Below are 288,358 nucleotides of genomic sequence, written 5' to 3'. Positions count from 1 at the left end.
CTGTCCCTGGGAAGCGTGCGCCAGCAGTCGGCTGGCGCACGCAAGTTGCTTCTCTCCAGAGAAGCAGCAACCTAAATAACAAAAAAAAAGGTAAGGCAGATTAGGTTTAGGAGGTGGGGAGGAGAGGGGAAGGGGAAGGGAGGCTAGGATAGGGAAGTTCCCTCCCAGTCCGCTGCAATGCATCGCTGCATAAAACTAATTAAATTCTACTCCCTTGCGCGTGCGGCCCGCCAATTTTATAACGTGCGCATGCATGTAATAAAAGCATGTATGCATGTGCACATGCCAGGTAGCGCACGCACGTGGAAGCGCATGCGTATTTTTTTTTAAATCTACCCTTTAGTTTGTGTGTTCGTTATAAAAAGCAAGCCAAAAGGTAGGTAAAGGCTTAAAATTTGTGTTTGTTATAAAAAGCTAGCCAAAAAGTAGGTAAAGGCTTAGAGTTGGTGTGTTTGTTTGTTGAGTTATAACTATGAATGTCACTTTGTAAACCATTGTGATTTATACATGGAATGACGGTATATAAAATGTATAAATAAAATAAATAATGAAAAATATTTACTCCCCCACCAAAACAGTCTGGCATTCATCATTTTAACTATGCACTTGCAGAAGAGGCTTTTCTACTTAATGGCCCATTGCCTGATGGTAGACTTCATGGAAAGTCTCATTTATAAGTAAGAACACCTGAGTGCCCAGCTGTGTCCTGTATGATTGGGTGAGGAATGGAAGGTTAATTGGTAGGATCCAAACTATTAGGCATCTTTTCTGCAACTTCGCTTAACACCACTGGGTTCTTCTTGAGAAAACTATGTGGACCAATTAGATAGCTTACTGTCTCTTTCAGCAAATACAACTTCATGTTGGAAGAATGTGTCTCTTAACCCTTTAATACATAATGGTGTACTTCAATATATGCGGCCCACCTTGTGTTCTCTCCAAGTGGGTGCTCCTGCCCCTTCCCATTACTGTTGTTTCTGTAAAATGTTAGAATGTGAAAGAGAGAATGCCAATTAGACCACATCATCCTCCAGCTGTGAGGCTTGATGTCAGGAGTGGTATCAATCAGGGAACTTGGCCCCTCCTTACTTTTATCCATATATGGAAGAGCTTCAGATGTGCAGATCACAAGATCAGCAAGGAATGGCTGCTGTATCAGGCCTAGAGAAGCTCAGAAGGCTGCATAGCTTGCTCCTCCGGTATGGTACAGGTGACCCAGGAATGATAGATTCTTCAAAGATCATTTATTATTAGCTTTCTGACAGAGGAGCCTATGCAGTTGGGCCGAGGGCCCTTGTCTACCGACGAACGCCAGAGGCATCGTCGGGCTGGCATCTGTCTTTACTGTGGGGCCTCCGGGTACCTCATTGCCCTGTCCATCCAATAAACTCCCAGGCCTAGGTCTCACTGGGGGAGTGACCCTAGACCTGACCACACCAGCTCCCCCATTAACACTCCCAGTGACACTCTCCGTGGAAGGACATGAATTACGACACTAGCCTTGGTAGATTCCAGAGCGGGTGGAAATTTCTTGATGCAGGACATCAGGGAGCAACTACTAATTCCCATGTATCCATGTCTGATTCCGCTGACCCTTTCCTCCATCCATGGGGATCCCCTTCCAGGAAGGATCACATGCTTCACCATTCTGTTGGAATGCCATATTGATCCGCACCATCTGGAATGTCTCTCCTTCTACATCATTCCGAAGGTCATCCATCCAGTGGTGCTCGGTATACCTTGGCTACAACAGCACAACTCCCAGTTTGATTAGACCTCGTTACAGTTGACCCAATGGGGCCTCGCTTGCTGGAAGACCTGATTGGAAAAGGTCGCCTCCACAATATGACCAAGGTCGCCTCCACAATATGACCAATTTGCAGATGTGTTCTCAAAAAAGGTGTTACCGTTCGGCATCAAGGGAGCTCTGGTTTCCCCTCTGCTTCACCGCGCAGCGGCGGCAGCCAGCAGCAGTGTTCCTCAACACGCATCGGGCTCAGGCATTGCTCCCTTTAAGCTCGTCAGTTCCCAGAAGTCCTGCAGTTTGCACGGGAACCTTCATTATTTAAAGCCCTGAGCTCAGCACAGCATTGCCTCGGCTACAGGCTTGCTTGTGCTGGTGCTCTGGTGACTTTGGCATGTTATTGCTTTGTTTTGACTTCGTTCTGACCCGATTGGACTCTGACTTCTCTTTGCCCAGTTCATGGATTTCTTTTTGCTGCCTGCCTACGACCCGGATTGGACTCCGACTTCTCTTTGCTTGCTGCCTGCCTACAACCCAGATTGGATACTGACGACGCTGTCCTGTACATGGAATCCTCACTACCTTCTGCTTCTGAGGATTCTTCATTGGTCTAGGTAAGACTATTATCCACCAAGGATTCACAATATCCATAACAGTTAGCCAAGGCCATGGATCCTGTGGACTTAACAGCTTTACAGGCCATTCCCAGATTAGCCTCATGCATTCAACAACAGCAAGGTGTACTTGACCAGGTTACGGGAGTACTGGATAGATTGGCGGCCAGGATGGATGCCTTCACAGTTGCGGTTCCAGCTCCTGCTAAATCCACCCCGGTACTATGTCTATCTCCTCCTCCTCGATTCAATGGAGACCCTCAGTAATGTCGAGGATTCATCAATCAATGCCGTATGCATTTCTCGCTTCAGCCTACATTATTTCTCACTGATAAAACCAAGGTCACCTTTATTTTATCTCTCCTGGAGGGACCAGCCTTGGCATGGGCATCTCCTTTTTGGGAGTGCGAATATTCCCTCTTAGACAATTTGGACCATTTCTTAAGGGATTTACATCAGATTTTTGATGAACCAGGATGTTCCACCTTAGCAGCAGCAGAGTTACTTCAGATCCGGCAGGGAACACAGTCTGTTGGAGAATATGCCGTTCAGTTCCGCACATTGGCTGCGGAGCTCCATTGGGGACAGGACAGTCTGAAGGCTATATTTCGACAAGGGATCTTGGAAACCATTAAGGACAAATTGGCAGGCCGAGAGACTCCACAGGATTTAGAGGAGTTAATTCGTCTCTCCATCTGACTTGACTTACGTTTTCAAGAAAGAGCTCGGGAATGGGCCACTCTGCGATGACCCATCCGATTGGCCCCGGCTTTTCAACACTCTCTCACGGCTCCCAGGGTTCTAGAACAACAAGTACCATTGGAAGAACCAATGCAGATAGATTGATGCTGATTAACTCCTGAAGAAAGACAACGACGAAGATTAAATAATCTCTGTTTATATTGTGCAGGAACGGGCCTCTTCATCAACAAATGTCCAAATAAATCGGGAAACACTCGGGCCTAAGGTTAGTTGGAGAGGCCTCCCTGGGTCATATCAGCTACAGTTATCTCCACAGATTTTGATTCTGATCTCTTTGAGTTTCAAGGGAGAGACTCTTCACTGTCAAACCTTTCTAGATTCCGACGCTGCAGGCAACTTTATTGAAGAGGACTTGGTCCGACGTTTTCACATTCCCACAGAAACAGTTAACATGCCTCTTACTGTGTCTTCAGTCAGCGTGTTGGAGACAGGATCGTTTTAATTATGCAACCTATCAAGATGTTTACGGGAGTGCTTCATCTAGAGACCATCCAGCTTTATGTACTTCCTTCTTCAGTCAACCAGGTAATTTTGGGATTACCCTGGTTAAGAATACATCAACCTCACTTGAACTGGGGAACTCTGCAGTTGACAAGTTGTAGCCCTCATTGTCGACAGAACTGTTTGATGAAAGTTCTTCCGGTCAGCTCTTTCCTGTTTAATGACTACCCTGTCCTTGTTACCACATCAGTACTCTGAATTCATTGACGTTTTTAGTAAGCAGCAAGCTGAGACATTGCCACATTATCGCTCCTATGATTATGAAATTGAGCTACTTCTAGGAAAGAGTCCTCCCCAAGCTAGGGTTTATGCCTTATCAGAACTAGAATCTAAAGCCATGGCTCAATACATCCAGGAGAACCCAGCTAGGGGTTTCATCAAACCCCTTTTCCAGCTGGAGCAGGATTTTTTTTGTCAAAAAGAAGGATGGTTCATTACATCCCCTGTATTGATTACAGAGGACTGAATACTATTACCAAGAAGAATCGTTATCCTATTCCCTTAATATTGGAACTCTTTGATCGTTTGAGAGGGGCTCAAATTTTCACTAAACTTGATCTCCGTGGAGCCTACAATTTAATTCCTATACAAGAAGACAAGTGGAAAACTGCGTTTAATACTCATGATGGACACTATGAATATCGTGTTATGCCCTTTGGATTGTGTAACGCTCCGGCAGTGTTCCAGAACATGATTAATGATGTTCTTCGAGACTTTTTGTACTCTCATGTCATTGTGTATTTGGATGATATCTTAATTTTAATGCTCCGACCATGTGACAGGGGCTGACCAATGGCACCGGTAGCCCCTGTGACATCGTAAGGGCAAGGCTATCGGTGCCATTTTGAGTCATAGCAGGCCCAACAGCCTGATGGCATGGAGGGAGAGATCGCTCGCGGGACCCCGCTGGACCACCAGGGACGTTTAGTAAGTCTTGGGGAGGGATCGGGATGGTGGGGGGGGGGTATAAGAAAGTAAAATTGAAGGATTGGGGTTTGTTTGTTTTTTTTTTTTTTAAATAAATGTGCCCCTCCCCCCGCACTAATCCGAAAAACAAATTTTCCCTGAAGCTCGGGGAAAATCCGTTTCATGGTTCAGGTCCCCCCGAACTACAACGAATTAGGCAATTTGGTTGAAATTGCCTAATTGGTTACAAACGAATGCACATGTCTACTGTGCATACTTCTCTAAAAAAAACTCTCTCCTGCTGAGAGGAATTATGCCATAGGAGAATGTGAACTATTGGCCATCAAGGCTGCCTTAGAAGAATGGCGACATCTTCTGGAGGGGGCTAAATATACTATTGAAATTTACACAGATCATAAGAATCTCGCCTCTCTGTCACAGGCCCAACGCTTAAACCCTAGACAGGCTCATTGGGCACTATTTTTTAGCCAATTTGATTTCAAAGTACACTTCCGACCTGCTGAGAAGAACCTGCGAGTTGACACTCTATCTCGGAGCTTTCTTTCTGACGAAACCCCGGAACCTCCCCATCATATAATCGATTCAGCCCAGATAATTGTGGAAGCCACATTCACAGTTCCTCTGGGAAAAACAGTAGTCCCAAAACACATCTTACACAAAAGGTTCTTAGGTGGACATCCTGGTATTTACAGAACTAAAAGTCTTATCGCCCACCATTATTGGTGGACACTATGGAGAGCAGATATTAAAAAGTAAGTGGAGTCCTGTCCTACTTGTGCAGCTCATAAAAGTTCTACATCCTCTTCCTATTCCAGATAAACCTTGGTCATAGATTGCCACTGACTTTATCACTAATCTCCCTCTCTCCAACGGGAATACGGTAATTTGGGTTGTCATAGACCAATTTTCTAGAATGGCTCATTTCCTCCCACTTCCTGGAAAAATTACGGGCCAGAGGAGAACTCTTGGGTGCCAGCTTGCAACATTCAGGCACCTCATTTACTTTGACAGTTTCATAAAAACTTTCCTTGTAAACCTCATCCTAGAAGCAGGAGAAGGGACCTTTGTGGGGGAGGTACTGTTACTGTTCGGCATCATGGGAGCTCTGGTTTCCCCTCTGCTTCACCGCAGGGCGCCAGCAACAGGCAGCAGCGTTACTTGACGTGCATCGGGCTCAGGCCCCACCCCCTTTAAGCACGTCAGTTCCAGGAAGTCTTGCAGTTTGCGCGGGAACCTTCATTATTTAAAGCCCTGAGCCCAGCACAGTATTGCCTCAGCTACAGGCTTGCTTGTGCTGGTGCTCTGGTGACTTTGGCGTGTTATTGCTTTGTTTTGACTTTGTTTTGACCTGGATTGGACTCTGACTTCTCCTTGCCCACTGCCTGCCTTGACTTTGCCTGGTTCCTGGATTCCTTCTTGCTGCCTGCCTTTGACCCGGATTAGACTCTGACCTCTCCTTGCCCGCTGCCTGCCTTGACTTTGCCTGGTTCCTGGATTCCTTCTTCCTGCCTGCTTATGACCGAGATTGGACTCTGACCTCTCCTTGCCCGCTGCCTGCCTTGACTTTGCCTGGTTCCTTATAGAGGCAGATAGCAAGCAGTTTTGTATATATTGACCCTACACACCCTGAATGTCAGAGAGTTAGATATACTCCTCCAGACATTCACATCCTAAACTTATATATACGTGTGCAAGACTGGGGTCTGTAAATATGTGCACAGTTACATATACATATCTTTACCTTGGCTTGGAAGCCACCGCTACTCGATGTGCTTGAAGGGGCCATGGGTGTCATTGTTTCCAAGGTCCTGACTTGACCCACAGTAGTTATTAGGCCTAGATGTGGTAGACGACACCTACAGTCAAGTGTACACCTGCACTGTACTGCAAACTCTGTGGTACATCTTCTGTGTAGATGGCCAAACATAGACATCAGCTACTTTGTTCCAGTCCCTGTATGTAGACCTGCCCAAGAGAGTCTACAAGCATTCATCCTATGGCTTTTCAGCAGAGAATACCCATGTACTGTAAATTGTACACTCTTGGGGAAGGGCAACCAATGAACACCTTAACATAAATTTTGCTGGTTCAGCTATGTCTGTACCAGATAGAAAAGTAAGAAGCACTGGGAGGGAGCCATTTTAGATCTAATTCTTAGTGGATTTGTTGCGGTCTCTACCGCTTCCCCCTTGCTAGCCATGTTCAGGGCTCACCTCCGAGGCCGGGAACGCCACCTCCGCGGCTTCGCTGAGCATTCAGGGCGTCCGCCATTGCTGGGTCGTCGCAGGGACGCGTGTTATGGACGTACGCTCACCGGAAGCCTGACCCCTGCCTGAGCTGACCACGCCACGCCCCAAGCCCGATATAACCGGCGTCCCTCAGTCCTCTCATTGCCTTGCAACGAGGGTCGCTACAGTGTGTAGTTCTTAGTTGCACTTCCGTTGTTCTGCTTCAGCTACCGACCTCTGCTCGTTCCCGACTCTGCTTCTGCCTGCCGCCAGCCACCGACCTCTGCTCGTTCCCGACTCTGCTTCTGCCTGCCGCCAGCCACCGACCTCTGCTCGTTCCCGACTCTGCTTCTGCCTGCCGCCAGCCACCGACCTCTGTTCGTTCCTGACTCTGCTTCTGCCTGCCGCCAGCCACCGACCTCTGCTCGTTCCTGACTCTGCTTCTGCCTGCCGCCAGCCACCGACCTCTGCTCGTTCCTGACTCTGCTTCTGCCTGCCGCCAGCCACCGACCTCTGCTCGTTCCTGACTCGACCGCTGCCTGCCGCCTGCCTCAGCCCACGGCTTCTCTGCCTCAGCTGCTTCACCCCTGTCCTCCGGACAGTGCCTCCTGCAGGTCTGGGCTGGAACTTCTGCCAGACTGTCTTGGGTTCCGAGACCTTCTACTTCCTGCCAGGCTCTGGCCTACTCGCTGCTGGCTCCCATCTTGCACCCTGCAAGTTCCAGTCAAGACATTACTGACTCTGATCCTGCTTCCGCTTGCTCTGTGCTCCCTGGCCTATTGGCTCTTGCTACTGGACTCTGTGCTTACTCCTTGCCCGGGCTTTCCTAGAGAGACTACACTGTGCAGAAGTCCCAAGGGACTAGGACCCTACGGGCTCCTCCTGGGGGGTCTTGGTTCCCGGGTGAAGAGCTTAGCTGCACTCCCAAATCCCAAGGTTCTGGGACCCTACGGGCTCCTCCTGGGGGGTTCCCAGTTCCCGGGTGAAGACCCCTACGTGTCTCTCCTAAGTCCCAAGGCTCCAGGACCCTACGGGCTCCCTGGTTCCCGGGTGAAGACCTGTGCCTGTGGCTCCGCCTCCCGAGCTACTCTAACCAGAGTGGTTCGGCTCAAGGGTCCACTCTCGAGCCGCAGCTTCCCAGAACTGCAACAGATTGCAAGGCCATGGACTCGGCGCAGTCCCCCAGCTTGCAGGCGATCCCTGGGATGGCGCAACGCCTGCAACAGCAGCAACTCTGCATAGACACCCTTGCTGCCACCGTGGATCAACTGGCCTCCCGCCTAGAGGCTTCTACTCACCAAAGGTCGTCTGTATCTGGCACCGCGCCCAATACCCAGTTGCCAGCTCCCAGCAGGTACGCGGGTGACAGTAAGACCTGCCGCTGGTTCCTGAACCAATGCCAAATACGGTTCACCTTGTTACCCCACCAGTTTCCCACAGAGGCAAGTAAGGTGGCATACATTTTTTCTCTACTGGATGGCAGGGCCCTAGAATGGGCATCACCTTTGTGGGAACGCTCAGACCCTCTGCTACAGGACCTCCAGGAGTTCCTCCTCCAGTTCCATCTGGCGTTTGATGACCCTGCGCGGCGGTCTATGGCCGCCTCCGAGCTTCTGCGTCTCCGACAGGGCACACGCCCTGTGGCTGAGTACATCATCCACTTCAGGACTTTGGCTATGGAGCTGGATTGGCAAGATGACTGTTTAAAGGGAATTTTTCTCGAGGGTCTGGCTGGCCGGATTAAAGATGAACTGGCGGGGCGAGAGATTCCTAAGGGGTTAAACGACCTTATGGATATTGCAGGCAAGGTCGACCGCCGGCTCCAACAGCGTGATAGAGAGACTCGGTCTAGTAGCAGGAGTCAGTCATGTGTCTCCTGCAGGCCCTCTCAGCAGAGGCATTCTCCTGCGGTTAACTCAACCCCCGAGCCTATGCAGCTGGGCAGGTCACCACTTACCCCAGATGAAAGAAGCCGTCGACGCTCGTTAGGCCTCTGCCTATACTGCGGTGGTAAAGGACACTACCTGTCGTCTTGCACGAGCGTCCGGGAAACGGTCGTGCCTAGGTTATACCGAGGAACTACACCTAGGCGCTACCAGATCCGCTCCTCTTTGCACTCTGCCAGTAACCCTCAAGTACCCCGGTGGGGAGATCCAGATTCGGGTCTTTATTGATTCAGGGGCCGAGGGGAACTTCATTGTGGCAGACCTGGTGAACCAATTGGGTTTGCCTACCGAACGTAAGAATCCCCCCTTACGCATTTCTTCGATACGAGGGACTTTGTTACCTGGACATATCTCCTGCTCTACGAAGCCCATAACTCTACAGACGGGGCTACTCCACACTGAGGAGATTTCTCTACTCGTCCTGGAGAGAGCCGTGCATCCCTTAGTGTTGGGACTGCCCTGGCTTCGCCAACACTCACCCGTCATCAAATGGGATGACTTCCAGTTGGTGAGTTGGGGTCCTGCCTGCTTTGACCGGTGCTTGAAGCTCCCTCATCTTCCCAGCACTCTGCATCTCTGCTCCACGCCCCTTTTGCCCAAAGCCTATCAAGGATATCAGGACGTCTTTTCCAAAGAGATGGCAGAGATTCTTCCGGAACATAGGCCCTTCGACTGTCCCATTGATCTGGTTCCTGGCTCTACGCCGCCTCGCGGCCGGGTGTATCCCCTCTCTCTCCCAGAGACCAAAGCGATGTCACAATACATCTCTGAGAACTTAGCCAAGGGATTCATCCGTCCATCCCGCTCCCCGGCAGGAGCGGGATTCTTTTTTGTGGGCAAGAAGGATGGGTCCTTACGACCATGCATTGACTACCGTGGTCTCAATGCTATTACTAAGCGGAACCGCTACCCGCTGCCACTCATCCCTGAACTACTGGACCGTCTTCAAGGTGCCCACATCTTTACTAAGCTGGACCTGAGAGGGGCTTATAACCTCGTACGCATCCGACCGGGAGACGAATGGAAGACAGCGTTCAACACACGTGATGGGCATTACGAATACCCCGTAATGCCCTTTGGACTTTGTAACGCCCCCGCCGTCTTCCAGCACCTCATGAATGAGGTCCTCCGAGAGATGCTTCACTCCCATGTGATTGTTTATTTGGACGACGTTCTTATTTTCTCTAAAGACTTGAAGTCCCACCGTCAACATGTCTGTCAGGTCCTTCAGGCGCTACGAGAGAATCACCTATACGCCAAGCTGGAGAAGTGTGTGTTTGAGGCGGACTCTCTACCCTTCTTGGGATATATTATATCTGCTACCGGTTTTCATATGGACCCGGAGAAGGTAGCCGCCATTACTAAATGGCCTCAACCCTCAGGTCTTAAAGCCCTCCAGCGCTTCCTGGGTTTTGCGAACTTTTACAGACATTTTATTCCCAGATATTCTCACCGTGTGGCTCCCCTTACCGCCTTGACCCGGAAAGGGGCTGATGTCAAGCATTGGCCTGAGGCGGCCATCAATGCCTTCTCTGATCTCAAGAAAGCCTTCCTCTCAGAAGTCTGTCTCCGCCACCCAGACCCAGCACGGCCATTCATCGTGGAGGTCGATGCCTCCAGCATCGCTGTAGGAGCTGTCCTCAGCCAGCACTCCGACTCTGGGCAACTCGTTCCATGCTCGTATTATTCCCGGAAGTTTTCACCCGCAGAGATCAATTATTCCATAGGGGATAAGGAGCTGCTGGCAATCAAGCTCGCCCTCAAAGAATGGCGGCAGTGGCTCGAGGGCTCCTTACATACAACCACCGTTTACACGGATCATAAAAACCTGGAGTTCCTGACTCAGGCTCAACGACTGAACCCCCGTCAGGCCCGATGGGCCCTGTTCTTCAGTCGATTTGATTTCATCGTGCAATATCGTCCGGCGGCTAAGAACATCCGGGCTGACGCCCTGTCTCGGGCCACCTGTGCCGAAGAGGAGGTCAACTCTCCGCAGTTCATACTGGATCCCTCCAAGATTCGGCTCTCTGCTCTGACTACCGTCTCGCAGGACCGCACGGCGCTCTCTCGCCGGGATCGGTTGACCGCACTACGATGGGCCCATGATTCCTTGGTTGGAGGACACGCCGGACGTGACAGGACGTTGGAACTGATTAACCGGTACTACTGGTGGCCTACCATTCGGCGTGATGTCGCCTCCTATGTGGCTTCTTGCCCCACCTGCGCCCGCCAAAAGCCCAGCCCTGGTTCTCCTTTTGGCTTGTTACACCCGCTTCTGGTCCCGACCGAGCCGTGGACCCATATAGCCACGGACTTTATCGTGGAACTGCCTCCCTCTCAAGGACACACGGTTGTATGGGTCACGGTTGACCGTTTTTCCAAGATGGTCCACATGGTTCCGCTACCCAAGCTTCCCACTGCACCAGAATTGGCCCTCCTGTTCACCCAACATGTGTTCAGGCTCCATGGCCTTCCACAGGACATAGTTTCTGACAGAGGTTCGCAATTTGTGGCTCGCTACTGGAGAGCTCTCTGCAAGTGTTTTCAAGTGAAGCTTAGCTTTTCTACGGCATTCCATCCACAAAGCAACGGACAGACTGAAAGAATGAACCAGACTCTTAAGGCTTATCTACGGGCCTTCATTAATGAAAGACAGGATAACTGGGCTGAGCTTCTCCCCTAGGCTGAATTTGCCTATAACAACCAAGTTCATGCTGCCACGGGCAAATCTCCATTCCATCTCGTGTATGGAAAACCCCTACGACCACCACTTCCGCTAGAGGCTCCCAGTGCCTCTCCTGCTGCTCAAGTTACAGCCCAGCAAATCCAGACCTTGTGGCATGCAACCCGAAAACAGATCCTACAGGCCAATGCCAGGGCCAAACGGACGGCCGATCGCCATCGTCGACCCGCACCGGTGTTCCAGCCAGGAGACAAAGTCTGGCTCAGCACCCGAAACTTGCACCTTCATCTACCTTCACGACGATTCGCACCGAAGTTCTGCGGTCCCTTCCGAGTGGCTGAGCGAATTGGGCTGGTATCTTACCGACTTCGGTTACCCTCTTCGTTTAAGGTACACAACGTCTTCCATGCCTCCTTACTCAAACCAGTGGTTCTTTCCCGGTATCACCCGGCACCTCCGGATCCTGTTATCACCACCGTTGAGGAGGACCCAACGTACCAGGTACGGGACATCCTGGACATTCAATTTCATAATCGCCGATAGGAGTACTTGCTAGCATGGGAAGGATGTGGTGACGAGGATAACACCTGGGAGCCCAGCCGGAATATCTTGGATAAGGATCTCCTGCGTCAGTTTCACCAAGAGCATCCTGAAAAACCCGGTTCTCTCAAGAGGGGCCGTAAAGGGGGGGGTACTGTTGCGGTCTCTACCGCTTCCCCCTTGCTAGCCGTGTTCAGGGCTCACCTCCGAGGCCGGGAACGCCGCCTCCGCGGCTCCGCTGAGCATTCAGGGCGTCCGCCATTGCTGGGTCGTCTCGCTGCCGCCCCGCGTGCACGCGGGGACGCGCGTTGGGGACGTACGCTCACCGGAAGCCTGACCCCGCCTGAGCTGACCACGCCACGCCCCAAGCCCGATATAACCGGCGTCCCTCAGTCCTCTCATTGCCTTGCAACGAGGGTCGCTACAGTGTGTAGTTCTTAGTTGCACTTCCGTTGTTCTGCTTCAGCTACCGACCTCTGCTTGTTCCCGACTCTGCTTCTGCCTGCCGCCAGCCACCGACCTCTGCTCGTTCCCGACTCTGCTTCTGCCTGCCGCCAGCCACCGACCTCTGCTCGTTCCCGACTCTGCTTCTGCCTGCCACCAGCCACCGACCTCTGCTCGTTCCCGACTCTGCTTCTGCCTGCCGCCAGCCACCGACCTCTGCTCGTTCCTGACTCTGCTTCTGCCTGCCGCCAGCCACCGACCTCTGCTCGTTCCTGACTCGACCGCTGCCTGCCGCCTGCCTCAGCCCACGGCTTCTCTGCCTCAGCTGCTTCACCCCTGTCCTCCGGACAGTGCCTCCTGCAGGTCTGGGCTGGAACTTCTGCCAGACTGTCTTGGGTTCCGAGACCTTCTACTTCCTGCCAGGCTCTGGCCTACTCGCTGCTGGCTCCCATCTTGCACCCTGCAAGTTCCAGTCAAGACATTACTGACTCTGATCCTGCTTCCGCTTGCTCTGTGCTCCCTGGCCTATTGGCTCTTGCTACTGGACTCTGTGCTTACTCCTTGCCCGGGCTTTCCTAGAGAGACTACACTGTGCAGAAGTCCCAAGGGACTAGGACCCTACGGGCTCCTCCTGGGGGTCCTGGTTCCCGGGTGAAGAGCTTAGCTGCACTCCCAAGTCCCAAGGTTCTAGGACCCTACGGGCTCCTCCTGGGGGGTTCCCAGTTCCCGGGTGAAGACCCCTACGTGTCTCTCCTAAGTCCCAAGGCTCCAGGACCCTACGGGCTCCTCCTGGGGGGTTCCTGGTTCCCGGGTGAAGACCTGTGCCTGTGGCTCCGCCTCCCGAGCTACTCTACCCAGGGTGGTTCGGCTCAAGGGTCCACTCTCGAGCCGCAGCTTCCCAGAACTGCAACAGGATTGCAGGATTTGATAAGAGAGGTAACATGGTGGATCTACTTGGCAATAGTGATCATAATATGATCAAATTTGATCTTATGATTGGAAAGGAGACAAAATGTGGTCGATTTTAAAAGGCGCGTATCCATGTGTGCGCGGTTCCTGATGCACACACGTGGACATATTGATTTCATAACGTGTGTGTTAGCGCATGCATGTTATAAAATAAGTTTCCTTTGCATACATACATGCTGGATTTTAATGTTCACATATACATATACAGGTGGGTAGTCTCCTTCGCATGCGGGGGGGGGGGGGGGATTTTTCAATTATGCGCAGTGACACGATAAGGCTTCTTCCCAGTTCCCTTCCACTCCACTCCAATTAATTGTGCAGACTGGGAGGGAACTTCCCTATCCCTCTACCAAGCCTTCTTCCCTTTTCCCCTCTCCACCCCGACCCCTATATCTACTCTAGTTATCCCTTTGTTTTTTGTTTTTTTAACTTACTTCGTGCCCCGAGTTGAAGTAAGTTGTGCATGCCAGTTGGCTTCCATCGCACAAGTCATTGAGACAGCACAAAATGGTGCTGTACTGGCTGCCCCCACCCCACCCCAGACCATGCCCCTGGCCTGCCTCTTTTGTGAACTCCAGTACTTCCATGTGTATCAGTAGATAAGTGCATGGCCGAGCCATTTTAAAATCACCTTGGCATGCACTCGGCCCAGCCAAGCGCATATCAACGGATTTTTACGCACGAGGGGATTTGAAAATCCACCTGTATGTAACACCAGATTTTCAAAAGGGAAACTTTGATAAAATGAGGAAAACAGAAAAAAACTGAAAGGTGCAGCTGCAAAGGTTAAAAGTGTACAACAGGCATGGACATTGTTTAAAAATACAGAGAGGTTCCATTAAAATACAGAACATAAGAACATGCCATACTGGGTCAGACCAAGGGTCCATCAAGCCCAGCATCCTGTTTCCAACAGTGACCAATCCAGGCCATAAGAACCTGGCAAGTACCCCAAAAACTAAGTCTATTCCATGTTACCGTTGCTAGTAATAGCGGTGGTTATTATCTAAGTCAACTTAATTAATAGCAGGTAATGGACTTCTCCTCCAAGAACTTATCCAATCCTTTTTTAAACACAGCTATACTAACTGCACTAACCACATCTTCTGGCAACAAATTCCAGAGTTTAATTGTGCGTTGAGTGAAAAAGAACTTTCTCCGATTAGTTTTAAATGTGCCACATGCTAATTTCATGGAGTGCCCCCTAGTCTTTCTATTATCCGAAAGAGTAAAAAACCGATTCACATTAAAAGCAAACATAGTCTATGTGCCTATATGTAAAAAGTCACCGAAGCTAATGATTTCCAAATTATCCCTAGCAACTGAAAAGCAGGTTGTTAATACAAACAAAAAACACACTTTGAAATTTCTGTATGCCAATGCCAGAAGTCTAAGAAATAAGATGGGTGAGTTAGAGTTTTAGCAGCAAATGATGAGATTGACATAATTGGCATCACAGAGACTTGGTGGAAGGAGTATAATCAATGGGACAGTGCTATATCAGGGTACAAATTATATCGCAATGATAGGGAGGATCAACTTGGTGGGGGTGTGGCACTTTATGTCCAGGAAGGTGTAGAGTTCAACAGTATAAAGATCATACAAGAGATTAAATGCTCAGTAGAATCTATATGGGTAGAAATCCCATGTGTGTTAGGTAAGAGTATAGTGATAGGAGTATACTACCGTCCACCTGGACAAAATGGTCAGACAGATGATGAAATGCTTAGAGAAATCAGGGAAGCCAACTAATTTGGCAGTGCAATAATAATGGGAGATTTCAATTACCCCAATATTGACTGGGTAAATGTAACATCAGGACTTGCTAGAGACATAAAGTTCCTGGATGTAATAAATGACTGCTTCATGGAGCAATTGGTTCAGGAAGCAACAAGAGAGGGAGCTATTTTAGATTTAATTCTTAGTGGAACGCAGGATTTATTTATTTATTTATTTATTTCAGGGCTTTTTTATACCGAAGTTTAGCGGGTTGCCTTCACTCCGGTTTACAAGATAACAACTTATACAAATTGGTAACTTATACAAATTAAAGAACTTATACAACTTATACAAATTGGTAACAAATTGGTAACAAAATTGGTAACACTGGGGCACCCTAGCAGAGAACTGAGTTAGGGTGAGGTTGAGGGGGAACCACGAATACAAACTGGGTAGAGCACTGTATAACAAATGGTGACTTCAGGTAACATGGGGGGTAGAGGGTGGGACTCATGGGGGAGAGGGGTAATTGTGGGTAGGCTGCTTTTGGGGGGATGAAAAGAGGTGGGGCAGGGAGAGGGAGAGAGGTAGGAAGGGGGAGGAATGAGAGAGATGAGCGTGAGTAGGGAGGAAGGGGGGGAAAAAGCGAGGGGTTGTGGGTGGCTTAGCCGATTCCGTCACGGAAGGTAAGGTTGAAATACCAGGTTTTGAGTTCCTTTTTGAAAGATTTAATGTCACTGAGTGATCTTAGGTATTGAGGTAGGGTGTTCTATAATTTGGGTCCTGCAATGGAGAATGCTCTGTTCCTCGTGGTTGTCAGTTTGGCTATACTGGGGGAAGGTATGTCAAGGGTCGTTTTGCCTGCTGTTCTGGTGGCACATTGCGCTTTGTGAAGGTGAATCCTGTCGTTGAAGGCGGGGTTGGCTTCGTTGTAGATTGAGTTGTGGACAGTTGTTAGAGTTTTAAATTCAATCCTTTGTGCTATGGGGAGCCAGTGGAGGCTTTTCAGAGCAGGGGTGATATGATCCGATTTCTTCTTGCCAGTTAGGATTCTGGTGGCGGCGTTTTGCAGCATATGGAGTGGCTTTATGGTGGAATTTGGGAGGCCGATCATCAGGGAGTTGCAATAGTCAAGGCTGTTGAAGATTAGTGACTGCAGTGCTGTTCGGAAGTCTTGATGGTGGATAAGTGGTTTTAAGTGTTTCAGGATGTGGAGTTTCAGGAAGCCTTCTTTCGTCTTCATTGCGATATTCTTTTTTAAGTTGAGGTCGCTGTCGATCCAGATTCCGAGGTCTTTTGTTGTGTTTTTGAGTTGGATGCTAAAGTTGTCAATTTGTAGGAAGTGTGAGGAGGTTGTAGACCCTGGGTTGTGTTTACCTATGAGGATGCATTCGGTTTTATTCATATTGAGACATAGTTTCAGCTGGTTTAGTTTGTCTCTGATGGCGATTAGGTGCTTGGCTGTGGAGTTCAGAGCCTCTTCAATAGAGTTAGATACGGGGATGAGTAGTTGAATGTCATCTGCATACATAAAATATGTTATGCCAAGACTTGAGATGAAGTGGCAGAGTGGAAGTAGGTATATATTAAAGAGGGTGGCAGATAGGGCGGAGCCTTGTGGTACCCCTGTTTCAAGGGGGAGTGGGTTGGATGAATTGTTGTTAATGGCAACTTTGAAAAATCTATCATTTAGGAAGGACGTGAACCATCTTAGTGTTTTGTCGGTCAGGCCGATGTGTGCTAGGCTTGAAATCAGGGTTACGTGGTCAACCGTGTCGAAAGCTGCGGAGAGATCGAGAAGGATTAGAAGATGATTTAGTTTGTTGTCGAGGCCTCTAATTAGTATGTTTGAAAGGTTGATTAGTAGAGTTTCGGTGCTTCTGTTTTTTCTGAATCAGTGTTGTGAGGTATGGAGGATATTATTGTCCTCTAGATGCTCGTTCAGCTGAATCAAGGCAGCTTTTTCGGTCAGCTTGGCTAGAAGCGGGAGGTTTGAGATGGGGCGGTAGTTATTCAGGTCCGAAGGGTCGAGGTTTTTCTTTTTCAAGATAGGAGTGATGGTTGCTGTTTTTAGTTGTGATGGGAGTGTCCCTTCTTCGAGCGATTTGTTAATTATAGCTGCTATGGTCGGTGCGATGATGTGTGCCATTTTTTTCAGGTATCGAGTGGGGATTGAGTCTAGGTCGAGTCGTGCTGTGTTGATTTTTTTAATTAGGTTTTCGGCGTCTTTGTTGGATATTGGAGCAAAGTTCGCCCAGGGTGTTTTGGTATATTTAATATTTTGGACCTCTGTGTTTGAGGGGGTGTTGAAGGAGTTGGTGATCTTGCTTATTTTGTTCCTGAAGAACAGTGCTAGGTCTTGACTTAGGTTGTTTGTATTAGTTGTGGCATTGCTGTAGTTGTTGTTTTCTTCGATCAGGTTTCTTACGATGTTGAGTAGAGCATTAGAGCTGTTTGTGGAGTTCTTTATCTTGAGACTGTAGTAGTCTCGTTTGGTGTTCATGATTTCCTTTTTATATGAGGCGAGTAGTGCACGGTAACGTTGAGTAGATACTGGGCATTTGGATTTTCTCCATTCCTTTTCTAGTTTTCTTAGGTTGCATTTCATTAATCTGAGATGAGAGTTGAACCAGGGGTTGTTTTTATGACCGGTTTTTTTGAAGTTTTTGGTTTTTAGGGGGTTTATGTTGTTGGCGGTTTGCTCCGTGAGGTAGATCCAGGATTGAATAGCGTTGTTGGAGTTAGAGAGGTCTAGGTTGTTGAGTTGCTTAGAGAGCTCTTCTTGTAGTTGGTCGAGTTGAAAGGGGGGTCGGTATTTGAAAGATGGTCTGTCAGAGGCGTTCTTTAAGATGTTGCTCTGTAGTTGTATCTTACATTGTATGATGCAATGGTCTGACCAGGGGACGGGATTGGATGATATTTGTGGATCGGTGAAGTGGTGGTTGGTGAAGATCAGGTCTAGAGTGTGACCGGCTTTGTGTGTAGGGAGGTTCACGAGTTGGTGCAGGTTGAAGCTGGCGAGCATATCGAGTAGCGTTTGGCAACTTTGAGATCGTGGGGTGGCCTCAGTGTGGAGGTTGAAATCTCCTAGTATGATGGTGGGTTTTTTTGTGTTGATGTTCGAGATCAGGTATTCTAAGAGAGGGGATAATTCGTTATCTAGTAGCTTGGGGGGGGCAGTATATTAGGCAGATTTGTAGTGTCTCCGAGTCGAAGAGGGCGACTTTGTACTTCTTTGGCAGGTTGTGTGGTATCAGTTTCATGTTGAACTTCTTTTTTATGGTGAGTAGAAGGCCTTCTCCCCTGCGAGCCTTGCGAGGTTTGGAGAATAAGTCGTAGTCGGGGTGGGTTATTTGATTAGATATCACGTGATCGGTATTTTGGAGCCAGGTTTCTGTTATGGCGATGAAGTCAGGTTTTTTGTCTTGGATGAGATCAGCTAGTAGCATGAATTTTTTGGTTAGTGATTGAGCGTTGATGAGGAGAAAGGTGAGGAAGATGAGGTTTTTGGCATGATTCTTGAAGGGGATGTTGATCAGATGCCTGTGTCCAAGCTGGAGGGAGGATTTGTGAGGTGGATTCATGTTAGGGTTGAGTTGAGGATGAGGGTCCGCTTTGTCTTCTCGTAGGAATGTCGTCGTAGGGGAAGTGTTGGTATCTGTGTGAGATGACTTGAAGGTTCGAGGCTGGGAGGGTGATGTGGTCATCTGAGCATGGGTCTTTTGGTGAGCTGACTCTAGTATATGGAGGGGATAGGTCGCAACTGAGTGGCGGGATAGGTTTTGGGTGGGGGGATGAGGATGATACAGGTAGAAGCGGTATGGGTGGAGATGACACAGTTTGGGCAGATTGTGATAAATTGGCTGACCAAGGCCGCAAGCACCAGGCCAGTGCCCAAACCCCAAAAACAGATCCTGCGCCGCATACATCTGAACTCCTCACCAAAAACAGCCAAAGCCTGACCCGCAACCGATCCATGACTTCCCTCCCCCAGCAGAGACCTGAGGCACCCAGCACTGAGCCCAGAACTATGCAAAACAACAGGCACATATGGGACACAGACCTAGGACCTTCTGTACCCAAGGCATGAACCACACCCCATCGTGGAAAAACAATGCAGGAAACCCAAGCTGCACCACCATGGGTAGGCCCGAAGCCACCGACTGCCCACCCACCCGAGCATAAACCACCGCCCTGATATGTGTGCCTGAGCTTGAGATCAACATGAAGATGGCAACTGACCCAGAATCCTCTGCTGTCTTAGCCTTTCTGGCTATGTGAACTTTAAATGCGCAACTGAGCCTGACCTGGAGGAATTCCAAGGACACCTGGACAGCAGCTGAAGCTGGCGAAAATTTATGATGCCTAATTATAGGGTCACAAAAGCAGAAGGCAACCGAGAGAACCTCAGGCTAGAATGTCATTACAGGGGCATCTGTAAACACAGCCTAAGATATAACGATTGCCCTGAGAGCAAGATTTTAACAAAACAAAGGATTATCTAAAGAGTGATGGTAAATGGGTCCCAACTTGGAGAATTGGTCAGGGTAATTTAGGGATAATCTATCATGCTGTTGACATGACAACCTATGTAAATGATACTCCAGGTGGTCAAGCAACTTAAGAATTTCTGACTTAGTACTGTATTGTATTTTACCTATAAAAGAAGGATAGGTTCATGTACACAAACGAGATTCTGGTGGTCAGTTTGTCAGAGAAATGGCATCCTGCATCTCCTAAGAATACTTACATTGCTCAATAAAAAATTATACTTTCTACAAAATCTATGTATTCTTGTCTTGTGTCCATGGAGAAGCGTCATAAGTATGTTTGGTGCATAACAGCCCCCCCCCCAAAAAACTCTGTGAGCTGCCAAAAGCACGTAATGGCGCAAGAAGGGATGGGGAAGGCTCAACCAGCAAACGTGATAAAGGCCTCCCAAATCCATCTCCATCTGCAATGCAGCACTCACAATGGAAAAAACTCACTATTTCCCATACCTACTGGCATGGCAACCACAAAGGCTGCAGAGCGAGCCAAAAACACCAGGCTCCCCCCATCAACCCGAACAACTGACCCAAGATGCCCTGAAGACCTGGACCCCACCCCACCCCCCATCCCTGTCGGCAGGCGCATCATAGCAGCAGAAGAACTAAATCTCCCTGACATGGCCTCTCCAGCCCCTCAACTCACCCGGCCCAATCCCGCTGATCAACACCAAACAAAAGAGGAAGGGGAGGCAGCATCAATGAGGACCGACCAGGAGAGAGGTACCACCTCCCCCGATGGCGCCAGATGGCACAAAATCGCAAGACCGGAACCCAGAATGAAAATGAGGTCGCCCAGCACCACTCGGCGCAAACACTAGTCCATATGTGTCTCCATTGCGGCCCTTTAAAGGAGTCTTGACGTCACTACCCCATGACCGCTCCTCACATGCTCCACCCTGCCCACCCAGTCACATCACCATCTCTCAGGGCAGCTTAACAAAGAGGGAACGCGCCGGGGATCTGACGCAACTGGGTCGCCACGCACGGCACAAGGTTATTTGTGGGCTCCGGGCACGGAGGCTCGGGCCCACTCCTATTATTTTCTTATAATTGTTTCTTGTGCCGCCCCTTATAATTCTTCCCCCCACTTGCTTTTTACTATCCTTTATAATGCTTTTATATTCCTCCCCCCGCTGTTCACCCTTTCTTTACAATCTTTCGCACCCTTTCTTCATCCCCTGAATTTATCTGCACTCTTACTTTTGTAGAACCTGCTTCTAGGCAGGTTCGACAAAAATGTGAAGCTTGCTGGGCAGAAAAAAAAAAAAAATGTGAAGCTTGCTGGGCAGACTGGATGGGCCGTTTGGTCTTCTTCTGCCGTCATTTCTATGTTTCTATAGGCCGCGAATCTCTTTCAAATGCTCCTCTGAGTACACTACCTGGTATGAAACGTTACTGTTTTATGCATTGTCACTTTTCTGACCCCGATCTGAAAGCCACTTCTTTCTTTTTCCTCCTTAAGCATCCCCAACGGACCAAACCTAAGGTTGTGCTTTTCCCTTCGGTAGCTCATAACAGCATGTACACTCTTTGTCATTGTTTCTTATTTTGCTCTTTTTCTGCCTCCCTCACTATTTCCCATACCCACTGGCATGGCTACTATGCCACCAAAATACATCAATACATGTACAATCCCAAAGCCCTGTTCTCATATGTTGCTGCCCTCACCAAATCTACCACCCCCCTCCCATCGCTGACAATGAAGCCAGCACAAAATGCGAGGAACTCGCCCTCTTTTTCCATAACAAAATAACAAACATCCTCCTCCGATTCACTGTCACAGCCCCCCCCCCATGTCTCCCAACCACCACACCATTCACAACACCACATTAGACTCTATCGACCTCACATCCTTCAAGAAAATCGAGTCTATTCTCAAAAAAATCAAGCCCACTTCCCACCCCTCTGATACCATCCCCATCAAAACCCTCCTAACCATTCCCAACACTATTGCCAAACCCCTAGCAGACATCATTAAGGGCTCCCTCTCCACTGGCACAGTCCCCGATTCCTTAAAACATGCAGTTGTCAAACCTCTGATCAAAAACCATCTCTAGACCCCAAAGACCCGGCCAACTACCGTCCCATCTCAAATCTCCCCCTCATCACCAAAATCATGGAAAAGGTGGTGAACACCCAACTTATGGACTACCTTGAAGACAACAACATCCTTCACCCCTCTCAATTTGGCTTTCGTAAAAACTTGAGCACCGAAACTCTACTACTCTCCCTCACTGACGCCCTTCCTCACTGGCCTTGACCAAGGTCATAGCTTCATCATTGCATTCCTTGACATCTCCGCAGCCTTTGACACGATAAGCCACAACCTCCTCATCTCCCATCTGACATTGGCATTTCTGGCGCAGCCCTCCTCTGGTTCAAATCCTACTTGGCTAACAGACAATTCTCTGTTAAACTAGGCAACTCAGAATCCACACATTTCTCCCTCTCCCAAGGAGTCCCCCAAGGCTCCTCCCTCTCCTCCACTCTATTTAATATTTACCTCCTGCCCCTTTGCCAGCTACTATCTGAACTCGGCCTCAAATTCTACGTCTGTGCAGATGATGTACAAATCATCATACCAATACAAGAATCCTTATCCATAACGCTAAAATTCTGGGAGAAATGCCTCACATCCATCAATTCCCTACTCACCAACCTACACCTTGCCCTTAATTCATCAAAAACTGAAGTCCTCCTCATTCACAACCACCAAACTCTTAAGCTCTCCCCTGCTAACGACCCAGCGGCCAGCACCTTCACTTCACAGCCTCCAATACGAAAGCTGGGTGTTCTAATTGAGCCATATCTAAACCTAAAAAAACATCAATTCTGTCCTAAAAGAAGGCTTCTATAAGCTCAACATAATAAAAAAGCTCAAACCCCTACTCCATACCCACGATCTCAGAACTGTCATCCAAGTCACCCTATCATCCAAGCTGGACTACTGCAATTCATTGTATCTAGGCCTTCCCTACTCCACTATTAAACCTCTCCAAATGCTACAGAATGCCACCGCTAGAATTATCATGAACACACGCAAATCAAGCCACATAACCCCCCTCCTCAAAGACCTCCACTGGCTCCCTATCCCATCACACATCCTATTTAAGACCCTCACCATTATGCACAAATCCATCCACAAAAGCAATTCCTCCTGGCTCAGCGAACCTTTCCGATTCACACACTCCTCCCGCCCTACCAGAGCAAATCTCAGAGGTACCCTACATATCCCACCCCTCAAGAATGCCCGTCTCACATCAACAAGGAACCGCGCCCTATCAATTGCTGGCCCCACTTGCTGGAATGCTCTACCTACAAACCTCCGCCTTGAGCCCTGCCCCTTTAAATTCAAGAAAATGCTAAAGACCTGGCTTTTCCACCAGGCATTTCCAGACTAGTTCCATGTACCCCACTATGCCACCTCTTCTCACCTTGCAGTTAACATCATCCCACTCTAAGTATTACGTTAATATGTACCTCTCTAGTTCTACTTTTCAGGCTCACCAACAGATCCTCCTCCAGCTGCAGCACCGTTGTTGCAACATGTTACTCTTGTTGTCCCTCACCCCTCTCCCTGTTCATTGTATTTTCCTCCTATTGTTTCGATGTAAACCGATATGATCTGCATTCTAATAGTGGTATATAAAAGCTGTTAAATAAATAAATACATTTCTACACCTGTTTACTTAAGTTCTTTTTTTTGTTTGTTTTTGGTGTACGATCCTTTTTCAGAAACCATTACACTCAACTTTTTTTTTTAGAACGTTTATACCCAAGTTCGTTCATAGAAACTGATATTCTTCGCTGACACAGTAATGTTTTCCTTCATTCTTGAATATATTTCTCTTAGTAAATTATTTTATTTAACCCTTTGGGGCAGATTTTAAAAGCCCTACATGCGTAAATCCAGCTGGGGTTACGCCCCGCCAAGCCTATTTTGCATAGGCCTGGTGATGCGCGCAAGCCCCTGGATGCGCGTATGTCCCGGGGCTTTGAGAAAGGGGTGGGACGAGGGCAGGACCGAGGCCTCCGGCACAGTGGTTGTGCCAGGGGATTGCGCGCCGGCCGGCACGCTCAACCTACCCCTGCCCAGAGGCAGGCCCAACTTATGGAACAAAGTTTAGGGGGGGGTTAGGTACGGCTGGGGGGTGGGTTAGGTAGGGGAAGGGAGGGGAAAGTGGGGGGAGACGGGAGGGAACAGGAAAAGCCATCGGGGCTCCCCTACGGTTCGGCGCGTAAGGTGTGCACTCCCTTGCACGCGCCAATGCCGGATTTTATAACATGCACGCGAATGTTATAAAATCGGGCGTAGATTTGTGCGTGCCGGGTTGTGCACACAAATCTACGCCCGTGCAAAGGTATTAAAATCCAGCCCTTTGTCTTTTATATTACAGTTTTTTTCCTGCAATCTCTTGTTATTGGCCCTTTTGCAGACAATTCTCTAAGTCATACATCCTTTGCTACTATGGTAATTTGTTTGATTTTGTTTTACTTCTCTTGTCATTTTAATCCCCCCTTTTTTCTTCACTTAAGCTAAGTTTTGTCAATGTGACTTTGAAAAGGATAATCAGAAAGTTTTATCATTATTTTTTCACGAAAGGAAAGCATACAAAAAAATCTATACAACTGACCGATGATTATAAACGTTGGCAAATATATCCCATGCTAATTTAGCATTATTAACTATGCCAGTTTATGAGGTCTGGTGAAAAAAATATTTTTTCTCTCACTTGAGGTGTTCGATGAATTTTCTTTAAAATGGTGATGTTACAGCAGTTTTTTGGGAAATTTATGTTTTGCTGTTTTCACTGCAGTTAATACTTTTGAGAGTTTTTTGAGTACATTAGTAAATGTGCTTCATAAAAACCTAAAGTATATTCTGAGTGTACTCTGTAATAAACAGTAGTACATTCTGCTGAAAAGCAAATATGTACTGATGCCTCTCTGATATTATTCAGACAATCTGTTCTCTTGCATGAGTCACAGAACAGCAGCAAGTGAAGATGGATGTTATTTACAAAAAATTATTATTTTTCAGAAGTATGAAGCCCAATTCAGCACAGATTATGAGGGCAATTTCAATAGAAATGGTGTCAGCTGAAAAAGACCATATGACCTATCTAGTCTGCCTATCAAAGTCATTTACTCAGATTGTGATTTACCCGAGTGCTCTTTAGAGAATATATTTAGCCACAGTACAAAGGGGTATTCCTTTGGGACAGTAAAACACCATAGGTATTTCCCATTTTGAAATTTTACTGTCCCCTCTATCCAGGGCCGGAGGAACCACTAAGCGAGCTAGGCCTGTGCCTAGGGCGCTGAGACTTAGGGGGCACCGTGGCCGGCAGCCAGCCTCCGACTCGCCCTGCCTCCCCCCCCCAGTACCACCCTCCCGACGCCCCCCCAGGTGGTCCAGCAGAGAGCCCGGGAGTGATCTGCCGCTCCCAGGGCCTCGGCTGCCACTAAGCAAAATGGCGCCAGTGACCTTTAGCGCCTACCATGTGACAGGGGCCAACCAATGGCACCTGTAGCCCCTGTCACATGGTAGGGGCTGAAGGCCACCGGCGCCATTTTGGTTAGTGGCAGCTGAGGCCGCGGGAGCGGCAGATCACTCCCGGGCCCTCCACTGGACCATCAGGGGGGCGTCAGGAGGGTGGCACTTAGGGGGGAGGCAGGGCGAGTCAGGGGCTGGCTGCCGGCCATGGCGCCCCCTAAGTCTCGGCACCTGGTCTCCGGCTGCGCCGATCTTCTTTCTGTGTGTGTGTATGTGTGGTGTGTATGTGAGAAAGGAATGGTGCCTCTGTGTGTGTGTGTGTATGTGATGTGTATGTGAGAAAGGAATGGTGCCTCTGGGTGTGTGTGTATGTGTGGTGTGTATGTGAGAAAGGAATGGTGCCTCTGGGTGTGTGTGTGTATGTGTGGTGTGTATGTGAGAAAGGAATGGTGCCTCTGGGTGTGTGTGTGTATGTGTGGTGTGTATGTGAGAAAGGAATGGTGCCTCTGGGTGTGTGTGTATGTGTGGTGTGTATGTGAGAAAGGAATGGTGCCTCTGTGTGTGTGTGTGTATGTGTGGTGTGTATGTGAGAAAGGAATGGTGCCTCTGTGTGTGTGTGTGTATGTGTGGTGTGTATGTGAGAAAGGAATGGTGCCTCTGTGTGTGTGTGTGTATGTGTGGTGTGTATGTGAGAAAGGAATGGTGCCTCTGTGTGTGTGTGTATGTGTGGTGTGTATGTGAGAAAGGAATGGTGCCTCTGTGTGTGTGTGTGTATGTGTGGTGTGTATGTGAGAAAGGAATGGTGCCTCTGGGTGTGTGTGTATGTGTGGTGTGTATGTGAGAAAGGAATGGTGCCTCTGTGTGTGTGTGTGTATGTGTGGTGTGTATGTGAGAAAGGAATGGTGCCTCTGGGTGTGTGTGTGTATGTGTGGTGTGTATGTGAGAAAGGAATGGTGCCTCTGGGTGTGTGTGTATGTGTGGTGTGTATGTGAGAAAGGAATGGTGCCTCTGTGTGTGTGTGTGTATGTGTGGTGTGTATGTGAGAAAGGAATGGTGCCTCTGTGTGTGTGTGTGTATGTAATGTGTATGTGAGAAAGGAATGGTGCCTCTGTGTGTGTGTGTGTATGTGTGGTGTGTATGTGAGAAAGGAATGGTGCCTCTGTGTGTGTGTGTGTGTGTATGTGTGGTGTGTATGTGAGAAAGGAATGGTGCCTCTGTGTGTGTGTGTGTATGTAATGAGTATGTGAGAAAGGAATGGTGCCTCTGGGTGTGTGTGTATGTGTGGTGTGTATGTGAGAAAGGAATGGTGCCTCTGGGTGTGTGTGTATGTGTGGTGTGTATGTGAGAAAGGAATGGTGCTTCTGTGTGTGTGTGTGTAGTGTATGTGAGAAAGGAATGGTGCCTCTGGGTGTGTGTGTATGTGTATGTGAGAAAGGAATGGTGCCTCTGTGTGTGTGTGTGTATGTAATGTGTATGTGAGAAAGGAATGGTGCCTCTGGGTGTGTGTGTGTATGTAATGTGTATGTGAGAAAGGAATGGTGCCTCTGGGTGTGTGTGTATGTGTGGTGTGTATGTGAGAAAGGAATGGTGCCTCTGGGTGTGTGTGTGTATGTGTGGTGTGTATGTGAGAAAGGAATGGTGCTTCTGTGTGTGTGTGTGTATGTGTGGTGTGTATGTGAGAAAGGAATGGTGCCTCTGGGTGTCTGTGTATGTGTGGTGTGTATGTGAGAAAGGAATGGTGCCTCTGTGTGTGTGTGTGTATGTAATGTGTATGTGAGAAAGGAATGGTGCCTCTGGGTGTGTGTGTATGTGTGGTGTGTATGTGAGAAAGGAATGGTGCCTCTGGGTGTGTGTGTATGTGTGGTGTGTATGTGAGAAAGGAATGGTGCTTCTGTGTGTGTGTGTGTGTATGTGTGGTGTGTATGTGAGAAAGGAATGGTGCCTCTGTGTGTGTGTGTGTATGTAATGTGTATGTGAGAAAGGAATGGTGCCTCTGGGTGTGTGTGTATGTGTGGTGTGTATGTGAGAAAGGAATGGTGCTTCTGTGTGTGTGTGTGTATGTGTGGTGTGTATGTGAGAAAGGAATGGTGCCTCTGGGTGTGTGTGTATGTGTGGTGTGTATGTGAGAAAGGAATGGTGCCTCTGTGTGTGTGTGTATGTGTGGTGTGTATGTGAGAAAGGAATGGTGCTTCTTGTGTGTGTGTGTATGTAATGTGTATGTGAGAAAGGAATGGTGCCTCTGTGTGTGTGTGTGTATGTGTGGTGTGTATGTGAGAAAGGAATGGTGCCTCTGTGTGTGTGTGTGTATGTGTGGTGTGTATGTGAGAAAGGAATGGTGCCTCTGTGTGTGTGTATGTGTGGTGTGTATGTGAGAAAGGAATGGTGCCTCTGTGTGTGTGTGTGTATGTAATGTGTATGTGAGAAAGGAATGGTGCCTCTGGGTGTGTGTGTATGTGTGGTGTGTAAGTGAGAAAGGAATTGTGCCTCTGTGTGTGTGTGTGTGTATGTAATGTGTATGTGAGAAAGGAATGGTGCCTCTGGGGGTGTGTGTATGTGTGGTGTGTATGTGAGAAAGGAATGGTGCTTCTGTGTGTGTGTGTGTATGTGTGGTGTGTATGTGAGAAAGGAATGGTGCCTCTGGGTGTGTGTGTATGTGTGGTGTGTATGTGAGAAAGGAATGGTGCCTCTGTGTGTGTGTGTATGTGTGGTGTGTATGTGAGAAAGGAATGGTGCTTCTGTGTGTGTGTGTGTATGTAATGTGTATGTGAGAAAGGAATGGTGCGCCTCTGTGTGTGTGTGTGTATGTGTGGTGTGTATGTGAGAAAGGAATGGTGCCTCTGTGTGTGTGTGTGTATGTGTGGTGTGTATGTGAGAAAGGAATGGTGCTTCTGTGTGTGTGTGTGTATGTAATGTGTATGTGAGAAAGGAATGGTGCCTCTGGGTGTGTGTGTATGTGTGGTGTGTATGTGAGAAAGGAATGGTGCTTCTGTGTGTGTGTGTATGTGTGGTGTGTATGTGAGAAAGGAATGGTGCCTCTGTGTGTGTGTGTGTATGTAATGTGTATGTGAGAAAGGAATGGTGCCTCTGTGTGTGTGTGTGTGTGTGTGTGTATGTAATGTGTATGTGAGAAAGGAATGGTGCCTCTGTGTGTGTGTGTGTATGTGTGGTGTGTATGTGAGAAAGGAATGGTGCCTCTGTGTGTGTGTGTGTGTGTATGTAATGTGTATGTGAGAAAGGAATGGTGCCTCTGTGTGTGTGTGTGTATGTGTGGTGTGTATGTGAGAAAGGAATGGTGCCTCTGTGTGTGTGTGTATGTGTGGTGTGTATGTGAGAAAGGAATGGTGCCTCTGTGTGTGTGTGTGTATGTGTGGTGTGTATGTGAGAAAGGAATGGTGCCTCTGTGTGTGTGTGTATGTGTGGTGTGTATGTGAGAAAGGAATGGTGCCTCTGGGTGTGTGTGTATGTGTGGTGTGTATGTGAGAAAGGAATGGTGCCTCTGTGTGTGTGTGTGTATGTGTGGTGTGTATGTGAGAAAGGAATGGTGCCTCTGTGTGTGTGTGTGTATGTGTGGTGTGTATGTGAGAAAGGAATGGTGCCTCTGTGTGTGTGTGTATGTGTGGTGTGGTATGTGAGAAAGGAATGGTGCCTCTGGGTGTGTGTGTATGTGTGGTGTGTATGTGAGAAAGGAATGGTGCCTCTGTGTGTGTGTGTATGTGTGGTGTGTATGTGAGAAAGGAATGGTGCTTCTGTGTGTGTGTGTGTGTATGTAATGTGTATGTGAGAAAGGAATGGTGCCTCTGGGTGTGTGTGTATGTGTGGTGTGTATGTGAGAAAGGAATGGTGCCTCTGTGTGTGTGTGTATGTGTGGTGTGTATGTGAGAAAGGAATGGTGCCTCTGGGTGTGTGTGTATGTGTGGTGTGTATGTGAGAAAGGAATGGTGCTTCTGTGTGTGTGTGTATGTGTGGTGTGTATGTGAGAAAGGAATGGTGCCTCTGGGGTGTGTGTGTATGTGTGGTGTGTATGTGAGAAAGGAATGGTGCCTCTGGGTGTGTGTGTATGTGTGGTGTGTATGTGAGAAAGGAATGGTGCCTCTGTGTGTGTGTGTGTGTATGTGTGGTGTGTATGTGAGAAAGGAATGGTGCCTCTGTGTGTGTGTGTATGTGTGGTGTGTATGTGAGAAAGGAATGGTGCCTCTGGGTGTGTGTGTATGTGTGGTGTGTATGTGAGAAAGGAATGGTGCCTCTGTGTGTGTGTGTGTGTATGTGTGGTGTGTATGTGAGAAAGGAATGGTGCCTCTGTGTGTGTGTGTGTGTATGTGTGGTGTGTATGTGAGAAAGGAATGGTGCCTCTGTGTGTGTGTGTATGTGTGGTGTGTATGTGAGAAAGGAATGGTGCCTCTGTGTGTGTGTGTGTATGTAATGTGTATGTGAGAAAGGAATGGTGCCTCTGGGTGTGTGTGTATGTGTGGTGTGTATGTGAGAAAGGAATGGTGCCTCTGTGTGTGTGTGTGTATGTAATGTGTATGTGAGAAAGGAATGGTGCCTCTGTGTGTGTGTGTGTATGTGTGGTGTGTATGTGAGAAAGGAATGGTGCCTCTGTGTGTGTGTGTATGTGTGGTGTGTATGTGAGAAAGGAATGGTGCCTCTGTGTGTGTGTGTGTGTATGTGTGGTGTGTATGTGAGAAAGGAATGGTGCCTCTGGGTGTGTGTGTATGTGTGGTGTGTATGTGAGAAAGGAATGGTGCCTCTGTGTGTGTGTGTGTGTATGTGTGGTGTGTATGTGAGAAAGGAATGGTGCCTCTGGGTGTGTGTGTATGTGTGGTGTGTATGTGAGAAAGGAATGGTGCCTCTGTGTGTGTGTGTATGTGTGGTGTGTATGTGAGAAAGGAATGGTGCTTCTGTGTATGTGTGTGTATGTATTATGTATGTGAGAAAGGAATCGCTAGTTTAAAAAAATGAAATGTGATAATACCTATACCTCAACTTTTCTGCTGGTAGCGCAACTTTTGAAAAGTTGGATGCAAGATGAAATTACTGAATTTTAAGCATCCCTCTTCTGGAAAATAAAATTTAACAAAGTGGGTAGAGACAAATACTAAAGCAAAAAAAAAAATTAAAGTATTTAAAATGTTCATCTCAGCAAAATCACAAATTTAAGATACTGATGCCAGGTGGAGTTTGGGTTTTTTTTTTTTTTTAAGCATAATTTAAGCATGAAGGCTAGAATAGTTCCAATCTGAAAATGTTTTGCTTTTTTTTTTTTTAAGCCTTTAGAAAATGTATATTTTTAAATGACTAAGACTGGAATCTTCCCATTTAAAAGGGAAGCTGACAAAGGATGTCTTTCTGTTCCATATCTCCCACATGAATAATCATATGACTGATAGTTTGAAGAAAGACACTTGCTTTATTGCCTGAAAGCGTAAAACAAGGGAAGCTGTACGGTGTGGGTGGCTGTCCCTTGGGAGGACAGAACCTGAAGGAAGGGTGTCATTTCTCCTTCTGATAGGAATGTGGTTTTCTTATTTAACGGTTGGGATCATCACTTTCACTTTTAGTAAAAGTGAAAAATGCTGCAAGTCTGAAAGCAAGGTGCTTTTTTTTTTCTGTGAGAGTGTAATGTGTATGTGAGACAGGGAGGGTGCTTCGTGTATGTGAGACAGGGAGGGTGCTTGTGAATGCTTATGGTGTATATGTGAGTCAGGGAGGGTGCTTATGTGTGTCAATGTGTGTGAGCGAGAGAGATGGAGCATGTTTTTGGCTGGCTTGTGGTTGTGAGAGAGGGCATGTGTGTGATTGAGCCTGTTTGTAAGTGAGATAGAACATGTGTGTGATTGAGAGCTTGTGTGTAAGTGAAATAGAGAGAGCATGTGTGTGATTGAAAGCCTGTGTGAAAGTAAGAGAGAGTGAGAGCATTGTGTGATTGAGCGAGACTGGCCAGAGAGGTGACGTGTGTATGTGTGAGAGAGACTGATCAGGGAGCTGACTGGTATGGGTGTGCTTATGTGTGTGAAAGAGAGAAAAAGACTGGTTGGGGAGATGATTGTTGTGTGAGAGACAGAAACTGGTCCTGCGGGTGTGACGTGTGTGTGTGTGTGTGTGACGTGTGTGTGTGTGAGAGAGAGAGAGAGAGAGAGAGAAGAGACTGGTTGTGGTCCCTAAGGAAGAGGACTGTGAGGACAGCTTCAGCAGCTACTGCTGCTTCTGGTGTGGCCTGCAAGGGAAAGGAGTAGGAGAACTGCTGAAGAGGGTAAGTAAAGGTGGCTTTTTAAGCTCATTTTTCTTGATTGACTACCATTTTAATTATTGGATAGTATGTGATATGTCTGCTGTTTGAAATATTTTATTGGTGTTTGTTAAAGCTTTCAAAATTTGCATGAGTCTTTAATTATTGGATATTGTATTCATCAGCTGTTTTGAAATTATTTTATTTGTATGATTTTATAATTATGATTAATGATTTATATATCTTGATTTTAATGATTTGTTTCACGAGGAATTGTGAAATTTTTGTTTTTCCATTGTTACACTGTATAGAGTCTGGCGTGATGCGTTTTACAGTTCAGTTTTTGTCCTCACATTTCTATTTATACTTTATGTGGCTTTATTCTGTATTTGGTGAGTTTGTGTTCTGCATGCAAAGACTGAGATGAAGCATTCTTTTAGCATGTGGTTTCTCTGTAGGAATCTGTAGTAGCTTGGCCTGTTCTGTTTTCCTGATAGGCGGTGTATTGATATTTTAGATTCTGGTGTAATATTTGTGGTATTATTTTTCATAGATATGGTTGTTATTCTTTGTGTGTTAGCAGATAGTACTGTGTTGATACGGGAGGACCATGCCGAAATATATCACAATAGGTATGATGCCATATGAATTCCAAGATGCAAAGTTTTCTTGTTGGCATCACAACAGTGCATGAAATTATCACAACAACTTGTATATTAATTTTACCTCAGAATGTCATTTTTCATGTAAAATATGTTATAAATGCATAATTTAAAATTGTGTATGGGGAGGGGGCGCCAGACTGTAAGGTTTGCCTAGGGTGCCTAATACCCTTGCACCGGCCCTGCCTCTACCTCTCACATAATTTGTGCTTAGCACAAGCTAATCTTCAAAGAAACATAATTTGGGAAGAAACATGATGGTAGAAAAAGCCCATATGGCCTATCTAGTCTATGCCTAACTAGTTTAGCTTTACAATTCCCATCACTCCCTCAGAGATCCCCTGAGTTTAACCCATGCTTTCTTGAATTCCAGGGCATGGCCAAGAGATGTGTACCCAATAGGGATGTGCATCATTTTTCTTACGGATGAAAATATAGTACGATATTTTCTAATCCGTCAAGTATTGGGGGGTCCCCAAAAGTGATAGGAAAACCCCACGAAAGTTTTGTGTGGTTTTCTTATTTTGGGTGGGGGAAGAAAGGGCACACAGGAAAAAAAAACCAAAACCCAAACCCACCCCAACCCTTTAAATCTAATTATTTAGAATCCCCCACCCTCCCGACCCCCCAAAAACTTTCCTAAAGTACCTGGTGGTCCAGCGGGGGCCCCGGGAGCAATCTCCCACTCTCAGGCTGTCAGCTGCCACTAATCAAAATGGCGCTGATGGCCTTTTGCCCTTACCATGTGACAGGGGCTATCGGTGCCATTGGCCGGCCCCTATCACATGGTAGATTTAAAGGGTTGGGGTGGGGGGGGGGGGGCTTCGGCTCGGGACAGCTGAAAAAAAAACATTTAGAACCGCGGGAAATGAAGATTTCCCGCAGTTCTACGAACACAATACCGGAAACAATTCTGGAACAGATTCACATCTCTAATACCCAAATTCCTTTGTGCTTGGGTGCGTGCCTAGGTCCAGTACAGTATAAGTTTATTTCTGCTATAGAGGCAGTATAAGTTAAAAAAAAATGCAGGCATCCCTGAAGAGTTTAAGGCATCTGGGGTAACTGAGGGGCGTGCAGGCTAAAGAACTAGGGGGACTTGGAGAACCTAGCTCTAGACTGGATAAACTGGTGAACAGGTGAAAATGTTCATAGCATGGACACACACCTGCACTAAAACTCCCCCACTGGCGCAAATCAAACCTGACTTTACGCGGCTGTGCATGCCCAGTTGCAAAATTAGGTGGACATATATGTGTGCTATGCTATTTTGTAACATAGACGTGCATGTGCACATGTTATAAAATTGCTTCATCTCTGAGTGCGCGCCAACGCACAAGTGCACCTGCACATCTGTTTGAAAGTCAGCAACCCTATGCATACCTCTACATTTTTTAGCATTAAATCTTGGCTGCCATACCCTAGACCATTCTTTGAGTTTCACTCATCCCTCCTCATATTTTCCACAACTTCCTGGCTGTCTACCGTGTTCCAGATGTTCATTTCATTAGCAATGCTGTTCATGAAAATGTTGAAAAGAACCAGTCAGAGGACTTATCCCTGAGGCACACCACTAGTAAAGCTCTCCTACTCAGAGTGAACTTCATTTACCACTAACATTTTTTGCATCTCACTTAAACAGTTTCTAACTCAGTCAGTCATTTTAGGGCCCATAGCAAGAATGCTCAATTTATTTATAAGTTGCTTATGGGTCATTCCATATCATGTGGACCAGGGGTCCATGCTCAATCTCCTCCAAATCGACCAAACGTTTGCATATATGTTCTCTAGGGTCTCAAACAAAACCATACTAATTTTTTCACCTGGATCTTCATTAGTTGGAGAGCTAGAGGCAGTTGAATAGAGGTCACCTCTGAGTACCTTGCGGGGGCCTACTTAAGACACTGACCAGGTCAATGGCTTACTGCCCAAGGGAGAGAATTTCATTTGCCTTAACTGTTACACCCTGAGGCTTGAATCATCGGGATTACCAACATTTCATCTTGCTTGCCTGTTTGCCTGCCGTATTGACACCTCCCTGAGACCTGGTCCCTCCCCCACGAGACGCCGACCCCCCTAGGGTGATGTCATTGGCAAGCATGGGGGCCTACTTAAGACGCTGACCAGGTCGGTGCCGCGCTCCAAAGGGGCGCGCTAAAGGGGATCTCCCCTTAGTGCTCCCCCTTTGTGCTTCACCTGGTGCGCCGGGTCCTAGAGATGTGCAGGCAAAATGTTTTCGTTGCGTACGCGATCCGTATTCATGGGGGGTCAATTCCGTTCCATGCAAACGTATGGAGAATTCAATAAGTTGTCGATCTGGCGCCATCTTGTGCTCCTACCACGTGACAGGTCATGTGGCAGGAGGTCGCTCCGGGACCCTCGTTGGACCCAACCGGAACTTTTGGCCAGCTTGGGGGGGTCCTCCTGACCCCCACAAGACTTGCCAAAAGTCCAGCGGGGGTCCGGGAGCGACCTCCTTTCATGCTCTCCGTCCGATCCCAATACTCAAAATGGCGCCGATCACCGCCATTTTGAGACTCAAAATCGCCGTCCCGCCAATACTCAAAATGGCGCCGATCGCCTTTGCCCTCACTATGACGGCGATCGGCGCCATTTTGAGTATTGGCGGGACGGCGATTTTGAGTCTCAAAATGGCGGCGATCGGCGCCATTTTGAGTATTGGGATCGGACGGACGGCGTGAAAGGAGGTCGCTCCCGGACCCCCGCTGGACTTTTGGCAAGTCTTGTGGGGGTCAGGAGGCCCCCCCAAGCTGGCCAAAAGTTCCGGTTGGGTCCAACGAGGGTCCCGGAGCGACCTCCTGCCACATGACCTGTCACGTGGTAGGAGCACAAGATGGCGCCAGTGACCATGTGACAGGGGCTGACCAATGGCACCGGCAGCCCCTGTGACACAGGCTATCGGCGCTGTGAGGAAACCACAAACGAGTGCAGGGATGGCTTCCTGACTCCCCGCTGGGAATAATTTTCTGTCACCTGTAAATTTGAACACCTCACTTATCGTATCCCTTTCCAGATCATTTATAAATATGTTGAAAAGCATTGGTCCAAGTAGAGATCCCTGAGGCACTCCACTGTTTACCTTTTTCCACTGAGAAAATTGGTCATTTAATCCCACTCTCTATTTTCAGTCTTTTAACCAGTTTGCAGTCCATGAAAGGACATTGCCTCCTATCCCGGTTGAAAGAGGGTAAACACAGGAGTAATCTAAGGAAATATTTCTTTACAGAAAGGGTGGTGGATATGTGGAACAGCCTCCCAGTGGATGATAGAAACAAAAAACAGTATCTGAATTCAAGAAAGCATGGGATAAATACAGGGGATCACTAAGGAAGTGATGAGAATTATAATGCTAAATTAATTGGACAGATGATCAGACTGGATAAGCCATATGGCCTTTGTCTGCCATCATATTTCTATGTTTCTATGGATTGATATTGAAAAACATCAGGTGTACTTCAGGATGCTTTGGAATGTGAATGTTGTAAATGTTCACTTTAAAAAAAAACAAAACTGTGTATATGTTTATATGTAATCCATTTAAGCACAGCCAGTCTGCAATAAGTGGAATATAAGTATTTAAAATAAATATTTCAGCCTATACCTAACTGGCAACCAGTGCAAAGCACTCAACATAGGAATAATATGATCTCTTGGAGCATGTCCAGTAATAAGCTGAATGGTGCATTTAGCAGAAGCTGTAAGACCTTCAAATGACAGGAAGGTCAATATATGGCAAATTACAATAATTATTTCACTAGTAACACTAAAACCTGTACTACTAACCGAAAATGATCTCTCCTCAGAATGTATTTCCACCTCCTAACCATCCTAAGCTTTTGAAATACTGAATGCAGTACCATATTTAATTGTGGCTTGAGCATTAAACGAGCAGCTGGGAGCATTCTCAGGTCTCATAAATCAGTAGAGAAAGAGATACCACCACCAAACAGATGGAGAGCTGCTAGGTCTTCCAAGAGCCCTACACTAATAAGCCGTACAACTTCAGTCCTTAAGGTGTTCAAAACCATCCCATTCTGTCTCAACCACTGATCAACACCCCAAGTACAATAAGTAAGCAGTCTTAAGACAGATGACAGATAACTACCCGCAGGAAAGACTAGCTGAATGTCGCCTGTGGATATTTTAAAATGAATATAAAAAAAGAACAGATTACCAAAAGGCTGCAGACAGACATTAGGAAGACTTGAAGAAATGTTCCACCAATAAGAGATCCTGTTAAGTCAGGGCTTCCCAAACCTGTCCTACGGACCCCACAGACAGTTGGGTTTTCAGGATATCCATAATGAATATACATGAGATATATTTGTATGAACTGACTTCAGAAAGTATATTGCCTCTAGATCAATTCATGGTGTGACCACATCTTGATTCTGGTCTCCCCATCTCAAAAACTACATAGCAAACAAGAGCAGGCACCAAAGAGGGCAACAAAAATGATAAAGGGTATGAGACAGCTTCGTGATGATGAGAGGCTACACAGGTTAGGGCTCTTCCTCTTGGAAGAGACAGAGCTACGGTAAGCGGGGATGGAATAGGTAAATAAAGGATGATTATTTACCCATTCAAATAATAGTAAAATGCAGGGACATGCCATGAAACTAACCAGCAGATTTAAAATATATTGTAGAAAGTACTTTTTCACTCAATGCACAATCAAGCTGCGGAATCTGTTGCCAGAAGAAGTGGCCAAGATGCCTAAAATAGCAGGATTTAAAAGAGGTTTACACAAGTTACTGCAAGAAAAGTCCTAAAACATTGTTAGCCAGGTAGACTAGCGAAAACTATTGCTATCCCTGCAGTAAAAGGAAATAGATCTACTTTTTGGGATCTGCTGGGTACTTGTGATCTGGAGACAGATGTTTGGCTTGATGGACCTTAATCTGACCCAGCATGGCATTTCTTATATTCTAAAGCTGCATTTTCATACTAGTTCTCAAGCCTCCTAGCCAATCTGGTTATCTGAATATCCCTGATTAAAGGCTTAAAATATATTTGCTTACATCAACCTGGGTCTTATATCTCATGTGTGCAAATGTATCTCATGCATATTCATTAAGATTTTGATCTTGTTGCATATGATTAAAGATTTCTTATGAGCAGTCAGCTGTTGAATTGGCAGCTGTAAGCCAATCCAGTGCATCTACAGTAAGCTGGTTGTGCGAAACCCATCCTCCTTCAAGACTGCCAATAGAGTTCTCCATTAGCAAATAATTGGTCATTTTCTTCCAGAATCACAAGCTGCAGAGGCACAAAGTTTCTAACCATAGATACAGGAGTTAAAGCGTGCCATGCCTGTTTGCAAATTTAAACAGCTCCACTTCATACATGATAGTCTCCATTGGGGTAATCTTGAAAATGAGTGTCCTTAGGTCACAGAATAAAAGTCTATGGTAAACTGTTTTATTTCTAATTACATTTGATACTATATTTTTTAAAAGCTCACTTAAAATCTTTAACTTAACTTAGTAATTACGTTTGAGTATCATTATTTGGACTGTGTTCCATAGCAATAAAGAACAATGGTTTTCAGTAGATGATATATCTCATCAGTAGTAAGAGATCTAGGGTTTCTGTTGGAATCTAATTTATCCCTAAAAGAAAAGAGAGATAGCTACTAGCACTTTTACCAAGCTTAAAACATTGCATGGGCTAAAGCCATTCTTAAATGATTTAAATTTTCAAACAGTAATCTCCAAGATAGACTATTACAATGCTTTGTAAGTTAAAGTTCCCACATACATAATACGATGTCTACAGGCAGGGCAGGTTATTGACTGACACTAGACTTTATGATCATATTATGCCAGCATTGTGTACATTACACTGGCTACTAATACAATGGAGAATTTAATTTAAAATTGTGACTATGATCCATTGGGATCTAAGTAGAAATACACCAGTGTGTGTTAATTTAGCATTAAAGTTATATATACTGACCAGGAGCCTAAGATCTGCAAGACAGAATTTGTTAGAGGAATTGACTATACACCAGGCTTGCCTTGAGGAGACTAGGGAGAGAATTTTTAATGTCACTGGTCCATTACTGTAGAATATTTTACCAGATGAGATTAGAAATATTATGGGGTAGATTTTAAAAGAAGCGAGCGCACAGTCAGCTGGCTTGCAAGGCTCAAGGACAGCAATCAGAGACACTGCCCCGGCTCGCCCCCTGCCCTGCTCCTCCCAGAACACACACCGCCAACACGCACCTTGCAAGAAAGCCAGCACTTATGCGCATACTGGCCTTTACGCCTTTTTGAAAATAGGCTCAGCACACGCAAGGCCCGGCCACACGCGTAGAGACAGGATTTTACATGCACAGCCTATTTAAAATCTACCCGTTTTACATCACTTTTAGGAAACAGGTAAAAGCTGGAAGCAAGATGGCCACATGATTGTAGATGCTGATACCTGCTTTCCATACTCTCACTTCTTCACTTTGACTACTTCAATATCATGGCACCTAAACAGAAAGGAAGGTCAGGGTCTATCCCCCTGAATCCGTGTACTTTGAGTGGCAGCAGCTGATTACTTCCTTCGCTTCTCCCTCACCTGCCATTCCAGGTGGCTTGGGCCCCCATTGGGAGTTCTGGGGGGAGAAATCTCTCTCAGGTCCTATGTTCAAGACTCTCTGCCAGCCATAGAGGTAACTTTCCCTCGTCAATCGCTGCAGCGCAGAATGATGATCTGCTTGCCATGTGGGAGGGGGTTGTCGAGCAGTTGGCGCCTGTGGTTTCACCTTCGGAGGGAAAAGCAGTATCTTCTCTGATGTCTGCTTCTCTTCTGGATGTACCCACTCAGGATTTGAAAGCAGATATGATTTCTTCAGCTTCTGTTTTGAGTTTTCCTTTCCCATCGGCATCAGGGGAGTTCCCTAAACTCCCCGAAAAAACAGCTGAGGTAACGCTGGCCTCTATTTGGGAACTAATTTCATATTTTGGCAAAGATTTATCCACAGTTTCTCAAAAGCTAGATTCCTATACTCCTTAATTGGATCCACTGGTCGCTTTTCATGATTTAAAAATAACTGAGCATGACACCAAGATTGTTTCGCTTCAACAGAATATGGATAAAATGGATACAACTCAGACTAATTTAAATCAGGAACAAGGAGTGCTTTCCAGAAGGATGGAATATCTTAAACTCATCTATATTTCCTAAAATTTCCCTAAAATTATGGGTGAACTTCCTTTAATGAGTTTAAAGAGATATTTTCTGGATGTTTTAAAATTTCCTTCTGAAGATATACCATCAATAAACAAGGCGAGTTTTCTACCAGTTTCTTCTTGTTCCAATCTTTTCTTTTTTAATGTATCCCAGTTTCTTGAAACTTCTGGATATGAAATAATCAAATTTGCCACTTTACTTGTTTCTTTTGTATTAGCGATTTAAGTAAAGTCATGTCTCTTTATTTTCGTAATCTAAACTCTGAATTTCATGGTCAGAAAATTTATGTTTATCCGTATTTGTCTAGAATTACTCAGGAACATAGAAGAGGGTTTCTTGCATTAAGACAAGAGGTGTTAGCATTGGGGGCTTCCTTCATGTTATGCTAGCCTTGTAAATGCCTTATTAAGCATCATTCTAATAATTATGGGGGTCATTTTCCAAAGGTATTGCATGCGATACCTAGATCAGGGCGGGTTCTGGGCAGTGTCCGCACCGGAAGGGGAGGAGTCAGGGTGGCACCAGGGAGGATGCCACAAAGACATCGCTGTCAGTAATGCAGTCAACAGCATCACCTTTCACGGTAGCGCTATTGGTTTGCGAAAGCTGGCAGCGATTGCACCACGGTGCAATCGCTGCCGGCTTTCGCAACGGCAACGATCAAACCACCACGGTGGTTTGATAGTTGCCAGCTTTTGCAGGCTCGCCCCCCCCCCCCGCTTCGCCCCCCCTACTGCCGGATTTTCTAAGTTCTGCGAACTTAGAAAATCCAGGCCTATATCTTCTTTCCTGAGCAGCTTAGATCATTCATTGATGCTAGGAAGAATTTAACTTCTTCTCTAGTTCCCCAAGTAGGCCAGCAGTCTTGATTTGTTGTGATAAGGAATGTATTCATGCTTTGGTCTTTTCTTTATGGTTTCTCTCCTTTGCTTCCCTTGCAGTGTTATTTCCTTTGCTAGAATGGGTATGTGTCAATTTGATATGACTGTTTATTTTCTCTGTAATATTGTCTCTTTAAATTGATCCTAACCATTATAAAATTGTGTTGCAAAGTAATGATATTGAGCTTTGCTATATATAAATGATTAATAAATAAAATGTAGGAAACAGGTAAAAGCTTTTACTTAAAACAAGCATTTAACATGGTTAGATAATCAATTGTCTCAGTTTTTGATCAGGCATTGCTTGTGTTTTTTTATTGTAGATTCTTTTTTATGATTTGTTTGAGGCTTGTTTTTTTTAAACAAGGCTATTATATTTCTATGCATTTTATTTTTGATTATACGTAATATGTCATGTTAAGCTATTTATGAATGTTCATTGTTACCCACAGACAACTGTGGATTGTGTGGGCTACAAATTGTGAAAATAAATTTTCTTCTCAGATGCATATCTTCCATGTTCAACTATAACCTGTATTGTGCCAAATATGCAAAAACATTGAACAAGAATATTGTAGTTTGCAGGTTGCACCTTCAAACACACCGTTCTTCAGAAAAGAAATTACATGAATTTCTGAATGCTCTGAACTTTATTTTCTACAATCTATAAGTTTCCTATCAGTAGCCTTTACCAACAAATGAATCCGAGATACAGTACATTTCTTGTTGCTCACTGTACATGTCTTAATAATCCATGTTTCAATGTATGGTCAGAGTTGTGCAGGAAAAGGATGTGCTATTAATAGTAACCACCTTGAACAGGTTTACTGACATTGCCAGACATATCTGTTGGGAAACAGCTCTGTTGCCATGGCACAGTGGTCAAGCTATGATTTCTTATCAAACATTAAGGCCAAATAGACTGGGCTCCTGGATGTATAAAACAAACCTATCACATAAGCCACAATTTAATCTACATTATTCTCACTATTACTTGTTATATTTTTTTTGTAAAGAAAGGTCAGTGAGGACAAAAAACCATAATCCCTGAAGTCTGATTTGATCAAAGCCTAAAGTTAGTGCTTCTCTTTTTGGGTTTTAACTGACAAACACTGATAGAATACTTCCCACGCGAAGCAAATGAGAACAATGTTTACTAGTAATTACCAGGAAAAAAACTCACAAGAGCCACTTGCTGTTTCTCTCCCTGGGACTTGCCTTGCTGTTTGTACCTTTTCCACTCTGTTGGCGCCACCCTCTTCCTCCTGCAGGCTCTGTAGGCCATTTGGGGGGTGCAGGGGTCTCTCTGGTACAAGACACTGCCAGCTGCCCTCCCACCTTCCTTGCAAGCCTAAGTCAGGTAAAAGACAATGTGTAGGCTCCTCTGAAATAGACTTTCATTGACCAGATTTGGCAGGACATAGCCTATAGAGAATAATAATTTCCATCTTTAACCTTCTGGCTACTGAGCACCAGTTTTCTTTAAAGAAAGTTCTGCATCATGGGTGGGCACAAGACAGACCATAAACCTTGGCCTGCATATTATATGAATACGTGGGGCTAACTTACTTACCCCTGATTGCAACGTTTCGGCGATTCCTCTGCTCCCCTCTGAAGTGCTGGAGAGCATGGGCATGGGAGAGGCTCGCTTCCTGGCTTGGCTGGCAGAGCGGGCAGGGCTGGTTCTCATCCTTCGGCTTAGCAGGGACATCTGCTCAGTCTAGGACCCTCCTTTCGCTTCCAGCGCCACCTCAGCACAGGTTCTCGCGCTCAGGGTTTTCTCCCTGGTTTTGCATTCAGGATTTGGGACTCCTCTTCCTCTGTACCTGCTCTCTTTTTGGCTTCTGGGTCACTCTGCCAGGAGGTTTTTTCTTTTCTGGAACTGAATCTCTTCAGCCTCCTTGTCCCCGTCTTTACTTCTCCGCTGATAAATATGCATAAGGTCATGCATACCCTCATGATGGGTGGAGGGTCTCTTGCTGCATTGCAGGTGTTTTCTCCCCCTTTTTTGACTTCGGGGGGGGGGGGGGGGGGTACTGCCATGTTGGCAGATCCTTTCCTCCCCCATTTCTTTGGGGACACATCATCATACTAAGCTGTGTCAGAGTGTCAGCATTATCTCAGGCTGCTCTTCTTTTGCAAAGGTGGGGGTCATTGTTTGCCTGTGTCCCTGACATTTGCTTGGGATCTTAAGTCATATTGTCTCTTCTGTATGGTTTCTTTATTTGCACAGGAAGTGACAAATAGGCACATCTTGATAAGGCCTCCAATATTGCTTTGGAATAAGGCCTCTAGTTTCCACTGATGCAATGCACTTTAACATTCACCTGGGTAAAAGTCCTTCTCCTGCCTAAACAAGGTTTGGGCGTGTCAGAATTTATCCTGTGCATGGTTATTATAATTTAAAACTGGTGCATCATTGGTATACAGAAGATATCGCCCTACATTTCCCCCTTAAGCGAGATGAGCCAACAATGGAGCTTATCTTGCTTAAGCCTAACTACTGGTTACTATGCAGGTCTTAGCTGTACGACATGTATGACCACCAATGATGCCATCATCAACATGAGATAGTAATAGTGCAATAATAATAATCATCACAGTACTTATAAGGAACTCTAATAGTAATAATAGCATGAGAATAAAGTAATAATGTAATAGAATAAGGAATAAAATAATTATTATGGTGAGGAAAGGTTAAAGTATAATGAAGGAAAGTAAATGGATAATAGTAAGAGGAAATATATAAGAGTGCTGAACAATAATGAAATAATGTTGTTCTCACATGATGCATGCTGTAGAAATATGAGGTAGGGATGTCTCAGATTTGAGGGTATGTGTGTGTGTGTGTGTGTTACCCTCCTTTCCCTAGTCTGGAAAGTAACGAAGTGTGATCACTGATTGTCCTGTGCCTCATATGGTTCCAGAGATGGGGGCTGTGGGAGGTTTTGCAAGCACATAGCCTTACAGAGACACCTTTCCCATGTGTGTCCCCATAAGGGTCCTTACCCTGTTGAAGAGGGTGATTGAAAATAGGATATGGACTACGATCACCATGACTAAGGCAGGTAAGGCATAAGACATTATATAGTCAGTTTGCAAAATATCTTCATCTCTGAAATCATAATTGTAATCATCAATTTCTGCAGTGTTTTGGTTTACAGACAGTTCCACAGTGTGAGTCTTTGTAGCCTAAAAGATATACCAGGTTTTCATCAAAGTTGATTTCATGGCCCCAAAACACATCTAAGATTTCTATCTCAGTGGGAACTGGGTCTGGTTCTAGGAAGTATAAGGACACATCCCCTACAGTAACTATTGAGTTCTTAGGTACTGTGACTAAAGAAACATTACTGGGTAAGGGAACCTTATTGGTATCATCATGCGGGTTAGAAATCACAAGACTTTCAGAGGGGGCTAACTAACCAAACGTTATTTACAACAGTTCAGGGTTTCTCCCCGGTTTTGCATTCAGGATTTGGGACTCATCCTTTGACCTTCTCCCTTTTTGGCTTCTGAGTCGCTCTGCCAGGAGGTTCTTTTCTTCTCTGGACCCAAACCTCTTCAGCCGCCTTGCCCCCCTGTCTTATACTTCTCTGCTGATAAATATGCATAAACTTATGCATACCCTCATAATAGGTGGAAGGTCTTTAAGATCATGAGAGGTCTTGATCAAGTAGGTGTGAATCGGTTATTTACACTTTCAGATAATAGAAGAACTAGGGGGCATTCCATGAAGTTAGCAAGTAGCACATTTAAGAATAATCAGAGAAAATTCTTTTTCATTTAACGCACAATTAAGCTATGGAATTTGTTGCCAGAGGATGTGGTTAGTGCAGTTAATGTAGCTGGGTTCAAAGAAGGTTTGGATAAGTTCTTGGAGGAGAAAGCAAATGTTGCTTACCGGTAACAGGTGTTCTCACAGAACAGCAGGATGTTAGTCCTCATATATGGGTGACATCACAGGATGGAGCCTAATCACGGAACACTTTTTTCAAAGTTTCTAGAACTTTGAATGGCACCTACTGGGCATGCCCAGCATGGCACTAACCCTACAACCAGTAGGGATCCCCCTTCAGTCTTGTTTAAAAGCTATAGTAAGTGCCAAAAAATAAAATAAGAAAACGTAACGAACCCAACACATTAAGAAAGGTGGAAAGAAGGCAAAACGATTACTGACATGGTTAAAATAGGAGGTGAAAGAAGCTATTTTAGCCAAAAGATCTTCATTCAAAAATTGGAAGAAGGATCCAACAGATGAAAATAGGATAATGCATAAACGTTGGCAAGTTAAATGTAAGACATTGATAAGACAGGCTAAGAGAGAATTTGAAAAGAAGTTGGCCGTAGAGTCACTCACAGTAAAAATGTTTTAAAATATATCCGAATCAGAAAGTCTGTGAGGGAGCCAGTTGGACCGTTAGATGATCGAGAAGTTAAAGGGGCACTTAGAGAATTTAAGGCCATTGCGGAAAGATTAAATGATTTCTTTGCTTCGGTGTTTACTGAAGAGGATGTTGGGGAGGTACCCGTACTGGAGGTTTTCATGGGTAATGATTCAGATGGACTGAACCAAATCACAGTAAACCTAGAAGATGTAGTAGACCTGATTAACAAACCGAAGAGTAGTAAATCTCCTGGACCAGATGGTATACACCCCAGAGTTCTGAAGGAAATAAAAAATGAAATTTCAGACCTATTAGTAAAAATTTGTAACCTATCATTAAAATCATCCATTGTACCTGAAGACTGCAGGATAGCTAATGTAACACCAATATTTAAAAAGGGCTCCAGGGGCGATCCGGGAAACTACAGATCGGTTAGCCTGATTTCAGTGCCAGAAAAAATAGTGGAAAGTGTTCTAAACATCAAAATCACAGAACATATAGAAAGACATGGTTTAATGGAACAAAGTCAGCATGGCTTTACCAAAGGCAAGTCTTGCCTCACAAATCTGCTTCACTTTTTTGAAGGAGTTAATAAACATGTAGATAATGGTGAACTGATAGATGTAGTGTACTTTGATTTTCAGAAGGCGTTTGATAAAGTTCCTCATGAGAGGCTTCTAGGAAAAGTAAAAAGTCATGGGATAGGTGGCGATGTCCTTTCGTGGATTACAAACTGGCTAAAAGACAGGAAACAGAGAGTAGGATTAAATGGGCAATTTTCTCAGTGGAAGGGAGTCGGCAGTGGAGTGCCTCAGGGAATCGTCGGTGCAGTGTGCTGCGGCAGTCAAAAAAGCAAACAGAATGTTGGGAATTATTAGAAAAGGAATGGTGAATAAAACGGAAACTGTCATAATGCCTCTGTATCGCTCCATGGTGAGACCGCACCTTGAATACTGTGTACAATTCTGGTCGCCGCATCTCAAAAAAGATATAATTGCGATGGAGAAGGTACAGAGAAGGGCTACCAAATGATAAGGGGAATGGAACAACTCCCCTATGAGGAAAGACTAAAGAGGTTAGGACTTTTCAGCTTGGAGAAGAGACGACTGAGGGGGGATATGATGGAGGTGTTTAAAATCATGAGAGGTCTAGAACGGGTAGATGTGAATCGGTTATTTACTCTTTTGGATAGTAGAAAGACTAGGGGGCACTCCATGAAGTTAGCATGGGGCACATTTAAAACTAATCGGAGAAAGTTCTTTTTTACTCAACGCACAATTAAACTCTGGAATTTGTTGCCAGAGAATGTGGTTAGTGCAGTTAGTATAGCTGTGTTTAAAAAAGGATTGGATAAGTTCTTGGAGGAGAAGTCCATTACCTGCTATTAAGTTCACTTAGAGAATAGCCACTGCCATTAGTAATGGTTACATGGAATAGACTTAGTTTTTGGGTACTTGCCAGGTTCTTATGGCCTGGATTGGCAACTGTTGGAAACAGGATGCTGGGCTTGATGGACCCTTGGTCTGACCCAGTATGGCATTTTCTTATGTTCTTATGATCTATATTGGGACCCTTACTTTTCAATATATTTATAAATGATCTGGAAAGAAATACGACGAGTGAGATAATCAAATTTGCAGATGACACAAAATTTTTAAGAGTAGTTAAATCACAAGCAGATTGTGATAAATTGCAGGAAGACCTTGTGAGACTGGAAAATTGGGCATCAAAATGGCAGATGAAATTTAATGTGGATAAGTGCAAGGTGATGCATATAGGGAAAAATAACCCATGCTATAGTTATACAATGTTAGGTTCCATATTAGGTGCTACAATCCAAGAAAGAGATCTAGGCGTCATAGTTGATAACACATTGAAATCGTCGGTTCAGTGTGCTGCGGCAGTTAAAAAAAGCAAACAGTATGTTGGGAATTATTAGAAAGGGAATGGTGAATAAAATGGAAAATGTCATAATGCCTCTGTATCGCGCCATGGTGAGAACGCACCTTGAATACTGTGTACAATTCTGGTCGCCACATCTCAAAAAAGATATAATTGTGATGGAGAAGGTACAGAGAAGGGCTACCAAAATGATAAAGGGAATGGAACAGTTCCCTTTGAGGAAAGACTAAAGAGGTTAGGACTTTTCAGCTTGGAGAAGAGACGGCTGAGGGGGGATATGATAGAGGTGTTTAAAATCATGAGAGGTCTAGAACGGGTAGATTTGAATCATTTATTTACTCTTTCGGATAATAGAAGACTAGGGGGCACTCCATGAAGTTAGCATGTGGCACATTTAAAACTAATCGGAGAAAGTTCTTTTTTACTCAACGCACAATTAAACTCTGGAATTTGTTGCCAGAGGATGTGGTTAGTGCAGTTAGTATAGCTGTGTTTAAAAAGGGATTGGATAAGTTCTTGGAGGAGAAGTTCATTACTTGCTATTAATTGGGTTGACTTGGAAAGTAGCCACTGCTGTTACTAGCAAAGGTAACATGGAATAGACTTAGTTTTTGGGTACTTGCCAGGTTCTTATGGTCTGGATTGGCCACTGTTGGAAACAGAATCCTGGGCTTGAGGGACCCTTAGTCTGACCCAGTATGGCATGTTCTTATGTTCTTCTCGCTGTGAAGGACGAATAGGTGGTCCGTTTTTCGTACAGGTTCCGACATTTCCAGGTATCTGGAAAGGAGTCTGCTGATGTTGAGGTGGCGTAGACTACGAGCCTCTTCTGAATTCAACTCATCCAGCGATGATAGCGAGATGGTTTGGTTAAGATGGAAGTGTGACAGCAATTTGGGAAGGAACAAAGGGACCTTGCGTAGTTGGATGGTACCCGGGGTGAGTCTGAGGAACGGCTCTCGGCAGGACAATGCTTGTAGTTCCGAAATGCGGCGTGCTGAATAAACCGCGAGCAGGAATGCTGTCTTTAAAGTTAACAGGCGGAGGGACAGACCTCGGAGAGGCCTGAAGGAGGCTCCTGCTAGGAAATCCAAGACCAGGTTGAGATTCCAAAGAGGTACTGGCCACTTTAGTGGTGGGCAGATGTGTTTGACTCCTTTCAGGAAGCACTTGATAGCTGCTTCTGTATTGGTTGAAGCATTGTGAACCTCTGCCCCTGGAGGTCTGGGGAAAGGGTCGCTGGTTTCTCTTATTCCTGTCTTCCGGTAGGCGCGGCAATGGGGACTCGCCCCATTTGTTGGCCAGTTTCTCTAGTTCGCTGCCAAACAGAAGGGATCCTTTGAAGGGCATCCTTGTGAGACTTGTTTCGGAAGATGTGTCGGCCGACCAGCTTCGGAGCCAGAGTTGTCTCCTGGCAGCCATAGCTAATGACACTCCTCTGGCTGCTGTGTGCACCAGATCGGAGGCGGTGTCCGCAAGGAACGATACTGCTGGTTCTATAGCCTCTCCAGGGGTGTTGCTCATGGTCTGAGATAGGCAGGCATGTGTCACTACGGTGCAGCAGGCCGCTATTTGTAGAGACATAGCGGCGACGTCAAAGGACTGTTTAAGGATGGATTCCAGACATCGGTCCTGAGCATCTTTGAGTGCTGCTCCTCCCTCCACTGGGATAGTACTGCGCTTCAAGACCGCGCAGACCATGGCATCCACTTTTGGGCATCTCACAAGGTCTTTGGCCACCAGGTCCAGGGGGTACATTGCTGCCATAGCTCGTCCCCCTTTGAATGTGGACTCTGGAGCACGCCATTCCAGGTCAATTAGCTACTGGACGGCTTGTAAGAGGGAAATGGCGAGAGGTCCGACGGGGTCCCTCTAGCAGGGGATTCGTCTTAGGCTCCCCCGAAGCACTTGCGCTCGGGATAGCGAGCTCCTTCAGGCTGTGGGTGACCAGGTCTGGGAACTCGTCCTTGGTGAAGAAGCGTCTCAAGGTTCGGTGAGGCTCTGTCCCGGGGGGAATTCCCCTTCTTCTAGGGGTTCTGCTTCCTCTTCAGAGTTGTCCGTGTCCCCATAGGTGGGGCTTCTGGGCGGTGGAAACATTTGTCTAGGCCTCACATAGCCTGAGGGATAAAGGTCTTCTGGTGGAGACTGTGGCTGTTTAGCCGGAGGCTCCGTCTGCATGTGGACGAAGGTGTGTAGCCCTTTGAAGAATTCCACCCATGAGATAGACGCTGGGTCCAAGCTAAGGAGCGTTGAATCCCTAGAGGTCCCCGTCTGAGGGGGTGTCCCGCTGGAATTTGCTAGGTCCGGGGTACTCACTGAGGAGCTAGTACTCGGTCCTGGGTGTGATTGGTCCTGGCCTAGATCTCTCAGGACCTACTCGCACTGGGCGTTGGTCTCTTCGCTTTGTGCGGCTCTGATATGGCATGCTGGGCAGAGGCCTTGAGCTCCGATCCCGGTGGTGCCATGGCTATAGGCACGTAACCTTATGCGCTCCGGCGCGTCTAAGATGTGCGTGCGGGTTATGCATGCAGAAGTGTGTCTAAGTCGCAGATATGCGCTCAGCCCGATAGGCACACGAGGCGCGTATAACTTATGCACGCGGCCCTTGCGCGTGTACTTTATGCGCACATGTATTTTGTGCGCCCGATTGAGACAGCGGACCGAGCGGTGAATATGGCCAATATGGCTACGGCGACCACATGGGCAATATAGCAACCACCTCGGAGGGTTTCCACGTGGGAGGACCCTTGAAACCAACCAGGGCCTGGCCCTGCTAGGGCGGATCAACCCGGTGGCACAGGTCCCGGCCGGCGACCTGTGTGACTCCTCGAACCTCGGAGTCTATGCTGAAGATTTCTACCTTACCTTTTCTTTGGCGCTTCCCGGTTTCGTCCCGGGCGGTCTCCGGCTGCAGGGGGAGAGGGCAAATACCTTCACCGCCGCGCTCGAGGGTGCACCCGCTGCCTCTCAGCCGCGCCCGAGATCGGGGGCTAGGTCCTTGCCGCTATTCGGCCGCCGGACCGAGGCTCACCTCCGAGGGACCACGGAAATTACCTTGGGAATTCTCAACTAGGGAGGGACCCGAGGGTATCACTGCAGGAAAGCGAGGCTCTTCTTCAGAGGAAAGTTTTTTCCCGAATTTGGGTTTTGTCTGTTGAATTTTGTTCTAACGCTGTGAGAGCGTGCAGATAGTCCTTAACTGCTATGGAGACGGAAGATACTGAAGAGCTGCATTTCCTGCAGGGGTATATGTACTAGGGGCTGATGTCAGATTGAAATCTGATCTGTTTCCAACTGCTATCAGGAGTACACTATACCCATTGGTCCTGAGTCCACCTGCTACACGCTAGGAAATAACGCCATCTCTATGAAGATAATTGATTATTACATTGAAATTGTTGGCTCAGTGCGCTGTGGCAGTCAAAAAAGCAAACAGAATGTTAGGAATTATTAGGAAGGGAATGGTGAATAAAAGGAAAATGTCATGATGCCTCTATCGCTCCATGGTGATACCACACATTGAATATTGTGTACAATTCTTGTTGCTGCATTTCAAAAAAAGATAGAGCTGCGATGGAGAAGGTACAGAGAAGGGCAACCAAAATGATAAAGGGGAGGGAACAGCTCCCCTATGAGGAAAGACTAAAGAGGTTAGGGCTGTTCAGCTTGGAGAAGAGATGGCTGAGGGGGTGATATGATAGAGATGTTTAAAATCATGAGCGGTCTATAACGGGTAAATGTGAATCGGTTATTTACTCTTTTGGATAATAGAAGGACTAGGGGGTACTCCATGAAGTTAGCATGTAGTACATTTAAAACTAATTTGAGAAAATATTTTCACTCAACGCACAATTAAACTCTGGAATTTGTTGCCAGGGGATGTGGTTAGTGCGGTAAGTTAGCTGGGTTTAAAAAAAGGTTTGGATAAGTTCTGGAGGTGAAGTCCATTACCTGCTATTAATCAAGTTGAATTAGAAAATAGCTACTTCTATTACTAGCATCAGTAGCATGGGATATACTTAATTTTTGGGTACTTGCTAGGTACTTGTAGCCTGGATTAGCTACTGTTGGAAACAGGATGCTGGGCTTGATGGACCCTTGGTCTGACCCAGTATGGCAATTTCTTATGTTCTTAAGTTGCTCAGCAGAATCACACAACAGTTAAGGTAAACAAATGTATTGCCAATGATCCAATCTCATAGAAGAGATGTGCATCGAAATTTGCCAATGTCAACACCTAGGTTAAAAAAACATTTTTCAATATTCTTTTTGATTTAACTCCATGTGTGTTGAAAGGAAGCATACTGAATTATATATTTCTAAACATACTAAAATTAGAAGTGTATATATTCTTAAGAAAAACAAAATTTTAAAATTTTAAAAACCTTATGATTTATTAGAATTGGTTAGTAACAATTATACATGATAAAGTCCAGGAGTCCATCAGCAATATTTATCAACATGTGTGCATACTTTTTTTTTTTTTTTTTTTTTAACATGTTAACGACAATTCTGTTTCATCCTCATCTTTGCAATATGCATACTAGTCTTCCATCAGTAACATTAATGGAAATATTTCTCTTCAGGCAAGGCACAAAGAATTTAGACAAACTGTAATAAATTTAGTCCATTTAGTCCCAATTTCTTCCACCGAAATATAAAACAACTATAAGGAAAATACAAATAGAATTATAGCTTTCACTCAATGTATTTTAATATCACAAAACTAATGACTGATCTGTATGATACTGTGAAATTCAAAATGATACAGATTCAGGGCATATCAACTAATGAACAGCGATGCAGACTAAAAAATAGCCTGCTCACAGTGAGAAATTTGTTTCTATAAAGTGTGTGTCAAACAATATTTCTCAGTGAGACAACAAAATAGTTTCTATTATTAAATGTCCTCTAATTTAACTCTTTCCTTAAAAATAACTTCAGAACTTTCAAGGCAAAATAATGGAGCTTCTTAATGAAATTAAGCATTATTTCTAGGCAATTAAACAGCACTCAGTAAGAAATGCACAGAAAACTGAATTAACTCCATTCAGGTTAGACATCAAAACCAAAAAGTTGAAAGTGTGCTGGATTATAATAAAATATGTAACTAAGCTATCCACAGATTCAGAGATAATGTTTCTTCCTTTTGTATTCTATTGTGTTCAGAATGCTAAGCAGGTGAGAACTCCAATATGATTGTCTTCAAAATCATTTTGCTGGCATTTTATAGCCTACAATAAATGTTCAAGACAACTATCTGGAAAACGTATTTACAAAAAAAAGCTAAGTCAATTTTAAAATGTATAAAAATTAATTTTTGGCACTACCTGTAAGGTAATGCACAAGACGTATTACATAGTAAAAATGCACAGTGAAGGTTTAAATTAGGATGGAACGTTTGTGTTATATCACTTAAGTTTGTGCAAAAGTAAGAAAGTCTTAAAGTATTAATGGGTCTAATTTACTTTACTAACAAACAAAAACAAAACAGAGGAAAAGGTAGCATGCATGTTTAAAGGGAAAGAAAACTGAAATTTACAATGTTTAAATAATAGGAAGGCAAACATTTGTCCTCTGTCAAAGCATCTCATAAAATGCAGAGGAACAGTAGAGGACATTTTGAAACTTAAAATATTCAGTTCAATGTCTGTACAAACACATTCCTACAATTACAAGTATACATACAATCAAGATATTTTTTCATGGTGGACTAATACTAATTACTTTAAAATTTACAAGACATGAACATAAATAAAGCTGTTAAAACTGGTGAGTACAGTACTGGTCCATCATTCAGCACGAATCTTCTTATGTCACTCTCAAAGTTGTCAAGCGAGAATATTGTGAAATTTAACCTAAAAAAAGGGAAAAATGTAAAGGTATAAGTATCTAAATGAGTTTTAGAGATGCCTACAGAAAACATCAGAAATGTTTGGAAAAAATAAAAAGGATGACAATTTTCAAACTCAATTATGTAGGTAAACAATAACATATGGCTTTTTCAACCACATTTTGAGTTGCATTCCTGTGGGCATAATTTTGAAAGAAAATAAAACATGTAGATTGTATTGTCAAGTCTATGCACATTTTTTTCTGTAAAAAAAATCTACCTGCATAAAAAGCAGGTACAAAGTTTTGCAAGTACTGTAATTGCCCCATTAACAGCACATTTTATTTTAAATCTGTTTAATTAGATAAAAGCAATTTACCATTTGATGCAAGGTCTTAGAAAAGGCCACAGTCTTTAAGATTATTTTTTATGATAACATCAGTTACAGCATCAAACACAAACTGTACGTTCTTGGTATCTGTAGCACAAGTGAAATGGGTATATATTTCTTTTGTATCCTTTCTCTTGTTCAGGTCTTCAAACTGGCACTGAATGTATGCAGCAGCCTCTTCATAAGTATTTGACCCTAAAACGAAAATAAATATAATAATGCTAACTAACCCAAAATTAAAATGGATGCTTTAAATAATACTGTCATAATCTTTTCTTTGTGAGCCATTTTAGCATTTTGCTATGATTTCCAAAAGCTATTAAAATATTAGCTTATTTACTGTATTTTTTGCTCCATAAGACTCACTTGTTTTTTCCCCAAAAGTGGGGGGAAAATGTCTGTGCGTCTTATGGAGCGAATATAAAAAAAAATAATTAACTACAACCCCCCACCCCTCCTGACCCCAAGACTTGCCAAAAGTCCCTGGTGGTCCAGCAGGGATCCGGGAGCGATCTCCTGCTCTTGGGTCGTCGGCTGCCTGTAATCAGAATGGCACCGGTGGCCCTTTGCCCTTACTGGGGCGGATTTTAAAAGCCCTGCTCGCGTAAATCCGCCTGGATTTACGCGAACAGGGCCTTGCGCGCCTATTTTCCATAGGCCTGCCGGCGCGCACAGAGCCCCGGGACTCGCGTAAGTCCCGGGGTTTTTTGTCGGGGGTGGGGCCGATCGACGCAGCGTTTTGGGGGCGGGACGCGGCATTTCGGGGGCGGGCCCGGGGGCGTGGTTTTGGCCCGGGGCGGTCCAGGGCGTGGCCACGCCCTCCGGAACCGCCCCTGGGTCGCGTCTCGGCGCACTAGCGGCCCGTTGGCGCGCGGGGATTTACTTCTCCCTCCGGGAGGCGTAAATCCCCGGACAAAGGTAGGGGGGGTTTAGATAGGGCCGGGGGGGTGGGTTAGATAGAGGAAGGGAGGGGAAGGTGAGGGGAGGGCGAAAGCGAGTTCCCTCCGAGGCCGCTCCGATTTCGGAGCGGCCTTGGAGGGAACGGAGGCAGGCTGCGCGGCTTGGCGCGCGCCGGCTGCACAAAATCGGCAGCCTTGCGCGCGCCGATCCTGGATTTTAGCGGCTACGCGCGTATCTACTAAAATCCAGTGTACTTTTGTTTGCGACTGGTGTGCCAACAAAAGTACGCGAATGCGCATTTTTTGTAAATCTACCCCACTATGTCACAGGGGCTACCGGTGCCATTGGTCGGACCCTGTCACATGGTAGGAGCAATGGACAACCAGTTTAGCACACCATTTTTATTTTTTTTTTAATTTTCCCCCTCTGAATCCTAGGTGCGTCTTATGGCCAGGTGCGTTTTATGGAGCGAAAAATACGGTAACTTTTAAACTATAAGTATTAAATAAGAGGAAAGGCTATTTTCAAAAAAGTTGGCTGAAAACACAAAATTAATAAATGAATGAATAAATAGCATTCCAAACATATCAGGCATCTCGGAAAGAGTAATATCTGGGTAACCTGAAAGAAGCAGGAGAAATAGGAAGGCAAAAGGGCAAGTGGCAGAAAAGATAGCTAAAGAGGTACAGTAAGATGACAAAGACTTTCTTCAGGTATGTCTGAAAGGAGGAACAGCAGAGTGGGACCATCAGGCCCAGCTGGTCTTGAACAGACAACCCTTGAAACAAGCAGCAGGGAATCTTGCAAGTGAGCCATGAGGCCACTTTCATTCAAGCTCTAGCTGTCTGCTTCCCTTTAAATCCACCTAGCCTTCCATGTAGCACTACTGAAACCATTGCATACAAATCCAATTCAGGGAGGTCAGGTTCTGGACTCATCACTGATGGTTGATCGACTAGCGTAATTTGTGATGAAAGATCTTAAAGGATCAATGCAAGGAGGAAGGACACAAAAGTTCAGCAATGTCCATAGAGTTCAAATACAAGATTTTTATTAAATTGTGTACGAGCAAGCCGAGAGTTCAATTATCAGCATCAAGCCAAAAAGGTTATGTCAATAGATTTATGGTGCCCGGATATGTTTTGAAGAGACTGCATCGGGAGGGAACCACAAGTAGTTGAAAAATAATCTAAACTAAAAGAGTAGCAGGTTGAGTGAGCTGAGTCCCCAAGGCAGAGATGTAAGGACATTTCATTACAATGCTTTAAGAGAAGTGTTTATAAAAGAAAATCCAGTTCTAAAGGGAGGTAGCTAGTTCGGGAAAAACGTTTGCCATTAAGCCTTACAGGCAGATCGCAAGTCAAAGAATAGTAAGTATTTTGTATTTTATACGGGAGGCAATGGGTAACCAGTGTAGGTCTTTTAGGATTGGGGTAATATGATCGGATTTACGGGCGTTTGTGAGAATTCTGGCCATAGCATTCTGCAGTAGTTGCAGAGTTTGATCGTGGAGAACGGGAGGCCCAGAAGTAAGGAGTTGCAATAATCCAGTTTAGATAAGATAGTAGCCTGTAGGACTATATGGAGGTCTTGGGTATGTAGTAGGGGTTTAAGTTTCTTGAGGGTGTGTAGTTTGTAGAAACCTGTTTTTATGGTATTGTAGATATGTTTGAAATTTAGTTGTTGATCAAGAGAGACACCGAGATCTCTCACATTGCGGGTGGATGCGTCAGGGAGAGGAGAGGAGTTACTTAAGGCTGGGAGCGTGCGTACTGAGGGATTGGAGATCCTAAGGAGCTCCGTTTTTGTTGCATTTAAGGCGAGATGTAGGCTGGAGAGAAGGGTGTTGATTGAGATAAGACATGATTCCCAGAAGTGAAACGGGATGAGGATTTGAACGTCGTCAGCATACAAGAAAAACTTTAGGCCAAGGTCAGAGAGGAGGTAGCAGAGGGGTAGGAGGTAAATGTTGAAAAGTGTTGAGGAGAGGGAGGAGCCCTGAGGGATGCCCTGGGTGAGGGGAATGTGGGAGGATTCGCAGTTAGCTATTTTTACGATGTAGCTTCTGTTGTTGAGGTAGGAAGAAAACCATTGTAGTGCAGTACCTGAGATGCCGATCTCAGATAGGCGGATGAGAAGTATGTTATGAATGACGGTGTCAAAGGCCGCAGATGACATCACCAGTAAGGACGGCCACAATCTGAGCACCACGATCCCCTGCCCGTCTCCCCTCCACTAGCTCCCGGATATAGCGGCGATTTCACTGACCATCAACTTGGGGGGAGCTTCTAATGCCATTGGATACCCTAACGTGACAGTTCCAGTGATTGGAGGTGGCGGCGGATTTGGCCAGAAGGAGAAGACAACGCGGGGGCTCCAAGATGGCATCCGGCCTGATGCACTGCCCCCCCTTACTGCGAGTTTAAACGAGTGGTCCCACAGTGCTCTGCCTCTGGAGCTCTCAGAGTAACTTTGTGCTGGTCTTGCAGTGCCTGGAAGCCGATGAGAGGCACGGGAAGCGGGCGAAATTCCAGAAAGGTACTGTAATTGAGCTGGCATGCAGGCCGGAGGGTAAAGTCCCTTGATTACAGTCTCCACGGCAAAACTTGGGAACCATTGCACCAGAGTCCCTCCCCCCGATGCTAGAGTGGGAGGGAGATGGATTGAGCTGAGCAGGCGCCCTGCAGCAGTTCCCTGCCTGACCCTGGTCTGGTGCCCTGCCCACAAGGTTTGCAAATCCCGCTGCAGCCGTGCCGCAAGTTTAGGGCCTGCGTCCTCTGCCCTGACTCGCCCGACTGGAGCTTCCATTCCGGGAACCATCTGAAGGATGGATACAATGCCCTACACTCAGACACCCCCCTGTTCTGAGGGCTCTACTCATCTCCAAGAGGAGCGGGCGATGTGACAGAGAAGCACGCGGAAAAGTGCTGTATGCCGCCCTCGCCACCCCGCTTCTAAGATGGCGGAGGCCCCTGCAGGGGCCAAGGTTTTAGACTCTCTCTCTGCAGATGCTCTGCTTCAGATTTCTCAAAGTGTCACGGCGGCTCTGGATCTTCACCTTACTAAGATACAAGCCTCTATGGAAGACATCAAATCGACTCTGGAAGGATAAACTAAAAGACTAGACGAGGCAGAACACGTCCTATCGGACCATGGCGACCGGTTCGGCGAGTTGGAGCACCACGTGGAGGTGCTACAGGCCACTCAAAGAACTGCTAGCAAAGATCGAGGGACCTAGAGGACAGAAGCCGGCGGAATAACATCCGTATCATAGGAGTGCCTGAGTCAGTTAAGGACAGTGAGCTGCCTGACTTGGTGGAAGCCTGGCTGCCGGCATAGCTGGGTCTGGATTTCTCCACGGCCCCGATGATTTGTGAACGAGTCCATCGCGTTGGAATGCTGCGAGAGTGGGCCGTGAGGCCCAGGCTGGTGCTGGCGAGAATATTAAATTGGGCTCACAAAACTAAGGTAATGAGAGCGTCCAAACAGCAAGCTGCCATAGAATATCAGCACAGCGGAAAATTATGTCATCTGCGTGCATGGAGTTACACAAGCGAGGCATTAAGTTTGGACTGCTTTATCTGGCCAAACTGCGTGTCTTCCACAATAATAAAGTTCTCCTTTTCACCGGTAAGGACGACGCAGAGAGGTTTATAGCCACCTTACCGAGCGTTGGTGGAAAGTGAAGGGCACTTTCCTGGGGGCTCTGCTTGCCTCCTCACTAACCTTGGCGGTTCTCTGGGGCTGGCTTGAGCTCTTGACGACAAGTTGCATTCCCTTGATCGCTGGTCGTGGGCTTTACTTCCTGCCTGCACATTTGTAGATTGCTGGGCCTGGCACTGCGAACTTTGCTCTGGGACTTGAAATTGAGGCTATGGGTTCTGAGCCCCTCAAGACCTAGGCCATGGTAACTTCGGTGGGATCCAAGGGTTTCTCCGGTCTTGAAAAGTTATTTTAAAATGTTTTGTTAACAGTTGCGGGGGTCGGGGGGCTGGCAGGGGACTAGAGGGGAGCTTCTCTCCACCATCGAAACAAGGTGGGAGGGGGAGTGGCTCTGGGCCTCTTGGGGTGTGTGAATGTGGTGTGGGCAGAGTGTTTATGTGTATGGGCCTGGCTGGGGGGTGTCAGTGGGGGGTTTTGCAATCAAAAGTGCTGGGACAATGGGGGGGGGGGGGGGGGGGGGGTTTACGATGGGGAATAGAGATGCTGAAACCAGGGTTTTTGGGGGACTTTGTATGTGGCATCAGGAGCTTGCAGCTTAGGCTGGGAAGCTGCAAGGTTGAATACTGTGTGGGTTACAAGCCCTACCTGTGGATTGGCAAATAACACTGTATGATGGACGATGGAATGGCAAAGGTTAAAGTAACCACCCTGAATGTAGATGGAATCCACTCCCCTCTTAAACGGAAAAAGTTATTAGCTCAATTTAACCGTATGCATTCCCAGGTGGTTTTTCTCCAGGAAACCCACTTGTGCGATACCGAACATCAGAAACTTAAGACCGGATGGGTGGGTCATTGTCTGTACTCCTCTTGCATGGTCCGCAAACGAGGAGTAGCCTTACTTATTCATAAACATTTGCCATTCCAAATTACTAGAACCTGTCATGACAAGGAGGGTCGCTATGTTGTTGCAGCCGGGGTTCTCTACCAGCAGAAGGTGGTGTTCTGAATGTGTACGCCCCCAACATTTACTCACAAGAATTTTTCTCTCACTTGGTGGGCTTGCTGGCAGACTTTTCCGACCATGTTTTGGTGCTGGGCAGTGACATTAATGTGGTGGCCAACAAGCAGGTAGATTGCAAACCGCCCAAGCCTATCGTCGTAGCTGACAGACATCAGGGGATTAACTTTTTATGCTCCGAACTGCAGCTCCTGGATGTGTGGCATGTCCTGCATCCTGGTGAGCAGGACTATACTTTTTTTTTTTCCAATCACCACCAGACCTATTCACGCTTGGACTATTTACTGGTCTCGAATAGGTGGTTCTCCAGGGTGGAGAAGTCAAATATTGGGGTTATATCTCTATCAGATCACCCCGTATCGGTCCTTTTGACCTGTGCGCAAGGCCTGAGGCCCCCATATTCATGGCGTATGCGACCAGATCTCTATTTAAACCGAGATTTTCATCTCTATTTGCAGTGCCACTGGAAGGAGTACGTGGAAATTCATACTACCTCAGATGTTTCGGCGGCTACGCTGTAGGAGGCTGGGAAAGCGGTTATGCGGGGGGAAGATTATTGCCTATGTAGCCAAGGCTAATAGACAGCGCAATGCTGAAATTCTGCGCCTTACAAAGGTGCTCAGGGAGGCATAGCTGAAGCACGTGGTTGATATGACCCTGGAAGCCAAGGGCCAGGTTGACCAAGCCCGAGCAGCCCTCAACAACCTATCCCTTTGTGTCATTGTTTACACCCTCCCCCCGCCCCCTCCCTTGTCACTCCTAATCTGAACCCCTCCCTCTTCAATTTATCTAGTTATTGTTCTGTTACTGCGTTCTTTTGCATACTGTTCTTTGTAAAGGCAATGCCTATATATACTTTGGTTGTAAGTTACTTGTAAACCGACATGATGTGCAAACGGTTGTCGGTATTTATTTATTTATTTATTTTTAGTTTTTATATACCGATGTTCCTGTATAATATACATATCACACCGGTTTACATGGAAATAAAACTGATGCCTCGGAGAGGCAGTTTACATCGAAACATTTTTAACATTTTTAACAGCATAACCAAAGGGGCAGGGGAAATGGAGGAGGTTACAGTGGTTAAAAACATATCTAGTTACATAGTGATATGGAATAAATAAATAAATAGACAGTAACTATTTACATGAGGTAATGGTCTGTCTGAGTCTACGCAGATATTGTGTTATACTGGTTCTTAGCTCTCCGGGAAAGCTTGAGCGAAAAACCAAGTCTTTAGCTTCTTTTTGAATGTTATGTAGCAGGGTTCGAGGCGAAGGTCTGGAGGGAGCGTGTTCCAGAGAGTGGGGCCGGCTGTGGATAGTGCGCGTTTTCTCAAGGAGGTTTTCGCCGGCTGGGTGCGTAGCATATTTCTGTACGCATTTCTAGTCGGTCTCTTAGAAGTGTGTGGCTGAAGTTGATGAGTTAAATTGAGAGGAGAGATGTTATGTAGTGCCTTATGTATCATCATAATGGTTTTAAATTGAATTCTGTATTTGATAGGTAGCCAATGTAGGTGCTGGAGAATTGGGGTGATATGATCCCTTTTTTTGGTGTTTGTAAGAATTCTGGCTGTAGCGTTCATGACCATCTGAAGTGGTTTAGTGGTGCTACCGGGAAGTCCGAGAAGGAGTGAGTTGCAGTAGTCCAATTTCGGTAGTATAATGGCTTGTAGAACCAGGCGGAAGTCTTTGTAGAGTAGTAGTGGTTTTAATTTTTTTAATACTTGCAGTTTAAAGAAGCACTCCTTTGTAGTGTTGTTTATGAATTTGTTGAGGCTGAGTTTGTTATCTAGGAGTACTCCAAGGTCTCTTACTTGTGGCGAAGAGATGTCTTTGGAGTTGATAGTGGATTGGCTAGAAGTAGAATTGTTAGGTGGGACGTAATTTTCAGGAGCAATAAGGAGGATTTCAGTTTTGTTTGTGTTTAGAACCAGGTTGAGGCTGTCCAGTACATTGTTTATTGACGATAAGCAGTTATTCCAGTATGACATGGTTTTGTGAATAGATTCTGTTATGGGTATGAGTATTTGTATGTCATCCGCGTAAAGGAAGTGTGTGAGCTTGAGATTGGAGAGAAGGTGACAGAGAGGCAGCAGGTAGATATTAAAAAGAGTGGGTGAGAGGGATGATCCTTGTGGTACGCCCATCTTGGATGCAATGGGGAGAGACTCTTTGTTACTTATTTTGACCTTATAAAACCTGTTATCAAGAAACGATTTGAACCATTTAAATGCTGTTCCTGTTATGCCAATGTCGACTAAACGCTGTAAAAGGCATGAGTGGTTCACGGTGTCGAACGCTGATGAGAGATCCAGAAGTGCGAGGAGGCAAGGTTGGCCTTTTTCCAGATTAAGGAGAATGGTGTCAGACAGTGAGGCTAATAGCGATTCGGTGTTCCGGGTCTTACGGAAACCAAATTGGTTTGTGGTAAGGATGTTGTTTTCGTCTAGGAATTCTGAAAGTTGTCTATTTACAATTTTCTCCATCACTTTGGCGATCATTGGAAGATTTGCTATAGGTCTGAAATTGGCTGGGTCTGTTGTGGAAAGGGTGGGTTTTTTGAGGAGAGGCTTGAGCATTGCCAGCTTGAGTTGGTTGGGGACATGGCCTTGAGCTAGTGAGCAGTTGATGATGTCTGCGACAGGTTTAGCAATGATATTGGGGATGGAGCTCAGCAGATTGGAAGGGATGTGATCTAATGGTAACACAATTCCTAGGACTCTCTCTGTTTACCTTAACACTATTCAACGCTCAGTCTCTCTCCAAAAAAATGGACATCCTCAGTGACTACCTCATAGAAGTCAATCCAGATATCTGTGCAATTACAGAGACATGGCTAAAACACACAGATACTGTACTCACAAATCAGCTGCCCATACAATCTTACGACTTATTCTCTGTCCCCAGACCCAAAAAAAGAGGTGGGGGACTCCTCCTTGCAGCAAAAAAAGGACTTAATATAACCCTACAACTTACCAACTCCTCCAATAAAATAGAATTCTCCCTCTTTAAATCCGAACAAATCCAAATAGCTTTAGTCTACGCACCACCAGGAACCTTAGAATTAGATCCCTCTCTACTGATTGAACTTATAGCCAAACACATAAACGCCGACAAACCTGCTATAATCCTCGGAGACTTTAATTTACACGTAGATGCTGCTCCACAATCCATCAACTGCCAAACACTCCTTTCCTCACTCAACCATTTGGGCTTTACTCAAATTATCAACAGTCCTACCCACAAGGCTGGCCACACTCTGGACCTCATCTTTATTAACGAACCCTTTAACATTCATACCAACCCCACTTGCTCACCAGTTCCATGGTCAGACCACAGAGTCATCCACACAACCCTCAGGATCAACATCCCACCTCCTCAAACCACTACCAAATCCACCATCCACTTCAGGAAACCATGCTCCCCAGACATACTCAGCGAAAAGATGTCCGAAGCATTAAATCAACTAGATCTCACAGACGCAACAACTGCAACTACCTCATGGATCAATATTAACAACAATATTGCAGATCAAATCTGCCCAACCACAACCAAAACTATACAACCTACATTAGACAATAGAAAACCTTGGTTTACACCCAAACTTAAATCCCTAAAACAATCTCTTAGAAAAAAAGAACAATGCTGGAGAAAAAACCCAACCGCTTCAACACATGCCATCTACAAATCCCTCCTCAACACCTACAGGACTACCATCCTTAGAACAAAGAAAGAATTCTATGCAAAAAAAATACACCACTTCATTTTCGACTCAAAGGCTTTCTTCTCGTACGTCTCCTCTTTAACTAAACCATCTCCTCCTACTATCCCAGACCACCAAGCTCTCAACAAAGCAAACGAACTAGCCAACTACTTCAAGACAAAAATCACCAACCTTACACAATCAATCACATCCAACAGCCTTACCCTAACACACCATCTCACAGCCTTGCCACAACTAAACACAAGCCTGGATTCATTCGAGATCACTTCTTCACTGGAGATTGAAAACACACTCAAAAAACTCAAACCTTCCTCCCACCCATCAGACCCATTACCAACAAATCTCCTCATCGCCATACCAAACACCATCTCAAAACCAATTGCAGAAATTATCAACACATCCCTTTCTCAAGGTTTAGTTCCTAACCAGTTGAAATTAGCAATCCTGAAACCACTACTAAAGAAACCAAACGCTTCCCCATCAGACCCAGCTAATTTCAGACCCATCGCAAACTTACCACTCATTGCCAAACTGATGGAAAAAATTGTCAACAAGCAACTGTCAGATTATTTGGAAGATCATAATATTCTATCCCCGGCTCAATATGGCTTCCGAAAACGCCTAAACACCGAATCGCTCCTACTATCTCTCACGGACACAATACTAGTTAATCTGGAGAAAAAACAATCCTACCTGCTGGTTCTTCTAGATCTTTCTGCTGCGTTTGATACGGTAAAACACTCTACTCTAATAGACCAACTAGCCAACATAGGGATCAAAGGCACAGCGCTCAGATGGTTTCATTCCTTCTTAAGCAACAGATTCTACAAAGTAAGGATAAACAACAAAGAATCGCATCCAATCCTTACTGAGCAAGGAGTCCCGCAAGGATCCTCACTTTCACCCACCCTCTTCAATATCTACCTCCTCCCTCTCTGCCATCTACTCTCAAACCTCAAGCTTACTCATTACCTTTATGCAGACGACATACAAATCCTTCTTCCGATTACAGAATCCCTTCAAAAAACGATCACTTACTGGAACGAATGCCTTCAGCCTATTAAAAATTTACTCTCAAGCCTCAACTTAGTATTGAATGCTAATAAAACCGAAATGCTCATTGTCTCCCAGGATCCACTCACAATCTCTTCCAGCCTCTCTCTACCAAACGCAAATAACACGTTCTCACCTGACGTCAGAGACCTTGGAGCATGGCTAGACAACCATCTAAACCTAAAAAAGTTCGTAAATAATACCACAAAGGACTGCTTTTACAAACTGCAAGTCCTCAAAAAACTTAAACCCCTCCTTTACTTCTCCGACTTCAGGCTAGTACTACAATCCATCATTCTTTCTAAGCTCGACTATTGCAACTCCCTGCTTCTAGGAATACCCACCAACACTATCAAATCATTACAGATGGTTCAGAATTCAGCGGCTAGAATACTAACAAGCACTAACAAAAAAGATCATATCACCCCAATCCTTCGTAATCTACATTGGCTTCCCATTAAACAAAGGATACTCTATAAGGTACTCACTATCATCCACAAAGCGACAAACAAACTAGCTCCCATCACATTAACCTCTCAACTCCAACCGCACACGTCTTCCAGACCAATCAGAAGCGCATACAGAGGAACACTGCATGCTCCGCAAATAAAATCTTCATTGAGCAAACGAGCGATTTCTTCAGCAGGCCCCCACCAGTGGAACACACTTCCCCCAGATCTAAGATTAGAAACTAGTCACCAAGAATTCAAAAAAAGACTTAAGACCTTTCTTTTCAAACAAGCCTTCCCAGACGCTTAATTCTACTCTGACGGACAGACATCCTATATATTAGGTATCTCCTAATCATGGACACCACACTAAGTCCTTTTTTAAGACTCTGCAACTGAACAACTATCTTTGAGTTCAAAAAATTCATTTCTATATATATATTTGGCACTGTTAATACGCCTTTATTCTACATTAAATAGTTATACTGCTTATATTAAATAATATAATTTTTATGTATTACCAGTTAAACTATAATTTATTTTATCACTATGTTAAATTGTCATCTAGTTAAATTGTCATCTAGTATTACCAGTTAAACTATAATATTTATTTATCACTATGTTAAATTGTCATCTAGTTATATTGTTCCATATGTTCTACTGTTCTATGTAAAGCTCCGCTCTCTGTTGGGCAGTTCATTGTTTTATGTAAACCGGAGTGATTTGTAGTCCCTACAAGAACTTCGGTATATAAGAATTAAAAATATAAATAAAATAAATAATGGATGAGACGATGGTTTTATCTTCTTTAGGATGTTCTCTATTTCTAGAGTGGATGTTGGCTCGAAGGTATCCAGAACTGTTGGGGTTGTGTTAAGTTGTTGGGTGGTTGTGTGCGCTGATTGAGAGCTGGAGGTGATTGAGTAATTCGGAAGCGTCGATGTTCCCTTGAGGGGGGCGACCAGTGTGGCGATTTTCTTGTCAAAGAAGACTGCTAGTTCGTTAGCTTTATTTGAGGCTTGTTCATCTGGTATGATGGGCATGGTTGGTTTCGTGAGGGCTGAAACATAAGAGAATAGAGCTCTTGAGTCGAAAATGAAGTGGTGTATCTTTCTGGCGAAGAATTCTTTCTTGGTTTTGTTGATGTCTATTCTATATGAATTTAGACATGATTTGTAGTTGAGGAGGGTTGTCGTCGATGGGCTTTTCCGCCATTTGTTTTCCTTACTTCTCAGCTCCTGTTTGCGCGATTTCAGCTCAGGTGTGAACCAGGGTTTCCTGTTGTCTTTGTCTGGATTTAGAGATTTTGTCGTCATGGGGCATGCTTGATCTGCTACCTTGTGAGTGAGGTTGATCCATGATGAGGTGGCAGAGTTGGCGTCTGATGCACTAATTCCGGTGCACTAATTCCGTTGTTAGGTATGCACTGAGCTCGTCTCCTGTGCAAGGTTTCCTGACGGATATGGAAGTTGAGTGTTTTATTTGTGGAGGGTGTTCCTTGATCTCAATCACAGCAGAGATGATTCGGTGGTCAGACCAAGGTACCGGTAGGCAAGTTGGGATGGATGAATTTGGTATATAAAATCATTTAAATAAATAAATAAACAAACAACCTTCTCCACCAAAGGGCATCTAAATCCCTTAGGTACTATCACTGTCAGCTGTACAAGTACAGGAACCGTGCCTCGGGACCATGGAAGGGCAATTGTTGGTCTTCAAGATTGACAAGGGAACCACCGCACTGCCCAAGGGGATATTTCTGCCCGATTTTTCGAATATCATCAACAATTATACGCACAGAAGTCTCAAGACCAGGCAATCACGGAGGCCCTATTCTGGCACACTCCATGGCCATGCATATCCCCGTAGCAATTACTGGCCCTTAATGCCTGTATTAGTGAACAAGAGGTACATACGGCCATACAGAAACTTAAATTGGAGAAGGCCGCAGGGCAGGACGGTCTGCGCTCCGAATTCTATAAAATTCTGAAATTTTCCCTGTTATCACCCCTTCGGACCTTCTAACACGAAATGCTAGATCTTGGTTCGCTGTCTGCAGCTTTAAACCACTCGGTCTTCCCGAAGCCAGGCAAGGACCCACTAGAAGTAGGATCGTACCAGCCAATTTCTCTCATTAATGCTGACATTAAGCTCTTGGCCACACGACTAAGTGGCCTACTCCCTTCTCTCATCCATGGGGACCAAACAGTGTTTGTTCAGGGGCATCAGGGGGTACGAAACGTACAGTGCTTAATCGCGGCTCTCAGCTACTCACCTGGGGAGGAGGTGGCGATCCTCAGTCTAGACACGGAAAAGGCGTTCGATTCATTGTCATGGGAATACCTATTCTGGGCGCCGAGACGGTATGGAATTTCGGGGGCGTTTCTGCAGCAGCTTGAGCTGCTGTACAGTAACCCTAGCGCTAGTGTACTAGTGAATGGAGCCCCGACGCCCTCGTATGATTTGCATTGTGCAGTCCATCAGGGCTGCCCTCTCTCCCCATTGCTCTTTATCATAGCTCTTGAACCCTTAGCTATCCGCCTGCAGGGATATAGCCAGCTGTGGGGTATTTGTGTTGACAATCATCCCCTTAAGTTAACAATGTTCGTCGATGACCTTCTGCTTTTTATGGGTCGTCCCCGCTCCAGCATACCTATAATCAATCTATTTGACCAATTTCAACGGGTGGCGGGCCTAAAAATCAACTTTGCTAAGTCGGAAGCACTGGCTTTGGAGCCTTGGTTGCAACATACGTGGGACGGCCATTTTCCTCTCAGGTGGGCCACCAAATTAAAATACCTGGGAATATGGGTGCTTCGGAATCTGGCAGGTCTATATGACTTCAATGTGCGCTCCATTTTAGACAAAGTACAGGCCAAATTGGAAGCTTGGAGTGCGCTGCCGCTGTCCCTGTTTGAGCGATGTGCATTGATTAAAATGGTAATTGCCCCAAATTCATCTACGTTTTGCATATGACCCATTGCTGGTTGAAGGCGGGGGGGCCCTCAGAAGGCTGTGCACCATGCTTCAGAAATTTTTATGGAAGGGGAGGAGGGCACGCCTCAGTTACGTAACGATGGCGTGTCCTAAGAAACGGGTGGGATATGGCCTGCCAGATTTCCGACTGTATAATGCTGCTTGCCAGTTGCGCTTCGTGGGGGAGTGGCTCACTGACACTTTTCGCTAATGTGAACCGGGTTTAATATCCTGTATGACTGCCCCTGGTCCCCTTTGAGCCTTTTCCAGACAAACGAGAGCGCGCGGAAGGTATTAGCCTTCCCCAGGGTGTTGTTAAATCCCTGCCTTCGAGCCTGGCGCTGGTTACACTTGCAGGGAGGTCTGGCAGGCCTCACCTCGATGCTGATGCCATTCTTGCGAAATGTGGGATTTGTGCCGGGAAGGAATTGCAGAGTCCTATTCCAGGTTTGGGCCTGCAGGGGAGTGAGGTATGCTTGTCATTGTTATGATCACTATACGTGTGTACTGCTAGTTTATGCTACCTTGGCTGCTACTTATCAGTTACCTAACAAACATTTTTTTGCTTACTTGCAAGCAAGACATTACTTAACCTCTTTTCAGTGGACACCAGGAGTCCGGCTGGCGGAGTCAGCATTCGCTACCAAGGTGTTCAACATGGCCCTTCTTACCAATACTATCTCCGGCTGGCTCAAGCTCGGTCGGACCTTGTGCAAAGAGAGCCAAGCTAGATCATCTGGCGACCAAATGGACTATGGAGCTTGCTATGCCCATCACTCCACAATACCTGGAACAGTGCTTTACAGCGGTACACAGACAAGTCCCAGGCATTGGTCTCCGGGAAGTTCAGTTTAAAATCCTGCACTGCATTTATTGTACTGACGTCCGTTGCTTCCAGATGGGGTGCTCGGGCTCCCCTCTCTGCATAAAGTGCAGGACTGCTGAGGGCAAGCTCATACACAGTCTTTTTCAGTGCCGGACCCTAAGCAGTTTTAGGGGTTCAGTAGCAGATGTTTTTCTGCAGTGTACCGCCGCCCCAGTGCCGGCCACTGGGCAATTTCTTCTGTCTAGCCTACAGGCCTGTTCTCCTGTCATCTGCCACTCCAAAGACAGATTTAGCAGAGTGGCCGCCCTTTTGGCGCGTCGTACGATCCTCTCCGACTGGGCGGCCCCGGATGGGTTCCCATCAGTGCTGGCCTGGTTTCAGCGAATAGCCTCGTTTTCCCAACTGGAACGTTTGGACTTTGTACTGGGCAAGCAGAAGCCGGACAAACTGTACCAGGCCTGCTGGCAGGCTTGTGTTCTTCTGATGCAGACAGCTGTTCAGGAAGGGCTGCGGGCAGATGGCTATAAGCCTGAATGGTGCAACCCAGTGTCTCAGTAGGGGGAGGGAAGGGAAGGGTAGTGTGTGGTAGTGTGAATGGTGTGTGGTATGCATGAGGCAGAGTGAGGTGTAAATGTTCGTGGTATGAGGGGAACTGGTATGGGGAGAAAATAGAAAAACCTGATGGGCTGGAGACATGAGGGTGGTCTCTGTTGCTGTTAGTTTGTTTAAACAACTTATGTTGTATTGGATGTTCAGTATATTGGATGTACCTGCTGAGTGCGGGACTCACTGCCTAAGAACATAAGAACATGTTTCCTCCCAATAAGAACATGTTTCCTCCCAATAAAAATTATTTTGAAAAAAAAAAAAAGGAAAAAGCATAAGAATTGTCACGTTAAGTGTAAAACAGTGATAAGGTAGGCTAAGAGAGAATTTGAAACAAAGTTAGCCATAAAGGCAAAAACTCATAATAAAATCTTTTTAAAATCTATCCGAAGCAAGAAACCTGTGAGACCATTAGATGACCAAGGAGTTAAACACTCCTGGGGGAATTCTGCGCACAAAAACAGAAAATTCTGCAAACTTTATATTGGTCAAAATAACACAGTTTACATGACAGCCTTTAACTAACTACATTTTAAATTAATACAGAAAAACGTTATTAGAGATGCAGAATTTTAAATATTTTGAGCAGAATTTCCCTAGAAATGTACTGTATGAGTGTCCCTTCCACTCGCTCTCCCTACTCCCCTGGCCAGTTTGCCTTCTCAGGCCCCAACTCCTCCACCTGCCAATATCTCTCCCCTTCACCTCTAGGCTCAACCCTTTCCATTCTATTGCCAGTCCCAGACTTTAACCCTGTTCTCAGTACTGTCCCTCACACAGGCTCCCTCTGTCCCTCCCTCTCTCTCACACACACACACACACGTTCCCTCTCTCTAGTACACATATACACACCCTCATACAGGCTCCCTCACATACACAATCCCTTCACACAGGCTAGCACCCTCACATACACACAATCCCTTTTTCATACACATGAGCTCCCAATCTCCCCCACACATACACACTCCTTCACAATCTCCTCATATAGGCTCCCTTTCTCTGAAACCCACTCAAGCATCCCCCAGCCCCCTCTTTTACCTCCCATGCTCTCTCACCCTCCTGCGCTGTCACCCTCCCCTCACACAGGCTCCCTCTTTGAAACCTACAAGCATCCCCCCCACTCCCCCTCTTACCACCCTCCCCCACACCCCCTTTCCTCTCTCACACACACATTCTCTCTCACCGGCATTCCTTTCCCCTCATATAGTCTCCTTCTCTCTGAAACCCACATTCAAGCATCCCCCCACCCACCCTCTCTTACCTCCCATGCTCTCTCACACCCTCCTGCTTTCTCTCAACTTCCCCACTCCCTCTCTCTCTCTCACACCCTCCCCCCCCCCCCCACCAACCATGCTCTCTGTCACCCTCCCCTCTCTCACACACATTCTCCTTCACCGGCATGCTACGGCGAAGATGAAGGCCCGGCGCGCCGTTCGTGGCATGCCAGGGTCTCCTCCACTATTTTCTGCCGTGCTGAGATGCCCCCACCCTCGCGATGGCCACAGTACGTGCGCTTCCGGTTTTGGAGGGAGGAAATCGGCGAGGCGACTGAAAATCTGTGGGAAGGACGACGAGGGAAGAAATCTGTGAGGTGAAAGAGGAAATCTACAGGAAGGGGGAATTCTGTGCAAATTCTGCATTCCGCAGTAGCGCAAAATTCCCCCAGGAGTATTAAAGGGGCTCTTAGGGAAGATAAGGGTATTGCAGAAAGACTAAATGAATCTGTTTATTTATACATTTTTATATACAGACATTAGATCAATGATATCACATCAGTTTACAGATAACAGAAAGGAAATAAGCGGGAGGGGTACTTATTTCTTACAGTGAAACATATCTTTAACAATGCAATGAAATGAACTTGACGTTTAGCAACAAGATACAATACGGGAATATAAAAAGAATGAACGTTGATACGCAAACTCTTAACGCAACTTAAAGGGATTAGTTAGTCTTAAAATGACACGTGGTGAAATTGAGCAGCATGCGACCAGGGACAGGGGGGTCGGACAAAATGAAAACAGGGGCAGGGCTAACAAGGAAGAGTGGTAGGGTGTTGGGGGTATGATAATTAGGGGAAGGCTAGCTGGAAAAGCCAGGTTTTTAGGTGTTTTTGAAGAGCTGTGTTGAGGGTTCAGATCTTAGTTGTGCTGGAAGGCTGTTCCAGAGGGAAGGTCCGGCTATGGAGAGTGCGCGTTCCCTTGTCATGGTTAGATGTGCTTCTTTTGGGGTGGGGATGTGGAGAAGAGCAGTGTTAGAGGATCGGAGGGTTCGTTGCAGTGTGTGGTATCGTAGGGGTGTGCTTAACCAGTCCAATTTGTCGGTGTGGAGTGACTTGTGAATGAGGGATAGAACTTTATGTTGTGTCCGAAAGGCGATGGGTAGCCAGTGGAGGTCCTTGAGGATGGGAGTGATGTGGTCCGATTTCTTTTGGCTTGCGAGGGATCTGGCTGCTGCATTTTGTAGTAGCTGCAGGGGTCTGATTGTAGCTGCGGGGAGGCCGAGCAGAAGGGAGTTACAGTAGTCAAGTTTTGAGAATGGTTTGGTCTGGAGGACGGTTCTGTAGTCGTGTGGGAAGAGCAGCGGTTTGAGTCTTTTGAGGATCTGAAGCTTGAAGAATCCGTCTTTAATGATGGTGTTGATGTGCTTTTTGAGGTTGATTTCTGTATCAAGAGTGACTCCGAGGTTTCTTGCTGTAAGGGCTAGTTGATGGTTCGGGAGGGTTGTTGGGCTTTGATGTTTGAGATGGTGGTTGGGGTGTTGGAGATGTGAAGGATTTCAGTTTTTTTTGTGGTTGAGGGAGAGTGAGAGCTGAGTGAGGAGTTATGTCCGACAGGTGGGTGTCCCAGGTTTTTAGCGTGCTTTCGAGGGAAGATTTGAGGGGGAGCAGAATCTGTACATCATCTGCGTATATGTAAAATGTAAGCCCTTTTTTGGAAAGAAGGTTGCAGAGGGGGAGCATGTAGATGTTGAGCAATGTGAAGGAGAAGGATGATCCTTGGGGTACGCCTTGTGGTAGGGGGAATTGTTTGGATTGAGATGATTCTATTTTTACTGAGTAGGACCTGTGGGAGAGATATGAGGCAAACCATTTGAGTGTGGTGTCACATAAGCCAATTTCTTTTAGTCTGCTTCTGTGTTTTTATTAATGAGGATGTTAGGGAGATACCGGTTTCGGAGATGGTTTTTTTTTTTTTTTTTAAGGGTGATGAGTCAGATTAACTTAACCAAATCACTGTGAATCTGGATGAAGTAGTAGGCCAGATTGACAAACTAAAGAGTAGCAAATCACCTAGACCGGATGATATGCATCCCAGGGTTCTGAAGGAAATCAAACATAATTTCTGATCTATTAGTAAAAATTTGTAACCTATCATTAAAATCATCCATTGTACCTGAAGACTGGAGGGTGGCTAATGTAACCCCAATATATAAAAAGGGCTCCAGGGGCGATCTGGAAAGCTACAGACCAGTTAGCCTGACTTCAGTTCTGGGAAAAATAGTGGAAAGTGTTCTAAATATCAAAATATCAGACCACTCCAGATACTTCAAAATACTGCAGCCAGAATACTAACAGGAAAAAAGAGGAGGGACCATATAACTGAAACTCTAGCAGACTTACATTGGTTACCCATCAAATACAGGATAAAATACAAAGCCTTATGCACCATACTCAAACTAATATATGATAAAGAAGCAGACTTGCTAAACACGGCCTTACGAGTACACGTTCCACAAAGAAACCTCCGCTCAGCAAACAGAGCACTACTAACAATCCCTTCAGTAAAGTCAGCAAAATTAACCCAAGTGAGAGAAAGGGCTTTATCATTGGCTGGACCCATACTATGGAACACGATGCCCCCCGAACTCAGATTACAGAATAATCTCAAAACTTTTAAGAAAAATCTAAAAACATGGCTCTTTAAAAAAGCCTTCACTAAAGAGTGTGGAGGGTAGAGAATGAAAGTAGAGAATGAAAGTAGAGAATGAAAGCAAACGGTTGCCGGTATATAAAATAAAATAAATAAATAAATAAAATAAAGGGTAATGCAGATGAGAATGAATTTACTCAATCCTACATTTAAGAAGTAATATTTCAAAGCGATAGTAACTCAATAATATACCTGGACTTGACCAACATTACTCAAATAATGATTTTATTTATGAAATTGTAACCGAGCTTTATTGGCACCTGTTAGAATGTACGATATCCTACATTTACTTACCTTAGTCTACGTGCCTATTTGTAAACCGTTGCGATGGTATATAACTTAGCGACGGTATAGAAAAGTTTTTAAATAAAATAAATAAATAAAATCACAGAACATATAGAAAGACATGGTTTAATGGAACAAAATCAGCATGGTTTTACCTAATACAAGTCTTGCCTCACAAATCTGCTTCACTTTTTTGTAGGGGTTAATAAACACGTAAAGGTGAACTGATAGATTTAGTATATTTGGATTATCAGAAGGCATTTGACAAAGTTCCTTATGAGAAGCTTCTAGGAAAAGTAAAAAGTCAGGAGATAGGTGGCTATGTCCTTTCGTGGATTACAAACTGGTTAAAACACAAAACTTTTTCCTAAAAGAAGCAAAGAAATGTATTATTCTTTGGGAAAAACATTTCTGTGTTCCCAGATGTTGCCAAAACAACGCAGGCGAAAAGAAAGCGTTTTCTTATGATGCGTCCAGCTGTAACAGGCTTGGGCGCTTCCTTTTGGCTGTACTTTCCGTGCAAATGTGTTGTGAAGCATGCTGGAGTAAAATACGTGCTTTTGATCCCATACAACTAAATTCCTTTGTAAATAACAAAGTAAATTCAGACCCTTCAACTGTTAGAACAAGTTCTGAATAGCCTGTACCGGCCACAGAAATGAATATCACTAGCTTGACGGTCTATTCTTGAGTTTGATAGTTAATAATTTCTTTCAGAATTTCATTGGAATCCTCTTAATTGTGGTCTGACACGATATTAGAGGGAATTTGATTTATTATTCTTGTTAAATATTTTCATGTGAATTACCTATGTATCATTTCTTGTCAAGTTAATGCTTGTTAACTGAATTTAAAAGCATATAAATAAAAGATTAAAAAAAAAAAACACAGGAAACAGAATAGGATTAAATGGACTATTTTCTCAATGGAGGGGAGTGGGCAGTGGATTGCGTCAGGGATCTGTACTGGGACCTGTGCTTTTCAATATATTTATAAATGATCTGGAAAGGAATACGACAAGTGAGGTAATCAAATTTGCAGATGATACAAAATTATTCAGAGTAGTTAAATCACAAGCGGAGTGTGATAAATTGCAAGATGACCTTGTGAGACTGGAAAACTGGGCATCCAAATGGCAGATGAAATTTAATGTGGATAAGTGCAAGGTGATGCATATAGGGAAAAATAACCCTTGCTATAGTTACACAATGTTGGGTTCCATATTAGGTGCTACAACCCAAGAAAGAGATCTAGGCGTCAGTGGATAATACATTGAAATCATCTGTTCAGTGTGCTGCGGCAGTCAAAAAAGTAAACAGAATGTTGGGAATTATTAGAAGGGAATGGTGAATAAAACGGAAAATGTCATAATGCTTCTGTATCGCTCCATGGTGAGACCGCACCTTGAATGCTGTGTACAATTCTGGTCACCGCATCTCAAAAAAGATGGAGAAGGTACAGAGAAGGGCAACCAAAATGATAAAGGGGATGGAACAGCTCCCCTATGAAGAAAGACTAAAGAGGTTAGGGCTGTTCAGCTTGGAGAAGAGACGGCTGAGGGGGGATATGATAGAGGTGTTTAAAATCATAAGAGGTCTAGAATGGGTAAAAGTGAATCGGTTATTTACTCTTTCAGATAATAGAAGGACTAGGAGCACTCCATGAAGTTAGCACATTTAAAACTATTTGGAGAAAGTTCTCAGTCAACACACAAACTCTGGGATTTGTTGCCAAGGGATGTGGTTAGCTCAGTTAGCGTAGCTGGGTTTAAAAAAATGTTTGGATAAGTTCTTGGAGGAGAAGTCCATTACCTGCTATTAATTAAGTTGACTTAGAAAATAGCCACTGCTATTATTAGCATCAGTAGCATGGGATAGACAGTTTTTGGGTACTTGCCAGGTTCTTATGGTCTGGATTGGCCACTGTTGGAAACAAGATGCTGGACATGATGGACCCTTGGTCTGACCCAGTATGGCATGTTCTTATACTCTCCCGACTCCTATCTGGAGCCTTTAACAAAGATTATTTAAAAAGCTAAAAAAAAAAATTGCTTACCATAATGGGTCACTTGGGAGGTTAGATCAGTATAAAAGATACTAAGCTCAAAAGAATGTGAACATAAAATCCTCAAAAGGTGGGTGAAGAAAGAACAATATATAGTGCCCTGCTCATATATTATGATGTGGGTCATAACTGATGCCCAACTTTGATTCCAATGACTTGGAAGGGGAAGAATATAAAATATTTTAGACAATTAAATCCACAAATCCCTCTTATTATGTTTTTTTTGTTTTGTTTTGATTTTTTTAATTTGTGACAGTTGAGTTATTCAACCATGTTTAACTCCCGCAGATTTTGCTTAAATATTGCATACCATTGTGTTGTTGCGCGTTTATTACTGTAAGGTTCTGTACCTGATTTGCCAACAAAAAGTACAGGACATTTACAGCAAATTCAAAAACACTACAAATAGATACTTGGCCAGCTACAATTCACAGAATGTTTCACCCATTCTAACCACACCTCATTAGTTACCGGTTGCTCAGCATAGTTAAAGCTTTAATCTTGGCATTGAAGGTTCAGCATGATATGGGTCCCATCTATCCTACCTCATTCTTTATAGTCACAAGAGGGTAAATATCTCATGATTCCATCACCAAAAGCCTTTAATTCAGCTATGGCATGAAATCTGTGTTTTCTTATGCGCTTCCCAACTGGTGGAATAAGTTACTGCAAACTATGCTCTTGTCAATTAACCTTATGTTTTTCAGATGTTTAAAAAGCTTTTTAATTATTGCTATTTTTGTTCATCAATATATTGCTTGATTTTATGTCTTCTGCTTCTACTTCTGTTACCTATGGACTATGTTTCTCTATAATCTACTCTGAGCAATCTTAGGAGAACAGGATAAATGAATGAATGAATTAAAATATATAAATGGATGGATGAATGAATGAATGAATAAATGTCAAAATTTGCCATCTCCATTCCTGGGAATAGATGGATAATCACATTTCTTTTGTATTCTTTGTATGCCAGTGGATATAACAGCCAGGGACATAGGTATGACTTTTAAATAAAAATAAAATTTGATCTCTTATCTTTATCAAAGTATAAAATAGCAGATAACTTTTTTCCAGTAAAATTGTTTACATAATGTCTTCTCTTTGGATTCAACTCAAATTAGACATGTGGCCCAATCACATTAAGCTTTAGATTAGAAAAAGGCAATCTTCCTCAAAACAAATACTAGCAAAACAAAACAAATACTAGCAAAATACCTGCATATTCTGGGTAGCAAATTGTAAGAGGACTCCTTTTGATTTTCTCTTCAAAAAGATCTTTTTTGTTTAGGAAAAGAATAATAGATGTGTCTGTAAACCATTTATTGTTGCAGATGCTGTCAAACAATTTCATACTTTCATGCATCCGATTCTGAAATTGAAAGAAAAAATTGTTAAAGTTGTATAAATAGCAGTTAAATATTAAAGCAATTTTGCTTACCTGTAAACAGGGTTCTCCACTGACAGCAGGATGAATGAGCCATTACATGTAGGCAACATCATCCAATGGCACTGACATGGACCCAGTTCTCAGAGCTCAGTAAAAACTTTACTGAGCATGTGCATGCAGCCGCATGAACAGCTCAGTCTCCTCCATAGTTTTATCTTAAAGGTTGACTCTCCAGGGAGGTGGGCAGATATTTAAAATGGTTAATTCATCCAACTTTCTACAGAGAACCCTGTTTACATGTAAGTACATTTGCTTTCCCCATCAACAATCAGGTATGAATTAGCCATTATGTATGGGGAGTCCCAAGCTGAGGACTGCACTATGGACACACTTAAAGGCAACCCAGCCCCGCCAGGTGGAATGTGCTCAAAGTTGTCGTCTCCTCAGGACATGCTATCCACGCAGTAATGGGACATAAATGAAAATATGCACAAATGACCAAGTAGCAGCCTTACGACCCCTCCTTAACCAGGACCTGGCTGGATACCTGGTCCACCTTAAATCCCATAGAGGGATGACAGCCCTGGGCAGGACCCTGCTGGGCAGGAAGAGCTCTATGGGCTGGACCCTGCTGGGGAGGTTAAGGGGCAGAGTGCAGTTGGGATCAGGAAACCTCACATCTCCAGGAATAGAAGCTCCTCACCCTCTAAGGATATGGTTAGTGCAGTTAGTAGAGCTGTGTTTAAAAAAGGATTGGATAAGTTCTTGGAAGAGAAGTCCACTACCTGCTATTAAGTTGACAGCCACTGCTATTACTAGTAACAATAACATGGAATAGACTTAGTTTTGGGGTATTTGCCAGGTTCTTATGGACTGGATTGGCCACTGTTGGAAACAGGATGCTGGGCTTGATGGACTCTTGGTCTGACCCAGTATGGCATGTTCTTATTTTCTTATGAGTACACTACAAAGGCAGGCAGCCTATTCTGATGTTTTGCTGTTATAGTAATAAAAGTTGAAATTGCATGAGAAAATGGAGAAATTACTTACCTGATAATTTTGTTTTCCTTAGTGTAGAAAGATGGACTCAGGACCAATGGGTATAGTGTACTCCTGATAGCAGTTGGAGACAGATCAGATTTCAATCTGACATCAGCCCTAGTATATATACCCCTGCAGGAAGTGCAGCTCTTCAGTATTCGCCACGAAAAGCATTGTGGATATATGTATGACTGAATAATTTGAATAACCTGATTAACTTTATAACTTGGTTAACTTGATTAATTTGAACTGGTTGAATTGGCTATAACTGGAGACCGCCAGTGCCCTCAACCGAGAAACGTCGACACCCGGTAGGATGGGTATCCTAGATGAAGGAAAGCATGGCTTACCCTTGAATCACTCGCTCCCGGGGATGTCCCCAAGAACTACATGAGTAACGGCAGCCGTGGGTGGGATGCTGAGTCCATCTGTCTACACTAAGGAAAACAAAATTATCAGGTAAGTAATTTCTCCATTTCCTAGCGTGTAGCAGATGGATTCAGGACCAATGGGATATATAAAAGCTACTCCCGAACCGGGTGGGAGGCTGCCCATGACCCACTTAGCACTGCCCTTGCAAATGCTGTGTCCTCCCGAGCCTGAACATCCAGGCGGTAAAACCTGGAGAAGGTGTGGATGGAGGACCATGTCGCCGCCCTGCAGACCTTGGCGGGTGACAGCATCTTGGTTTCCGCCCAGGACACTGCCTGGGCTCTAGTAGAATGGATCTTGACTTGTAAAGGCGATGGCTTGCCTGCTTCCACGTAGGCCGCCTTGATGACTTCTTTGATCCAGCAGGCTATGGTTGCTCGCGAGGCCGCTTCCCCCTGCTTCTTCCCGCTGTGAAGGACGAATAGATGGTCCGTCTTTCGTACGGCTTCCGACCTTTCCAGGTGTCAGACTAGGAGTCTGCAGACGTTGAGATGGCGTAGACTTCGAGCCTCTTCCGAATTCTTATGCTCATCTGGCGATGGTAGCAAGATGGTTTGGTTGAGATGGAAGTGAGACACCACTTTGGGGAGGAACGATGGAACTGTGCGTAACTGGATGAGTCTGAGGAACGTCTCTCGACAGGACAGTGCTTGTAGCTCAGATATACGACGGGCTGAACAGACTGCCAGCAGGAAGGCTGTCTTCAATGTTAATAGTTGAAGAGACAGGCTGTGGAGAGGTCTGAAGGAGGTTCCTGCTAGGAAGTCTAGGACCAGGTTAATGTTCCAAAGAGGCACCGGCCACTTTAGGGGTGGTCGGATGTGCTTGACTCCTTTCAGGAAGCAGGAGACATCCGGGTGAGAGGCTATGCTGCCGCTCTCTGTTCTGTAGCATGACAAGGCAGCCACCTCTACCTTGATGGAGGTGAGGGACAATCCCTTCTGTAGCCCGTTCTGTAGGAATTCCAAAATCACAGGAATTTTGACTGAGTGTGGTATGATGTTGTGGTCCTCGCACCAGGATTTGAATACTCTCCAAATCCTTATGTATGTTAGGGATGTGGAGAACTTGCGTGCTCGGAGTAGGGTGTCAATTACTGCCCCCGAGTATCCTCTCCTCCTTAGGCGAGCCCTCTCAATGGCCAGACCGTAAGAGAGAATCGAGCTGGATCCTCGTGGAGGATCGGTCCCTGTTGGAGCAGGTCTCTGTGTGGAGGTTGCGGCAGGGGGTTCCCTGCCAGCAGTCTTCGCATGTCTGCGTACCACGGTTTTCTTGGCCAGTCCGGGACCACTAGAAGTACTGGCCCCCAGTGGTGTTCTATTTTGTGGATGATCGCGCCCAATAGGGGCCACGGCGGGAAGGCGTATAACAGAGTTTCCTGTGGCCAGGTCTGTACCAGACTGATAAAGCAAGAGGGAAGGCTATCTAAAAAAGCCGTTTGGGCAACAATGAAGGTTAGACGCCAATTAAAGTCCAAGTGTAAGCTTTATTTGGATGGAGACATGAATTCATACAAATGCCCGACTCAGGCCGAGTTTCACCCCAACTGGGGCTGCCTCAGGGGCTAGAAACAATAAATACATAATATCAATAAAAATAAAAACACAGTAGGACATACATAAATGAATTAAAAACATTTAAAACATGTACAAACTTTAAATGCAAAAGGTACCACTGATAAAAAACACAGATAAACAATGCACAAATGAAAACCACAGATAAAAAACATAAATGTAATTTAAAAAGTGGGTCAGGGTAAAATGAAAATATAGTGTCAAAACCATGTTTGTACCTGTGTGAAGTAAGTCTCTTTGTATGTATCAAAGAACTGTCTTGGAATAAATACACCAAATACATTAATGTTCTGGTGGTCTGTGAATCAATAAACAAAGAAATAGTGACTCTAAAAATAACATACAGTGATAAAAAGGCCAAAATTAGTAAGAAACTAAGATCTATTATGTATACAATTTGTCCAATAATAATACTAAAAAAAGGCTCATAATTAAGTCAGGAACATCGTGTGTATAATGTACAGTGCCAGGTATTATAGATATCTGTACAATTCAATGTCAATGTGTAATTGTTGAATAATACGAACTGAACAAATACACAAAAAAAAACCAAAGAGTAAAAACTATGCCGTTCAATTCAGGGCCATGAACCGGATAAAGTGCAGGATAAATCATCTAGTCATTCACTACCACCAGACCACCAGAACATTAATGTATTTGGTGTATTTATTCCAAGACAGTTTTTTGATACATACAAAGAGACTTACTTCACACAGGTACAAACATGGTTTTGACACTATATTTTCATTTTACCCTGACCCACTTTTTAAATTACATTTATGTTTTTTATCTGTGGCTTTCATTTGTGCATTTTTTATCTGCATTTTTTTTTTTTTTATCAGTGGTACCTTTTACATTTAAAGTTTGTACATGTTTTAATTTGTTTTAAATGTTTTTATTTTTATTGATATAATGTATTTATTGTTTCTAGCCCCTGAGGCAGGCGAAACTCGGCCTGAGTCGGGCATTTGTATGAATTCATGTCTCCATCCAAATAAAGCTTACACTTGGACTATAATTGGCGTCTAACCTGCATTGTTGCCCAGGTCTGTACCAGGGCATCGATTCCCTGGGACTGGGGTTCCCGCCTGCGGCTGAAGAAACTGGGTACCTGGGCCGGTTTGCCAGGAGGTCCATGGTTGATGTTCCCCAACGGTTTACTATCAATTGGAATGCTGTGGTTGACAATTTCCATTCTCCTGGATCTAGACTTTCTCTGCTGAGGTAGTCCGCTGCGACATTGTCTTTGCCGGCAATGTGGACGGCCGAGATCTCTTGAAGATTCACTTCCGCCCATGACATTAGGGGGTCTATTTCTAGAGACACCTGTTGGCTTCTGGTTCCTCCCTGACAGTTGATGTAGGCCACAGTTGTGGCGTTGTCCGACATTACTCTGACCGCTTTGCCTCGGAGTCTGTGACCGAACCTTAGGCAGGCTAGTCTGACTGCCCGGGCTTCTAGGCGATTGATATTCCATCCAGACTTCTTTTTTCCATTGCCCTTGGGCAGTTAGCTCCTGGCAGTGTACTTCCCATCCTTGTAGGCTGGCATCCGTGGTGAGTAGGATATCCAGGTTGGGGAGGATAGTCTCGTTCCCTGGCTCAGGTGGGCTTCTTGTAGCCACCATCGTAGTTGGGCCCGAACTCTGTCCGGGAGCTGAAGCCGTACGGTGTAGTTCTGGGACAGTGGATTCCATCGTTATAGTAGAGAGTGCTGTAGGGGTCTCATGTGAGCTCATACCAATGGGACTACTTCCAGTGTGGATGCCATGAGGCCAAGAACTTGTAAGTAATCCCATGCTGTGGGGCGAAGTTTGCTCAACAGGGTTCGTAACTGGGTCATCAGTTTTGATCTCCTTGTCGGTGTCAGGATGACCTTTGTCTTGTTTGGTGTCGAACCGGACTCCCAAGTATTCTAGAGATTGGGAAGGCTGCAGGCAGTTCTTGTTTGGGTTGACCACCCACCCGAGGCTCTCCAGTAGAGTTTTGACTCTGTTGATTTTTTGGATATCACTCTCACATATCAGGAGGGGGGCTTTAGTACCACCTTATTCCGTAAATCTACGGATAGAAATACGCTCTTAGCTTTTGATAGTTTTCATCCACATCATTTGAAAAGTAACATACCTACTGGCCAATTTCTCAGACTCAGGCGATTGTGTTCCTCTAGATCGGAATACATTATTCAAGCTCAACATATGATGACACGCTTTCAAGAAAGAGGCTATCCTTTTAAGTTATTGAAGAAAGCTTTTAAACGGGCTCTTTATGCACACAGAGATTTATTATTCCTTCCACAATCCAGTCACCAAGAACCAGCAGTAAACTGTATTTTACCCTTTTCTACACAAAGCAAAATGATTTCAGGGATGATACGGAAACATTGGACAGCGTTATCCTTAAATAAGTTTTTCAATGCTGAATTAAGATTTACTTACCGAAGAGGCAGAAATCTGAAGGATATATTAGTACACTCAGGTACTAATCCTAGTAGAACAGTATATGAAGGATGGCATAGGCCATGTGGTCACTGCTCTGTCTGCGCGCATACCTCCAGCATTACTCAATTCAAACATCCCTACACACAGCAAACATATCTTAAGTGGAACCTCAGACTGTGATTCTAGTGGAGTAGTGTACGTCATCACTTGCCCCTGTAAATTACTGTACGTGGGTAAGACTCAACGAAGTATCAAAACACGTATTATCGAACATAGATCGAGCATTCACACTAAGAAGGAGAATGCCCCGCTAGTCATGCACTGGCTGGATAAATCTCATTCCATAGCTGATCTATATTTTTTTGTGCTAGAAGTTGTTTCCCCACCAGCGAGGGGGGGATTTTTCCCAGTTCCTCCTGCGACAAGAACAAAGATGGATCTTTCGTCTCAATACAGTAGCTCCAAACGTCCTTAATAGCGAGGTAGAATGGTATCATTTTCTTTAATCTCGATTTTAATGGTAAATATACTGCGGGTAGTATTTCGGGTGTCATAACATCCTCTGCAACATAGAGTGAGATAGTCCGGCCACGACGTCAGCGGGGAATTCCTTTGTAAGCTCCATTTTTGGTCAATGACGTCGGCACGTTAACCGACGTTCATTGGACAACAGAGCAGGTTAACAATTGAAGTGATTTTCGCGCCCAAAAGTAGCGTTCATAAACCTTTCAACTAGCCGACGTAGATGCGCTCCTATTGAAAAATTTGACAGATTGATACAGGTACGTTTCTATTATTTTTCCTGAATATGGTGTAATATAATAGTGCATTCTCACGGCCATAGTCTATACGGTTCTAATAATGTTCCTGGTTTCTATATATTTTTGTGCTCTTGCAGACTACTATTAAAATTGATTCCCCCCCGAAGCAGCCAGGTGGGGAAACACGGAACCGTGTTGGGGGCATAGTATTAAGGACTGTATCTGAACTAAGGAGTTGCCGAAATAAAATCGCATATGTTCAAAGTTTGAAAGTATACCAGGATCTCACTCTTTTCTTGCACTTGTGTGGATATTATTGATTTAGAGTGCAAGCAGTGCTCCAGTGTGTTACTGGATTTACTCGCAGCTTTACATATGTCAGCTATTGGCACTGAACCATAGTGTGCTACTGAGGTTGACATTGCTCTTACTGAGTGCGCCTTTACTCGCCCCTGGAGAGGAAGGCCTGGTTTTTCATAGCAGAATTCTATACAATCTGCAAGCCAGCTAGAGAGAGTTTGCTTACCCACTGCTTTACTCGGTTTGTTTGGATCAAAAGAAGCAAAGAGTTGGGTGGACTTCCTATGGGCTGCAGTGCGATCTAAGTAATATGCAAGTGCACATTTACAGTCCAAGGTGTGCAAAACAGTTTCACCTTGGTGAGAGTGAGGTTTTGGGAAGAATGTGGGTAAGACTATGGATTGATTCAAGTGGAATTCCGTAACTACCTTGGGAAGGCATTTTGGGGGTGTACGGAATACCACTCGATCATGTAAAAATTTTGTATAGGGTGAGTATGTGACAAGTGCTTGTAACTCACTAACCCGTCTAGCAGATGCAATGGCTATCAGGAATATAGATTTCCATGTAAGAAATGTAATATTGCAGGAAACCATGGGTTCTAAAGGAGAATGCATGAGCCTTGTCAGTACCACATTAAGGTCCCAATCTGTGACTGGTGGCCGTATAGGGGGTTTAAAGTGAATTAAAACTCTCATAAACTTACTAACAAGGGGTTGTACTGATATTGGTGCATCCCCTATTGTATTATGGTATGCTGAGATTGCACTGAGATGTACTCTTACTGATGAGGTCTGGAGACCTGAGTCTGAAAGGTGCCATAGATAGTCTAATAAAGATGAAGTGGGGCAGGAAAAAAGGGTCAGTACTTTTCTGTGCACATCACATGGTGAATCTTTTCCACTTAGAACGATAGTTTTTTCGTGTGGAAGATTTACATGAAGCTACAAGCACTTGAGAGACATTAGTTGAAAGATTGAGTGGTTGCAAGATCAAGCTTTCAACATCCATGCCGTTAGAGATAGGGATTGAAGGTTGGGATGGCACAACCGGCCCTGATCCTGAGTTATGAGAGTGGGTGCTGTGCCCAGGCAAATTGGTTCTCTGATCGAGAAGTATGGGAAACCATACTTGTCGAGGCCAATACGGGGCTATGAGTATCATGGACCCCTTGTCCTGTTGTAGCTTCACTAGAGTCTTGGTTAGTAGCAGTATTGGGGGATACGCATATAGAAGGCCTGAATTCCAGGAGCGAGCAAAGGCGTCCCTGGCAAACTTGTTGGTCTGATGGTACAGGGAGCAGAATTTGTCTATTTTGCGATTCAGCTCATATGTAAAGAGGTCCACTGTTGGTTGACCCCAACGTTGAAATATCCTGGTCACTACTAAGGGATCCAGGGCCCACTTGTGAGGTTGGAACTGACAACTGAGGCAGTCTGCAAGGACGCTGTGTATGCCTGCTAGATAAGTGGCCCGGAGAAACATTGAATGTGTCAGGGCCCAGTCCCAAATTTGTGCTGCTTCTTGACAAAGGAGATACGAGCCTGTACCTCCTTGCTTGTTCAGGAACCACATGGCTACTGTGTTGTCTATCTGTATCAGAACAGTCTTGTGGGAAAGGCAGTCCTTGAATGCATGTAGCGCATAACGTATAGCTCGAAGCTCTAGGAAATTGATTTGAAATGTTGCTTCGAGTTTCGTCCAAGTACCTTGAGTTTGGAGATTTCCTATGTGCGTTTCCCACCCTAAGGTGGACGCATTGGTAGCCAAAGTTACTTGCAGAATTGGCAGTTGGAAAGGTAGGCCTGTAAGCAAGTTGTCCGTGTTCGCCCACCAGAGGAGAAAGGAACGGAGTTGTTGAGTTATTTGAATTGGAGATGACCGTGATTGAATGGCTTGTATCCACTGTGCCCTCATCGTCCATTGATTGATCATCCTGGCTAATCTGGCTATAGGAGTGACATGAACTGTGGAGGCCATGTGGCCGAGCAGAGTTAGCAACTGATGGGCTGTCGCATGTGTCCTTGTGCCTAGAGATTTCGCTAATGAGGAGAGTGTGTCTGCACGGTCTTTTGGAAGGAAAGCTCTTGACGTTATGATATTTAATTCTGCTCCGATGAATTGCAATAGGCGAGATGGTATGAAATGGGATTTCTGGGAGTTGATTAGGAATCCCAACGAATGGAGTAGATTGATTGTGAGCTTGAGAGAGTTGAGAGCTCCTTGTCTTGACTGGCTTCTGATGAGCCAGTCGTCCAGATAGGGAAAAACGTGTACACTTTCCTTGTGTAACTGGGCCGCTGCCACCGCCAGGCACTTTGTGAACACTTGAGGTCCTAAGGGAAACCCAAATGGTAGAAACTCAGTACTGGAAATGCTGACGTCTCACCAGAAAGCGTAGATACTTGCGAAGAGGAGGGACTAGGAATTATACACTACATTATACACTACAGGACTAGGAATTATACACTACATTTACGCTGACGACATCCAACTAATTCTACCCATAGAGGACACTTTAGAGAAAACATTAAACCTAGCCAACATGTACCTAAGCATTATAAAACAACTACTGACACAAATGGAACTTGTAATTAATATTGATAAAACAGAATTTCTACACTTAGAACGAAAAAATTCTGAAATCAATCAAACCTCAATAATACTCAAAGGCAACCAGAAAATTGAACTAACTGGAAAAGTACGTAACCTGGGAATAATTATAGACCCTGAAATCAATCTGAAACAACACATATCACTAAAAGTAAAGGAAGGTTATGCAAAGCTCATGGTACTCAGAAAACTTAAACCACTACTAACTCAAAGTGACTTCCGAACAATACTACAGGCACTAATTTTCTCCAGCACGGACTACTGCAATGCCCTTATGCTAGGACTACCTAATACGACATTAAGAACACTGCAAATACTTCAGAACACAGCAGCTAGAATACTAACCAGAAAAAGAAGGAGGGACCATATAACTGAAACCCTAGCAGAGTTACATTGGCTACCAGTTGAACACAGAATTAAATACAAAACCCTATGTATCATTCACAAACTAATTTATGATGAGAAATCAGATTGGTTAATGCCACAGCATTATGGGTTCACACTCCACATAGGAACCTCCGATCAGCAAATAAAGCACTCCTAACCATTCCATCAGTTAAAACAGCAAGACTGACCCAAGTGAGAGAAAGAGCCCTATCACTAGCAGGACCCATAATTTGGAACACAATGCCTCAAGAGATCAGACTACAAAGTGATCTCAAGGCAGTCAAGAAAAGTTTAAAAAACATGATTGTTTAAACAAGCATTTTACAATGAGACGAGAGAATAGAGAGAAATTATTCAGGAAAAGACAGAAAGGCACCGACGCACAGTACTTAGGACTTTATAGTAGATTAGTCTATGAACTCTACACCACAATAAGCATAACTATAATACTATGTGTAATAAATTTACCTGTGTATGTACCTTGGTACAATTGGTCATGAACTACCTCGCTAAATGACTATGTCTAATGATATATTGTAACCGAACCTTTGACGGCACCTGTTATAATTTATTTATTTATTTATTTATTTAGGATTTTTATAGTACACTTTTACCTACATTAAATATGTGCCTACATGTAAACGTTTGCGATGGTATTTAACTTAGCAACAGTATAGAAAAATTTTTAAATAAATAAATAAATATTGGAATATGAGCATAAGCGTCTTGAAGATGCAGAGAAAAGAGCCAATCTCCCATTTGAAGTAGAGGAGCAAGGTGCCTAAGGATACCATTCTGAATTTTTCTTTACGCAGGAATTTGTTGAGTTTTCGGAGGTCTAATATGGGATCTAGGCCTGTTTTCTTTGGAATGAGGAAATATCGGGAGTAGAATCCTCTGCCCTGCTGAGGTCGGGGAACTGGTTCCACGGCCCTGGCTCTCAGAAGGGTGGATAATTCTTTTTGTAGAAGCGTGGAATGATTTTGAATTGTCCAGAATGATCTGGGTGGAGCATTGTTTGGTAAAGTTATAAAGTCCAGATGGTAACCTTGAGATATGATTGAGAGTACCCATTGGTCGATGGTGATGTGCAACCAATTTTGATGAAAAAAGGCTATTCGACTACCTACAGATAGAGTTGGGGTCTGATTGGTGGACAGGCTTCTGTTCTCTGGCGAGATTTCAAAACCCCGAGGCCAGACCTGTCTGGGGTGGAGGCTTGGCTCTAGGAGCTCTTGGCTGTCGGGCTTGGGCTCTTTGCACAGGTCTTGATGACCTACCACAGGGTGCTGGGGGGTAGTATCTCTGTGGTCTGTAATATGGCTTTTTTGAATCTTTCCTGGGAAGTCTGCATGCAGAAAATTGGGGTTCTGCTGGAACAGAGAAAAGCTGACGCAGAGTTTCTGAGTGCTCCTTGAGCTGTGATACAGCTTCACGTACCTTGTCTCCAAAGAGATTATCTCCTGTACAAGGGAGGTCTGCGAGTTTTTCTTGTATCTCTGACCGAAGATCTGAGGCCTTCAACCAGGCCCATCTGCGAGCACTGATGCCTGTTGCAGCCATCCTGGATGATGTTTCGAAGCTGTCATATGCTGCATGTACCTCATGCTTTCCAGCTTCTAAGCCTGTTGTGGAAGTGAGTCAGATAGATTTCTTTTAGGCCGATTCCACCATCACAGATTGGTGGGGGAGCTGAGGCTTCTGAAACCCTGGAATGTGCAGTACCAAATAGGTGGCATCAGTCCGTTTATTGACAGGTGGTATGGTACAAGGGTGTTCCCATAACCTATGTTGGAGGTCCGCAAGCATCTCATGCACCGGTATTGCAAGAACTTCTTTTGGTGGATCCACAAATTGTAAAACTTCTAGTGTTTTTTGTCTGGTATCTTCCTCCGTCTTTAACTGGAAAGGGATAGTATCAGCCATCTCTTTAACAAAAGTAGAAAGAGATCCTCTGGGGGGATCGTCTTCTTTCCTCCGGAGGCGAGGGATCAGATAGGACTTCGTCCGATGAAGTATCGGTGCCTGCATTTTCCCAGGTGTCCGAGGCAGGTCGACGTATAATTTTGTATCATCCGCAAATTTGATAACCTCACTCGTCGTATTCCTTTCCAGATCATTTATATATATATTGAAAAGCACCGGTCCAAGTACAGATCCCTGAGGCACTCCACTGTTTACCCTTTCCCACTGAGAAAATTGACCATTTAATCCTACTCTCTGTTTCCTGTCTTCTGAAAATCCAAATACAATATATCTACCAGTTCACCTTTATCCACATGTTTATTAACCCCTTCAAAAAAATGAAGCAGATTTGTTAGGCAAGACTTCCCATGGGTAAATCAGTGTTGACTGTGTTCCATTAAATCATGTCTTTCTATATGCTCTACGATTTGATCTTGAGAATAGTTTCCACTATTTTTCCCGGAACTGAAGTTAGGCTCACTGGTCTATAATTACCTGGATCACCCCTGGAGCCTTTTTTAAATATTGGGGTTACATTGGCCACCCTCCAGTCTTCAGGTACAATGGATGATTTTAATGATAGGTTACAAATTTGAACTAATAGATCAGAAATTTCATTTTTGAGTTCCTTCAGTACCCTAGTATGCATACCATCCGGTCCAGGTGATTTGCTACTCTTTAGTTTGTCAATCTGGCCTACTACATCTTCCAGGTTCACAGTGATTTCATTCCGTTCGTCTGACTCATCACCCCTGAAAACCATCTCCGGAACTGGTATCTCCCCAACATCCTCATTAGTAAACACGGAAGCAAAGAATTCATTTAGTTTTTCTGCAATGGCATCGGCTCCATGTCCTTCGATGCTGATGCGGGTGGCGTTCCCTCCGATGGATCGGTGACGGAACAGTGTTGATGGCGTCTTTTTTCTCTATGTTCTTTAGATGTTGAAGACGACGCTATGGAGGATCCTGATGGGGTCGGTGACGGACGGTCATCGGTCCTCTTTTTTCCTCGATGTTTTTCAACAGATGGTGATACTTTCCTTGGAGATGATGTCGACGATGGAGTAAGTTTCTTAAACAGCTCCTCCATTTTGTCCAACTGGGCACGCCTGCCCTTCGGTATCATCTGGGCGCAAGTTGTACAAGCCCAGACATCATGGCCTGATCCCAGGCACAAACACAAACAGTGTGCGTGTCGGTAATCGACATAGTTCGGTTACAGTCTGGGCACTTTTTGAATCCGGAGGCCATGCTAGAAAATTTAGGCCAAATAACAGTCGATGACCTGCGGATACCGAGTGAAGGTGACAAGAATCGACCGAAAATTGACTCAAAAAAGTACTCACCGATTACTATGTCGAAGGGAGACCCGATGACAAATTTTTGTGACTGAAAAAAATCTTTTCCGTGAGGGAAAATCTCAGAGTTCCCAGTACGCTATGCTTACAGCAAAGCGGAAAAAAAGACTGAAGGGAGACCCCTGTGGCTGAGAATATCATAGCATGCTGGGCATGCTCAGTGTGCCAGCCAAAAGTTTCTAGAAACTTTTGACAGACGTTTTCCGTGTCAGGGCTGCATCTGATGATGTCACCCATATGTGAGAACTATCATCCTGCTTGTCCTGGGATAATGCCCTATATCTGCTCTGCACTCATTGCTGGGGGTTGAGGGGATTCCTATGGATGCAGAGTGCATGTTTACATTTAGCCCCATGATGGTCACATGTTCAGTGTGTTGCGCATGTGGGAACCATCTGTCAAGTGTGTCCCGGCCAAAAAAAGGTTGAGAACCACTGATCTAGTGCATTATTAGGAACATTAATCGTACAATTTTATTCCTACCTCATATTGATTCTGGGGGAAGCTCCTCTTCTGAAGAATCACTTGAAGAATCCTTGTTTTAGGAAGGAATTTTCCCACCATTGCTAAAGGTAGGGTACTTGATAATTTTTTTGAGGGGATATTACATTTTCGGGCTTGCTGCAGCCTCAGGAACAGCTCAGGAACACAATAAGACCGGACCAACTTAATTCTGGTACAAGTAATTATTTATAGTGCTTCAAAGATACAGAAACCAAAACAGTAGCTCACCTTATGTCAGGCACAATTATTGAGGAATTCATAGAAGATACACATATAAAAAACAATTTAAAGTATTTAGCAAGGAGATTTACTCAGTATATTTATTTTCTTTAACAGCGGTACTATGCACTTTAAAGATTGTGTGGTTTGAAATGAAGCAGCATGCCAAGTCGGGTGGTTTGCTTTGAAACCACCTCCAAGAATGACTTTTAAGGTTTGGAATTATTACACTTTCAGGCACCAATATGTATTGGGTTTTAACACCATTTAAGTGTTTCTATAGAGTTCCTGATAAGAGTATAATGATTGTGTTTTCTGGAATTATTTTTTAGTTTCATTGACCTCAATATGGCACGTCTATAAAAAAAAAAAAAAAAAAAAAAGACCTCTACATTAACAGCCGCATTTATTATAACAGAATGATCCAGCCGCAGGATATGAGAATATATTATTCATTAAGATTTGGTGCTCCTGATGAAGTCCAATTGCTGGTGAAACAAAGGCCTTTGTTGAGCTATTTAAATGGATTCATAAGAATAAACAAACCATTTAAATGAATTATAAGAACAAACACAGTGAAGAGAGCTCTTCCAATGGACTATAAAAATATGGTTTATGAAGAGTGGTTCAGGATCTGATTAATGGATTACAATAAAAGGGTTGCATAAGTACGTCAACAAAATTGTGTTCAACTTCTGTTTGCGGTTTGAAGGTTTGGATGTATGAGTGTGATGTGTCTGGGTTGTTTCAGTATGGAAGGAATCATTAACATAGTAGTATGGAAGAATTCATTAACATAGTAGTAACCTCACCTATCATCTTATAGCTATTATGAAACTTTGCATCGTACCTTACAGGCACCTGTCTAGAGGTTAAAATAACAGTTAAGCAACATTATTTTAAGTGTCTTATTGTTAACCGTTGTGACGGTTTCTAGCTTAACGAAGGTATAGAAAAGAGTTTAAATAAATAAAAAAATATGAAGGAGGGTATTTTTTGTAATAAAGTTTTATAATACTTTCTAAAAAAAAATGGATCTGAAAAAAAAAATTTGTATCATATGGGTGTACCTTTTGATTGCTTATTAACATTTACTGGGGACCCTGATTATTGTTGGGTGCAATACAGATTATCTATGACTATTATATACATATGATATAATAGTCATCATACATACTAATCAGATGTTTACTCTTTCAAAAGGTACAAAGACCAGGGGACATACAATGAATTTCCTAGGTAATATTTAAAACTCATAAGAGAAAATATTTTCTTACTCAACACCTAATTAAACTCTGGAATTCATTGCCAGAGGATCTGGTGAAAGCTATTAGTGTAGCTGCATTTATAAAAGGTTTGGACAAGTTCTTGGAGGAAAGGTCCATAAAATATTAAGGTGGACTTGGGGAAATCCACTGCTTATTCTTGGGATAAGCAGCATGGAATCTATCAACATTTTGGGATCCTGCCAGGTACTTGTGACCTGGCTTGGCCACTGTTGGAAACAGGATACTGGGCTTGATGGACCTTTGGTGAGACCCAGTATGGTAAGTCTTATGTGAAGCGGGACCACCACCGCTCTCCTCCAATCACTCGGCACCACTCCCGTATCTAGGGATCTATTGAACAGGTCACACAGCGGACCCGCCAGCACATCTCTGAGCTCCCTCAGTATTCTGGGATGAACTTCATCAGGCCCCATGGCTTTGTCCACTTTCAGCTTCCCCAGCTCTTCCTATACATTCTCTTCTGTAAACGGAGTTACATCTACTCCATTCCCCTCCAGTTTCTTGTTAACTAGTGATGGTCCTTCTCCAGGGTCCTCTTTAGTGAACACAGAACTGAAGTATTCATTTAATATTTCTGCCATTTCTTCGTCTCTCTCCACACATTGATCCTTTCCACCTTTCAATTTCACTATACCACTTTGAACTTTTCTCTTTTCACTGATGTATCTGAAAAATGTTTTGTTACCTCTCATTACCTCCTTGGCAATCCTCTCTTCCGCTTGACTTTTTGCCGTCTTGATTAATTTCTTCATCTCCCTCAGTTCTACCAGATATTCTTCTTTGTGCTCCTCCTTTTGGGATCTTTTATATTTCTTGAACACTGTTCTTTTAGCCTTTATTTTGTCAGCCACCTCCTTTGAGAACCAGATAGGTTTTATTTTTCTTTTGCTTTTCTTTACTTCTCTAACATATTGTTGAGATTACTTACCTGATAATCTCCTTTTCCTTAGTGTATGCAGATGGACTCAAAACAAATGGGTATTGTGTGCTCGTGCTAGCAGTTGGAGACGGATCTGACGTCCGCACGGGTACATATACCCCCACAGGAAGTGTAGCTGTTCAGTAATCTTCCTAGCAAAAGCTTTATGGATATAAACGGACTGACCGATTGATTAATCAACAGGATTACCCTGACTAATTGATGGTAGCTGGAGACCGCCAGTGTTCTCAACTGGAAGGCGTCGACACCCGGCAGGGTGGAAGCCCTATTATAAGCAAAACATGGCTTACCGTGAGTCGGCGAATCCCCATGTATACCGGCAGCCGGGCGGGATGCTGAGTCCATCTGCATACACTAAGGAAAAGGAGATTATCAGGTAAGTAATCTCAACATTTCCTAGCGTGTAGCAGATGGACTCAAAACAAATGGGATGTACAAAAGCTACTCCTGGACTGGGCGGGAGGCTGCCCGAGGACCGTGTAGGATCGCCCTCACAAATGCTGTGTCCTCCCTGGCCTGAACGTCCAGACGGTAGAATCTGGAGAAGGTATGGAGGGAGGACCACGTCGCCGCTTTGCATATCTCTGCAGGCGACAGCAGCTTAGCTTCTGCCCAAGAGGCTGATTGTGCTCTGGTAGAATGAGCCTTGACCTGTAGAGGTGGTGGTTTTCCTGCCTCTACGTAGGCTGCCTTGATAACTTCTTTAATCCAGTGGGCGATGGTTTGCCATGAGGCCGCTTCCCCTTGCTTCTTCCCGCTGTGCAGGACGAACAGGTGGTCCGTCTTTCGTACTGCTTCAGACATTTCCAGGTATCTGGACAGTAGTCTGCCGATGTCGAGATGGCGTAGCATTCGACCTTCTTCCGACTTCTTCAAACCTTCCGTGGTAGGCAAGGATATGGTTTGGTTGAGGTGAAAATGTGAGACCACTTTGGGTAAAAAGGAAGGAACTGTACGAAGATGGATGGCCTCTGGAGTGATTCTGAGAAATGGATCACGGCAGGATAGTGCTTGTAGCTCTGAGATGCGGCGTGCTGAACACACAGCCAGCAAGAACACCATCTTCAAGGTTAACAAACGGAGAGACAGGCCTTGAAGGGGCCTGAAGGCGGATCCCGCTAGAAATTCCAATACTAGGTTGAGGTTCCACAAGGGCACTGGCCACTTCAGTGGCGGGCGAATGTGTTTGACTCCTTTCAGGAAGCGTGAAACGTCTGGGTGCTTGGCAATGGATTTGCCGTCACGCCTGGGACCATAGCAAGACAACGCTGCTACCTGTACCTTGATGGAGCTGAGGGACAGACCCTTCTGAAGTCCATCTTGTAGGAAGTCCAAGATGAGAGGAATCTTCACGGTATGTGAATTGGTGCCGTGAGAGTCGCACCAAGCTTCAAAAACTCTCCAGATCCTGATATATGTTAGTGATGTGGAGAATTTGCGTGCTCGGAGGAGTGTATCTATAACCGGCTCAGAGTATCCCCGTTTCTTCAGTCGAGCCCTCTCAATGGCCAGACAGTAAGAGAGAATTGAGCCGGATCCTTGTGGAGGATGGGACCTTGCCGCTGCAGGTCCCGGAGTGGAGGCAGGGGTAGAGGGTTCCCTGCCAGTAGTCTTCTCATGTCTGCGTACCAGGGTCTTCTTGGCCAGTCCGGGGCCACTAGAAGAACTAGGCCTCTGTGTCTCTGAATCCTGTGAAAAATGGCGCCCAGCAGGGGCCATGGAGGAAAGGCGTATAGCAGGATCCCCTGAGGCCACGGTTGTACCAGGGCATCGATCCCCTGAGCCCGAGGATCTCGCCTGCGGCTGAAATATCTGGGAACTGGAGCGTTGGACCTGTCCGCAAGTAGGTCCATGGCTGGCGTCCCCCATCGATCCACAATTAACTGAAAAACTGTGGGTGACAGTTGCCACTCCCCCGGGTTTAGGCTTTCTCTGCTGAGGAAGTCGGCCGTCGTGTTGTCCTTCCCGGCAATGTGGACGGCGGAGATGTCCTGAAGATTTGCTTCTGCCCAAATCATCAGGGGAGTTATTTCTAGGGACACTTGTTGGCTTCTGGTTCCGCCCTGTCGATTGATGTATGCCACTGTGGTGGCATTGTCTGACATCACTCTGACCGCTCTGTCGCGAAGTCTGTGGGCGAAGCGCAGGCACGCAAGCCTGACTGCCTGTGCCTCTAGTCGGTTGATTTCCACCTTGACTCTTCTCTGGTCCACCGCCCTTGGGCGGTGAGTTCCTCACAGTGCGCTCCCCATCCGTTTAGGCTGGCATCCGTGGTGAGCAGAATCCAGGTTGGGGAGGACATTCTTGACCCCCGGCTTATGTGGCCGGGCTGTAACCACCACCGTAGCCGAGTCCGCACTCTGGCCGGCAGAGGTAGGTGTATGGTGTAGTTCCGCGATTGTGGACTCCATCGAGATAGAAGGGCGCATTGCAATGGTCTCATATGAGCCCGCGCCCAAGGCACCACTTTCAGAGTGGATGCCATGAGGCCGAGGACTTGTAGGTAATCCCGAGCTGTGGGCCGGCTGGCGCTCAGCAGGACCTGCAGATGATTCCGGAGTTTGGACTGTCTCTTGGAGGTCAGACTGATCTTGTCGTCTTGGGTGTCGAATTGGACCCCTAGGTATTCCAGCAACTGGGATGGCTGTAGGGAACTCTTCTTTATGTTGACTACCCATCCTAGGCTTTCCAGAAGAGCTATAACTCTGTTGGTTGCCCGGTGACTCTCCTCCGGTGACTTTGCCCTGATCAGCCAATCGTCCAGGTAGGGATGGACGAGGATTCCTTCCTTCCTGAGTACCGCCGCCACTACTACTATTACCTTGGTAAAGATCCGCGGTGCTGTGGCTAACCCGAAGGGTAAAGCCCGGAACTGGAAGTGCTGACTCAGGACTTTGAAGCGTAAATAGCGCTGGTGATCCCGATGGACTGGGATATGCAGGTATGCTTCCGACAGACCTAGGGAGGTGAGAAACTCCCCTGGCTGTACTGAATTCTTGACAGACCGTAGAGTTTCCATGCGAAAACTGGGGACTCATAGGTGTCGATTGACTGACTTGAGGTCCAGGACGGGCCTGAAGGTGCCCTCCTTCTTGGGTACTATGAAATAAATGGAATAATGCCCAGAAGTTACCTCTTCCGCAGGTACTGGGATTATGGCTTTTAGGGCCAGGAACCTCTGTAAGGTCACTTCTAGTGCCACTGTCTTGAGTGGCGAACAAGGAGATTCCACAAACTTGTTCAGCGGAAGCCGAAAGAAATCCAGGTAATATCCTTCCCGGATGATGGCGAGGACCCACTGGTCCGAAGTGATCTCGACCCACCTGTGGTAGAAGAGGGTTAGCCTGCCCCTTATGGCTGCTACCCTCGGATGGGTCGGCTGATTGTCATTGTGGGTTACGGCCGGGGCCAGAACCCGGGCCGGTTCTTTTCTTGGTGTGCTTAGCCCGAAAGGGCTGGTTTCTGGCCTGAGACCGAGGTGTTTGATAGTGAGACCTGTAAGGGTTGAAGCGCTGCGAGGTTCTACCTCTGGCTGGTCTAAAAACAGAACACTGGCTCCTCCTCGACCTGTCTTCTGGTAGACGGGGTAATGGAGAGGCACCCCATTTAGTAGCCCAGTTCTCGAGGTCGCTGCCGAACAGTAGGGAACCCTTAAAGGGCATTCTTGTGAGTCGTGTCTTGGAGGAAGCGTCGGCCGCCCAATTGCGTAGCCAAAGCTGTCTCCTGGCTGCCACTGAGGACGACACTCCCTTGGCTGCCGTACGGAGGTCGGAGGCTGTGTCAGTGAGAAATGCGAGAGCTGATTCCATGTCTTCTCCCGGGGTGTTGTTTCTTGCCTGTGATAAACAGGAGCGCGTCACCACCGTGCAGCAAGTCGCGATTTGAAGGGACATGGCTGCTACCTCAAAAGCTTGTTTCAGAATGGTGTCCATGCGTCGGTCATGCGTATCCTTGAGGGCCGCTCCCCCCTCCACCAGAATGGTGGTGCGCTTCACAATTGCGCTAACTATGGTGTCTACCCTGGGGCACGCCAGCAGCTCCTTGGACGCCGGATCCAGAGGGTACATTTATTTTATTTATTTATTTTTTAATTTTTATATACCGATGTTCCTGTATAGCATACATATCGCACTGGTTTACAGTGAACTGAACAATCGCCTCAGGGGCGGGATACAAATAAAATACATGCCCGACAAGGCCCGACCCCCTTTGAATGAGGCCTCCGGTGCCTTCCATTCCAGCTCAATTAGCGGCTGTGCTGCTAGTAGTAGGGGAAAATGGTGATCCGGTTGGCGCAGGCCCTCTAGCAGGGGGTTCTTTATAGGGTCCCCTGGGGGGCCTGGCCCGGAAAGGCCAGCTCCGATAAGCATTGTGAGACCAGGCCTGGCAGATCTTTCCGAAAGAAGCGTCTCATGGTCCGATATGGTTCTATCTCCGAGGGAAGTTCACCCTCCTCGGGGGGCTCCTCACTTATCTGGGAATAATCCGAATCCCCATAAGCGGGGCTGTCGGGTGGTGAGTGGCTGCGCCTAGGTCTCGAGGGTCCAGGGACCGGATCAGCCGGAACGGGAGGACCCATTCGAGGAGCAGACTGCATCTGGACAAAGGCGTGAATCCCCTTAAATAATTCCACCCAGGAAAGTGAAGCCGGATCTGGCCGCAGGGGGACCAGGTCTCTCGGGTTCCCTGGCTGCTCGCCGCGGCCTGCGAAGTCCGGTGTGGTCCCTGAGGAAACCCTGGGCTGGGAACGGTCTTGTCCTGGAACTCCCATGGCTTCCTCACATTGGGCACATAGGGAGTCTGCTTCCTCGCTCTGTGTGGCTCTGAGGTTGCATGCTGAGCAGAGGCTTAGAGCGTTCATGCCTGATTCTGGAGGTGCCGGCTCTGCGGACGCATGGGCTTTCTTATGCTCCATTCACCTGAAAAGCGATGTCGCCCAACGATGTGCGTCTAATATGTGCGCTTAACAGCATGCGCCTAGAACGGGCGTCTTATAAACGTGCGCCTATCACGGGCGTCTTATAAATGTGCGCCTATAAACGGGCGTCTTAGAAAGTGCGCGTATCCTAGTAGCGTGCGCTAACAACGTGCGCCTATCGCATGCGCTAACAACGTGCGCCTATCGTGTGCGCTTAGCAAGCAAAGTGCGCTTAATTGGAAAAGATGAGCAGGCAGGCAAAATGGCGACCTCCCAGGCGGGCGGCCTCGTAGGCAGGCCCAATTAGTCCACACTTCCTCGGAGACCAAGTAAAGATGTACGCCTTACCTTGTCTTCGGCGCTTCTCGGCTGCGACCCGGGCGGTCTCCGGCTGCGGGGGGAGAGGGGAATACCTTCACCGCCGCGCTTAAGGAAGTGCACCCGCTGCCTCTAGGCCGCACCCTAACTCGTCTCGCTCGGGGGCCAAGCCGCGCCCGAGCCCTTCTCACTTGGGGGCTGGGTCCCTGTCGCGAACCGGCCACCGGACCGAGGTTCTTATCTCCGAGGGACCACGGAAGTCAGCTCGGGAAACTCAACTGGGTGAGTGACCGCCTGGTATCACCACAGGAGTGCGGGGCTCGTCTTCAGTAGGTTTCTTCTATGAATTTAGTCGTTAGAATTTGGAAACACGCTCAGCGAGCGTGGGGTAGCTCCAAACTGCTTTGGAGACGGAAATTACTGAATAGCTACACTTCCTGTGGGGGTATATGTACCCGTGCTGACGTCAGATCCGTCTCCAACTGCTAGCACGAGCACACAATACCCATTTGTTTTGAGTCCATCTGCTACATGCTAGGAAAAGATTAGTTGCCTTGGTAATTGCTCCTTTTAGATTGGTCCACTGTTGATCCACATCTCTCTCTCTTTCTCCCAGCCTTTTAGTTCTTCCTCCAGGTACTTCCCCATTTCATCAAAGTCTGTGTTTTGGAACAGCAGAACTCGGGTTTTTGTGCTTCTTTTCATGCCCTTTTTGTGATATTAAACCATACCGTTTGATGATCACTGGTGCTGAGGTGGGCACCCACCTGGACGTCTGAGACATTATCTCCATTAGTGAGCACTAAGTCGGGTATAGCTCCTTCTCTCGTGGGTTCCATTACCATTTGTTTGAACAAAGCTACTTGCAGGGCATCTACTATTTCTCTACTATTATTAGATTCTGCAGATGGGATTCTCCAGTCTACATCTGGCATATTAAAGTCTCCAACGATCACCACTTCTCCCTTCTTTCCTATCCTGTGGATGTCTTCAACCAGATCTCTGTCCAGCTCTTCCTTTTGGTTTGGAGGCCTGTAAACCACTCCAATAAAAATAGATGCCCTGTCTTTTTTTAAGTCGGCCCATAGTGCTTCTTCATTGCCCCATCTTCCTTGCAGCTCAGATGCTTGGATATTGTTTCTGATATAAAGAGCCACTCCTCCCCCTTTCCTATCCTGTCTGTCCTTCCTTAACAAGTTATAGCCTGGTATTGCCATATCCCAGTCATGAGATTCCGTAAACCACGTTTCCGTGACAGCAACAACGTCCAAGTCCGCCTCCACCATTAGGGCTTGCAGATCTGGGATTTTATTACCCAAACTACGAGCATTTGTGCTCATAGCTTTCCAGCTTTCTTCGTTCAGGTTACTGCTGTTCCTGGACTCCTTTTGTGACCTCTTTAGTTGAGTTTTGTTATCCACATTTCTCTTTGCATTTGTGCAAGGGAAGATATTAGTGCCTCTGATGACAGTCATCCATCACTGTGAGCTTTTTTCTTTGGTTTCTGATCTGGAATTTCTGTATGCATTGGGTTTTTTCTCTCTTTTCCAACAACACTTCAATCTTTTTCTCAAGGACTTCTTCAGAATTTAATACAGAGAAGGCTTTTTGTACTTGTTGCACTTGATACAGTGTGTGTCTCCAGAACACAGGTCTAATTCTACCAGAGCCCACTGTAATACTTTGTAAGTTCCTTAATGCCCTGTGTGAGTGGGGGGGGGGGGGGGGGGGTAGAGTTGTGGGCTGCACAGCTTTCAATAATGGGTGTCTGTGGGTTACAGGTCTTATCCTACCTGAGCCCACAGTAAATCTCTTTATCCTTGAGTTTTGGTTATTCAGTGGTAAGGGGAAATTATTTCCTGAATAATGTACAGTGGCCGAGACTCTCTTTATTGAAGCTAATTCAGCTTTAACTTTATCCAGCTCCTTTTCCAAGGTAGAGAGTTTTGAACAAAAGGGGCAAGCCTTAAGTTTCCATAAGATTAACCTCAATATAAAGGCTCCACAGCAGTTGCATTGGATAGTACTCATTTAGGTAAATTATTTGATTGGTACACCTAAGGAATAATCAATTTACTAATTTATCTTGTTGCCAATTATGAAGTTAGGCTGACTACATTAGAAAAACAAACCTAGGGGTGGGAGGGAGTTAAACAGTTTACAGCTAGGTCAAGCTGGGTAGGGCAGGACACTTTCTGGAAGTTTACTTGTCCTTTAGCTAGTAAATGATCCCACAGTACTTATATACCAATATGAAAAAGATTATAATGACAGCTATACAATAAGAGAGATACTGGGAATTTTTTTTTGTGGGGTTTTTTGAATCTTACAGCAAACCAATAACAAGAAACCAAACAGATTAATAGACAATATTAGAATAGAAAGGGATTTGAAATCACAGAGCAGTATTTCTACACAAGTAGCTTATCTGCACTTATTTATTTTATTTATTTTAGTTTTTTCTATACCGACATTCGTGAGAGAATCACATCATGCCGGTTTACAATAAACAGGGGGAGTGATAAAAGTTACAGTGAACGAAATAAATAACATGTGCTGAACGAAAACAATTACAGTTACAATAAAACAGGGAAAAGTACAACTAGGAGCAGAGAAAAGTGATAGTAAATTTAACAGAATGTATTAACCGAAATTTGACGGTTAATACATTCTGTTAATACATTCTTGAACAGTTGGCTCCTCTCCTGGGCTGTGCACAGTCTGTATTATTTCTGCAGGCTCACAAGTTAGCTACCTCTACTCACTTAGTGAGCCACACCCAATCTGGCTTTTCCTGGACTCTTCTGGAACTGGTCCTCTAGCTAGTAAATGTAAATGATCCCACAGCACTTATATCCCAATATGAAACAGTTTACAGCTAGGTCAAGCTGGGTAGGGCAGGACACTTTCTGGAAGTTTACTTGTCCTTTAGCTAGTAAATGACAGCTATACAGTAAGAGAGATACTGGGAATTTATTTTTTTTGTGGGGTTTTTTGAATCTTACAGCAAACCAATAACAAGAAACCAAACAGATTAATAGACAATATTAGAATAGAAAGGGATTTGAAATCACAGAGCAATATTTCTACACAGAAGAGTGGGAACATAGAAGACGCTGGTAACTACAGACCGGTTAGCCTCACTTCGGTGTTGGGAAAAGTAATGGAGTCACTGTTGAAAGAGAGAATAGTGAACTATCTACAGTCAGGAGAATTGCTGGACCAAAGGCAGCATGGATTCACCATTGGAAGATCCTGTCAGACAAATCTGATTGACTTTTTTGACTGGGTAACCAAGGAATTGGATAGAGGAAGAGCACTCGATGTCATCTACTTGGATTTCAGTCAAGCTTTTGACACGGTCCCGCACAGGAGACTGGTGAAAAAAATGAGAAGCTTAGGAGTGAGTGCCGAGGTGGTGGCCTGGATTGCAAACTGGTTGACGGACAGAAAACAATGTGTGATGGTAAATGGAACTCTCTCTGAAGACAGAGCGGTTTTAAGCGGTGTACCGCAAGGATCGGTGTTGGGACCGGTCCTTTTCAATATCTTTGTGAGAGACATCGCGAAAGGGATAGAAGGTAAGGTTTGTCTTTTTGCGGATGACACAAAGATCTGCAACAGAGTGGACACGCCGGAAGGAGTGGAGAGAATGAGATGGGATTTAAGGAAGCTGGAAGAGTGGTCGAAGATATGGCAGCTGAAATTCAATGCCAAGAAGTGCAGAGTCATGCATATGGGGAGTGGAAATCCGAATGAACTGTATTCGATGGGGGGAGAAAGGCCGATATGCACGGAGCGGGAGAGAGACCTTGGGGTGATGGTGTCTAATGATCTGAAGTCGGCGAAACAATGTGACAAGGTGATAGCTAAAGCCAGAAGAATGCTGGGCTGCATAGAGAGAGGAATATCGAGTAAGAAAAGGGAAGTGATTATCCCCTTGTACAGGTCCTTGGTGAGGCCTCACCTGGAGTACTGTGTTCAGTTCTGGAGACCGTATCTCCAAAGAGACAGAGACAAGATGGAGGCGGTCCAGAGAAGGGCGACCAAAAAGGTGGAAGGTCTTCATCGAATGACTTATGAGGAGAGATTGAAGAATCTAAATATGTACACCCTGGAGGAAAGGAGGAGCAGAGGTGATATGATACAGACTTTCAGATACTTGAAAGGTTTTAATGATCCAAAGACAACGACAAACCTTTTCCGTAGGAAAAAAATCAGCAGAACCAGGGGTCACGATTTGAAACTCCAGGGAGGAAGACTCAGAACCAATGTCAGGAAGTATTTCTTCACGGAGAGGGTGGTGGATGCCTGGAATGACCTTCCGGAGGAAGTGGTGAAGACCAGAACTGTGAAGGACTTCAAAGGGGCGTGGGATAAATACTGTGGATCCATAAAGTCAAGAGGACGTCAATGAAGAGTGGGTGGCTCGCCAGAATGACGGCTACTGCCTGGAAATAATACCCTTAATTCAATAAACATACACACGGTTACTGCGACTCCAACATCGCTCTAAGCTTCAACGGCAAGAGGAAATGTGGAAAAAAGGATTTGCACTCATAAAGCGGGGAGTAGCTGGCTTGTTACGGCGGTTACTACCCCAAACCAAATAAGCCTGATACTTCACTTTCAATGCATATCCAGCATAGCTCTCTGCTTCAACGGCAGGGGAGAAGAAAACAACCAATAAGGGCTGAATAACAGTCTGGGTAAAACAAATAAGCATGGGTGTAGCTTGCTTATTGCGGCGGTTACTACGCCTAACTAATCAAGCTTGATATTTCACTTGGATGCAGCTCCATCACTGCTCTCTACATTAATGGTGGGGGTGGAAGGGAAATAGAACCAAAGGTTACTAAGAGCCAAGAGAAATAGATAACTATGAGAAAAAAGAAGTGTGAAGCTTGCTGGGCAGACTGGATGGTCCGTTTGGTCTTCTATGTCATTTCTATGTTTATGTTTCATTTCTATGTTTATGTCGTCATTTCTATGTTTATGTTTCATTTCTATGTTTATGTTTCATTTCTATGTTTCTATGGGATAAAAGTGAAAGGGGGTACACTCAGGAGTGTAATCCAAAAAAATATTTCTTTACAAAGAAGGTAATGAATGCCATGGAACCTCCCTGTGGAGTTGGGGAAACAAGGACAGGAAACAAGGGAATTAAAAAAAAGTTAGGGATGAACACAGAATCTCGAGGGAATGGTAAGGCTTGTAAAGATGAATAACTGGAGGGACAGACTAGTTAGGTCATATGGTCTTTTTCTGCCATCCAGTCTTGTCAAGTTTCCATGTTTCTAAGTTAAATCTTCTTAAAATATAAATAGAATTTTTAGGGGGGATGGGGCCAGCAGTTTCCTCCTGCTTCTTCGGGCTTCCAATTCAATCAAAACCAAGGTTATGATCTGAAACCAAGGTTATTATCTGGCACCAGGAACCTTCATTCACAGGTGCCTGGGGATTTCCCTCTCAATTCACCTTAACTTGGTCATTACAATGATAGTTCCTTGGATGAGAGCCTTGTCCTGGGGTTCCTTTTGGAATCTTGCAATCAAGGGCTCTAAATCTGCTCACTAAGTGTCAAATCCATGACGGAAGAGTCTCCAGGGGCTGTGAATGCTGACTCTGGCATCTCCAGCCTCAGCTGTTCCAGAATGTAGAATATCTGACCTGAGAATTTAACTCAGACTCACACATTAGGCCAGCCCCCAAATGAACATATGATAGCATAAATTACGGGAAGTGAAGATTTATAGTATGAAGTTGGCTGCAATATTTATTTTTTAATAATTTATTCTTTGAGCTTTTAAAACCATAACATAATACAAAAAAAAAAGCAAGTCAGGAAAAACAAAGAAAATGTACTAAATCTAATCATCTCACTTGATCAAGTCCACAGTACTAAGGGGACCGCTGATATAGCAAATGTTGCTTACCTGTAACAGATGTTCTCACAGGATGGCAGGATGTTAGTCCTCACACATCGGCAACATCATCAGGATGGAGCCCAATCAAGGAAAACTTCTGTCAAAGTTTCCAGAACTTTGACTGGCCCCTACTGAGCATGCCCAGCATGGCACTAACCTTGCAGCCAGCAGGGGTCCCCCTTCAGGCAGTGCCGAAAAATAAAATAATGAAACGTTACAAACCCAACACCGCAGGGAGGCGGACGAGATTCGTGAGGACTAACATCCTGCTGTCCTGTGAGAACACCTGTTACAGGTAAGCAACATTTGCTTTCTCGCAGGACAAGCAGGATGGTAGTCCTCACATATGGGTGAGTACCGAGCTGAGGATGTCCGAATATGCACCAAATGTACCCAGGCGTGCAACAGGCACAACAACTGGGGTGGAATTTTGAACAGGGCATCCTGAACCCCACCGGGCAGGCGGAAGGGTGTTGGTACGTCACGTCGTAAAGAGGTTACGAAGGGCAGACTGGCCGAAGATGGAATCTTGTCTTCCGGCTTTGTCCAAGCAATAGTGGGCTGCAAAGGTATGGAGAGAACTCCAGGTGGCAGCCCTGCAAATGTCAGGAAGCGGCACTGATTGTAGGTATGCTACTGAAGTCGCCATGGCCCTCACAGAGTGTGCTTTAACACGATCTTGAAATGGAATGCCCACTTGCTGATAGCAGAAGGATATGCAGTCCGCAAACCAGGAGGAGAGAGTCTGCTTACCCACAGGCTTCCCCAATTTGTTAGGGTGAAAAGAGAAGAACAATTGAGTGCTTTCCCTGTGGGCAGCTGTACGGTCTAGGTAGAATGCTAGAGCCCGTTTACAGTCAAGTGTATGCAGAGCCTGTTCTCCTGGATTGGCATGGGGCCTGGGAAAAAAGGTAGGTAGTATGATGGATTGATTGAGATGAAAATCCGAAACTACCTTAGGTAAGAATTTCGGGTGAGTGCGGAGTACTGTCCGATCCTGCAGAAGTTTAGTGTAAGGCGGATAGGTAACTAGAGCCTGCAATTCATGAACTCTGCGAGCTGAAGTGATTGCCAAAAGGAAAATCACTTTACACATGAGATATCGAAGTTCACAAGAGTGAAGAGGCTCGAATGGTGGTTTCATGAGCCGAACCAGAACCAGATTAAGGTCCCAAGAAGGGGCCGGAGGATGTAGCGGAGGCTTGATGTGAAGCAAGCCCTTCAAAAAACGTGTTACAAGGGGTTGTACTGATATAGGGACATCCCCGACACCTTTATGGAAAGCGGCTACCACACTGACATGCATTCTGATGGAAGAAGTCTTAAGACCTGACTCTGACAGATGCCAGAGATAATCCAGAAACTTCGGGATTGGACAGGAAAAGGGCTCAAGGGACTGAGAAGAGCACCATGATGTGAACCTTTTCCATTTGTAAGAGTAAGCTTTTCTCGTGGAAGGCTTCCGTGAAGCAATCAAGACACAGAAAACTGGTTCAGAAAGGTTAAGTGGCTGAAGGATTAATCTTATAACATCCATGCCATCAGGGACAAGGCTTGAAGATTGGGATGGCATAGGCACCCATCGTTTTGAGTGATCAGATGCGGGTCCTTTCCCAAGGGAATGTGCCTGCGGATGGAGAGATCCTGAAGTATTGGAAACCACACTTGGCGTGGCCAGTGAGGTGCTATCAGGATCATGGTTCCCTTGTCCTGACGTAACTTCACGAGAGTCTTCGAGAGAAGAGGAAGTGGAGGGAATGCGTAAAGCAGATCGGTTGCCCATGAGAGGGAGAAAGCGTCTCTGGGTTGAGAGAGTTTGCTGCGAATCAGAGAGCAGAAGTTCTCCACTTTGCGGTTTTGTGGGGACGCAAAGAGGTCTATCCAAGGATATCCCCATCGTTGGAAGATGGAGTTCGCTACTGAGGGGTTCAGAGACCACTCGTGCGGTTGAAAGACTCAACTCAGCTTGTCTGCCAGCACATTGTCCACTCCCAGCAACCAGGTGGCCCTGAGGTACATCAAATGGGAGAAAGCTTCCTCCCAAATCTGCGCAGCTTCCTGACACAGAAGGAAGGAGCCCGTGCCTCCCTGCTTGTTGATGGACCACATGGCCACCTGGTTGTCTGTCTGAATCAGGATGACTTGATTTGAGAGGTGATCCTGAAATGCCCTGAGAGCATATCTGACTGCTCGAAGTTCCAGGAAATTTATTTGGTGTTTGACTTCCTCTGGAGACCAAGATCCTTGTGTCTGCAGATCAGCCACGTGGGCTCCCCAACCGAGGTTGGAAGCGTCGGTAGTGAGAGTGTTTTGAGGGTCTGGTGCCTGGAAGGGCAAGCCCTGGAGGAGATTGATCTGATATTTCCACCAGGCGAGAGATAGACTGAGTGAGTCGGTGACGTGGACAATGGTAGACAGGGGCTGAATGGATTGAGTCCATTGAGACCTCAGAGTCCAGTGCATGAGTCTCATGGCCAAGCGGGCCATTGGTGTGACATGGACTGAGGACGCCATGTGTCCCAGGACGACGAGAAATTGGCGTGCGGTCGCGGAGTGCTGAGACTGCAGCTGGTGAGCAAGAGACGCAAGAGTCAGTGCTCGTTGTCGAGGCAGGAAAGCCTTTGCCTGTAAGGTATCCAAGTCTGCCCCAATGAATGACAAGGTTTGAGATGGGACTAAGTAGGATTTGTCATAATTGACGAGAAATCCTAATGAAATTAGAGTGTGTAAGGTTAGATTGAGGGACGACAGAGCAGCTTGCTGAGTGGGAGCCCTGATTAACCAATCGTCCAGGTAGGGGTAGACGTGAACACCTTGGGTTCTGAGGAAGGCTGCGATGACTACGAAGCATTTTGTAAAGACTCGTGGCGCAGACGCTAGGCCGAATGGAAGCACTCTATATTGATAATGCTTAGGGCCTACTAGAACCCTCAGGTATTTGCAATGAGCTGGAGTTATCGCAATATGAGTGTATGCGTCCTGGAGGTCCAGAAAGCAGAGCCAGTCTCCACTTTGTAGAAGAGGTAGAAGCGAGCCCAAGGTGACCATCTTGAACTTTTCTCGTTGGAGGTACTTGTTGAGGGCACATAGGTCCAGGACAAGACGGCTGCCTCCCGATTTTTTGGGGATTAGAAAGTACCAGGAACAGAACCCTAGGCCGTGCTGAGAGTATGGTACGGGTTCCATTGCTTTGGGCTGGAGAAGAATGGAGTGATCGGATGTTCTCCACATCGGTAGAGGTGGGGAGTCCAGTGGCACAGAGAGAAAGTTCAGATGGTAACCCTGAGCAATTATTGCCAATACCCATTTGTCGGAGGTGATTGAGTGCCATATGTTGTGGAAGTGGCACAATCGTCCTCCCACTGGTATGTGAGGCAGAGGAATCTGGCTGCTGCTCTCTAGATGAAAGTCAAAAACCTGAAGCAGGTCCTGGTTGAGGAGCTGCTTGTGGCTTTTGTTTACGTGTTTGACGAGACTGCGGTTTTTGATAAGGTCTCGTGGCACGGGATCTGGTTGGTGGCGGGTAAGACTTCTTCGGGCGAAGAAGGACTTTTTAGAATCCTTTCTGAAGGGCTGTTTTGAAGAGAAGTCAGAAGGCATCAGAGAGAGCTGTCTTAGGGTCTCATGATGGTCCTTTAGTTCGGCCACCGTCCATTGAATCTGTTCGCCAAACAGATTATCTCCGACACAAGGCAGGTCGGATAACCTGTCTTGTACTTCCGGACGAAGGTCAGAAGACTTGAGCCAGGCCCACCGTCTCTCTGAAATAGCAGCTGCAGATACTCTAGTAGAAGTATCAAAGATGTCATAAAATGTTCTGATCTCATGTATGCCTGCCTCAAAACCCTTGTTTACCAGGGTTTGTAGTTGTTCTTCAAATTGCTGAGGCAGGGAGTCCGAGAAGTCCTGTATCTGCTTAAAAATGACCCTGTTATTTTGGGTTATATAAAGCTGATAGGCAGCAATTCGGGAGATGAGCATTGACCCTTGGAAGATTCGGCGACCAATGGTATCTAGGAACTTCTGTTCCTTGCCAAGGGGAACAGAAGAGTGAGGCTTTGACCTCTTCGCTCTCTTCTGTGCAGACTCTACCATGACAGAGTGGTGATCCAATTGTGATTTCTGAAAACCTGGAGCTGACTGCACCAAATAGGTAGTGTCAGATTTCCTGTGTACTGGAGCAATGGAGCCAGGATGTTCCCAGTTCTTCTTAAGGAGATCCAGAAGGACCTGATGGATGGGAATAGAGGTGATTACCTTGGGAGCATCCAGGAATTGGAGCAACTCCATCATCTGGTGCCTATCACCTTGTTCAGTCTGTAATTGGAAGGGAACCAATTCAGACATTTCCTTCACAAAGTTTATAAAGGAGAGGTCCTCTGGAGGAGAACACTTCCTAACTTTCAATGGGTGAAGGTGGTGAATGTAAATCATCGGTGTCTGTCGAGGAATCATCAGCCCAGGAATCATAAGGATCAGCACGTGTCCCTCTAGGAACTAGAGGGGGACAGGGTGGTGGAATACCCGAAGGTCCCAGTCTAGGTTGCAAAGGAATCGGAGGAATTATCGGAGGCACCGATGACGGCATCGAAGGCACCGGTGCAGGCATCAAGGGCATCGATGGATGGCTCGGTGGCGCTGTTGGACGTATCGGCGACGAGGGACATATCGGCATCGATGGCTGAGGCAGAACTCCCGATGGAGGGATGCGGAAAGGTGTTTCTCCTCCCGATGACACTGTAAGTGGGGAGGGCACCGGAGCCATCAGAGACCCGGGATCCATCGGTGGAAAAGCGGCCAAAAGAGCTTCCATCCTAGAGAGCAGCGGTGCCAGCGCTGCCGGAATCAGGTTGATGATCGGTTCCGCAAGCGGTGCCGGAGGAACCTGAAGTCGTTGCATCGCCTTGTCGATGGCCTCCTGAACCATCCGGTCCAGTTCTTCTGGGAGACCTGGAGCAAGCAGCCCCGGCTCCAGAACAGAAGAGGCATAGCCGGAGGGACCACCGTTAAAAGCGGAGTCGCGGCTCCCGATCCCCTGTCGGGTGAGGGTTGCCTCGGTGATCCGGTCGCAGAAACGGTCGGTGCCTTTTCTGGACGGGGTTTCTTCAACAGCGGCTCGGATGATGGCGAGGTCCTTATTTCGCTCCCTCGATGGTCCGAGACTTATGGTGTCGATGGCAATGTTTGTCCCCGCGATCCCCTCTGTCCTGAGGGGCAGTAGAGGGTATTGATGGCCGAGAAGTCGTCGATGTCGGGCGGTCACCGGCTGGTGGTCAATGCTGGCGCGAAGTTGACTGTACCGGCTCTGCAATGGATGGAGTCGGGGTTTGAGCACGGAAGAGAAGTTCCATCTTCTCCATTCTGGCCTTGCGACCCTTTGGTGTCATTAGGGCACATTTGGTGCAAGTCAAGATATCATGCTAGCGTCCTAGACACATTACACAGACTTTATGGGGGTCTGTGATAGACATGGTGCAGGAACAGACCGGGCACCGATGGAACCCCGAAGCCATGGCCATGGAAAAAATCGAGCCACGGTACGGTCGACGGCCAGTAGGCCGCGAGGGCCAAACTCGATGGTAATTGACGGAAAACGGGTAAAAACTTAGCGGAGTACTGCGGTCTGAAAAAAGTTAGAGATGGGGTTCCTGTGGGGCAAATTAACTTTTAATGATTCCGTGAGGAAAATTCCTGTCAGAATCTCTTCAGAGCTCCTTTACCGCGAGGCTACTGCTGCGCGGAAAAAAGAAGTCTGAAGGGGGATCCCTGCTGGCTGCAGGGTTAGTGCCATGCTGGGCATGCCCAGAAGGGGCCAGTCAAAGTTCTGGAAACTTTGACAGACGTTTTCCGTGATTGGACTCCATCCTGATGTCACCCATATGTGAGAACTACCATCCTGCTTGTCCTGTGAGAAAAATAAACATACAAAGAAAAAGAAAAACAGCCTATTTAGATCAATTAACCCTCCCAACACACTTAACCCCCAAAGGATGCCATGCCCATTTATCCGCTATAAAATTTTACAAATGCATAGGTTCCACAAAGGTGAACTTGTTCCCCTGATAACCTACATTTACAAGATAACTTGGGAAAAAAAAGTTGCTCCCAATTGCAAGAGCTGAGGTTTCAACAGAGTAATTTCCTCTTTAGCTGAATCTCCTTAGACATACACTTTGTCCACAAAACAATGATGCTTTATACTTAAAGTATTGTCTAAAGAAAATCTCACTATTCAAAGCAAAAGAAACAATTAATGTACATCTAGAACATAAGAACATAAGAAATTGCCATGCTGGGACAGACCAAGGGTCCATCAAGCCCAGCATCCTGTTTCCAACAGAGGCCAAAAACCAGGCCACAAGAACCTGGCAATTACCCAAACACTAAGAAGAAGAAATGACTTCATTACACGTTAGGCTGCAATATTTAAACTAAAATGTTACACACAAAAATAAATGAAAGAATGCCTTCCTGCTTTAATTCAAAGGAACAATCGGTTACTCTTCTGTGGCAAAAGGTCATAATGCATCCTGAAGAAAGGTTGGAAAACTTTCAAATTATGCAATCAGAACAAATAAGCTACCATGCCAGCATTACAGGTTAGCAATACACTAACAATAAGATATAGGAGAGTTATATACCTGTAATAGGTGTTCAGAGAACAGCAGGATGTTAGCCTTCACACATGGGTGAAATCATCAGATAAAGCCCCGTTGCGGTAAACACGTCAAAGTTTCTAGAACTTTGACTAGGCCCCCTGAGCATGCCCTATACCATGTGTCCATGTGGGATCCCTCTTCAGTCTCGTTAACACAGAATTACGATTAAAATGAAAAAATAGGAGAAACCTAACTCTGCGGGGTGGTAGGTGGGCTTCGTGAGGACTAACATCTGGGTGTCCTTGGAGAACACCTGTTACAGGTAAGCAATTCTGCTTTCTCAGATAACAAGTAAAATGGTACTCCTCACACTCTGGTGAATCCCTAGCTACCTACTCTTGCGTCAGCCATTCACATCTCATTACTGTCTGGATAGGAATGTGTGGAGAGAACGCCATTTCGCAGGCTTGCAGATCTCCATGGGAACTGCTCGTAAGTGGGCCACCAATGCTACAGTGTCTCTGACAGAATAAGCCTTGATATGACCCCCCCAAGATTCAGTCCCACCTGGACATAACAGAAGGAGATGCAATCTGCTAGCTAATTGGATATTGTCTGTTTGGCAATGGCAACGCCAACCTATTCTTATCAAAAGAAACAAGAAGTTGGGTGGACTCTATGTTAGAAGGCTAAAGCTTGCTTGCAGTCCAAACTGTGCAGTGCTTGTTCACCTTGGTGCAAATGGGGCCTGGGAAAAAATATTGGCAGGACAATTAACTGGTTAAAATGGAAATCTGTCACCACCTTAGACAGGAACTTAGGGTGTGTACACAAGACCACCCTGTCATGATAAAACAGTGTAAGGTGGATAAGCTATTAAGGCCTGAAGTTGCTGACCCTAGGTGCTAAAGCGAACGCCACCAAAAATATGACCTTCCAGGATCAGGTACTTCAAAGTCACAGGTGCGCAGTGGCTCAAAAGGAGCACAGCTGATCTAACACCACATTGAGGTCCTAACACAGAGCGGGAGGCCTTAGGGGAGGCTTCAATTGAAGCAGGAACTGCATGAAACATACAACTATAGGCTATATAGAGATGGGTGAACCATCTGTGAGGGAGTTGGTTAGACCATTAGATAACCGAGGGGTTAAAGGCGCTCTTAGGGAAGATAAGGCAATTACAGAAAGACTAAATGAATTCTTTGCTTCCATATTCACTAATGAAGATGTTGGGGAGATACCAGTTCCAGAGATGGTTTTCAGGAGTGATGAGTCAGATGAACTGAACGAAGATAACTTTTGCTTATCGGAACATGGCCATGTCGGGAGGCAAGAACAAAAAAAGCTAAGTAGATCGGGAACACATCAATGATATTTAATAAATGGTGAAAAAGACACGTACAGTGTCGGATGTTTAAATGCATTTGTATTGGACAGCCAACCAGCTGATTGAGAAGTAATGGTGAACAAAGACGCGGAAGAAGTCTGAGGTTTAAATGCATTTGACCCAGTCATATGAAACGCTGTTGCCATATCTATAATGTTGAAAGAAACACCAGGCGCTGTTTCAGAGGAGCATCCCACTACCATTGGGCACTTAAAGAAAACTACATCTTGAGAGAAAAAGACACCAAAAAAAATTGAAAAAATGAACTGAGATGTGAAAAAGAGAAAAAACAGCTATGTGAAGACCCGCCCCCCCCCCCCCCCCCCCCCCCAACGTCATGATGACCAGCCAGCGGTGACCCGATTAATGGCGCTATTCCACCAGGCGCTGTTTCAGAGGGGCATCCCACTACCATCGGGCACTTAAAGAAAACTACATCTTGAGAGAAAAAGACCCAAAAAATTGAAAAAATGAACTGAGATGTGAAAAAGAGAAAATCAGCGATGTGAAGACCCAACACCGCCCCCCCCCCCCCCCGACGTCATGACGACCAGCCAGCGGCGACCCGATTAACGGCGCTATTCCACCAGGCGCTGTTTCAGAGGGGCATCCCACTACCATCGGGCACTTAAAGAAAACTACATCTTGAGAGAAAAAGACCCAAAAAATTGAAAAAATGAACTGAGATGTGAAAAAGAGAAAATCAGCGATGTGAAGACCCGCCCCCCCCCCCCCCGACGTCATGACGACCAGCCAGCGGCGACCCGATTAACGGCGCTATTACACCAGGCGTTGCGCGACAAAGGGGTTTTCCCCTTTGTGCTCCCCTTCGTGCTAACCTTTGTGCTCCTTCTAATATAATTGTATTTATGTTTTTCTTAATAATTTAACTTTTATTAATGTTGTTTAGCTTTTTGCTTCGTTTAAAATTATTTCATTATTGACGTTTAAATGTATTAGACTAAGGAATTTTACTTCCTGCTTATTCTGTTTCATTGTAAACCGGTTTGATATGCATTCTATGCAGGAAAATCTGTATAAAAAAACCCTAAAAATAAAATAAATAAATAATAAGCAACAAGTCATGAAGTTGATAGAAATGAAATGTGGTCGCTATATTTATAACGCTGAAGGTTGCTGAGTGTGAATATACTTTTTAATTGGAGTGTCCAAAATTTGAAGCGACACGTTATGAATTTTATTTGAAATGAAAAGCAGCCGCTACATTTATAATGAAGGATTATTGAGCAGGAATTGGTCATCAAACAAGAACGATATAAGAGCGATATATTTCAAAGTTGAGGATACAATTATAACAAGGATTGAGACTTTGATTGAAGCAACAGCAGCGTTTTGATGAATCATTGATGGAGTCTGAATACTCAAGTTGAACCAGATAGGCTAAGCCACACAACATTCACAAAGCGAATCATTTTTAGATGAAAAGATTTGTGTTCACATGGAATAAGTCACGTTTAAAAAAATATATATAATAAAAACAAATCACAGGTAGGAGGGAGGTTGGTTCATGATTACTATTAAAAATACACTGCATACAAGGCCATGGTGGCATGTTGCAGTTGATGTATGAAACCTTCCTCTCCCTACTTTAAATATTTTTGTGAAACGGTGGTAGAAAAAAATAATTTTTGTAATTGGTGGGGAATATAGAGTTGTGTAAAAACAATATCCAAGCAACTGAACTGCAAGGAAAGGGGGGTAGAGAAGAAACATTATGGACCGTCCTAAAATAGATGATGGTACATCCATTTTTACTGGAGTGATTTGCAGGCCTCAGACTCAAACGGAAGAACGAGACAGAGATCTGGTGGAAGACATCCAAAAGGTGGAAATGAAGGGAGAAGTGTTGATTGTTGGAGATTTTAAACTGCTGGACGTAGATTGGAGAATCCCTTCTGCGGAATCTACCAGACGTACAGAGATAGTGGATGCCCTGCAAGGGGTTCTGTTTAAACAAATGGTAACGGAATCCATGAGGGAGGGAGTTATACTCAACTTAGTGCTCACTAACGGGGGATATCATCTCTAATATCCAGGTGAGTGCCCACCTCAGCACCAGTGATCATAAAATGGTTTGGCTCGATATCGCAAATTTGATACAGAGAAGTCACACGAAGACCCAAGTTTTGCATATTAAAAATAAGGATTTTGTCAAAATGGGGATGTACATGGAGGTAGAACTAGAAGACTGGGAAAAAAACGAGAGAGATGGAACAACTGTGGGCCAAATTAAAAGGAGCAATTACAAAGGCAACAAAAGTAACAAAAATAAGAAACCAATTTGATAAAATAAAAGCAAAAAGAACAGCATTCAAGAAATATAAAGGATTCCAAAAAGAGGAACACAGGAGGACTATCTGGTGAAACTGAGGAAGGAGAAGAAAGAAATCAAGAAAGTAAAATGTCAGGCGGAAGAAAGGATTGCCAAAGAGGCAAAGCGAGGTGACAAAATATTCTTTAATTATATCAGAGAAAGGTGCAAAGTAATATAGTGAAAATGAAAGGTGACAAAGATCAATGGGTGGAGAGAGACAAAGAAATGGCTGAAATAAACAAATATTTCAGTTTGGTGTTCACTAAAGAAGACCCTGGAGAAGAACCGTAGCTAATTAACAAGACTGTGGATGGGGGAGGCGTAGGCGAAACTCCATTTACAGCAGAGAATGTATGGAAGAGCTAGAAAAACTGAAATTGGACAAGGCCATGGGGCCGAATGAGGTACATCCCTGGATACTGAGGTAGCTCAGAGATGTGCTGACAGGTCCGCTGAAGGACCTGTTCAATAGATCCCTGGAAACGGGAGTGGTGCCGCAAGACTGGAGAAGAGCGGTGGTGGTCCCGCTTCACAAGAGTGGGAGCAGAGAGGAGCATGGAAGCTACAGGCCGGTTAGCCTCACCTCAGTGGTGGGAAAATTAACAGAGACTCTGCTGAAGGAAAGGATAGATAACTAACTCAATCCAGTGGGTTGCTTGACCCAAGGCAGCATGGATTCACCAGGGGAAGTTCCTGTCAGACAAATCAGATTGATTTTTTTTTTTGATTGGGTGACTAGAGAATTGGATCAGGGAAGAGCACTCAATGTGATTAACTTGTATTTTAGAAAAGCTTTTGATACAGTCCCACATAGAAGACTTGTGAACAAAATGAGAAGCTTGGGAATGGGGCCAAGGTAGTAGTGTGGACTGCAAACTGGTTGACTGACAGGAGACAGAGTGTAATGGTAAACTAAACCTATTCTGAAGAGAGAACAGTGTTAAGTGAATGCCACAGGGATCAGCTTTGGGACCGCTTCTGTTTAATATCTTTGTAAATGATATTGTGGAAGGGATAGAAGATAAAATTTGTCTATTTGCAGAAGTTAGCAAGTAGCACATTTAAGACTAATCGGAGAAAATTCTTTTTCACTCAACGCACAATAAATCTCTGGAATTTGTTGCCAGAGGATGTGGTTAGTGTAGCTGGGTTCAAAAAAGGTTTGGATAAGTTCTTGGAAGAGAAGTCCATTAACTGCTATTAATCAAGTTTACTTAGGGAATAGTCACTGCTATTAATTGCATCAGTAGCATGGGATCTTCTAGGTGTTTGGGTAATTGCCAGGTTCTTGTGGCCTGGTTTGGCCTCTGTTGGAAACAGGATGCTGGGCTTGATGGACCCTTGGTCTGACCCAGCATGGCAATTTCTTATGTTCTTATGATACTAAGATCTGAAACAGAGTGAACTCATCTGAAGGAGTAGAGAATAAAAAGTGATTTAAGAAAACCTGAAGAGTGGTCAAAGATTTGGCAGCTGGTATTCAGTGCCAAGAAGTACAGAGTCATTCATCTGGGCTGCAGCAATCCAAAAGAGCTTTATGTGATGGGTGGTGAAAGAATGCGCATGTACTGTGAGAGGGACCTTGGTGTGCTAGTGTCTGATGATCTGAAGATGGTAAAGCAAAGTGACAAGACAATAGCTAAAGCCAGAAGAATGCTGGGCTGCATAGAGAGAAATAACCGGTAAGAAAAGAGGTGATAATGCCCTTGTACAGGTCCTTGGTGAGGCCCCACCTGGAGTACTGGGTTCAATACTGGTGCCTGTATCTCAAAAAGGATGACAGGATAGAGGCAGTCCAAAGAAGAGCAACCAAAACGGTGAGAGGTCAGATTTGGAAAACTTATGAGAAGAGGCTGAAAGTTTTGAATATGTACACCTGGAAGAAAGGAGGTGCAGGGGAGATAGATACAGACTTTCAGATATCTGAACAGTTTTAATGATGCACAATAGTCAAACCTTTTCCATTGGAAAGAAATCAATAGAACTAGGGGTCATGAAATGAAACTCCAGGGAGGATGACTCAGAACCAATGTCAGGAAATATTTCTTCATGGAGAAGGTGGTGAATGCCTGGAATGCCCTTCTGGAAGAGGTGGTGAAGAAGAAAACAGTCAAGGAATTCAAAGGGGCATGGGATAAACACTGTGGAACCCAAAAGAATGGAGTTTGGAAATTTAAAAAAAAAAAAAAAGTGCATAGGGTAACTGGTGAAAACTTGCTGGTGTTGCAGTTGCTACCCTTAACAATTAAGCCTGATGCTGTTGATGCATCTCCATCATTGCTCTCTGCTTCAATGGCAGTGAGAAAAGGGGAATTGGTCTCAGCCAGCAACAAGGGCCCCGACTTTTATGATTTGTGGAACAAATAAACATGGGGGTAACTAGCTGATGCAGTGCTTACTACCCTTAATCACTAAGTCCGATACTTTTGATGCAACTCCAACATTGCTGTCTGCTTTCATGGCAACAGTTAATGGAAACTGGATTTTAAAAGCATCCAAGGGATCTGACTTTTACGGTCTGGTAAACAGATAAGCATGGTGGTAACCCGCACAATGCAGCAGATACTGGCATAAGCTCGCTGGGCAGACTGTGTGGATCATTTGGTCCTTCTTTGCCATCACTTCTATGTTTACATTGTCTTTTCCTGTTATGTGCAAGGCTGAGATCATCTGGAGATAAACGTCTGCCCATTCCATAATTTGATCTATTTCCTGCGACACTTGTTGGCTCTTTGTTCCTCCCTCCCGACTGATGTAAGCCACAGTCATTGCACTGTCTGACAATATCCAGACAGATTGGCCCTGCAGCCTGTCACTGAACTGCAAAGATGTCAACTGGACCGCCCAGGCTTCCAGCCGATTAATGTTCCAGACTTCTGCGTTCCAGCGCCTTTGCACCATCAGCTCCTGACAGTGAGCTCCCCAACCAAGGAGGCTCGCATCTGTTGTCAGTACTAGCCAGTCTGGTGATGCTAGGGAAACTTCCCTCCTGAGATGATCCACCTGCAGCCACCACTGCAGTTGGGAGGAGACCTCATTCGGCAGGTGGAGCCGAATCGAATAGTCCTGAGACTGTGGATTTCACTGAGACAGCAGGAAGCACTAAAGAGGACGTATATGCGCCCTCACTCGTGGCACCACTTCCAGGGTTGCCGCCATTAAGCCAAGTATTTGCAGGTAGGATTATACGGTCAGATGCAGAGTGTTCATCAGACGAAGCTGTGATAGCAACTTCTGAATTCAAGCTTCCTGCAGGAAAATCTTGCCCTGCTTCATGTCAAACAGAACCCAAGGTATTCCAATGATTGAGCAGGCTGAAAACTGCTCTTGGCTAGGTTCACCACCTAGCCGAGCTCCTGCAACAGAGAAATCACCTAGCAAGTCATCAGGCAGTTCTCTTCCAGCGACTTGCAATCAGCCAGTCGCTCAAATACAGATGTATTAAGATCTCATCCTCTCTCAACTCTGCCGCATCTACTACCATTACCTTGGAAAAGATCCTGGGAGCAGTGGCCAGACCAAAGGGCATCGCTCGAAACTGAAAATGGCATCTCAGAACTGCGAACTGCAGAAAACAATGTTCTAGTCAGATGGGACTATGAAGATACGCCTCGGACAGGTTCAGAGGGGTCAGAAATTCCCCTGACTGCATGACCATTACCACGGAGCATAAGGGTTGCATGCAAAAATGCTTCATTCGCAGACACCTTTGAGGTCCAGGATGGGACAAAAGGAGCCCTCCTTCTTGGGCACAATTAAATAAATGGAATCTTGCCCCGTATTTTCCTGAGACATGGGCACTGGAACCAGAGCCTTCAGACTGAGAAGCCTTGCCAATGTTCCCTCCACTGCCTGCTTCTGCAGGGTGTGGCAGGGAGACTCAATGAACATATCCTGAGGAACACTGTGAAACTCCATCGCATATCCTTCTTGTATCACCTCCAGGACCCACTGATCCGATGTAATTCCAACCCACCTCTGATAAAAGAGAAAGAGGCACCCCCAATCTCCTTTTCCTGGGGATGGGTTGGCAAACCTTCATTGGGAAGCTCAGGAGGCTCCACTACCCAAGCCTGCACCCCTCCCCCTTCTGGATTGTCAGGAATGAAAGGACTGAGACCTATAGAAGGATCAAGTCCTCTGAAAGGTCACTCCTTTATTGGGTCAAAAAGGTTTGGATCCTCTAGCACAATCTCTCATGGTAAAGGAGTGCAGTGTCTGCTTCTTATCCTCCGGAAAATGAGGAACAAGTAATTTGTCCCATTTACTAGCCAGCTTCTCCAACTCACTCCCAAATAAAAGTGAGCCTTTAAAGGGCAATTTGGTGAGGTTAGGCTTGAAGGTCGCATCATCTGCCAAAGTTCTCAGCATTAACTGAGGCCTGGCCATTACTACCGAAGCCACCCCTCTGGCAGAAGTGCGGACCAAATCACAGCCCGCATCTGCCAAGAAGGCAGCAGGTGGAGAGGGATCCAAGACGGCACCTGTAGAGCTGTTGGCGTGAGTACAGCTTTGCTTTTCTCTAACTTCTAAATTTGTTTGTCTATTGAGATGCCGCATTCAGCCCGGAAAAGACAGGTGAAGGAACGATCTTACCCCGCAGTTCCTCTGGAGCCCCCACCTTCTGGCCCAATGGATGCCCATGTCCAATGGGTGGCTAAGTCAGACGACTCATCCTTTGATAAAGAGGCAGAAATGGTTTTAGCTGCCCCCTCTCCGAACTCTTCAACATCGCTGTCTCCAATTGATAAGAGATCTTCCGGCGAACACAGCAGCCATCAGAGACCGCAGCTTCCTGTCGGCTGGGGCTTCTGCAGAGTACACCCATACTGAAGCGGGGGGTCAGGAGACGTTGCAGCTCTTGAAGCTGCTGCTGGTGGCGGTCCCGTAGGGGGCTTGACCGGTCTCCCTGCTGGAGAGTTTGTGACACGAGAGGAACACCTCCAAACCAGAACTCCTGCACCACAGAGAGATTGAAGTACTGATCTGGTAAGACCTCAAAATATCACCTTAGAGAACATTTGGGACGCTATAACTAATTTGGGATCTTCCATTTCTCATCAGTTGGATAAATCAAAGGATAAATTTGGTCAAAAATAAAGTTTCTAATTTGGAACAATCTAAAATCAAAATTCAGGAAGATATAGGGATTTACAGCAAGGTTCCCAACATGTCACCAATGTTCAACAATATTGGATTAAGGAAAACTCTTCTTTACAATTTAAAATTGAAAACCTAGAGAATATAACCCAAAGTAGAAACTTGCGTTTCATAAATTTTCCTAAATTCTCTCAGGTGGGAGCCAAAGATATGTTCAAGAAATATCTGGTTGAACACTTTAAAATCCCTGAGGAGGCTGTTCCTCCTACCTCTAAGATTTTGATAGTTTCTGTTATTTAGCCTGATATTTAATTACTAATTGCTGCTCTGTGTACTCTCTTTCGGCCTCCTCTTTCTATTGTTCCCCCCCTTCCCCCAGCTCCCTGTTTTATGTATTTTCCACCTTTGGTTCAATTGTGAAGCGGTATGATGTACCCTCTAATGCCGGTATAAAAACGTTTTTAAATAAATACATTTTCTATCTACCTCCATTTAGAAGACAGGAACAGGACAAGGAACAAGGCTTAGACATTTTATCTCCTAACTTGGACATTTCCACCTTATTAGAAATGTCTGATACAGCTTTAGTCCAACCTATGATGGTTACTTTTGTTTTTGAATCAGACCAGGAATGGGTATTGCGTCTCTTCTTTAAGTATCGATTGCAGCCATTTCTCCAACTGAAAGTTAGAGTTTAACCCGATGTTTCTCGTCAGACAGAAGAAATTACGTCAGTTTCTCTTGAAGCCTCCAAGAGTATTACAGTTTGGAACGACATTTACCTTGAAATTTCCATGCACATGCTTAGTCAGATAAACAGGTTTAAGTTATATATTTTTTGTTCCATCTCAACTTTCTAATTTCCTAAGTGATAAATTACTGCTCAAATCTAGAGGTATTGAGGTTGTTCCCCCTGACTCTCCTTTAGTAGGATGACATCCGTCATTAATATATATCCCGCAGATATGATCTGCTCTACTATTCTACTAGTTATGTTCCTATGTCTTGTAATATTATGATTTTATTTTCTTTTTCCTTTATTCTATCTGTTGGATCCCAAATAGTAGACTAGTTATAATGCTTAATTATTCTACTTATTTTTTATATACTTTTTGTACTATGCTACTTTGCTTTCTCAAGAGTGTATGTCTTGAAATCTCTTTGATAATGAATAAACAGAGAATTAAAAAAGGCAACAGCTGGTTCCATAATTGCCCTGGAGTTCACCACAGAGTCATCGACCTCCTTGGAGAGAAGCAAATAAGAGCGAGCCACCAAGAAACAACAAGAAGCGATCTATAAGATCATTGCCACTGCTTCAAATGCTTGCTTAAGGATAGTCTCAATTCTTCTATCATGACCATCCTTCAAGGTCACTCCTCCTTCCATGGAAATAGTGGGCCACTTGGAGACTGCACACACAAGTGCATCCACTTTTGGGAAAACGTCAAGACTCTTACCACTGGATCCAAGGGATACAGGTCTTCCAAAAACAGACCCCCCCTTTGAAACTAGCCTCTGTGGCACCCCACTCAAGATCAATCAATTCTTGAATAGTCTCCATCACAGAGAGGAAAAAAAGGCTTTACGCAAGGAAACCAAAATGGGATTTCTCTTTGGCTCAAGACATGGAATCTGTCCCAGGAACCTTGAGCATTTTCAAGGGCTGGGAAATCAGAGCTGCTAATTCATCTCTATGGAAGAACTGTAATCCTGGAGTAATCTCACCATCCTCAAGAGTCAGGATCGGCATCATCATTCGTGCCATCTAGATCTCTATCGGGCAGTCCCGCTGCCAATCTAAGAGTACTCTCACTTGCAACTCTGCCCTGGAAGCATTAGACAGGGCTGATGACTGCGCCTTCAGAAAAGATTGCAATCCCTGGAAAAATTCTACCCACAAAAAGGTAGAAGTATCCAGAACAGGAGATACTTGAGGCATACTCACTGAGCTACCTTTCCCTGCTGAAGAACCAATTAGGGGAGTTCCAAAATCAGGGGCCAAATCTGAAACATCTTTACCCAGGACTACATCTGGCTGGGAAGAACCAGGCTTAGTGAAATCAGGGGAAGATAATTCTCCCTAAGCCTCCAAACAGTGCTGACAGAAGTCAGCAGGCACTTCTGGCTGAGATGCCCAAATATGACAGGCAGTACAAAGAAAAAGGCGCTTAGGTTTCTTAGATATAGGCACCATTGGGACAGCAGTGCACTGATTGGCGACTGGAGGCATGCGTCTAGCTTTTTTTTTTTTTTTTTTTTTTTAAAGAATTCCAAAAATTCTAGGCGTCTACCTTCGGCGTCCAAACTTAGGCACTGTAAAAACTTAAAGAGCATAGCAACGCTCAACTTGCAAGCACATGTAAGTGGATGGCCACTAAGGTGCCGCTTAACTTGGATGCACAAACTACTACGTCCGCCTAAACATCTAAAAACTGGATGCTCAACCTGGACACATAGCTAGATGCACACACTGAACTGACAATCCTGTAGAGAACATCCTAAAGAAAGTGCGCAAAACACCGTTGAAGCCTACCAAGCAGCATGCAGCGAAAAAGCCTCAGAACAGGGCCTAGCCTACAGAGGTTGCTCAACCCGCCAGGCGGCCCACGTCCCTCGACCTCCCACAGAGCGAGACAAGCTTTGGAACAGCGCACCGAGCATGGAAACCAGGGGAAGGAGGAAGCCTTACACCAAAAAACCCTCATAAGAACATAACATACTGGAAATATAGTTGTGATGGAGAAGGTACAGAGAAGGGCAACCAAAATGATAAAGGGGATGGAACAGCTTCCCTATGAGGAAAGGCTGAAGAGGTTAGGGCTGTTCAGCTTGAAGAGACGGCTGAGGGGGGATATGATAGAGGTCTTTAAGACCATGAGAGGTCTTGAACGAGTAGATGTGACTCGGGGGCATTCCATGAAGTTAGCAAGTAGCACATTTAAGACTAATCGGAGAAAATTCTTTTTCACTCAACGCACAATAAAGCTCTGGAATTTGTTGCCAGAGGATGTGGTTAGTGCAGTTAGTGTAACTGGGTTCAAAAAAGGTTTGGATAAGTTCTTGGAGGAGAAGTCCATTAACGGCTATTAATCAAGTTTACTTAGGGAATAGCCACTGCTATTAATTGCATCAGTAACATGGGATCTTCTCAGTGTTTGGATAATTGCCAGGTTCTTGTGGCCTGGTTTGGCCTCTGTTGGAAAAAGGATACTGGGCTTGAGGGACCTTTGGCCTGACCCAGCATGGCAATTTCTTATGTCAGACCAGGGGTCCCTCAAGCCCAGCATCCTGTTTCCAACAGTGGCCAATCCAGGCCATAAGAACCTGGCAAGTACCCAAAAACTAAGTCTATTCCATGTTACTGTTGCTAGTAATAGCAGTGGCTATTTTCTAAGTCAACTTAATTAATAGCAGGTAATGGACTTCTCCTCCAAGAACTTATCCAATCCTTTTTTAAACACAGCTATACTAACTGCACTAACCACATCCTCTGGCAACAAATTCCAGAGTTTAATTGTGCGTTGAGTGAAAAAGAACTTTCTCCGATTAGTTTTAAATGTGCCACAAGCTAACTTCATGAAGTGCCCCCTAGTCTATTATCTGAAAGAGTAAATAACCGATTCACATCTACCCGTTCTAGACCTCTCATGATTTTAAACACCTCCTCTGTCTCTGTATTTTTTTTTTTTTTTAACTTACCTGAGCTCAGCCTTACCTGCTTGAGTAGAGACAGTCTAAGGCTGTGGGGGAGAAGGTATATAGACAATATATCAATACATAACCTGTGTATGTGTAGTATTTTATAAATTTTTATTTTAACAATATCAAAAATAATTTATAAAATTGTTTCTAATATGACATCATACACAATATATAATTCCTATAAAATCATCCACTCTTACCATTCATACTCTTTATAAAGACATTTTACACAACAAATTTCACATATTACAAATTACAAACAATATTAAAATACAATACTTGATCATTCCCCCAAAACTTTTATTTCTTATTTCTTCTTATTTATCCACGGTAGTGTAATCTTTCCAATTCACTTTCTTCAATTTATCGATTAAATTTTTCTGTTAAATTATTCTTCCCATTAAATTCTTCTTCCCGACAAGAGACTCCTGTTTCACCACATGGTTTCATCAGGAGATGTAACATTCTTTACATCAGATTACTTCACACTGAACTGCCACTAATCTCAAGGGGTCACTTATTTCAAATATTCACATCTATAAAATAATTAATCAAAAACACAAATTTCCTTCACAATATTATCTCTAAAGAATTTTTTATATAATCATTCTTATTTCTCATGTAAATATATTCTCTGGTCACAAAATGTCACACAACCAAATATTAACCCCAGACACAAACTTCTTACTTGTGTTTGATGTCATATTAGAAACAATTTTTCTAAATTATTTTTGATATTGTTAAAATAAAAATTGATAAAATACTACACATACATAGGTTATGTATTGATATATTGTCTATTGATAGAATTACCTGTGTTTAGAACCCTTGATGTATGTATATTTGACCTTCGCAGGGAGAGGGTATATGCAATCACCATCATGCTCTGCTTCCTGCACTCACTGCCTTTCAGCTGTTTAACAGCTAAGTCCACACCGACTGAAAAACTAACTACTAGACCAAGGAACTCTTCTGAAGGACAATGGAAATCACCTCAGGAATTCTCAGCTGGGGAAGGAACCTTTTGGTATCACTGCAGGAAAGTGGGGCGCATTTATTTTCCTTATTTCTCCTTTTTCAAACTGAAGCAATCCCCAGTAGTGTTCTTATGTTCTTATGCACGTCCACCATCTGCTGGAGACTGAGAATACTGGCAAGCTGATGTCACTGCAGGGGTATATATACTGTGACATCAGTTTGTTCCGTCTCCATCTGCTGGTAGTGGTGCATAACCCACTTGTTCTGGATTCATCTGACTGGACGCTAAGAAAAACATCTTGAACAGAATACATGTCCATGCTTGTGCTCAGAGAAAAAATGACTGAGGAGGTTCACCAGGCAACTCCCACACATGCTCAATAAGCTTTAATAGCTAGGAGAGACGAGTCTGTTCGGTGCAACCGGATATCACCCATGTCAAGGCTATTTTAGCCTGCTTATCACCAGAAATAAATATATGGATGGCTTTTGGGTTACAACAATTTGGCAGAAATATTCTACATTTTTTTTTCCTGCATATTTCACATCCATAAGTTTCATAAAACTTTCTACTTGCCATTTCTTCATCTTCAGCCAGAACCAAATCATAGTCACTCAATGCAACACAAAAGATTATCGCTGTAACTCCCTCAAAACAGTGAATCCATTTCTTTCGCTCAGATCTCTGTCCTCCCACATCAAACATTCTGCAAAAGGAAAAACATGATGGTAGACTTTTCAGTATGCATCAGATTGTGAATTTTGTTTACCATCAACTTCTGTTTTATTAAGCACTACAACATTTAGGAAATGTGGGCACTACTGTTCAGGAAGCATAATTAAAACAGTAAAGTGGAAATGTATTCACTTGTTCCATCCCAGTTCCAACTCCTGCAATGGATTTTCCACCAGGCTGAGCACTTTAGTAATTCAGTATCTGAAATATACATTTCAATAGCATTATCATCATATATTGGTTTACATATTATACAGACCAAAACGTAATGGATAAGCAAGCTGCATACTCAACACAACTGTAAGAAGGTATTCACTGACCAAGGCATATTTTATGGTAAAAGCTTTATATAGCAATCACTATTGCATAAGAAGGATTGTGTCTAGCAGTAAATCAATAAAAAAAAAAGTATAGCAAAGGGGAGACCACGTGACCTGATGAGCAGGTAGGCTGCAGCCTGACCGTGCTCCCGGCTCCCCTGCCGAAAATCACTGTTTTTATGCGCTTGACTTTTGAATCGTGGCAGCTTCAGCTGATTTGGGGACTCTGCAAACCACGATAGACATTTTCTTTCCCAGCAGAGAAGTCGGAATGGCGGCCAAGCCGCAAAGAAAAGAAAAAATCTCCAGTCGGCAACCCGAAAACAAAATGGCTGCCGGCCCGCCGAGCCCCGGCTCCTCTAGTGAAAAGCCAGACTTAGTTGGGGAAGTCACCCAAGCGGTAGTGCTGGCCCTAGAACCTCGTTTTTCAGAGCTGTCTAATAAAATCACGGCAGGGAATACAACACTGCAGGAAATTAAAAATCAAGTGGTTGACACACAACAGAGAATTGCAGATGTGGAAAATGAAACACAAACTCTGCAAAAACAAGTCCTCACCCTGGAAACTAAAGTCGAGGATTTGGAAAACCGCTCCCGAAGGAACAACATAAGATTTGTGGGGCTTCCAGAATCTATACCTGATAGGGAGCTGGCTAAGATCCTGGAAACATGGCTCCTGCAAGATCTGGGTTTAGTGGAACTGGTGGGCAGAGTTACAGTTGAAAGGGCACACAGATTAGGGATCAAAAAACCAGAAGCTCCAAAGCCCAGGGTTGTGATAGCCCGATTTCTGAATTTCGGCCACAAATCAGAAATCCTTCAAGCATATAGGCGCTGTAATACGGTGGCCTATGAGGGCAGTAAAATAATGGTTTTCCAAGATTACTCTGTAGCAGCTTCTGCCAAGCGAAGGGAATTTCTCCTATATGTGCTGATCTTTTCAATAGAAAAATGAAATTCACACTTCAATATCCAGCTCGGCTCCGGTTGGAACACCAGGGAGTCTGGCGGAGTTTTGACTCGGCGGATGAGGCGAACCAGTTCATAACTGGCACACTGGATTCAAGATGATTTCCTTCTGGAAACCTTGGGAGTTTCATTCAAGATTTCAGGAAAGATGGAGTTATCTCCTTTCCCACAACCTGTTACATGGTTTTTCTTCTTGCCATTCCTAGTGATTGGACAGTTGGCACACATTTGATGTAATGTTCAATTTCTTTGCAGGTTTACTGGTTATTGGACTGGTGGGGGAGCCGGTCCGGGGACATACAAGTGGTCTCATACCTCTATTATATGGAGGAATTTAGTGGAAGTAGGTTTTGTTGGGGAAACAGGGTTCAGGGGGGGGAGTGGGAGTTCGAGGGTCGCTGTTTTTCTATGGAGACATTTTCTTCTGTCTTATATGTATGTTATGATGTTTTCTGATTGCATATCTACCATGAAGGTCACTGTGTGGGATGGCAAAGGGGCACCCCTAGGCTGGGGGGGTGCACCTGGTGGGTTCAATTAGGAGCAGATCATTATCTCCTTATCAGATATCCACACAAGGAATATGGCTGAGAAACCGAGGTGCATATCATGGAATGTGGTGGGGCTAGGGTCTCCGGTAAAAAGAGCTAAAGTTTTGCAGGCATCGAGGCGACATAAAGCAAAAATCACATTTCTGCAGGAAACGCACTTATCTGCAGCTGAAAGTCAAAAACTGACCAGGGATTGGGTGGACAGAGTTTACTACTCCCCAGCCTTAAATAAGAAGGCAGGTGTAGTGGTCTTGATTGGGAAAAACACTGTCTTTGAGGAGACTCATGTAGTCTCTGACGCCGAGGGCCGGTATGTTCTTGTGTCGGGGAAGCTATTCGGCACAGAGGTCACTCTCTGCAGTGTTTATGCTTCCAATCAATACCAGCACAATTTTTTTACAAAACTGGCAGAGCTTGTCACACTGAACAGAAAGGGCTTACTATTACTGGCTGGCGATTTCAATCAAGTGTTAGATCCGAGCCTAGATAGATCCAATCCAGGGCCACATACAAGGGTCGGGGCCAACAGAGGCTTACCATATCTCTGTCATCAATTACAGGTGGTGGACCCCTGGCGGGTTTTACATCCTGAAACAAAGAATTACACTCATGTTGCTCGAGCACACCTTTCGATGTCCTGTATAGACTATATTATGGTATCCCATCAATGTTTCAATAAAATTGGGACAGCGGAAATAGGGCCTGAAGAATGTTCCGATCATACCATGATTTGGGTAGTCGCTGGCTTGGGCGGCCCTAAACAAACACAACCTAGATGGCGTTTCCCCACACACCTTTCTGAGGACAAAGGTTTTCAGGCCTATCTTCAGGACAAATGGAAGGAACATACCCATCACAATTCCGGGCATAGGGGTGACCCGACCCTATTCTGGGAGGCAAGTAAGGCAACGTTAAGAGGGAACATCATAGCCTATGTCATCAGGCAAAAACAATTGGCCAGCAAACAGCTTATAGATTTAGGACTTGATGTCCAAAAAGCCAAGCGAAGGCTCATCGCTCAACCCACTAGCCAAAATAAACAGACTTATCGAGATCTACTGTATACCCTAAACTGCTATATTCATAGCGTACCCAACAAGATATATTATATTATTCCCATAAACTATATAGATATGGCAATAAAATGGGTAAACTCCTAGCTAATCAGGTTCAAACACACCAGGGCACAGCATTTATAGCCGCGCTCCAAGACGCTTATTCAGTAAGGGGTAATAGCGCGTCGAAAACGCGCGTCCAACCCCCCCCCCCCGAGACTAATAGCGCCAGTAACATGCAAATGCTTGTTGATGGCCCTATTAGTCAATCACTTCAACTGATCCAAAACGCAGCAGCACGTATCTTAAACTCTTCCATAAAAAATCACATCATTCCGATACTTCAATCATTACATTGGTTACCAATTAAATACAGAATACAATTCAAGATCCTGTCCATTATACACTCTCTCATCTACACTCCTAATTCAATTACCTTATGTTCCATTCTCCGGATTTATAAACCCACCAGACATCTAAGATCACTGGACAAAAACCTCTTAGACATCCCATCACCACGACAGGCCCGTCTTGACATTACCAGAAAAAGATCATTCTCTGTCATTGGACCAATCTTATGGAACGCATTACCAGACTCTTTAAGATCCATATCCAACTCCAAACACTTCAAAAAATCCCTAAAAACACATTTATTTCAATCTGCTTTCCATATATCACACACTAAATAACATAACGACTTCTCCATCACACAGGGCACAACATTATTATATATTTATTTTATTTATTTATTTATTTTTTTTATGTAAACTATTCATTGTTTTAGATTTTTATTTTTATTATATATTTTTGTAATTTTGAGCTTTTATAATTTGATCATCTTTATGTTCTTTTAAATTTAAATCTTTATTTACATTTGTTTTTTATTTAGTTATGTAAACCGTTTTGATTAAACACTGTTTGTAAAGACGGTATACAAACACTTTTAAATAAATAAATAAATCCCGCGCGATACAGTAAGTAAAATGTGCAGCCAAGCCGCACATTTTACTTTAAGAAATTAGCGCCTACCCAAAGGTAGGCGTTAATTTCTGCCAGCGCAGGGGGAAGTACACAGAAAAGCCGTAAAAACTGTTTTTTTGTGCACCCTCTGACTTAATATCATGGCGATATTAAGTCGGAGGTCCCAAAAGTTAAAAAAAGTTAAAAATAAAAAAAAAACAATTTAAAATGGGCCCGCAACTTGAAAACCGAACGCTCAATTTTGCCGGCGTCCGGTTTCCGAACCCGTGGCTGTCAGCAGGTTTGAGAACAGACGCCAGCAAAATTGAGCATCGGCTGTCAAATTCGCTGACAGCCGCCGCTCCTATCCAAAAAGAGGCGCTAGGGATGCCCTAATTTAAATATATTAACTTACTGAATCGCGCGCACAGGAGAGTGGCCTGTGCGCACGCCGGGAGAGCAGGCGCTTGCCTGCTCTCCCGCGATCTTTACTGTTTCGGCCCATTAGTAAATCACCTCCTAAGTTTGTATCTGAGACAATGGAGGGTGAAATGATTTGCCCAAGGTATCAAGGAGCATCAGTGGGATTTGAACTCTGGCTTCTCTGTTCTCAGCCTACTGCTCTAACCATTAGGCTACCCTTTTCCCTTAATCAGAGTCACAGACCATCATATTGAAGGACATTCGTTTTTGAGGAATCAAAAGTGTTTAATTATTTTCCTTTAATCTATCTCAAGAATCTCTCTCTAGACAATATGACAACATTCATCCAGCCAACACATACATTAACAATTCCTTCGGATTAAGTCTAAATTGCATGCTGTAGCTGGTGAGCAGGAGGATCTCTCTGGAGGCTGTGACCTCTGCAACAGTGATGCAAGTCACTGTCCTCAGTATAGTTCATTCACAACACAAAATATTTTAAAAAGCAGAATGGTACTTAGTTATCTTAATGTTAGAAGAGAAGTAAATTTAACTCTAAGGCTCTGTTCATTATTAAAGCAACTAATTGAAGATTAAACATAGCACTCCGTGTTCTCCATTTCATCTCACAGTGTGCATGGATTTATAGTTGTGAACAGAGTAATTAAGAGTAACACAAACAAAAACAACTAAATAGCTACTGAAATCAATGTTCTGCTGACAGAGGAGAAAAGAAGAGTTGGTAAATGGCCCAATTGCAGCATAACCCCCATGCAGGTTCTGGAGGACAATTTGGAGGGATATCCAATAAGTGTAGTGCATCTTCTTAGAACCCTAGAGTCCGAAATTACACTGGGCCAACAACAGGAAGATCCTCTGGCATTGATCAGGGATATGTACTCTCTATGATCCAGTCAAAATCTCATCCCAGGTTTTGGCTGGGGTGCTGGCTGTGGCTTGGGGGCTCTCTGTTGCCTAAAATAAGCATGAGGACCTTGCTGCTACTGGGACTGAGGAGGTGGAGGAAGACATCTCCTAGGTGCTCCACTCAGAAACATCTTGGCTGAGGCGGCCAGGTTTGGAGAGGCAGTGGAGAGAGGCCTGAAGCATTACATGGTAGTCTTTGATTTGACAAAAAACAAAAAAAAAGAGCCATGTCGTATGCAATCAAATGTCAGAAAAAGGAAATCATAATGTAAATTAGTTTCTACTAATGCCAAAATATGTACGTCATTTACATTTCTGTTATTTCAATTTTTTATATATGTGATTTTTATAATTTTAATATTTTTATTTTTACATTTTTATATGATACCGCATCAGCGAGCCTGTCGGCATGTCTCAATAGGAAACTTAAAGATCGCCTGGACTTATCAATCATTTGCGGTATTGTTTGGTGTAAAAATTCCTCCCTACTTGCAACAGCAATATCTTAGTATCATCAATAAGGGGGTATCCATATATTTCAATAAAGGTAAGGGTTTTTCTTCAATATCTTAGCTGCTTAATGTTTCAAAAACTCGACAATCCAATTTCATAAAGCTGGCTCGACAATGGCCTGAGTTTCGCGTCTCACACTTCATTAGGAGACTCTATGTTGACATGTTGATGAAAGAAGTTATCGGATATTTATACCCTTCAAATTCATCTCATGTTCCATCCGTCAAACAATACATATACATCCAATGTAAAAACATTTATGTAACTTAGTATTTATCTTTGTTGTTGGCCGAAGTCTGGAATCCTTACATGGGACAGCATGTCTCCCGCTTCTTTCAATATAGGAACAGAGACCATTTCAACAATGGACCTCGGTTTAAATAGTTAGACATTCTCATGTAACCAATGGGGCACCACCACATAGTCTATGATAGTGGTTCTCAACCGGTGTGTCGCGACACACCAGTGTGTCGCCAAGAACACGCAGGTGTGTCACCACACTTCCCGGTACCCCGCTGACCCAGCTGCTCCCCGGTCCTCCTCCGCCCAGGCTTAAAATGCTGCCAGCCCGGGCGGAACGCGGCAAGACAGCTGGAGTCAGCGGCATCGGCAGGGTCTCTTCTTCCCGCCCCCCGGAAGAGGAAGTGGTGAGCATCGGGTGCGTGCGCAGGAAGAAGAGACCATGCTAGTGTGGTCAGAATCGGACCGAAGAACAGAAGAGAGAAACGGTCTGAAGAATGTGCAGCGCGGCTCAGAGGAAAATGAAGAAGAGCGTCAACCACCACGGCCGATGGGACTCCTCCGCAAGGGCTGAAAATGAAGGCGTTTAGGGTTGGGAGGAGGCTGCTGCTGCCGCTAGTTCCGGGGGGGGGGGGGGGGGAGAGAGTGAATGAGCAAGCATGTGTGCTTGAGATCCTGTGTGTGAGTGAGATAGCATGAATGTGTGTGATTGAGAGCCTGTATATGTGAAAGAGAGAGCATGAAAATAAGTTTACAATTGGGAACCTATATTGGAGAAATTACTTACCTGATAATTTCGTTTTCCTTAGTGTAGACAGATGGACTCAGGACCAATGGGTATAGTGTACTCCCGTTAGCAGTTGGAGACGGATCAGATTTCAATCTGACGTCAGCCCCTAGTACATATACCTCTGCAGGAAGTGCAGCTCTTCAGTATTCTTCCTTGAAAAGCATTGTGGATATATGTGTGACTGACTGATTGATTAACTTAATATGGTTAACTTAAATAACTTTGTTAGAACATTAAAAACTTGATTAACTTGAACTGGTTGATTGACTATAGCTGGAGACCGCCAGTGTACTCAACTGGAAAGCGTCGACACCCGGCAGGGTGGTTGCCCTAGGTAAATGAAAACATGGCTTACCCTTGATTCGTTGAAAAACCATGTATAACGGCAGGCGAGGGTGGGATGCTGAGTCCATCTGTCTACACTAAGGAAAATGAAATTATCAGGTAAGTAATTTCTCCATTTCCTAGCGGGATGTATAAAAGCTACTCCCGAACTGGGTGGGAGGCTGCCGTGGCCCACTTAGGATTGCCCTTGCAAATGTTGTGTCCTCCCGAGCCTGAACATCCAGACGGTAGAATCTGGAGAAGGTATGGATGGAGGACCATGTTGCCTCCCTGCAGATCTCGGCAGGTGACAGCATTCTAGTTTCTGCCCAGGAAACCGCCTGGGCTCTGGTAGAATGGGCCTTGACCTGTAGAGGTGGTGGTTTTCCCGCTTCTACGTAGGCCACCTTGATGACTTCCTTGATCCAGCAGGCAATGGTTGCCCATGAGGCCACTTCCCCTTGCCTCTTCCCGCTGTGAAGGATGAAAAGATGGTCCGTCTTTCGTACTGGTTCCGACATTTCCAGGTATCTGGATAGGAGCCTGCCGATGTTGAGATGGCGTAGACTATGGGCTTCTTCCAACTTCTTCAAACCATCCATCGTAGGTAGTGAGATGGTTTGGTTAAGGTGGAAGTGTGAGACCACTTTGAGGAGGAAGGAGGGAACCGTGCGTAGCTGAATGGTCCCCGGGATGAGTCTGAGGAACGGCTCACGGCAGGACAGTGCCTGTAGCTCTGAGATGCGGCGGGCCGAACACACGGCCAGCAGGAACACCGTCTTCAAGGTTAACAGACGGAGGGACAGGCCTCGGAGGGGTCTGAAGGCGGATCCCGCTAGGAACTCCAAGATGAGGTTGAGGTTCCACAGGGGCACTGGCCACTTTAGTGGTGGGCGAATGTGTTTGACTCCTTTCAGGAAGCGTGATACATCTGGGTGTGAGGCTATGCTGTTGTCCTCGCTCCTGGAGCCGTGGCATGACAATGCGGCTACCTGTACCTTGATGGAGTTGAGGGAAAGACCCTTCTGTAGTCCATTCTGTAGGAATTCCAGAATCATGGGAAATTTAGAGGAGCGTGGTTTGACGTTGTGGTCTTCGCACCAGGCCTCAAAGACTCTCCAGATCCTTATGTATGTTAGAGATGTGGAGAACTTGCGTGCTCGGAGGAGAGTATCTATTACTGCCCCCGAGTATCCCCTCTTTCTCAGGTGGGCCCTCTCAATGGCCAGACCATAAGAGAGAATTGAGCTGGATCCTCGTGGAGGATGGGACCTTGTTGTAGCAGGTCTCTGTGTGGAGGCAGGGGTAGTGGATTCCCTGCCAGTAGTCTTCTCATGTCTGCGTACCAGGGTCTTCTTGGCCAGTCCGGGGCCACCAGAAGAACTAGCCCCCTGTGCCGCTGAAACTTGTGAATGATTGCGCCCAGCAAGGGCCACGGAGGGAAGGCGTATAGCAGGGTCCCCGGTGGCCAGGCCTGTACCAGGGCATCAATCCCCTGGGACTGCGGATCCCGCCTGCGGCTGAAGTATCTGGGTACTTGAGCGTTGGATCTGCTTGCTAGAAGGTCCATGTCTGGAGTCCCCCACCGATTCACTATCATCTTGAAGGCTGTGGTGACCGCTTCCATTCTCTGGGTTTAGACTTTCCCTGCTGAGGAAGTCTGCCGTGGTGTTGTCCTTCCCGGCGATGTGGACGGCGGAGATGTCCTGGAGATTTGCTTCCACCCAAGCCATCAGAGGGTCTATTTCTAAGGACACCTGCTGGCTTCTGGTTCCGCCCTGCCGGTTGATGTAGGCCACCGTCGTGGCATTGTCCAACATCACTCTGACTGCTTTGTCTCGAAGTCTGTGGGCGAACCGCAAGCAGGCTAATTTGACCGCCCGTGCTAAGCGGTTGATGTTCCACCCCGCCTCCTCTTCGTTCCACCGCCCTTGGGCGGTTAGCTCTTCGCAGTGAGCTCCCCACCCGTGTAGACTGGCATCTGTGGTGAGCAGGGTCCAGGTTGGGGAGGAAAGTCTTGATCCCCAGCTCATGTGGCTGATCTGTAGCCACCACCGTAGCTGGGTCTGGACTCTGGCTGGTAGTGGTAGACGTACGGTGTAGTTCTGGGATCGTGGACTCCACCGTGATAGAAGTGAGCGTTGCAGGGGCCTCTTGTGGGCTCACACCCATGGCACCACTTCCAGTGTGGATGCCATTAGTCAGACGACTTGCAGGTAATCCCATGCTGTGGGACGGGAGGCACTCAGCAAGGTCTGGAGCCGGTTTCACAGCTTTGATCTCCTCACAGGGGTCAGGCTGACCTCGTCTTCCTTGGTGTCGAATCAGACTCCTAGGTATTCCAGCGACTGCGAGGGCTGTAGGGAGCTTTTGTTTGTGTTGACTACCCAACCTAGGCTTTCCAGTATGGTTATGACTCTGCTGGTTGCTTGGTGGCTTTCCTCCGGTGATTTTGCTCTGATCAGCCAATTGTCCAGGTAGGGATGAACGAGGATTCCTTCCTTCCTGAGTGTTGCCACCACCACTACTATTACCTTGGTGAACGTCCGGGGTACAGTGGCTAACCCGAAGGGTAGTGCCCGGAACTGGTAGTGATGATTCAGGACCTTGAAGCGTAGGTAGCGCTGGTGTTCCTGATGAATTGGGATGTGTAGGTAGGCCTCCGACAAGTCCAGGGATGTGAGGAACTCTCCTGGTTGTATTGCACATATGACTGATCGTAGGGTTTCCATGCGGAAGCGTGGGATCCTTAGGTGTCGGTTGACCGACTTGAGGTCCAGGATGGGTCTGAATGTACCCTCTTTCTTGGGTACGATAAAGTAGATGGAGTAATGTCCAGTATTTATTTCCCGTGTAGGTATTATTTTATTATTGAATAGCTTTTATATACCGGCATTAGTGCGAGACATCATGCCGGTTCACATTTTAACAAATGAGCGGAAAATACATTAGAACAAGGAGATGGGGAGGGGAAAAACAAAGCCAACAGTGGCAACGAGAGAGCAAGGTTTGAGAAAAAAGAGAGAATAAACAAGTCAAAAGGCCAATTGGAAACAACTAATTACAACAATTCAGCATGATAATTACAACAGAAAAGGGCATAATATGAAGAGATTACTAACTAAAGAAGGGGGAAAAGAAAAGAGAGGGCACGGAGTTCTCGGCAAGGAAGGTTGGGTCATTGAGGGGACAAGGGGGGGAGGGGCATAAGATGAGAGGAGAAGGCGGGGGGGGGGGGGGGTGAAGGCTTCAGGGAAAGAGAGTGAGGAGGAGAGCTCAGAGGCAGGGAAGCAAGGAGACTAATATGGGTAGGCCTGTTGAAACAGCCAAGTTTTTAATTTCTTTTTGAATTTATTCGGGCAAGATTCTAAGCGTAGTATCATGGGCATGGAGTTCCAATGAGTGGGGCCGGCGATAGAAAGGACTCGTTCCCTAATGGAAGAGAGGTGTACTATTTTCAGAAAAGGGATATGAAGGGTTCCTTTGTGAACTGTTCTTGTAGGGCGGCTCTGTTGCACAGCACTAAAAGGTATATCCAGCCACAGAGAATTATGAGAGTGAATGGATTTGTGTATCGCGGTTAGTGTTTTATAGATTATTCTGAATGGTATGGGGAGCCAGTGCAGGTCTTTCAGAATAGGAGTGATATGGTCCGTTTTACGAGTGTTAGTTATGATTCTGGCAGTTGCATTTTGCAACATTTGGAGCGGTTTTGTAGTCGCATAGGGGAGTCCAAGAAAGAGGGAATTGCAATAGTCAAGTTTGGATAGGAGGGTGGTTTGAATCACAGTGCGAAGGTCTTGAGAGTAAAGCAGGGGCTTAAGTTTTTTTAAGACATTGAGGGGCGGATTTTCAGAGCCCTGCTCGCCTAAATCCGGGCGGATTTAGGCGAGCAGGGCCCTGCGCGCCGGTGCGCCTATGTTCAATAGGCCTACCGGCGCGCGCAGACCCCGGGACTCGCGTAAGTCCCGGGGTTTTCCGAGGGGGGCGTGTCGGGGGCCGGGCCCGAGCCGCGCGGCGTTTTGGGGGCGTCGGCAGCGTTTTGGGGCGGGCCCGGGGGCGTGTCCGCGCCCTCCGGACCCACCCCCAGGTTGCGTCCCGGCGCGCTAGCGGCCCGCTGGCGCGCGGGGATTTACGCCTCCCTCCGGGAGGCGTAAATCCCCCAACAAAGATAAGGAGGGGGTTTAGACAGGGCCGGGCGGGTGGGTTAGGTAGAGGAAGGAAGGAAGGGAGGGCGTTAGAGGATTCCCTCCGAGGCCGCTCCGAAATCGGAGCGGCCTCGGAGGGAAAGGGGGTAGGCTGCGCGGCTCGGCGCGCGCCGGCTATACAGAATCGATAGCCTTGCGCGCGCCGATCCAGGATTTTAGCGGCTACGCGCGTATCTACTAACATCCCGCGTACTTTTGCTTGCGCCTCATGCGCCAGCAAAAGTACGCCTATTCGCGCGGTCTGAAAATCTACCCCTAAGCTTATAGAAACCATCTTTGAGAATGGAGCTCACATATTTTTTCATGTTCAATTGAGGATCCAGGAGGACTCCTAGATCTCTTACAGAGGATTGATTTATACTGTGTTTGTAGGTAGAGTTAGGGAGTAGGATGGGTTTAGTAGGGTCGTGAAGTAGGGGTGTATTAGAATGAGGATGGGGGGAAATAAGGAGGAGTTCAGTCTTGTTTGTGTTCAGAGCAAGATGGAGGTTCCTGAGCAGAGCATTTATGGGCACCAGGCAGGATTCCCAGTGCTCCAGGGCATCAGTGATGGAAGTGTGGATGGGGATAACGATTTGAATGTCGTCTGCATATAGGTAAAATTTGAGTTTGAGCTCGGCTAAGAGATGGCATAAAGGGGTGAGATAGATATTAAAGAGGGTAGATGAGAGGGAGGAACCTTGTGGTACACCATGTTGAAGGGGGTGGGAGGCAGAGATAGCGTTGCCAATTTTAACAGAGAATTTTCTGTTCGATAAGTAAGACTTAAGCCATGCAATCACTAGGCCCGCAATGCCAATGGTTTCTAAGCGGTCTAGAAGGGTGGTTGTGACATATGGTATCGAAAGCTGCGGAAATGTCAAGGAGGGCGAGGAGGTAGCTGCTACCCTTGTCCATTCCTATAAGGATGTGGTCTGTCAGAGTGAGCAGAAGGGTCTCAGTGTTGAGATGTTTTCTGAAACCGAATTGTGAAGCATGCAGAATGTCATAGTTTTCTAAATAGTCCATGAGTTGCGAATTAACAACTCTTTCCATTATCTTAGCAATGAAAGGAAGGTTAGAAATAGGGCGAAAGTTTGCGGGGTCTTTTGGATCAAGGGATGGCTTCTTAAGGAGGGGTTTAACCACTGCTTGTTTGAGAGTGTCAGGGACAGAACCAGTAGATAGTGAGCAGTTGATGAGGTACCGGGGTTATGGCCTCGAGAGCCAGAAGTCTGGTCAGTGTAGCTTCCACTGCCGCCCTCTTACGGGGGTCGTGGCAGGGAAATTCCACGAACTTGTCCGGAGGGGTACGAAAGAAGTCCAGGTAGTACCCCTCTCGGATGATGGCTAGGACCCACTTGTCCGAAGTTATCTCGACCCACCTGCGGTAGAATAGGGTTAGCCTGCCCCCTATGGCTTCTTCCCTTGGATGGGTCGGCTGAATCTCATTGTGGGGTGCGGCTGGGGCCTGGACCAGAGCTGGTTCCCCTCTTGCTGTGCTTGTTCCGAAAGGACTGGTTCCTGCCCGTAGGGAGGGGCGCTTGATAGTTGCTCTTGTAAGGGTTTGAAGCGCTGTGAGCTTCTGCCTCTGGAGGACCGGGGGAAGGGACGCTGGTTTCTCTTCGTCTTGTCTTCCGGCAGGCGAGGTAATGGGGAGTCGCCCCATTTGTTGGCCAGTTTTTCTAGTTCGCTGCCAAAGAGAAGGGATCCTTTGAAGGGCAGTCTCGTGAGGCGTGTCTTGGAGGAGGCGTCAGCCGACCAATTTCGAAGCCATAGTTGTCTCCTGGCTGCCACTGTGGACGACACTCCTCTGGCTGCTGTGCGCACTAGATCGGAAGCCGTGTCAGTGAGGAATGATAGTGCTGATTCCATGTCTTCTCCCGGGGTGTTGTTCCTGGCTTGAGATATACAGGAATGTGTCACCACGGTGCAGCAGGCCGCAATCTGCAGGGACATGGCTGCCAGGCATCGGTCGTGTGCATCCTTGAGCGCCATTCCTCCCTCCACTGGGATGGTAGTGCACTTAGCGACCGCGCAGATTATGGCGTCCACTCTAGGGCACGCCAGAAGTTCCTTGATCGCTGGGTCCAGGGGGTACATGGCCGACAAGGCTCGACCTCCTTTGAATGAGGACTCCGGAGCATTCCATTCCAGGTCAATTAGCTGTTGTGCCGCCTGTAAGAGAGGAAAATGGCGAGTCGTCTGTCGAAGGCCCTCCAGCGGGGGTTCATTCTAGGTTTCCCTGACGTGCCTTGGCCCGGGATAGCGAGCTCTGATAGGCATTGGGATACAAGGTCCGGAAGCTCATCCTTTGTGAAGAAGCGTCTCATGGTTCGGTGTGGCTCCGTCCCCGAGGGGAGTTCCCCCTCCTCAAGGGGCTCGACTTCCTCTTCGGAGAAATCCGTGTCCCCATAGGTGGGGCTTCTGGGTGGTGGGAGCCTGTGCCTAGGCCTCGAGGGTCCTGGGGCATGAGGGTCTTCTGGTGGCGCATATGGCTGTTCCACCCGGGGTTCAGTTTGCATTTTGACAAAGGCGTGAATCCCCTTAAACTCCACCCAAGAGATCGAAGCTGGGTCTACGTTGAGGGGTGCCGGTTCCCTGGGGGTCCCCGTCTGTGGGCTGGATTCACTGGGGCCTGCTAGGTCCGGGGTGCCCCCTGAGGAGCTAGAACTGGGCCCTGGGTGGGGCTGGCCCTGACCTGAATCTCCCAGGGCCTCCTCACAGTGTGCGCATAAGCGCATCGGCTTCCTCGCTCTGAGCGGCTCTGATGTGGCATGCTGGGTAGAGGCCTTGAGCTTTTATTCCTGTTTCTGGAGGTGCCATTTCTGTGGATGCATAAGCTCTTATGCGCTCCATGGCGTCTGATATGTGCGCACAGATGTGCGCCTAGCCATAGATGCGCGCGCGCGTAACTTATGCACGTAAGGTTTTATGTGCGCCTAAGATTATGCGCACAAGTAATTTTGTGCGCTTAGCTTAATTTGTGCGCTCGGAACGGACAGCGGGCGGCGCAGCGAACAGGGCCAAGATGGCGACGGCGAGCATGCGGGCAATATGGCGACCTCCTCGGAGGGTCTCCACGTGGGGAGACCCTGGAACAGCCGGGGGCCTAGCCCTGCTAGGGCGGATCAACCCAGTGGCATAGGTTCCGATCGCCGACCTGTGCTCCTCCTCGATCTTCGGAGACCGGCTTAAAGTAGAAGATTTCCACCTTAACATAAGAAAATGCCCATACTGGGTCAGAGCATCAAGCCCAGCATCCTGTTTCCAACAGTGGCCAATTCAGGCCATAAGAACCTGGCAAGTACCCAAAAACTAAGTCTATTCCATGTAACCATTGCTAATGGCAGTGGCTATTCTCTAAGTGAATTTAATAGCAGGTAATGGACTTCTCCTCCAAGAACTTATCCAATCCTTTTTTAAACACAGCTATACTAAACTGCACTAACCACATCCTCTGGCAACAAATTCCAGAGTTTAATTGTGTGTTGAGTAAAAAAGAACTTTCTCCGATTAGTTTTAAATGCGCCCCATGCTAACTTCATGGAGTGCCCACTAGTCTTTCTATTATCCGAAAGATTAAATAACCAATTCACATCTACCCGTTCTAGACCTCTCATGATTTTAAACACCTCTATCATATCCCCCCCCTCAGTCGTCTCTTCTCCAAGCTGAAAAGTCCTAACCTCTTTAGTCTTTCCTCATAGGGGAGTTGTTCCATTCCCCTTATCATTTTGGTAGCCCTTCTCTGTACCTTCTCCATCGCAATTATATCTTTGAGATGCGGCGACCAGAATTGTACACAGTATTCAAGGTGCGGTCTCACCATGGAGCGATACAGAGGCATTATGACATTTTCCGTTTTATTCACCATTCCCTTTCTAATAATTCCCAACATTCTGTTTGCTTTTTTGACTGCCGCAGCACACTGTACCGACGATTTCAATGTGTTATCCACTATGACACCTAGATCTCTTTCTTGGGTTGTAGCACCTAACATGGAACCCAACATTGTGTAATTATAGCATGGGTTATTTTTCCCTATATGCATCACCTTGCACTTATCCACATTAAATTTCATCTGCCATTTGGATGCCCAATTTTCCAGTCTCACAAGGTCTTCCTGCAATTTATCACAATCTGCTTGTGATGTAACTACTCTGAACAATTTTGTGTCATCTGCAAATTTGATTATCTCACTCGTCGTATTTCTTTCCAGATCATTTATAAATATATTGAAAAGTAAGGGTCCCAATACAGATCCCTGAGGCACTACACTGTCCACTCCCTTCCACTGAGAAAATTGCCCATTTAATCCTACTCTCTGTTTCCTGTCTTTTAGCCAGTTTGCAATCCACGAAAGGACATCGCCACCTATCCCATGACTTTTTACTTTTCCTAGAAGCCTCTCATGAGGAACTTTGTCAAACGCCTTCTGAAAATCCAAGTATACTATATCTACAGTTTCACCTTTATCCACATGCTTATTAACTCCTTCAAAAAAGTGAAGCAGATTTGTGAGGCAAGACTTGCCCTGGGTAAAGCCATGCTGACTTTGTTCCATTAAAGATCTCTGTAAAGATACCAGCCCCCCTTTCCCTACCTCGTTTTTGCCCCTCTCTTGATTGTTTATAGTTCTCTCTAAAATAATGTCCATATTTTTGCTTGTTCTCTTTTAAGTTAGTTTTCCTTTTAATGATTGTTCATTGTTCTCTGTAAAGCTCGTTTGCTGCATTTCGTTTACTGTGAACCGATGAGATGTTCCCAACGTTCGTCGGTATATAAAAAGATTATAAATAAATAAATAAATTAAACCATGTCTTTCTATATGTTCTGTGATTTTGATGTTTAGAACACTTTCCACTATTTTTCCTGGCACTGAAGTCAGGCTAACCGGTCTGTAGTTTCCCGGATCGCCCCTGCAGCCCTTTTTAAATATTGGGGTTACATTTGCTATCCTCCAGTCTTCAGGTACAATGGATGATTTTAATGATAAGTTACAAATTTTTACTAATAGGTCTGAAATTTCATTTTTTAGTTCCTTCAGAACTCTGGGGTGTATACCATCCGGTCCAGGTGATTTACTACTCTTCAGTTTGTCAATCAGGCCTACCACATCTTCTAGGTTCACCGTGATTTGATTCAGTCCATCTGAATCATTACCCATGAAAACCTTCTCCATCACGGGTACCTCCCCAACATCCTCTTCAGTAAACACCGAAGCAAAGAAATCATTTAATCTTTCCGCGATGGCCTTATCTTCTCTAAGTACCCCTTTAACCCCTCGATCATCTAACGGTCCAACTGACCTTGTCCAACTGACCTTACCTTGTCTTCAGCGCTTCCCAGTTTCGCTCCGGGCGGTCTCCGGCTGCGGGGGGAGAGGGCAAATACCTTCACCGCCGTGCTCGAGGGGGTGCACCTGCTGCCTCTCAGCCGCGCCTGGGATCAGGGGCTAAGTCCTCGCTGCGAATCGGCCGCCGGACCGAGGCTGCCTCTACGCCGCGCCCGAGGATTCAGGGGCTAGGTCCCTGCCGCGAATCGGCCACCGAACCGAGGCTCACCTCAGAGGGACCACGGAAATCGCCTTGGGAAACTCAACTGGGGAAGGGACCCGAGGGTATCACCGCAGGAGTGCGGGGCTCGTCTTCAGGTAGGTTTCTTCTTTAAAATTTCGGGTTTTGTTCTTTAATTTTGGTCTAACGCTCTGAGAGCGTGCAGATATTCCCTAACTGCTATGGAGACGGAAAATACTGAAGAACTGCACTTCCTGCAGGGGTATATGTACTAGGGGCTGACGTCAGATTGAAACCTGATCCGTCTCTAACTGCTAACAGGAGTACACTATACTCATTGGTCCTGAGTCCATTTGCTACATGCTAGGAAAGTGTAAGTTTGTGATTGAAAACCTGTTTGGATGAAAGAGTATGTGTGTATGATTGAGAATCTTTGTGTATGAGAGAGATCATGTGTATGTATGATTAAGAGCATGTGTGTATAAGTAAGAGAGAGAACATGTATGTCTGTGTGTGATTGAGAGCTGGTTTAGGTGAGAGAGCATGTCAGTATGTGATTGAGAGCCTGTGTGTAAATGAAAGAGCATGTTTGTAAGCATGTGAATGAGAGTGTGTGAGAGAAAAAGACAGCATATATGTGTGTGATTGAAAGCCTGTGTGTGTAAGCGTGAAAAGATAGACAGCATGTGTGTAAATGTGTAATTAAGAGCCTATATAAGTGAGAGAAAAAGCATGTGTATATGTGAGTGACTGACAGCATTTGTGTATAGGTGTGTAATTGAGAGCTAGTGTGAGAGAGAGCGCTGGTATGTGACAGAGAGAGGAGAAAGTTCCAAGCAAACCACCCCCTCCTCCTGCTAATTCAGAACAATCTCATGACACCTGGATATCAAACGTTTCCAGGTATGCAGAGCAAAATCTTTTTTGTATCCTTATTTTTCATTACTGGGTCTTTGTGTCTGCTATTTTGAAATATTTTATTGGTATCTAGAAATGTTTGATATGAGTTTTTAATTATTGGATATTCCACTCATCAGCTGTTTGAAATAATCTGTTCTTTTGTTAGTATGGTTTTACTGCTACTGATTTTATATTCTTGATTGTTTTATAAGGATGGGGTGACATTTCTTATTTCCTTTATTACACTGCATGCAGAGACTCTGGCTTGTTGCAGTTTCCAATTCAATTTTTTCTGCATGCTTCTAGTTATGCATTTTGGTTTCTTTATTCTTTGTTAGGTGAGGGTCAGCACATGTGACTCAGGTGAGGTTTTCTGCTGGCAAGTAGTTTCTGTGTAGGGCTCTATAGCAGCCGACTTGGTCCGTTTTTCCTAATAGGAGATGTGTTGGTGTCTTAAGGCCTGGTGTAATATTTCATTGTTGCCTTTTCTTAGGTAAGGTGCTGGAAATTGGTGCTGTTTTGGTGTGGGATGTTTACTATTTTTATGCAATTTCTGTTCAGACAGAATATGTATCTTTTCCTTGTGTCATTTTAAACAAAAATAATTACCGGACTTTTACTTTTTATTTCTGCCGTGAATTGTAATGAGCAGTGTGTCACACATGTGAGCGTGGCCTGTCTGGTGTGTCACAATGGGAAAAAGGTTGAGAACCACTGGTCTATGACATCATCCCATCATTCCAATTGTTTAAGGAATGGAACATGAGATGAATTTGAAGGGTATAAATATCTGATAACATGTTGATGAAAGAAGATAACAGAGGTGCCTGATGAAGCGTGAGACGCAAAACTCCGGCCGTTGTCTAGCCAGCTTTATGAAATCGGATTGTCGAGTTTTTGAAACATTGAGCAACTAAGATCTTGAAAAAATACCCTTATATTTGTTGAAATATATGGATACCCCCTTGTTGAGGATACTAAGATATTGCTGTTGCAAGTGGGGAGGTATTTTTATACCAAACAATACCGCAAATGATTGATAAGTCCAGGCGGTCTTTACATTTCCTATTGAGACACGCCGACAGGCTTGCTGATGTGGTATCTCATAAAAATGTAAAAATAATAAAAATATTAAAATTATAAAAATCACATTTTAAAAATTGAAATAACAAATGTAAATGAAGTACAGGTTTTGGCATTAGTACAAAGTCTTTGATTTGAGCTATGGCTTCCTTGACCTTAACACCAAAGATTCTTTCCACTGCAAGGCCCTTCAGTCAGTCTTTCCTGGACATCAGGTCAGCATGCCAATCCCCACTGCAGAGAGTATTAGCAATAAAATTTGACAGATTGAAATCATTCCCAACGTACCTTGGTTTATGAATAAGGTTCATTCCTGTCACGCTATGCACAAAATAAACTCATGTGAAGACAATGCTGCCCAGCGACTCTTGATGCTATCTCAAAAACATCTAAGGTCGATATGACCATGTGTTTTCCACACTCCACACCTTTATCCACCACTGACTGGAATTCATCACTCTGATCTTAAAGGGGAGCAGCAGAGTGGCTCCCTTTATCTTCAGAGTGTTCCATAAATACTGGCCCATAAAGAGCTAGTAGAATGCTATGTGTGCCTTGAACATAGCTCTCTGAAGCACTTTTTCTCCCAAGAGTATCCAAGTTTGTGGGTAGTTATTTTCCCGGGGGCACAGAGTAATAGATCCTGGACTTTTTGGCTAACTTAAGAATGGATTTAATTACCAAAGACTTATGCTTTTCAAATCCTAAAGCCTTTTGGACCCAATATATTGCATCCATTTTCTTGTTGATGAAAGCCACAGAAAGGGCATTCTTCCACATTCTCATCTGTACCTCCTGAAGGATCTTGTGAACTGGGATTGCTAAATTTCTTTAGGAGGCTCCACAAATAGGAGGCTGTTCAATATCTTGTTTCTGGACTCATCCTCCTTCTGCATAGTAAAGGAAATGGACTCCATTCTCTGAACAAAACTAGCGAAGGAGAGGTCTTAAACAAAGACCTTCTCCTTTCCTGTGGAAGAGATGAGTCAGAGAGAAGAGGCCTGATTGACAAACTGAAGAGTAGTAAATCACCCGCACCAGATGGTATACACCCCAGAGTTCTGAAGGAACTAAAAAATGAAATTTCAGACCTATTAGTAAAAATTTGTAACTTATCATTAAAATCATCCATTGTACCTGAAGACTGGAGGATAGCAAATGTAACCCCAATATTTAAAAAGGGCTCCAGGGGCGATCCGGGAAACTACAGACCGGTTAGCCTGACTTCAGTACCAGGAAAAATAGTGGAAAGTGTTCTAAACATCAAAATCACAGAACATTTAGAAAGACATGGTTTAATGGAACAAAGTCAGCATGGCTTTACCCAGGGCAAGTCTTGCCTCACAATCTGCTTCACTTTTTTGAAGGAGTTAATAAACATGTGGATAAAGGTGAACCGGTAGATATAGTATACTTGGATTTTCAGAAGGCGTTTGACAAAGTTCCTCATGAGAGGCTTCCAGGAAAAGTAAAAAAGTCATGGGATAGGTGGCGATGTCCTTCGTGGATTGCAAACTGGCTAAAAGACAGAAAACAGAGAGTAGGATTTAAATGGGCAATTTTCTCAGTGGAAGGGAGTGGACAGTGGAGTGCCTCAGGGATCTGTATTGGGACCCTTACTTTTCAATATATTTATAAATGATCTGGAAAGAAATACGACGAGTGAGATAATCAAATTTGCAGATGACACAAAATTGTTCAGAGTAGTTAAATCACAAGCAGATTGTGATAAATTGCAGGAAGACCTTGTGAGACTGGAAAATTGGGCATCCAAATGGCAGATGAAATTTAATGTGGATAAGTGCAAGGTGATGCATATAGGGAAAAATAACCCATGCTATAATTACACAATGTTGGGATCCATATTAGGTGCTACAACCCAAGAAAGAGATCTAGGTGTCATAGTGGATAACACATTGAAATAGTCAGTTCAGTGTGCTGCGGCAGTCAAAAAAGCAAACAGAATGTTGGGGATTATTAGAAAGGGAATGGTGAATAAAACGGAAAATGTCATAATGCCTCTGTATCGCTCCATGGTGAGACCGCACCTTGAATACTGTGTACAATTCTGGTCGCCGCATCTCAAAAAAGATATAATTGCGATGGAGAAGGTACAGAGAAGGGCTACCAAAATGATAAGGGGAATGGAACAACTCCCCTATGAGGAAAGACTAAAGAGGTTAGGACTTTTCAGCTTGGAGAAGAGACGACTGAGGGGGGATATGATAGAGGTGTTTAAAATCATGAGAGGTCTAGAACGGGTAGATGTGAATCGGTTATTTACTCTTTCGGATAGTAGAAAGACTAGGGGGCACTCCATGAATTTAGCTTGGGGCACATTTAAAACTAATCGGAGAAAGTTCTTTTTTACTGAACGCACAATTAAACTCTGGAATTTGTTGCCAGAGGATGTGGTTAGTGCAGTTAGTATAGCTGTGTTTAAAAAAGGATTGGATAAGTTCTTGGAGGAGAAGTCCATTACCTGCTATTAAGTTCACCTAGAGAATAGCCACTGCCATTAGCAATGGTAACATGGAATAGACTTAGTTTTTGGGTACTTGCCAGGTTGTTGTGGCCTGGATTGGCCACTGTTGGAAGCAGGATACTGGGCTTGATGGACCCTTGGTCTGACCCAGTATGGCATTTTCTTATGTTCTTATGTTCTTAAGACCTGTTAATTCTGCATCAAAGTCTACAGATACATAACCGTATCCACAGGAATACTCGAGAACAAGCCCAACTGGTAGGTCAGGGGTGTGGACCAGGATCTTGCCTAGGTAGCAGACAAGGCCACAGAGAGGGGAGGACTTTTCTGTTGGGCCCTAGACCCCAAAGAACTCCTGTATCGTGGGAAAGCTTTCCCTCCCCACATCGGGCTGGAAATCACCATGGTGCAGCAGGAACACACAGTACAGAGCTGAAGATTAGCTATGAAAACTCCAATATCAGCTGTTCGTTTGTCTACAATGACACAGATGCTATCAATGCTGGTGCACTGATACTCCACATCGCTCTGTCCAACTTTGCTTTGTAGATTGCCAATGCTAGCACAAGTTGGTAGGCAGAAGGGGAGGCCAAGTCTTCCTGGGATACCAGAGGTACATCAGTAGTTGACACCTAGACCCTTGGAGACTGAACTCAGGATGAGTTCTCTTCACCAAGGGAATGCTTTGGGGATTTCACAGCTGCTGTCAGAATATCCCTGTTCCCAGCATCGTGAATCTATAACACAGAACTTTCTTGGCCTTCGCTCAATATCAGTACTCCTCAAAGCCAGAACCAAAGAGGCTGAACACTTTACCTTCTTCAGGTGGAAGGAGACAGACAACAGTATCACCTTAGTCCTTGATGGCACTTGATGCTGAGGGATTCAATGCCCTCTCAATGCCAATGCATCACCAGAGGTCAAGGCAACTCCTGGGTTCACAGACACAATGGGTCGAACGGGTGCTTTTCCAAAAGTTCAAGCTGGGATAGATGAATGATGAATGATTCCTAACTCGAAGATAACAAAACATACTGGAACAGCAGAAGAGAGAAGATCAACAACTGGTGAGTTCATGGAAAAGATGCCCATTCTGAGCTCCATCTGATGTCATTCCATATGTGAGGACAACCATCCAGCTTATCTTTGGAGAAATAGTGTTTTACCACATTAAAAAATGAATTAGAAATACCTTCAAAAGAAATATTAGGCATTAGTTCTTATGAGTTTTAAAAATTACTCAGATATGACATTTTCAAAAAGACCTGAGAAATTAATAGTTTTCTATGAGATAACCAAGCATTATCTAAATTGTGGCTCAAGAGGAATCAAATCACTTGCATTCACAAGTGTCTTAAAACTTGAGAATTAACTGCACCTATTTTCCAGGTCAATAAAATAACACCAAGCTACATTTTACAAACAAGGTTGGTTGAATACTTACTTAAAGTGAAGATCCTTGAATGTGAAATGAGTTTCGACAATTCCTGTAGTTTTAACTCTAGTACGGAGAACATCCTGCTGGGTTGGGATATAACTGTTTTGTGCTATTCTGTCCAAGTCATTCAAGTAACTATGGAATAGAAAAAAAAAAAAAGAGATAGATTTCTTCATAGTTAGGAAACATTTTACTTTGTAATTTTGTGTGTGACATCTTACATTAAAAGTGAAGAATCAGCAATCCCCACTATAGCCAAGAAGAGAGATTCAAAGAAGTCAAAGCATTTGTGAATACAATTTTAGTTAGCTAAAAAGCATTTCCTGCCAGAACACCTATAGTGACAAAACAAATTTCTCATATAATCAGTATAATTCCTCCAGTGGTTTCCATGTTATGAAGTTTGTATCAAAAATAGTAGAGAATTAGTGGTCATTTAAAATGATAGATGGGTATACTAAGACTGTGGGGCTTGACGACAAGAGGTCTGTGAAGAAATGGTGATGGGAAGGGGGAAATTAGTGTAATTCCTAGACTAGCATTTGTCAGGACAGAGAAATATGGACAAGTCTCCCAGGGCTACTACCCAGGAGGGAAGGGTTAGGCCGGCCATCAAAGTTGGTGATTCAGTTATTAGAAATGTAGATAGCAGGATGGCTGGTGGGCATGACGACCACCTGATAACTTGTCTATCTGGTGCGAAGGTGGCAGACCTCACGCGTCATCTAGATAGCATAATAGACAGTGCTGGGGAAGAGCTGGGTGTCCTGGTACATGTGGGCACCAACGACATAGGAAAGTTTGAGAGAGAGGTTCAGGAAGCCAAGTTTAGGATTTTAGGTAGAAAGCTGAAATCCAGAACCTCCAGGGTGGCATTCTCTGAAATGCTTCCTGTTCCATGTGCAGGTCCCCAGGGGCAGGCAGAGCGGAGAAATTACTTACCTGATAATTTCGTTTTCCTTAGTGTAGACAGATGGACTCAGGACCAATGGGTATAGTGTACTCCTGATAGCAGTTGGAGACGGATCAGATTTCAATCTGACGTCAGCCCCAGTACATATATCCCTGCAGGAAGTGCAGCTCTTCAGTATTCTCCTCAAAAAGCATTGTGGATATATGTATGACTGAATAATTTGAATAATTTGATTAACTTTATAACTTGGTTAGCTTAATTAATTTGAACCGGTTGAAGTGGTTATAGCTGGAGACCGCCAGCGCCCTCAACCGAGAAACGTCGACACCCGGTAGTATGGGTGTCCTAGCTGAAGCAAAGCATGGCTTACCCTTGAATCACTCGCTCCCAGGAATGTCCCCCGATAATTCCATGAGTAACGGCAGCCGTGCATGGGATGCAGAGTCCATCTGTCTACACTAAGGAAAACCAAATTATCAGGTAAGTAATTTCTCCATTTCCTAGCGTGTAGCAGATGGACTCAAGACCAACGGGATGTATAAAAGCTACTCCCGAAACAGGAGGGAGTCTGCCCATGACCCACTTAGTACTGCCCTTGCAAATGCTGTGTCCCCCTGAGCCTGAATATCCAGGCGGTAAAACCTGGAGAAGGTGTGGATGGAGGACCATGTCGCCGCCCTGCAGATCTCGGCGGGTGACAGCATCTTGGTTTCCGCCCAGGACACTGCTGGGCTCTAGTAGAATGGGCCTTGACTTGTAAAGGTGGTGGCTTGCCTGCTTCTACATAGGCTGCCTTGATGACTTCTTTGATCCAGCAGGATATGGTTGCTTGCGAGGCCACTTCCCCTTGCTTCTTCCCGCTGTGAAGGACGAACAGATGGTCTGTCTTTCGTATGGATTCTGATCTTTCCAGGTATCGGACTAGGAGTCTACCGACGTTGAGATGGCGTAGACTTCGAGCCTCTTCCGAATTCTTATGCTCATCTGGCGATGGTAACGAGATGGTTAGGATGAGATGGAAGTGAGACACCACTTTGGGGAGGAACAACAGAACTGTGCATAACTGGATGGTTCCCATGGTGAGTCTGAGGAATGGCTCTCGGCAGGACAGTACTTATAGCTCGGATATACGACGGACCGAACAGACTTTCAGCAGGAAGGCTGTCTTCAATATTAACAGTTGGAGAGACAGGCCGCTGAGAGGTCTGAAGGAGGTTCCTGCTAGGAAATCTAGGACCAGGTTGAGGTTCCATGTCACTGATAGTTGTGCTGGTGTCTCCTTTGCTTGGGTGGGCTGAGAGTCACTCATGCCAGTTGCTTTCTCTCTAGCCAGTAGCACAAAAGATTAATCTTTATGGGCAACATGCCTTTGGCGTACTGAAGTGGAGGAGGAGGAGGAGGTACTAGCTGTCGCTGACAGAGTGCTGCTCATGCTTGGGCTAGCACAACTCTCTGAAGTGCCCGTCGCTGTTTCCTCTTCTGCCTCATGCCTAATCTGTCTCTGCCTACGGCGCTCCTGATCACGGACTTTTGCTAACAGCAGTTCCTTCACAAATGAGAGACAATTTAACTGTAGGGCGAGTTTCCCTTTCACAAGGGGATCACAGACTGTGGCGAGATTGTATGTGTGCTCTTCTGTGAAAGGCCCTAATCTCTCTTGCACCTGCTCCTGCAAAATGTCCATACAATGCAGCACCTCAGCTGTCATTTCCTCTTCCTGTTTAAAGCCCTCCAAACTTTCCTCCAGAAAATTAACTATAGGGATGATGTCAGCCAAGGTGGCACATCTGGAACTCAGCTCCTCCGTCACATCTTTGAAGGGCTGCAGAATTTTTACGAGCTGACTCGTGACTAACCAATCATGATGCCCTAGGGGATTCTGCACACCTATGTCCATTGAACCAGAAAGTTCATGAAGGGGGGTTTGCAGCTCCAATAACCTCTGCAGCATCATAAAGGTGGAATTCCACCGGGTGGCAATGTCTTGAACAAGACGCTTGTCTGGCATCTCCAAATCTGTCTGAGAACCTGCCCCGCCTTCACACTTCTGTGGAAGTGCGCTGCTATATTCCTGCACTTGTGTACTAACGTATGCAGATATTCATTCTCTTGGTAATTGGACTCCAACCCCAGAGCTGACTTCACTACCAGGTGCAGAGTGTGTGCAAAACATCGGATGTTCTGAAAGCGCCCAGATATTGCCTTTACCATGTTTTCATCATTGTCTGTGACAAAGAACCCTACCTGAGGACTCCTGTCTCGCTGGTATAGTTGCCAGCCCGCCAGCATCTGTCTGATGCTTGCTAGAATATTGGCTGAGGTATTGGCCTCATCCATCAGGTGGGTGTGCAGTAAAGCCCATCTCCACCCTGATGCTCGTTCACTAATAGAGCTGCTGCTTGCCCGTGCCTCAGCCAGGTCCCACCAGTGTGCTGTCAGGGAGAGGTAAGAGTGTGCAGCATTCATGGCGGTCCAGATATCGCAGGTGAAATGCACATTCCCTTGTGCCTTAGCTACCAGCGCTTGGATGAGACTGCGACACTACTTCTACAGGCTGGGGATGACCTTTCTGCTAAATGTGGTTCTGGAGGGGACTTTGTAATTTGGAACTATGACCTTCAGAAAATGCTTGAAACCCACATTCTCCACTATCTGCAAGGGCTGGTCATCAAGGGCAATCATTTCCCCAATGTTCCTGGTTACAACTTTTGAGGCTGCCTGCCTCCTACCCCAGGAAGGCGTTACCGCACACCACCCCATTTCCTCCATGGTGGGTTGTCTCTTCTGCCACATGGCAGGGGGCTGCTGGCCTGCCACCTGACTCCTAGAAGGGGCTGAGGGCGTGGGGTGACTCTGCTCCTTTTCAACCACTTTACGCTGCCTGGAAAAAGGGGTCCCCTGACTGGTACTGCCACCATCCCAGATAGCAGTACTGTTGTTGAGTGTTGTCTCTTCATATGATGCGTCATGCCAAAATTAGATAGATGTCCCATTTGCTTGCCTCTGCTAATAGCCCTGCCACAGTAATTACACAGAGCAAAACGCGGGTCCTCCGTCACTTTAAAGTGGTTCCAGATCGCAGATGTCTTTCGTGATGCCTTCTCTATAGCCTTCGGGGTGGATGCTGACACTGGAGCTGAAGTAGTGGGTGCACCCTGAGAAGCAATGCCAGGGGCATCAATCACACTCTGTGCTGACTGCTCTTCCTCCTCCTCATCATCATCAGTTTCATCTCTCCCCTGCAGTACTGAAGTGGAGGCTAAGACATGACTAACAAATCCTCCTAAACCTTCGTCAGCTATTACTTCTTACATTTCTGATGATGAGAATCCCACACAAGATGATTCTTCATCGGAATCAGAAGCAAACAGTGCCTGCGCTACATTGTCAACGCTAAGTCGAGTCTGCTGTCGCACTGCTGCTCTTGGGTGTCGCCATTTTCTCTGGCATGACTCTGCCTCCCCTTCCCTCACCTCCAAAACTACAGAGTCAGAAACAGGTGGTGGCGATGCATCATCTTTAATGGTGAGATTACTTACCTGATAATCTCGTTTTCCTTAGTGTAGGCAGATGGACTCATTACAAATGGGTATAGTGTGCTCATGCTAGCAGTTGGAGACGGATCTGACATCAGCACGTGGAACATATACCCCTGCAGGAAGTGCAGACGCTCAGTAATCTTCCTTGCAAAGCTGTATGGATATATGTGTGACTAACCAATTGATTAACTGAATATGATTAACCTGACCGATTGATAGTAGCTGGAGACCGCCAGTGTTCTCAATCGGAAGGCGTCGACACCCGGCAGAGTGGATGCACTATGTAAGGAAACATGGCTTACCTTGAAACGGTGAATCCCCATATATATATATATCAGCCGCCGGGCGGGATGCTGAGTCCATCTGCCAACACTAAGGAAAACGAGATTATCAGGTAAGTAATCTCACCATTTCCTAGCGTCATCCCCTGTAAATAGTTACCCAGTTTCCATTTGTTCATGTATTTTTCTTGTATGCTTCGTTTAACTGTTCTATGTAATGGCACTGCCAAAAAGTTCTATGTAATGACACTGCCAAAAAGTTTTAAGTTATCTGTAAACCGACACGATGTGCAAATGGTTGTCTGTATATAAAAACCTACAAATAAATAAATAAATAAGTAATCTCACCATTTCCTAGCGTGTAGCAGATGGACTCATTACAAATGGGATGTACAAAAGCTACTCCCGGACTGGGTGGGAGGCTGCCCGAGGTACGTTTAGGATTGCCCTTGCAAATGCTGAGTCCTCCCTGGCCTGGACGTCCAGACGGTAGAATCTGGAGAAGGTATGGATGGAGGACCACGTTGTCGCTTTACATATCTCTACAGGCGACAGCATCCTAGTTTCTGCCCAGGAGGCCGCTTGTGCTCTGGTAGAGTGAGCCTTGACTCGTAGAGGTGGTGGTTTTCCCGCTTCTACGTAGGCCGCTTTGATAACTTCTTTGATCCAGCGAGCAATAGTCACTTGTGAGGCCGCTTCCCACTGTGAAGGACGAACAGGTAGTCCGTCTTTCGTACTGTTTCCGACATCTCCAGGTATCTGGACAGCAGCCTACCGATGTCGAGATGACGCAGTATTCGACCTGCTTCCGATTTCTTCAACCCTTCCATGGTTGGCAAGGATATGGTTTGGTTGAGGTGGAAGTGTGAGACTACTTTGGGTAAGAAGGAAGGAACCGTGCGAAGATGGATAGCCCCTGGGGTGATTCTGAGAAACGGATCGCAGCAGGACAGCGCTTGTAGCTCTGAGATGCGGCGTGCTGAGCATACGGCCAGCAAGAACACCATCTTCAAGGTTAACAACCGGAGGGACAGTCCTCGGAGGGGTCTGAAGGTGGGTCCCGCTAGGAAGTCCAAAACTAGGTTGAGGTTCCACAGGGGCACTGGCCATTTCAGTGGCGGGCGAATGTGTTTGACTCCTTTCAGGAAACATGAAACGTCTGGGTGTGTGGCAATGCTGTTGCCATCACACCTGGGGCCGTAGCAGGATAGTGCTGCCACCTGAACCTTGATTGAATTGAGGAACAGACCCTTCTGAAACATAGAAACATAGAAATGACGGCAGAAGAAGACCAAATGGCCCATCCAGTCTGCCCAGCAAGCTTCCCTCATTTCTTCTCCCATACTTATCTGTTTCTCTTAGCTCTTGGTTCTAATTCCCTTCCACCCCCGCCATTAATGTAGAGAGCGGTGATGGAGCTGCATCCAAGTGAAATATCTAGCTTGATTAGTTAGAGGTAGTAGGGGTAGTAACCGCCGCAATAAGCAAGCTACACCATGCTTATTTGTTTTTACCCAGATTATGTTATACAGCCCTTATTGGTTGTTTATCTTCTCCCCTGCCGTTGAAGCAGAGAGCTATGCTGGATATGCATCGAAAGTGAAGTATCAGGCACATTTGGTTTGGGGTAGTAACCGCCGTAACAAGCCAGCTACTCCCCGCTTTGTGAGTGTGAATCCTTTTTTCTTCTCCCCTGCTGTTGAAGTTATGCTGGATATGCGTGAAGTATCAGTTTTTCTTTTCCCCTGCCGTTGAAGCAGAGAGCCATGCTGGATATGCGTCGAGAGTGAAGTATCAGGTACATTTGGTTTGGGGTAGTAACCGCCGTAACAAGCCAGCTACTCCCCGCTTTGTGAGTGCGATCCCTTTTTTCTTCTCCCCTGCCGTTTAAGCAGAGAGCTCTGCTGGATGTGTGAAGTAACAGTTTTTCTTTTCCCCTGCTGTTGAAGCAGAGAACTATGCTGGATATGCATTGAAAGTGAAGTATAAGAATGGAGTGATCAAGCTAGTTGAAAGGCATCAGGAATAGAGGAAGGTGGAGGTAGTAATTTGGATATTTGGTTTGGGGTAGTAACCGCCGTAACAAGCCAGCTACTCCCGTCTTTGTGAGTGCAAATCCTTTTTTCCACATTTCCTCTTGCTGTTGAAGCTTAGAGTGATGTTGGAGTCACAGTAACCATGTGTATGTTTATTGAATAAGGGTATTGTCTCCAGGCAGTAGCCATCATTCTGGCGAGTCACCCACTCTTCATTGGCGGCCTCTTGACTTTATGGATCCACAGTGTTTATCACATGCCCCTTTGAAGTCCTTCACAGTTCTGGTCTTCACCACTTCCTCCGGAAGGGCATTCCAGGCATCCACCACCCTCTCCGTGAAGAAATACTTCCTGACATTGGTTCTGAATCTTCCTCCCTGGAGCTTCAAATCGTGACCCCTGGTTCTGCTGATTTTTTTCTTATGGTAAAGGTTTGTCGTTGCCTTTGGATCATTAAAACCTTTCAAGTATCTGAAAGTCTGTATCATATCACCTCTGCTCCTCCTTTCCTCCAGGGTGTACATATTTAGATTCTTCAATCTCTCCTCGTACGTCATGCGATGAAGATCCTCCACCTTCCTGGTCGCCCTTCTCTGTACCGCTTCCATCTTGTCTTTGTCTTTTTGTAGATACGGTCTCCAGAACTGAACACAGTACTCCAGGTGAGGCCTCACCAAGGACCTGTACAAAGGAATAATCACTTCCCTTTTCTTACTCGATATTCCTCTCTCTATGCAGCCCAGCATTCTTCTGGCTTTTGCTATCGCCTTGTCGCATTGTTTCGCAGACTTCATATCATTAGACACTATCACCCCAAGGTCCCTCTCCTGCTCCGTGCACGTCAGCCTTTCCCCCCCCATCGAATACAGTTCATTCGGATTTCCGCTCCCCATATGCATGACTTTGCACTTCTTGGCATTGAATCTCAGCTGCCATATCTTCGACCACTCTTCCAGTTTCCTTAGATCCCGTCTCATTCTCTCCACTCCTTCCGGCGTGTCCACTCTGTTGCAGATCTTAGTGTCATCCGCAAAAAGACAAACCTTACCTTCTATCCCGTCCGCAATGTCGCTCACAAAGATATTGAACAGGACCGGTCCCAACACCGATCCTTGCGGTACACCACTTAAAACCGCTCTCTCTTCAGAGAAGGTTCCGTTTACCATCACACATTGTCTTCTGTCTGTCAACCAATTTGCAATCCAGGTCACCACCTTGTCACTCACTCCCAAGCTTCTCGTTTTATTCACCAGTCTCCTGTGCGGAACCGTATCAAAAGCTTTGCTGAAATCCAAGTATATGACATCGAGCGCTCTTCCTTGGTCCAATTCCTTGGTTACCCAGTCAAAAAAGTCAATCAGATTTGTCTGACAGGATCTTCCCCTGGTGAATCCATGTTGCCTCTGGTCCATCAATTCTCCGGACTGTAGATAGTTCACTATTCTCTCTTTCAGCAGAGACTCCATTACTTTTCCCACCACCGAAGTGAGGCTAACCGGCCTGTAGTTGCCAGCCTCCTCCCTGTTCCCACTCTTGTGAAGCGGGACCACCACCGCTCTTCTCCAGTCTCTCGGCACCACTCCCGTTTCTAGGGATCTATTGAACAGGTCACACAGCGGACCCGCCAGAACATCTCTGAGCTCCCTCAATATCCTTGGATGAATCCCATCAGGCCCCATGGCTTTGTCCACTTTCAGGTTCTTTAGCTCTTCCCACACATTTTCTACTGTAAAAGGATTTTCATCTATTCCACTTCCCTTCAGTTTCTTGTTGTGTAGAGATGGTCCTTCTCCAGGGTCTTCTTTAGTGAACACAGAGCTGAAGTATTCGTTTAATATTTCTGCCATTTCTTCGTCTGTCTCCACACATTGATCATTACCACCTTTCAATTTCACTATACCACTTTGGACCTTTCTCATTTCGCTGATGTATCTGAAAAATGTTTTGTCACCATTTTTTATCTCCTTGGCAATCCTCTCTTCTGCTTGATTTTTTGCCAACTTGATTGTTTTCTTCGTCTCCCTCAGTTGATACAAATATTCTTCTTTGTGCTCCTCCCTTTGGGATCCTTTATATTTCTTGAATGCTGTTCTTTTAGCTTTAATTTTGTCAGCCACCTCCTTTGAGAACCAGATAGGTTTCAATTTTCTTTTGCTTTTCTTTATGTTTCTAACATATAGAGCAGTTGCCTTGGTGATTGCTCCTTTTAGATTGGTCCACTGCTGATCCACATCTCTCTCGTTCTCCCATCCTTTAAGTTCTTCCTCCAGGTACTTTCCCATTTCCTCAAAGTCTGTGTTTTTGAACTGTAAAACTCGGGTCTTTGTGGTTCTTTTCCCTATTCTATTAGTGATATTAAACCATACCGTTCGATGATCACTGCTGCTGAGGTGGGCGCCCACCTGGACATCTGAGACATTATCTGCATTATTGAGCAATAAGTCGAGTATAGCACCTTCTCTCGTGGGTTCCAACACCATTTGTTTGAACAAAGATACTTGCATGGCATCCATTATTGCTCTACTATTTTTAGTTTCTGCAGAGGGGATTTTCCAGTCTACATCTGGCATATTAAAGTCACCCACGATCACCACTTCTCCCTTCTTACCTATCTTATGGATGTCTTCAATCAGATCTCTGTCCAGCTCTTCCTTTTGGTTTGGAGGCCTGTAAACCACTCCAATATAAATGGACACTCAGTCATCTTTTTTTAGGTCGACCCATAGAGCTTCTTCTTTACCCCAACTTCCTTGTAGCTCAGATACTTGGATGTTGTTTCTGACATAAAGAGCCACACCTCCCCCTTTTCTATCCTCTCTGTCCTTCCTTAACAAGTTGTAGCCTGGTATTGTTGTATCCCATTCATGAGATTCTGTGAACCATGTTTCTGTGATAGCAACAATGTCCAATTCTGCCTCAGCCATTAGGGCCTGCAGATCTGGGATTTTATTTCCCAAACTATGAGCATTTGTGGTCATAGCCTTCCAGGTACTCTCTTTAAGGTTATTGCTTTTCCTGGACTCCTTATGAGATATTAGTTGAGATTTGTTATTCACTTTACTCTTTCTGTTTGTAGTTGTGCCACTGTTGACAGAGTTATCCATCTCAATTAGATTTTTCTTTTGGTTATGGATCTTGAAATACTGCATGCATTGTGTTTTTTCTCTCTTTTCTGGTAATACTGCAATGTTTTTCTCAAGAACTTCCTCAGTTTTTAATAGAGAGGGCTTGTTCTTTTTGCATTTGGTACATTGTGTGTCTCCTTATCACAGGTCTAATTCTACCAGAGCCCACTGTAATCCTGAGCACAAGCACAAGCAGGAAATCCAAAATGATGGGGATTTTAGCGGTATGTGGGATGGTGCTGCGAGTTTCGCACCAGGCTTCAAATACTCTCCAGATCCATATGTAAGTTAGTGATGTGGAGAACTTGCGTGCTCGGAGGAGTGTATCTATTACCGCCCCCGAGTATCTCCTTTTCCTCAGTCGAGCCCTCTCAATGGCCAGACCGTAAGAGAGAATGGAGCTGGATTCTCGTGGAGGATGGGACCTTGTCTCAGCAGATCCCTGTGTGGGGGCAGGGGTAGGGGATCCCCTGCCAGCAGTCATCTCATGTCTGCGTACCAGGGTCTTCTTGGCCAGTCCGGGGCCACAAGAAGAACTAGGCCTCTGTGTCACTGAATCTTATGTATAATGGTGCCCAGCAGGGGCCATGGGGGGAAGGCATATAGCAGGATCCCCTGAGGCCATTGTTGCATCAGGGCGTCGATCCCGTGGGATAGAGGATCTCGTCTGCGACTGAAGTATCTGGGTACTTGAGCGTTGGACCTGTCCGCTAGTAGGTCCATGCCCGGAGTCCCCCACTGGTCTACAATCATCTGGAAGGCCGTGGGTGACAGTTGCCATTCCCCCGGGCTTAGGCTTTCTCTGCTGAGGAAGTCTGCCGTGGTGTTGTCCTTCCCGGCGATGTGGACGGCGGAGATGTCCTGGAGATTTGCTTCCGCCCAAACCATCAGGAGGGCTATTTCTAGGGATACCTGTCGGCATCTGGTTCCGCCCTGTCGGTTGATGTATGCCACCGTGGTGGCATTGTCCGACATCACTCTGACTGCCTTGTTTCGAAGTCTGTGCGCAAATCTCAGGCAGGCTAACCTGACTGCCCGTGTCTCTAGTCGGTTGATGTTCCACCCCGACTCTTCTTTGCTCCACCGCCCTTGGGCGGTTAGCTCTTCGCAGTGTGCTCCCCAGCCGCTCAGGCTGGCATCTGTAGTGAGCAGGGTCCAGGTTGGGGAGGACATTTTTGACCCCCGGCTCGTGTGGCCAGGCTGCAGCCACCACCGTAACTGATTCCGTACTCTGGCCAGTAGAGGGAGACGCACGGTGTAGCTCTGTAATCGTGGGCTCCACCGAGATAGGAGGGCGCATTGTAACGGTCTCATATGGACCCGTGCCCATGGTACTACTTCCAGAGTGAACGCCATTAGGCCGAGGACCTGTAGATAATCCTAAGCTGTGGGCCGGGAGGAGCTCAGCAAAGCCTGCAAATGATTCCGGAGTTTTGATCTCCTCTTGGAGGTCAGGCTGACTTTGTCTCCCTGGGTGTCGAATCGGACTCCTAGGTATTCCAGCGACTGTGAAGGCTGTAGGGAACTTTTGTTCATGTTGACTACCCATCCTAGGCTTTCCAGAAGAGATATAACTCTGCTGGTTGCCCGGTGGCTCTCATCCGGTGACCTTGCCCTGATCAGCCAATCGTCTAGGTAGGGATGGACGAGAATTCCTTCCTTCCTGAGGGACGCCGCCACCACTATTACCTTGGTAAAGGTTTGTGGTGCAGTGGCTAACCCGAAGGGTAACGCCCGGAACTGAAAATGTTGTTTCAGGACTTTGAAGCGTAAGTAGCGCTGGTGATCCCGATGGATTGGGATATGCAGGTAGGCCTCTGACAGATCCAGGGATGTGAGATACTCCCCTGGCTGTATTGCGCTTCGGACTGACCGCAGAGTTTCCATGCGAAATCTTGGGACCCTTAAGTGCCGGTTGACTGACTTGAGGTCCAGAACAGGTCTGAAGGTGCCCCCCTTCTTGGGTATGATGAAATAAATGGAATAATGCCCAGAATTTATCTCCCACGCAGACACTGGGATTATGGCTTTTAGGGACAGGAGCCTTCGCAAGGTAGCTTCCAGTGCCGCCCTCTTGAGGGGTGGACAAGGAGATTCCACAAACTTGTCCGGAGGGGGATGAAGGAAGTCCAGGTAATACCCCTCTCGGATGATGGCGAGGACCCACTGGTCCGAAGTAATCTCGACCCATCTGCGGTAGAATAGGGTTAGCCTGCCCCCTATGGCTTCGTCCCCCAGATGGGTCGGCTGATTCTCATTGTGGGGTGCGGCCAGGACCCGAACCCGAGCCGGTTCCCCTCTTGTTGTGACTGGTCCGAAAGGACTGGTTCCTGGTCTGAGAACGAGGTGCTTGGTAGCGAGTCCTGTAGGGATTGAAGCGTTGAGAGCCTCTACCTCTGGATGGCCTAGGAAGAGGGCGCTGGTTCCTCCTTGACCTGTCTTCTGGTAGACGGGGTAATGGAGAGGCGCCCCACTTGTTAGCCAGGTTCTCGAGGTCGCTGCCGAACAGGAGGGATCCCTTAAAGGGCATTCTTGTAAGGCGTGCCTTGGAGGAGGAGTCGGCCGACCAATTTCGTAGCCAGAGCTGTCTCCTGGCTGCCACTGAGGATGACACTCCCTTGGCTGCCGTACGAACTAAGTCGGAGGAAGCGTCAGTGAGGAACGAGAGAGCTGATTCCATTTCTTCTCCCGGGGTGTTGTTCCTGGTTTGTGACAAACAGGAACGCGTCACCACAGTGCAGCAGGTCGCGATTCGTAGGGACATGGCTGCCACCTCAAGGCTTGTCTCAGGATGGCATCCAGGCGCCGGTCATGCGCATCCTTGAGGGCCGCCCCGCCCTCCACTGGAATGGTGGTGCGCTTCGCAATTGCGCAGACTATGGCGTCTACCTTGGGGCACGCCAGCAGCTCCTTAGTTGCCGGGTCCAGGGGGTACATGCTGGACAGGGCCAGACCCCCTTTGAATGAGGCCTCCGGCGCATTCCACTCCAGATCGAATAACTGCTGTGCTGCTTGGAGGAGGGGAAAATGGTGAGCCGTTTGACGAAGGCCGTCTAGCAGGGGGTTCATTCTAGGTTCCCCTGGGGTGCCTTGGCCCGGGATAGCCAACTCCGACAGGCATTGAGAGACCAGGTCTGGGAGATCCTCCTTAAGGAAGAAGCATCTCATGGTTCGATACGGCTCTATCCCCGAGGGAGGTTCACCCTGCTCGGGAAGCTCGCCTTCTTCCTCAGAGCAATCTGAATCCCCATAAGTGGGGCTTCCAGGTGGCGAGTGGCCAGGCCTAGAGGGTCCAGGGGTAGGGTCATTCGGTACGTATGGGTCCGTTCTGGGAGCAGACTGCATTTGGACAAAGGCATGAATCCCCTTGAATAATTCCACCCAGGAGAGTGAAGCAGAGTCTAGCCTCAGGGGCACCAGGTCTCTAGGGTTCCCCGGCTGCTCACCTCGGCCTGCTAGTTCCGGGGTGTTCCCAGAGGAACTGGCAATTAAACTGGGCTGAGATCGGCCCTGACCTAGAACTCCCAGGGCCTCCTCACATTGGGCACATAGGGAGTCCACTTCATCGCTCTGTGTGGCTCTGAGGTGGCATGCTGAGCAGAGGCCTAGAGCTCTTATGCCTGATTCTGGAGGTGCCAGCTCCGAGGACGCCTGGGCTCTCATACGCTCCATTGCATCTATTATCTCTATGTGGTGCGCTCCCTGCCGACAGTATGCGCCTTATAAAATGCGCGAAAGCTGTACGCCTATCAATAGGCGCCTATCAACGTGCGCCTATCAAAGTGCGCCTATCAATGCTATCGACGTGCGCCCAACAACATGTGCCTAACCACATGCGCTTATGATGCTATCAACGTGTGTGTAATGAAAAGCGCCTAACAACGTGCGCCTAACAATTGAATGTGCGCCCTAACAGGGCAGAGGGCGACGGCGAGCAGGCAGGCAAAATGGCGGGCTGCCACGTAGGCAGACCCCGCTAATCCTCACTCTCCGGAGACCAAAGTAAAGATGTACGCCTTACCTGATCTTCGGCGCTTCCCGGCTGCGACCCGGGCGGTCTCCGGCTGCGGGGGGGAGAGGGTGATTACAGTCACCGCCACGCTCGAGGAAGTGCACCCGCTGCCTCTAAGCCGCGCCCGAACTCGTCTCGCTCGGGGGCCAAGTCCTCACCGCGAATGGATCGGGACCGAGGCTGCCTCTACGCTGCGCCCGAGCCCTTCTCACTCGGGGGCTAGGTCCCTGCCGCGATTCGGCCACCGGACCGAGGCTCTTACCTCCGAGGGACCACGGAAAACACCTCGGGAAACTCAACTGGGAGGGTATCACCGGAGTGCGGGGCTCGTCTTCAGGTAGGATTCTTCTAAGAATTTAGTCGTTAGTTTTTGGAAGAACGCTCAGCGAGTATTAGGTAGCTCCAAACTGCTTTGGAGACAGAAATTACTTAGCGTCTGCACTTCCTGCAGGGGTATATGTACCACGTGCTGACGTCAGATCCGTCTCCAACTGCTAGCACGAGCACACTATACCCATTTGTAATGAGTCCATCTGCTACACGCTAGGAAAATTTCATTTTTTTCCGGATGGAACTGCCTGCCCCCTCCAGAGATTTTAGATTGAGACAGGTCCCTTTTTAACTTTAATGGGGGACTGGCACTGCCTTTTGAAGTGCCTCCTCTGCCAGTCCCGCCTCTGCCAGTCCCAATCACTCGACCACATCTAGCTTTCCCTGACATTATGGATTTAATGTCACTACCTACTAGGGGTGTGAATCGTGTGATCGATCGTCTTAACGATCGATTTTGGCTGGGGGGGGGGGGGGGGGGGGAGAAATCTGATCGTCGTGTTTTTTGTTTTTTTTTAAATCGTTAAAAATCGTAAATCGGGGGAGGGCGGGAAAACCGGCACACCAAAACAACCCTAAAACCCACCCGAAGCTTTAAAACAAATCCCCCACCCTCCCGAACCCCCCCAAAATGTTTTAAATTACCTGGGGTCCAGTGTGTGGGGGGGGGGGGTCCCGGCGCGATCTCCAGCTCTCTGGCCACGGCTGCGTTGAGAAATGGCGCCGGTGGCCCTTTGCCCTTATCATGTGACAGGGCAAAGGTAGCGCCGGCGCCATTTTGGTTCCTGGCTCCCGACGTCACGCATGCAGGAGATCGCTCCCGGACCCCCGCTGGACCCCCAGGGACTTTTGGCCAGCTTGGGGGGGCCTCCTGACCCCCACAAGACTTGCCAAAAGTCCAGCGGGGGTCAGGGAGCGACCTCCTGCACGCGGGCCATATTGCCAATCTTCAAAATGGCGCCGGCGCTACCTTTGCACTCACTATGTCATATGGGCGACCGTCGCCCGTATGACATAGTGAGGGCAAAGGTAGCGCCGGCGCCATTTTGAAGATTGGACATCGTTCCAGCCTCAATTCAGGAGGGAGCAGGTTCCATTGCTTGGGGCCCGAGGCGGATATAGCTCTCTTACTGAGGGAGGTAGAAATCCCATGTGTGTTGGGTACGAGTATAGCGACAGGAGTATACTACTGTCCACCTGGACAAAATGGTCAGACAGATGATGAAATGCTAAGAGAAATCAGGGAAGCTAACCAATTTGGCAGTGCAGTAATAATGGGAGATTTCAATTACCCCAATATTGACTGGGTAAATGTAACATCAGGACATAGTAGAGACAAAGTTCCTGGATGTAATAAACGACTGCTTCATGGAGCAATTGGTTCAGGAACCAACAAGAGAGGGAGCTATTTTAGATTTTATTCTTAGTGGAACGCAGGATTTGGTGAGAGAGCTTACTTGGTAATAGTGATCATAACATGATCAAATTTAAACTAATAACTGGAAGGAGAACAATAAGTAAATCTACAGCTCTACCATTAAACTTTCAAAAGGGAAGCATTGATAAAATGAGGAAAATAGTTATGAAAAAACTGAAAGGTGCAGCTGCAAAGGTTAAAAGTGTTCAACAGGCATGGTCATTGTTTAAAAATACAATCTTAGATGCGCAGTCTAGATGTATTCCACACATTAAGGAAGATGGAAGGAAAGCAAAACGATTACTGTCATGGTTAAAAGGTGAGGTGAAAGAGGCTATTTTAGCCCAAAAAAATCCTTCAAATATTGGAAGGATCCATCTGAAGAAAATAGGATAAAACATAAGCATTGTCAAGTTAAGTGTAAAACATTGATAAGACAGGCGAAGAGAGAATTTGAAATAAAGTTGGTCAAAGAGGCAAAAACTCATAATAAAAACTTTAAATATATCCGAAGCAAGAAACCTGTGAGGGAGTCGGTTGGACCATTAGATGACCAAGGGGTTAAAGGGGCTCTTAGGGAAGATAAGGCCATTGCAGAAAGACTAAATGAATTCTTTGCTGCTGTGTTTACTAATGAGGATGTTGGGGAGATACCAGTTACGGAGATGGCTTTCAGGGGTGATGAGTCAGACGAACTGAACGAAATCACTGTGAAACTGGAAGATGTAGTAGGCCAGATTAACAAACTGAAGAGTAGCAAATCACCTGGACCAGATGGTATGCATCTTAGGGTACTGAAGGAACTCAAAAATGAAATTTCTGATCTATTAGTTAAAATTTGTAACCTATCATTAAAATCATTCATTGTACCTGAAGACTGGAGGGTGGCCAATGTAACCCCAATATTTAAAAAAGGCTCTGAGGCGATCCGGGTAACTATAGACCAGTGAGCCTGACTTCAGTGCCAGGAAAAATAGTGGAAATTATTCTCAAGATCAAAATTGTAGAGCATATAGAAATACATGGTTTAATGGAACACAGTCAACATGGATTTACCCACAGGAAGTCTTGCCTAACAAATCTGCTTCATTTTTTTGAAGGGATTAAAAAACATGTGGATAAAGGTGAACCAGTAGATGTAGTATATTTGGATTTTCAGAAGGCATTTGACAAAGTCCCTTATGAGAGGCTTCTAAGAAAACTAAAAAGTCATGGGTTAGGAGGCGATGTCCTTTCGTGGATTACAAACTGGTTAAAAGAGAGGAAACAGAGAGTAGGATTAAATGGTTAATTTTCTCAGTAGAAAAGGGTAAACAGTGGAGTGCCTCAGGGATCTATACTTGGACCGGTGCTTTTCAATAAATATATATAAATGATCTGGAAAGGAATACAATGAGTGAGGTTATCAAATTTGTGGATGATACAAAATTATTCAGAGTAGTTAAATCACAAGCTGATTATGATACATTACAGGAGGACCTTGCAAGACTGGAAGATTGGGCATCCAAATGGCAGATGAAATTTAATGTGGACAAGTGCAAGATGTTGATTATAGGGAAAAATAACCCTTGCTGTAGTTACACGATGTTAGGTTCCATATTAGGAGCTACCACCCAGAAAAGAGATCTAGGCATCATAATGGCTAATACTTTAAAATAGTCGGCTCAGTGTGCTGCAGCTGTCAGAAAAGCAAACAATGATAGGAATTATTAGGAAGGGAATGGTTAATAAAATGAAAAATGTCATAATGCCTCTATATTGCTCCATGGTGAGATCCAGTATCGCAAAGCGCAGGAAGCGCTGGTGATCCTGATGGACTGGAATGTGAAGGTAGGCTTTGGAAATGTCCAGGGAGGTTAGAAACTCTCCCGGTTGTACTGCCATTACGGAGCGAAGAGTTTCCATGTGGAAGTGTAGAACCCGCAGATGACTGTTTACGATCTTGTGATCCAAGATGGGCCAAAATAATCCTTCCTTCTTGGGAACGATAAAATAAATGGAATAAGCGCTCCATATTTTGTTGGGGTGTGGGAACCAGTGTTATTACCTTCAGACTGAGTAGTCTTGTTAGAGTGGTTTCTACTGCCAGTCTCTTGGAGTGGGAGTGGCACGGTGACATCATAAATTTGTCTCGAGGGATGCTGCGGAACTTCAGAGAGTAACCTTCTCGAATGATGTTTAGAAAACATATGTCTGACGTTATCTCGACCCATCTTTGGTAGAAGAGGGCAAGTCGATCCCCTATATCCTCCTTCCTGTGGATGGGTCAGCTCATTCTCATTGTGGAGCACGGCTGGAGCCTGCCCCCCTCTTGGTCTGTCTGTTCCGAATGGGCTGCGACCTTCCAGAGGGACGAGGTGCCTGGAACTGCGAGTTCCTGTAGGGTCTAAAGCGCTGCGATCTTCTGCCCTTTATTCTTCTGGGGCGCTGAGATCTTTTACTCCTATTTTCTGGTAGACGAGGCACTGGGGATTCGCCCCATTTGCTGGCTAACTTCTCCAATTCGCTTCCGAACAAGAGAGATCCTTAAAAGGCATTCTTGTGAGATTCGCTTTAGATGTCGCGTCCGCAGACCAATTCCGTAGCCATAGTTGTCTTCTGGCTGCCACTACCGAGGCAACGCCCCTGGCTGATGACAGTCCAAGAGAAAAAGAATCCCCATGATGGAAAAATTTCAAATGGATGAAGACTGATTAATCAGTTTTGCAGGCTCCTTTACCTGTGTGTGTAAAAGTTTTATTCAGAATACTATGGATGCTTCCTTCTCTTAACACTCATGATGGGAATACAATCAAGATGTGTGGCTCCAATAAGACTGCTCATCTTTGGAGAAGTATCCTTTTGGAAGTTTAAAGTAGTAATGAAACCTGCGTGATCATTTTTAACCAAATTTGGGTAATCTATCACTTGAACAAGTTATGGCTATTTTTTGAATTTGCTAATTTTTTTCTGAATTAGTTAAAAAGTAATAAATTATAAACCTGAAATAAAGCCATCAATTCTAGGTTTTTGTTTTTTTTAAATCACAATCTCCCCTCTATCTCCATTATGCTATATGAGTTTCAAATGGTTAAACAAGGAGAGACCTTGGGGTATTTAAAATTTATTGGGCAGAAATAAAGAAGCATGACAGTGTCAGACCTTAAGAAAAATAAGCAGAAAAAGAAACATTTTTAAAAAGTCAGGAAAGAATTATACAAAACTGAGAATAAGGAAAAACATTTTAACGACTTTTAATATGTGTCTCTGTGAAACACTACTTCATTACAAGTACTTTCCCCTTACTGTATACCATTTTAATCAGTGTTGCAGATTATTGTAATTTATTTTATAAAATACAAATAAAAATATGAAAATGGAAGTATTCACAGAAAGTATTTAATGTTCCAATGTTTGAATATTACAAATGAAAACAAATGAATAGAAATATTTTATAATATGCATATTAAGCATTTAGCAAAAACATTAAAATAATGTATTATCTTATCTGGAATGAATCAAGGAGTCAAGCTGTATAGTACTAAAAATGCAATTTAAAAAAAAAAGTTCTACTTTTGTATTTGCCACCAAAATTGCTCTAATTGTATCTGTTTACAATATTTACATTAAAAAGTTTGAACTCCCTTTCAAATTAAATGTATATGAATCTTTGAAAATAACTTTCTGTATAAACACTGATTTTTCAGAACATTTGCTCCTGAAAATGACAGGTACTTACTATGCTGCAGAATCATTAAGCTGGTACTCTCTGGATCTGTTGAAACAGGCTTGTACTCCACTATCTTTCCATAATCTTTTGATAACCCCAGCAAGTTCAGCTGTCATAAATCCTTCTTCTGCTGCTCCAGCGAGCACAAAGAGTTGGCGGGCATCATCCTATACAAAAAAAAGAACAAAACAGTTAACACAAAAATTTCACTAAATAAAAATTTTGCTTTTACAAGAATAACCACAGGTCAGGAGCTTTATGATCCTATTGGACTCCCCATTAACAATGCTACCCCAAATTCAGTCAACTTTTAAAAGTTGTTTATCATCTGCAACAACTACACAAATTATCTTTATAACACTGAGAAGGCAAATCTGGAGACAGTAGTCCAAGCCATAACATTATCTCAACTGCACTACTGTAATACACCATATAATGGTGGGACTAATTGGCGATAGTGATCATAACATGATCAAATGTGATCTAATGGCTGGAAGAAGAACAATATGTAAATCTACAGATCTAACATTAAATTTTCAAACGAGAAACTGATAAAATGAGGAAAATAGAAAGAAACTGAAAGGTGCAGCTGCAAAGGTTAAAAGTGTACAACAGGCATGGACATTAAAAATACCATCTTAGAAACACAGTCCAGATGTATTCCACGCATTAAGAAAGGTGGAAGGAAGGCAAAACAATTACCGACATGGTTAAAAGGTGAGGTGAAAGAGGCTATTTTACCAGGCAGTCCTCGCATCCGCCAGCCACCCAGCTATCTAGATATCTAATAACCGAATCACCAATTATGATGGCGGCCTTAACCCTTCCCTCCTGGGCAGTAGCCCTGGAAGACTTCACAAGTGGAGACCCGCATTCAAAAGTGGACTGCAAGACTGAACATGGTTGTGGATAACACAGATGCAAATACAATTACCAAATAAGTTCATGACTTCAACCAAATCAAGAGTCCATGATTGTATATACAAGCCCCTGAGGCAGCAGTCACAAGCGGCGAAACTTGGCCAGAGTCGGGCTATCATTTTCTGCGTCTCCACTTCAATAAAGGAATTGACAAAGACTACAGGCAACTATCTCTTTTGTATTTCCTCACTTCCTGCTACACCAGGGTAATTCTCTCCAACTGGGGGAACTTTCTGATCCAAGGCAGCACCGGAGCTGTCAGACTAGATTTGGGACTTGGCTACTATGTCCCTAGAGGTCTCATCGATGTACCTGTCTGCCTCAGCTCCTCCAGATCTGCCACTCTAACCTCCAGAGATCGGACTCGTTCTCTGAAAGCCAGGGAGAGCAGAGCCAGTCTCCTGGCTTGAGGAAGGGAATCAAGGTGACTAATGTTTAATGTGGCTTGCGGAAATGGGGGCTACTACCTGGAGATAATACCCTTGTTCAGTGTATGAGACTCCATCATTGCTCTGGGCTTCAACGGCAAGAGGTAATGTGGAAGAAGAAAAAAAAAATTTGTATTCACAGGGAAGCGAGGTGTAGCTGGGCAGATACTTTACTTTCAAAGCATGTCCAGCGTAGCTCTTTGCTTCAACGGCAGGGGGGATAGTCTAATACTTCTCGTTCAACGCATAGCTCTCTGCTTCCACGGCAGGGGGGAATGAGGAAGGGAGGATATGTATGTGGATTGCATAGTCTGGGTGGACAAGGGCAGGGGTGTGGCCTGCTTGTTGCGGAGGTTGCTACCCCTAATTGAGCTGGATATTCGCTTGGATGCAGTTCCAGCGCTGCTCTCTACATTGATGGTGGGGGGAGGGGAAATAGAACTAGAGAGTACTAGAAGCCAAGCGTAACAAGTATGAGAGAGAGAGAAAAAAAAAGGTACATAGCTTGCTGGGCAGACTGGATGGGCTGTTTGGTCTTCTTCTGCCGTCATTTCTATGTTTCTATGTTATGTTTCAATGAGACCATTTTGAACTTTTCACTGACCAGAAACCAGTTCAACGCCCTCAAGTCCAGAATGGGCTGAAGGCTACCAGTTTTCTTGGGAATGAGGAAATACCGGGAGTAGAACTGGTCGCCCCGCTTGCTTGGTGGAACCGGTTCGACCGCCGAACCATTAAGAGGGCGGAGAGCTCTACTAGAAGTACATGCAGGTTCCCTACTGCTTTCCACCGTGGACAGTGAGAAGAGTGGGATGTAGACCGCACCTTGAATACTGTGTACAATTCTGGCCGCCGCATTTCAAAAAAGATATAGTTGTGATGGAGAAGGTACAGAGAAGGGCGACCAAAATGAAAAATGAGATGGAAAGGCTGAAGAGGTTAGGGCTGTTCACCTTGGAGAAGAGACGGCAGAGGGGGGATATGATAGAGGTCTTTAAAATCATGAGAGGTCTTGAACGAGTAGATGTGAATTGGTTATTTACACTTTCAGATAAAGCAAAATTGCTTACCTTGTAATAGGTGTTATCCCAGGACAGCAGGATGTAGTCCTCACATATGGGTGACATCAGTAATGGAGCCCTATGTACGGAAAACTTCTGTAAAAGTTTCTATGAAACTTTTGACTGGCACCAGAGTGCCTACTGAGCATGCCCAGCATGCTATGATATTCCCTGCCACAGGGGTCTCCCTTTAGTCTTGGTTTGTAGCAATAGCGTTAGCCAAAAATAAAATAATAAAACGTATCGGACCCAACTCCGCAGGGTGGCGGGTGGGTTTCGTGAGGACTACATCCTGCTGTCCTGGGATAACACCTATTACAAGGTAAGCAATTTTGCTTTATCCCAGGACAAGCAGGATGCTAGTCCTCACATATGGGTGATTAGCAAGCTAGAGGCTGAGTCATTTTGCCATGTAGCAACAGTGAAGAATTGTTGATGGAATGAATCAGCCGAAGATCACAGCAGGTTGGATGTAGAAGGAGTTGGGATTATACTGGAAACAAGTTCTTTAAGACGGATTGTCCATAGGCTGAATCTTGTCTTCCTTCTTTGTCTAAACAGTAGTGAGCTGCAAAAGTGTGAAGAGAACTCCATATTGCTGCTTTACAAATGTCCAGAATAGGTACAGAGCGAAGGTGAGCTACTGAAGTTGACATTGCTCTGACTGAGTGTGCCTTTACTCGCCCTTGAAGAGTAAGGCCTGCTTTTTTATAACAAAATTGTATGCAGTCTGCTAGCCAGTTTGACAGAGTATGCTTACCCACTGCTTTACCTGGTTTGTTTGGATCACAGGATACAAACAGCTGACTGGATTTCCTTTGGGCTGTTGTGCGGTTTAAATAGAAGGATAATGCACGCTTGCAGTCCAAAGTGTGTAAGGCTCTTTCACCCTGATGGGAATGAGGCCTAGGAAAGAATGTTGGTAAAACTATGGATTGGTTCAAGTGAAATTCCGTAACAACTTTAGGAAGGAATTTTGGATGTGTACGGAGGACTACCCTGTCATGTAGGAACTTCGTAAAAGGTTCGTATGTGACTAGCGCTTGTAGTTCGCTGACCCGCCTAGCTGAAGTAATGGCTATGAGAAATACCGTTTTCCAAGTAAGGTATTTAAGGTCACAGGTATTTATGGGTTCAAATGGAGAACGCATAAGCCTAGTTAATACTACGTTCAGATCCCATTGTATACTCGGGGAATGAACTGGAGGTTTAATGTGAGTGAGGCCTCTCATGAATCGACTCACGAGAGGCTGTGTAGAAATGGGTGCATCTCCCAGTTTGTTATGGTAAGCTGAGATTGCACTTAAGTGTACTCTTACAGATGATGTCTTAAGACCAGAGTCTGAGAGATGGTAAAGGTAATCTAGTAGCGAGGTAGTGGGGCAAGTGAAAGGATCTAAATCCTTGTTAATGCACCACAGAGTAAACCGTTTCCATTTGTAGGAATAATTCTTTCTAGTGGAAGGTTTACGTGAAGCTATCAGCACTTGAGATATAGTGGTTGGAAGGTTGAGTGGTTGTAAGATCAAGCTTTCAACATCCATGCTGTCAGGGACAGGGACTGAAGGTTGGGATGGCGCAACTGGCCCTGTTCCTGAGTTATGAGATTGGGAGCTACTCCCAGGCGAATTGGATCCCTGACTGAGAGATCTAGCAGTGTGGGGAACCATACTTGTCGAGGCCAATATGGGGCTATGAGTATCATAGTCCCTTTGTCCTGTTGTAGCTTCACTAGTGTTTTGGTTATGAGTGGTATCGGTGGATACGCGTATAACAGGCCTGAATTCCAATGGCGAGCAAAGGCGTCCCTTGGTGGGCTGTTCTGCTGCCAGAGGAGAGAGCAGTAATTGTTCACTTTGTAGTTCAGATGGGACGCAAAGAGATCTATTGTTGGTTGACCCCAGCGTTGAAATATCTTGGTTGCTATCGTTGGGACAAGAGACCACTCGTGTGGTTGGAAGTGACGGCTGAGGCGATCCGCTACTGTGTTGTGGATGCCTGCTAGGTAGGTGGCCCGTAACAGAATTGAGTGTGCTAGGGCCCAGTCCCAAATTTGAGCTGCTTCCTGACAAAGGAGGTACGACCCTGTGCCCCCTTGTTTGTTGATGTACCACATGGCTACTGTGTTGTCCGTTTGGATCAGAACAGTCTTGTGTGAAAGGCAGTCCTTGAACGCATGTAGAGCATAGCGTATAGCTCGAAGCTCCAGAAAGTTTATTTGAAAGGAGGCTTCTTGCTTTGTCCATGTGCCTTGTGTCTTTAGGTGAGCAATGTGCGCTCCCCACCCTAAGGTGGACGCATCTGTAGTTAAAGTCACTTGTGGAACTGGTTGCTGGAAAAGTAGGCCTTTTAGCAAGTTGATTGTGGATGTCCACCAAAGAAGAGCAGATCTTAGATCTTGTGTTATATGAATGGGCGTGGACAATGGTTGAATGGCTTGAATCCATTGAGATTTGAGTGTCCATTGTGTTAGGCGCATGGTGAGCCTGGCCATGGGAGTGACATGAACCGTTGAGGCCATGTGTCCGAGTAGGGTGAGGCACTGATGAGCTGTAACTCGAGACTGATTGCGAACAGAGTGCGCTAGGAGAACGAGCGCTTGAGCACGGTCTCTTGGAAGAAAGGCTTTTGCTGTGATGGTATTGAGATCTGCACCTATGAACTGCAACTGGTGAGATGGTATGAGATGGGATTTCTCGTAGTTGATGAGAAACCCCAAGGGAGTGAAGCAACTTTATTGTGAGATGGAGAGAAGAGAGAGCTCCGCTTTGTGTTTGACTGCTGATGAGCCAATCGTCCAAGTAAGGAAACACATGTACTCTTTGCTTGTGCAGATGTGCCACCGCTACTGCAAGACACTTTGTGAACACTCGAGGTGCTGAGGCTAGGCCGAAAGGCAGTACCCGGTATTGGAAGTGTTGACCTTCCACCAGAAATCGCAGGTACTGTCGATGAGGAGGAAAAATGGGAATGTGAGCGTAAGCATCTTGAAGATCCAGAGAGCAGAGCCAATCTCCTTTTTGAAGAAGAGCCTAATGATACCATCCTGAATTTTTCTTTTTTGAGAAATTTGTTGAGATTTCTGAGATCCAGGATGGGACGTAGGCCCCCGGTTTTCTTTGGAATGAGGAAATATCGGGAGTAGAATCCTCTGCCCCACTGAGGCCTGGGAACTCTTTCTATGGCCCTGGCAGTCAGAAGGGTGGATAATTCTGTTTGTAGAATTGTGGAGTGATGAGACACTGTCCAAGATGGGATAGGAGGATTTTCGTTTGGTACAGTGAGGAAATCCAAGCGTTACCCTTGAGTTGTAATTGAGAGTACCCATTGGTCTGTCGTGATGGAGGTCCAAATTTGATGGTAATGAGATATTCGGCCTCCTACGGGTAATTGTGGACAAGGATTTTGGGAATGGCTCTTGCTCTCTGGTTGGATTTCAAAATCCAGAAGTGGACGCTGCAGGTGGAGGCTGCTGAGGCCTAGCAGGTCTTTGGCGAGGTTGTGACCGTTGAGTAGGCCGTTGCTGTTGTCTGGGTCTGGCTGCTGGAGGATAATATCGCCTAGGGCGATAATATGGTTGTCTTGGTTCCCTTCTTGGAAGTCTCCAAGAAGGTTGCTCTTGAGGCAGCTGAGACAGCTGTTTAAGGGTCTCAGTGTGGTCCTTGATTGTTGCCACTGCCTCTTTGACTTTATCACCAAAGAGGTTTTCCCCCAGGCAAGGCAGATCTGCCAAGCGCTCTTGTACCTCTGGTCTCAGCTCCGATGATTTCAACCAGGCCCACCTTCTAGCAGTGATTCCTGACGCTGATAACCGGGAGGCTGTCTCAAAGGAATCATATGTGGCCCTTACCTCGTGTTTTCCCGCCTCTAGGCCTTTGTGCACGAGTCTTAGCAATCCATCTTGAAGTTGGTCAGGCAATTGGTGTGAAAGTGTTTCAACCTGTTTCCACAGGTCTCGCTGGTACTGATTCATGAAAAGCTGGTAAGAATTTATTCTGGATACCAGCAAGGCAGCTTGGAAGATTTTCCGTCCAAGATTGTCTAGGAACCGGTTATCTTTCCCAGGAGGTGTGGAGGCATGCTGTTTCAACCTCTTGGCCTTCTTCTGGGCCGATTCGACCACCACTGATTGATGTGGTAGCTGAGTTTTCTGAAACCCTGGGATGGGCTGAACCAGATAAGTGGCATCAGCACGCTTGTTGACTGCCGCCACAGACCCAGGGTGCTCCCACATCCTGTACATCAATTCTTGTAAGACTTCGTGAACTGGAATGGCAAGAATTTCCTTAGGAGGATCTACAAATTGAAGTACCTCCAAGGTTTTTTGTCTGCTGTCTATCTCTGAGAGGAGGGAGAAAGGGATTGTTTCAGACATTTCCTTTATAAAATTTGAAAATGAAAGATCCTCCGGTGGTGATTTTCTCCTGTCCTCTGGTTGTGATGGCTCAGAGAGGATATCCTCTTCAGATGAAAATTCTGAGTCACTAGTGTCCAGAGGATGCCCTGTTGGCCTAGGAGGCTTAGATGGGATCTCAGAGACTGGTGTTTGTGGTCTGATGGGTGGTATGACACCTGATGGACCTGGCATTGGTTCCTGATATTGACCAGAACCAAGATCTTGTGGTGGAGAGGAGAAGGCATGGATAAGTGTGTCCAATCTGTCCATCAAAGGCTGAAATATGGACGAATCATGAGGTGGCATCGATTGTGCCATTGGGGTCGGTGGCCGCATTGGAATCGATGGAATGTGAGGCATCGGCATGGACGGCATCGCTGGTTGCCGCATAGACTGCATCAGTGCTGGAACCGGCGTTATCGATGATTGCGGTGATTTCCTCGGCATCGGCATCAAGGGTACTGGCAATGGAATCGGCGATCTTATTGCGATCGGTGTCGATGGCAGAACCGGTGTAGCAGGTCGTGGCATCGCTTCGACGAAGGCATCCTTGACCGCTTGGCGTATATAAACGTCAAGTTCCGCCCGCATGGATGATGTGAACAGAGCACCCATGGGGGGAGGCGGTGGTGGCGACATCAGCACATCCTCAGAGCCCTGAGGAGGCACGGTTCCTTCCGCGGGAATCGGCGAGGATCGCCTTGTCGATGGTTCGGAAGCCGTACTCTGGAGCCGGGATTTCTTAACCGGTGCCCCGTCTTCCGTCGATGGCTCGCCGGGTATCGGTGTAGCGGATGCCGTATGCGGCCTACGATGCCGATGGCGATGTTTGTCTTTTTCGCGGGCTCTCTCACTGCCCGATGTTGACGCCTTGGACGATGGCGAGGGGGAGGAAAATGGAGCGTCTCCCGACTCACCTGAATGACGTTTTTTCAGGACGACTTTCCTAATCGACCCAGCCGGAGACGATTGTGTGGAAGTAGGTGGAGCAGTAACCAGTTGTATTTTGAATAACTGGTCCATTTTGTCGAGCCGCAGACGTCGACCTTTCGAGGTCATCGTGGCACATAAGGGACAATTCTTCACGTCATGCCCTTCACCAAGGCAGAGGACACAGTCCTGGTGAGGGTCTGTGATGGACATATTCCTTGTGCATTTTGGGCATTTTTTAAAACCTGTAGCCATTCTGTAGCCGGACAGCCGTTGACGGCCTATGACTCAGGTAAAAAATTTGTAGAAACGGAACGGAACCGCGTAATCGGTAAAAACTTACCGCGATGTCTAAACTAAGGGAGACCCTTTGCGGTTGAAGTTTTTAGAGTTTTCCGTGAGGAAAAAGTTGTGGAGAATCCCACAGGACTCCTAATATCCGCGAGGCTAACTGCTTCGCGGAAAAAAGAAGACTAAAGGGAGACCCCTGTGGCAGGGAATATCATAGCATGCTGGGCATGCTCAGTAGGCACTCTGGTGCCAGTCAAAAGTTTCATAGAAACTTTTACAGAAGTTTTCCGTACATAGGGCTCCATTACTGATGTCACCCATATGTGAGGACTAGCATCTTGCTTGTCCTGGGATAATAGAAGGACTAGGGGGCACTCCATGAAGTTAGCAAGTAGCACATTTAAGACTAATCTGAGAAAATTCTTTTACTCAACTCACAATTAAGCGCTGAAATTTGTTGCCAGAGAGAATATGGTTAGTGCAGTTAGTGTAACTGGGTTTAAAAAAGTTTTGGATAAGTTCCTGAAGGAGAAATCCATTAACTGCTATTAATCAAGCTGATTTAGGAAATGGGCTCTGCTATTACTGGCATCAGTAGCATGGGATCTTCTTAGTGTTTAGGTACTTGCCAGGTTCTTGTGGCCTGGTTTGACCTCTGTTGGAAACAGGATGCTGGGCTTGATGGACCTTGGTCTGACCCAGAATGGCATTATCTTATGTTCGAAACTCGTTGAAAATACAATGTACCCCTGGTGCACAGAGATCCGATATAATCAAAGTCCATTGGTTTGCGAATAACTGCAGTCAACCCCCCACTGGGGAATCGTCATCAAGGGGCGGGGGAGGCTGGCTCATGCTCCTTGGCTGCCAGTCAAAATCACGTGACTGAGTTCTGCAGCAGGGCTGGGGGTCGGACAAGGCGTGTGAGTTTGTCACATCCTCGGTGTTGCCAGAGGCCGTTGAGGTCTCACTGTAGGTACCGCTGGGTACTTGCGCGGTCAGTAAAAAGGCCACCTTAGATACTGCTTGGGCTTCTTGGGAGGCCGGCTATCTGAAGTACTGGCTAACAACTGCTGAAGGGTGTCATCATAGTCCTTCAGTTTCACCACTGCCTCTTTAATCCTGTCCCCAAACAGGTTTTCAATGGTAGAAAGAAAATCTGCCAGGGGATCCTGGACCTCTGGGTGCAGATTGGAGGCATGCAACCAAGCCGTACAGCGAGCCCCAGTGCCTGCTGCGGCAATTCTCATGGCCGTCTCGAACACGTCATTCGCAAAGTGAACCGCATGTTTATCACACTCTAGGCCCTGCTGCACTACACTCTGAAATTCCTCCTGGATTTGCTGCAGGAACGTTCCCCCAACTCCCGGGCCTGTTTCCAGAGGTTCCTTGAGTACCGACCCATATAGAGTTGGTATCAAGCAATCCTGACCACTAACATAGCGCCTTGAAACACCCGGCGTCTGAGAGCATCCAGAGCCCTATGTTTTTGGCCCAGGGAGGCTGAGGTGTGAGTGCGAAGCCTCTTCGTCTTCAAGGCCCATTCCACCACAACCAATTGGTGGGGGAGCTGTTGCCACTCTAACCCAGTGGTAGGATGGGCCAGATAAACTGCATCTGTTTTGCGGTTCACCAGAGGAACAGATATGGGGCGCTCCAGAGTCAGGCTACCAGCTCCTTAAAGATGTCATGGACTGGGACAACCACCACCTCCTTCGGAGCATCCAGGAATTGCAAGATCTCCAACACCTTGTGCCGAGAGTCCTGCTCCGTTAACAGCTGGAAAGGCACAGACTGCCATGAACATAAGAATATGCCATACTGGGTCAGACCAAGGGTCCATCAAGCCCAGCATCCTGTTTCCAACAGTGGCCAATCCAAGCCATAAGAACCTGGCAAGTACCCAAAAACTAAGACTATTCCATGTTACTGTTGCTAGTAATAGCAGTGGCTATTTTCTAAGTCAACTTAATTAATAGCAGGTAATGGACTTCTCCAAGAACTTATCCAATCCTTTTTTTAAACACAGCTATACTAACTGCACTAACCACATCCTCTGGCAACAACCCTGTACAAATCAGATGGCAAAACAGCCTTTGACGCCGTTGCCCATCATTGGGACAAGGGTCTTCTGTATGCGTATCCTCCCATTCCCTTAGATGCTAAGACTCTCTTGAAGCTTTGCGAGGACAGTTTAGTTTAGTTTATTGTATTTCTATACCGTCACATCAGACATGCCTTCACAACGGTTTACAGGGTTTAAAACATATAATAAATACAATACATTTATAAAAAGTAATAACTGTTAAGTATGAAATAAGTTAGTTATTAAAAGCAGTAAAAGTAAAATAGGTTAATTAAAATGTAAGATTAAAACAAATAATCAAAATCACAAAAACAGCAGACAAACCATAAAAGACTCAGCCCAATTAATTCAACAATGCTGGTATAGAAGGTGTTTCTTATTCATATCTTACTACAGTCTTCATTATTTGGTGTTCGATGTTAAAAGCTCATATTCGGTAAAAGCACATTTAAATAGCCAAGTCTTGAGGTCAGTTTTAAATTGTTTTTTTTCAGTACATAACCTCAGAGACGTTGGTAAGGAGTTCCACAGTTTTGCTCCAGCAACAGACAATACGCGTTCCCTCACTTGTGTAAGCCTTGCCGATTTAATATTGGGAATTGATAACAAGCCCTTATTAGCCGATCTCAGGTCTCTCTGAGGTATGTGCAGGCGTAGAGATGTATTCAGCCATTCCGTTCGCTCCCCATGTACAACATTTTGAATTAAACAGGCCACTTTATATTGTACACGATATTGGATTGGAAGCCAATGAAACTTGATCAGAGTGGGGGTAATATGGTCACATATCCGTTTACCAGACAGAACGCGTGCTGCTGCGTTCTGCAAGACCTGTAGTGGTCTAATATTTGAAAGAGGTAGGCCAAGTAATAGAGAGTTACAATAGTCGAGGTTCGCAAAAATCAGGGTCTGTAAAACAGATCTAAAATCTTTAAAATCTAAGAACGGCTTTAACTTTCTTAAAGTTAATAGTTTGAAATAACCATCTTTCAATTTGGTGGCAATATGCTTTTTAAAAGAGAATTCTGTGTCTATAATAATTCCTAAGTCACGGGTGTAAAACACAGGACTTATTTTAGTATTAGCATTTAACATCAAATCTGGAATATTTTTAACATGACACTTGCGTTCAAGAAGCACAATTCCAGTTTTGTCCATATTCAGAACTAAACGCAAGTGTTGAAGTGATTGTTTTAAAGATAAAATATACATTTTAACGATTTCTAACGTGGCCTCTACTGAATTTTCAATAGGTACTAAAAACTGAATATAGTCAGCATACAAATAAAATGTTAATCCAAGTCCATTTAAAAAATGACATATAGGTAAAACATAAATATTAAAAAGTGTGGCTGATAATGTAGATCCCTGCGGAACACCAGTCTGAAAAACGAATTTTTCAGAGGTAGCATTATTAATTTTTACACAAAAAGACCTATTATTAAGAAAAGATGCAAACCAGTGAAATACCGTGCCTCCTATGCCAATTTCAGTAAGCCGTTTCAATAAAACCCCATGATCCACAGTATCAAAGGCAGAAGACAAATCTAAAAGTACCAGGGGGGCTATGATCCTCAAAGCACCTCAAAGCACCAGGGGGGGCTATGATCCTCAAAGCACCTCATTGAACAAGACAGGTCTGGTTTCCACTCCTACAGGAGATGGCCATACAGAGACCAATCAGTCTGGGGACTTCTCCAGTTCTCATCACACAAGATCAAGGCAAGCTGTGGCATCCCAACCTCCAGGTCCTGTAACTCACAGCCTGGATTTTGAGAGATTAATCCTGTAGCTGCTTGATTTTTAGAGGTTGTGTCTCAGGTCCTGATGGCTTCTAGAAAGCCTTCCACTAGAAAGTCCTGTGGACTGAAGTGGAGGATGTTTTCTGTGTGGTTTGAGTAGAAGGCCCTAGATCCGTCCTTCTGCCCCACACAAAAACTGTGTGACTATCTTCTACATCTATCAGAAGCTGGCTTAAAGATCAACTCCGTTAGAGTTCATCTCCGTGCAGCTGGCGCATACCACCAAGGTGTAAATGGTACGTCCATATCTGTACAGTCTATAGTTATACGTTTCATGCAGGGCCTGCTTCAGTTGAAGCCTCCCCTAAAGCCTCCCGCTGTATTTTGGTACCTCAATGTGGTGGTCTGCCCTTCAGAACTGTTTGAGGTATAGAACCCAACGCTTCCCACCTAGGGCCCGTTGTTTTGGGTTAAAGCTGTCTCCCCTTCTGTTACCAGCAGCACTGGTGGTGTTGTGCCCGTTGGCACCTGGCTGGGTGTCTGTTGGACCCCTTTGTGTTCGGGAGCAGCCTGTAGCTTGGGATTCAATCGTGTGAGGAACATAAGAAATTGCCATGCTGGTGCATCCTTAAAAAACTTAAGCCACTCCTCCACGCCCAGGATTTCCGACTGGTCCTGCAGACAACCCTCCTTGCTAAACTCGACTACTGCAACATACTCCTATTAGGCCTTCCCTACTCCACCATTAAACCCCTACAAATCCTACAGAATGTTATGGCAAGAATCATAACTAACACCCGTAAATCTGATCACATAACCCCTATACTTAAGGAGTTACACTGGCTACCGATCCCCTACCGCATCCAATACAAAGCCCTCACCATCCTTCACAATGCCCTCCACAAACATAAGGCTGCATGGTTCAACAACATTCCTCACTTCCGTACCTCTAATCGCCCCACGAGAACCGCCCTTGCAGGCACCATGTACACTCCACCCCTCAAAACTGCGCACCTCACCAGCACCAGAGAAAGGGCTTTCACCATTGCCGGCCCTACACTCTGGAACTCACTTCCCCCCCACCTACGTCTTGAACCCTCCTTGCAAACCTTCAAAAAAGGCATCAAGACATGGCTCTTCAGGCAAGCCTACCCAGATTTCAACCAGACATAGCTCTGTGTCCCCGTCCCCCCCGTCCTCCTCTTGGAATTTAGCCAACCCCCCTCTTCAGTTGACCCCTCCCCTCCCCTCTTCTCACCTCCCCCCACCCTCCCTTGTCCCTCCCCCTGCCACTTACCCTCCCAGTTTCCCCCAGCCCCTTCCCCTCCCTTCCCTACGTAAAGAACTCTTGTAAATGCTGTAAACTATCTTGCGATATTTTGTCTTTGTTACTTCTTCGTTCAATTAGAGTTCCTATTTCATTTCGTTCTGCTGCCCTATCCTTTCCAGCTGCTCTCGCCCCTACCCCCCGTTACTCCCTGCTCTCGCCTGCTCCCTTTCCTCCCCCTCCGTGTTCATTGTATTTTCTGCCTGCCTAAGTTTTTTGTAAACCGGCCTGATGTGTTCTACGAAGGTCGGTATATTAAAAGTGTTAAATAAATAAATAAGGGTCCATCAAGCCCAGCATCCTGTTTCCAACAGAGGTCAAACCAGGTCACAAGAACCTGGCAATTACCCAAACACCAAGAAAATCCCATGCTGCTGATGCAATTAATAGCAGTGGCTATTCCCTAAGTAAACATGATTAATAGCAGTTAATGGACTTCTCCTCCAAGAAATTTTCCAAACCTTTTTTGAACCTAGCTACACTAACTGCATTAACCACATCCTCTGGCAACAAATTCCAGAGCTTAATTGTGCGTTGAGTGAAAGACTTTTCTCCAATTAGTCTTAAATGTGCTACTTGCTAACTTCATGGAATGCCCCCTAGTCCTTCTATTATCTGAAAAAGTAAATAACCGATTCACATCTACTCGTTCAAGACCTCTCCTGATCTTAAAGACCTCTATCATATCCCCCCTCAGCCCTCTCTTCTCCAAGCTGAACAGCCCTAACGGCTTCATCCTTTCCTCATAGGGGAGCTGTTCCATTCCCTTTAACATTTTGGTTACCCTTCTCTGTACCTTCTCCCTTGTGCTATATCTTTTTTGAGATGCAGCAACCAGAATTGTACACAGTATTCAAGGTGCACAGAGGCATTATGACATTTTCCGTTTTATTAACCATTCCCTTCCTAATAATTCCTAACATTCAGGCCGATACAGTAAAGTGCGGCCGCGGTTACCCTGCTTCTAACCCGCTTTCTACTCACAATTTGGCCGTGTTAGTCCTACCTGCGATTCACTATCCCTTTTAACCCATCCTTACCGCCTCTTTAAATCTACGGGTAACCCTTTCTTCTGCCCGCGACATGTATATGAGATGTAAACTATCGGATTAGCTATTCCCTCCCATACAGTAACACGCGCCCCGATTATCGCTTTTTAAACCTGCAGTTTTGCCGCGCGTTTAACCTGCTAATTTACCTCCTACCCCTACCCCTGCGTTAGTGTGGAGCGTCAGGCAAGTCGAGACGAAATTTCACGGGCCACGAAGCAGCCCCAGCCAGCCCCACTTCACTGCCTGACCCCCTAACTCCCCGGGACAAGACCGAAGTGAATCGGGCAAACTTTCCGCCAGCCCCCGCTCACCTGCCCTGGCCGCGTCCATCTCCGGCGCTGACAGATCCGGAGCAGCCCCAGTCCTCTCTCCCCTCCTCCCGGGGGCAGCCGGCGGCGAGGGCGGCTTCAGCAGCCCGGGGTGGATCGGGCGCTCCCCATGGCTCCCTATTCTCTAAAACGTAATGAGTGCACGCCGTGACCTGAGCGCCGGACGTCCGAGGTCACGGCGTGGCCCGTGAAATTTAGTCTCGGCTTGCCTGACTCTCCACACTAACGCAGGGGTAGGGGTAGCCGTTAAATTAGCAGGTTAAAAGCGCGGCAAAACTGCAGGTTTAAAAAGCGATAATCGGGGCGCGCGTTACTGTGTGGGAGGGAATAGCGGGGCTGGCTGGGGCTGCTCCGGAGCTGTCAGCGCGGGAGATGGACGCGGCCAGAGCAGGTGAGCGGGGGCTGGTGGAAAGTTTGGGGGGAGTTAGGGGGTCACAGTTAGGGGGTCAGTCAGCCCTTCTCCTGTATCCACTTCCTGGTACCTGTCATTTCAAATGTCATTTGAAATGACAGGTACCAGCGCACCCAGGATACTGTATAGGCGCTGTATAGCGCCTATACAGTAAAATGGATTGCGCTTCCTGGACGCACGTTGGACGCGGCTTGCATTTGCATGCCATTTAAAAACAGTATCGAGCGGTATGTGTTTCAAACTGTGCGTGCGGCAAATGCGGGTGCGCCCGACACTAACGCACCTTACTGTATCGGCCCGATTGTTTGCTTTTTTGACTGCTGCAGCACACTGAGCCGAAGATTTTAAAGTATTATCCACTATGATGCCTAGATCTTTTTCCTGGGTTGTAGCTCCTAATATGGAACCTAACATCGTGTAACTACAGGAAGGGTTATTTTTCCCTATATGCAACACCTTGCAATTGTCCACATTAAATTTCATCTGCCATTTGGATGCCCAATTTCCAAACTTGAAAGGTCCTCCTGTAATGTATCACAATCCAAAAGATCTTCATTCAAAAATTGGAAGAAGGATCCAACAGAAGAAAATAGGATAAAGCATAAACATTGGCAAGTTAAATGTAAGACATTGATAAGACAGGCTAAGAGAGAATTTGAAAAGAAGTTGGCTGTAGAGGCAAAAACTCACAGTAAAAACTTTTTAAAATATATCCGAAGCAGAAAGCCTGTGAGGGAGTCAGTTGGACCGTTAGATGATCGAGGGGTTAAAGGGGCACTTAGATAAGATAAGGCCATCGCGGAAAGATTAAATGATTTCTCTGCTTCTGAATTTACTGAAGAGAATGTTGGGGAGATACCCATACTGGAGAAGGTTTTCATGGGTAATGATTTAGATGGACTGAACCAAATCTGGACCGGATGGTATACACCCCAGGGTTCTGAAGTAACTCAAAAATGAAATTTCAGATTAGTAAAAATTTGTAACCTATCATTAAAATCATCCATTGTACCTGAAGACTGGAGGGTGGCTAATGTAACCCCAACATTTAAAAAGGACTCCAGAGGCGATCTGGAAAGCTACAGACCAGTTAGCCTGACTTCAGTGCCAGGAAAAATAATGGAAATATCAAAATCAGAGAACATATAGAAAGACATGGTTTTGCTTCACTTTTTTGAAGGAGTTAACATGTAGATAAAGGTGAACTGGTAGATGTAATATATTTGGATTTTCAGGTGGCATTTGATAAAGTTCCTCATGAGAGGCTTCTAGGAAAAGTAAAAAGTCATGGGATAGGTGGCGATGTCATTTCCTGGATTATAAACTGGCTAAAAGACAGGAAACAGAGAGTAGGATTAAATGGACGGTAGAGGGACTAGGGGACACTCCATGAGGTTGGCATGGGGCACATTTGGAACTAATCGGAGGGGGTTCTTTTTTACTCAGCGCACGGTTGGACTCTGGAGTTTGTTGCCAGAGAATGTGGTTAGTGCAGTTAGTATAGCTGTGTTTGAAGGGGGATTGGATAAGTTCTTGGAGGAGAAGTCCATTACCTGCTATTAAGTTCACTTAGAGAATAGCCACTGCCATTAGCAATGGTTACATGGAATAGACTTAGTTTTTGGGTACTTGCCAGGTTCTTATGGCCTGGATTGGCCACTGTTGGAAACAGGATGCTGGGCTTGATGGACCCTTGGTCTGACCCAGTATGGCATTTTCTTATGTTCTTATGTTCTCAGTGGAAGGGAGTGGACAGTGGAGTGCCTCAGGGATCTGTATTGGGACCCTTACTTTTCAATATATTTATAAATGATCTGGAAAGAAATACGATGAGTGAGGTAATCAAATTTGCAGATGATACAAAATTATTCAGAGTAGTTAAATCACAAGGAAATAGTGATAGATTGCAGGAAGACCGTGTGAGACTGGAAAATTGGGCATCCAAATGGCTGATAAAAATCTAATGTGGATAAGTGCAAGATGCTACATATAGGGACAAAAACTTACATCAATACAATAATAAAAGAGGGCTACTTCAAACTACAAGTCCTCAAAAAAATCAAACCCCTACTACTCATTCAAGATTATCGATCTGTACTCCAGGTCCTCATTTTCTCCAAACTCTACTATTGTAATTCCATTCTCCTTGGGCTCCCAACCTTCCACCCTCAAACCCCTCCAACTACTGCAAAATGCGGCAGCCAGATCACTCACAAACAGCAAGAGCTCCACACACATCACCCCCATACTAAAAAAACCTCCACTGGCTCCCCATAACCCACAGAATTCAATACAAAGCCCTTATCCTCATGCACAAATCCATCAACAACGAAAAGATGGACTGGCTAAAGGACACCCTTCATCCATACACCTCTCAAAGAAACCTGCGATCCAAAAATACTGGACTACTTACCATCCCCTCCAACAAACAGGCTCACCTCACCTCAACGCGAGAGCGCGTAATACCTACAGTACCTGAATGTAAACCGATGTGATCTCAGATCGAATGTCGGTATATAAAAATAAATAAATAAATACATGCCCTTAGTGATATTTTTTAACTTTGCAAGCTATGTTAGGACTGAAAGGGCTTCACTGCCATGCAGTATACTAACTGTGCATGACCAAAGGGGCTTCTAACCCTTTGTAGCCCGTTAGTAAATGTTCCATCCTTAGCACTGCTGGACGATGCCACACCTCATGTGCCTGATTAATGTGATGTCCATGGTGAATACCAATTGCAAATAAGAAACTATTATTTTATGAACCTATTCAGCAAATTTCCAGTTAATGCCAAAATTTAAAGTATGTATTTTAGGGGCTTTTTTTTTTTAAAGCTAGCATTGCTTATTTGTCTGATCATGTAAGTATTCCATATAAAAATTATGATTATAATACTATATGTGTATATATTGCAGCAAGCAATTTTGTTACCATACGATTTCCTGCCACACTTTTGTATATTGATTTCTTTGGGGGGGGGGGGGTATAATGTGGCTGGGTTTGCCTTGTGAGTGCTTGATTATAGTCACTTAGCAAGCATGCAGAATAAAACTGAAAATTACTGGAAGCCATACTAGGAATAGCTGTGTCTTTAAAATAAAGGTTGTCTCAGTAGAGTGAATGTGTGTAAGTAAATATTGCTGGAACCTGGACAATTATACAAGAAGCATGCATGGCACATATATTGTTCTGATTAAATAGATTCTACACAAAATAACTACTTTGTGACTTATGAATACTGTTTTCAGCTATATGTAAATAGTTTTCCTTGTTTTTTGTTCTCATTCCTAAAAACCTTTCAAGCCTCTTATCTTCTCCCATTTCCTCCTCCCCTGTTTTATTGTAACTTTTTTGCTTCTTGTCACCTGTTAAATGTTCTAGGTTATCACCCCCTTGTTTCCTGTAAACCGGCATGATGTGATCCTATCATGAATGCCGGTATAAAAAAGCTTTAAATAAAATAAATAAATAAAATATATGCAATAGAAGTGAATGTTCTTAACTTTATGACATCCTTGTATTACTATTTAAACCATTTAAAATTCATAACTGTATGAAATAGACTGAAAATGAACTGTGTAGAATAGCTCTTCTTGGATCTGTAGATAACATGTTTTCCCTGTGTACTTAGGAGAAAAACTAATGAATAAATAGGTAATGTTTTGGAAGTAAATTTTTCCATTGTAAGTACTCTTGAGACCTGATGTAACAAGTCCTTAGTCATGACAGATCTGTGGTAGCTTTGTACAGCAGAAATGTTCAATTATTGTTCAAGAACAACAAATGTGTGTTTTTCAGGATATCTAGACAGAGTATGTCAATTAGTATGTAATTATATTTCCATAATTAAAAATATATTTAGATAGTAGCATATAGAGTTGATGGCAGCAGAAAAAGACCATCCTGTCTGCCCAGTTATTCCTGTCCATATTGCAAGGATATATCCAAGCTGTAGAATGTGATTATTTATAAACTACTTATCCAGGACAGCTTTTGTCTTCTCATTTGGTCTCCAGCATCTAAGGCAGAAGATGATACATGATCTGCCACACAGTTCAGACCCAGCATCCCTTTCTTCCCATGTCTATCCACAATCTTAAGAACATACGATTTGCCATACTGGGTCAGACCAAAGGTTCATCAAGCCCAGTATCCTGCTTCCAACAGTGGCCAAGCCAGGTCACTGGCAGGATCCCAAGGGGTAGATATATTCTAAGTTGCTTATCCCAAGAATAAGCAAGTAGATTTCTGCAATTATACCTTAATAATGGTCCAGGAACTTGTCCAAACCTTTTTTTAAACACAGCTACACTAATAGCTTTCACCACATCCTCTGGAAATGAATTCCAGAGCTTAATTATGTCGAGTGAAAATATATATATATTTTCTCTTATTCGTTTTAAATGTATTACCTACTAACTGTGTCTTCCCAGTCTTCATACTTTTCGAAAGAGTAAACAACTGATTAACATTTACTCGTTCCATTCCACTTTGTAATAATTTAAATAGTTAATCATATTAGTATGGCCATTACTCTATCATCCTGCTTCCTAGGTCCCTTGCATAGCCTGCCAGACACTCCCATCTATGTGACTGCCTTATTGTCCTCTTGGACTTCTTTTTATTACTACATTTGCAACTTAGTACTACTACTTAAATTATAGTGCTAGTAGACATAATGCAGCACTGTATAAATACACATTAAGAGACAGTACCTTCTCTATACAACTTACAGTCTATTCAAGACACAGACAAATAAGAATTAGGGAGTTTAACATATTATGGAAAATGGTTACAGCTAACAAGGGTATGATCAGGAGAACTAGGGGTTAAAAGGAGCCTCAAAAAGATGAGTTTTTAGTTTGGATTTGAAGGAGGCCAGAGAGGGAGCATGACAGACTTAATTATAATCCAGATGTTCTTAGAGGTCTACAAAATCATGAAAGGACTTGAAAAAGTTAATATAAATCAGTTATTTACTCTCAGATAATAGGACTACTAGGGGACACTCCATGAAGTTAGCAAGTAGCTCATTTAAAACAAATCGAAGTTAATTCTTTTTCACTCAGCGCATAGTTAAGCTCTGGAATTTGTTGTCAGAGGTTGTGGTTACGGCAATTAGTGTAACTGGGTATAAAAAGGGTTTGGATAAGTTCGTAGAGGAAAAATCCATAAGCTGCTATTAATTAATAAGCAATAGTAGCTTGAGATCTATTTAATGTTTGGGTACTTGCAATGTACTTGTGACTTGGATTGGCCACTGTTGGACACAGGATGCTGGGCTTGATGGTCCCTTGGTGTGACCCAGTATGGCATATCTAAGTTCTTATGTACTGATGGAAAGCAGAGTCTGGAGTTGACAATGGAGGAGACTGGCATATAAATAAAAGTATGTCTGCGAGACAGAATTAAACTAGAAGCGAGGTCTATCATTGCAGCCTACCCCAAATAACTACCAATTTTGTGATTTCTCATCCTCTGAATTTGCTTTTCTAATAATATTCCTGGTCATCTGTATTCAACTCTTAATATTTATACTCCTACCCCTTCCCTTAGGTCTTTTGGAACATAACTTTTAAATGTTTCTTCTCACAAAATGTTTTAGTTCACTGAAACTAGAGCTGGGGCCTTTTATGTAGCTGCCTTTATGATCTGGAATGCCCTCCTTGTGGAGGTATAATCCCAGACTTGCTAACTTGACTTTTCAGAATCAAGTCAAATCTTGGTTATTTAAACTTATTTTCTAATCGTTTCATTTTAATTATTTCACGGTATATTGGATTTTTGTTATTTTTAATTTATTTTAATTATATTTTGTTACATTGATTTGCTATGCTGTACTCCACCAAGATTGTTTTTATGAATTGGTGGAATATAAATGAATTTAAATAAAGTTAAATAAATGCATAATTTGCTTTCCCTGCTCTTTTTCACCATGGCTAAATGTAAGCATATTGTGAAACAAAACATGCAGTTTGTGGTGCTAAAGGTAGGGAAATTTTCAGCCTAGAGAATACAAATATATTTGAAAACTATTCTCAAAAGAGCTTACAATGCCATATCTTATGTAGAATTAAAATGCCAATACAAGAGGTTAGTCTAGATGTTCATCTCATCATGCTCTCTCAATACTCACAGCTCTTGCTGGATCACCAAAGTCTATCTTCAGTCTTCCCATTGCTCTAATAATAGCAATGATAGACTGTATAGTGTTGCTGTAGACAACAGCTTTATACTGTTTACATTCTTCTTCTGAATAACCAGCTTCATGGATAATCCTAAAAAGGGAAAAACAATGAAATTGGATGCCTGCAAAATTCAGCATATATTCATTTTTTTCACGACTTCTGAAATTTTCAAACTTACTTCATTTGTTTTACAATTGTGCTTTTCCCTGATTCACCAGCTCCTGGAAAGAAGAAAGAATTCATGAACATAGTGCCTCTCAAACACTGTTTAACTATTCCCCATTTTTCCCAATTTAAAATTTTAGCTGGATCCATATGAGAAGTTGCACTAGTATTGATTCATAATGGACCTGATTTTCAAAACCATATATGCACATAAAACTCAAATCTTATGCACATAAATGACTACAAAATAATTTAGGACTCAGTGCGCATAAAAGTATACGTGTAACCCAATTTTGCGCATTCTTTTACGTGCACTGGAGTTAGGCGTTCTGGGCAGCAAAGTTTGGGACTTAAGTTCACCTACACAAGTTATTTCTTGACAGAACAGGCACAACTTTCTGTGGATGAGGTTTTAGGCATGCCAAGCCACTTGTATGTTAATTTTTAAAGCAAACATTTATTTAAAATATATTTATTATGCTTATCCATAAATGCTAAGCAGGTAACACACACACCCACCCCAGAACAATATAAAACTGTTTACCAGTGACACTGAACATAACCAAATATTTAGTTTTAGACATTCTTCACTCCGCTGGGAGCAATAACAGTGAAGGAGCTCTGGAGCCACATGCAGCAGCCAAGATAATGGAACCAACTGTCCACACCACACAGACTTCTCACTTCCCCTGCACTTGTATATTGGGGGAGCTAGTCTATTGTGATACGTTCATGAGTGTCTGTCTCCTTTCTCCCTTTGTTTTCAAATTTAGAAGACAGATTGGTAGGGCTTTCAGTGCTTCCATAACTCTTCTTTTGGCCATATGAATTCTCTCCATGACTGCACTGTGGTAATGTAGGTGTGCCTTCAGCTTGAAAAGGTTGGGAAACACTGATTTATGGGAGGATTCACATGTTCCAGGATACATAAGTAAACATTTTAAATGCAGTGAACCTCTCAACTTTCTGGAGCGCTACCTTAAAATAATATCTACTTCCAGAAACCCTTAGGCTTCTGTATCAAAGTGCTTAAAAAAAAAAACTGCTTTGCATACCTTAATAGCAAAACATTTTCCATGCAATGTTGTATTAGTTGATCAGCTTTGCAAAAAGCAATATATTGAACCTTTATTACTAAGACCCCCTAGTTTTATGCAGTAAAGTCTATGGAAATCTATAGCTAAAAATTTAAATTCTGCAGTACACCTTTGACAACCTGTGTACATGTTTTATGCTAACAGTGAAACTATTGTACATGGGAAAAAAAAGTTTCTTTTACAAACTAGATTATGAGAAAGTAAAACCAACTGCTGTATTTCTTAGATGACAGAAGCTCAATGACATGACCTGTATTGCATGCATCAGAATATCTGGAAACTTTTCCAGAAAAAGCTTTTAAGCATGCATGAAACAAGCCTTGCCTGATGCTAAATCAGCTGCCACTCAGTTAAATTGCTTAGCAAAGTCAGGAAATAAATTCTCAACAAGGAAGAAGGGAGGGTTGTGTGAACGTTACAGGTACGTAATCTTCTCTGATCACAAGCAGACTTAATAGGAGTAAAAACATGACCTAGTTAGCTAAAGCTTGAAAACAAAGAAATTTGAATTTAACAGAATCAAATTTTACTAAACATAACATTTTATTTGAAGTCAATATGTATATACATAATCATATTTTGAATAAAGAATCTATACTATGTAAATTATATATTAACATTTATTTATTTATTTTATTTATTTAATTTCTTTTCCTATACCGATGCTCAAGACTAGGTCTTATCGTACCGGTTTACAATGTAACTGAGGGGAAACCAATTAACATCAAGGTAGAAAGTAAAGTTACATTAAACAGGGAGCATAAAACCTGGGCAATGGAAGATCCATTAAACCATATTGAAACATCTTAAATATACTTTGCATATATAAACAATAAAAAAAAATTCATATAAACCCCATGTATTTGGCATTTTTTCGAATATGGAAGGTTCACGTCTTTTTGAACGCATGTTGGCGACCAAGCGGTCACTGTATAAGATCATTGATTTAGCAATTCGGTTTGAGCTGTGGGGAAATGTTTATACACTGGCATAATAGTTGATATGTGGATATCTCGAATCCATATAGTGATAGCTGCTAGAATAAGGAGTTGAGAATTAAGGCGTATTCAGATCACCAGCAGCAAATGAAGAGATTCACTTCTCAATTATCACTAACAAATAAGATCAGTTGATTAAATGAACATTCTCCAGAAAAGCAGCAACTTGAGACCCCCCTGAAGAAGCCATATAGGCGAAAAAATAGGGCCCATTGTTGGGGCAATATTAACTGTCTCCGTATGTGTGAGGTTATATATGGGGATAGTGGAAATTTTCAGGCGTCGTTCTTCACTTTCGCAGTTGTAGTGAATGTGATGCAATAGTATATGTATGTGGTATAACAGTTTGTTATTTTTAACTGCATGTGTGTGAATGGTATGAATGAATGAGGGGATACATGGGGTTTATATTAATTCTTATATTTTGCATATATATTAATATATGTGTATTTCAGATGTGTCAGTATGTGATTTAAGATATGGTAATAAGTAATTTACACAGTATATAGATTCTTTATATATTTTCAGAATATAATTATGTATTTAACTTTATATATTAACTTAAAATAAAATGTTATTTTGTAGGGTATACTTTAATTGTTTTAAAATCAAATTTCTGTTTTCACGTATGAGTGCTAGGATTTGTTTTATACATCTACATCATACCATAAGTTAGCTAAACGCCATACAACAATACAATCGATGGAAAAAAAAACCCATCAGATACCTTTAGTTACTTTTTCTTGTGGTGATAGGAAGGGGTGTTCATTCAGAGCTACATGAGGATTTTATATCCCCTTCATCTCATTTAGCTCAATCGCTGCAGAGACTGTCCTTGGCCAGAGGCCATGCACTATGGCTTCTTCTACAACAGTCAATCATGGGCCTGAAGTCCAACCACTAGGTATCACTGTTGTGCAACAAATGGGACTCCCTCCCCACCAGGGGCTGTGAAAGATACCTCCGCAGAATTTCCAGCCAGCCTGAAGAGCAGGGCCCGGGCACCGAACTCAGGTCCTCCCATAAAGTAATGTATTGCACAACCACTAAGCCGTTAAACAAGCTGGGGAGGTAGTGAGGTGGAAGAGCGAAAAGGTCTTGGCCCAGCAATTTCCACCTGCTCTTTTGGAGGTTAGGCTTAAATAGGAACTAGGGGATTTTTTCCCTATTTTATAGACCGATAAAACAGGAGGGTAGGCTATCTAAGAAAGCCGTGAGGGCAACAAAATTGGTTAGACGCCAAGGAGTTGTCCATTTGAAAACTTTAATTGCAGACGTATTCTTTATATATTGTGCCAGACTCAGGCCAAGTTTCACCCGCACACGGGGCTGCCTCAGGGGCTAAAATATAAAAACAAACACAACCCTGCATGGCTCAAGGAAATGCCGCGTTTCCGTACCTCCAATCGTCCATCCAGAGCCACCCTTGCGGGCACCCTACATATCCCACTCCTTAAAACAGCACACCTCTCCATTACAAGAGAAAGAGCTTTTACCATAGCTGGCCCTACCTTATGGAACTCACTCCCCATGTCCCTCCGCCTTGAACCCTCCTTACCCAACTTCAAGAAAGGCATCAAAACCTGGCTTTTCTTACAGGCCTACCCAGATGCCAATCAAACCTAATCCCTTTATTGCCGCCTCCCAATCTCCTCCTACTCTGCTACCTGCTAATCAATGATGCATCTTATGGTAATGTTGACTATGTAATTATTGAAATGTTATATTTATTTTAATGCTGTTAATGCAGTTCCTATATATTCTTTCTCCCTTTACGCTTTACAACCTATGTTCTTCACGCTTCTTATGCGCTCGCTTTCACCTTCCCCCCTCCTCTCCCTTTTCCATTCCTGCTCCCCTTCCCCTCTCCCTGTTATTTGTAATTTCTTTTTCCTTGCTACAAAGTTGATTGTAAACCGGCATATGTCCTATGAATGTCTGTATATTTTAAAAGCCCTTAAATAAATTAATAAATAATAAAATAAATAGCAAATACAACTCACAATACAGGACATGCAAGAACATAATTTAAAATCATAATTAATTATATATACATACATATATAATGGTAACATACAATGAGGCAACTTCTTTGAATCACATACATCTGCAATATGTAGTGGAAAAGCATAAATCAAAGAGCAAAGAGGTGGCATGATATATGATTTTACCTGTATGCAGTATAGCTTATAATGTGTATGAGTATGATCTCACAACGAACTTGTCTGCTGGTCTCTAAAAGTGTGCATGTAAAAAATAAAAAAACCAGTATTTAAAAATCAAAATTTTGCTAATGACAAAATACTAAGTAAAAGCAATTAAAAAGAAAAAGAAAAGTAAAGGGTACATATTGGTATGGTACCACTTACCGTATTTTTCGCTCCATAAGACGCACTTTTTTTCCCCAAAGGTGGGGGGAAAATGTATGTGCGTCTTATGGAGCGAATATAAAAAAAAAACCAAACAAAAATCTAACAAACACCCCCCCCCCCCCCGACTCCCCCAAGACCTGCCGAATTAATTTCCTGCAACCCCCCACCCTCCTGACCCCCCAAGACCTGCCAAACGTCCCTGGTGGTCCAGCGGGGGTCCAGGAGCGGTCCGGGAACGATCTCCTGGGCGTGAGCCGTCGGCTGCCAGTAAACAAAATGGCGCCGACGGCCCTATGCCCTCACTATGTCACTGAGACCGACCGCTGCTATTGGTCGGTCTCAGTGACATAGTGAGGGCATAGGGCCGTCGGCGCCATTTTGTTTACTGGCAGCCGACGGCCCTATGCCCTCACTATGTCACTGAGACCGACCAATAGCAGCGATCGGTCTCAGTGACATAGTGAGGGCATAGGGCCGTCGGCTGCCAGTAAACAAAATGGCGCCGACGGCCCTATGCCCTCACTATGTCACTGAGACCGACCAATAGCAGCGGTCGGTCTCAGTGACATAGTGAGGGCATAGGGCCGTCGGCGCCATTTTGTTTACTGGCAGCCGACGGCTCACGCCCAGGAGATCGTTCCCGGACCGCTCCTGGACCCCCGCTGGACCACCAGGGACGTTTGGCAGGTCTTGGGGGGGTCAGGAGGGTGGGGGGTTGCAGGAAATTAATTCGGCAGGTCTTGGGGGGGTCAGGAGGGTGGGGGGTTGCAGGAAATTAATTCGGCAGGTCTTGGGGGGGTCAGGGGGGTGGAGGTTGTTAATTTAAAGGGATGGGGGGGGGGTTTGGGGGTTCCCACAGAAAGAAAAATTTTCTGATCTGGGGAGTGGACCGAAATGGCCCTCCCCAGACCCGAAAACAAAATGGGGAGAAAAAAAAAAACTATGCACTCCCCTAATTTGCTCCATAAGACGCCCAGACGCAGAGCCGGTTTAGCACAATTTTTTTTTTTTTTTAATTTTCCCCCTCTGAATCCTAGGTGCGTCTTATGGTCAGGTGCGTCTTATGGAGCGAAAAATACGGTATATTAATACTGCTAGAAAATTATTTTGGATTTTGAACTTAGTATAAGTCACACGGCAATGGCATGGCATAAAGTAAGGAAGCACTAACATTGGCACTTAAATCTTAGTTTACCGTGGTGTTTCTTGTGCAAAGAAAAAGGAAACCCTTACTCTAGGTGGTATAAAGTTGTGAATATATGAATATATTACAATTGTACTGAATCTAAAAGGCACAGCCACTGTGAGCAAAGCAACTGACACGATTAACTGACTGTTCTACTCTATAAAAACTAAAGCATAACACGAAGTAAAACCTAATTTCAACTAAAAAATAGCAAAAACAATGCGCTGTTCAAAGAAGTTGTCTCACTGTTTCTCACACGACAAGCAGGATGGTAGTCCTCACATATGGGTGACATCATCAGGATGGAGCCCAATCACGGAAAACTTCTGTCAAAGTTTCCAGAACTTTGACTGGCCCCTACTGGGCATGCCCAGCATGGCACTAACCCTGCAGCCAGCAGGGGTCCCCCTTCAGTCTTCCTTTTTCCGCGCAGCAGTAGCCTCGCGGTTTAGGAGCTCTGAACAGATTCCTGACAGGAATTTTCCTCACGGACTTGTTTAAAATTATTTTGCCCCACAAGGGTCCCTCTAACTTTTCTCAGGCCGCGGTACTCCAGTAAGTTTTTCACCGTTTTTCGTCGATTACCGTCAAGTTTGGCCCTCGCGGCCTACTGGCCGTCGACCGTACCGCGGCTCGATTTTTTCTATGGCCATGGCATCGGGTTTTCGTCAGTTCCCAGACTAACCTCGCACCATGTCTATCACAGACCCTCATAGAGTCTGTGTAATGTGTTTAGGCCGTGAGCATGATGTCCTGACTTGTACCAAATGTGCCCTCATGACACCAAAAGGTCGCAAAGCCAGAATGGAGAAGATGGGACTCCTTTTCCGTGCTCACACCCCGACGTCGTCCATCGCATTGACGTCATCGGAACCAGCACCGAAGTCGCACCACCATCGTCAACCGTCCGGTGACCGCCTGCCATCGACGTCTTCACGGCCATTGACTCCCGTTTCTCCCCCTCAAGATCGAGGGGATCGAAGGGAGAAACATCGCCATCGGCATCGTAAGTCTCGAACTGTCGAGGGAGCAAAATCATCGACCTCGCCACCGTCCGAGCCACCATCGAAGAAGCCCCGTCCAGGAACGGCACCGACCACTCCTGCAACCGGGACATCGAGGCCACCCTCACCCGATCGGGGTTTGGGAGTCGTGATTCCGCCTGTAAAAGTGGTCCCTCCGACTGTGCTCAGCCTCCCTCTTCCGTCACGGAGCCGGAGCTGACTGCCCCAGGTCTCCGGGAAGAACTGGTCCGGCTGGTCCAGAAGGCCATCGACAAGGCGATGCAACGACTCCAGGTTCCACCAGCACAGAGAGTGGAACCGGTCACCGACCCAATTCCAGCAGCGCTGGCACCGCTACTATCCCGGATGGAGGCGCTCATGACTGCCCTTCCACCGGTAATTCCCGGGTCTCCGATGGCCCCGGTACGCTCCCCGATGACAGCTTCATTGGGAGGAGAAACACAGTTTCACATCCCTCCTTCGGGGATATTGCCTCAGCCATCGATGCCATGTCGTCCCTCGCCACCGATTCATTCATCTGGAGCGATACGCACATCGGCGCCATCGATGCCGGCACCGGTGCCCCCGGTGATTCCTTCGATTTTCTCAGAGCCTCAGCCAGGCCCTTCGGGTATCCAACCCCCTTCTCGTCCTACAGGTCAGCCTACTGATCCTTATGACACCTGGGGTGATGATACTTCCACAGACACAGATGACTTACCTTCACCTCCCTCTCCTACTGAAAGTAGAAAGCATTCTCCTCCAGAGGACCTCTCTTTCATTAATTTTGTGAAGGAAATGTCAGAATTGGTCCCTTTCCAGCTTCAGACGGAGCAAGATGATAGGCACCAGATGATGGAGCTTCTCCAATTCCTGGATGTCCCTAAAGTGATCATTTTTATTCCCATTCATCAAGTTCTTCTTGACCTCCTCAAAAGAACTGGGAAAACCCTGGCTCCATTGCCCCAGTACACAGAAAGGCTGATACTACTTATCTGGTACAGTCAGCCCCTGGCTTTCAAAAATCTCAGCTTGACCACCACACTCAGTTGTGGTGGAATCGGCTCAAAAGAAAGCAAAAAGGACGAAACCACACTCCTCTACCCCCCTCCTGTCAAGGAACACAAGTTCCTCGACAATATTGGTCGTCGAGTGTTCCAAGGGGCCATGCTTATCTCCAGGATTGCTTCTTACCAGCTGTAGATGACCCAATATAACAGGGTCATTTTCAAGCAAATACAGGACTTCTCTGAAACCCTACCTGACCAATTTCAAGAACATCTTCAAACCCTTGTCAACAAGGGGTTTGAGGCAGGAAAGCATGAGATAAGAACAGCTTACGATATCTTCGACACCTCCACTAGAGTGTCTGCAACTGCCATTTCGGCAAGACGCTGGGCCTGGCTCAAGTCTTCTGACCTTCGCCCAGAAGTACAAGAAAGGCTCTCTGACCTGCCCTGTATAGGAGATAATCTCTTCGGTGAACAGATTCAGCAAATAGTGGCTGAATTAAAGGACCATCATGAGACCCTCAAACAGCTCTCATCGATACCTTCCGACTTCCCTTCTAGACAGCCCTTCAAGAAGGACTCTAAGAAGTCATTCTTCCGCCCAAGGAAGTACTATCCTCCACCAACAAGGTCCCGAGTTACGAGGCCTTATCAGAAATCTTAGCCTCCCCAGCCCCGGAAGCAAAAGCCACAAGCAGCAACCCAGCCGGGGCCTGCTTCAGGTTTTTGACATTCCCTTGGAGAGCAGCAGCCTGATCCCTCTGCCAGCCATACCAGTGGGAGGTTGATTGTGCCACTTTCACGGCATGTGGCAATCAATTACAACTGACCAATGGGTGCTTGCAATCATTGCTCAGGGTTACCACCTGAACTTTCTTGCTCTTCCACCGGAATCACCACCTCTACAAGCGTGGAGAGTAACCGACCACTCTGTCACTCTGGAGCAGGAGGTTTCCCTTCTTCTCCAGTTAAGAGCAATAGAACCTGTCCCTCTTTCACAACAAGGCCTAGGGTTCTATTCCCGGTACGTTTTGATCCCCAAAAAATCCGGGGGGGCTTCGTCCAATTCTGGACCTACGTGCCCTCAACAAGTACCTCCAGTGGGAAAGGTTCAAGATGGTAACCCTGGGCTCGCTTCTACCTCTTCTACAAAGAGGAGACTGGCTCTGCTCTCTGGACCTCCAGGATGCGTACACCCACATTGCGATAGCTCCAGATCATCGCAAGTACCTCAGGTTTTCAGTAGGCCCAAAGCACTATCAATACCGAGTGCTTCCATTCGGCCTAGCATCGGCACCATGAGTCTTTACCAAATGTCTCGTGGTTGTCGCAGCCTCTCTCAGGAAAGAAGGTGTTCACGTCTACCCCTATCTAGACGACTGGTTAATCAGGGCCCCAACCCAGCAAGCTGCTCGATCGTCCCTGGATTTGACCCTACACACTCTAATTTCTCTAGGATTTCTCGTCAATTACGAGAAATCCTATTTAGTCCCATCTCAAACCTTATCGTTCATTGGGGCAGACTTGGACACCTTACAGGCAAAAGCCTTTCTACCTCAACAACGAGTGCAAACCCTCGTGACCTTCGCTCATCAGTTGCAGTCTCGGTATACAGCAACAGCTCGACAATTCCTTGTCCTTCTCGGACACATGGCGTCCTCAGTCCATCTCACACCAATGGCCCGCCTGGCCATGAGAGTCATGCACTGGACTCTGAGGTCACAATGGATTCAAGCGACTCAGCCTCTGTCAACCATTGTCCACATCACCGACGTACTCCGTCTGTCTCTCACCTGGTGGAAAGATCAGAACAATCTCCTCCAGGGACTGCCTTTTCACCTGCCAGATCCTCAACCTATTCTCACCACCGACGCTTCCAACCTCGGCTGGGGAGCTCATGTGAACGATCTGCAGTCACAAGGATTTTGGTCTCCAGAGGAAGCCAAACACCAGACAAATTTCCTGGAGCTTCGAGCGATGCGATATGCTCTCAGAGCTTTTCAGGATTGCCTGTCAAATCACGTCATCCTGATTCAGACGGACTACCAGGTGGCCATGTGGTACATCAACAAGCAGGGAGGCAGAGGCTCCTTCCTTCTGTGTCAGGAAGCTGCACAGATTTGGGCGGAAGTGCTCTCCCACTCGATGTACCTCAGGGCCACCTACTTGCCGGGAGTGCACAATGTCTTGGCAGACTGAGTCGTGTCTTCCAACCGCACGAGTGGTCTCTCAATCCCTCGGTGGCGAACTCCATCTTCCAGCAATGGGGTCATCCCCAAATAGACCTCTTTGCGTCCCCTCAGAACCGCAAGGTGGACAATTACTGCTCCCTCATTCGCAGCGAGCGCTCTCATCCCAGAGATGCATTCTCCCTCTCGTGGGCAGCCGGTCTGCTTTATGCATTCCCTCCACTTCCTCTTCTCTCGAAGACTCTCGTGAAGCTCCGTCAGGACAAGGGAACCATGATCCTGATAGCACCCCACTGGCCACGCCAAGTGTGGTTTCCCATACTCCAGGATCTCTCCATCCGCAGGCACATTCCCTTGGGAACGCACCCGCTTCTGATCCCTCAGAACGACGGATGTCTACGCCATCCCAATCTTCAGGCCTTGTCCCTGACAGCATGGATGTTGAAAGGTTAATTCTTCAACCACTTAACCTTTCAGATTGGGTTTCTCGTGACCTGATTGCTTCACGAAAGCCTTCCACAAGAAAATCTTATTCCTATAAATGGAAAAGGTACACATCATGGTGTTCTTCCCAATCCCTTGATCCCTTTTTCCTGTCCAATCCCAAGGTTTTTGGATTATCTCTGGCATTTATCGGAATCAGGTCTAAAGACTTCTTCCCATCAGAATGCATGTCAGTGCGGTAGCCGCCTTCCATAAAGGTGTCGGGGATGTCCCTATAATCGGTACAAGCCCTCGTAACACGTTTTCTGAAAGGCTTGCTCCATATCAAGCCACCTTTACGTCCTCTGGCCCCTTCTTGGGACCTTAATCTGGTTCTCAGGCGGCTCATGAAACCACCCTTCGAACCTCTTCACTCCTGTGACCTAAAATATCTCACATGGAAAGTGATTTTCCTTTTGGCTATCACTTCAGCTCGCAGGGTTAGTGAGTTACAGGCCCTAGCTACCTATCCGCCTTACACTAAACTCCTGCAGGATCGGGCGATACTCCGCACTCACCCTAAGTTTTTGCCTAAGGTAGTTTCGGAGTTTCACATTAATCAATCCATCATACTACCTATCTTCTTTCCCAAGCCCCACTCCAACCCAGGGGAACAGGCTCTGCATACCCTTGACTGTAAATGGGCTCTAGCGTTCTACCTAGACCGTACAGTTGCCCACAGGAAGAACACTCAGTTATTCGTCTCTTTCCACCCCAACAAACTAGGGCAACCTGTGGGTAAGCAGACTCTCTCCTCCTGGTTGGCGGACTGCATATCTTTTTGCTATCAGCAAGCAGGCATTCCTTTTCAAGACTGTGTTAAAGCACACTCTGTGAGGGCCATGGCGACTTCAGTAGCACACCTACGATCAGTGCCGCTTCCTGACATTTGCAGGGCTGCCACTTGGAGTTCTCTCCACACTTTTGCAGCCCACTATTGCCTAGACAAAGCCGGAAGACAAGATTACATCTTCGGCCAATCTGTCCTGCGTAACCTATTTCCAACGTGACGTACCAACACCCTTCCACCTGCCCAGTGGGGTTCAGGATGCCCTCTACCAAATTCCACCCCAGTTGTTGTGCCTGTTGCACGCCATTGGGTACATTTGGTGCATGTTCGGACATCCTCAGCTCGGTATTCACCCATCCGAAGAGGGGCGGCCTGCGCGATCGGCGCTCGGACCCACCGGGGTAAGGCCTTAGACCCCCCTGCCCATGGCGGGCCCGGACGCCGACCACACGGCCGACTCACAGCGCCGCCCATCCCTCCGTGCAGCCCTCGGACCTCCCCGCAGCACGATCGGCCAATCAGAGCGAGCAGCGGGGACTCTAAATTTACCTGCTCCTCTGGCGCCGCGCGCCAAAGGAGCGCGTCTAAGGAGCAGGCCCCTTGGTGCGCCCCTTCGTGCAGCCTCTGAGTGGAGGAAGAAGACAGAAACCTTAAACAACTCTACATTCTCAGCAACTCACACCAATTGAATCCATCTCGCCTCAAGGATAATGTTCTCCACTACAAACCACACATCAGATAGTCCGCGCTGAGTCAGGGCGAGGCCTGCGCAGCTGGCGCTGTTACCAGCCAAGGTGATCTCTAAATTCATAACACCAGGAGTCCTAGAAGAAGGAGGCATCTTTGGTATGGCAGAGGTGATGAGCAAACTGCAATTCAGCCTGGTGAGGCTTCCTCTTTCTCTTAGTTAATTGTGCAATTTTAAAATGTGTGGGTTTTTTTTTTTGTATACATTATAAGCAAATTATTTGAATGTACTATAAGGTCAACTATATTAGTGCGCCCCTTTATGCCACCCCCTTTCAGCTGCCCCCCCCCCCCCTTTCTATCTGTACTCCGAGATTCTCATAGCCTACAACCCCCCCAGGCACCTTCCTCCGCAGATACCCCCTCCCAATATCCACCCTACACACTACTACATACTAGCCCACATAACTCGCCTTCACCCTCCCAAAACCATCCAGTCACAGCCTCAGATACCTGCCACGCCATGCACTCCCTCCTCATCCCACCACCCCCCCTCTGCACCTGCCTCCCCCACAATAGACCCCCACCCCCCCTCGCACCCCAGACGCCTCACCACCATTACTACCACTCACAAATTCCATCCCACCTCCCTCCCTTTAATAACTCTACTTCTCATCAACGCACAATCCATCTCCAAAAAAATTCCCATTATCCACGACCTTCTGATAGACAATCACCCAGACATCCTATGCATCACCGAAACATGGCTCAAATCTACTGACACCGCCCTAATCAACCAACTTCCCCATACCGCCTACAACATTTTCCCGCTCCATAGACCAAAGAAAAAAGGAGGTGGTCTCCTCCTCATCGCACGAAAAGAGCTCAACCTCAAATACATCCCTCTCCCCCCCCCACACCCCCCCTCGAATTAGGGCTTTTTAAATCTAAAAATCTCCAAATCCTCCTCCTATATGCCCCCCCCCCCCCCGAACTGCCTATGTAAAAACCTCTCCACCCTCATCGAAACCATCTCATCACAAATCGACCTGGATCTTCCAGCAATAATACTAGGAGACTTCAACCTCCACCTCGATGCCTCTCCTCCGCAACCACAATGCAAACTCCTCCTAGATACCATGCATGCGATGGACTTCAAGCAAATAATCCACTCTCCAACGCAAAAATCAGGACACACCCTCGATCTGATTTTTATCAACAGCAAAATCTCTACATCCAATAGTCCTACAACCACCACCTCCATCCCCTGGTCCGACCACAAACTCATCCAGACCACCCTCCACCTCACAAGCCACCACCCCACTCCAAACAACTCCAAAAAATACATCAGCTTCCAAAAGCCGTGCCCCAGTGACATCCTTGCCGAAGACCTCTCTAATGCTCTCACTACACTGGAACTCAAAGACTCAAACACGGCCATCAACTCCTGGATTGACATCAACCACAAACTCGCTGAATCAAAATGCCCAACTATCACCAAAGCAATTCCCAACAACAACCCCACAACACCCCATGGTACACCCCCGCTCTGAAAAACACCAAAAGACTTCTATGTCAAGCCGAAAAAACCTGGAGAAAACAACCCACCTCCTCGCACCTTGATAGATACAGGATGCTCCTCCATATCTACAAAACAGACACTGACAAAGCCAAGCGTGAATTATTTGGAAAAAAAATCCATCAACATCAACACAACCCAAGAACCCTCTTCAACTTAGTCTCCAAACTGACGCAACCCCCCCCCCCTTCGCCCCATCCACAAACAACAACACAAAGACCTGTGAAGATCTTGCCCAATTCTTCTCTGATAAAGTCAGCAATCTCATAAATCCTAACCTTCACTCTTCAGAAGAAACTCCTTCTCCGAACAACGAAGCTCCACCTACCTGGTCCAACTTTGACCTCATCGCATCTACTGAAGTAAAAAAGACCATCCAGAAAATCAACCCAGCCCGACACCCCATCGACTCCATCCCAGTCAAGTCATTCAAGCTCATCCCCGACACCATCGCCAAACCCATTGCGGACATATTAAATACCTCACTTGAGCAGGGCTTCGTCCCAGAAGCCCTGAAATGCGCCATCATCAAACCCATCCTCAAAAAACCACATCTCGACCCCTCCGATCTCTCCAACTACAGACCTATCTCGAATCTCTCATTCTTATCCAAGATCTTAGAGAAACACGTCAATCTCCTACTCTCCTAACACCTTGAAACTCATGACATCCTCTTACCCTACCCAACACGGCTTCAGAAAATCCCTCAGCACCGAGACACTCCTTCTATCCCTCACTGACACTGTCTTAAGAGGATTTGATGCTGGCCAATCCTTTCTACTCATCTTACTGGACATCTCTGCTGCTTTCGATACCGTAAACCATAACATACTCATGTCCCGCCTGATGGAGATTGGCCTCACCGAAATAGCCCTCAACTGGTTTTGATCTTACTTATCCAACAGATCCTTCAAAGTTCAATTCAACAACAGCGAATCCGAACAATTTCCACTTCCCCACGGAGTCCCTCAAGGTTCCTCCCTATCATCTACCCTATTCAACATATACATGCTCCCTTCTCTGTAAACTCCTCTCCAGTCTGGACCTCACCTACTTCATCTATGCCAACGACGTCCAGATTCTCCTCCCCGTCAAAGAAAGCATAACTAATACCATCTCCCTCTGGACCCTCGCTCTCCTTACAAATATCAAATCTCCTCACACAGATATCACTCACCCTCAACCACAAAAAAACCGAAATCCTCCTCTTATCAAACAAAAACACCTCCAACTCCAGCAATGACAGCTCCCCCCAACCAGCCACCCTCCACTCTTTCCAACGAGATCAGAGACCTAGGCTTCCACCTTGACTCATCCCTCAACTTGAAGAAACACATCAACCACACAATCAAAGAAGGTTTCTACAAACTAAAAATCCTCAAGAAGCTCAAACCACTACTTTTCCACCACGACTATCGCACAGTTCTCCAATCCCTCATACTATCGAAGCTTGACTACTGCAACTCCCTCCTCCTCGGTCTACCCACCTCGACCATTAAACCACTTCAGCTTCTCCAAAACGCCGCAGCCAGATCCCTCACAAACTCCAACCGATCCTCCCACATCACCCCCACTCTAAAAGCCTTACACTGGGCTCCCCATCTCACACAGATCTCAATACAAAACCCTCACTGTACTACACAAAACCATCAACAACCATAAAACCAAATGCTCCAAAAACCCTCCCCAACTTCAAAGCCAGAAATGCCTACGCTCCCAAAACACAGGCCTCCTGGTCATTCCACACACAAAACTTGCCCACCTGTCTTCCACTAGACAACGCTCCTTCTCTGTAGCCGGTCCTACCCTCTGGAACCAGCTACCCTCCCACCTCAGACTGGAACCCTCTCTCCAAACATTCAAAAAACATCTGAAAACATGGCTGTTCCAGAAAGCCTACCAACTAGCAACCTAACTCCTCCTCCCCTCCCACCCTCTCCTCTGACCTCCCTTACCCCACAAGAAAGCCTCACCGTATATAATAAGTAAGACATAAAAAAAAATAAAAAAAACCCACCACGTATAAAGTTCCCCTCAATTGTTACTGTATACAAATACTGTCCCTACGTTCCACTTTGTTTCACTGTTAAACTGTTTACCCATGTTTCATTGTTAAACTGTTCTTACGCATGTTTTAATGTTACAATGTAAAAATGGAACGACTTCCGTCATGCTATTATTCCGTTATAATGTGAACCGATGTGATGTACCCCAATGAATGTTGGTATATAAAAGCAAACAAACAAATAAATAAATAAATATGTGAGGACTACCATCCTGCTTGTCCTGTGAGAAAGCAAATGTTGCTTACCTGTAACAGGTGTTCTCACAGGACAGCAGGATGTTAGTCCTCACGAAACCCGCCCGCCACCCCGCGGTGTTGGGTTCGTAACGTTTTGTTGTTTTATTTTTTCGGCACTGCCTGTACCTATCAAATAAGACTGAAGGGGGACCCCCTGCTGGCTGCAGGGTTAGTGCCATGCTGGGTATGCCCAGTAGGGGCCAGTCAAAGGTCTGGAAACTTTGACAGAAGTTTTCCGTGATTGGGCTCCATCCTGATGTTGTCACCCATATGTGAGGACTAACATCCTGCTGTCCTGTGAGAACACTTCTTACAGGTAAGCAACATTTGCTATATGTTACCATTATATATGTATGTATATATAATTAATTATGATTAATTATGATTTTAAATTATGTTCTTGTATGTCCTTATTGTGAGTTATATTTGTTATTTATATTTTAGCCCCTGAGGCAGCCCCGTGTGCGGGCGAAACTCGGCCTGAGTTGGCCACAATATATAAAGAATACGTCTCCATTCAATTAAAGTTTTCAAACGGACAACTCCTTGGCGTCTAACCTATTTTGTTCCCTATTTTAATTCCCCCCCCCCCCAAAAAAAAATACCTGGTTTGGTCATTGCAGCAATAATTCTAGAACAGGGTCTGTGCACCAGAGCTCCTTCTGAAACCCTGCAAGCATGAGCGCTTAACTGGTCACTGATGACACCTTTAAGCGATGATGTTCCATATTAGATTCACTAGTTTTGGTAGCCATTTAGATTATTGCAAATAGACCGATGCAGAAAGGTGCGTTCAAATGCAACTTTATGCCTGCTTCTGAATGTGCATTTTCTGGAAGCAAAAAACTTATTGCTGATGCAGCAAGGAGTTTGATGTACAGAAAATGTGCATTCCTAAATGGGAGTACTGCTTAGTGCCCTCGCATGAAAATCCCATGCAAATGAGGGCATTAGGCAGTTCTCCCTAATGAAGAGAGATGGCATCTGGTCAGCATGCCTTTTTCATTGGTGTAAATTTAACTCCTGAATCAGGGCTGGAGTTAAGTTTCCAGTGCTATGAAAAAAATAGTCAGGAACTCTGCAGGTAGGTGCCAGCAGCCACCGCCACTTTACCATATAATTACTGGCCTATGTTCATAAATGGCAGCAGCAGCCGCCGCCACCACTTAGGCAGATAAAAACTGTTTTATCCGAGAAGCAGCCGCCAGACAACAGCATCAGTCAGTACTTATCCAGCTATCTGGAATGGTTAGCTGCTACTTAGCTGAATAAAGTACTTATACAGCTTTCAAGGGGTTGCTTACCACCACCAGATAGACAGAAAAATCAGTATTTATCTGGTTAAGTGGCAGCAATGGTAGCCTGTCAGGGATAACTCCTCTCTTCCCAAGTTAAAAAGTGCGTTCGGCCTGTAGCGAACACGCATTTTAAAATTTAGGCACATTTTGTAAGTCCTGATACATTAGCATGAAATTAGCCTACTGCAGCAGGCGTTAAAAAAAAAATATTCTGGGCATTAAAAATATGTACTGAAAATCGGCACATATTTTCTTGGCACCCATGTTACTGAATCAGCCTGAAAGTTTGTTGGTAAAACATGGGAGAGGATTCTCTGGTATTAGCTTATTTATTAAAACATTTGTATGCCACATATAGTAACATAGAAATGATGACAGAAAACGACCAAACAGCCCATCCAGTCTGCCCAGCAAGCTTTCACAGTTATTTTTCTCATACTTATCTGTTACTCTGACCGCTGAGGTCAGGGCCCTTATTAGTAACTTTTTGGTTCTAATTTCCTTCCACCCCCGCCATTGATGTAGAGAGCAGAGCTGGAGCTGCATCAAAGTGAAGTATCAAGCCTACTGGTTAGGGGTAGTAACCGTCGCAATAAGCAAGCTACTCCCATGCTTATTTGTTTACCCAGCCTGTGCAATTTAGTCCTTGTTTGTTGTTGTCTGGATATAAATCCTCTTTTCTTCAACCCCCTGCCATTAAAGCAGAGAGCTATGCTGGATATACATTGAAAATGAAGTATCAGACTTATTAGGTTTGGGGTAGTAACCGCCGCAACAAGCAAGCTACTCCCACGCTTATTTGTGAATGCTATTCCTTTTTCCCACATTTCCTCTTGCCGTGAAGCATAGAGCAATGTTGGAGTTTCATTAACCGTGTGTATGTTTATTGAATAAGGATATTAATCACCAGGTAGTAGCTGTCATTCCCGCAAGTCATCCCCCATGCCTCTTCTCTTCATTCATATCCTCAAGACTTTATGGATCCACAGTGTTTATCCCACGTCCCTTTGAAATCCTTCACAGTTTTGGTCTTCACCACTTCCTTCAGAAGGGCGTTCCAGGCATCCACCACCCTCTCCATGAAGAAATACTTCCTGACATTGGTTCTGAGTCTTCCTCCCTGGAGTTTTAAATCGTAACCCCTGGTTCTGCTGATTTTTTTCCAATGGAAAAGGTTTGTCGTTGACGTTGGATCATTAAAACCTGTCAAGTATCAAAGTCTGTATCATATCACCCCTGCTCATCCCTTCCTCCAGGGTACACATATTTAGGTTCTTCAATCTCTCCTCATAAGTCATTCGATGAAGACCATCCACCTTTTTGGTCGCCCTTCTCTGGACCACCTCCTTCCTGTCTCTTCAGAGATACGGTCTCCAGAACTGAGCACAGTACTCCAGGTGAGACCTCACCAAGGACCTGTACAAGGGGATAATCACTTCCCTTTTCTTACTCGATATTCCTCTCTCTATGCAGCCCAGCATTCTCCTGGCTTTAGCTATCGCCTTGTCACATTGTTTCGCCGACTTCAGATCGTTAGACACTTTCACCCCAAGGTCTCTCTCCTGCTCCGTGCACATCAGCCCTTCACCCCCCATCGAATACATTTCTTTCGGATTTCCACACCCCATATATGCATGACTCTGTACTTCTTGGCATTGAATCTCAGCTGCCATATCTTCGACCAGTCTTCCAGCTTCCTTAAATCCCATCTCATTCTCTCCACTCCTTCCGGCGTGTCCACTCTGTTGCAGATCTTAGTATTATCCGCAAATAGACAAACCTTACCTTCTATCCCATCCGCAATGTGGCTTACAAAGATATTAAACAGGTCCGGTCCCAACACTGACCCTTGCAGCACTTTGCTCATCACCGCTCTCTCTTCCGAGTAAGTTCCATTTACCATCACACATTGTCTTCTGGCCTTCAACCAGTTTGCTATCCAGGCCACCACCTTGGCACTCACTCCCAAGCTTCTCGTTTTATTCACAAGGATTCTGTGCGAGACTGTATCAAAAGCTTTGCTGAAATCCAAATAGATGACATCGAGCGCTCGTCCTCGATCTAATTCCCTAGTCACCCAATCAAAAAAAAGTCTATCAGATTCTTCTGACAGGACTTTCCCTTGGTGAAACCATGCTGCTTCTGGTCCAGCAATTCTGCTACTTGTAGATAGTTCACTATTCTTTCCTTTAGCAGCGACTCCAATACTTTTCCCACCACCGAGGTGAGGCTAACCGGCCTGTAGTTTCCAGCCTCCTCTCTGCTCCCACTCTTGTGAAGAGGGACCACCACCGCTCTTCTCCAATCACTCGGCACCACTCCCGTTTCCAAGGATCTATTGAACAGGTCACACAGCGGAGCCGCCAGCACATCTCTGAGCTCCCTCAGTATCCTGGGATGAACCTCATCAGGCCCCATGGCTCTGTCCACTTTCAGTTTTCCTAACTCTTACCATACCTTCTCTTCCATAAATGGAGTTTCATCCATTCCACTCCCCTCCAGTTTCTTGTTAACTAGCAACGGTCCTTCTCCGGGGTCTTCTTTAGTGAACACCAAACTGAAGTATTCATTTAATATTTCTGCCATTTCTTCATCTGTTTCCACCCATTGGTCCTTTTCACCTTTCAATTTCACTATACCACTTTGAACTTTTCTCCTTTCACTGATGTATCTGAAAAATATTTTGTCACCTCGCTTTACCTCTTTGGCAATCCTTTCTTCCGCTTGACTTTTCGCTTTCTTGATTACTTTCTTCGTCTCCCTCACTTTTAACAGATATTCTTCCTTGTGATCCTCTCTTTGGGATCTTTTATATTTCTTAAACGCTGTTCTTTTATTTTATCAGCCACCTCTTTTGTGAACTAGATAGGTTTCATTCTTTTCTTGCTTTTCTTTACTTTTCTAACATATATATTAGTCGCTTCAGTAATTACTCCTTTTAGCTTGGCCCACTGTTCCACATCTCTTGTTTTCTCCCATCCTTCTAGTTCTTCCTCCAGGTACTTCCCCATTTCAACAAAGTCCGTGTTTTTGAAACACAAAACCATGGTCTTTGTGCGACTTCTACGTATCGTGTTAGTGATATGAAACCATACCATTTGATGATCACTGGTGCTGAGGTGGGCACCTATCCGGACATTCGAGACATTATCTCCATTAGTGATCACTAAATAGAGTATAGCTCCCTCCCTCGTAGGCTCCATTACCATTTGTTTGAACAGAGCCACCTTGCATCCACTATCTCTACTGCTGTTAGATTCCGCAGAAGGGATTATCCAGATTACATCTGGTAGATTAAAATCTCCAACAATCAGTTCTCCCTTCTTACTCATCTTTTGGATGTCTTCAATCAGATCTCTGTCTAGTACTTCCATTTGATTTGGAGGCCTGTAAACCATGCCAATAAAAATGGATGCCCCATCATTATATGCTACATTATACATTGTTCTAAGCAGCTCACGGTAAAACATTCATAAATAAAATAAATGTTAAACAAGATAAAATATAAATCCAGACAACTATAAAACACAAAATACAGTAAATATTGAAAACAGTGAAAAATATAAAAGGCCATAAAGCAAACAAAAAACAAAAGCATAAAAATACAGTAAACTTGCCAATCTATTAAAAATAGAAAGTAAAACAGTAAGCCCCTAATGATTATAAGCGCCATTAATAAGCAAGAAATAAATTCTGTATTTTTTGATGGAATCAGCTATGAATAATGGAATATGTGGAATTCAAGTTTAGGATAACTTAGGGGCCAATGAAATACAGTGCGCTCATTCAAGCACACTGTATAACCCATAGTTGGACGCGGATTGTATAGGTAAAAGGTAATCCCCTTATCCAATAAGGGGATTAGCGTCTCCACAACATGCATCCAAAGTGGAGTGAAACTAATAGCACTCATCACATGTAAATGCATGTGATAAGGCTATTAGCTATTTACTCCGCATGCAAAAAAAAAATTGCGCCTAAAAAAGACGCACATTTTTGAGCTCAGAAATTAACGCCTGCCCAGAGCAGTCATTAATTGCTAAGCACTCCTAAAAGTAGTACAGAAAAGCAGAAAAACACTGCTTTTCTGTACAGCCTCCTTAATATCATTGCGATATTAAGTAGGAGGAAAAAATCTTTCAAAAAAACAATTAAAAAAAAAAAAAAGCACCAGCAGTCGGGTGCAGGAAACGGACCGCCAATAAATTTGGCATCTCTTTTCCTTACTGGCGGACGGCCATGCTCGCAGGCTCCCAATATAAAGGAGGCGCAAGCGATCCTATTGCTTCCTTGATAACACGACCCCTAATTTAAATACAGCATGGCGTCCCCAGGAGGGGCGCATTAGGAAAGTAGGCACTGACTGTTCAGTGCTCATTTTCAGCACACAATTATTGCATCAGCCCCTAAAATAAGTAAAAGGCCTGATTAAAAAATCTTAAAACCTTTTTAAAAGAAATTAAAAACTAACTATGGAACATGGATGCTCACCTACCCAGAAAGGTAAAGAATTAAAAAGAGGCAAACATGGCGGCTGTGCTGGCGGCAGAAGGACTTACCCGGGAGGTGAGAACATCTAACTCCTGGTATCGGGCTGGCTAGCGTGCTGGGAGTTCCCTGTGGTCCCGAGAGAACATCTGAGCTCCACCCCTCAACCCCCTGACGTCACTGGAAGGGGACGAACGCCCTTAAAATCGGCACTTGTGTGGTTGGAAGTGCGGCTGTGCTGGCGGCAGAAGGACTTACCCGGGAGGTGAGAACATCTAACTCCTGGTATCGGGCTGGCTAGCGTGCTGGGAGTTCCCTGTGGTCCCGAGAGAACATCTGAGCTCCACCCCTCAACCCCCTGACGTCACTGTAAGGGGACGAACGCCCTTAAAATCGACATCTGTGCGGCGCCCCGTCGACGCCGGCGCGCCGCCAAGCCGCGCACACACAAGGGGCACGCCGACTTGTTCCGGCTTAGTCCGGAGGAGTGGAGGAAAAGGAATTCTGAAGCAACTCAGCTCGTCATGAGGAGATAATTAGGCTGTATACGCAGTGAGTAATAGCGCGAATTGAAGTGAAATTACTGTTAAGTATGCCTCCGAAAAGAAAGGGGAGAGTTCGGGTCTACCCCTCCGACCTTCCCCCAATCACGAGCCAGCGTTTGATAACATCATACACTCCTGCGTTAGTGCCTGCAGTAGAGGAGAATGTCCCCGCTACGGCGTTAGAAGTAGGAGCTCCTTCGCCGTCTGGGGAAGTGACTCTGTCTCCTCCTGATCCCCGCCGCCTAATAATGATGTCCCCCACTGGCTCCCCCGTGTTTGCCGATGAGCAGTTAGCCGAAGGGGCTATAGCTATGTCGGCAGGAGTAGAACTCGGGAGCTTCCCAGCTTACCAGAATCTCCTGAAGGCACCACGTTAGGAGTAGGTGGTGGTTTGGAAGCGGCTGTATCAACATCAACCCCTGAGCAGGGAGTCGGAGAAAGAAAGGGAAAGCTGGTGATGGTGGAGGAAAGTCTGGATGACAAAGTGGGTGTTATAACCCATTTTGTGATTCCAGCAAAGCCAGCAATTGTGACACTTGACTCATTATGGGACTTAGTGGCTGGTTTGAGTAAGGCTCTAAATGATACAAATGCAAATGTTGGAATTTTGAACAATAAGATGGAAAAAATGGAAGAGAAATTAGAAAAAAGTGAATCTAAAATAAATAAGATGGAAGTTGTAATAGAAAATAACTTTAATGTTCAATCAAAGTTAGTTAAAGATGTTACTTCAGCTTCACGCAGAATTGAGTATCTTGAAAATTATTCCAAACATCTCAACCTTAGATTTATAAATTTCCCAAAAATTGTGGGACAAACGACAGATGTGACTCTTAAAAAATATTTCCTTGATAATTTAAAGCTGAATGAACAGGGTTTACCTTGTATCATAAAGCAAACTTTTCTAAAGTCTTCACAGGTGTCAAAATTTCATGTTGAAAATCAGGTTGAGATTATGGAAAATTTAACTGGATATTTAGAGGATTCCTCAACAGAATTGTGTGATAGAGCAACTCTTCTTGTTACTTTTGCTACTGTGCAAGATATGGGAATTGTGATGAAAAATTTCTTTAAAAACATCTCAACTCCTTTTTATGGAGCTGGGGTGAGAATTTTCCCGGACCTTGCTCGTGTCACACAGCAAAGGAGAAGGGAATTTTTGATGTTAAGAGCACAGGTTAAGAGTTTGGGTTTTTCTTTTGCTTTAAGATATCCCAGCAAGTGCATTGTAAAACGGAAGGATGAATGTTTTGTGTTTTTCTATCCAGAGCAACTTAAGTCATTTGTAAATGCTAGGGTGATTTCTGTAATACCCCCTAGCGAGCACTAAGTGGGATCTAGATAATATTAGGCACTATAAATGTCAGCCGATTCCATTAAGATGATATAGAAATATCTGTGTAATTTACTCCTAAAATTCATCTCCTTAATTTTCTTTGTAAGGAATTGGCCAATTACATTGATTATTGAATATGATTTTGTATAACTTTTATTGGCTGTATCCCTTTTCTGCTGTAAGTTTTATCTTACTTAAATATATGAAAATTATAATAAAGATTAAATATAAAAAAAAAAAAAAGAGGCAAACATCAACAGCTGACTTGGATAAGGAGTAATATCACAAGTGTTCAAGCTTCTGCGGCTGAAAAGTGGCATATATCCTAAGCAGCGTAAATAAGAATAACTAGGCAGGCTAGACAGGCTAATTGTTCTGTTGCTAACATCTCTCTCTATATATCTATAGCTATTTACTCTTTCAAAAAATATAAAGATAGTGGGCATGCCATAAAGTTGTATGTAGCACATTCAAAACAAATCAGAGAACATTATTTTTCATTCGATGCACATTTAAGCTCTGGAATTTATTACTGGATGGTGTTAAGGGTCTTAGCAAAGCTGGCTTTAAAAAGGGGTTGAACAAGTTCCTAGAGGTGAAGTCAATAAACTTATTAACCAAGCAGACTTAAGAAATAGGCACTACTTATCACCTTGCAATAGCAGCATGGAATCTATCAGTTTATGATCTTGCCAGGTATTTGTGATTATTATTATTATTTATTATTTTTATATACCAACGTTCGATCAGAGATATCACATCTGGATTGGCCATTGTTGAATACATAATACTGGGCTTTACAGACCCTCGGTCTGACCCCATATGAAACTTCAAAGACTTTACACATTTACAGTGTGCAAAACTAGGCGTCAAGACAGAAGCCACAGGGTATTTATATTTGTGATGCCACTGCTTCACTATGGAGCATATTAGCAGTCTTACCAGGAAGCAAGTCAGCACCGCTGCCAAGCCTTAGAGGCTGCTGCACCAGCAATTCTCTCCTCACTACCACCAGAGTTCAAAAGCAGTAATATGTAAGTGCTGCAGTTCTTCTCTGCATGAAATGGACCAGTGCAAAAAAAAAAAAAAAAAGAAAAGAAAGTAGAAGCAGAACAAAGTACGAAAAGAATCCAGTTTGAAACTGCTCATTTCAAATGCAATCCCTGAGACATTGTCGTGCACAAATCATGAATGCTGGGTAGTGTAACAGAACCTTTTATTTCATCATGGACTTCAACAATAAAATAAGGGGTGGATTTTCAAAGAGTTACGTGCGTACCCCCCAGAATCCGCTCCTGCGTGCGCCGAGCCTATTTTGCATAGGCCCGGCGACATGCGTAAGCCCCGGGACGCGCGTATGTCCTGGGGTTTGAAAAAGGGGCGGGGTGTGGGTGGTCTGGGGCGGAGCTGGAGCCTCCAGGCACAGTGGCCATTTGCCGCTGTGTCCTGGATCGCGGGCTGGTCATCGGCCAGCGCACGCAACCTACACCTCCCCGGAGGCAGGCGCAACTTCTAAGTTAAAGGTAAGGGGGGGGAGTTTAGGTAGGGCTGGGGGGCGGGTTAGGTAGGGGGAGGGGAAGGGGGGGCGGAGGGAACAGAGGAAGGCTGCGTGGCTCGGCATGCGCAAGATGCACAAGTGTGCACCCCCTTGTGTGTGCCGACCCCGGATTTTATAACAAGCGCACGGCTGCACACGCATGATATAAAATCAGGCATAGATTTGTGCGTACCAGGTTGCACTCACAAATCTACGCCTGCGCGTAGCTTTTAATATCTGCCCCTAAGGCTATTAATTTGTGTGGTCTTAAGTTTTGACATGTTTGACTGTTTTAAGATGTAAAAGTTCTGTAATCTGCTTAGAATGGCTGATCTAGTATAAGCAAGGGTGATCCAGGAAACTACAGGCTATAGTGAGCCTGACTTCAATGGAAACTATTATAAAGAACAAAATCATAGAACTCGTAGATAGAAGTGGTTTAATGGGACACAGCCAGCATGTATTTACTACACAAGGGAATTCTTGCCTCACAAATTTGCTATATTATTTTGAAAGGGTAAACAAACGTGGATAATAGTCAGCATGTATATTTAGTGTATTTAGATTTTCAGAAGGCATTTGACAAAGTCCCCCAAGAGAGAATCCTAAGAATTAAAGTCATAGGAAAGGAGGCAATGTCCTTTTGTGGCTTGTGGATTTCAATGCAGAAATGTTTCAGTCTCATGAATCAATACTGGGACTGGTGCTTTTAAATATATTTATAAATGATCTAAAAAAAAAAATGGAACTGAGGTGATCAAATTTGCAGATGACAAAATTATTCAGCATTGTTAAATCACAAGCAGATTGTGATAAATTGCAGGAGAACCTTATGAAACTGGAAGACTGGGTAGCCAAATGGCAGATGAAATTTAATGTGAACAAGTTCAAGGTGGCACACATAGGGAAAAGTAATCCATGCTGTAGTTACACAATGTTAGGTTCCATATTAGGAGTTACCACCCAGGAAAAAGATCTAGACGTCCTTATGGACAATACATTGAAATCCTCGGATCAGTAGTCAAAAAAGCAGCCAGGCTACTGAAGGCCATTCCCGATATTCATAGTCGTCGATCCCCCAAACAATGGGTCTCCTTTGAGGAACAGGTCCTTGGGGGTATACCACTGACCGCTCTTATTTGGCAGCCGCGCCCCACCTGGCTATCGATGGGCTTAAAGACGGGGGCCCTGGATACAATGTTACGCCTCTGGGATCGTTGGAAAGTGAAGCTGACCGGCGATCGTTACTATTTTCATTCCACTGGCCTTTATCACCACTCCCAATTCCCAGCCGGACGTCAGCACGGGGTGTTCCAAGCCTGGCGGAAGAAAGGGATCACTCGCATAGAACATTTGCTTAAAGGCGAGACCCTGATGACGTGGCCAGAACTGCAAGCTCTTTATCGGTTGCCCTCTTCTGACTTTCTAGCAGGTAGTCAAATACTTCATTTCCTACGATCTCCCAGAATGCTGGATTCCATACGCAGAGGCAAGTCGCAGTTTGAACATTTTTGTGCTGCAGTTGACAAAACCAGTGGGATGATTTCTAAGCTTTACGCCCTCCTTGCTGACAATGGCGGGACGCCCTTTCCTCATACGGGTCATTGGGAACGGGACTTGGGCCTGGCGTTGACTCAAAAAGATTGGCACTCTATCAGCGGGCCCGCCAGTGTTCTGTCTCGGCCCTTTATCAGGAAAATTGCTATAAAATGATCACCCGCTGGTACCTCACGCCTCAACTCTTACAACGGCGCTATCCCCACTTGGACGCCCAGTGTTGGCGGGGCTGCGGATATCCAGGGACATTTTTTCATATTTGGTGGCAGTGCCCAAGGATCAAGGGACTTTGGACTGCCGTGGCACATTGGTTGGAGAACCTGTTGGGCGCCACTGGACTATACAAGGCTAGTTTTATGCTTCTTCACCACCCGCCTTTGACCCTCCGAAAAAACCATATCCATTTCTGCCAACAAGTTTTTATTGTAACCAGATTGACAATTGCTCAAGCATGGAAGTCAGCGGAGGTTCCCTCGTTGAAAGTGGTGCAGCATAAAGTTCATCTTTCTTGTCAGCTGGCGGCGATTACAGCGGACCTCCATGCGGACATCACCAAGTTTCAAGCCGCTTGGTCTCCTTATTTGTGTTGGGAGAAACAACAGACTGTGTCCTAAAATGGGTTATACCCTGCGTTCTGCAGGTTTTCTCTTGCTGAATACCACTTTGGTTTTTTTCTCTTTTACTGAAGTTCTTATCTCCCTCTTTTTTGCTACAATTTTTGGACCTTACCTCCTGTAATTCAATGAGCACATGGATGTAGGGAGGGATGGGAGGGATTACCTGGGGGGGGGGGGGGGTACAAAATGGCACAGAGTATGCAACTGATGCGTTTTCATGTTCTGTACTGTTGCGGTTTCACTTTGTAGTTTTTGAAAATCTAATAAAATTATTAGTACAAAAAAAAAAAAAAAAAAGCAGCCAGGCTGATGCAATACTGGTGACGGAAATCAGGCCCTCATGATTGAGCTCCCACTCTAACGCACACCGATACACCTCTCCAGGGCACCCAATGTTATATTTAAATGGACTGCCAAAGTAAAAAGGAGGCACTAGGAAAAACTGTGTGCCCCTAGTGTCTCCTCAGCAGTGGGTTTCCAGGAGAGCTGGCTGTCAGCCGGTTAGAAACACGAATGGAGAAATTACTTACCTGATAATTTCATTTTCCTTAGTGTAGACAGATGGATTCAGGACCAATGTGTATAGTGTACTCCTGATAGCAGTTGGAGACTGAGTCAGATTTCAATCTGACGTCAGCACAAGTACATATACCCGTGCAGGAAGCTCTGCTCTTCAGTATTCTTCTCGCAAAGCAATTGTGGATATATGTATTTCTGGATAATTTGATTAACTTGGTTAACTTTGTTTAACTTGAATAACTTGAGAAACGTGATTAACCTGAACTTGTTGACGTGGACTATAGCTGGAGACCGCCAGTGCCCTCAACCGAGAAATGCCAACACCCGGTATTTATGGGTATCCTAGCTGAAGGGAAGCGGGGCTTACCTGTGTTTGTCTTGCTCTTGGGAATTCACACCCGAGGTTTTCGTGCATGGCGGCAGCCATGGGCGGGATACTGAATCCATCTGTCTACATTAAGGAAAACAAAAATATCAGGTATGTAATTTCTCCATTTCCTAGTGTAGCGCAGATGGATTCAGGGCCAATGGGATGTACAAAAGCTACTCCTGAACCGGGTGAGAGGCTGCCCGTGGCCCACTTGGTACTGCCCTTGTGAATGCTGGGTCCTCCCGAGCTTGAACATCCAGGCGGTAGAACCTGGCCAAGATGTGAATGGAGGAACATGTCACTGCCCAACAGATCTCGATGGGTGACAGCATCTTTGTTTCCGCCCAGGACACTGCCTAGGCTCTAGTGGAATGGGCCTTGACTTGTAGCGGTGGAGGCTTGCCTGACTCTACGTGGGCCGCCTTGATTACTTCTTTGATCCAGCGGGCTATGGATGCCCGCGAGGCCGCTTCTCCTTGTTTCTTCCCACTGTGAAGGACGAATAGGTGGTCCGTCTTTCGTTCGGGTTCCGACCATTCCAGGTATCGGACTAGGAGTCTGCTGATGTTAAGGTGGTGAATTTGGCGAGATTCTTCAGAGTCCTTGTGCTCGTCTGGAGTTGGTAGCGAGATGGTTTGGTTTAGATGGAAGTGAGAAACCACCTTTGGAAGAAGGAGGGGACAGTGCGTAGCTATATGGATCCCGGTGTGAACCTGAGAAAGGGTTCCCGACAGGATAATGCTTGGAGTTCGGAGATGCAATGGGCCGAACATATTGCCACTAGGAATGTGGTCTTCAAGGTTAGTAGTCGTAGAGACAGACCGCGGATAGGTGTGGAGGCGGCTCCCGCTACGAAGTCTAGTACTAGATTGAGGTTCCATAGGGGTACTAGCCACCTTAAGGGTGGACAGATCTGCTTGACCCTTCTCAGGAAGCGGGAGATGTCTGGATGAGATGTTAGCCTAATGCCTTCCACTTTGGTTCCGAAGCATGCCAACACGGCCACCTGAACCTTGATGGAGTTGAGGGACACCCCTTCTGTAAGCCGTCCTGCAGGAATTCCATGATCGTGGGAATTTTGGCTGTCTGCGGAAGGATGTCGTGGTCTTCGCACCAGGCTTCGAATATTCTCCATATTCGTATGTAGGTTAGCGATGTGGAGAACTTGCATGCTCGGAGTAAGGTGTCAATCACCGCCCTTGAGTATCCGCTCTTCCTCAGGTGTGTCCACTCAATGGCCAGACCATAAAAGAAAATAGAGTTGGGTCTTCGTGGAGGATCGGGCCTTGCTGGAGCAGATCCCTGTGTGGAGGTAGAGGGAGAGGGCTCCCCGTCATGAGTCTTCTCATGTCTGCGTACCACGGCCTTCTTGGCCTGTCCAGGGCCACTAGAAGTACCAGTCACCTGTGGTGCTCTATCTTGCGGATGGATCCCGCCCAGAAGTGGCCACGGGGTAAGGCGTATAGCAGGTCTTCCTGTGGCCAGGTCTGGATGAGGGCATCGATCCCTTGGGATTGTGGTTCTCGTCTGCGACTGAAGAAGTTGGGAACTTGGGCGTTGGACCGGGTTGCCAGGAGATCCATGGCTGGGGTTCCCCAGCGGTTTACTATCAACTGGAAGGCTGTGGTTGACAGCTTCCATTCCCCTGGGTCTAGACTTTCCCTGCTGAAGTAGTCCGCAGTGACGTTGTCTTTTCCCGCGATGTGGGCGGCTGAGATCCCTTGTAGGTTTGCTTCTGCCCACGCCATTAGGGAATCTACTTCCAGGGACACCTGTTGGCTTCTGGTTCCCCCCTGGCAGTTGATGTAGGCAACTGTTGTGGCATTGTCCGACATGACTGACAGATTTGCCCTGGAGTCTGTGACGGAACTGTAGGCAGGCTAATCTGACCGCCCGGGCTTCCAGTCGGTTGATGTTCCACCCCGACTCTTCCTTGTTCCATTGCCCCTGGGCCGTCAGTTCCTGGCAGTGGGCTCCCCACCCTCGTAGGCTCACATCCGTGGTGAGTAAGACCCAGGTTGGTGGAGACAGCCTCACTCCCTTGCTTAGATGGTCTTCTTGTAGCCACCATTGGAGCTGGTTCCGCACTTCCTCTGGGAGCTGGAGACGAACGGAGTAGTCCTGGGACATCAGGTTCCATCGTGACAGTAGAGCGCGCTGCAGCAGTCACATGTGGGCTCTTGCCCACGGGACCACTTCCAGGGTTGATGTCATGAGGCCGAGGACTTGGAGGTAGTCCCATACTTTGGGGCGGGGACCTCCTAGCAGGTTTTGCAATTGGTTTATCAGTTTTCTCCTCCTTAAGAACATAAGAAAATGCCATACTGGGTCAGACCAAGGGTCCATCAAGCCCAGCATCCTGTTTCCAACAGTGGCCAATCCAGGCCATAAGAACCTGGCAAGTACCCAAAAACTAAGTCTATTCCATGTTACCATTGCTAATGGCAGTGGCTATTCTCTAAGTGAACTTAATAGCAGGTAATGGACTTCTCCTCCAAGAACTTATCCAATCCTTTTTTAAACACAGCTATACTAACTGCACTAACCACATCCTCTGGCAACAAATTCCAGAGTTTAATTGTGCGTTGAGTAAAAAAGAACTTTCTCCGATTAGTTTTAAATGTGCCCCATGCTAACTTCATGGAGTGCCCCCTAGTCTTTCTACTATCCGAGAGAGTAAATAACAGATTCACATCTACCCGTTCTAGACCTCTCATGATTTTAAACACCTCTATCATATCCCCCCCTAAGTCGTCTCTTCTCCAAGCTGAAAAGTCCTAACCTCTTTAGTCTTTCCTCCTTGTAGGGGGGGGAAGAACAACCTTGTCTTGCTTCCAGGTATTCTAGAGATTGGGAGGGCTGCAGACATCTCTTGTTTGTGTTGACAACCCACCCGAGGCTCTCCATTAGAGTCTTGACTTTGGTGGTCACTTGGTGACTTTCGTCTGGAGATTTTGCCCTGATCAACCAATCGTCCAGATGGTTGATCAGGGCAAAATCGCCGCCACTACCACCATGATTTTGGTCAACGTGTGGGGGGTGGGCTGTGGCTAGCCCGAAGGGTAGCGCCCGGAACTGGTAGTGGTGGTCCAGGATCGTGAAGTGTAGGAATCGCTGATGATCGTGATGGACTGGAATGTGCAGGTAGGCTTCTGTCAGGTCCAGGGATGTAAGGAATTCTCCCAGCTATACTGCCCTTATGACGAGCGCAGGGTTTCCATGCGGAAATGTGGTACCCTCAGGTAGCAGTTGACCGACTTGAGGTCCAGGATGGGCCGGAACGTTCCCTCTTTCTTGAGGACGATAAAATAGATGGAATAGTGCCCAGTATTTTGTTGCGTGGGCACCGCAATTTAGGGCGAGAAATTTGGCAAGTGTGGTTTCCACTGCTGTCCTCTTGGAGGGTGCGTGGCAAGGAGATTTCACAAACTTGTCTGGAGGGATGTTGTGGAAGTTCAGGTAGTATCCCTCTCGAATGATGGTTAACTCGACCCATCTTTGGTAGAATAGGGCAAGCCTGCCCCCTATGGCTTCTTCCTGTGGATGGGTCAGCTGATTCTCATTGTGGGGTGCGGTTGGGGCCTGTGCCGGAGCCAGCTCCCCTCTTGTTGTGTTTGTTCCGAAAGGACTGGCCCCTGCCTGCGGGGCCAGTCCTTTCGGAACAAACACAACTCTTATAGAGTCTGAAGTGCTGTGATCCTCTGCCCCTAGGTAATCAGGGAGAGGGGCATTGGCTTCTTTTGTTCTTGTCCTCCAGTAGCAGAGGTACTGGAGATTCGCTCCATTTGTCGGCTAACTTCTACAGGTCTCTTCCAAACAGGAGGGCTCCTTTAAAGGGCATTCTCATGAGTTTCATCTTGGAAGTCGCATCGGCTGACCAACTTCGGAGCCAAAGTTGTTTTCTGGCCGCCACTACGGATGAGACGCCCCTGGCTGAGGTGCGTACCAAATCAGAGGTCACATACGTGAGGAAGGATACCGCTGGTTCTAGTGCTTCACCAGGCGTGGCGGTGTTCCTGGTCATGGATAAGCAGGCACGTGTTACCACGGCACAGCAGGCAGCAATCTGTAGTGACATAGCTGATACGTCGAATGACTGTTAAAGGATGGATTCCAGACATCTGTCCTGGGCATCCTTGAGTGCCGCTCCTCCCTCAACTGGAATGGTAGTGCGCTTTGTGACCGCGCAGACCATGGCATCCACTTAGGGGAACACTAGTAGATCTTTGGCTGAGGGTTCCAGTGAATATAGGGCTTCCAGGGCCCGCCCGCCCCCCCCCCCCTTTGAAACTGGCCTCTGGGGCCTCCCATTCCAAGTTGATCAGCTGTTGTATGGCTTGCAGCAAGGTGAAGTGGCGGGAGGCCTGACTGGGCCCTTCTAGGAGAGGGTTCCTCTTTGGTTCCTCTGTGGCACTTGTGCCTGGAATGGCAAGCTCCTTCAAGCTGAAAGCCACGAGATCTGGTATCTCATCTTTGGAGAAGAAGTGCATCATGGTTCGGTAAGGCTCCGTTCCTGGGGGTATTTATCCTTCCTCCGGGTGGTCTTGATCCTCGTCCAAGGTGTCCATGTCCCCTATAGTGAGGCTTTTGATCGGGGGGAAAAAACATCACTGGAAGGCCTGGAGGGCCCTGGGAGGCAAGGGTCCTCTGGTGGCGGATGTGTCTGTGCCATCGGTGGCAGCCGCATGTGAACAAAAGTGTGTAGACCCTTAAAGAATTCTACCCAGGAGAAGGATCCTGGGTCTAGATTAAGGGCTGCTGCATTCCCCAGGGTCCCCGTTTGGGGGAGGGTCATGCTGGGGATAGAGAGGTCCGGGGTACTATTGGTGGGTCCGGATTCCTGTACTGGCTGGGGGAGGGCCTTGTCCAGGTTCTCCCAGGGCCTCCTCGTACTGTAGAGACAGAGCCATGGCCTCCTCGTGCTGCTCCGCTCTTATGTGGCAGGCTGGGCAGAGGGCTTGTGCCTTGGTTTTCTTGGCCAGTGGTGCCTTGGTTTTGTGCATGTAGGTCGTTGAAACCCCGGTATGTGCGTTTAATGTGCGTGCTGAGAGGCTTAGCTGTGCGCTCTGGGTGTGCCCAAGATGCGTGCTCACAGAGATGCATGCGCTGCTGTGCGCACTGCCTTAACTTGTGCGCCCAGCACAGTTGTGCGTGTAGCTGTGCATACGGCACCTATGCGTACACCGCTGTGCGCACAAGTAATTTGGTTTGAATGCTCTAACACTGAGCAAGCGTGTATAGAGTCCCGAATTGCTATGGAGACGGAAAATACTGCACTTCCTGCAGGGGTATATGTACTGGTGCTGACGTCAGATTGAAATCTGACTCAGTCTCCAACTGCTATCAGGAACACATTATACCCATTGGTCCTGAATCCATCTGCTACATGCTAGGAAACACTCATTTTAACAAGCATCCGTTGTCCTAACCTGTGCACAGCTACAAGCGTCCCTTTTCCTAACCTGTGCACAGTCACAGGTTAGGAAAAGGGACGCTTATTGAGCATCCCTTTTCCTAACCTTTTTTTTTTTTTTAATTTTGTATTTATTGAATTTTCAAACCCCTTTTCCTAACCTTATTGCCAACACACTTTTTTTTTTTGGGGGGGGGGGGGGGGGGGGGGGGCATTTTTTGGTTCCTCTGACTTAACATTACCACAATATAAAGTCAGAGGAAATAAAGAAAAGCAGTATTTTCTGCTTTTCGGTAATTTTTGAGCTCCTCAAGAATTAATGTCTGCTCCAGGGCAGGCGTTACATTTTTGACGGTAAAAATGTGCGTGTTGGGAACACTTTTTTGCATCAGTGGGGAAACAGCTAATAGACTCCTTAACAATGAATTTACATGTGATGAGCACTATTAACTACGCGCTTGTTTGGACACGTTTTGGATGCGCTAACCCTTATTTTGCATCAGGTGTTATAGACACGCATCCAAAATGCGCATCCAATCGCATGTTGAGCCGTGCGCTGCGGCCAGCACACGGTATTGCAGCAGCCCAAGTGTTCGGAATTATAAGGAAGGGAATGGTGAATAAAATGGACAGAATCATAATACCTCTTTATCACTGCACGGTGAGACTGCACCTTGAATGTGCGTGCAATTCTGGTCGCCACATCTCAAAAAAAGATATAGTTACACTGGAGAAAATACAGAGAAGGGCGTCCAAAATGAAAAAGGAGATGGAACGGCTTCCCCTATGAGGAAAGGCTAAAGACGCTAGGGCTGTTCAGCTTGAAGAAGAGATGACTGATGAGGGATACGATAAAAATCTCTAAAATCATGAGAGAAATTGAACAAGTAAACGTGGATATGTTATGTACTCTTTCAGGTAATAAAAGGACTAGAGGAACTCCTTAAAGTTAGCAAGCATTTATTAAAATATTTATCATCCGTCTATATCATAGCCATGCTAGGCGAAGTACAACATTAAATTCTAATAAAATTACAACATAAAATAATAAAACGTAATATCACTACAAACCAACAAATAGCACATTTAATACTGGAGAAAATTCTCTCTCACACAACTGCTGCGGCAGTCAAAAAAGCAAACAATCAGGTCGATACAGTAACGTGCGGTTAAAGATTCCCCGTCTGTAACGTGCTGGGAGCGCACAATACAGACGAGTAAGGCGATCCAGCGATACAGTCTCCAGTTTCACGCGTCCTTAGCGCTTCGTAAAATAGACACATAACCCTTTCCGCACGCATGTATATGATGTGTAAATGAACGAATTAGCTGTATAATGAAGGAATTAGCTATTCCCCTCCGATACTGTAACGGGCGCTGATATTATCTCCTTAGTAACCCGCTGTTTTGCCGCGGCCTTAACCTGTTAGTTTACCGCCTCCCCCTAGTAGGTGTTAGGACTGTGAGTCTAGTAACAAATCCATCGACACCGCTTAAGATACTCAAAAACAATAAAACACAATTTAAAAAAAGCGATACAGAGATGATCGAGAAAATATAATGCTGTGGGACACATAAAACCTGTCAGAAAAAAAAATAAAAATTTTTAAATACCTGTCGGGAGGGCCGCGTGGGTCCAGGCGGCCGGCGGCGGGAGCCGGGGGGCGGGTGGTCGCGTGTTAAATCTAGGCCGGGTCGCACAGACGCGCATTCATCCAGGCGGAGGAGCCGGCGACGAAAGCAGCCGGCTCCTCCGCCTGGATGAATGCGCGCCTGTGCAACCCCTGCGATTCGGTGCTCAAGGCAGTCACATGCCATGACGTCGGGCGTCGTGACGTCACGCCTTGAGCGCCGAATCGCAGGTCGCACAGGCGCGCATTCATTCACTGCCGGTGGAAGCTGTCGGAAGCAGCCCCCACCGGCAGTGAATGAATTCATTCATCCAGGCGGAGGAGCCGGCAGCTTTCGCCGCCGGCTCCTCCGCCTGGATGAATGCGCGTCTGTGCGACCCGGCCTAGATTTAACACGCGACCACCCGCCCCCCGCCGCCGGCCGTCTGAAACTAACGCGCGTCCACCCGCCCCTGCCGCCTGGAACACCCGCCCACCCGCCCGCGGCCCAGATTTAACACGCGACCACCCGCCCCCCGGATCCCGCCGCCCGCCTGGACCCACGTGGCCCTCCGACAGGTATTTAAAAATTTTGTTTTTTTACACTTTCTGGTACCGGTCATTTCAAATGACATTTGAAATGACAGGTACCAGCGCATCCAGGTTACTGTATAAGCGCTGTATTAAGCGCCTATACAGTAAAATGGGTTGCGCGGGCATAACCCTTCCCTAACGCTTCACAGCCGCGGCATGCATTTGCATGCAATTAGAAGAGAGTATCAGGCACTAGGTCAAGAGAACTGTGCGTGCGGGGAGGAAGGGTGCGCCTGACACTGCCGCACTGTTTCTACCGCGGCCTTACAGTATCGAGCCGAATGTTGGGAATTTTAAAAAGGGAATGGTGAATAAAACGGAAAATGTCATAATGCCTCTGTATCGCTCCATGGCGAGACCGCACCTTGAATACTGTGTACAATTCTGGTCGCCACATCTCAAAAAAGATATAATTGCGATGGAGAAGGTACAGAGAAGGGCTACCAAAATGATAAGGGGAATGGAACAGCTCCCCTATGAGGAAAGACTAAAGAGGTTAGGACTTTTCAGCTTGGAGAAGAGACGGCTGAGGGGGGATATGATAGAGGTGCTTAAAATCATGAGAGGTCTAGAACGGGTAGATGTGAATCGGTTATTTACTCTTTTGGATAATAGAAAGACTAGGGGGCACTCCATGAAGTTAGCATGTGGCACATTTAAAACTAATCGGAGAAAGTTCTTTTTTACTCAACGCACAATTAAACTCTGGAATTTGTTGCCAGAGGATGTGGTTAGTGCAGTTAGTATAGCTGTGTTTAAAAAAGGATTGGATAAGATCTTGGAGGAGAAGTCCATTACCTGCTATTAAGTTGACTCAGAAAATAGCCACTGCTATACTAGCAACGGTAACATGGAATAGACTTAGTTTTTGCGTACTTGCCAGGTTCTTATGGCCTGGATTGACCACTGTTGGAAACAGGATGCTGGCCTTGATGGACCCTTGGTCTGACCCAGTATGGCATGTTCTTATGTTCTTATTGCCGGAGAATGTGGTTAAGACAATTAGCATAACTGGGTTTAAAAAAAGGTTTGGAAAATTTCCTGGAGGAGAAGTCCATAAAGTGTTATTAACCAAGTAGACTCAGAATAGCAGTATGAGATTTATTCAATGTTTGAGTACTTGTAACTGGTTTGGCCGCTTTTGGAAACAGAATGCTGGGCTTGATGAACCCTCAGTCTGACTCAGTATGGCAATTTCTTATGTAAGCAGAATATATATATATGTTCATTTATTTAATCAAATATATTTTAAAGCCATATAGATACATCTGAGTCAAAGGATGTATCTCAGATTCAAAATAGGAAGATAACTTATCTGTATATGAAAAATATACCTCAGAAAAATCACCCTTTAATGCAACTCAGCAGATTTTGCCTTGTCACTTTCCAGTCAGTGATCTTAAATAAATATTCCTCTAGGAATCATGAAAGCTGACTAAAAGTAACTTTAAATCCTCTCTCTAGCTCCATTTCATTTTGCTCGCCATAGGAAAAAAAAAAAAAAGGACTCAATACAATGCACGTACAGCAGCATTTTCATTGCATTGAAAATGTTTCTTCTGAGCAATGGGGGAGGGAGGCTAAAATTATACTTGGAATCATTGTTCTCCCTTTTGATATTTGAGAAAATGATTATGAATTTATATTAAAATTGCTAGAATACAAGGGAGCACTGTCTAATGAAGCTGATTGGGTACCGGTAATATTTTCTTCCTCAGATAGTTGCGATAAATAGACTACAGCCCTGTATCATATTAGCAAAGCATAAATAAAATACTACATTTCTTAGGAAAAGGTCTGCTGAAAAAATGTGCTTTCAATTAAAAAAAAAAAAAGTTTGCAATCTACAATTTCACAAATCTCAACCAACAGGGAATTTCATAGGTCCAGTCCAGCTACACCGATTTCTCTTAAGCAGATCTCCTGAAAGGTCATGTCTATTAAAGATGCGCACAGAGTAAACTCTGGCAAACCACAATGGACAAGAAGGATTAAATTCAGCACGTAAACAGTTAAATAGGATGGGACATCTCTTTTGAGTTTAAAAATCAATGTTAACATCTTAACATGTACCTGGTCAGCCACAGGAAACCAATGTAATGGCTTTAAAACCGGCAATTTTTTTCTCTAGGACAGGGGAGGCCAACTCCAATCCTCAAGAATCACAAAAAAAACAGGTTTTCAGGATATTCACAATGAATATGCATGAGATAGATTTGCATACAAAGGAGGGAGTGCAGGCAAATCTGGTCCAGGTGATTTGCTACTCTTCAGTTTGTAAATCTGGCCTATCACATCTTCCAGGGTCTCCGTGATTTGCTTCAATTCATCTGAACTGACACCCAAGAAAACTGTCTCAGAATGGGTATGTCCCCAACATTCTCATCAGTAAATACCAAAGGAAAGAATTAATTTAGTCTTTCCGTCATGGCTTTATTTTCCCTAAGTGCACCTTTAGCCCCACCATCATCTAACATCCCAACAGATCCCTCGCAGGCTTCCTGCTTTAGATATATTTTTTAAAAATTTTAATATGAGTTTTTGCCTCTATGGCCAACTTCTTTTCAAATTCACTCTTAGCCTGTCTTATCAATGTTTTACATTTAACTTGCCAATGCTTATGCCTTTTTCCTATTTTCTTCAGATGGATCCTTCTTCCAATTTTTGAAGGAAGATCTTTTGACTAAAATAGCCTCTCTTTCATCCCACCTTCTAACCATGCTGGCAATTGTTTGGCCTTCCTTTTCAAATTTCTTAATGCATGGAATACATCTGGACTGCGCTTCTAGGACTTTTTTTTTTTTTTAAACAATTTCCACACCTGTTCCTCATTCTTAACCTTTGTAGCAGCACCTTTCAGGTTTTTTTTCCTAACTATTTTTCTCATTTTATCAAAGCTTCACTTTTGAAAGTTTAGTGCTAGAGTCATGGATTTACTTATGGTACCACTTCCAGTCATTAATTCAAATTTGATCATGTTATGATCACTATTGCCAAGCAGCCCCACCACTCTCACCGAATCCTGCACTCTACTAAAAATTAGACCTAAAATAGCGCCCCCTCTCATCACTTCCTCACCTAATTGCTCCATAAAGCTGTCATTTATTATATCCAGGAACTTTATCTCTCTATCATATCCTGATGTTACATTTACCCAGTCAGTATTGGGGTAATTGGAATCTACAAAAATGATAACAGTTAACCTTAATGCACAACGAACCACAATATCTCACATAAATACGTTGTGAAACTACAATTTCTCCTTCAATGTGCCATATATTGTTATTAATATGAATTAATTTATGTAAAGGACCGTCATAACACCCACGGTATACTAGCTATTTAGCTTTATATATTAACCACTATGGGTCATATTGAATCATCGGTCCATGAGATATGAGATGTACGCCGTGACGTCATGCGCTTCGCTGGCTTGAGTGCTTTAGCCAGCGAAGCGTACACCATGACATCATGCGCTTCACTGGCTACAGCGCCCAAATTGACAGGCGCTCAAGCCAATGAAAGCACATGAACGCGCGTGCGTGACGTCACGGCATATGTCACGCACGCCCGTCCGTGTGCTTTCGCTGGCTTGAGCGCCCGTGCACTATGGGCGTGCGTTCGTCTTCGCCAGCCGGGGCCACGGGGGCAGCCAGCGACGAAAGCGGGAAGCCGCTTTCGTCGCTGGCTGCCCCCGCCAGCTGCCCCCTCCGGAGGACGGCAGAGAAGGCTGAAAGGGCTGAAAAAGAAACAAAAAGTAAGTTGGTTACACTTATTCACATATTTTACATGTCGAGTCGCTTCGGGAGGAGGGGGTTTTAGGTTTTACATATTTTACATGTCGAGTCGCTTCGGGAGGAGGGGATTTTAGGTTTTTAGGCTGCAAATGTATGGAGGGAACTCCAGGTGGCAGCCTTGCAGATGTCAGGAAGCGGCACCGATCGAAGGTGTGCTACTGAAGTCGCCATGGCCCTCACAGAGTGTGCTTTGACACGGTCTTGGAAAGGAATGCCAGCTTGCTGATAGCAAAAGGAGATGCAGTCCGCCAACCAGGAGGAAAGAGCCTGCTTACCCACAGGTTGACCTAACTTGTTAGGATGGAAAGAGATGAATAATTGAGTGCTCTTCCTGTGGGCAACTGTACGGTCTAGATAGAAAGCTAGAGCACGTTTACAGTAGAGGGTATGCAGAGTCTGTTCCCCGGAGCTGGAGTGGGGCCTGGGAAAGAAGATAGGTAGTATGATGGATTGATTAATATGAAACTCCGAAACTACCTTAGGTAAGAATTTAGGGTGAGTGCGGAGTACCACCCGGTCTTGCAGGAGTTTAGTGTAAGGCGGATAGGTAACTAGGGCCTTTAATTCACTAACCCTGCGAGCTGAAGTGATAGCCAAAAGGAATAACACTTTCCATGTGAGATATTTTAGGTCACAGGAGTGAAGAGGTTCGAAAGGAGGTTTCATAAGGCGACCAAGAACCAGATTAAGGTCCCAAGATGGGGCCGGAGGACGTAAAAGTGGCTTCAAATGGAGCAATCCTTTAAGAAAGCGTGTTACAAGGGGTTGTACTGAAATAGGGACACCCCCGATACCTTTATGGAAGGCGGCTACCGCACTGACATGCATTCTAATGGAAGAGGTCTTTAGACCTGATTCTGATAGATGCCAGAGATAGTCCAAGAAGTTAGAAATTGGACAGGAAAGGGGATCAAGGGACTGAGAAGTGCACCACGATGTATATCTTTTCCATTTGTAGGAATACGATTTTCTTGTGGAAGGCTTTCGTGAAGCGATCAGGACACGAGAAACTGAATCCGAAAGGTTAAATGGCTGAAGGACTAACCTTTCAACATCCATGCCGTCAGGGACAAGGCCTGGAGGTTGGGATGGAGGAGGCATCCATCGTTTTGAGTGATCAGATGCGGGTCCTTTCCCAGAGGAATGTGCCTGCGGATGGAGAGATCCTGAAGTATGGGAAACCACACTTGGCGTGGCCAGTGCGGTGCTATCAGGATCATAGTTCCCCTGTCCTGACGTAGCTTCACGAGAGTCTTCGACAGAAGAGGAAGTGGAGGGAATGCATAAAGCAGACCGGTTGTCCACGTGAGGGAGAATGCATCCCTGGACCGAGAGTGCTGGCTCCGAATGAGAGAGCAGTAATTGTCCACTTTGTGGTTCTGAGGGGACGCAAAGAGGTCTGTATGGGGATAACCCCATTTCTGGAAAAGAGAGGTCGCTACCAAGGGATTGAGTCACCACTCGTGTGGTTGGAAGACACGGCTCAGCTGGTCTGCCAATACATTGTCTGCTCCCGGCAAGTAGGTGGCCCTGAGGTACATGGAGCAGGAGAGGGCTTCTGCCCAAATCTGCGCAGCTTCCTGACACAAAAGAAAGGAACCTGTGCCCCCCTGCTTGTTTATGTACCACATGGCCACCTGGTTGTCCGTCTGAATCAAGATGACATGGGTCGATAGGCAATCTTGAAAAGTCCTGAGAGCATATCGTATTGCTCGAAGTTCCAGGAAGTTTATCTGGTGTTTGGCTTCCTCTGGAGACCAGAATCCTTGGGTTTGTAAATTGTTTACATGGGCTCCCCAACCGACGTTGGAAGCATCGGTTGTGAGAATTATTTGAGGATCTGGTAGGTGAAAAGGCAAGCCCCGTAGGAGGTTGGATTGATTTGTCCACCAGGCAAGAGACAGACGGAGTGCATCGGTGATGCGAACAATGGAGGACAGAGGCTGAACAGCTTGGATCCATTGTGATCTCAGAGTCCATTGCATGACTCTCATGGCCAGGTGGGCCATGGGAGTCACATGAACTGAGGAGGCCATGTGTCCCAGCAGAATGAGGAATTGGCGAGCTGTTGCTGTGCGTTGAGACTGCAACTGGCAAGCTAGAGACACAAGGATTTGGACTCGTTGATAAGGAAGGAAGGCTTTTGCTTGTAAGGTGTCCAAGTCTGCCCCAATGAAGGATAAGGTCTGAGATGGGACTAAGCAGGATTTCTCGTAATTGACAAGAAACCCTAGAGAAAGCAGAGTTTGAATTGTCAGGGTCAGGGAGGACCGAGCGATTTGCTGGGTTGGGGCCCTGATTAACCAATCGTCCAGGTAGGGGTAGACGTGGACACCTTCCTTCCTGAGAAAAGCTGCAACCACCACGAGGCATTTGGTAAAAACTCGTGGTGCGGATGCCAGGCCGAAAGGGAGCACTCGGTATTGGTAGTGATTTCGGCCTACTAAAAAACGGAGGTATTTGCGATGAGGTTGAGTTATCGCAATGTGAGTATAGACGTCTTTTAGGTCTAGAGAGCATAGCCAGTCCCCTCTTTGCAGCAGAGGGAGAAGCGAACCCAGGGTTACCATCTTGAACTTCTCTCTGTAAAGGTATTTGTTGAGAGCCCGTAGGTCCAGGATTGGTCGAAGACCTCCTGACTTTTTTGGGATCAGAAAGTACCTGGAATAGAACCCTAGTCCTTGTTGTGAGGGAGGAACGGGTTCTATAGCGTTTGACTGGAGGAGAAGGGAAACTTCCTGCTCTAGAAGAACGGAGTGATCGGTGAGTCTCCACGCCTGCAGGGGTGGGGAGTCCGAAGGGAGAGTCAGGAAGTTGAGGTGGTAACCCTGTGCAATTATCGCTATCACCCACTGATCTGTGGTGATGTGATGCCATTTTTCTAGAAAGTGGCTTAACCGATCCCCTACTGGTATGGTAGGAAGAGGGATGTGGCGTCTGCTCTCTAATTGAAAGTCAAAAACCCGATGCAGGGCCAGGTTGTGGAGCTGCTGCGGGCTTTTGTTTACGAGACTGGCGAGGCTGAGATTTATGATAAGGCCTCGCAGACCTAGACTTGGCTAGTGGGGGATAATACTTCCGTGGATGGAAGAATGACTTTTTTGGGTCCTTCTTAAACGGCTGTTTAGAAGGTAAGTCAGAAGGAATGGATGAGAGCTGTTTAAGTGTCTCATGATGATCCTTCAATTCAGCAACAATTTGCTGAATTTGCTCACCAAACAAATTGTCCCCTAGACAGGGCAAGTCAGAGAGCCTGTCCTGAACTTCCGGGCGAAGGTCAGACGACTTAAGCCAAGCCCAGCGTCTGGCGGAGATGGCCGTAGCAGAAAGTCTAGTGGAAGCATCAAAAACGTCATAAGCTGTTCTTATCTCATGCTTCCCAGCTTCAAACCCTTTATTTAGTAGGGATTGAAGTTGTGGCTGGAACTGTTCTGGTAAGGCATCTGAGTACTCCTGTATCTGTTTAAGGATGACCCTATTGTATTGGGTCATATATAGCTGATAAGAGGCTATTCTGGAAATCAGCATGGCTCCTTGGTATACTTTCCTACCTATACTATCTAGGAATTTATTTTCCTTAGTAGGAGGTATGGAAGAATGTGGCTTTATTCTTTTAGCTTTCTTTTGAGCTGATTCTACCACAACAGGGTTGGTGGTCTAGCTGTGGTTTCTGAAAGCCAGGTGCTGACTGTACAAGATAGGTAGAGTCAGCTTTTTTTGTTTACTGGAGCAACAGATCCAGGAGATTCCCAATTCTTTTTTAGAAGGTCCAGAAAAACCTGATGAATTGGAATAGAGGTGATGACTTTAGGGGCATCCAAGAATTGGAGCAACTCCATCATCTGGTGCCTGTCATCTTGCTCCGATTGAAGCTGAAAAGGGACCAACTCCGACATTTCCTTCACAAAATTTATGAAAGAGAGGTCCTCAGGGGGAGAACACTTTCTACTTTCCACAGGAGAGGGTGGTGAAGGCAAATCATCGGTGTCTGTAGAGGTATCATCACCCCAGGTGTCATAAGGATCAGGTTGCTGACCTGTAGGACCATGAGGGGGCTGAATACCTGAAGGCCCCGGTTGAGGCTCCGAGGAACTCGAAGGAATTACCAGGGGCATTGAGAATGTCCTCGATGGAATCGGTGTCGGCATCGGTGCCCGTGCTGGCATCGAAGGAATCGGTGTCAGCATCGCAGATCTCGGTGGAGCAGATGTGCGTATCGCCCCCAAGGAATGTATCGGTGGCGAGGGACGACATGGCACCGATGAAACTACCTCTGAAGGGGGAATTCGGTACAGTGTTTCTCCACCTGATGAGAAAGCTGTCGGTGACCCGGGTATTGCCGGTGGAAGGGCAGTCATATGCGCTTCCATCCGGGCAAGCAGCGGTGCCAGTGCCGCTGGAATCGGGTCGGTGACCGGTTCCACTCTCGGTGCCGGAGGAGTCTGGAACCGTAGCATCGCTTTGTCGATGGCCTCCTGGACCAGCCGGTCCAGTTCTACCCGGAGACCTGGGGTAACAAGACCCGGCTCTACGGGAGAGGGAGGCTGAGGCTGAGCCGGAGGGACCACCATCGCCGGTGGAATCGCGGCTCCCAAACCCCGAAGGGGTGAGGGTTGCCTCAGTGTCTGCGAGACAGGAGTGGACGGTGCCACTTCTGGTCGAGACTTCTTCGGAGGAGGCTTGGACAGTACTGAGGTCGATGACTTTGATTCCTCGACGGTCCGAGACTTATGACGTCGATGGCGATGTTTCTCTTTCCGATCCCCTCGATCTTCGGGGGAAGGGACAGGAGTCGATGGCCGTGAAGACGTCGATGGCGGACGGTCACCGGGAGGCTGTCGATGATGATGAGACTTCGACGGTGCCGGTTCCGATGATGTCGATGCAATCGATGGCGTCTGAGTGTGAGCATGGAAAAGGAGTCCCATCTTCTCCATTCTGGCTTTGCGACCTTTTGGTGTCATTAGGGCACATTTGGTGCAAGTCAGGACATCATGCTCACTCCCTAAACACAAAACACAGACTCTATGTGGGTCTGTGATGTACAGTCCGGGCACCGACGGAACCCCGACGCCATGGCCGTATGCCAAAAATTTAGCCGCGGGACGGTCAACTGCCAACAGGCCTCGAGGGCCAAACTCGACGGTAGCCGACCAAAACGATGGCAAAAACTTACCGAAGTCCTGCGGAGGAAAATTTGAAGAAGGGAGACCCCTGAGGGGCAAATTTTTCTTCAAGAAATTAGTTAAAGAATTCCTGTCAGGAATGTGGTAAGAGCTCCTTAACCGCGTGGCAACTGCTACGCGGAAAAAAGAAGACTGTAGGGAGACCCCTGCTGGCTGCAGGGTTAGTGCCGTGCTGGGCATGCCCAGTAGGGGCCAGTCAAAGTTCCTGAAACTTTGACAGAAGTTTTCCGTGGTTGGGCTCCATCCTCAATGTCACCCATTTGTGAGGACAACCATCCTGCTTGTCCTGTGAGAACAGGATTACATAAGCCACTCTCCAATCTTTAAATATAATGGTCGATTTTAATAAAAGGTTGCAAATTACTAATAATAATCTAAAATTTCATTTTTAAGTTCTTTCAGAACCTTGGGATATATATACCATCCGGTCCCGGTGATCTGCTACTCTTCAGTTTGTCAATCTGCCCTACTAAATTTTCCAAGTTCACAGTGATTTGATTCAATTCATCTGAATCATCATCCTTGAAAAAAGGTTATTGGAATGGGTATCTCCCCAACATCCTCTTTAATAAATACTAAAGCAAAGAATTCAGTCTTTCCGCAATGGCCTTATCTTCCCTAAGTGCCCCTTTAACCTCCTGATCATCTAAGGGTCCGACTCCCTTGCAGGCTTAGTGTTTTGGATAGATTTTAAAAAGTTGGGTTTTTTTTATTATGAATTTTTGCCTCTATGGCCAGCTTCTTTTCAAATTCTCTCTTATCCAGTCTTATCAATGTTTTACATTTAACTTGCTAATGCTTACATTTTTTCCTATTTTCTTCAGATGGATCATTCTTCCAATTTTTGAAGGAAGTTATTTTGGCTAAAATAGCCTCTCATTCCTCACCTTTTAAGAATGACAGTCATTTGGCCTTCCTTCCACCTTTCTTAATGCACCGAATACATCTGGACTGCATTTTTAAGTTTGGGGTTTTTTTAAAAATTAGTTTTATGAAGTTTATAAACAAGATAACAGATCATTTGCATAGTATATAATTGTTTCTGTTGCATACCATACAATAAGTAGAAAAACAGATACAAGAAATTTAGTCCTCCAATGTTCCCTCCCCCACCTTCATACCCCTTTCCCCCCTCCACTGTTCTGTCAGCAATATTGTTAAGAGATGGTCTAGGTAATCCAGGTAAGACTCAGTGGTATAAATCAAAAACTAAGTCACTCAAAAATTCTTTAAAATTTAATTGCAAGTTACGAGGAAGTCTAGCGATATAGGGAAGCCATATGTCCAGAATCTTTTTTCTTCTTTGATTAAACGCTCAAATAATAATCTGTTCCATAACCAGCAAGTTACGAATATTCTCCAAAAGGTAAAAGGATTCTCCTCTTTTCTCCAGAAATGTAAAATAGTTGTTGTGGGACCACGGGTAGCGGACCCATCTCTGGTGGTGTACGTGTACCCCTGGGCGACGATGCAGCTGTAGAGGAGCTCCAGCAAGCGCCGAGGCAGGTGAGAGGCATCCGATTGTTGGCTAGTGTAGAAGGACCTTGACCACCGCCGCACCTGTGCACAATAGAGAGACCCAGACAATGCAATGTTTGGTCTCATGAGTGGTCCTCAGACTACTCCTAGCCCATTCGGACCTGCCTAATGGAGCAGCAACTGCGACAGGGCGAATTGTGGTCAAAGGATGAAGACATCAGTCGAAGACGAAAGGAATGGAGAAATTACTTACCTGATAATTTCGTTTTCCTTAGTGTAGACAGATGGACTCAGGACCAATGGGTATAGTGTACACCTGATAGCAGTTGGAGAAGGATCAGATTTCAATCTGACGTCAGCCCTAGTACATATACCCCTGCAGGAAGTGCTGCTCTTCAGTATTCTCCTCGAAAAGCCTTGTGGATATATGTGTGACTGACTAATTTGATTAACTTGAATAACTTCATAACTTGGTTAAACTTTATAACTTGATCTGGTTGAATTGGCTATAGCTGGAGACCGCCAGTGCCCTCAACCGGAAAGCGTAGACATCCGGTAGGATGGGTGTCCTAAATGAAAGAAAGCATGGCTTACCCTTGAATCATTCAAGAATTCCATGAGTGACGGCAGCCGAGGGTGGGATGCTGAGTCCATCTGCTACAATAAGGAAAACGAGATTATCAGGTAAGTAATTTCTCCATTTCCTAGCGTGTAGCAGATGGACTCAGGACCAATGGGATGTATAAACGCTACTCCCGAACCGGGTGGGAGGCTGCCCGTGACCCACTTAGTACTGCCGTCGCAAATGCCGTGTCCTCCCAAGCCTGAACATCCAGGCGGTAAAACCTGGAGAAAGTGTGAATGGAGGACCATGTCGCCGCCCTGCAAATCTCGGCAGGTGACAGCATCCTGGGTTCGTCCCAGGACACTGCCTGGACTCTAGTAGAATGGGCCTTGACTTGTAAAGCCGGCAGTTTGCCTGCTTCTACGTAGGCCGCCTTGATGACTTCTTTGATCCAGTAGGCTATGGTTGCCCGCGAGGCCGCTTCCCCTTGCCTCTTCCCGCTGTGAAGGACGAACATGTGGTCCGTTTTTCGTATGCTTTCCAACATTTCCAGGTATCTGGTTAGGAGTTTGCCGATGTTGAAGTGGCGTCGACTTCGAGCCTCTTCCAAATTCTTAAACTCATCCGGCGATGGTAGCGAGATGGTTTGGTTGAGATGGAAGTGTGACACCACTTTGGGAAGGAACGAAGGGACCATGCGTAGCTGGATGGTTCCCGGGGTGAGCCTGAGGAACGGCTCATGGCAGTATAGTGCTTGTAGTTCCAAAATGCAGTGGGCTGAACAAACTGCCAGCAGGAATGCTGTCTTCAAAGTCAATAGTCAGAGAGACAGTCCACGGAGGGACCTGAAGGAGGCTCCTGCTAGGAAATCCAGGTTGAGGTTCCAAAGAGGTACTGGTCACTTTAGGGGTGGGCAGATGTGTTTGACTCCTTTCAGGAAGCCTGAGACGTCTGGGTGAGAGGCTATGCTGTCGCTCTCGCTCTTGGTGCCGTAGCATGACAAGGTGGCCACCTGTACCTTGATGGAGTTGAGGGACAATCCCTTCTGTAGCCCGTTCTGTAGGAATTCCAAGATCGTGAGAATTTTGACTGAGTGTGGTATGATGTCATGGTCTTCGCACCAGGCTTCGAATACTCTCCAAATCCTTATGTACATTAGAGATGTGGAGAACTTGTGTGCTCAGAGTAGGGTGTCGATTACAGCTACCGAGTATCCGCTCTTTCTCAGGCGAGTCCTCTCAATGGCCAGACCGTAAGAGAGAATAGAGCTGGGTCCTCGTGGAGGATTGGCCCTTGTTGGAGCAGGTCTCTGTGTGGAGGTAGTGGCAGGGGGGTCCCTGCCAGTAGTCTTCTCAGGTCTGCGTACCACTGTCTTCTTGGCCAGTCTGGGGCCACCAGAAGTACTAGTCCCCTGTGTAGTTGTATCTTGTAAATGATCGCGCCTAATAGGGGCCACGGTGGGAAGGCGTATAATAGAGTCCCCTGTGGCCAGGTCTGTACCAGGGCATCGATCCCCTGGGACTGAGGTTCCCGCCTGCGGCTGAAGTACCTGGGTACTTGGGCATTGGACCGGATTGCCAGAAGGTCCATGTCTGGTGTTCCCCACTGGTTCACTATCATTTGGAATGCTGCGGTCGACAGCTTCCATTCTCCTGGGCCTAGACTTTCTCTGCTGAGGTAGTCTGCCGTGATGTTGTCTTTCCCGGTGATGTGGATGGCCAAAATTTCCTGGGGATTCACTTCTGCCCACGACACTAGAGGGTCTATTTCCAGAGACACTTGTTACCTTCTGGTTCCCCCCCCCCCCAACGGTTGATGTAGGCCACTGTTGTGGCGTTGTCTGACATTACTCTGACTGCTTTGTCTCGGAGTCTGTGAACGAAACGTAGGCAGGCTAGTCTGACTGCCCGCGCTTCTAGGCGATTGATGTTCCATCCCGACTCCTCTGCGTTCCACTGCCCTTGGGCGGTTAGCTCCTCGCAGTGTGCTCCCCATCCTCGTAGGCTGACGTCTGTGGTGAGCAGGGTCCAGGTTGGTGAAGATAGTCTTGTTCCCTGGCTCAGGTGGCTGGTCTGCAGCCACCATCATAGCTGGGTCCGAACTCTGCCCAGGAGTTGTAGATGTACAGCGTAGTTCTGGGACAGTGGATTCCATCGCGATAGAAGTGAGCGCTGTAGGGGTCTCATGTGAGCACGTGCCCATGGCACTACCTCCAGTGTGGATGCCATGAGACCGAGGACTTGTAGGTAATCCCATGCTGTGGGGCGAGGTTCGCTCAGCAGGATTTGTAACTGGTTCCTCAGTTTTGATCTCCTTGTGGGAGTCAGGCTGACCTTGTCTTCTTTGGTGTCAAATCGGACTCCTAGGTATTCTAGAGACTGTGAGGGTTGCAGTCAACTCCTTGTTTGTGTTGACCACCCATCTGAGGCTCTCCAGTAGAGTTTTGACTCTGTTGGTTGCCTGGTGACTTTCCTCTGGAGATTTTGCCCTGATAATGTTGTGCAGCTCTGATGTGGCATGCTGGGCAGAGGCCCTGAACCTTGAGCTCTTTTTCTGTGATGCAGAGCACAGGGCATCTGACCAAAAATCTCCAAACAAGGCTGAAGAGGCATCAAAGTCCAAAGACTGTGAAAGAACCCATTCTACATAAGCAAAGACTTTCTTCCAAAAGAATTTTGTATAGGACCAAAAAGAATGTCCAAGAGACCCAAGGAATATTTGGTACAAGAATCAGAGTCTGAAATACCTGCCAAATACACTTGTCTTTGAGAGATATATGCTCTATTCTAAAATTTAAATTGTTTCCTGTAAATGTACATTTGTGAGTTTATGTAGTTGTACAAAACAATCAAAAATCTTAATGAGTGACTAACTATAAGTCCTGTGACCATTAGTCCCACATACCCTCACTCGTCCATATACCATCTAGAGTTTATAAGAATTATATAAAGATATGGTTTGTCTATTAGGGTCTTCAATAGCAAACCATTCCCATATCAATGACCATTTATCCCTAGTTAATTTTTTTTTTTTTATTTATGCATTTACAATAGAATATCAAGCATACACTTAAAAGGGAATACATGTAGTATTACAGCAATACCAAAAATAAAAAGAAGTAAATACACAATTCAAGTACCACGTGTTTAACAAGCCCACAATATTAATCCAAGATTTACACTATCCATGAGGAAATCTGACTGATATCAAAACTAGCGAGAATAGGTCAGCATATCTTATAAGAGGTCAAATTGCTGCTTTAAGAAGCTCATTAACCAGAGGCTGGAGAAGGGCTAAACTGAACCACAACTTTATTAGAAAGAAAAGTTATTGAGAAAGTTGAAAAAAAAAAAAATAAGAAGCCTCTTGATGCTTAATCAAAAATTTATATTAAAATGTTAATACAAATAACTAACTTAATGAGGCCCAAAGGGCTTGAACTAACAGAAACTGACGTCTTCACTGGATTTGTCTTGAGAGATCAGGAAATATTTGAACTTTATGATTCAGAAAAATCTGTTCAATGCGCAAAATATTTTTTAAAGATCCATTCCCTATCAGTCTCAAGCAAAAAAGTGACAATCAAAGTAGAAGATATTGCCAAATTTTCATTTGACTGTTCCAAAACTGCTGACATATCCAACTTTGGTGTTTCAGGAGGTAAAACTTGCATATTATTACTCTCCAATTAACTTTTCTTCAATGGGGGAATATTATATCTTAGAAATTATTGGGAAAGTAGACTCCAGAATTTTAAGTATTTCTAATAAACTCCTCCACATGTCTTTAGGTGAAACAAGCGTAACTTTCAGAAAATTAATGCATCACAAGTTTTTCACTTGCATTTGATTCGCCATATTCTCTAATTTAAACTGAATAGTTGGTTTTCCTTAATGTTTGCTGTGTAATAGTAGAACGCTCAAGATTAGTTTTAAAAGATTCCAGCACCACTATCTTCTCCACTTTCTTTCTCAACAGTCTTTAATTGAATATCCAGGTCTTTAACAGTATTAATGATAAAATTAACTTGAACTGTAATATTTGAGTTCTGAACACGTATTGCATCCCAAATCAACTCTAGATTAAAGGACTGAGGTCTTACCAGCTCTGTTAATCGAAAAGGTGTGTGTTCAATCTGAGCTCTTTACGGCTTGCTACAAGGCAGCTCGAGCAGCAATCTCTTATTTATTTATTTAGCACTTTTATATACCGATTTTCCAGTAACAGAATTACTAATCAAGTCGGTTTACATTCTAAACAATAACATGACAGGAGGATGTCTTACAATAAACAGGAAGATTGAACTTGGATAAAAATAATTGGGGTTAACAACATAAAGCTACATCTTTAGTCATGATCATTTGTTGGCATTCAAATAGAAGCTGAAGTTAGGAGAATGCTTGGTTGAATAACCAGGTCTTGAGTCTTCTTAAATACAATAGGGCATTGCACTAGTCTGAGGTCTGATGGGAGAGAGTTCCAAAGTTTGGGACTGGCAGTTGAGAAAGCTCTTTTACTTAATGTTGTCTTCATCGGTGGGACCTGTAGGTTGTTTCTGTAAGCTTGTCTCACTGGTCTGGTGGAGGTGTGTGGTTGAAGAGGGATCTTGAGCTCAAGTGGGGCGATGTTATGTATTGCCTTTTGGATTAATGAGAGTGCTTTGTAAAGTATTCTGAATTTGATGGGGAGCCAATGTAGATTTTTCAAGATGGGTGTAATATGGGCTCTTTTGTTTGTCTTGGTTAGAATCCTTGCTGTTGCGTTCTGCAACATCTGTAGAGGTTTTGTGGAGTTAGCAGGGAGGCCAAGTAGTAGTGAATTGCAGTAGTCGAGTTTGCTGAGAATGATTGCTTGTAAAACTGATCAAAAATCTTGAAAATGGAGAAGGGGTCTCAATCTTTTTAAGACTTGTAGTTTGAAAAATCCATCCTTTATGATGTTGTTGATGAAGGATCTGTAATTCATTTGGTTATCTAGTATAACTCCCAGGTTTCTGACTTGTGGGGATAAGGTTAATTGAGAGGCCAGGTTAGTGATAGGTTGTGGGTGGTTTCCATCTTGGGAGATGAGAAGGTACTCTGTCTTGTTTTGATTAAGAATCAGATTGAGACTTGTCAGCAGGTTGTTGATGGCCTGTTGGCATGAGTTCCAGAAGTCCAGAGTTTTATGAAGTGAATCAGTAATAGGAATCAGAATCTGAACATCGTCGGCATATAGGTAGTGGATAAGATTTAGCTTGCGGAGGAGCTGGCAGAGTGGGAGCAGGTATATGTTGAATAAGGTTGGAGAAAGTGAAGAGCCTTGTGGGACTCCCAGGTTGCAGTTGACTGGTTGAGATTTCTCCCTGTTGATCTTAACCTTATAATGCCTGTTCTGAAGGAAAAATTTGAACCAGGCGAGGGCGATGTCTCTGATGCCAGTGACTTCTCTTCCGAGTCCCCAGTGATCTGCCGAGGAGCAGAAACGCCTTCCTCCATCATCGCGGGCTCCGGCAGAGACTCAATGAAGCTGCTCATCTCTAGCACCTCAGAGTCTCGTCGCGGCTGTTGGGAGCGTCTTTCTGCGGGGTTGATGGGTGGAGACCTCTCCTCCGGGGGTAACGATGCCAGTAGCTCAGGGACGGGTTTGGGCTCTTCTCCCCCCCCAAAGACCGGCCAGCGAGCTTTCTCCCGGTATGGCTGCTCCCTGACGAACACGGACATCTATAGGTCTCACCAATAGATGGGGAGGGAGAGCTTCCAAAGCCAAATCGCTCTGTTGCCCTTCGCTTGCGGGCAGAGTGAGGCATTGTCTAAGGAGAAAGAGTAAGCGGAAAGAGACGCTCCTGCTCACCCTCACTAAGGCACCATCTTGGCCTCCCTAGTTAAATCAATTCTATTCAAAGATAATATATAATGAAGACCTTGAATATAGCTAAAATAATCCGCAGTTATATCGAAGACCACCCCCCCTCCCCAAAATTCTGTAAAAAGCATAAACTTCTCCATCAGGTTTCAAGTGTTATTAGTTTCAGACCCCATTGTTTCCAGTTGGAAAAATTCCTAGGATCAATATATAAGGGAAACATACTATTTCCCATAAAGGGCAAGAACGGTGACATTTTATGATTTAAGTTAAGTTCGCCAGTTAACCAATGCTGTGTTTGTCGCACTAAAATGAGTAAATAATGATCCACTAAATGAATAAGTGAGTTCTAGTTGCATGAAGTATACATTTTAAAGATTATAGACCAGTGACCTGATTGCAGTGCCAGGAAAAATCAAGGAAACTGCTTTAAAAGAATAAAATCACAAAACATTTAGATAGATATGGTTTAATGGGACACAGCCAGCATGGATTTACCCAAGGCAAGTCTTGCCTCACAAATCTCCTACATATTTTTAAAGGGGTGAATAAACATGTGGAGAAAGGTGAACCGGTAGATGTGGTGTATATGGATTTTCAGAAGGCATTCGACAAAGTCCCACATGAGAAAACATAAGAACATGCCATACTGGGTCAGACCAAGCCCAGCAGCCAATCCAGGCCATAAGAACTTGGCAAGTACCCAAAAGGTAAGTCTATCCCATACTCCTGTTGCTAGTAATAGCAGAGGCTATTTTCTAAGTCAGCTTGATTAATAGCAGATAATGGACTTCTCCAGGAACTTATCTAAACCTTTTTTAAACCCAGCTACACTAACTGCACTAACCACATCCCCTGGCAACAAATTCCAGAGTTTAATTGTGCGTTGAGTGAAAAAGAACTCTCTCAGATTAGTTTTAAATGTGCCACATGCTAACTTCATGGAGTGTCTCCTAGTCCTAAGAAAACTAAAAAGTCATGGGATAGGAGGTGCTGTCCTTTCGTGGATTGCAAGCTGGTTAAAAGGCTGGAAACAGAGTAAGATTACATGGTCTTTTTTCACTGTGGAAAAAGGTACTCAGACCGGTGCTTTTTAATTTGTTTATAAATGATCTGGAAAGAGGTATGACAAGTGAGGTGATCAAATTTGCGGATGACAAAATTATGCAGAGTAGTTAAATCTCAAGCAGATTGGGATAAACTGCAGGAGGACCTTGTGAGACTAGAAGATTGGGCTTCCAAATGGCAGATGAAATTTAACGTGGACAAGTGCAAAATGATGCATATAGGGAAAAATAACCCTTGCTGTAGTTACACAATGTTAGGTTCTATCTTAGGAGTTACCACCCAGGAAAGAGATCTAAGCGTCATAGTGGATGATACATAGAAATAGCTCAGTGTGCTGTGGCGATCAAAAAAGCAAACAATGTTAGGAATTATTAAGAGAATGGCAAATAAAACGATGGATGTTATAATGCCTCTGATGAGACCGCATCTTGAATACTGCATGCAATTCTGGTAGCTGCATCTCAAAAAAGATAGTTGCACTGGAGAAAGTGCAGAGACAGGTGACCAAAATGATAAAATTAATGGAACAGTTTTGAACAAGAGAAGGAATGTGTTTGTTTTTAACAGGCAAAACAGGCCTTGCATGAGAGACGCAATCAGTTTGTGTGGAGCCAGCTCAAGGCCTAGTATGCCAAGATAACGGTACTTTTACATCATTAATTTAGGTAAAAGGTCTCCACTCAAAAAAAGGAAGCCTTCCCAAAACAAGAGAGAACGTTGTATTAGTATACAAGGATAAGAACATAAGAAATTGCCATGCTGGGTAAGACCAAGGGTCCATCAAGCCCAGCATCCTGTTTCCAACAGAGGCCAAACCAGGCCACAAGAACCTGGCAATTACCCAAACACTAAGAAACAGAGAAGACTTTGGCAATATGTCACGATTAGATGCTCCAAGCCACTCCCAGGAAACCGTATCTTTCCTGTATTCTTCTTCTGCCTTTCCTTTGCTTACTATAATAAAGAGTATTATTGAGAAATATAAAGATTGAGAGTGTTTTAAATTTTTTAAAATTTAATCTTTATTAGGTTTTTAACAATTTACAAAGCATTTAAATTTTGTTAATGAAACATAGTGTATCGTGTCTGAGTTAACAGAAAAAACTTCCTTCAAGCATATTACATCTTGCTCAAAAACATTTACTGCTACACATTATAAAAATTCCCAGACAACTTACATCTTATTAGACCCCAAATAAGGAGGAGATGTTACTGCAAATTTAAGGAGTTACATAAATGAAAATGTTTTACTCAGAAATTGGGCGACCAAATCATGCAGCATTTATATTTAGGGTGGAATATCAATGATTAAAACACACGATTGTGACAAACTTTGACTTCAAAGCATTTGAAGTAAATGAAGTAAGTCATTAAATGAGACATTCACCTCCATCTCTAAAAAATCTTTTTAGTAAATAATGAACACATGAAGTGGTTGGGTTAACACTTATTGAATATAAATAAAAAGAAAAGAAAAAAAATCGGGATCTCATGTAAGGGTATTTGTGTGAATAAATATGGGGGATGTATGAACACTTTGTAGTATCAAATGGAACAACCCTTTCAGTGGAGATTTAAATAGAAGCATTTCTATTTAAGACATCACAAATTACTACCTAAAAGTAGTACTGCTCTCTTTGCTTCAACAAAGCTTTTCAGCTGGTCAGGATGATAGAAGATATAACTATTATTCTCAAATTTTATTACACATTTGTCAAGTTTTATATACAGGTCATTCGGATTCGTCATCATCAAGTCATCATAACTGTTTACAAAAATACAGAAACCTTAAAATATAGGGTGCTCCCAAAGCTAGCACATCCGATTTCAAAACTAGAAAATCCTTCCGTTTGGTCTGTGTTATTTTCACGAGGTCGGGAAATATTCTGATCCACCACCCCATAAATATTTAAATTGATCTTCTTGAAATATGCTCTCATAATTGTTCCCTGGTCACTCTCATTGAAGAAAGATATTAACAGTGTTGTTCTCTCTGCTATTTCATATTCAGAGGACTCTAGAAAATCTGTTACGTTTTCCATTACATTCTGTGGCATTTGTTGTTTTGTCTGTGGTTTCCGAACTGGCAGAAAATAAGCTTTTTTTAGGGGTGGAGTCTTCTCAGGATTAATTTCTAATACTTCGTGGAAATATCAATTCAAGGTAATTTTGGGGATTTCTCCAATTACCCTAGGAAAGTTTATTATCCTTAAGTTTAAGTGCCTCAGTGAGTTTTCTATATTCTCGATTCTTCTACTAACAGTTCCACAGTCCTGTATTATATTTACTTGAACTTCCTTGATCTTTTTCACTTCATTTTCCAAACTTAGAAATGTTTCTGTTGTCTCCGTTTTATGCCCTTCAAAGTTCTGAGGGATAGTTCTTCCGAGATCAGGTCACATTCTCCTCCCTGTGACCCAACAGCCGGTCCGCCCAGCTCCTTTCTAGCTGCATTTCTGATACACTGCGCGATGGTCTTCTGCCCCGAAGGCTGCGAAGGAGTAGAGCGGTAAATCCTAGGCTTTCCTTTGCGTTTTGGAGACATTGTATTACGAGAGAAAAAAAGCAAGTTTGCTTACCATAAACGGTGTTTCCGTAGATAGCAGGATGAATTAGCCATGCTGTTTGGGAAGCACAGTGATCCCGGGTAGGCGGAGTTTCTCTTAGCTGATCACAGAATTTTGAACTCTGTGCGTCTGCGCGGTCGTCTTCAGGCGCGGTTCCCTCACCTCTTCAGTTTCTTTGTAGCCAAGCGAGAGGTAAGCTGAGAAGGAATGTCTGAGTCTTTGTGACTGTCTAGGGAGGTGGGTGGGTCAGCATGGCTAATTCATCCTGCTATCTACAGAAACACCGTTTACGGTAAGCAAACTTGTTTTTTCCCGTCGATAGCAGGGCTGAATTAGCCATGCTGTTTGGGAGTCCCAAGCTCCCTGGTTGTGTCCTTGTATATTTATTGTTCTTAGGGTAGGACATCAACCTTTGAAGTGGTAGACAGTCTCATGTTCTTTTTAGTGATAAGACTGCTGTGCCTAGTGCTGCATCAGAGGTCATCTGTTGTTGGAGACAATAGTGTGATGTGAAGGTATGAATAGACGACCATGTTGCCACTTTGCAGATCTCAATTAATGGCACTTTATTTAAGTGTGCAACTGAAGCTGCGGTGGCGCGAATTTGATGCGCCTGAGGTTTAGTGGGTAGTTTGATGGAGAGTTTGTTGTAGCAAAAAAGTATGCATTGTGATAACCAACTGGCTATAGTCCTTTTTGAGACTGGTTTGCCAGGATCATTTGGGTTAAAGGAGAGGAATACTTGAGAAGGTCTCAAAGTTGATTGAGTCCTGTTTTTATAGTAGCCCAGTGCTCTCTTACAGTCCGTGTGTAAAAGTTTTTCACTTTCGTTATGATGTGGTTTTGGCATAAAAATAGGTAGAGTTATGGTTTGATTGAGATGAAAAAATGTTACCAACTAAGGTAGAAAAAAGGGATGAGGACGAAGGGTCACCTTGCCATGGTAGAATTCAAGATAAGGAGAGTAGTGAACCAAGGCTTGTAGTTCGCTGACCCTCCTTGCAGAAGTGATGGCAATGAGAAAAACTGTTTTCCATGTCATATATTTAATGTGGCTAGAGTCTAATGGTTCGAACAGTGGAAGCATTAGTTGTTCTAGGACTATATTTAAGTCCCATAGAATGGGAGGCTTAGTCACCGGTGGACGAAGTCGGATCATTCCCTTCATGAATCTTGATATCAACGGGTGGTTAGACATTGGAAGGTTATTAAAAGGTTCATGAAAGGCTGCTATAGCACTGATGTGAACTCGTACCAAAGTGGTTGCTAATCCTGCTTCATAGAGTGTGTGCAGATATTGCAATAATTGAGTGGCCGTGGAGGAAAAAGGGTCTATGTTCTTTGGAGCACACCAGTCTAAGTAACGTTGCCACTTCCCTTTGTAGTTACATCTAGTTGAAGGTTTCCGTGACGCAATAAGAATATCCTCTAATTGAGAGGATAAGCCTAAGGGAGTTAATATTTGCCTCTCAACCTCCACGCCGTGAGATGAAGTGATTGATTCATGGGGTGAAGTAGTGAGCCCCCTTCCTGTGTCAGAAGATGTGGAAGGTTGTGTAGCGGTATCGGTGGTTGAATGGAGAGTTTCAAGAGATACGTGTACCAGGGCTGTCTCGGCCATGCAGGGGCTATTAGAATCATGTCCGACACGTCCTGGATGCATTTCTGAATCGTTCAAGAAATAAGTGGAATGGGTGGATAGGCATACATCAAGCCTGGTGTCCATGGAATGAGAAAGGCATCTGGAGCCTTCCTTTGATTGCTGGGGTAAATTGAGCAAAAGGTTTGGACTTGTCTGTTTGCTTCCGTGGCAAAGAGGTCTATTCTGGGTAACCACCACTGATGAAGATGATTTATGCCACCTCTGGGTTCAAGGTCCATTCGTGCGGATGAAAAATCCGACTGAGACGGTCTGCTGTGACATTGTCCAGACCTGGAAGATACGTTGCTTGAATTGATACATGGGCCTCGACTGCCCAGTGTAGAATTTGTGTTGCTTCCTGGCAGAGAGTCCATGAACCGGACCCTCCTTCCTTGTTTATGTAAAACATGGCTACCTGGTTGTCTGTATATACCATGAGGCTTGATCCCCGTATCTGATCGGAGAACGTTTGCAGTGCCATTCAGATGACTCTTAGCTCCAGGAGATTGATCTGATATGTGGATTCCTGAGGGGTCCACAGACCTTGAGTTTTCAGGTCATTCACATGTGCTCCCCAACCCTTGTTGGAGGCATCTGTGGTCAGAGTTATTTGATGAGGAGGTAAACGGAATGGAGCTCCCGAGGAAAGGTTCTTGGACAGGAGCCACCATCGAATGTCCTCTTTCATTGAGTTTGTAATTTGAATCTTGGTGGTGAGTGGTTGTATGTATTGAGACCATTGAGTTTTTAAACCCCATTGTAATAGGCGCATGTGTAGTCTGGTGTGGGGAACCACAGATTGCTGCTGCTATGTGACCTAGGAGTTGAAGAACCTGGCAAGCTATTGCCCGTCCTGTGTGAAGTAGGCTGTGTGCCAGTGATTGTATGTTTTGCATCCTGTCTTAGGGAAGGTACGCTCTCTCTTCCACTGTATTTATGCAAGCGCCTATGAACTGAAGTATTTGAGTCGGTTGTAGGTGAGACTTCTCGAAATTGATTATAAATCCCAACTTCTGAAGACATTCAATCGTGCGTATTGTGTGTTCTTGCAGTGTAGACTGGTCCGATGCTACTATTAGCCAGTCGCCCAGATAAGGGAATATTTGGATCGAAAGTTTCCTTAGGTGAGCCACCACCACTGCTAAACATTTGGTGAAGATAGGCCAAATAGGAGAACCTTGTACTGGTGAAGATAGGCCAAATAGGAGAACCTTGTACTGGTAATGCGTATTCTGAACTTGGAAACATAGGTAACGCCAAGAAGATGGGTAAATTGGTATATGGGAATATGCATCCTTCAGGTCGATGGAACATAGCCAATCGTTGTGTTGAATCAGTGGTAGGATATTTTTGAGAGAAGTAATTTTGAATTTCTCTCTCCGTATAGGTTTGTTGAGCAGTTGGAGATCTAGAATGGGTCATAGGCCGCCCGACTTCTTTGGAATGAGGAAATATTGGGAATAAAATCCTTGGTGTTGCTGATGAAGGGGAATAATTTGGATAGATTGTTGAATCCGCAGGTTGTTTAATTCCACTGTGAGGGATGTGGAATGGTATCACATCATTCTCTTCGGAGGAATATGAGGAAGAGATGGAGTGGATTGAAAGTTTAGAGAATAACTGTTTCTGATAATGTTTAGTACCCACTGATCTGAAGTGATGGAATCCCAATTTTGGAGAAAAAATTGAAGGCGTCCTCCAATGAAAGCAGGTAGAGGTGGTGGCTTCATCAATTTCAAAAAGAGGAAGCAGGCTTCTGCTGAGGGGTTGGCGCTTGTTTTGTTGTTCTTTGCTGCCTGGCGCGACCCCGAGCGCCCTGCTGAGCTGCATTTCTCGGAGAGGCAAACTGTTGAGGCCTGTACTGTGTATAAGGCCTACTGTAGGGTCTCGAGTAATACCGACGACAGTAAGGATAGAATCGATGTTGCGACTTCTGAGAATCTGCAGGAGTGGTGAGAGATTGTACCGCTGCACTTTGTTCTTTTAAATGTGATACGATATCTCCAAATTTATCGCCAAAGAGATTGTCGCCCATACATGGAATGTCCGCCAACTTCTCATGGATATCCGTCCGAATTGCACTGGCTCTGAGCCAAGCCATACACCTGGCCACAATAACTGAAGCAGATGTTCTTGCCGAAGATTCGAAAGATTCATAAATAGAGCGTAATAAATGCCTAAGTCCTTCTTCCATCTCCAAGAAGGATTGGTGCGGTGTATTGTTTTCGGATATACACAGTGGACGCAGTTTTTGGAGTGTTTCAAAGAGGTACTGCGTAGTATAAAACTGGTGATGTTATATCCTATTGATATAATCACACAAGGGTCAACACAAAAATAGAACCTCTTCACCACAGTACTACACAACATACATAAGAAGAGGAATACAATAAATTGCATCAATGTTTTATTTGCATTTTATAAACCTATCTAACATTAAAAACTATCTAACACACTCATACTATACTCATGCACTCACATTTAAAAACAAACATCTTCAAGAAACATGAAAATCAGAAATATTATCAAATAATTCACTTGTAATATAAAGTGCAACAAAGATCTTCGTTTCGCCAAGCTTATCTTAATGGCTTCATCAGGGATAGGACTGGTTTGAATGAATAACAGCTATCATCTCAAAATATTAATGAGTGACACAACTGTAGAGCTTCGAAACTTCAATTTCTTAACAAGTTTTCCAACATGCGATCTACAAACCAAATCACATCATTTATCACATATCCCAAAAAAGGACTCAATAAAATTCAACAATAAACTAAAGCATAAATTCACCACCTAATTAATTTAATTCATTTTAACGGAAGGACACATTTTGAAGTTTGGTGGGTATTCTTTAGTTTACCCATTGTATTATTGTGTATAAGACAGTGGGGATTTATTTTTGCGCTGCTGTGGTTTTTTTGTCTTTTTTCTGTCTTTTTTCTGTCTTTTTTCTGTCTTTTTTCTGTCTTTTTTCTGTCTTTAGGTCAGTATAAATGTATTATACAAACTTGTGGTAATTATTCTAATGTGTGAGTAGTGCATTTATATTTCGGTCCTTCCGTTAAAATGAATTAAATTAATTAGGTGGTGAATTTATGCTTTAGTTTATTGTTGAATTTTATTGAGTCCTTTTTTGGGATATGTGATAAATGATGTGATTTGGTTTGTAGATCGCATGTTGGAAAACTTGTTAAGAAATTGAAGTTTCGAAGCTCTACAGTTGTGTCACTCATTAATATTTTGAGATGATAGCTGTTATTCATTCAAACCAGTCCTATCCCTGATGAAGCCATTAAGATAAGCTTGGCGAAACGAAGATCTTTGTTGGATACGTTGAGGACTGACTTCGTTGGTTGATTTATTGTATAATGTTTAAAATATGATGTGAGCATTTGCACTTTATATTACAAGTGAATTATTTGATAATATTTCTGATTTTCATGTTTCTTGAAGATGTTTGTTTTTAAATGTGAGTGCATGAGTATAGTATGAGTGTGTTAGATAGTTTTTAATGTTAGATAGGTTTATAAAATGCAAATAAAACATTGATGCAATTTATTGTATTCCTCTTCTTATGTATGTTGTATATCCTATTGATAAGCATAGAGGAATGAGATCTTTTTCCCAAAATCATCTAGGCATTTATTTTCTCTACCCGGTGGAGTATTTGAATGCAACTTATTCCGTTTTGCCTTAGACAAGGCTGATTCTACCACTATTGATTGGTGTGGTAGTTGGGCTGATTCATAAATTGCTGAATTACGCATCTTATATTTGATGTAAATCTTTCTAGAAGTAGCCGGTGATGAGAAAGGAGTCTTCCAAATTTTAAAAAGTAGATTTTCTAATACCAAATGAGGTGGGAGAGCAGTAGGCTCGGGAGGAGATTCGAATATCATACCGAGCATTTCCGCCCTGGGGTCAGGTATTATTCCTGTTTCCACCTGAAGAAGACTGTCCACTTTCTCAACAAATTTTGAATGGTCAAGTCCTCGGGAGGAGAATATGGTTCCGGTAACCCTTCCTGAGGGTCAGATGGCATACCCGTTGAAGAAGTAACGGAATAAATTATTTCCGGAGAACCTGGGCTGACAGGTTGAGTTGGAGTATGTTCTTTTTCTGGTTCTGGAGGGTCTATTCCTGTATGCGGTGCAGGAGAATCTTCTGGAGAACGTTGTGGTGGTAATTCCTTTGTTTTTTCCAATTCTTGGAAAAAAGAGGAGAGAATATCAGAAATTTTCGTCATAGTTGATGCAGCCAAAGTACCCTGTGAAGGAATGTGAATCTTTTGCTTTAAGGTTCTTGTTGGAATAGCCACAAGCAAGATATCCTCCGGTACTTGTCCCTTATGTTGACCTTGAGAAGGTATAACTGGCGAAGGGTGAATGTGTTTCGTTAATGGTACTTGTAAGGAAGGAGAATGTCTCTTTTTTCTAGAAAACGATGAGAGACTGGCCAAAGAACTACCACTAGGAGAATGGCCCAATGATAGGGAGTCTCATGTTGAGACGCCTTGAATGTCTACATCTGAAGTTACGGATTTTCTTGACGAACTTCTTGATCGTATTATTTGTTTTGTGGAAGCCATATGTGACTTATGGCTATGTTTGCCCAATGCACTCCTTTTTGGTGATTGGAGGTGCATTGTTTTAGCACCATGCGCTGTAGGGGCATCCCGGATTATTCTATGCTCCGTGGGTGCGTCGTGCGATAGGCTTCGCGTCGTATGTGCTCCGTGCGTGGTAGATGCTCCGTGTTGCACAGTTGCTCCGTGCGCCATATCAGCTCCGTGCTTGCTCCGTGCGTCGTGTGATGCGCAGTCTCGGCTATGCGCCGTAGGTGTGCCGTGCTTTGTTCGTTTTGAAGCGTCGTGTGTTTTCGACGTAGACGGCACAGGATCCGATGAAATGGTCCCCGGTGTTCTACGACGCATATTCTATGCCGAATCCCTGGCTTGAGAACGAGGCCTTGAGGGTGTGTGAGACCCTGGCCTGTTGCGTTTTTCGGGCCTCTCTAGTCCCGCTGGTCCTAGCGAGGACGCCCGTTTCAGATGGGCCTTACCCGACTTCGCCAGTCCCGGCGAAGAATGGACGGAGGATGGTGGGGCCGAAGTGCCAAGCGGAGCCTCTCCATCTTCGCGGCCCGATGTCTTTGGGCCCTTGGAGACATCCTGCCGCAGTCCCGGCACGACTTTTGATCGTGGTCCGGGCCTAAACAAATGTAGCAATAATTATGTCCATCTGTGATGGACATAATTTTGCCACATTGGCAATATTTGAAACCAGACGGCTTTGGAGCCATCTGGGATGTGAAATCTGAGAGAAAAAAACCGAAACACTCGATGAAAAAATCCAGTCAGAGAAAAAATCGTTAAGAGAAAAATACCCCGCGTGCGAACGGCTCGCGGAAAAAAAGAAACTGAAGAGGTGAGGGAACCACGCGGGAAGACGACCGCGCAGACGCACAGAGTTCAAAACTCTGTGATCAGCTAAGAGAAACTCCGCCTACCCGGCATCGCGGTGCTTCCCAAACAGCATGGCTAATTCAGCCCTGCTATCGACGGGAAAAGTTTAATCAACCAGAACGCCGGAGCAGCTTCACAGCGTTACCGCTCTGGGCGCCATCTTGACTCCACCCCCCAAAGATTGAGAGTGTTTTTCTATTACAAACCAGCCTGCCCACCTCTGAGTGCCACGAGCCTCAGATAGTAAATTGGGAACTTCTTGTGAGGTAAGAAAGGTAGAGTCCCTGCCCTGCTGGTAAGGCAGGTAGGGAACTAGATAGTCCCCGAGATAGCCGCCCTCGGGACATCAACATAGTGGTGCATGTGACTCAGATGATTTAAGGCAGCTGCTGAACTTGCTGACGAAATGACAGGTGCCATCACTGGGGTAAGTTTCAGTTTTGTTTTGATTAATTCATGTGCTCTACTTATTAGTTTAGTGATTTATCTTCTTTTGCATTTCTTATTTAAAATGAGACAGTTTTGTTCAGAGAGGGCCGCCCCCATCCTGGCAGTGGTACAAACGCCCACACCGGTTGCACAAATAATTAATTGCTATAAAAAGAAGGTTAACACATTCCAGCCCCGAGATGTCCCCTCTCTCCCTATAGCAGAAACTTCGGTTTCTGGTGATCACATTTCAGCATATCTTGTTGTTCAGACTGAGATAACCCAGGAGCAACAGCACAATGCTACAACAACTCCTGCTGTTCCCTATAGGAGACCAGCTCGAGGCTTTAGCCAATGTGGAGGGGAGCGATGGCACCTCATCCCCGTTTGGATATCACCTCAGAGGAAAGACCCCAAATTGATTTGCTGGCGGTGTGGAGAACGAGGACACTTTTCCTGTGAATGTCACAGGCGGACAAGTAAGATACTTTTAAAGCTCTGGGGATGCAGGGAGGGGAATACTTTTTTTCCCGCCAAGAGCCCTTAATAGATTTAGAGGGTTTTTTTTTTCCTTCTTCGTAGCTGCAGGAGCTGTTATGCTTAGCTTTAGCATACCCCATCCTTAGGAATTCACTTATCTCAGTAGTAGGAAAAAACTAAAAGAGAAAAAAAAACTAGAAGCATAGAGCAGGCAGTTTGTGTAGAGTTAAAGCGTGAAGAAAATGTAAAGCTTTTAATTTTAGATTATTGAGGCGCTTAGATGCATGTGTAATCCATCCTTTATTTTCATTTACTTTTTGCTGAATTTTTGTTTCATTACTGACTGTTACACAGTAGCTTAAAGTTGGTAAATTGTTTTTCCTAAAGCATTCTACATTTAAATTTATTATATCACAAGATACAGGAAAATTACAAGTATTACCAAGTATCAGGTTTTTCTTCCCAAAAGTTATCCCTTCCCCCTTACGAGAACAGAGAGCAAGTAAGTTTAGAACTTGAAAGGGCAAGGCAATTAAGGGTTATCAACAGACGATCAGTAGCAAGGGGGGGGGGGCCAGCCAGCCTGGGAGAATACAGAGAAGTGGGGGGTTTTTTCAAGAGAAGATGAACAGAAAAGAGAAGAACTCCATTCAATGAATCAATCCTTTAAGTTTAGAAACAGATTCGTAAAGAACTTAAAGATATTAAGAATAATAATAGCCTTAATTTAGCAAGAAAGTTTAATTTCATTTACAGTGAATAAAAAATCTGTGTCTTGCCAGTGCAGGAAGTGCGGTGTTGAAAAGGCTTTTTCCTTTCTGGAAGAATATTTGTTTAAATAGAGCGTCATTATTGGAAGTTGCTTGAAGGTGTGCGTATGTGAATAAGATAGAGTTATGACAAGGTAATGTTAATTATGGGGAAAAAAAGAAAGAATTGAGATTGTTTGGAAAGTACAGAGACATTGAAATGTTACGATTCCTTGGCATGCAATCTCTGATGGAGGTTGGTACAAAACATTATCAAGATACATTGCAGAGGACCTTGCTAGGCTGGAAGATTGGGCATCCAAATGGCAGATGAAATTTAAAGTGTACAAGAGCAAGGTGATGCGTATAGGGAAAAAACCCATGCTGCAGCTACATTTTAGGAGTTACCACGCAGGAAAAAGATCTGTGCATCATAGTTGATATTACCTTGAAATAGTTGACTCAGTGTGCTGTGGCGGTCAAAAAAGAAAACTATGTTAGGAATTATTAAGAAGAGAATGACAACTAAAACGAAGGATGTCAATGCCTCTGTATCACTCAATGGTTAGACCGCACCTTAAATACTGTGTGCAATTCTGGTTGCCATATCTCAGAAAAATATATATATAGTTGCACTAGAGAAAGTACAGAAAAGCTTGACCAAAATGATAAAGGGGATGGAATGGCTCTCCTATGAAAAAAGGCTAAAGAGGTTAGGGCTGTTCAACTTGAAGAAGAGATAGCTGAGGGGGGATATTCTAGAGATATTGTAGAGGTCTACAAAATCATGAAAGGACTTGAATGGGTAAATGTGAAATGGTTATTTGCTCTTTTGTATAATACAAGGAGGCACTCCATGAAGTTAGCAAGTAACATTTAAAACAAATAAGAAAAAATTATTTTTCACTCACACAATTAGGCTCTGGAATTTGTTGCCAGAGGATGTGGTTAAGGCAGCTATTGTAGCTGGGTTGAAAAAAGTGTTCTATCATTTCCTGGAGGAGAAGTCAAACTGCCATCAATCAACAGGGAATAGCCACTACTTGCTGTCGGCTTTATTAGCATGGAATTTACTTAATGTTTTGGTACTTGCCAGGTACTTGTGTCTCGGATTGGCCACTGCTGGAGACAGGATACTGGACTTGATGGACCCTTGGTCTGACCCAGTATGGCATCTCTTATGTTCGGGTCTCTGGAGAAAAACTGGAACACATCCTCTCTATCCTAGAACATCATGTGACACACCCCCCCCCCCCTCCCCATGGCATTTTTTAAACAATGTACAAAATTCCAAAAAACTTCACTTCAAATGCTCATAACTGCTTATTTTAGTTTTTTACTTCAAATAATCCTAACCACTTATTTTTTTCTTTTTCACATGCTTAAGGCTATAATAGTCATTCCTGGTGATGAAAACACCTTCTTAGCCTTATATTTAATCAGCCATAGTCAAATATTTAAGATTTTTTTATGTAATTAAAAAAAAAACAAAAAACTTAGCTGGCAAGCAAGGTCTATGTATGTCCAACAAAAAGCTCTTGGACATGGGTCCGTGTATCGTGTGCCTTCTTCAGGGGGACTGCTTCATAATTATAACGCCATTCATGAATGATTTTCAAACAATGGCTATAAAAAAGGCAAAAGTAACATTTTGGTTAAAGTAAAAAAATAGATTAATTTTTTTGTAATACATCGTAACGGGTCGGCACAGACTCTACTGCTAAGAAAAGAGCCAACAATCACAATTACATTTGTTTGCAACGATTTTGCTCTTTTCTTAGCAGTAGTGGTTTTATCACTGGGAATGCCTATTATGATGGCCTTAAGAATGTGAAAAAGAAAAAATAAGTGGTTAGGATTATTTAAAGTAAAGAAGTAAATAAGCAGTTATGAGCATCTGATGTGAAGTTTTTTGGAATTTTGTATATCACTGTTCTTCACATTTAGGCATTAATTGGTATTATAAATTTTTAAACAATGTCCATGCCTGGTGTACACTCAACCTTTGTAGATACACCTTTCAGATTTTTCTGTTTTCCTCATTTTATCAAACTATCCTTTTTGAAAGTTTTGTATTAGAGCTGTAGATTTTATTGTCCCTCTTCCAGTCATTAAGTCAAAATTAATCATATTTTGATCACTATTGTCAAAAGGCCCTGTCAAATGGCCCAACCACAGTTACCTCTCGCTCAAAAACATGTTTTACAATAACAATTAGATTCAAAATGGCTCCCTCTTTCAACTGTTCCTGAACCAATTGCTCCATGAAGCAGTCATGAGTACACTGCTTGTAAAATACCAAGGCCCATTTGCAGTCCAGAGTATAGAGGGCTTTCTCTCCCTCATGGATATGGAACCTTGGGAAGAAGAAAGGTAGCAGAACAGATTTATTCATATGGAAAGCAGAGACTATTTTTGGTAGAAACTTTGGGTGGGTTCAAAGGTGTACCCTGCTGTGATAGACAAGAACCTCGAGTTTGCTAAATCTTCTTGCCGAGGTGACTACAACAAGGAAAAGCACTTTCCAAGATAAGAACTTTGAAAGAGCAGATTCCAATGGTTCAAAAGGAGGCTTCATCAGTTGAGACAGGACCACACAGATCCCATAGGAGTTTGTCATGCCTGAGTGCTTTCATAAAACAAGACATGAACAGATGTGTGAAAATTGGTTTGCTGTCCAACAAAGTGTGGTTTGTTGCGATGGCGCTCAGATGTACTCTCACTGAGGCAGTGGCAAGGTCTGAGTTAGAGAGGTAAAGCAAGTATTCTAAACGTTGTGGAGGCTCACATGAAAATGGATCAGAATCATGCTGTTGGCACCAGATGGAATCTTTTCCATATGAAAGCATAGTTTTTTCTGGCTGAAGGCAAGATGAAACCAATGTCTTCAATCTCTGATAGTAAATGGATATTTGCAATCACTGAGCACTCAACATCCAAGCCATGAGATAGAGGCTTAAAAGATTGGAATAAAAACATCCTTTGTCTTGAGTTAGAAGCACAGAATCTGATCCCAGAAGTATGAGAGGACTGTTGAAAGGTTTGTCAAGATACACATACCAAATTTGTCTGGGTCACATTGGCACTATGAGGATCAGATGAGCATGATCCTGAAGAACCTTCTGAACTGTTTTGGCAATGAGGGGTAATGGCAGAAAAGAGAATATGAGGCACAAGGAAAGTGCCTTGTGCTAGTCTGTGATTGCTTGGTAGAATGGAGCAAAATTGATTTAGTTTTGTGATTTGCTGTGATGCAAACAGGTCCACTATCAGTAGACCTCAGAAGTCTAACAGTTTGTTTGCTACCAATTGCTGCAGAGACCACTCATGAGCTCAAGACATTCCACTGAGATGATCTGCTAGAATGTTGGAGATACCTGGCAGATAAACTGCCTGCAGGATCGCTTGATGTTGTTCTGTCCAGTCCACATTTCCAGCACTTCCTGGCAGAGAAGCCACAGTCATGTTCCTCCCTGCTTGCTGACAGAATATGGCAACCTAATTGTCTGTCTGAATTAGAATGCTCTTCTTTCAGAGAAGATGTGTGAACATGGTAAGAACCTGTCATATCGCTCTTAACTCCAAGACTGATTTGGAAGAGGGACTCTTAAGGGGACCAACCACTGGTGCAGGCACCCATAGTGAGGACGAGCTGATGGAGATGCAAGCAAAGTGGGGCACCATCTAGAGCACATGGTGATATAACCAATGCAACGCCTTTGCCATTGGTGGCATAATTCGCACTACTGAAGAGTGGAATTGAGTAAACTAATCCCACTGAAATCTCAATCACTGGATATGACAGATGTGAAGGCAGGTTAGTGGAACTACATGGAAGGCCACTGCCATATGACCCAATATTACAAGGAGCTTCCTGGCCATGGAACTCAGACTGGATAGCTGTGTTTGGATGAGCAAGATTCTTAGACTCTCAAATAACCATGATCTTTCAAATTCAAGACATGGCAAAGATAGAATTTTTTAAACTTAAGATGTTGAAGCCGTTGAGAGATTGCCTCCCAGTTTGTTTAGGACCATACGTCAGTCATTCAATTGTCACAATTAGATTATTGTAGTGAGCTATATGTAGGTTTGCCAGACAAATGGTTGAGAGTTCTACATTTGTACAGCATGCAGCAGCAGGCATGTTGACAATACTGCGCAAGAACGATCATATCATGCCAATGCTTCAAAAACTCAACTGGCTGACAGTAAAATGTCGGATCAAATTTTGTGTACTAGTTTTAGCCCATTAATTATTGCGGTCTCTTTTTGCCATCTTAGAAATCTGATCAGATGGTATGAGCCTTCCCAAACTTTACGCTCAATTGGTCAGAGGCAATTCCAAGTGCCAGCACTACAATACTATAGACTCCAGAAAACTAAGTCTAGGGCGCTCTACTATGCTCTCCCAGTCCTCTGAATTCTTTTGCCAGTGGGGCTGAAGAAGCATTAGTTTTTAGAAAGCAGTTGAAAGCTATCCTGTTTAAGGAAACATTTAAATAACTTGCCAGTTTTTATCAAATTATGTTTATGTACTCTATGTTTGTAATTAATTTTTATAATTTGTTTCTATTTTAAAACTTTTATTATAGGTCGCTCTGACCTCTGTGCTGTTGGAAGTTATGGAGTATACCTTTTTTAAATATACAAAAATCATAGCCGATATCCACTGTTGGACAGGAATGCCTTCTGAATAAAAAAAAAAAAAAAGTCTTGGATGCCCCTTGTTAAGCACCAAATGCGCTTCTCCATGGACACCAGGATACCATACCAAACTCTGTAGAAACAAATATCAATTTTTTTTTTATTGCATATCAGTAAGCAATACAGGTACCCTTGGGAGGTACAGAATCGCAGCAGTTCTCTGTCGAAATGCTCAAGAGAAGCACTACTCTCTGTCTCAGTTTGTACATTAGCTACCTCTATTTCATCTAAGAGTATAGTGATAGGAGTATACTACCGTCCACCTGGACAAAATGGTAAGACAGATGATGAAATGCTAAGAGAAATCAGGGAAGCTAACTAATTTGGCAGTACAATAATAATGGGAGATTTCAATTACCCCAATATTGACTGGGTAAATGTAACATCAGGACTTGCTAGAGACAAAGTTCTTGGATGTAATAAATTACTGTTTCATGGAGTAATTGGTTCAGGAACCAACAAGAGAGGGAGCTATTTTAGATTTAATTCTTGTGGAATGCAGGATTTGGTGAGAGAGGTAACGGTGGTGGGGCCACTTGGCAACAGTGATCATAACACGATCAAATGTAAAATAATAACTGGAAGGGGGACAATAAGTAAATCTGCAGCTCTAACACTAAAGTTTCAAAAGGGAAACTTTGATAAAATGAGGAAAATAGTTATAAAAAAAACTGAAAGGTGCAGGTGCAAAGGTTAAAAGTGTTCAACAGGCATGGACATTGTTTAAAAATACAATCCTAGAGGCGCAGTCCATATGTATTCCACACACTAAGAAAGGTGGAAGGAAGGTAAAATGATTACAGTCATGGTTAAAAGGTGAGGTGGAAGAGGCTATTTTAGCCAAAAACATCCTTCAAAAATTGGAAGAAGGATTCATCTGAAGAAAAACAGAGAGTAGGATTAAATGGTCAATTTTCTCAGTGGAAAAGGGTAAACAGTGGAGTGCCTCAGGGATCTGTACTTATATATATACATACATATATAAATGATCTGGAAAGGAATAAGACTAGTGAGGTTATCAAATTTGCGGATGATACAAAATTATTCAGAGTAATTATATCACAAGCAGATTGTGTTACATTACAGTAGGACCTTGCAAGACTGGAAGATTGGGCATCCAAATGGCAGATGAAATTTAATGTAGACAAGTGCAAGGTGTTGCATATAGGGAAAAATAACCCTTGCTGTAGTTACACGATGTCAGGTTCCATATTAGGAGCTACCACCTAGGAAAAAGAGTTAGGCATCATAGTGGATGATACTTTAAAATAGTCGGCTCAGTGTGCTGCAGCAGTCAAAAAAGCAAACAGAATGTCAGGAATTATTAGGAAGGGAATGGTTAATAAAGCGGAAAATGTCATAATGCATCTATATTGCTCCATGGTGAGACGCACCTTGAATACTGTGTACAATTCTGGTCGCCGCATCTCAAAAAAGATATAGTTGCGATGGAGAAGGTACAGAGAAGGGCAACCAAAATGATAAAAGGAATGGAACAGCTCCCCTTTGAGGAAAGGCCGAAAAGGTTAGGGCTGTTCAGCTTGGAGAAGAGATGACTGAGGGGGGATATGATAGAGGTCTTTAAGATCATGAGAGGTCTTTAACAAGTAGATGTGAATCGGTTATTTACACTTTTGAATAATAAGAACATAAGAAATTGCCATGCTGGGTCAGACCAAGGGTCCATCAAGCCCAGCATCCTGTTTCCAACAGAGGCCAAAACCAGGCCACAAGAACCCGACAATTATGGGGCATTCCATGAAGTTAGCAAGTAGCACATTTAAGACTAATCGGAGAAAATTCTTTTTCACTCAACATACAATAAAGCTCTGGTATTTGTTAGTTGCCAGGGGATGTGGCTAGTGCAATTAGTGTTGTTAGGTTCAAAAAAGGTTTAGATAAGTTCTTGGAGAAGTCCATTAACGGCTATTAATCAAGTTTACTTAAAGAATAGCCACTGCTATTAATTGCATCAGTAGCATGGAATCTTCTTAGTGCTTGGGTAATTGCCAGGTTCTTGTGGCCTGGTTTGGTCTCTGCTGGAAACAGGAAGCTGGGCTTGATGGACCCTTGATCTGACCCAGTATGGCATGTTCTTATGTTCTTATTACTACACTTTGAAGACACATTGGAAAAAACGCTATATCTAGCAAACATGTACCTAGACATCAAACAGCTACTAAACCAAATGGAGCTAGTTATTAACATCAAGAAAACTGAATTCCTACATTTAGAATGTAAAAATCTGATGATTATCCAAACCCCGATACTGCTCAAAAATAATCAGAAAATAGAACTGAAAAAGTACGAAACCTGGGTGTAATAATTGACACAGAACTCAGCCTCAAACAACACATATCACTAAAAACCAGAGAAGGTTACGCCAAACTCATGATTCTCAGGAAATTAAAACCTTTACTAACATTGTCAAGCTTCAGAACAGTCTTACAAGCACTAATATTTGCTAGCACCAACTACTGTAATGCCCTTCTCCTTGGATTGTCATACACAACAATAAGACCACTCCAAATACTGCAAAAAACTCTGCCGCAAGAATACTTACTGGTAAACGAAAAAATGATCACATTACTGAAACTCTAGCAGAACTCCAATGGCTACCCATCGAATACAGAATCCAATACAAAACACTTTGCACAATGCATAAATTAATACACGACGAAAAAGCAGAATGGCTGAACACAGAACTACGTGTTCATGTCCCTCATAGAAACCTCAGATCTGCCAAAGCAGCACTCCTAACCATCCCCTCAGTTAAAACAGCTAGACTGACCCAAGTTAGAGAACGGGCCCTCTCCTTAGCCGGACCAATACTATGGAACACCATGCCCATAGAAATTAAAATCTCTCTGTAGTCTAAACTATCCAAAAAGGGCTTAAAAACCTGCCTTTTCAAGCAAACATTTTACAAAGAGAGCAGTGGATAGTGAAATATGAATTCTGACAGTAGAACTTCAGAACGCATCACCATTTTCTGCTCAATAAACATGTTTTATTAAAACAAAACAGACATTCCATTAGTTATTTATGCAATTCAAACTGAGAAGCATAGAAAAGGACAAGATCTTTAACATTCTACAAATAGTCTTTATTATGAAACTATGTTACCGGACTTTAATGGCATTTCCTGTATATAGTATTAACTTATACTTCTTTCTAAAATATATATACGTGTCTCAATGTAAACCATTGTGATGGTATACTACTTAACGATGTTAAAGAAAAGTTTTAAAATAAATAAATAAAAGTACGGAAGTAATATGGTCATATCTTGACGTCCTGGTCAAGATTCAAGTGGCAGCATTCTGAATCATTTGTGAAGATTTCAATGTACACTGAAGTAAACCCAAATATAAAGAGTTACAGTAATTAATATTGGAAATCAGTGCACATTTAAGACTAATCGGAGAAAACTCTTTCACTCAACGCACAATAAAGCTCTGGAATTTGTTGCCAGAGGATGTGGTTAATGCAGTTAGTGTAGCTGGGTTCAAAAAAGGTTTGGATAAGTTCTTGGAGGAGAAGTCCATTAACAGCTATTAATCAAGTTTACTTAGGGAATAGCCACTGCTATTAATTGCATCAGTAGCATGGGATCTTCTTAGTGTTTGCGTAGTTGCCAGGTACTTGTGGCCTGGTTTGGCTTCTGTTGGAAACAGGATGCTGGGCTTGATGGACCCTTGGTCTGACCCAGCATGGCAATTTCTTATGTTCAAGTAACAGTTCAAAAGTTATTAAATTCAAGAGGTTTTTAATCTCTGCAACATGCACAATTTCCAAAGTGATCTCTAAACAAAATTTAACATGTGATTTAAAGGAAAGATCAGATTCAATGATGACCCCTAGGTTCCTTGCTTCAAGAACTATGGGAATGTCAAGTCCTTGAAAAGAGAAATTTTTTGGAAAACAATTAACTGGCCATCTATTCATATAGACTATTTCTGATTTGTCCCAATTTAAGGAGATTCAAACTACAGGAGAGCCAAGTATTTAAAGCAGCTAACTAAATGAACAGAGAACCAAACATGATATTAGGATCAGTATCACAAGGAAACAAACATCAGTGAATAGATAATACTGAAATCCTAGCCCTGCCAAGAGGATTTAAACAGACAATGAATAACAGCGACAGCAAAGACCCCTGAAGAACCCATGTGAAAAGCAGATAGCAGGAAGAGGCTGAAGGGCCATATTTAACTTGGTCATACTCTTATTTGAAAGGTATGAGGAGAACCAGTTGAAAACTTTTAGTTCAAGTTGAGCCAAGCATAAACAAAGGATTTTATGATTCAGGGTATCAAAGGCAGAGGAGAGATCTAATAAAAAAAATAAAAGAATAAAACTTGTTCCACTATCGAAACTCTGGATAATTAAAGCGAGGTTAGATCTTAGAAGGATCTCTGTGCTAAATTTTGGACTGAATCCACACTGAAAAGTATCTAATATCTAGTTTTCACCTAAAGATGACTGGAGTTGTTTAAGGATCACAGATTCTAGGACTTTGATCAAAAATGGACTACACGTTATAGGCCTATCATAACTGAAGTTACCAACATGTCAACCTGAGGCTTTTTAAGGACAGGATGAAAGCATACCCAGAGGTGAGTTTGGGACCCCAATCTGTGGAACTGCCGAAGTGAGAGTTGAAAAAAGAGGCTGCAGTGTTCAATCTGTCTCTTTTGCAAGAGAGGTAAAGAAATTCCTCACAAGCCTCGTAATCTGGTTAAAAGACTATGTCCTCTAGGCTGGAGTAGGTGGAGGAACTTCTTCCAAGACCAGTACAGACAGGACCCATTATTTCTAGGCCAAGACCTTCCATTACCAGGAGGCATTAAATGTTCTAAGCATTGGAGCAGGTAAGGGTAACCTGATGCCTTCTCCTTCAGATCTTGGATGATTAGTATATTGTTGAGTGGGCAACCCAGCTTAGGGGTTCTAGACAACAATGAGCTCTTCTTGTGATGTCGTTCTGTTTGAAAGCTCAAGGATGATCCAAGAACATCCTGGAGTGAAACATTACATAAGAACATAAGATTTGCCATACTGGGTCAGACCAAAGATCCATCAAGCCCAGTATCCTGTTTCCAACAGTGGCCAATCCAGGTCACAAGTAACTGACAGATTCCCAAAAGGGTCAATAGACTCCATGCTAATCCCAGGGATAAGCAGTGGATTTTCTCAAGTCCATTTAATAATAGTAAATGGACTTTTTTCCGGGTATTTATCAATTTTTTTTAAACCCAGCTACACTAACAACTTTCAACATGTCCACTGACAACAAATTCCAGAGCTTAATTATACGCTGAGTGAAAACAATTTTTTCTCCTATAAATGTTTCTGGTCATTATCCAGTCTCTGGCAGCAATAGCAAGATTGATGGCCATTAGAGAGAGACATAATTTTTCCACACAAGCAGACGAACATTTTGTGAGAAAATATTCTCACTTTTTATTTTTATGGCAGTTAAAGTACTTTTGTGGGGCTGCAGAAGCAGTGAGACAAGGCAGAAAAAAGGTTTCTGTTCAAAACTAAGTTTAAAGTAAAAAAAAAAAGAAAAAAAAAAAAAGGACAGAAGTACAAGTCTGTGCTTTAACGCAAACAAAAAATGACTGAGGAGGCTCATGAGGTAACACCAATATGGGAATTCACATACATGCTCAATAGAGCTCAAAAGCTCTTCAGCTTGGTGAGACAAGTCTCAAGTCAATACAGTAAAGTGCGGCCGCGGTTACCCTGTTTGGCCGCGTTAGCCCAACCCGCGATCCACTATCCCCTTTAACCCATTCTTACCGCCTCTTTAAATCAACAAGTAACCCTTTCCGCCCGCGGCATGTATATGAGATGTAAACGATCGGATTAGCTATTCCCCCCATTCAGTAACGCGCGCCCCGACTATCGCCTTTTTAACCTGCAGTTTAGCCGTGCGTTTAACCTGCCAACTTACCGCCTACCCTTACCCCTGCGTTAAGAGGCAGGGGTAAGGGTAGGCAGCAAACTTTCCCCCAGCCCTCGCTCACCTGCCCTGGCCAGTGAGCGAAAAAGGGGCAGCTCAGTCCTCTCTACCCTCCTCCCGAAACAACGAAAGCGAAAAAGGAGGCAAGGCGCAGGGCAAAAGTTAAAACAAAAGTGAATAAAGAGTAATAAAAGTAAACTTACTGGCGGGAGCCGGCAGGCGCGCATTCATCGAGGGAGGCGGGAGCCGGCGGCGAAAGCGGCCTCCAACAGCCCCCACCGGCGGCGAATGAATGCACGCCTGTATACGCCTGTGCAATTTGGGCGCTCAAGGCGTGACGTCACGACGTTTGGCGTCACATGTGATGTCATGCCTTGAGCGCCCAAATTGCACAGGCGTATACAGGCGTGCATTAATTCGCCGCCGGCAGGGGCTGTTGGAGACCGCTTTCGCCGCCTCCCTCGATGAACGCGCTCCCGCCTCCCCCCGCCTCCCTCGATGAATGTGCGCCCGCCAGCTCCCGCCAGTAAGTTTACTTTTATTACTCTTTATTCACTTTTGTTTTAACTTTTGCCCTGCGCCTTGCTTCGGGAGGGAGGGAGAGAGGACCATCCACTTCCTGGTACCTGTCATTTCAAATGTCATTTGAAATAACAGGTACCAGTGCACCCAGGATACTGTATATGCGCTGTATAAAGCGCCTATACAGTAAAATGGGTTGCGCAGGCCTAACGCTTCACGGATGCTTCTTGGACGCGGCTTGCATTTGCAAGCTATTTAAATACAGTATCGAGCAGTAGGTGAGCCGGACTGTGCGTGCTGCAAACGCGGGTGCGCCCGGCACTAACGCAGCTCTTCCTACCGCTCCTTACTGTATCGGCCCGTCTGTTTGTTGCTACTGGATGGTGTTACCCATGTGTAATAGTTAATTCAGCCTGCTTATTGACAGAAAAATATCAATATACAAACTGAGCAAAAGAGATGTCCACATCCGTGCTGGTGTACAGAGAGAAAGACTGAGGTGGCTCACTAAGCAACATTCAGGTGAGAATCCACATATAGTAAAAGCTCTACTAAGCTGAGAGGAGAGTCTGTTCAGTGCTACTAGATGATGTCACCCACAAAGCAAGTCAGTTTGATTATCAACAGAAAATACAAGCCACACAGCAGCGTTCTGTAACAAATGAGGACCCTCAGTTGGCATTTGGGAAGCCCAACAAAAATCTACAGGAATAAAGACAAAGGCCTAAACAATCATTTTAATCAAACCTACAATGTTACCAACTGTAAAGAATCAAATCCTAGATTTAAAACGTTTAAAAAGCTGTAATTGTTTTTGCCAATTCATCTTTCCAATATATTTACCCTCTGGCAGCTTTCTAGTCTACCCCACTAACATGGTTCTACAGTAAGTCAACATTCGCTTTTGTATATCTGCTCCATAGAAATAATCCTATTATTTTGACACCAACCAGCCAACCAAAATGTGACACTAGGAATTCTATATAGAAATTTCTAAAGTTTAACTACTTACTCCATCAAGCAGTCCACCATGTACATTAAATCACCTTTAGTTGCTGTTTTCAATTTGATTCTGTATTAAACTGAGCCTTCTGTATTACTTACGCTACAAATACAGTACCATGAAGTTTTATTTTAAGCAGTCTAATTAATAAAGCAGAGTTGCTTACCTGTAACAGGTGTTCTTCAAAGACAGCAGATGTTAGTCCTCATACATGGGTAACATCATCAGACAGAACCCAGAATGAAACTTTGACCTCAAACATGCACTACTGAGAATGAGCGGCTGTAGTCATTACCCTGCCCCCTAGGCAGAGTCCCTCAGTCCATCAAATAGCTAATACATGGAGAAACCAACACCCAGGGGAGGCGGGTGGGTTTCGTGAGGACCAATATCCTGCTGTCCTTGAAGAACACCTGTTACAGGTAAGCACCTCTGCTTTTTCTGGAGGACAAGCAGGATGGTAGTCCTCACACATGAATAAATCCCAAGTTTTAGGCTGTCTGAGCAGAACAAAGCAGGAAACCGGCCCGTGCTGAAAGCACCACCTCTCCCCCCTTTCGCTTGTGAGGCAGCCGAGCCACAAAGCGGTCTAGGCGGGAAGAGAGTTAGGTTCTACAAATAGAAAACTATAGAAAAGACTAACATACAAAATCCATGATGCGGAGTGTGTCAGCAAGTGACACACTCCGCATCATGGAAAACATTACAAGCAGGGTTTTGGATCAGTAAACTCTGACAGTAGGTCTAGAACCTCCTGGATACAGGAAAAGGTCTAGAGCTATAAACAAGAAAGCACTCTTGACAAAGAGTTTCCTTCGGTGTTACAAGACAACCAAAACATGCTTCTTGGCCTTCATCTGACACCTGACATCAGGGTCCCTCTATGCCGAAACCAATTAAGCAGAATGCTTCACTTTCATTAGTTAAAAGGAACGAGGAGAATCTCTATGCACATAGCCTCTATCAGTGCTCACTTTCAAAGAAGATCAAAGTCTCCCTGATGACAATGCATCACTAGTGTCTGGCACAGCTCCTGAGCCCTTTAAGGTCAATGCCAGTGGACTGGAATGTTCTTTTTGCATCCTTAAGACCCTTGGAAACATCTTTCAGCAGGTGTTCCACCCCAGGTTTTCATGTCTAGCACCCAGGACACACATCTTGGGTACCCATGATAGATATTTTACATCTGCACCAGGCACATCCTCTCAAGGAACCAGCCTTCTCGAACATTGTAGAATAGAGCTGAAGCAAAATCCAACTACTCAATAAGGAAAAATATATTGATTGATGCCGTGCAACGTATCTGAAAACCAGATACGTTTGTGGCTCTTGAGGACAGGACTTGGCCACAACTGATCTATGCTATGTTGGAACTGCGAAAAATACAAGAATGACATATCAGTTCCTACAGACAGTGAGAGAGATTTCAGCTCTACTACTCTAGTCAATTCCATGAAGTTCTGATGGGAAATTGTGCTAACTTCAGCCAAACTAATGCTGCCAAAACTTTGCATGTCTTACTGCTATTACCTCAGAACAGCAAGTCTTCAGAACACAATCAACTGGGTTTTCAGGACTTCCATAATAAATATTCAAAAGAGATTAGCATGTACTGCCTCCATTGTATGTAAATCTTTCATGCATGTTCATTGTGGACCAAGCCCCCATTGTTTTAAGGGGAAGGAGGTGTTATGTTGAGGCCTTGGGTCAAGTCAATTACCCTCCACTGTCAGAGGTACAAACTTGGGGAGATAATTTACTAAGGTTTTTCTCCCATTCTATGTCTATGGGAAAAATGTTTAGTAAATCAGGCTCTTCGAATGTAAGCTCTCTGGGATATATCTGAATGTTACTTGCTTTGAGCTGCCAATGAAAAGATGTAAGCTAAATCTGAATCAAAAGCTGCAGATGATCCCTTCTTTCCCTGCATGTCAAGTTCTGCCAAGTTGTTTATGCCACTTGTCCTCTCATTTTCCTTCCCTACCTTCCTCTCGTCCCTCCCTCTCTCAAAACTAAGAACATAAGAAATTGCCATACTGATCAGACCCGAGGGTCCCTCAAGCCCAGCATCCTGATTCCAACAGTGGCCATTACAGGATACAAGTATCTAGCAAGTACCAAACATTAAATAGATCCCAAATCTACTAATGCCAGTAATAAGCAGTGGCTATTCCCTATGTCAACTTGATTAATAGCAGTTTATAAACTTCTCCTGCAGGAACTTGTCCAAACCTTTTTTAAACCCAGATAAGCTAACTGCCTTACCCACATCTTCTGGTAATGAATTCCAGAGCTTAATTATGCACTGAGTGAAAAATAATCTTCTCTGATTTGTTTTAAATGTGCTACTTGCTAACAATGGAATGCTCCTTAGTCCTTTTATTGTCTGAAAGAGTAAACAACCGATTCATATTTACCCGCTCTGGATCTCTCATGATCTTGTAGAACCCCATTATATCCCCCCCTCAGCAATCTCTTCTCCAAGCTGAACAACCCTAACCTCTTTAGCCTTTCCTCATAGGGGAGCTGTTCCATCCCCTTTAGCATTTTGGTCGCCCTTCTCCAGTGTATCTATATGTTTTTTGAGATGTGGCAACCAGAACTGAACACAGTACTCACGGTGCGGTCTCACTATGGAGCCATACGGAGACACTATGACACTTTGTATTCACCATTCCCTTCCTAATAATTCATTGTTTTTTTGGGTTGTTTTTTTTTTAAACTGCTGCAGCATACTGAGCCAATTTCAATGTATTGCCACTATGACACCTAGATCATAAGGAAAAATATTTTGTATAAGTTCAGTATAGCACTGTGTTCATACATTCTAGCTGGAGTGCTTCTAAAAATTTTGAGAAATTAGCTGCTACTTGCTGCTTAAAAGACTGGGAAACTACACAACATTGTTTAACTGAATCTACTAAAGAACTCAGTAACCCAGGCAGGGATTAGAACCCAACTATCAAAGATTACATGTACATGGACTTTAGCTATATTATATCTATTATATAAAGCCTTACACCTTCCATTGCTGGACTGTTCCTAGCCTTTCCCATATGATAGTCTGAGAACCAAAATGTTAGTCTCAACATTGTCTCTCTCTCTGAATACTGCAACAGGAAAAAATAATCTCGATTTCCATGAAAATATAAAACTAATTAAATGATTCAAAATTTATTTAAATCAGCAAAAAGAGTACTTTATAAAATACAATTATATCTTTAATTACAATTAATTTCACATAAAGAAAGAAGCATTTAAGCATAATCCACATAAACCATTTTACTACACAGGCCCCAATTGTCATCTAATTGTTTTGGTTCACTAAACATAATCAAATTAATTGAGTCTCTGTGTAATATATTACTGTAAATGCATAGGCCTGGGGCAACAACTAAATCCCACTGTGATATAAGAATCACAGAGCAATTAAGAGGTTTTATTCTGTTCGTTTACAAGCAGTACCTATGGTTACAAACATCTTCCATATACTTTTAAAAACAGCTCACCAGAAACAAAATCTCAGCTCCAAGATTTAAAAAAAAAAAAATGTAACTTTTCCAGCTATCCCTGATCAAGTATCTAGTACAGAGCTTTCCAAGCTTTTCATGTTGGTGACACACTTTTTAGACAAACAATTTCGGGACACAGTAATTCAGTCTACTAGCAAACCAGAGGTTAAAAGTTAAACGAACGAAAAGTATTTCGACAATTTATGTATGTTTCCTTAAATATACATAATAAAATGTTTCACGACAACCTATCTTGTGAAATCTTTCATTTATATTAAAAATATATAATATTCCAAGATTAATGTTATTGTTATAATTTATGAGTAACAATAATAAAACAAAGTTATTGTGTTATTCAATTTACCTCTTTAATGAGATATATGAGCTTGATGGGATGAACACAGCTTTCGAATATTTGGTGTTAATAAAAAAGTCCAAAGGGTCTTCTGCGTAATTTTAAAAAGCTGGCCAGTTTCACAATATAAAATTGATAGCCTCATTCAACTAATTCTATATGGCTATGAGAATGAAGTCTGGAGACTTCATTCTCATAGAAGGGACAGAATGTCAATATAAATCCTGCACCTCCAGTTCTGTAAATCTGTGCATCCACTGAAATTCCCCCAAACAATGGAGCTTGGATGTTTCCCTTACAGCTCATCATACTAAAAGATATTTTCAAATTCTGGTGTCACCTCACAGTAACAGCAGCACAAACACCTTCCACTGCCAGGCACATTGTGAACTAACACAAAACCTCGCAAAAAAGGCACTCAAAAGCTATACTGCAATCCCATTGTAACATATCAGTAATAACACCAAGGACTCAAACAATAACCCTACCTGTGAAAAAGCAAGGGTAAATATTACACTGGGTCCTAGAATACCAATACACCACCTACCGAGGAAACAAAACAAACCAGATTGCTATAGATCCCTATGCTAGCAGAATCTCTCATCATGGTCACACACACAGAGCAGAGACAGACCCTCACCAAATACAGAATACAAAATAAAGGAGCACAAATTAGACAAAAACTGAAATGGAAACCCCAAGAAGCCAGACTCTGTGTATTAACAATGGAAAAACAGAACCATCATTCCTCATAAAACAAATAAAATCAAGAAACATAAAGCATCAGTTCCTGATCCCTATAAAAGAATCCCTTCCAAAGACGCTCTCCTTCTGGGAAAACTGCCTCAAGTCCATCAACCACCTACTCACTAGCCTGAACCTGGTCCTCAATGCAACCAAAACAGAAATTCTGCTCATCTCCCCCGACCATTCTACCAGCCACGATCAGCCAACCTCTATTCCTCAGACCACTCAAGTTAGAGATTTAGGAGTCACCATTGACAACCATTCAAACCTAAAAAAATCAAACAACAATATTACGAAGGATTGTTTCTTTAAGCTACAAGTTATGAAAAGACTCAAACCCCTCCTCCACCTCCAGGATTTCAGAACAGTACTTCAGTCAACGATATTCTCCAAAACCGACTACTGCAATTCACTCCTTCTAGGACTCCCGATCTCTGCCATTAGACCACTACAGATGCTCCAGAACTCAGTAGCCAGGATATTAACCAACACTAACCGGAGAACTCACATCACCCCAATACTCAGAAACCTACACTGGTTACCTATTAAATACAGAATCCTGCACAAAGCACTCACTATCATCCACAAATCCATACACAACCAACTCCCATTAGACCTTCAGTTACCACTCAAATTATACACATCTGCAAGACCCATCAGATCGGCACACAAAGGAACCCTTCAAGCTCCCCCTACTAAATCCACTCGTCTAACCTCCACGAGAGAACGGGCACTTTCCACAGCTGGCCCCTTCATCTGGAACAACCTGCCGACTGATCTAAGATTGGAACCCTGCCTGATTACCTTCCGGAAAAAACTCAAGACTTGGCTTTTCGTCCAAGCCTTCCCTCAAGCATAACATCGCAACAGTGCTTTGTTTTAGCTCAACTGACTAAATGAACAAATTCAGTAATTGCTAATTCTTCCATGTTCATTCTCCAGTTTTTTTTTTCTGTCCTTTATTTCCTGGCTACTCTAGCCTCCAAGTTCATTTTCCCTGTTATTTGTAACTGCGCTTCGGCCTTCTTGTTATACAGTTTTTTACTAAGTTAACCCCTAAGTTTGATGTAAACCGGCCTGATATGACGCCTGTCATGAAGTTCGGTATAGAAAATTGTTAAATAAAATAAATAAATAAATAAATAATAGTAAAACCATACTAATAAAAGAATATTTTAAAACTACTGATAAATAGAATTTCTATTACCGTGTTTCCCCGAAAATAAGACATCCCCCAAAAATAAGACCTAGTAGGGATTTTGCCGAATTCTTACATATAAGACCTCCCCCGAAAGTAAGACATCCCTTGTAAACAGGGGCGGATTGACCTATCGGGGGATCGGGCTTCCCCCGGTGGGCCGGTCAATCCTGTGACGTCATTTTTTTAAATTTTTTTAAAATAAAGTTTCCAAAGTATTAGGGGCAGACGCGAGCAGTGGTATCCGGAGGGGAGCCGATGCGCCCGGGCGCAAGGAGGCTCATGCGGCCGCTGAGCCTCCTTGCCCGAAGAAAAAGATCGCGCAATCGAATGCGCTGATGCTCTTTCTCCTTCCTGCCTGTGCGGCCCCGGAAGTAAACGTTGCCGGAGCCGCATGGGCAGGAAGGAGAGAGCATCAGCGCATGCAGAAGAGGAGCCGCCGCGGGCTGCTGCGAATCCCAAGTCGCAGCGGCCCAAGAAGAGGAAGAGGCCCGAGAAGTTCAGGGCCGCTGCAGAGCCCATCCTGCGGCGACCCGCGAAGAGATGGCCCAGAGGTGAGAGAGAGGCTGAGGGTCTGTAGAGTGTGTGTGCGTGCGTGTATGAGATGAGTTGAGAGATTGTGTGTGAGAGTGAGGATCTGAATGTTTGCAGAGGCAGCATGTGAGAGCCTCTGTGTGTGTGAGAGAGACAGCGTGTGACGGTGAGAGCCTTTGCTTGAGCAAGACAGCATGTGGGAATGAGAGAGAGCCTGTGTGTGTGAGCGTCAGACAGCATGTGCCAGTGAGAGGCTGTGTGTATGAATGATTGTATGAGAGACAGCATGTGACAGTGAGAGTCTGTGTGAGAGAGAGAAATGCATGTGAGAATGAGAACCTGACTGTGTTTGAGGGAAGAAGATGGAGAGAAAAGAAATACGGAAGAAAAAAGGACAATATAAAAGGAATTGGCAAAAAGAAAGGGAAGGTGGAAAAAAAAAAGCCTGTGACCAACCGATTAGAAAACTAACATCAGCCAGCAAAGGTAAAAAAAAAAAAATTACTTTTTAGTGATTGGCACATGTAATCTTTGAGAATGTGCAAGAGTAGCACTTTCTCCATGCGGATCTCACAATGTACGAGATCAGCATGGAGGAAGTAGAAGCCCACGGGGCCTGCACAGAGGAGGCAGCAGAATGGGCTTCAGTGTCAGTAGCAGTAACCGGCGCCTCCCCAATAGCCACGCGGCATCAGTGACAGTGGCAGCAAGATTACTGACATCTGGGGATGGTGGCAGTACCAGTCGGGGGACCCCTTCCAAGCAGTGTGCAGAGGTTCAAAAGCAGCAGAGTCAGCCCAAGCTGACTACCATGAATGCTGCACACTCCTACCTCTCTCTGACAGCACACTGGTGAGGCATGGCTGACGCAGGGGCAGCCAGCAGCTCTATTAGACATCCCCTGAAAATAAGGCCTAGCGCATCTTTGGTAGCAAAAATTAATATAAGACACTGTCTTATTTTCGGGGAAACAGGGTAATTAAAATCATTTACATTTTTTACAACTTCCCAAACACCAATAAAATGTTTCAAAACAGCACATATATCAAAACAACACCCAATAATTAAAACTAATAAGGATTTTAAAAAGCCCCTGCTGTCCATACATGGGAGCTCTTGATTTCCAGTCACCCTGATATTGTCAAGGATTAGGAGGTTATCCTCTCTCTCTCTCACACACACATACTCACATGTCCATTCTCTCTCACACATACACTGTCACATACATACACATTCATGCTCTTATATCCACCTTAACCTCTCGCTCTCACAGGCACTGACACACTCAGGCTCTAAGACACTCTCTCCCCCTCCACACACACACCCCAAACAAACTCTTACTCCCCTGGACTTTCTCATACACACTCATGCTCTCACTCTCTCTGGCTCCCTCACATACACACAAACACACACACCCAGGCAAGCTCCCAGTCACTCTCACACACTGAAACTGACCCCCAGGCAGGCTCTCATTCATTTTCACACCATTCCCTCACCATCCCCCAGGCATGCACACATTCATTCTTACACACAAAGACCCCCAGGCAGGCACCAATTCATTCTCACACACACACACACATACACCACACACAGGCAGGCACCTATTCTCACACATATAAACCCCAGGAAGACACCCATACATTCTCATTCACAGACACACCCTCAGGCAGGCACCCATGCATTCACACACATACACCCCCAGGCAGACTCCCATTCATACACATGCACACTAAAGGCAGACCCCCTCTCTTTCTTTTGCCAGCAACCTCGGAGCCTCTCTCATTCCTCTGCTGCCACTGTCACTGATGCCGCATGGCTATTGGGGAGGTGCTGATTGCTGCTAATGGCACTGAAGCCCATTCTGCTGCCTCCTCTGTGCAGGCCCCGTGGGTTTCCACTTCCTCCATGTTGATCTCGTACGTTGTGAGATCCACATAGAGAAAGTGCTATTTATTTATTTAGGGCTTTTTTTATACCAACACTCATACCACCAATCATATCGTATCGGTTTACAATAAACAGTGGTGCAATAACATTAACAGTATGCATTAACATTAACAGTGAACAGTAGTCGAAGAGAGAAAAAAGTGAGAGAAAGTTACAATAAAACAGGGGCACTTGAACTGGGAGGAGGAAAAGCCAGAGGTATGGCTAACATAGAAATAAATAATAATAAGTCTCAAAAATAAATATCTAGACATCTACTTAGGACTATAATATTTAGGCTATTCTTACACAATACCAAAGATTACATGTGCCAATCAGTAAAAAGTAATTTTTTATTTTTTTTTACCTTTGCTGTCTGATGTTAGTTTTCTAATCGGTTGGTCACAAGCTTTTTTGTTCCACCTCCTCTTTCTTATTTTTTTACCAATTCCTTTCATATTGTCTTTTTTTCTATTTCTTTTCTCTCCATCTATCTTCTTCCCTCAAACATAGTCAGGTTTTCATTCTCACATGCTTGCTTTCTCTCTCTCTCTCTCACACACACACAGGCTCTCACTCTCACATGCTCTCTCATATACAATCATTCATACATAGTCTCTCTTCCACATGCTGTCTGACTCACACACCCAGGCTCTCTCTCACTCCCACATGCTGTCTTGCTCAAGCACAGGCTCTCACTGTCACATGCTGTCTCACACACACACACAGGCTCTCACATGCTGTCTCTGCAAACATTCAGGTCCTCACTCTACATGCACACAATCTCTCAACTCATCTCATACACGCACACAATCTCTCAACTCATCTCATACACACACTCTACGGGCCCTCAGCCTCTCTCGTACCTCTGGGCCTCCTCTTCACGGGTCGCTGCAGGATGGGCTCTGCAGCAGCCCTGATCTTCTCGGGCCAGTCCGCAGTGGGGACCCTGCTATCGGGCCTCCTCTTCTCAGCCTGCTGCAACAACACTGCTCCTCTTCTGCACGCGGCTGATGCTCCTCCTCCTTCCTGCCCATGCGGCTCCGGCAACATTTTTCTTCTGGGGCCGCGTGGGCAGGAAGGAGGAGGAGCACCTGCACATTTAGACGACCTTTTTCTTCGGGCCGTGGTGACATGAGCTCCACCACGGCCCTGCCGATCTTCCTGTGTGTCTCCGGCACACAGCACAGTGATACTTCACTGCTCAACCGCCAGTGGAATGAGGTCCACTGGCGGCCGCATTGCTCCCACTTGCCAGTGTGTCACGTGCACCGCGCTTACGCGACACATCGGCACACTGCAGGCGACACACTAAAGTGTTGCAACACACTTTGGAAAGCTCTGATCTAGTAGTTCATGTCATACCTATGCCTTTTTTTTCTGTTCTTGTTCAACCTCTCTCATACTGATTATCTTTCTCATTTCTGCACTTTCTCCTTGCAAACACTTACCATTTGGTGAAGTTACCCATTAACATGCACTCTTCTCATCCCTGCTTTTAAAATATACATCTCATATCTTTCACTCTTAAAAATTCTTCATGCGCCCCGCCCCCACTTCCCTGATTTATAAGGTCACATTGGTGGGGGCTGTAAAATGGTAAATTGGAGAAGTTCTAAGATATAATCTTGCAATGCAGATGTTACTACTTTCGTTGTGCCTCACTTTTCTAGTTTTATATTCTATTTCAATAATTTGAGAATTTCAGAGCCATAATGTACACATTCCAAATAGCTAATTGTGTTACAACTGTCAAGCAGCAGTACAGATACACAAAATTCAAGCAAAACACACAGCAGAAACTCAACAGGAAAAAGGCTGAGCAGGGTGAGTTTATTCCATGCTTTAGTCTGCATATCTTTGGCACTGTAGCATAGCTATATGCAATCACAAGGATTTTCGCATTTGTTCTACCAACTCTTACAGTACCCTTTAATAATCAATTGAATTTTATTTTGTATAGCCATCCTAACTACTCCTGACTGATGCTTCAAAGACAGGTAATTTATAACCCTAATACTGCTTAAAAGAAAATAAATTAAAATCATCTGAAAAGACAGCACATATTTGAAACAAAAATCAACCATAAATAAACTTCCAATAATGTTCAAACTTTTATAGATGGTTACCCACATCACAAAGGAGACAGGGCTGACAAGCAACAAGCTGAAATTTAATTTTGAAATTATTGCACGCTCTTAATGGTACCAACTTAGCACCCATTATAAAAGAAGTACAAAGTCTGCAAATACAGAAGAATCCATGCCTTTCCTCATAGGGAAGCTGTTCCATCCCCTCTATCATTCTGGTTGCCCTTCTCTGTACCTTCTCCATCGCAACTATATCTTTTTTGAGATGCGGCGACCAGAATTGTACACAGTATTTGAGGTGTGGTCTAACTACAGCAACGGTTATTTTTCCCTATATGCAACACCTTGCACTTGTCCACATTAAATTTCATCTGCCATTTGGATGCCCAATCTTCAAGTCTTGCAAGGTCCTCCTGCAATGTATCATAGTTTGCTTGTGATTTAACTACTCTGAATAATTTTGTATCATCTGCAAATTTGATAACCTTACTCGTCATGTTCCTTTCCAGATCAGTTATAAATATATTGAAAAGCACCGGTCCAAGTACAGATCCCTGAGGCACTCCACTGTTTACCCTTTTCCACTGAGAAAATTGACCATTTAATCCTACTCTCTGTTTCCTGTCTTTTAACCAGTTTGTAATCCACGAAAGGACATCACCTCCTATCCCATGACTTTTTAGTTTTCGTAGAAGCCTCTCATGAGGGACTTTGTCAAACGCCTTCTGAAAATCCAAATACACTACATCTACCGGTTCACCTTTATCCACATGTTTATTAACCCCTTCAAAAAAAATGAAGCAGATTTTTTAGGCAAGACTTCCTTTGGGTAAATCCATGTTGACTATGTTCCATTAAATCATGTCTTTCTATATGCTCTACGATTTTGACCTTGAGAATAGTTTCCACTATTTTTCCCGGCACTGAAGTCAGGCTCACTGGTCTATAGTTACCCGGATCGCCCCTGGAGCCTTTTTTAAATATTGGGGTTACATTGGCCACCCTCCAGTCTTCAGGTACAATGGATGATTTTAATGATAGGTTACATATTTTAACTAATAGATCAGAAATTTCATTTTTTAGTTCCTTCAGAACCCTAGGATGCATACCATCCGGTCCAGGTGATTTGCTACTTTTTAGTTTGTCAATCTGGCCTACTATATCTTCCAGGTTCATATTGATTTTGTTCAGTTCGTCTGACTCATCACCCCTGAAAACCATCTCCGGAACTGGTATCCCCCCCAACATCCTCATTAGTAAACACGGAGGCAAAGAATTAATTTAGTCTTTCTGCAATGGCCTTATCTTCCCTAAGAGCCCCTTTAACCCCTCTGTCATCTAATGGTCCAACCGACTCCCTCACAGGTTTCTTGCTTTGGATATATTTAAAAAAGTTTTTTTTATGAGTTTTTGCCTCTATGGCAAAAACTCATGGTAAGACTATGCTTTGAATATTGTGAGCAATTCTGGTCAGTGCATCTCAGAAAAGATATAGTTACACTGGAGAAGGTACAGAGAAGGGAGATCAAAATGATAGAGGGGATGGAATGTCTCCCCTATAAGGAAAGGATAAAATGGTTAGGAATGTTCAACTTGGAGACAAGACAGCTGAGAGAGGATATGATAATAGTCTATAAAATCATGAGATGTCTAGACCAGGTAAATGCGAATCAGTTATTTACTCTTTCAAATAATACAAGAACTAGGGGTCACTCCATTAAGTTAGTAAGTAGCACATTTAAAACAAACCACAGAAAATTATCTCACTCCATGCACAAGTAAGCTCAGGAATTCATTGCTAGTGGATGTGGTTAATGCAGTTAGCATAGCTGGGTTTAAAAACAATTTAGACAAGTTCCAGGAGAAATCCATAAACTGCTATTAATCAAGATGACTTAGGGAATAGCCACTACTTGGTACCAACATTAGTAGCATGGGATTTATTTACTGTTTGGGTACCTGCCAGGTACTTGTAATCTGGATTGGCCACTGTTGGAAACAGGATGCTGGGCTAATAAACCCTGGTCTGACCCAGAATTGCAATTTCTTATTTTCTCTTAATAAAAAAAAGAGTTTGTTCATCGTTTGATTAAGTCCTATCAAGGTAATACTGGAAAGTCTAAAACTCTTATTGATTCATCCTGAGAGGCAGTTATAGAAAGCTTCCCAAAAAGTAACTTTATAAAGAATTGTCCTGGGAGTTGAAATGGCTTATAAACTTAGCAAACAAGATAAGGAGTGAGCCATTCTCTATTCATAGAAATTACATACTATGAAACTTGTCTTTACAACTGTATACCTTTCAGGAAAATATTACATTTGCCGACTAATTTAAAGCAGTGGTTCTCAACAAGTGTGTCAGGACACACTAGTGTGTTGCAAGGTTACGGCAGGTGTGTCACAAAGCCAGCAGAAGGCTGCTCATTCCTCATCAGTCTGGGCAGGAGTTGGCTGATTTCTCCTTTATTGGATATGACAGGAAGTTGCTCTTGCTTTCTTCTCCTCTTCCTGGCCCAGTAGGAGGTTATTCCCTTCTCTTTCACCCAGATCAGAGTGTGATATCACCAACTCCTGTTCATACGGGCCTGGCAGGACACCAACTTTATTTTTCTTTGCCTGGCCTGGCAGTGAGGCTGCAGATTCTCTCTTCACCCCATGGGGCTTGGACAAGAAAGCAGGAGCATATGAGAGAGAGGTGTGTGCTTTATAGATCCATTACAGACTTTCACTGCTGCTGCCTCATCTTCCTCTCCTCAATGATTCTTGTGCTCATCTGCTGCTGGTAAAGCGGGAGGCAGACTCTGGATTGGACTGAAGGCTTATGCTGGCTGGGAGCCAGGAGGGGGACATGTGTTGGGCAGGAAGGCATGGGAAGATAGGAAGTCAGGTGTCTGCTGGATTGGATGGGGTGGGGGAAAGGAGGTTGGGGTTGCTGAGTTGGGAGAGGTGGAGGAGGGAGGAGATGGGGCTACTGGACAGGGAGGAGAAATGGAAGTAAAGGGAGAGATGGAGGTGTGGGGGCTTTTGGATTGGGGAGAGGGGAGGTGGTCAGATGTAAGCTGGGTAGGAAGGGCAAAAAGAGTTGAGCAAGGAAGAGAGGGAGCACGGGGAAGAGGATGTGAGGGTGGTGGGTGTCGGGAATATTGGACAGGGATATGAGCATGAGAAGGGATGATTAGTAGTTGGGAAAAATGAGGGGTGATGGGGCATGGAAGGCAGTAACGGAGTACAAGGCCATACTATTTCAGTTTTGAGAATATGCATTTCTTCTCTCTTTGAACTTTGCTTAGTGTAGGAGGAAATACATTTCTGTTTCTAGCTCTCCAGTTTTGCACTGCATGCAGGTGTTCTTGGGGTCTCCATTCCAGTTTTTGTTTCTGCAATTGTAATTTGTAGTATTTTGTTCTATATTAGGTGAAGGTAGATCTGTATTATGTGTGTGTGTGACTGAGATGAGGTGCTTTACTAGCAAGTAGGGATTTGTATGTCTTATTTGTTGTATTTTCTCCATATGATATTGCACTGATGGTGAACTGCTGCCTTTTCATGGGTAGGGCCTCTTGCTGTTTCATTTATTTATTTATTTATTTATTTATTTAAAGTCTCTTTTATACCGATGGCCGTTAGCACATCGCATCAGTTTACAAAAAAACAAGAACTATTGGGCATGGCCCTTACATATAACCGATAGATAAACAATAAACAGGGGGAGTAGATAATACTGAAAGGCAACGCAAATTAATAAATCAATAAATAGAAAGATAAATAACTATGAACATGAGTAACAATATACAATAATCAGAGGTCATAAAGCATCAGGCATAAATCGGTGGTCATAAGGCATTTCTTAAGAGTTAGTGCTGCTGCGGTATGGCAGGTTTGATAGACATGAACAGAGTGGGTTTTGTTTGTATTATTTTACAATGCACCTGGTAGTAGAGGGGAGTTTGTTATGCTGTTATTGAGATGACATCAGAATATCTTTTTCTATGATGAGCTGTACAGGGAAAGTCTTAGTTCTGCTCTGCACTCATTGTTAAGAAGCAGGAGATTCCTGTGGATGCAGAGTATATGTTTACATTTGGTCCCATGATGGTCATGTATTTAGTGCAGGGGTCGGGAAACTATGGCTTGCGAGCCAGATGTGGCTCTTTTGATGGCTGCATCTGGCTCGCAGACAAATCTTTAATAAAAAAGTAAAAATCTAACAAAACCCCCCCACCCTCCTGACGCCCCCCAAGACCTGCCAAAAGTCCCTGGAGGTCCAGCGGGGATCCAGGAGCGATCTCAAGGACTTGGGCTGTCGGCTGCCAGTAGTCAAAATGGCGCCAACGGCCCTTTGCCCTCACTATGTCACTGGGGTCGACCAATGGCGGCGGTAGTCCCTGTGACATAGTAAGGGCAAAGGGCCGTCGGCTGCCAGTAATCAAAATGGCGTCGACGGCCCTTTGCCCTCACTATGTCACAGGGGCTACCGCCGCCATTGGTCGACCCCAGTGACATAGTGAGGGCAAAGGGCCGTCGGCGCCATTTTGACTACTGGCAGCCGACAGCCCAAGTCCAGGAGATCGCTCCCGGACCCCCGCTGGACCTCCAGGGACTTTTGGCAGGTCTTGGGGGGGTCAGGAGGGTGGGGGGTTGTAGTAAATTAATTTTGGGGGGCGTCAGGAGGATGGGGGGGGGTTTGTTAGATTTTTACTTTTTTTTTATTAAAGATTTGTCTGCGAGCCCTGGACCCCCGCTGGACCACCAGGGACTTTTGGCAGGTCTTTGGGGGGGGGGGGTTGTAGTAAATTAATTTGGCAGGTCTTGGGGGGGGGGGTGTCAGGAGAGTAGGGGGTTTGTAGTAAATTAATTTGGTAGGTCTTGTATGGCTCTCACGGAATTACATTTTAAAATATGTGGCGTTCATGGCTCTCTCAGCCAAAAAGGTTCCCGACCCCTGGTTTAGTGTGTCACAAATGTGAGCGTCATCTCTCAGGTGTGCCCTGACAGAAAAAAGTTTGAGAATCACTGATTTAAAGTACAAAAATATTCCAGTATTGTAGCTCCCTAACAAGTGCTGTATACTGTTATGTGGAAGGTTCCCAGTTTAAGTCTTCCACACACCTAGTGGCCAGATTCAGTGTCCATAATATAGGATTCCAAAAGAAGCACTGGTACATGGCTTCTGACTTCAGGGCCACTGATGCAGTGACTAGACTAGGAACAGAAGAAGGATCTATCAGGCCGATGCAGTAAAGTTCGCGGGAGAGCAGGTGAGTGCCCACTCTCCCGGCGCGCACAGGCCAATGTCCTGTGCGCGTAATACAGTAAAACAAAATATTTAAATTAGGGCCCGTGGTAAAAAGAGGCGCTAGGGACACTAGCACGTCCCTAGCGCCTCTTTTTGGACAGGAGCGGCGGCTGTCAGCAGGTTTGACAGCCGAAGCTCAATTTTGCCGGCGGTTCTCAAGCCCGCTGACAGCCACGAGTTCGGAAATTGGACGCCGGCAAAATTGAGCATCCGGTTTTTAACCTGCGAGCCGATTTTAAATTTTTTTTAACTTTTGGGACCTCCAACTTAATAATAGCCATGATATTAAGTCGGAGGGTGCACAGAAAAGCAGTTTTTACTGCTTTTCTGTGTACTTCCCCAGCGCCAGCAGAAATTAACGCCTTCCTTTGGGTAGGCGCTAATTTCTTAAAGTAAAATGTGCGGCTTGGCTGCACATTTTACTTATTATATCGCGCGAGAATGACTAATAGGGCCATCAACATGTATTTGCAGGTCGCAGGAGCTATTAGTCTCGGAGGGATTGGACGCGCATTTTCGACGCGCTATTAGCCCTCACTGAATAAGGGGTAAAGCTAGCGTGTCAAAAACACGCGTCCAAATGCGGGTTAGCAGTGCGCTCCGGTGGAACGCACTGTACTGTATCGGCCTGTATGAAAATAGAGGTGAAATCCCCAGGTAGACAGTACTACCACAGGAAGAGAAAACATCAGATATTGCACTAATGACAGCTTGGCGGGTGAGGGAACAAGTCAATTTCAGATATACATTTATTTAAATATTTTATATACCATCATTCCAATTAATGATCACACGGTTCACAGGAGATAATCATATAAAGCGGCTACTTTATAGTTTGATGAGACATTAATTCAAATGTATACATTAATAATAAGTCAATTCAATACACAGAAGAGAAATAGTGCAGAACGTGGTCTTTTTTCACATTAGGTTGAGAGGATCTGGTATAGGATATGATTGAAGGTTCATATGGGATTTAAGCTCAAGCATTATTTAGTTCTTTTAGAGACTCTTTTCTTCTAGTTGAGGTTAGGTAAGGTTGTATGTGTTTATGAAGAGCCATAGTGTTAGCTCCTTTTTGAATTTCTTTTTGTCTGGAATCAGTCATAGCTTTTCGGGTAGGGAGTTCCACAGATTAGGTCCAGCAATGGAAAAGGCATGGTCCCTTACCTGTGGCAGGTGTGAGCTCCGTATGTAAGGGACAGACAGTAAATCCTTATTTTGGGATGTTAATGATCACTGGGGAGTGTGTAAGGTTGCAAAGATATGCCAATTATATCAGTGTTAGTTGAATTAACGATGTTACTTTTTTTTTTTTTTTTTTTTAAAGGTGTTGAATTGACTTATGAATTATATACATGCCCCCATTCAAGAAGATTAATACTGATCACAAACAAGGCAAAGAAATAGATTCAATTATGTTAAACTCCTTTTAAAAAAAATCCAAATAGCTTCAAATTACTTACTTTTTAACAAAATATGCAAACACACTTTACATGTTTAAAATAATAGCTATGCCTTCATATGCAAATAGATAAGAAAATTATAGATAATGTAGCTATGGCAAATAATGCAAATGTGCTAAACAAATGTTTTTAAAACGTTTCAGGTCATGCTAGAAAAACCACAGTAATCTGAATGTTTACAGTACAAAAATTGCAGGACTAATTTCACATCGTAGTCATTGGCCAGTTATCCGATTTCAATGGGACATGAAGTAGGTTGGATATTAGTGTCAGAAACTTGATTGCTCCATCCACACTGTATAAATTTGACTTGCTGCAGAACTAGCCTCTTGTGCCCAATTAGACCAGAGATGAATCTGACCACAAAGTCGTTTACCTGGAATTTAATGAATCTTAGCCAAACTTGGAACATTCTTGTTAAAAAAAAAAAAAAAAAAAAAAAAAAAACCCCAAATACTTGGCCTAATCAGGTATCAGGTCAATCACTGTATTTCAAAATGCAAGTCACAATGTGGGTGGTATGACCAAGATGATGCTGTCCTCCAGCAGCCATTATTTGGGAACCACTAGCCTAGCTTTATTATATCAAACTTTCTAAAGGTATGAACAAAAAATGGTCACGTACAAACTATTCAGACAATGTATTTTTGTCTTATCTTTCTAAAGTAGTCCATAAACAGACAACCCTGTTCTTGAACAAACATATAAGATAAGTTAAAGAAAAAAAAAATAGATTACAAACCAAAACAGTTTACAGCAACTTTTTCATTCTTAGGCCTACGGTGTTATACAAAAGGTTATCCTTATCTCAAATTTGCAACTCAGGATGGAGACTGTGTGATCTTTAAATTTTATGTACATCTTTTTGGTTGTCCATTTAAAAAGTACCAAAACCTACTAAGTCTATATAACTATGGAAAATTCTTCATTATTTCAAGTGGCTAGTGAAACTATGGAAAACATCAAGGTAGTCCCTTTCTCTCAGTGTTAGGAATTAATTGTTCAGGCTCTCACATCATCTACTCAGAAATCACTTAAGTTTATTAGTTCACAAACAAAATATATTGTTCTACACCAAACGCGAAGGAAGTACAAAATATTTCAAGAAAAACACAAATGGCAAATCTGTCTCTGATCACCCCTTTGTTACCATCCACTGGGAAACAATCATTAGTAGGATTTTAAGGAAGTTGGAAAGTACAAATTAGGTGAATTCCAGAGCTGAAAGGAAACAATGGCAGCGGATGAAGTGAGGGGGACATGTGGCCATGTAATTGGCAGCACAGCTGCACACTAGCAAGCTGCTGCCTCAAGCCCATCATCACATAGAGGCAGGCTGGAGTGTCACAGCACTGCCAGCAAAATCAAAGTTACTACTAATATTCATATCGAGATTCTACCGCCATGCAGCCTCTTTCATAGGCACAATCACATCCCTCTATATGTATATGAAAGAGCAATGCCTTAGGTACATTATGAATGTACCTAAAAAATATGACTTAGCTCCAGGTACTTGTGATATAAGCAGTAACTAAGCAGTGTACTTTCCATAAAGAAGCTAAATCTATTTTCAATAATGATTTTGGCTAATGTGTATTATTTCTAATACATGTTTAATCATTTTCAACTGCAACTACCTGGTTTGTTGACCAAGACAGGGACCAACTACTTTTGTTACCTGGAAACCAGATCCCATTTTCACAGGTGAGATGCACACCCAGCTTTTCACTCAACTATACCTAGGCTTTTCTTACATATGCAGTAGGGATTTGCTCATAAGAAACCAAATATGAAGAATTATTCAGATTACTTCTTTCAAATCCATATAATTATTTTATGTAAAACATTTATCATGCAATTAGCACTCAGAACATGGTAGGACTGTCCTGTTAACCCTGAACATTTCCAAATAAACAAAATAGTGCATTGATAAAACAGCTAACAATTTAATCACAACCAATTGGTTATTTTACAAAAATTGCAAACGATGTCAATTAGCCAAGTAAATAATTCTACAAATGAATCCAAAGCCCAGGCTGGCATGAATCCAGTCCTACCTTCGCCAAAAAACAGGCAATTAAACATTATTAAGGCTATTCATGGAAAAAAAAATTCTTCCATTTCATTTTTAGTTTTGTTTTAATTCATATAATTTGTAATTTTAAAATTTAAATACAGATTAACTGTTTCTAATTAGTGCAAGTTTAAAAATATTGGGGAGGTTCATGTCACTTCATTTTAAAAAATGACACGAAACAATACAGACATCTATGTCACATCAAACGAAAGAACATCCCTAATTATTAAGTTGCCTAATTTAAAATATATAAACAAACATCCAGGTTCCGGCCTAAGAACATGCCATACTGGGTCAAACTAAGGGTCCATCAAGCCTAGCATCCCGTCTCCAACAGTGGCCAAACCAGCAGGCCGATACAGTACAGTGCGCTCCGGAGCGCACTGTTATCCTGCTCTTGGACGCGCGTTTTCCCTTACCCCTTATTCAGTAAGGGGAGGAAAACGCGCGTCCAAACCGCAGCACCTAATAGCGCCCTCAACATGCAAATGCATGTTGAGGGCGCTATTAGGTATGCGCGCGGGATACAGAAAGTAAAATGTGCAACCAAGCCGCACATTTTACTTTCAGAAATTAGCGCCGACCTTTGGGTCGGCGCTAATTTCTTCCGGCACCAGGAAAGTGCACAGAAAAGCAGTAAAAACTGCTTTTCTGTGCACCCGACTTAATATCATAGCGATATTAAGTCAGAGGTCCCGAAAAGTAAAAAAAAAAAAAAAAAAAAATTTTGAATTCGGCCCGCGGCTGTCGGGCCGAAAACCGGACGCTCAATTTTGCCGGCGTCCGGTTTCCAAGCCCATGGCTGTCAGCGGGCTCGAGAACCGACGCAGGCAAAATTGAGCGTCGGCTGTCAAACCCGCTGATAGCCGCTGCTGTCAAAAAGGAGGCGCTAGGGACGCGCTAGTGTCCCTAGCACCTCCTTTTACCCTGATCTACCGCCGGACCTAATTTAAATACTGAATGCGCGCACCGGCGAGAGGCCGGTTCGCTCGCTCTCCCGCAGACTTTACTGTATCGGCCCGCAGGCTACAAGTACCTGGCAAGTACCCAAAAACTAAATAAATCCCATGATACTGATGCTAGTAATAGCAGTGGCTATTTTCTAAGTCAACTTGATTAATAGCAGGTAATGGACTTCTCCTCCAAGAACTTATCCAATCCTTTTTTAAACCCTGCTACACTATCTGCACTAACCACATCCCCTGGCAACAGATTCCACAGTTTAATTGTGCGTTGAATGAAAAAGAACTTTCTCCGATTAGTTTTAAATGTGCCCCATGCTAACTTCATGGAGTGCCCCCTACTCCTTCTATTATCCAAAAGAGTAAATAACCGATTCACATTTAATCTGTTCTAAACCTCTCGCAACAAACAATTTGTTAGCATTTTTATAAGCACTTTTGTGAACCTTTTAAAATGTGGCTTTTTCTGAAGCTTGTTTTTATTTCTCAAGATTCTTTCCATTTTTCTTACAGTATCATACTGCACAGAATTGTTTCTGTAAAGTTAAAAAGGACATAAATGGCACCTTCTATTATCTGCAAAAGTAAAGCAAATCTCATTTCTAAGCAAGAATTATTCACAACATGATACTAAGTATTGAAATGAAACTATATGGTGCAGAATCTATATTCATTTAGTTGCACATTTACCACCTAGGACATTGAAAACAAAACTTCAGCAGAAAGCTATGGCTATCCCTGGAAGTATCAGTAAATAAATCATCTTTATGGAATCTGCCAGGTACCTGCAAACTGGGTTGGCCACTGTTGGAGAGAAGGTGCCGGGCTCAATGGACCTTAGTCTGACCCAGCATGTCATTTCTTATATCTCAAACTGCAGTGTGAAAAAAAGTGTAAACTTAAGATATTGTTCAATTGCTTTAAGCTTCTTCTCGTCCTAATACATCATTGCTTTTTGTTATTAACATTTCATCTAGCGCATGAATCAAAATCATCTTCAACAACGTGGGTCAAAACAAGCTGTAGAAACAGCCCAAGGATTACCTAGGGAGTGCCTCACAACTGCAAGAGAGGAAGCTATCGTGTAAATCTTACTCTTTTCAATCTGCGCTGAGATAAAACTGTACATTTGTTAGGCTGTAATACATTTTTTAGAAGGCGAGGGAAAAGGGCGAGATTTCTTAGCGTTCAAAATGTAGCATCCGTTATGGTAAGAGGGTTGTAAGCCACGGAAGGAAGGGGAGTGTTGCGATTCAAAACCTTTAAGAAAAAAAAAAAAACACTCTCAAAAGTTCTTCCAATCCAACAAACAAAAGGGCGTGTAGTTCAACAAATGGCTCGCCTTGCTTTTTCCTTACCACAAATCTGTCGCTGTACAAAGAGCTGCATTTCCTGTGCAACCGAGCAGCTCGCAACATTTTATAAAAGAACAGCAAAGCAGGGCAGGAAACCAAAATCCTAGTGAAACACGATCTCCCTCTTTACTAGCCTTCCATTGGTCGTACTTCCACAATTCAATTATTCTTAATTGTGAATAAAAAAAAGACAAAACTAACCATTTCAAAGCACGTCACAATTTTAAAGATGCAGTTCAAAAGAGCTTTTCTGCAACAGTCTCGGGCCCCTAACTTCACTCTATTTGATGTTTAATGCACAAAAATATGAAATGACGCGAGAAAATGTGAGCAATAGGCTACAATTCCGAGCTCGGAAAGTGGTGTTTAAAAGCAGAAAAATAAAAATTGCATGGAAAGTGCATTTTCTGAATCCACTGCAGCCCTGAAATTCTTTATAAAAATGTCAGTACAGACTCTGGCACTGCAGCTTAGGCCCATTTGGGTTACATTAAGGCGTGCAAAGGACGGGCTTTTTCTCGCTTTGGTTAAATGTGTCTTACCCAACAAAAGAAGTTTGACCTCGCGTGCAGCCTTCTCTCCATCCTCCCGCAGGTTTCTGTCGATCATTTTGCTCCTCTCCACTGCCGCCTTGTCCTCGGCACTCAGTGTGCATCCCATGGCAGAGCCCGCAAAAGAAGGCAAACCCTGACGGAAAATAATCAGACGGGGAAAAATGCACGGCCTCAAAGACAGAAGAAAGAAAGGGGAAGTTAGGCCAAATTCAACCGCCCTGCGCCTCCGAATAAAACGGTTACAGGCACACAGCAAAGTCCCTTAACAAAACTGAAGAAAATACTGCAGTGAGGTATCCAGAGGCTTGTTCCGTCCCCGGAGCAGACGCCTTTCCCAGTTAGCGCACTTTCTGCGAGCGTCCCGGAGGGATGGCGCGATAATGAGCGATAGCGCTGGCAAGTCCCTGGGCTCGGCGAGGAGACACCGAGATGCTTCCGCGCCGCCGCGTCCCTTCCTGCAGTCACGCACGCGCCCGCGGGCACGCGCAGGCAACACCTCGCGGAAACCAGGGGCACGAGCACGCCCGCGCCGCGCCATCCTCCCCAGCAACGGACGGAGAGAACCCGGATGGAGACTACGTAGCTCTGTGGTGGTGGTGGTGGTTTCTTCTGCGGCGTCCGCCTGACGTTTCTTCTGTTGACGTCAGCAGAGCCGAAGCGCCGCTGGCGCAGGGGAGGTCAGAAGCCGAAAGCTTTGCGGTGTCTTTGTATTTCTCTCTCTGCAGGGAGGGAGCATGGGCGGTGAGCAGGCTGTGTATGGAGTGTCATTGCTTTGTAAACACGTTTTCAGAAAGAAGAGACACCAGGGCCAGCAGGAATCTCTGATAAAGGTCTGCCCTGGGACTAGCCGTGCCCCTTCTCGGTGCATGCTCAGCACTGCTGTCCCCCAGCCACGCTTCTATGCTGTGATACTGCTGCCCCTGTGCAACGCTGCAGAAAAGCCGTCGTGCTCTCTGACCTCGGCCCTAGCGGACGCCAGTTCAAGTCTCAGAGATGTCAGAGCTCCTCCATCATGGGGCGGTGACCTTGATCCCTGCCGACTGAGAAAAGATTGGCCTCCAGCCCTGGATGCCTGGGCTGTGCTCTGGCTTTTGGGGAAAGGAGAAGTCAATCTAGCGCTTGCACAAGTTTATGCTCCTGAGTTTTCTGTGAGCTTTCAGGTCTAAAGTTAAGTCAGTGATGAACTAGCATCTCGCATTTAGTGACTCTGCTCATGCCACCTTTTTAATGCACCCGTAGTATCTAAATGAGTTACTGTTTACCCCTTTCCTTGTCTCCTTTGTTTTCTCATCATATTCCTAGAGCATCCTTTTTCGTTCAAATCTATTTGTTTATACAAGATTTTGGCATAAAGGTTGTGCATCTTATAAGAACATGCCATACTGAGTCAGACCAAGGGTCCATCAAGCCCAGCATCCTGTTTCCAACAGTGGCCAATCCAGGCCATAAGAACCTGGCAAGTACCCAAAAACTAAGTCTATTCCATGTTACCGTTGCTAGTAATAGCAGTGGCTATTTTCTAACGCAGAGGTTCGACACCAGTGTGTCACCAAGAACACGCAGGTGTGTCGCCACACTTCCTGGTCCCCCGCTGACCCAGCTGCTCCCCGGTCCTTCTCCGCCCGGGCTTAAAATGCTGTCAGCTCGGGCGGAACGCAGCAGAAGAGTTGGAGTCAGCGGCACCGGCATGGTCTCTTCTTTCCGCTTCCCCCACTGCCCGGAAGAGGAAGTGGTGAACAGCAGGTGTGTGCGCGGGAAGAAGAGACCATGCTAGTGTGGTCAGCGTCAGCCCGAAGAACAGAAGAGAGGAGCGGTCTGAGGAATGAGCAGCGCGGCTCAGAGAAAAATGAACGTCAACCCCCGCAGCCAATGGGACTCCTTTCTCTGCGAGGGCTGAAAATGAAGGAGGTTAGGGTTGGGAGGAGGCTGCTGCTGCCGCTAGTTCCGGGGAGGGAGAGAGAGTGAATGAGCAAGCATGTGTGTTTCAGATCTTGTGTGTGTGTGTGTGTGTGTGTCAGTGAGACAGCATGTATGTGAATGACTGAGAGCCTGTATATGTGAAAAGAGAGTATGTGTGTGATTGACAGCCTGCCTGTGAGAGAGAGAGCATTAATGTAAGTTTACGATTGGGAACCTGTATGAGTAAGTTTGTGATTGAAAACCTGTTTGTGTGAAAGAGTATATGTGTGTGAGAGAGATCATGTGTATGTATGATTAAGAGCCTGTGTGTATAAGTAAGAGAGAGAGCATGTGTGTCTGTGTGTGATTGACAGCTGGTTTAGGTGAGGGAGTATGTGATTGAGAGCCTATGTGTAAATGAGCGAAAGAGAGCATGTGTGTCTGTGTGTGATTGAGAGCTGGTTTAGGTGAGAGAGCATCTGAATATGTGATTGAGAGACTGTGTGTAAATGAGAGAAAGAACAGCATGTGTGTCTGTGTCTGATTGAAAGCTGGTTTAGGTGAGGGAGTATGTGAGTATTTGATTGAGAGCCTGTGTGTATATAAGAGAGCCTGT

At 44.8% G+C, this 288,358-nt stretch overlaps 1 protein-coding gene across 1 annotated transcript; it reads right to left on the bottom strand.

The window, feature by feature from the left end:
* Positions 1 to 50,825: 50,825 nt before the first annotated feature.
* Positions 50,826 to 286,402, bottom strand: LOC115098648 (guanine nucleotide-binding protein G(i) subunit alpha-1). The gene is made up of 10 exons (XM_029615409.1): positions 286,128 to 286,402; positions 285,832 to 285,976; positions 186,728 to 186,770; positions 186,498 to 186,639; positions 165,393 to 165,550; positions 146,028 to 146,156; positions 123,179 to 123,308; positions 75,338 to 75,491; positions 52,605 to 52,811; positions 50,826 to 52,250 (listed from the first exon to the last, which is right to left on the bottom strand). The coding sequence occupies exons 2-9, from the start codon at positions 285,947 to 285,949 to the stop codon at positions 52,621 to 52,623; spliced, it is 1,065 nt and encodes a 354-aa protein (XP_029471269.1). The 5' UTR covers positions 285,950 to 285,976; positions 286,128 to 286,402; the 3' UTR covers positions 50,826 to 52,250; positions 52,605 to 52,620.
* Between the last annotated feature and the right edge of the window lie 1,956 nt (positions 286,403 to 288,358).

This window comes from Rhinatrema bivittatum, chromosome 9 (genome assembly GCF_901001135.1).
Source record: "Rhinatrema bivittatum chromosome 9, aRhiBiv1.1, whole genome shotgun sequence".
Lineage (NCBI taxonomy): Eukaryota > Metazoa > Chordata > Amphibia > Gymnophiona > Rhinatrematidae > Rhinatrema > Rhinatrema bivittatum.
Note: the sequence above shows the minus strand (reverse complement) of the source record. Positions and strands in the feature narration are given on the sequence as shown.

Coding starts and splice junctions, on each gene's coding strand:
- LOC115098648 (XM_029615409.1), bottom strand. CDS start 285,949: ATGGGATGCACACTGAGTGCCGAGGACAAGGCGGCAGTGGAGAGGAGC. Junction 123,309..146,027: donor TTCAAGGATCTTCACTTTAA/GTAAGTATTCAA, acceptor TTCCTTTTGCAG/AATGTTTGATGTGGGAGGAC. Junction 75,492..123,178: donor TGGCTGAAGATGAAGAAATG/GCAAGTAGAAAG, acceptor TTTCAATTTCAG/AATCGGATGCATGAAAGTAT.